Below are 246,979 nucleotides of genomic sequence, written 5' to 3' on the forward strand. Positions count from 1 at the left end.
AATAGATTTTACCAAATATAAAAGAAATCAGAATGTTTTTTTAATTCATTATAAGATATTATTACTCTTACGATTCTCACGGTAATAATCCTTAATGTATTTAAGATAGATAATATTCAAAAATTTTAATGAAGATCGTGCAAGGACATATTATTAAGATCAATTTATTTGAGAATCTAATATTATTTTTAGAAATAATAAAGGTAGAGATATTAAATACTATATCTATAATTCAATCTTAACTAAAACCCCAATTACATTTATAGATATAGATATTCTGAAAAATACTCTTTTCGAAAACACAAGTGAAATAATAATGAATTAAATGAGCATATCTAGAAATTGATTAGAGTAATAATAATAATACTTATAGTAAATTCAGATAGAAATATTATTGAATATATTATAATCTCTATATCACTTATATTAAGAATTGATATGAGTATTAAAACAAAATTATTCAAAAACCTATAAGTAATCTTAGAAAACTCTATAAACAAGGATATAGCCTTTTTTGTAGAACAGATTTTAGGAATCCTTATTTCTATTATATATCATTAAGTGGTCTTGGACCCCAAATATAAAAAAAATGAAAATAAGTTATTGAAGAGAGATTAATTTATTAATTATAAATAGTACTTGAAAGAGTATATTCTATTGAAAAAGAAAATCTTATTTTAACAAAATGGATATTTATAATAAAAATAAAGAATAATGAAATCGAAGATTTAAAGTATCAATTAGTAATAAAAGGTTTTAGTTAAATTCTTAGAAAAGATTATAATAAACTCTTTACTTCTATAGGATAATTTGATATATTTTGGTTGGTTTTTAGTAATTATTACAAAAAAGAACTCGAAATACTAATATTTCGATATAAAGAATGCTTTTATAAAATCCTATTTCAAAAAAAAAATATATCTCATATCATCTTAGGGATTTAAGATATTAGATGGATATGTTTTATATATATTGAAAAGCTTATATAGTCTTAAATAAGTTGGACGAGATTGAAATCAATTTCTAAAATCTCAATTAATTAATTGGGGCTTTATTCAAAATCTTATTAATTTATATCTTTATATATATATTATTTGCTAATTCAATTTACTAGTGTATATCAATAATATAATTACTTTCTCAATCTCAAAAAATCAATTTAATTGGTTTTCTATAATATTCTTATTACATTTTAATACCAAAAACCTAAAGAAGATTAGCAAGATTCTAGGTATTAGGATTATAAGAGATCAAGCAAACAGATTTTTTATATTAGATTAAAAAGAATATCTGGAAGCTATACTCACAAAATTCGGAATCTCATATACTCAGCATTATATTAAAAAGATATCTGCTATTGATTATTTATATTTATAATCTACTATAAAAGATAATAAACTAATTGATATTACTAAATATCAATAAGCTATAGATAGTCTCATTCATTTAATAGTGTATACAAGAATAGATATTTTCTTTGTATTAGGCCGACTATCACAATATATGGCAAAGTTAGTGAAATACTATGGAATAGGAGTAAAGAATTTAATACAATATCTGAAAGCTATAATCATTTAGAAACTCAAATACGGGCCCAAGGGTATATAATATTAAATTACAAAGAAATATAATCTATTAGTAGATACTATAAAAATCTTTATTAACGTAAATTGAGTAAATAATCAATATAATTGGAAAAGTATTTCTAAAGGAATTGCTATATTCTATGGCGGATTAATATTGTGAGCTAATAAAAAACAGAATTCAATAATAATATTAAATATTAAGTTCGAATATATATTAATAACAATATTTATTAAGCAAGGGAGATGGTTAGTTTAAGTATTTAAAGATCTTGGAAAGACTGAATATATATTTGTATACAAAGATATTATTCAATTATTAAGCAATAATTAAAAAGTAATTACTTTAATCAAGAATCTATATTTATATAAATAATTAAAGTATATCGATATATACTATTATTTCATTAGGGATCTTACTGAAAAAGAAAAGGTAATAACTAGTTATATCAATATATCGGATATGATAACAGATGGAATAACTAAACCCTTAGCGAGAGTAGTATTCAAAAGATTTAAAAACATATTGGGATTGAGATAGTAGAGGTGTGGAAGATCAGGAAGATCAAAGGTAGTAATTCCTATGGGGGAGTGTTAAAAGGAATAGAAGTTACCGGTGCTAAGCATGTGTCACGGCGCCAACTACATGATCTGTAGTTGCCTTCGTGCCTCAGGTACAGAATACTAGCACGCCCTACTTCCTATAAGTAAAACTTCATTCTTCTATAACTCTTCTATCCTTATAATACAATATAAGTCTTTACCCATACCATAATAGTTTATACCATCATCAAATAAGCTATCACAACTTTATTTCCCATTTTATTTTCAAAGCTCTATTAACATCTTGTTTCGATTATATCGATTATATTTATTGTTGATTTATTATATACCCTGTTACCGATATTTTGAATTTCAAAAAGCACCAAAGATAAATAAACAAGCATTTGTACTAGAAGTGTCTGTATCTGGCCTACCTCTGCAGTTCCTTTTCTTAAACCACATTCTTAATTCCACCGAAACCAGTATCTTTCTTTTTATAAATCTATTTAATGATCCAAATGCTACACACTTCGCCGTTGCTCAAGCTATATTTGAATCGATCGAATTGATTGCGGGCTTATTATAAGCTCAAGCTGCTGTTACTCAGGTTTAAGTTATTAATATTCAATCAAAGATTGTTGAATTGAAAGATATAATTGAAACATTGAAGATTGCTATTCACAATAATTCGCAAGCTTCATTTCGTTACAAATATCTCGCCGCCCCCAAAAAGTTCAATAGTAATAAGCAAAATATCGCAAAACACCAAAATCAATACACAACTTTTTATAATACAATCAATTACTACTTAACTACAGATTACAAAAATAAATCAGAGTTTCAGAAAATCACATTTCTTGCTAGTCTACTTTCTAGCCCTATTTATATGAATAATCAGATATACTTTGATATAATCACAAACAATATATATAATTCCGATCTTTAGCTTTCTGGATAATACATTGTAATAGATATCTAGTGTGAATTAAACAAGTAATACTAGATTCTAAATCTTTTATATAAAGCTTTTATAAATTACAATAAATGTAAAATGAAGAAAATCCCATTTAGTAATTTTATTATCGAATTCAAGCAGTTCGCTATTAAATATAAAAAGACTACTGAATAATAAGTTATCGATTTTAAATTCAAAGTTTTATAAAAACTAATTGATACTTTAATTAATTGTTTTAATAAATCTTTTACTATCGATATCGATATATAGATAATCTGGTGGTAAGGTATTTATAATAACTTAGAGAAGAAGATTCATCTTGATAATTAATATAAGAATCAAGGCATTAACTTTAGTAATCAGAAAAAATCTAATGAAAAGAAGTCTGTTATTGTTACTATAATATTTATACCTGATCCCTCTAGAGATTCTATACAACTGAATACTGCTTGCTAAGGCTAGCAACTTTTATTATATTATAATAAAGAACAATATCTAGATCTTGATCTCTGCCTTTATTATAAAAAGCCTAATTATATTAAATTCAATTGCGAAGAAAAGTAATGTAATAATACAAAATATAATATTAACTCAGAAATTATATAATATCCCAATCATCCTTCTACTACAAATCAATACGCTCTGAATATTCACCGTTTTTCTGTTATCAATCACCATCACAATTCCGGACCCTATTGTAATACTTATAATCCTACTTATCAGAATACATTCCCGCCTACTAATCATTTCCCAATTGCTACAATACCATTTCAATATATCTTTCTAATTCCTATTAATAATAAAAATCTGAGCGGATTTGTTAATTTATTTATTTATTTATAGTGATTAACGTCTTGTAGAGGACCTCCCGAGGGGTATGAAAGACGTGGCTAGATCTAGAGTTACAAATACAGAAAGGCGCTGATGCGCACGCTAGTAAAACCTCACAGGGTAAACCCAGTTCCTTCTATATATCCTAAACAAGCCAGTGTAATGATCGCAAATAGGGCCGTTTTTGATTGGCCCCATATTCCTAGCGCTTCCTTCTGCTTATAGAGAGGAGCACTCTGATTGTACAATTACTTCTATCATAGAACCATGTTTTATGAACAGGAGCGATGTATACAAGTGTACCGCTTCAAAAAAGCGGGTGTGTGTGTGATGGTACTCCAGAGGAGCAGAGGATTCAGCTATTAGGCCGCTCGAGAGGAGCAGCCGGAACGATGGTTCCGCTGAGTAGCGGAATGGCGCATAAACGCAGTGGTAGCGGCTGGAGGGGGGATCAGTTTCCCCTCAGCATTCGATCGATCGCTTTTGCAGCCCATAATAGAAAAGCTCTATTAGAGTTAGCAATAGATTGTCAGAGCTCAGTGAAACTATGTCAGAAGGTCCACACTAAGGTGGCCTATGAGACAGCATATAGAATGAATCCATATAGATCAGATCGCTATAGCCATAAGTCGTAGAACAGTAGGAGAGTGACCCGATCACTCTACCACTGAACCAGCCAGGCTCCTTGCGGAGGACAATGGTCTTTTTGTCAGCGGATTTGTTAAAGGCTCTGTATATTCAAATAATAACAGAAATTCAATTTTTTAATTAAATATATTAAAAGACTAACCTTGATTTATAATTATAAATCAAGATTTTTTGTAGAAAGTTTGCCTTTGTGGATTAAGAGATTGATTATGTTTAAGAATCCTTTATATCTTAAAACAATAAATAGCAAATCTCTTAAAATCTTAATAGAAATTTTCCTTATGCCTAATATGATTATTTCATTTATTAGCTTAATAAATAGTGAAGCCATGGGATATGGGTTTATAAATAAAACCCTCATATCCAAACTTGATATTTCTATATGTTGGGATAGGGATCATGTGACTGACCGCGCTAGCGCATGCGCTAGCGCCCCCGCACTATAGTATATACGTTCGTAGCCTTTAGCTTTTAGAACCTCGAGCAATATTACAATAGTATGAATCATTAGTACTATATTACTTCACCATCCCCATGGTGATACCAATACTAATCAGTAATATCACAGATCAGAAGCCTGGCACCTTAATTTCAAATACAATATGGGTTTGTGATTAAGGTTGATATTTCTTTGAAGAGGTATAAGCTTTTGTATCAAAATAATATGATTTGATATCTATTCTTGTGTGAATAAGGACCATCAATAATGTAGCGATAGTTTTTGTATTCAGTATTAATCTAATATAGTTTAATACTAACAAATCGAATTTAGTTAGCAATATAGTAACAACCCTTACAATCAACCTTAATCTACATTTTATTCTTCAAGGCAATGTGTGTTAAAGAATACAAACCAGTAGCTACCAGCTCAAGCTAAATACCATCTTTTAACGAATAAATACAACTTTGCCGGATTTTGGTAAAGTTATATTTAAGCATCTTATCTTATTATCTATCTGCTATCTATCAATATGGCAGGATCTTATAAAGATAACTCCACGGAATACAAGCCTAAACGCAATAACAACATTGGAAGCATAGCCAAATCGACTATACCATTAGTTATTATAACTAATAATTTTAATATAATAGCTGAGTAATAGCAGAATAATTCTATTGATCTTACAAAGGAAGTAGGTATAAAAGAGATTAGGGATTTTTGTAAGTATAAACTTTATAAATATCAATAATTGAAGTATTATAACAGCAAGCTATAGTCAGACTACTTTCGCAAATTTGAACACTTCAATTCGAAATATTTTCAAACAGTCGGCATACATCTTTTATACAAGTTGAGATACAAACTGCATTTGTGCAGCATATTTATTACAAAGCACAAGATCTGCACGACACAACCTGTTTATAATACTTTAATTGATATAATTCGATTATTATATAAAGAATGGTCAGATAAAAAGATTGTGGATGTACTTGCAGATAAGGGATTTATATTTCGATCAAAAAGCATATAGAAGAGGATAAATAAAAAAGATATTCGAACTTCTGTATATGTATTACTAAAAAAATCCGAGGTATCTCAAATAAACAGCCAGCCCGGATTATTAGGTTTTAATCAATATAGGCTATTGCAGTTATCAAGTGTTCTACCTCAAATCATAACAATTTCAGGATTCAGTCCTTTAGGTGATAAAGGAAAGGGTATTGATATTGGACAAAAAGTGTCATCAAAACCATAAGCACCCTATTACTATAAATCTGTTCCCTAACCTAATATTGGTTTTCTATAAGAAAATAATGAATCCAATTCACCCACATACTTATTCTACAATCAGAAAAAACCACTACCTTCGCGACCAATTCAGTATGGACAATTTCAACCCGAAATACCTTTTCGACAACCCAACCCTCTACCACCACAACCGCCTCTATTATTACAAGAAAAAGGTAGTCAATCATCCGGTGATTCATCCAGTAGTGACAATGGTTCAAGTAAAGGAGGAGAAGGAGGAGGTAACAAAAACAAAGAAAACAATTTCCTACAAAGTAGTCATAATAGGAATAGTAACAGTGAAGGCAGAAGCGGTATGGAAGGAGGAGGAGGAGGTAATTTAGGATACAATTATGGTATTTTAGAGATCTTTCCAAATCCATTATCAAAAGTTATAAATATTAATCAACTTCTCGGAAATCTTGCGAAACTTTATAACAAGGATAATAAATACAACAAACAAAACAACAATTTCATACACAAATTCAATATATTCCTCAACAATTGCTAACATATTGATCTACCTAATAATCTATTTCTAAGAGCATTCCCTACTATGCTTATCGATACAGCATTTGATTTCTATCATACAAATTTAGAGACTATGCTGATATTGATATAGGAGATTCGCAAGTTGTTTGTAGATATATTCGAAGGCCCCGAGTACAAAAAGAATATCATGCGATAATAGGAAGCTGTTACACTAAAGAGTGTGATAGTACAATTAGAAAATGATAGGAAATCAATCACTCACTATTTACAACAGATGGTGATAAGATTACATTACTTATATAAAGAATTCAGTGATGTGATTAGGATAAAGGATTTATTTCATCAAAAGATCATTAATGTATATACATTAATATCAGCATACTTTTAATTTGTTTTCGTCTAGTTAATAATATATCAAGTCTTCTTGAAAAACTTTGTTTAGTTATTATAATATAGAAACTAGCTTATTCAAATGAAAATATGATATTCTATATTGATTGAAAGTATCAATACAGAGGAGGATACAATCAGAATAGAGGATTTGGATGAGGTGGTTAATAATCATTCAAATCATAAATTAAAAAGAAATGTTTTATTTATAAAAAGAATAATTATTGGTTAATTAGATATAGTAAGGAGGAGTGTAATAAGTTATAATACAAATACAAAAAGCAGTTTAAAAGTATTAATAACAACTTTAACAAAGATTTTAAGTAGTTTCTTGTTGAATATAAGATTCCAATCAAGATAATATTGAGGAATCTGATATTGATATTAATAAGGAGGTCGAAGCTTACTTTGCTTAGTATAAACTTTAAGATTCACCAAAACAAGAATTATATTCAAGCTTTATTACTTAAAACGGATTTATCAATAATAAAAAGATTATAATGAAATTAGCTAATAAAACACTTATTTATATCCTAACACATTAAACTCAAAGAAAACTATATTTATAAATGGATATACTCTAAAGAGTTCAAGGGCATTATTGTTGATATAATTATAGCAAAATAATCTATAATAGGATTCAATCAATATATAGTATACAAAATAATTATCGAGAATATTATTTTAAATAAAAACAGAGTAGGAATTGTAAATGTGGTATTCGGGATTGGAAAAGCTGAATCTTTCGGATCAGTCAAACTCTATCTACTCCTAGGAACTGTTGAATTTTATGTTATAAATACGGAAACACTATTCCTATTATCACTTAATAACATGGATTGTTTCGGTATATACTACAATAACATTATTGACACTGTCGTTACAAGAACAGGAGAAAGTTACCCTTGCATTCGACGCAACAAGCATGCAGTTCTACTATGGCAAATAAACATACAGCAATTCATACAACAAACCATTGAGAGTAATGAGTGTTACCTTACCGATACAGAACTACGATGTCTATATTATCACTTTGGTTATCCATCGGTATATAGACTTTTACGAGTATTATAGCGAGCTGGCTACAATGATGTTTCAAAAGCCAAGATTGACAAGCTCAATAAGTTCTGTCAATATTGTTAAAAGTATGGAAAATCACTAGATCGATTTAAATTCAATTTATAAGATAATATTGACTTTAATCACTCAATAATAATTGATATTATATATATTAATACTCATTCTATTTTATATATTATTAATAAAGATACACAATTCCAAACTGTGCAATGGCTGGATAACGTTATTGCAAAATATACTTTCGATATACTTCGAAAATGCTGAATGGATATTTACACTGGTTCACCAGATTTTATTATATATGATACTGGGAAGAACTTTGTAAACAAGAAATTCGTTTAATATACTATGACTATGTTGACAAGAACAAAAAGTATATTAGTTGAGGTATATTGATCAATTGGTGTAATTGAATATTACTATATAGTCATTAAGAAAGTGTATACTATCATTTCTGATAAGCTTGGTAGTTCTACCACAAAAAAGATAATATTACAAATGGCTGTAAAAGCAATAAATGATATTACAGGATCAAACGAATTAGTTCCAACACTTCTAATCTTTAAAGCATATCTATAAATATCTGAATCTGATCTATCTATATCTATAATTCTATAATAGCAATTAGCGATTAAGAAAGTAATAAATAAGATTCATAAACTACAAGCAATATAATAAATATCTGATACTTTGAATTAACGAAATGGATTGTCTACAATAACTTTATACAATTTACCTATCAATTCGAAGATTTGGGTATAGAGAGAATATAAAGGATAGATGGGATCATATCATTTATTGGGTATAAAAGATGAGATATACACAATACAATTATCAAGTGGATTAATAGAATTCCGTACTACTCAGGTTAAATCTTATATAGAGGATATACAGGATTGGCCTCAGGATCAACCCCAACCACCTACCGAATTAGTATAAATATTATCTATACAAACTAGATTGATATAGCAAGGGCAACTTGCTATACCTAATACAAACAGAACAATTTTGCCAAAATCTGATAAAGTTATATCTACCCCCTTACCAACTATTACTAGGAATAGGAATCCAGAGAAGACCCTTTTAGATATATCCAAAAACCCCCAACCTCAGCAACAATAAATCCCTCAAATAGTAATTCTAGTATAATTAATACTTTTCGTAAAAGAAGAAAATATCGAATCCACAAAACACCTATCGGATTTGTTAATTTTTTTATTAAAGAAAAACAAATCTAACAACATACAGCACATTGAATGCTATATAGTATTTACTGATACCTCACCATCAACAATTTTTGTGAAATCAAAACAAAAAAAGGTCGATGGATTCATAGAAAATAATGTTTTCCAACTTATAAAGATTGTGGATATCCCTATAAGTACAAGGATTTTTAATTTTTGTTTTATCGATAAAATTAAAAATAAAGGAATTGACAAAGCATTTTTTAAGTCCCGATTGGTTATATAAGCATGAAAAGATCAAGGAAAAGGTACTGTTTTTAACATAATCGCCAACAATACAATACGTCAGCCAATGTATTATACTAGTAGTGATAGCAATACTACCCAAGAACAAGGTAACATAAGTATTCGTGATATCATACAAGCATATACAACAATCGATATCAAACTTAGTTCGGAAATTTTATACTCAACCACCACCGGAAATGAATGTTCTAGAGAGCTTTATTCTGTAAGTTATACAATTATTATATAGTATCCCGAAAGCAGGCAATTACTAGTTTAGCATCTACTACAAGCATCATACTAATACTCTCAAAATGATATAATCAATCTACGATTTATATTTGTTGTATACAATTAAAGATAACACAGCATTAGCATTATTGGATTATAAATGGATGATACACTCATTATAGCTAATAAAGTATTTGCAGATCGTAAGTAAGTTGAATTCAGAAACGCTAAATTCATGGCAAAAGAGTATAAGATACTTATACTAGATATACTATTCAAGTTTAATGGTAATCTGATTACTCAGTGGGATAATGATATAATCTATTTTAATTAGAAGAAATAATGCGAAAATCTTTGTTTAGTCAATTCAAAACCATCTGATATGTAAGGCACACGCAGCAAGCTTAGAAAGTTGGTGATAGCAAAAGACCAGTATATTGCATAACATGCTCGAGGAGTATATATAGCAACTATATATCAATTAGAAGCAGCCTTTGATTTGTTATATACAGTATAAACAGTTAATCTAAAAGAAGAAAATACTAATACTCTTAATAAATATATTTAATAGCAGATTGATAATTCAGAAAAAGAACTACAATTTGTTTCACTTGATATGAACTCTCTCAAATTGGTTGTATTCACAAATATATCCTTTACTAATAATAAAGATTTATCTTCTCAGATTGAATATATTGTTATTCTAATAAACAAATTCAATAGGATTAATATCATTTATTGATTATCAATCAAGTATAAGAGAGTTACTAGGAGTGTATTAGTATTAGAGCTTTATAATATGGTTTTGGACTTTAATATTAGTACAACAATCAAAGGCACATTTGACAAGATCTTTCCAAATCGCAAGATACCATTAGTTATATGTATCGATTTGAGATTATTATACGACTATTTTACAAAGCTTAGTATAATTACCGAAAAGAGACTAATAATCGATATAATAGCAATTCGAGAGGTATACGAGAAACGGGAGATTATAAAGATCAAATGGATTAATGAAGAATCTAATCTATAGATATAATAACTAAATCTAAACCGTATTAAGCTCTAAAGGATTTGATTGATAATATACTATAAAGATTAAGGTTACGGAATGGGTTGAAAGAGATTAGTGTATAGATAATATACTAAGAAAGGGACATTAGCTAGAAAAGATACGATACAACAACTTTAGAGAGTCGTTAGTGTTGGGATAGGGATCATGTGACTGACCGCGTTAGCGTATGTGTTAGTGCTTTTGCACTATAGCATATATATTCGTAGTCTTTAGCTTTTAGAATCTTGAGCAATATTACAACAGTATAAATCATTAGTACTATATTACTTCACCATCCCCATGGTGATACCAACACTATATATCCTCTTTTTACTACCTGCAATCTATTATTTATAAACAAAAGGACTTTTGATATCCTATCTCAATATATATTATTAGATTTATGAATTAACAATTATAAAGAAATTAACTTATTTTATATTACCAATCTTTTTAATACAAACTCTATAATTCTTGGTCTTCTATAGCTTCAACACTATAACCTTATTATTAATTGGGCAACAATGATTCTTAAATTCATATCCACATATTGCTCTAGATATTGTTGTTTAGTTAACTCTACTATAACTATCATTCCCAATCGTAATGATATACCGACTCCAGCAGACATAGTGTTCAATCCAATATTATATATACCCATTGTCACGGGTTCACTAGCGTAGTATATTAGCGTAGTGGATGCTTAGTCATCTTTGCCATTATATGGCAAAGTTACATTGTATCACTTTCAACCTCTTTGTAGAATATCATATATTCAATCTAGTATCTATCCCTTGCACTGTGATAGTATATTCTATCTTTTAAAGATCCTGTTGCTATATGTTAATAGTAATCCAACCTTGATAATAATATTCTGATAGAGACTTTATCTTTACCCTCATCTTTGTCTTCGCCCTTGTTTTGTTCTCGTTTTCATTTTTATTCTCATCTTTATCTTTATCCTTATTTTTATCTTCGCCTTTAAAATAACGGATACACCTAGTTCGTCATTTACAGAAAACAAAGTTCAAATACCCGACAATCTTAGAACAAATATTCGAACTATCTTTGCTGAATAGTAATAGCTCGCGAATGAACTTTCAAGTATCTCCGATCCCGATCTTCGAAACCCAGTATTCAATCTTTTTGAGGATGAATAATTATACTTACACTATTTATATAGTGTTGTTAATAATTCATTAGAGTTACTTTATAATATATAAATTAGAATGAATACAGATTTGAGCAACGAGCATATAGCTCTGATCGATATACAAATCCACTTACAAACCTAGATATAACTGAATATAGTATTACAAAACCAGCTTTCCTAACTATTACAAAACATATCAGCCTAAACCTTCAACTCATTTACTAATACTCGGCGATTAAACCTTCAAAAACCTGAAAACCTTTAAAGGAGAGAAGACTAGTGTAATAGTATGATAGAATAAGTATTATAGCTGGAATCAGAATTACAAATCTTCTGGATATCTAATACCATTATATTTGATATTAAGAAGAAGAAACTTTTATATATAGTCTCCCTTATTGGAGGATATGCATATCAAGAACAATTAAAAGATATTAATAATATTTTTACAAAATAACTCGGTCTATATAATCGCCGATTCGTTTCTCAAAAAGCTTGATAGTCTTTATATTATAATCGACTTCGGCAGAAAGCAGCAATTCAATTCAATAACTCAAAATGCCGGAGAAACAGGCTTTTGGCAATTTCTATATACAATTAGAATATTTAAATAATCAATATTACAAGTCTAATCAAGAAATGATTCTTATTTTAAAACAAAAAGTCTCTAAAAAACTAAAACTCATAATTTATATAGATTCAAGCCTTTATATATTAAATAACATTGAAAAATGGAGAAAGAAATTCACAATTTGAAGCCAGAATTGCTAGGAGAATGATCATTACAATATAAGTTTATTAAAAAACAATCACAATCAATCTCGATTCAATACAACCCCTCCTATACTTGCCATTGCTTTATATAGTAACTCTATAAAGCTTGATACTGTTAAATTCTAAAACAAGATATAATAATACAAGAAGGAGCGCCATCTCGGCCTTTGCTATTACTACAAAAAACCAGATCACTCTATTAGGATTGCGATACGAAAAAACAAGCCGATATACAGCAAGTGGCCAGAGGATACAATACAGGACCCCTAAGAGGGGTGTCAGGATATAGTCGCAGTAATGCTGGAAAAGGAAACCAACAATTCGGTCGAGGCGGATAATATCGAAGCAATAGCAATCACAATCAGAATGACTTTCAGGAATATGGTCATCAATAACAGCCCTATGCATGACAACAGCTTAATATAGTCTATGGCTATATCGAGATAGTTCTTTAGTATCCTCGGAAAGTGCCTCTAATATCTCTTCATACAATAGTATAACATCACTATCACTATTTAATAGTATATACGAGTTTCCGGGAAATATATCACCTCCGCAATAAGTCAATCGTAAAGGTCATCAAGAAATAAGGAATGAATAAGATACACTATAGATAGTACTAAGCCGTTACAATTCAGCTCTATAAATAGCAAATCTCTATTTATCCAAACTATTATGTTTCCAATACACACTTTCCCTTTTAATATAACCAATCTAATTGATAGCGGGTGTTCTGGTAAAGCATTCGCTGATCGATTATTTGTTAACCAATATAAAATTCATACCTAACTCTTACCCTATCGCTAATAGCTTTGCCTAGCCAATAGCAATATAGCAAATATTATTATAGAATACTTTATTATATTTATAGCAATAGGATTATATTTAGAAATCTGGATATTCTTTATTATGAAACTCTCCCTCAATACATTAATCATTTTTGGCTTGCTATGGTTATAATGCTATAACCCGCATATAGATTAGGCGAATATAACACTTTCTTTTACTTCTCGATATTGTGCAATGTAGTGTTATCGTAAGGAGAGCTTATGCCCTCAAGTATCTATAATCAAATCGATCCAGCAACAACCTGATAATACCTCAACTCTTCAAAGCATTGATTTAAAGACTAAAAGGATCTTGGATATGTTATTACTATTGAAAGTCGTTTCCCAAAAAGCTTATAAAATAAAAGATTATCGATTATCATATATAGAGAACAATAACAAACTGATAGTAATTATAAATCTGAAAATGCTAACACAGAATAAGATATGTCTATTAAAGCAATGCTTACCTTTGGCGTAAATTATTATCACATAAAAGCTTGTAATAGGAATACAGATATATAAGCATAGATAATACAAAACCAGCCGAAGATATACCTAGTAATAGTGAACAAAATCATAAAACAAAAACAAAGAAAACCAAACCCAGCAAGGGAATTATTGTTATCCCTTTCGATATTATTATTAATAGTTCGAGAATACAAAACAAGTCCAAACATAAAGGATATTCGATGGTTATATACCTCGAGCTTTGTTTCTTTCTGTTAACAAAAACAATGTTTGTTATAATGCGAATCATCTGGAATAAGTTAGATTAGGCTATAGTATCCAAATATAAGCTCGATTATATTTCTGTAAACAACTTTGCTAAAAATAAGCAAAGTTATAAAGATATACTTCAGGGATATGATAGCCTAATGGAAGTACTTTCTACAATACTACCATACTTATATGACTTTGTTCGAGATTATTATAAACCAGCTTATCTACAAAGGATCTCTGAAATTGATATATCAAAGTTCTTAGCAGAAAAACTAGATCTCAATAATAAAGAGATATAAAACACACTCTCTAATTAACTTCAAAACAAATTACTAGTTTTCCTTTCTCAAAACACTGAGGTACTACCATTATAACAAGCTTGGAATTACAGAATCAAATTAATATTAGATAAAAAACCACCTTATTTCAAAAACCAATTATTATTACTATTAAAACTCGAGATAATTCGGAAATAGATTAATAATAATCTCTCTAAAAGATTTATTCGGAAATCAAGATCTCGTAGTACAGTATTACTCCTTTTAATAATAAAGCCAGAAGGCGGAGTTTGTATTTATCAAGACTATCAAGGATTAAATAATGTTATAATAAAGAACTGCTATTCTCTATCTATTATATAAGAAACTCTTGATACATTGTGTAACACTAAGGTTTACTTCAAACTGAATATTATCGCTGCCTTTAACAAACTACATATTACAAAAGGAGATGAATGGAAAACAGCTTTTATTATACGTTTTGGATTGTTTGAATCCCTTATTATGTCTTTTGGGTTATACAATGCGCCAACATCTTTCCAGCATTATATCAATTATACGCTTTTCAATGAACTCGATAAATACTATATAGTATATCTTGATGATATTCTTATTTATTCCAGTAATAAGACGGAATACAGGGAGTATATATAAACAATTATCCAAAAACTCGTTAATACAGATCTACAGATCAATATTAATAAATACGAATTCGAGACAATATCTATACAGTATCTAGGCCTGATTATCATTATAGATAGTATCAAAATAGACGCCGATAAGTCAAAGCGATTATATCTTAAGAATAATCTCTCTCAATAAAGGATCTATAACGTTTTCTAGAATTTGTCAATTTCTATTAACAATTTATAAAAGACTTCTCAAAGATTTATTATTCTTTAAATGACTTATTATACAAGGATATCTTTTGGATATAAGATCAAATATATAAGAATACTTTTGAAATACTAAAACAGGTTTTTATAATTGCACCTATCCTTGTATATTTTGATTATAATAAATATATAGTTTTAAAGACTAATACTTCGGATTGGATCTCTAGGGGAATGCTTTTTCAATACAATAATAAGAATATTTTGTAACTAATAGTTTACTTCTTATTGAAGTATTTAGTAGTAAAATATAATTACAAAATCTATAATAAAAAGCTTTTAGTAATAATCAAGTCAATAAAAGAATAGCAATCTGAATTTCAGGGCTTGTAATAGGAATTCGAGATTCTTATAGATTACAAAAACTTAGAATATTTTATTACAATAAAGGCCTTCAATTAATGACAAATTAGATAGTCCGAGTTTCTATCCCAATACAACTTTTGTATTGTATACAGATCAGGTATTAAAGCTATTCGTCCAAATGTTTTGAGCTGCAAGCGGGAAGACAAATCAGATCTTTTGAATTCTGATAACGAGTAATTAAAGAATAGAAAAAGAATAGTTTTATTAGTATAAAGATTCAATATTGATTTATATAAAGAATTGATAGGGGAAGTAATGCTGGTACCTATGGATTTGATAATATTTATAGAAGACAAGTCTATCAATGAATTAATTAATAATATCTATACGAAATCCGATATGGTATAACAATTGTTAGCAGCAATTAGAGATCCGTATGTACAAAAATAGCTAGCAGAATTCCGAAAGACTATGAGAATCATTATACAGGACTGTGGAGTATCTAATAATAGGATATATTATTGTGATAAGCTTTGGATATTGTTTAATGATAAGCTGAAAGTACAAATTATCTATAGGATATACTTTTTTGGTTTAGTTGGTTATTCTGGATGTATTAAGACTATCGACATCATTTTCCGAATCTATTGATAACCAAATATGCACTAGGAGATCAGTATATCGGATATATACTCTATATAGTATACCAGACAATATTATCTCAGATCGAGGTATACAGTTCGTATCAGGATTCTGGGTACAGTTATCGAAAAGACTAACAATGACTTTAAAACACTCTTCAGCCTTTCACTTACAGACGGATGGGCAGACAGAGTATATCAATTCAGTTCTCGAGCAATACCTACGTGCTTTCGTCAACTTCTATCAAGATGATTGGATGGAATGGCTATCATTGGCAGAGTTTGCCTCTAAAAATATGGTTTCGGAAACTATAGGATGTTCTTTATTTTTTGTTAATTACGGTTTTAATCTAAGCATTAATATAAAGTCAAGCAAACCCTGCTCACCAGAAATAATATTAGTTTAAAAACGTGAATTCTTTAAGGGCAATAAAACGGCGAATAGGATGGAGAGGATTCTGGATCAACTTCAAGTACTTGTTAGGTAAGCTATAGATATATATGAGAAGTATGCAAATCGATATCGAACCGATTTGTCTCGATATTGTATAGAATAAAAGGTATTTGTTAATGTAAAGAATATAAAGACTTTTTGAAAAGCAAAGAAACTAAATGATAAATAAATCGGATCTTACAAAGTTATTAAAGTTTATTTATAATCTTGTTTTATTTAATTATTAGAGAATATATAAATCTTTCCTATCTTTTATTATTCTTTATTCCTATTAATATATGATAATAAACGGTTTTCAATACAATCCCAGATTAACAAAGCAAAAGCTATTATTATATAGAATAGAATCCTTAAAAGAGAAAACAGCGAAAAGGAGCTAATCCAGAAATGGGTATTCAAAGGCATTTTAGATAATTATAATAAGAATGAATATTACTACTTAATCAAATAAAAACATTACGCCCCAACTTAACAATTAGCCTCAGATCTTAAGGGTAATGAAAAGATCATAGCTTACTATTATCACTTATATTCAAAGAAACCAGATCCATCGAAATGGATACTGGAAAACCCGGAGGCTAAAGCAATTTTGATTCCTAAACAAGAAACTGTAAAAGAACTTGGAGAGCGAAGATGTTTATTATGATAAAAGAAAGTGCAATTTGCATAGTATATTTTCTCTCAGCTTGCTTGGGATAAGTAAGTCTTAAAGGGGGGGGTACTGTTACGGATTCACTAGTGTAGTATATTAGTATAATGGATACTTAATCATCTTTGCCATTATATAACAAAGTTACATTGTACCACTTTCAACCTCTTTGTAGAATATCATATATCCAATCTAATACCTATCCCTTGCATCGTGATACTCATTAGGAAATCTATTTTAAAGTTTATTTCAAAGAAATCTATTCAACCCCATATCATACCTTTGCCGAAAAAATCATCGATAAAAGTCTCCAGACTCCTTCCTTCTCATTTTAAGATTAATTGATATTTTTGAAATACAATCCTTCAACTCCAGTTATAGAGAAAAATACTAATAAAAACCTCTACAATATAAATCCTACTGATCTAATACTACTCAATTCAAACCATCACTACATTTACCGAATCAACAGAAAAATAAAGATTCACGCCAAGATGATACTAAATCGGCTGATTCTGAAACCAGCCCTAGTGCGGATTATTGTAGACTCTAGGATATACAAAAGATTGCTACGAAATCAAAACGTTTTATTCCCATTAAACCTTTTATTGCTATAGAAGCCCTTTAAGAAACCGATTGATATCTTACAAAATATTCGATAGAAAATAAATGATATAAAGTTTCTCACAGCTAATAGTTTGTTCAATTCTGTAAAGATTAGAAAGCTTATATTACAAAAGTAATTTGAAATGAATTAGATAGAGCTTATGAGTTATATTGTATAGTAACAAATAATTTTATTCAATTATATTGTAATATTATGGAAAGTGATATCAAGAAGTTTATGAAAAAGATTAACCGATCTGTATTATCTATAATAGAGATTTAAAGTAAGCTATTATTTTGGCTTTACAATCTATTTGCTGGATTCTTATTTTTCTTTGTTAATAAACTCCTGTTACGATGCTTTTGGAATTACAAGATCGAGATTATGCTAGGCAAAAAGCTTTTGTATAATAAAGGTTGCCCAATATCTTTAGTCAAGCTCTAAATCGTTTGTAAATGGCTTGATGATAATCTAAATAAAGGATTTATCCATAAATCCCGTTTTCAATTGGCCACCTTACTTTTTCTAGCTATAAAGCCCGGAAAAGATGTTTAAATCTATTAGAATTATTATAAACTAAACAATGTTATTATTAAAAACCATTATCTGCTGCCATTAATTAAAGAAACCCTTGATATTTTATGCTATACTAAAGTTTATATCAAATTGAATATTATTGCTATGTTCAATAAATTATGGATCGCGAAAGGTTATGAATGGAAGATTACTTTTACAATTCGTTTTAGCTTATTCGAATTCTTGGTAATATTTTTCAATCTTTGCAATACTCCTGCCTCGTTTCAGAATTATATCAATTATATTCTTTTTAATCTCCTGAATAAGAATTGTATAATATATCTAAATAATATCTTAATCTACTCTGAGAATGTTATAAATTATTAAAAGCAAGTTTGCAAAGTTGTTTAGAAACTCATTAATACTAGATTATAAATTAATATTGATAAATACAAGTTTGAAATAAGGAGAACACAGTATCTCAATCTAATTATTACTCCTAATAGTATTAAAATAAATCCTAACAAGGTTAAGATTATTCTCGAATAGAAGTTGTTAATTAAGCTAAAAGACCTCTAATACTTTTTAAAGTTTATTAACTTCTATCAATACTTTATTTGCAACTTTTCTAAAATCATAAACCTTTAAACTATCTATTGAAAAAGAGAATATATAAAATTGGATTACTAATTAAGAAAATATCTTTAAAAACCTGAAGTATACCTTTGTCTCCATTTCAATTCTTGTAATATTTGATTACCATTATTGTATAGTTATTGAAACAGATGTTTCAAATTAAACTACAAACAGAATACTTTTTTAATATAACAATAAGAACCAACTATACCCAATTATATATTTCTTCTCGAAATATAACACAGCCAAATACAATTATGAGATTTACAATAAGGAATTACTAGTTATTATCAAATCTTTAGAAGAATGGAGACCCGAACTATATAGAACCCAGAAATTATTCGAAATTATTACTGATTATAAGAATCTAGAATACTTTATATCAATAAGATACTGAATCAAAGATAAGCTAAATAAACTGAATTCCTATCTGACTTCAACTTTTGTATTATATATCATTCTGGTTATAAGGCAATTCGCCTTAATGTATTAAGCTGAAAAGTAAAAAACCGCTTTGCTTATATCGATTCTAATAACAACCGGATTAAAAATCGCCTATAGATAATTTTTCCAAAAAAAGTATTCGATAATATTGTATTTAAAGACCTTATCCAACAAGTTAATAATGATATCAACCTTATTGTAGCCCCTATGAATATAATCATTCCTGATATCGAGAAACCAATTAACAATCTTATCAATATAGTATACAAATCATCTAAATTGATTATTATTATATACAAAACCCTTCGGAACTCAGCTATCCGCTATTAGCCATATCTATCCAAAAAGATCTCCGAATCGCCCTTCAAGATTATAAATTAATCAATAATAAATCTTTTATCACAACTACCTTTTCGTTTTTCTTTTCGCTAAACTCCACATTCAGATTATATACTGAACACATTCCACCAGATCCACTAGGCACCCTGGTTGAGTTAAGACTATTAACCTTATCTTCTATATATACTAATGGCTCAATATATTAAGAGAAATCGAAACTTATATATAAGCCTGTCAACTCTATTTCCAAATTAAAACCTTTCGTTTTGTCACATCCAGATTCCTAGAATCTCTGTTTGTATTATTTTGCCCCTAATCCAATATCTCTATTAACTACATTACATTACTATTAATCAGCAAATATTATGATAAGAAGTATTAATATATCGTTATAATTGTTTACCATTTAACAAAAATATATTATTTTATTCTGGTTATAGAACTCTCTGCAGAAAAGCTTGTTGATTGGTTTGTTGAGAAAATCTATTATTTATATGATTTACCCAATAATATTATATTCGATAGAGATTTGTAATTTATATTAAAATTTTGGAAACACCTATCCAAACACCTATTGATTACTTTGAAACAATCCTCCTCGTTTTTATTCTGAATCCGATGAATAAATAGAGAGAATAAATACTATGGTAGAACAATACCTTTAAGCTTTTATAAACTTTCATTAAGACAATTGATACAATTGATTTCCACTTACAGAGTTTGCGCTTAATAATATAACCTTGGAGATTACTAATATATCCCTATTTCTTTACTAACTACAGTTTTCATCCATACTTTGATATTGAGCTCTTTTATTTATTTCCCCAAATTTGTTATATTAATGTAAATACAAGTTTCTAAAGATCAATGAGATTACAAATCGATTTGATATTATTCTAATAAAATTGAAAGCCCTAACCACTTAGTCTATTCAGAAATATGAAGATTACATTAATAAGATTTGTATTAATGTTTTTTATATAAGAGAATAATAGAGTATAAATTAATTACTAAAAATATAAAGATTAATCAATTAATAAAAAAAGGCAATAATAAATGGAACAGCTTCTATAAGATTATTAAAGTTTATAAATAAGCCTGTCTACTCCAGCTTCCCACTAATTTCAAGATCTTTCCAGTATTCCATAATGTTGGGATAGGGATCATGTGACTGACCGCGCTAGCGCATGCGCTAGCGCCCCCGCACTATAGCATATACGTTCATAGTCTTTAGCTTTTAGAACCTCAAGCAATATTATAATAGTATGAATCATAATATTATATTATCTTCATCATTCTTATAGTGATATTAATACTGATCAGTGATATCACAGATCAGAAATCTGACACCTTAATTTCAAATGCAACATAAGTTTGTAATTAAGGTTGATATTTCTTTAAAGAGGTATAAGTTCTTATATCAAAGTAATATGGTTTGATACCTATCTTTGTATGAATAAAGACTATCGGCAATGTAACCGGCAGTTCTTGTATTCAGCATTAATCCAATATGGTTTAATACTGATAAACTGAGTTTAATCGGTAATATAGCAATAACTCTCACAATTAATCTTAATCTATATTTTATTCTTTAAGGCAATATGTGTTAAAGAGTATAAATCAATAGTTATTAGCTTAAGCTAAGCATTATCTTTTATAATTAAATATAACTTTGCTAGATTTTGGCAAAATTATATTTATATATCTCACCTCATATCTACCTACTATCCGTTAATATAATAGGATTATACAGAGACGACTCTATAAAGCATAAGCCTAAGCTTAATAATAATACCAGAAATGTGGCAGAATCGATTATACCATTAATTATTATGAATAATAATTTTAATACAATAACTGAACGATGACAAGACAACCCAATTGATTTTATAAAAAAAGTAGGCATAAGAAAGATTAGAGATTTTTGTAAGTACAAACTTTATGAATATCAATAATCGAGTTACTACAACAGTAAGCTATGATCAAACTACTTTCATACATTCGAATACTTCAATTCAAAAGCTTTTTAAGCAATCAATATAAATCTTTTATATAAGCTCAAATACGAATTATATTTGTATAGCATATTTATTGTGAAACACAAGATATACATAATACAATCTGTTTATAATACTTTAATTGATATAATTCGATTATTATATAGAAAGTAATCTGATAAAGAGATTAAGGATGCTTTTGCGGATAAGGGATTTATATTTCGATTGAAAAGTATACAGAAAAAAATAAATGAAAAAGATATATAAATGTATGAATTACTAAAAGAATCCGAGGTATTTCAAATGAGCGATCAGCCCGGACCATCTGGTTTTAATCGGTATCGATTACTGTAGACACTGATTGCTTTATTGCAAATCAAAACTGTTTCAGAATTCAAGCCTTTACATACCAAGAGAAAGGGTATTGATACTGAACAAAAAGCATTATTAGCATTAGAGAGTATATACCCGGATCTATTTAATGAGAAAGTAATAAACCCAATAAATCAATTATATACTAATATTATAACCGGAATAAACCATTATCACTGAAAACAGTTCAGAATACTTTTGGATTTTTTCAACCAGAAAAACCTTTTCAACAATCCAATCCACTATTACTACGATTAATACCACTATTAATGAAAAGAGGTGATCAACCATTCAGTGATTTGCCTAATAGTAATAATAGATCAAATAAGAGCGGAGGAGGTAATAGAGATAAAGGAAACAGTTTCCCACAAGATGGATATAGTGAGAATGAAAATGATAACGGATATAATAGAAATGGAAATAATAATGAATAAGGCAATATAAAAAAAGAAAGCAGAGGTGATTCAGGATACAATTACAATATTCAGAAAAACTTCCCAAATCCACTATTAAGAATCATAAATATCAGTTAACTTCTCAGAAATCTTATGAAACTTTATAATAAGAATAATAAATATAGTGGATAAGATGATAATTTCATACACAAATTCAATATATTCCTCAATAATTGCTAATATATTGATTTATCTGATAATCTATTCCCAAGAGCATTCTCTACTATGCTTATTGATATAATACTTGATTTCTATCATACAAATTTAGAAACTATACTAGTATTGATATGGGAGATTCGCAAGTTGTTTGTAAATATATTTGAAGGCTTTGAATATAAAAGGAATATTATACAATAATGGAAAGCTATTACATTAAAGAATATAATAATATAATTAGAAAATAAGAGGAAATCAATTATTCACTATTTATAATAGATGGTGATGAGATTATATTATTTATATAAAGAATTTAGTGATATAATTAGAATTAAGGATTTGCTTTATCAAAAGATTGTTAATGTATGTATATCAATACCAGCATATTCTCTAGCTTGTTTTCGTTTAACTGATAATATATTAAGTCTCCTTAAAGAACTTTGTTTAACTATTATAACATAAGAGCTGACTTATCCAAATGAAAATATAATATTCTATATCAATCGGAAATATCAATACAGAGAAGGATATAATCAGAATAAGGATTTGAATAAAATAATTGATAATCATTTAAATCACAAACTAAAAAGAAGTGTTTTGTTTACAAAAAGAATAATTGTTGATTAACTAGATACAGCAAGGAGGAGTGCAACAAGTTATGATACAAATACAAGGAGTGGTTTAAGGGTATTAGTAACAACTTTAATAAAGGTTTTGAGCAATTTCTTATTGAATATAAAGGTTCTAATTAAAATGATATTAAGGAATCTGATATTGATATTGATAAGGAGATTGAAGCTTACTTCGCTTAATATGAATTTCAAGATTTATTAGAATAAGAACTATATTCAAGCTTTATTATTTAAAATGGATTTATCAATAATAAAGAGATTATGATAAGATTGGCTAATAAAATACTCATTTATGCTTTAACACATCAAACTTGAGAGGAAATTATATTCATAAACAGATACAACTTTAAAGAGTTTAAGGGTATTATTGTTAATATAGTTGTAGTGGAATGGTTCATAATAGGATTCAATCAATATATGGTATATAAGATAATTGTCGAGAATATTATTTTAAACAAAAGCAGAACAGAAGTTGCAAATATAGTATTCGGATCAAAAGAGCTGAATCTTTTGGATTAGTCAAACTCCATCTACCTCTAGGAACTATCGAATTTCATATTATGAATACGGAAATATCATTTCTATTATCACTTAATAACATAGATTGTCTCGGCATATACTACAATAACATTATCGACACTGTTATTATAAGAATAGGAGAAAGTTATTCTTGTATTCGATACAACAAGTATGTAGTTCTACTATAGCAAATAAATATATAGTAATTTATATAATAAACTATCAAGAATAGTAAGTATTACCTTACCAATACAGAACTACGATGCCTACACTGTTGCTTTAGTTATCTATTGGTATATAGACTTTTATAAGTATTATAGCAAGCTGGTTACAATAATGTTTCAAAAGCTGAGATTGACAAGCTTAATAAGTTCTATCAATATTATCAAAAGTACGGAAAATCATCAGATCAATTTAAATTCAATTTATAAGATAATGTTGACTTCAACCACTCAATAATAGTTGATATTATATATATTAATACTTATTCTATTCTATATGTTATTAATGAAGGTACACAATTTCAAACTATACAATGGCTGGACAACGTTATTGCAAAACACATTTTCAATGTGTTTCGAAAATGCTGAATGGATACTTATACCAGTCCATCAGATTTTATTATATATAATACTAGGAAGAACTTTGTAAGCAAGGAATTCGTTTAATATGCTATAACTATGTCGATAAGAATAAAGAGTGTACCAATTGAGGCATATTGATTAGTTAGTATAGTTGAATACTATTATACAGTTATCAAGAGAGTATATACTATTATCTTTAACAAGCTTGATAGTTCTATTACAAAAGAGATAATACTACAAATAACTATAAAAACAGTAAACGATATTGTAAAACCAAATGGATTAGTTCCAATACTTCTAGTCTTTAAACCATATCCGCGGATGTTTGAATCTAACCCACCCGTATCTATAATTCTACAGCGATAATCAGCAATCAAAAAGGCAATGAATGAGATTTATAAGCTACAAACTATATAACAAGTATCTAATGCTTTGAGTCAGCGAAATAGACTATCTATAATAGCTTTATACGATTTACCTATCAATTTGAAGGTTTGAATATAAAGAGAATATAAGGAATAAACAGAACCATATTATTTATTGAATATAAAAAATGAAATATACATAATACAACTACCAAGCAAATCAATGGAATTCTGTATTACTTAGATTAAATCTTATATAAAGGATATATAGAATCAATCTCAGAATCAACCCCAACCACCTATTGAATCAGTATAAATATTATTTGTACAAGTTGGATTGACGTAGTAAGAGTAATTTGCTGTATCTAATACAAACAAAACAACTTTACCAAAATCTGATAAAGTTATATCTACTCCCTTACTAGTTATTATTAGAAGTAGGAATCCAGAGAAGACTTTATTAGATATATCCAGAAACCCCCAACCTCAGTAACGATAGATCCCTTAAATAGTAATTCCAGTACAATTAATACTTTTCACAAAAAAAGAAAATATCGAATCTACAGAATACCTACCGGATTTATCGATTTTTCTATTAGAAAAAAATGAGTCTAACAATATACAGCACATTGAATGCTATACAGTATCTACTGATATCCCACCATCAACAATTTTCGTAGAATCAAGATGAAAGGAGGTCAACGGACTTATGGAAAACAGTATTTTCTAATTCATAAAGATTGCGGATATCCCCGCAAATACAAGGATTTTTAATTCTCGTTTGTCGACGAAATTAAGAATAAAGAAATTAACAAAGCATTTCCCAAATCCCAATTAATCATACAAACATAAAAAGATCAAGGAAAGATACTGTTTGTTACGTAAGCGGACACAACAGGAGTTGTAAGCTTTACCACTACGCCACACACACAATCTGTTCAAAAGGCACAATATCAGGGATTGTTTCCTGATAGCTTACTACTATATATATATCCATATAACACTGTTTTAACACAATCGCCAACAATACAACACATCAGCCAACATATTATACTAACAGTAATAGCGATACTACCCAAGAACAAGATAATCATAAGTATTCACAACATTATACAAGTATATACACAATTGATATTAAATTTAGTTCGGAAATTTTATGCTTGACCACCACCAGAAATAGACATTCTAAAGGGCTTTATCCTATAAGTTATATAACTATTATATAGTATCCCGGAAACAGACAATTATTGGTTTAGCATTTATTATAAGTATTATACTAATGTCTCAAAATAATACAATCGATTTATAATCCATATTTATTGTATATAATTAAAAACGATACAATATTCAGCATTATCGAATTATAAATAAATGATACACTCATTATAGTTAATAAAATATTCGTAGATTGTGAGTAAACTAAATTCAGAAATACTAAATTCACAACAAAAGAGTGTAAAACACTTATATTAGATATACTATTCAAGTTTAATAATAATCTGATTATTCAGCGGGATAATGGTATGATTTATTTCAATTAGAAGAAACAATACAAAAACCTTTGTTTAGTCAAATCAAAACCATCTGATATACAAGGTATGTGTAACAAGCTCAGAAAGTTGGTGATAGTAAAAGATCAATATATTGCACAATATACTCGAGGAGTATATATGACAATTATATATCAATTAAAGGCAGCCTTTGACTTGTTATATGTGGTACAAATAATTAATCTAAAAAAAAAAGATGCTAATATTCTTAATAAACACATCCAATAACAGATTGACAATCAGAAAGAAAACTACAATTTGTTTCACTTGATATGAACTCTTTCAAATTGGTTGTATTCATAGATACGTCCTTTGCTAATAATAAAGATTTGTTCTTTCAGATTGGATATATTGTTGTTCTAATGAACAAATTCGATAGGGCTAATATTATTTATTAGTTATCAATCAAGTGTAAGAGAGTTATTAGGAGTGTATTAGTATTAGAGCTCTATAATATGGTTTTGGGCTTTGATATTAGCACAGCAATCAAAGGCATATTTGACAAGATCTTCCCAAATCGCAAGATATTATTAATTATATATATCGATTCGAGATTATTATACAACTGTCTTACGAAGCTTAGTACAACTATTGAAAAGAGACTAATAATCGATGTAATAGCAATTCGAAAAGTATACGAGAAATGGGAGATTGTAGAGATTAAATGGATTAATAAAAAATCTAACCTAGTAGACACGATGACTAAATCTAAACTATATCAAGCTCTAAAGGACTTGATCAACAATAACATTATAAAGATTAAGGTTACGGAATAGGTTAAAAGAGATTAGTGGCATAGATGATTATATTGAGAAAGGGATATTAACTAGAAAAGACACGATACGACGACTTTAGAAAATCGCCAGTATTGGGATAGGGATTATGTGACTGATCGCGCTAGCGCATACGCTAGCGCCCCCGCACTATAGCATATATGTTCGTAGCCTTTAGCTTTTAGAACCTCAAGCAATATTACAACAATGTGAACCATAGTACTATATTGTCTTCACCATCCCCATAGTGATACCAACACATAATTTATTACTCCAACCACTCTATTGCTTACTCAGATTAATTAGTTAAGAAATAATCAATAATACTGAATCCCATTAGAACCAAGAATGTATTCTAGAAAGAGACAACAAAACGAACAAAGAAATTGAGTGATGAGAATTCAATAAATTATTCGATTATTATAATAAGAATGGATTTCATTATGAAATCAAATAAAAATATTATTTAGTATTTTAATAACCTATTGAAAATCTTTATAACCAGGAAGATATAATCATTACTTTCTATTTAACAAATCCAGATAAATCAGAATCGTTCGTTTAAATAGATTTCAAAAGATCTATTATTTCTGATTCCCTATTAATATTTATATTAAGTGCACCCCCAAATCGAGATTGAAATAAATCTAAAAAGCTCTGTCAATTGATTATTATTCCTAAAAAAGTTCATTTTAATTTAATAATAGAAATTAAAGTATTTTAATGTTATTTTGTATTCTAGAAGGTTAATTAGTATTATGATTGTGGACTGATCGCCTTGAGCGGGGGGTACTGTTACAGCGCCAACTATATAATCTATAGTTGCCTTTATGCCTTAGGCACAGAATACTAGTGTGCTCTATTTCCTATAAGTAGGGCTTCACTCTTCCATAGCTCTTCTACCCTTATGGTACAATATAAGTCTTTACCTGTATTATGACAGCATGTATAGTGATTAGTAATATGGCTACCTAAACGGGCTAGATTAGACGAACCATAGACAGGCATATTGATTCCCTCATATAATACTATGAGGAGATCAATATGCTTACACGCATAACTATATAGTCAATATAGAGGCCTCTTCCACCCAATCTTCTAATAAATATATACAATAAAGCTAATTAAACCAAAAAGAAAGGTTTTACAATTGAAAGATATCTATATAATATATCTATCTCATAAGAAACCATCCTATTAAGCGATTTCAATACTCATCACCTCTGGTGGGATCCCTTTTCAAAGAAAAACAAAAATGCTAATCGATTAGCTGAATAGTTTGAAGATTAGAATCTTACTCTTTTAAACAAACCCGGAATCAGCATTTTCTATCAAATTAATCTTTTTAATTCAAGTATCCTTGATTTAATACTAATGTCACGGGATCACTTCTGGGAGTATTCAGAAGCTTTACCGCTGAGCTAAACGCCCAAAAGACTAGGAGGTAGAACTGGAAGTTCTACCTTACTCTCACATATATAGCAGGACAGGACAGGACAGAAAGGGCTTAGTGTCACCCCGTGACAATATTCTTATATATCCCCTCTCTACTATCTGCAATCTATTATTTACAAATAAAAGGACTTCTGATATTTTATTTCAATATATACTATTAGATTTACAGATTAATAATTATAAAGAAATTGGCTTATTCTATATTATCAATCTTTCTGATACAGATTCTATAATCCTCAGTCTTTTATGGCTTCAATATTATAACTCTATTATTAATTAGATAATAATAACTCTTAAGTTCATGTCTATATATTGCTCCAGATATTGCTACCCAGTTAACTTTGCTATAACTATTATCCCCGATTATAATAATATGCTAATCCTAGCAGACACAGCACTCAATCCAATATTATGTACACCCATTAGAAAGTCTATTTTGAAATCTACTTCGAAGAAATCTATCTCAACCTTATATTATGCCTTTACTGAAGAAATCATTAATGAAAGTCTCCAGATTCCTTCCTTTTCATTTCAAAACTAATTGATACTTTTGGAATACAATCCTCCAATTCCAATTGTGGAAAAGAATACTAATAGAAACCTCTACAATATAAATCCTGCTAATCTAATACTACTCAATTCAAATTATTACTATACTTATCAAATCAACGGAAAAACAAAAACTCACACCAAGATAATATCAAACCGGCCAATTCTGAAACCAGTCTCAATACGGATTATCGCAGGTTTTAGGATATACAAAAGACTGCTACAAAATCAAAATGTTTTATCTTTATTAAACTCTTTATTGCTACAGAAGCTCTTTAAGGAATTGATTAATATCTTATGAAATATCCGATAAAAGATAAATAATATAAAGTTCCTTATAGCTAATAGCTTTATTCAATTCTATAAAGATTAGAAAGCTTATATCACAAAAGTAATCTGGAATGAATTAAATAGAGTTTTGCGAGTTATATTGTATAGTAATAAACAATTCTATTCAACTATATTGCAATATTATAAAAAGCGATATCAAGAAATTCATGGAAAAGACCAACCAACCTGTACTATTTATAACAAAGTCGCATGTCTTTGACGCTGAGGCGATTGGCGCGTGGCGGGGGCTAGAACGTCTCCTGAGCACCATTAATCGTCCCTACCAGGGATAGATATAGTTATACATTGATAGTATGTCAATAATCTGGGGAATGCGAGGAAGTGTAGTTATCTCTTCTCAATGGGTATATCACAAGTGCCATCAAGCAATGCAACATTACGATATTGTAATCAGGTGGTCCCCTGGGTATATTGAGATTGAGGGCAATGAGGCAGCCGATTGTCTTGCCGACCAGGGCACGATTGGGCTGCTTGATCCGGGCCCCTCCTGCCTTCTCATAGTCAGCAGCACTCGCTTTACTCTACATGCCAAATATTTACATTCCGAGAGTAGATGGTGAAAGAAAAAGAGAGGCCTGATCTTCGAGATATACAATGTATGGAAATCGATATATGATATTTCGAAACCGGGGAATTTCAAACTCTTTTATAAAGTATTCCATAGACTTATAGTAATAAGGACCGGATACGGTAACTTTGCGGCCTATCATATCAGATTTAATTACAAAAATAGTATAAATATTTGTATATACGGAACTGAAAAAAGCCCATTGCATTTCTTTTAATACCCAATCAATAATCAGATGCACAGCGACTGGCCGTTTATATCAAATCATCTTCGATCCGAATGGGATGCGATAGCATATATCAACCATATCCTGTGAATACAAAACAATTTCACTAACCTTCTTACCAGATCCAAGTTCTATATTAGGATATATCCAAACTATACGAAATCGTATGAATACTAACTTGCTCTGATACCTCGAGGATAAGTTTTCCACCCCGAACAATCTAAAACCTGCATTGATCAGTTATACACACTCCAAGCGTACTCCTGATCGACAACAATCGATCTAATCATTTATCGATATTTGGATAATATATGAAATAAAATCCTCTAAAAGAGAATTATAAACCCTTAGATAGAACAATTGCAGGATTGCTATGAGTAATATTAAGTAAAGAAATACTAAAGGCAACAAGCTTCTGATTAACTAATATTACACTACTATAAGCGGCGGGAATGTTAGTGGTTTGTAGGCCCGCTCCTTAGTATGTCTAGAATACCCTTCGGGAGGTCAGACATTAGATGTTAATCACTATAAATAAATAAATAAATATTTATAACAAAGATTCAAAGCAAGCTATTACCCTGACTTTACAATCTGTTCGCTAGATTCTTATCCTTTCTTGCTAACAAGCTTTTGCCATAATGCTTTGAGAATTACAAGATCGAGATTATATTAAATAAAGAGCTTTTGTATAATAAAGGTTACCTAATATCTCTAGCTGAGCTTTAAGTTGTTTATAAATAGCTCGATAATAACCTAAATAAAAAATTCATCCATAAATCCCATTCCCAATCGGCTGTTCTACTCCTCCTAGTTGCAAAGCCTGGGGGGGGTATTCGAATCTGCTAGAACTACTATAAACTAAACAATATTATTATTAAAAATTGTTATTTACTACTATTAATCAAAAAAACCCTCGATACCTTATATTATACTAAAGTTTATATCAAATTGGATATTATTGTTATATTTAATAAACTACAGATCATAGAAGATTATAAATGGAAAACTGCTTTTACAATTCGTTTCGGCTTATTCAAATCCCTAATAATATTTTTTGGCTTTTGCAATACTCCTGTCTCATTTTAGAATTATATCAATCATATTCTTTTTGATTTTTTGAATAAGAATTGTATAATATATCTAAACAATATCTTGATCTATTCTAAAAATATTACAAATTATCAAAAGCAAATTCACAAAGTTATTTAGAGATTTATTGATATTAGATTATAAATTGATATTGATAAATACAAATTCGAAATAAGGAGAACGAAATACTTTGGTCTAATTATTACTTTTAATAATATCGAGATAAATTCTGATAAGGTTAAAACTATTCTTGAATGGAAATTATTAACTAAGCTAAAAAAACCTTCAACATTTTTTAGGGTTTATTAACTTTTATTAATACTTTATTTACAATTTTTCTAAAATTATAAAACCTTTAAATTGTTTATTGAAAAAAGAGAATATATAGAATTAGATTGTTGATTAAAAGAATATCTTTGAAAATCTGAAGCATATCTTTATCTTTATTTCAGTTCTTATAATGTTTAATTATTATTGCTGCATAGTTATTGAAATAAACACTTTAGATTAGATTGTGGGCAAAGTACTCTTTCAATATAACAATAAAGGTTGATTATACTCGATTGTATACTTCTCCTCGAAACATAGTGCAACCAAATGCAACTATAAAATTTACAATAAGGAATTACTAGTTATTATTAAATCTTTAGAAAAATAGAAATCCGAACTATATAGAACCCAGAAGCTATTCGAAATTATTACTGATTATAAGAATTTAGAGTATTTTATATCAATAAAAATACTGAATCAAAGATAAATTAAATAAACTAAATTTCTATCTGACTTCAACTTTTATATTATATACTATTCTGATTATAAAACAGTTCGCTTTAATATATTAAGCCAAAAGGCAAAAGACTATTTTGCTCACACTAATCTCAACAACAACCAGATCAAAAATCGCTTATAGATAATTCTTTCAGAAAAAATATTCAATAACACTATACTCAAAGACCTTATTCAACAAATTAACAATAATATCGATCTTACCACAATCCCTATGAGTATAATCATTTCTGATATTGAAAAGCCGATCGACGATCTTATCGATATAGTATACAAATTATCTAAATTGATTATTATTATATACAAAACCCTTTAGAACTCAGCTACTTGTTATTAGCTATTATCTATCCAAAAAGATTTTCAAATCGCTCTCTAAGATTATAGATTGATTAATAATAAAATCTTTTATTGCGATTATCTTTTCGTTCCCCCCTTTGCTGAACTCTATATTTAGATTATATATCGAATATACTCTACCAGACCTATCAAACACTCTGGTTAAATTAAAATTATTGATCTTGTTTTCTATATATATTGGTGGTTTAATATATCGAGAGAAATCGAAATTTATATATAAGCCTATCAACTTTGTTTTCGAATCAAAGTCTTTTGTCTTATTGCATCCAGATTTCTAGAACCTTTGTCTATATCATTTTATTTCTGGTTCGATATACTTATTGATTATATCATATTATTATCAATTAGCAAATACCATAATAAAAAGTATCAATATATTATTATAGTCATTTGTTGTTTAACAAAAATATATTATTTCATTTTGGTTGTAGGATTTTCTGTAAAAGAATTTGTTGATTGGTTTATTGAGAAAGTTTATTGTTTATACAATTCATTTGATAATATTATATTTAATAGAGATTTGCAATTTGTATTAGAATTTTGGAAATATCTGTTCGAACATTTATCAATCACTTTGAAACAATTCTTTTTATTTTATCCTGAATTTGATAAATAAATAAAAAGAATAAATGTTATAATAGAATAATACCTTTGAGCTTTTATAAACTTTTATTAAGATAATTAGTATAATTGACTTCCGCTTGCAGAGTTTGTGCTCAATAATACAATCTCGGAGATTATTGATATATCCCTATTCTTCATTAATTATAATTTTCATCCACATCTTGATATTGAGCCCTTTTTATCTATTTCCCCGAATTTGTTATATCAATGTAAATGTAAATTCTTGAAAGCTAATGAGATTACAAATCAGTTTGATATTATTCTAACAAAATTAAAAGCTCTAACTGCTTAGTCTATTTAGAAATATAAAGATTATACTAATAAGATTTGTACTAATACTCTTTTATACAAAAAGGGTAATAGAGTATAGATTAGTATTAAGAATATAAAAATCAATTGATTGATAAAGAAAGGCAATAACAAATAAAACGGTTTCTATAAGATTATTAAAGTTTATAAACGAGTCTGTTTATTTCAGCTTTCTATTAGTTTCAAGATCTTTCTAGTATTCCATAATTCATTATTCTAATCACTCTATTATTCACTCGGATTAGCTAATCAAGAAACAATCAATAATACTAAATCCTGCTAGAATTAAAAATATATTTTAAAAAGAGATAATAAAACGAATGAAGAAATCGAGTAATAGAAATTCAATAAATATTACGCTAAAAGTGATATCACCGATAGCATTAAGCTAATTGGGTTTATATAGGCATATTCTCTCGTGACAATAAATTATTCGATTATTATAATAAGAACGGATTTTACTATTATTATTATTATTATTATTATTATTATTATTATTATTATTATTATTATTATTATTATTATTATTATTATTATTATTATTATTAGTAATTTTCAACCGGGCCGTATAGGCGAGCCTCCCAGGGGGCATTACGGTTAGGCTAACTGCGGGATGATCTTCTAATTTATATGATCCCCCTTTCCTAGGGATGGGGTCTCAATACCCTTAGTAGCCTCCTAAGTGATGGCTAGTGCATTTGTGTCTTTGTCTCCGATCCTCTGAGTGCCTCCGTGCGTGCTTTCCGATCTCCTATATAGTATTTATTTGAAAGCTGCTTTATCCTGTAAGGGTAGCTTTTATATATATTCTAGTGTAGCGTAGTGTATTGCATATATCGATTTTATTTTTTATAGTCTTGCTATATCGGTCGCCTTCTATTCTATATTTGTGTTCATCTGGATCGGTCGATTCATTTCCATTTCCTCTTTCTATTCTTCTGGTAGCGTTCTAGGGCATATGCTCCTGTAGAAGTTTGTTATAGCAATAAATTCAGTGAACTTGGTTAATATATGCATTAGCTATTTCAGTAGTTATTCTTGAGCCGCCCAATTGCGGAATAGATATTTGGGCCTAATATCTGAAGACTAGGTTTTATAGATCGCAAGGACTTTGCAACAGTGCACAATATACTCAAGGGATTTGTATACACCACATGAGCAATGGATTGTTGCTTCCTTATGTTTAAATCGTTGGTGATAGCTTTCGAAATCGCTATATACTGAGCAGATTGCTAGCATGCAATAAAGAGTAGCTCGTGAGAGTTCTAATTCATTAAAGCATTTGTTTATACTCCTTGAATTCCATTTCTGGTATTGTTTGGAGAGTGTTGGTTTTTGTTTGATCTATCATGCTTGTACTGCCGATTCCATAGTAGTTTTTACTATAGAGCGGATACTGCTTGCTGTAGGTCGATTCGCATGCCCTGAGGCAACGGATTTTACTATTAGATTAAATAAAAACATTATTTAATATTCTGGCAATCTATCAAAAACCTTTGCAGTTAGGAAGATACAATTATTGCTTTTCACTTAGCAAATCTAGATAAATTAGAACTGTCTGTTTGGATAGGTTTCAAAAGATTTATTATTCCTGATTCCCTATTAGTATTTATATCAAGTATATTCTCAAATCGAGGCCGAGGCAAACCTAAAAAGCTTTGTTAATTGATTATTATTTCTAAAAAAGTTTATTTTAATTTAATAATAGAAATTAGAGTATTTTAATATTATTTTGTATTCTAAAAGGTTAATTGATATTGCAATTGTAGACTGATTGCTTTAAATAAGAAATACTATCACAACACTAACTACATAATCTGTAATTGCTTTTGTGTTTCAAATATAGAATACTAGTATACCCTACTTCCTATAAGTAGGGCTTCACTTTTCCATAGATTTTCTACCCTTATGGTATAATATAAGTCTTTACCTGTACTATAACAAGATCTCAATATTATTTATGAATATAAAGAGAATATTCGATTATATTTCAAAAAATCGATTATTGGATATCTATAAGAAGTTAAGACTATCAACAAATCTCATCTCCTGAATAGCTTTATTTCTTTAATAAAAACAATTAAAACTATTTTTTAATAATCAAATCAAATCTTTCAAGCCAATTTCGATTGGAATACTACAAGGTAATTTAATTTCTCCAATTTTTTTCTTTATATATATTAGGGATCTTTTTTTATTCAATTTGATTAAATTCCTCTTTTATATTAATAATATTATTTTAATTATCAATTTTTTTATATGGAAAAAGAATATCAAATCCTTAGAAAAAGCTATAAAACAAATCTACAAACTCAGTTTAAGGAATGCTATTTAATTCGATTTAGCAAAAACAAAGCTAATACACTTTTCATTATCAAAGCTAACAAAAAGCTATCCAATCACTCTACTCAATTCTAAAACAATCATACCTCAATCCCAAATCAAATAACTAGGAATATAGTTTGACCCAAATCTCAAATTCAATCAATATATTAATATTCGAATTGTATAGATTAAAAGAGTCTTTTATTGAATAGCTCGATTAGCTAATATCAAAAAAGGCCTTAGCCCTAAAGCCCTTAGACAGTTATATATAGTATATATAATCAGTATAGCTGATTATAGATTAATGATTTGATAGAGAGGCTAAATTCATTTCAAGAATAAAATACAATCACTTCAAAACCTAGCCCTTCGAAAGATATTAGAAATATTCAAAACCGCTTCAATCCTCCCAATAAAAATAGAAGCAGATCTAAAGCCTTCAAGAATCCGATTAGATTCAAATATTAGATAATACATATTCTGTCTAGCCAAACTAGCATCAAATCATTTAATCAATATCGAAAAAGGTATACTAGCTCAACATCAAACTAATTTGAAAGCAATCTTCATTCCTTTAAGAAAATAATATAAGCCCATTCAATTAGATAGAATTAGAGAATCAATAAATAAGGATTTTAACCCTTCCTTATTCGAAAAGATTATTTATTTTAACTTCCCCTTATGGAAAAAAGAAATTCCTTTTAGAGTTAATATTAATAATTTGTTAAAAGAAGATGCTATTATTCTTTACAATATTGTTTTCAATTATAGGGATAAGGATATCACTTATATTTACACTAATGCCTCCTCCATCGAAAAGGGAATAGGTATTGGGATAGGTATAGTAGTTATATAGTCAAATAATCGAATTTTATATCAAGAGCAAAGTAATATTGGTATTAATCAATTAATATATAATAAAAAGCTTTGTGGAATTACAAAAACTATCGAATATATAAGCTCAATTACTTATACTAATCAAAAATTCAAAATCTACTCAGACAATCAAGCAGATTTATATTGTTTAAAGATACCTTCAGATTATCCAGAATAAGTATATCAAATAAAAGCAATCAAAGCAATAGAAATTATCAAAACTAAAGGAATTGAAATATCTTTAAACTGAGTCCCAGGATATACCTTAATTGAAGGAAATAAATTAGCAAATAAACTAGAAAAGAAGCAATTACAATACAACCCATCTCGAACAAAACAAGCTTTGGACTATTAGATATAACTATCAAAAAATATACTTCAAATCAATAGCTTGATACTCTTAACCAATACAAACTCAAATCAAACCAATCCCTATTATTATTATTATTATTATTATTAGTAATTTTCAACCGGGCCGTATAGGCGAACCTCCCAGGGGGCATTACGGTTGGGCTAACTGCGGGATAATCTCTAAAAAACCAATCCCTATCAACTTACTCGAAACTATTTCTATAGAAAATTGACTCGAAAATCAAGCTACTAAACAGAACTACTCGAAATACTGTTAGCGCATTCTTTTAATTCAAATTAGATTATAAATATATCAAATCCTATTTATATCGCTTCAAACTTATCAATAACAAATACAAATATAATAATATCGAGGCACTTCAATATCTTCTTATTAGCTATTCGACATATAAAACAAAAAGAAAAAAGATCTTTAAAAAGATACCATTATTCAAAAACATTATACAATTCTTATTGTATATAAAAATAGGTATCGAATTAACTATTAAATTTATCAATATCATCAAAATCACTATAAAGGCATAACATTTAGCAAGAATTCTTGAACAAAAAATAATAGAGAAAAGAGTAATAGTAGAAAAAAAGAGAGAAAAAGAGAATAAAGAAAAAACAGTTAAGAAAATAAGAGAGGGGTTTAATCTCCTCATAATTTCTTGATTTTCAAAATTTTCTTATTATATGTAATGTGTATAATGAGCGGGTATTGTTCCTCAGTATTTATTTTCACTTCTTCAATTAGATTATATCCAATATTGTAAATTAAAAAGTTATCTGTTAGGCCCTTAGGCCTAGCTGTTCTATATAGTCTTGGACTGAAGATGGACGTTAATAAAATCAATCAATCAATCAATCAATCAGTAAATGAATAGTTGGATACGCCGTTATTAGACTCTATATAAACCCAAAATGGATACACAAGATCACTCACATGAACAACAAATCTAAAGCTTCGAAGCATTTTGTTCAGTCTTTTGTCAATCGAAAAGAATGACCTTCCAGCTTGACATGAAATACAGATATGGTATATATTCTTCTATGGGGCCAATGATTTGCATCAAGATCGGCATGTGCTAAGTAGCCAAGGCCCATTGGTGCTATTGACTAGAGCATTGACACACAACAAATTTCGGAGAAAACTTTTTCTTCGAAATACAACCCTTTCGTGATCGATCTAGATCATAGTCATTAAACAAAATTAATTACAATTGCCCCTAAGTGATTCTGATTAGTAATTATTATAATATTATTATCAGCACTTTAAATACAAAACTCACATGAAAATTCATGTAAAATTTTTATTTCAAATCTTCAAAATAAGAATATAACTTTCAATATGGATTATCTCAATAATCCATTAACATTTCGGGATACAGCTATAATGAAGACTTCTTCTGAAGCCTCCATTATACCAAATACTTATTTTATTATTATTCTAGATACTCTAATATCTTCAAGCCCTTTCCTGCCTTCTGAAAACCTTCAATTCGAAATCTCTAGTTTCATTTTATTAACCAATCAGTCAATTGTTTTTGAAAGAAGAGTTAAAGAGTTCAATCTACTTAATAACCCTTTTATTACTCAAGATACAATCAATATTATTTATATATTCAATCAGAATAAGAAATATAGCTTTATAATACCTTTTAGCAATCAAAACAAATAATCCAGAATATAAAACAAACCAATTATATTAAAGAAAATAATTCTAAAAGCAAGAGACCTTATATTATTAATATCCATTCTCACTTAATTATATAACAAATAATCTAAGCTTCTAAATCTTTTTGAAATCTTTAGAGAATATATCGAAAAGAGAAAGTTTATTATAATCTTCAATATTATCATATCTCAAATCATTTATCTTGAATCAGTTATATAAAAAATCGAATCACAAGCTAAAATACTAGTTAAAAATCCAATCCCAATCATTATAATATTAATTAAATCTAATTATATAATTATAGCAAAAGAAGAAGAATGGAATCTAATTAGTAAAGGAAAAGCTATTAAGTTTATTTCAATAAACAAAAAGATTGAAATCACTCAAAGATGCCTAATTCTAATCAAATCAGAGATTACAAATATTATTTCCTTCTTCTCTATATTAATACAAAACCAAATAAACAAAGTATTTCAGAAAATTGGAATCAAAGGCCTGGTTATAGTAATAGTAATCCTATTGCTGAATAGTAATATAATAATTACTATAAATGCTTCTTTTATATTACAATTTCTATTAGAAAAAAAAACCAATTTAGAATAACCTTATCAAATTTGAAAGGATTCAAAAAGATCAAGAATAATATAAGGTTATTATTTATAAAATATTTATAAAAGAATTCTCAGGATTAAGAGGAATGGATTTCATTTTCGAAGAAATCAAAACCTTTAATCCGGATTTCAAGTCTATAGGAATACCTTTTTGGCTTACATTAGTATCAAAAAGAATTTATCAACGGAAAAGAGTAATAATGATTGCTTTTACAATAAAATCAGAAGCAGAACTAGCTATTCAGAAACGACTATATATTGCTGGTATTAGTATAAAGTACATACATTTAAGGATCTATTCAAGGGACGATTCACATATACTCCTTATTTATTTCCCCTGCTCTGGCAGGCTTAATCCTATCAAACCTTATAACCACAGGAGGCTCCCATCACGCTGATAGCGATGTGCGCTCTTGACACGCCGAGCGGTTTCTCAATCCAGAGGGCACTTTCCCTTCAAGCAGTCATTAACACCTCAGGGGCTAGCATACAGCTTCTATCAATTATAAGATCGCCTATAGGCTTTGCTTTTAGTATAATCAAGGAACGATTCGAAAGGATCGATAAGATAAAAAGGGAGAGATAGAAGGTAATCAAGGTATTTGCAATACTAGTAGATAAGCTTGTATAGAGATTCCAAGGCTAATAATACAAACTCGCTACAAAGTTTAAGAGTATAAGGGCTAGTTTGAATATAAAATCCGTGCTGAATCCACTAAAATAATCTACACTTTATGCCATCACGGATTCCACGGTGGCATCAATTCCGCTTCAAAAAGAGTGGATTATTAATTTGTGGTTTTATAGTTTAAATATCAAATCCGCCAAATAATCCGTGGTTTTTCTAGAATATTCAATTTAAACTTCAATTCGATATTAAACCTTATATTTAAAATTAAGAACTATATAAAAAGCTTTAATAGAGTAATGATCTTGAAAAAATGCTTAGAATTAGAAAAGAAATACATTTTGATTTTATCTTTCTTTTTTCTTTTTTTTTTCAAAGAAAGAACCTTTTTTGAAGTATTTTTGAAGCTATTTTCTATATATAAAATTATTTCAATGACCAATAATGCAATTATTACCCAAAACACCTCGAAAACGTTTAGGAAGTCGAAAATTATTAACAACGATAGCAATTGAAGGTTTATATCTATACAAAAAAGAGGTAGAAGATCTCGAACTCGAAGTCCCTCTCCCCCAATTCATTATTCCAAACAAAAGCCTAAACCTATAGCAAAAGTAATCGAATCTCAAAGCTAATTTCGAGATTATGATATCTCCTTCTCTTCTTCTATTAGAGATTCACTATCCAGCTTTTTCTACAATAATAACATTACCTTTAATTAGAAGAAGATATTCTCTACAAAAAAGAAAAGCTATATATAGATATTTAATTCAAATAAAGCTTATTTTAATTATATTAATTTATAATATATAGCAGGATTTCAAAACCAATGAAAGGCTCTCAATAATATCAATACAAACAGCAATGAGAATGATAATGACAAGAGGGATGTCGATAATAGCTACAACATTAATCAAGACTCAAAACATAATACCTATAATAATTCAGAAAGTAAAAAAACCCTTTTACTGATACTATTGAAAGGGAGAATAAATCAATGGATTTGGAAATTGAGATCGAAAATATTTCAAAGAAATTTATAAATCAATTTAAATAGAAACCCTACAAAAAGTTTCTTTTAAACTTAATATAAGTTATTTATAGAAGATTAGTTAACGATCAGGTCAATTTATTAACTAAACAAACACTTCATTATAATCAATTTGCATAAGCTATTACTTTTAGAGCATAAGATACGTATGAATAGTAAGTAAAAATCTAACTGGTAATCAAATTAAAAAGAAAATCAATTTGATATGAATATTCTCTTTTTTTTATTGTTATTTAATCTAATTGATTTGATTTAGATTAAGGGATGTTATGTAGAGTATCGGTATCTTTTTAATCTATCTGATTAAAACACTAGATTTAATGCAAAGAACAACACTATGCAGTCTTATACACCTAATCATTTATGGAAAATGCTTTTATAAGTAAGTGAAGCTAATAATCGAAATATCGTTGGTATTGAAGTTATTAATAGAGAGCTGATCGATTCTTCAATTTCTATTCAAAACTCGCATAGCTAGTGGTAAATTTGCATATCACCCTACAGCTTTAATACAACAAACAATCATTTCTTCGAATAAGGAGGATAATCTTACTGATTCAATATGCTCTATACCTTTTTCAGATAAAAGCGTTAAAAGGTGGAATAAACATAGCTCTGGGACACACAAGGTAAGGAATTCATATTTTTGAGATGTATTTTATTATTAACTGATTTATAGTTAGAAACAGAGCGATATAAATAATCTATTGCAAGCTACACACCATCGAAAAGGCCTCAAAAAACTGTCTCTTCTGAAATTGCAGATAGTTTACTTTATATTAATAAATCTTTAAGAGATTTTAATAAATCGAGAAACCACTCTAGCGCCTTACATACTCAAGTCAACAACCACTACCCTTTAACATCAAGTATATTATATAATCATACAAAACTACCCTAGCAAATATAAGTTCCTAGGGGCTGATATTACTTTTAAGCTTATTGATTTCCTATAATATCCAATGCCTAGTATTCGCCAATCTATGATAAGCTGTTAATGTTTATGCATATAGACCCATTTCAAGCAGAGTTTGTGGATAAAATCTATAAAGAGTTTAAAAAACAGTACGAAAAGGAAAATAATGAAATGCCTCTATTATCCACTCCTTTACAACAAGCTTTAAATAAAGGATAGCTTCCAAGTTCTAATAGCTTTTGATTTGTATTCTATTCACTCCTATTCTCTTTATTATATATTTTTATCAATATAACCTTTATATTTATCAATTAGATATTAATATTATATCTTTTAATACCTTTGTCTTATTTGATATTGAACAATATATAAATACGAAATAACACCTATTCACTAGCCCTAAGTATATAAATAAAGAAGATAAGTATATAATAACTGGCTAATGAGAAATGGCGAGTGAGAAACAACGGGTGAGAAATGGTAATAAGAAAACGACTAATAAGAAAACGATAAAGTTTAGCCTTTCAAGATAATAATATTCATTAAGTAACAGGGGTTTGCCAGCTCCATCATTCTTTAAAGAAAAATGCTATCTGTATTTTTAATAGTTTTGCCTCTTTACATAAAATATATAATATTATAGTATTATAAATTAAATCAATAAATCTATTCAATTAAACTAATAAAAAAGAATAGAAAACGCATTTTCAAAATAATAACCATAAGGAATTCAGTTACCTCTTGAATTACTATAAAAACAGTAGTAATTCTATTTTCAACATTTTTTACCAAGTGCAAATTGATCTAAAATCTTTTTAATTAAATGTTGAAAAGGGGCTTTTTTCAAGAGTAATTTGGTTGATTTTTGATACTTTTTAATTTCTTATAATACAACCGCTGGGATACGATGACTCTCACCTGTACGTGGTGTATCCTACAAACCTTCGATCGTGCGATCGGAGAGCTAAGTAGAGTTAGCTGGAGCCGGGTGGTGGTTGTATATTAATCGGAGACTGTATTGGGAGTGAAGGTATATGTAGCTAATCATCAAAGGATAATCGTAAAGATACTCGGAATAAAGAATTATCAGCAAAACGGAAATGAAAATTATTCAATAGTGAAAGGGAGATGGGAATGGGATTGATATGGAATTATGCCTTTACGAATCTGTATGGGAAATAAAGCCAGAGTATATTATAATAGAGTGTTTGCAAAACAAAACTAGTTCTTGAAATAGTGGATAATAAAGCTTTTATAATATAGTTGAGTCTGATTGAAGCCTGTGTTGGAAGTAGGGCTGATATTCTTAACTTGATGAACGAAAATCAACAGAATATTTCTGGGGTGCTAGCGTACAGAGTTTTTATAACCCAACAATACATACGATTTGCGGGTATACCGGATCGGATATTTACAAATGGTGAGGGGAGTAGTAGGAAGTATACAAAGGCTAGGACAGTGTTTATTGGGGCCGGCGGGAGCATATATGGAGTAGGAGGAGGGACGTTTTTAGTACCTTACCTCTGAGTGCGCGGGAGCGGTATGGCGGTGGAGGAGCTCCGGTATAGGAAGGACGCTTTTAGCAAGCCACACTCGACAACGCTCGATCGGTATTACGGCAGCAGAGGATCTCAGGCAGAGGCCAATCCTACGATATACATGTGCAACATACTCCTAGCACTCTACTTTCGATTATAAACTATACATTGAGGGAATGGATTTTACAAGCAGAGCTTTGATTAATGGATTGGAAACACTATAGAAAAGCTACCTGGCTAAGGATCTGAAATAATAAGCCTGCGAGACATAATCGGCCTTGTTATATAGAAGAGATCCGGCAAGATAATGCGAAATGGTTATTAGCCGCAAGGCGTAGTATATAATGACAGCAACAGCGATACTATCTATATGGCTCGAGAGGACGGATGCGTGTGTCGGTCTATAATCGGATACTATAGGGTAAAGGGTATAATAAAGGTATTAGATAGACTTAAGAAACAAACAGGAATAGAGATATAAAAGAATGGTTTTGATTCTGACTGAAACTTCCAAAGGTAATCATATAATAGGTAGTTTAACGTAATCAGAAGATTCTACAGAAGTCTAGTACTAATGGCTTTATCACAAGTAAACCAGAAAAGCATTTATAGGTGTAGCGAACCTACTTTGTATTATAATATATTCTAGAAAGTAATTATAATATAATTCATTTCTGCTAGTTATCAATAAGATCCTACGAATAGTAATCAGAGGAGTCCTCCCAGTCTGGCGAACAATCCCGAATACAATGATAATGAGGGATAGCGCTCTCCCACCAGCAGAAATAGTATTAGAACAAATAAAATGGAGAGCAGCCTTCTGTGCTCAAACTATTAATTCAAAACACCCGCTTTATCACCGAGGGATAAAAGCCACCTACTCCTCCGACAACAAAAAAGACCAATTACAGCTAGCCAGAACAAAGGTTTAGATAATCAGTTAGTGCCTTCCCCAAATCAAGGAGACGACTTTAGCAGGGCCCTACTACATATCAGGGTGTTGAACGAATCCCACTAAAAGCTTTATGAAAAAGGTAGCGGCAAAGCAGTTTCAGGAATAATAGAATAAGCGTATACACGATTAGATTATTATATTCTCTGATAGATTGGAACAGATTGATAAGGATAGTAGGCAAATAGGATATAGATATGTTACATATAGAGGATAGATAGTAGTATACAAAGGAAACAGTGAATTACATTATAACTCTTATATATTCAATGTGGAAACGATTGGGGTATACCAAGACCTCCAAGTAGCGATTAGAAATATTACTGGTATAAAACAAATGGAAATCTGTATATACATCGATAGCACATCGGTGATATGAGGAATAAGAGGCACAGCCTTTATCATATCGTAATAGGCTTTCCTCAAATACCATAAACTAATGCAAACGCACTCAATCCAAATCAAATGGTTGCCAGGCCATATAGGGATCGAAGGGAATAAGCGTGCGGATGCACTCGCTAACAAAGGGATAAGAAAATCAGTCTTAGGGCATACGAATCGATCTACAGCAAGTGGTATTCGCTTTATAGCAAAAACTGCTATGGAATTGGCAGCACAGGCGTAATGGATCAAACAGATACTAACACTCTTCAAACAATACCAGAAATGAAACTTAAAGAGCACAAACAAATGCCCTAAGGAATTAGAACTCTTATGAGCAACTCTCTACTGCATACTAGCGATCTGCTTAGTACATGGCGATTTCGAAAACTACCACCAACAATTTAAACACAAGAAAACAACAATTCACTGTTTATGTAAAGTATTCAAATCCCTTGAGCATATTGTACATTACCACAAAGTCCTCGCGACCTATAAAATCTGACCTTTAGATATCAAGCCCAAATACTCACCTTACAATCAAGCAGCTTAAAAACAATTATTGAAACAACTAATATATATATCAACCAAATTTACTAAATTCATTGCTATAACAGATTTCTATAAAAGCATATACCCTAAAACACCATCAAAAGAATAAAAAGAGAAAAGGAAAAGAATCGATTAATCTAGGCGAATATAAGTAGGGAGTAAGAGGGGATAGATTTAGAAAAGCTATATGAAAGAAAATTGAAGTACACAGCATACCATATTGTAATAGAATGTATACAAAAACTATTCTTACAGGATAAAGCAGTTTTCAAATAAATATTATATAGAAAATCGGAAAGTGCACACAGAAACACTCAGAGAATCAGAGACAAAAGCACAAGTACACTAGCTATTGCTTGGGAGGCTATTGAGGATATTGAGATCCCATCCCTAGGAAAGGGGGATCATATAAACTAGAAGATTATCCCGCAGTTAGCCCAACCGTAATGCCCCCTGGGAGGCTCGCCTATACGGCCCGGTTGAAAATTACTAATAATAATAATAATAATAATAATAATAATACAACCGCTATATTTAATTAATAAAAAAGAAGCTTATAAATCAAGAAAAGGTTTACTTACTCCCCGCTTTCTATTGATGAGCTCTTTTAGTAACTTCTGCTTTTCCTTTTTTAGGCTGCTTTCTTGCATTTTGAATCTTTTACTTTCGAAACTTTCTTTATACTCTTATTTTTAAAAAAGGTGACCTTCCATCTACACCTAGCTCTTATTTATTTGTTGATCTCTTTCCGATATTAGTATGTGATATAGCTTCTCTATATAATGCATTTGTAGTTTATATTACAGCTACAGGATTTCCTAGAATATAACACTTTCAAGATTTAGATTTGAATTATTTCAATTTATTATAAAAAAGGTTTCAAATATTCAAGGAGTGTATATCTAAAAAGCTTTAAGAATGGGGGTGAAAGGAATAAGTATTGAAAAATTAAATGTTTAGAAATGTGTATTTGTGAATTAATATATTATGTATCGCGTAATTCAATTAATCATACTACTTATTTCTTATGGAATATAGTTATTCCGAATACAAAAATATTATAAACAGCATAAATAATATGCTTTTAGGAATAACAATAATAATAACAATAATAAGCGTTATATTTATAATATTAAATTTCTTCTAAGCTTTAAAAAATCAAAAAGATACCAGTAATAACTAAATCTAATAAGAAAAAGCTACAGGGAAAGCAAGAAGAATATTCACAAAAGCAAAAAGCTAGAAATACATACAATCGAAAGGTAAGAATAATATCTAAAAAACTAAAAATCAAAAAAGAGAAAGATAGGAAAAAGCATTAGATTTCCTACACTTTAAAAATGCTTTGCAAAACTTCTGATTTTTTAAAGATATTGAAGAATAAATAAGATAAAATGGTTATATAAACTCAATTGAATATTGAAATGTAATAATCCTAGTATATGAATTCAAATAAAAATCTGATTTTAATTAATTTTATTTAAAAAAGCATTGAAAGTAAAAAACCTTATTCAAAACAATAATAACCCTATATCAGAGTCTGAATCAGATAATTCCGAAATAGATTTTGAGGGTTAGAAAATTGATATTGATAAGAAAAAGAAAGAAAAAAAGGAGGAATCTAATAATAAAGAAAAGAACAATGAAGTTAAAGAGCTTAAAAAGATTGATTTAAAAGATTTGAATATTAATTAAGAATTAAAATAAGTATGAAGATATAATGTTTATTGATTCTATAAATACTAATATATAAATTTAGGCAATTGGACTTTCTAAAATTTTGATTTGGATTAAAGCTTGAAAAACTAATGTAGAGTAATTTATAACTAATTTAAAGAGTCTAAACGAAAAAATTGATAAAGAATCTTCGGATTTTTTATGGGTGAAAGATTCGTCTGGATAGGTTTATTTTGATTTTTTCTCATTAGCCATTTCTCCCTAGCTATTTCTTATTTACTATCCCTTACTTATTATTATATTAAATTATTAATATATTAATAGAGTATATTTATATTCTAATAAACTTTCTTATCAATATTCAGTTATTGACAACGTGCTGTTTGAAGAAATCTTACTTTTTGGAGTTTTGATATTTTACATCTAAAGGGAGAGAGTGATATCAAGCTTTCTGGACCTAAAGAATGGTGGATTTTTAATAAAAGCTATAATCCAAAAAGACATGGATTTTGAATTCCTAAAGATAGAGTAAAATATAAGCGAGCTTGGAATCTATTTCATTATATAGAATAAAAAGAAGATCTCTTTTAACTCCTTAAAGAATTCAAAGAAATGTTAAAAGCTATAACAGAAGATAATAGTAAATAGAGAAACCCTAATAAGTACTTTCTATTCTAATTATATATACTTATCAAATTCTATTTCAATACAGTATTGCTTTTCTTTCTCTCACACTTTTCAAACTCTTTTCATCTTGTAATAATCTCTTCATATAGTTTCTGCATTCCTTATCGAAAGTAGTCCATAGATTGTAACAAAATAGAGTCTAATTTGTTATTGCTTGAATTCATTATTGTATTATTTATAATACTTGGAATATGATTGATGATACAATCAAATTGAATTTTGAATGGATTTTTTTTAAAGCTATTTTATCGAATAAAGTTATATAGAGCGCACAAAGCATAAACTATACATATTTGAATTATATATAGGTATTTTTATTATTGTATTAAAAATGGAAAGCATATTTTAAGTACTCCAAAAATTCTTTCAACCTCATTTCGTAAAGAAGAGTGTTGAAGATTGAAAAGCTCTTTTGGTGTTTTGAGTGTCTTATTGGATTCTAATTACTCTTGTAAATAATATCTTACCCTTTGAATAGAGTAAAAACCTGCCTAGTATTTATATATCCTGCATCATCTAGATAATAATAACCTTCTGGAATTCGTAAACCTTTTAAAATCAAAACATCTAAAAGCACCTTTTAATCATTCGCAGAATCTTCCCAACCAGTTAATATATAGCAGAATTGTAAATTGAAAGTAATTATTACAAGAACATTTTGTGCAGTATACCCTTTTCAATTGAAATAAGCAAATCGATCTTTGAAAGGTACCATTACTAGAATAAAGGTGCTATCAAGAGCTTCTAGGCAATTTGCAAAATATATACAATATTTTTCATTTTCTACTATTCGAGAAAGAGCGAATTATATAATTAGATCTGATAGCTTGATTATTAATGGGTATAATATCATTATAACATCTAAAACTTAATAAAACCATTTTAAAGCACATTAGAATAAACCAATAAGTAGATTTATATAAGATGTTTTTCATACCCTATAAATTGTTTCTTCAGAATAAAAAAAGGCTTCAGCTATACTATGTATAGTTCCACACTGGCCTACAATATAGAGAAATACATATAGCTTTTGATTAATTGAAGTATATTGAGAGTATTATAGCTTTATTTTTTCATAATAAAACTTGATCAAAAGTTGAAAAGTGCATAGAGATATATATAATTGTTCTTAACAATATTAAGGGTATTTAGAATCAAAAAGAGATTGTATTTTAAATTCATTAGAAATACCAATTCTTTTTTTCGAAATTGGAATATAATAAAAAGAGCTAATAACAACAGCTAAATTATAAATCAAGATAGGAATAAACTGTTTAGAATTATCAATCTTATCATCGCTCATTATAAATAAGAAAAAGACAGTTTACAATCTAAATTATTAATAGAATCTAAAGCTATAATAAAAAGAATATTGAAGAATCTATTTTTAAACTAAGCTATATATATTCTAATATATAGGAAATAGAAATATAAAATAATCTAAATCGAAATCAGAGATGATTTGAAGAAAAATAAAGATACCCTATAAATTTAGATATTTGAAGTATTAATATTATTATAATACTATATGGATATAAGGTGAAAGGTCTATAAGAGCTTATAAAAATACGGATTATTTGTCAGATTAAAAACAAGGACTACTTTTTCTAGTTCTCGTTTTTAATCTGTATCCTTGTTTTTTTATACAAATTTAATGAAAAACACGAATTATTTAGTATCATTTTAGAGTGATCCATTTTTTCTTTATTTCGAAATATACTAAATTCGTTGAAATACAGATTATTTGATGGAATTCGCGATTTGATGTCCAAATATAAATTCAAAATCCGCTTTCAAAAAGAGTGGAATATTTAGCGGATCCAGTGCGGATTTGTACATCCAAACTAGCCCTAATCATCTCTGTTTTGCTAGGAGTAATGAAGACTATTCTTGATTAAGAGAAAAAGCCTATAATAGAGTAACTATAATTAGAAAGTAATACACAAAAAACCTACACTGATATACTAAAAACTCATATGAGACTTAAGATAGCAAGCCCTATTATAAGTTTCATTAATATAATATACTCTACTCCTAATAGAAGTACAAATACTGATCGCTTAGAAGTATACAGACTCAAAAGAGAGAATGATTGGATCGAGAAAACGATCCTTATAATAACTGATGGGGAAGCTCTGCTTTCAGAGATTAGCCCATTCCTATTAAAACTCAGAATAAAAGAAGCAATTACTAGAATCACATTAGTAGAGATCCCCTTTCTTTAAAGGAATAATATAGACTGGATATTAAGGTATAGCTTTAATACTAATTGGAAGGAGATTATAAAAACAGAAAATATCGAGCGGGTACTTAAAACCCTTTATACAATAAATATATATAGATTAGAAAAATGGTTTATGTATATAGTTCTATAAGTATTATACGATTTTTATTATATTGAAAATGCTTCTATTCCTATACCCATTAAGCTTATTAAAAAGAAGATTACAGCTTAAATCGATAAGTAGCTAATCAACTACAGATTGACATATAACGAAGTCAATCTAATTACTAAAAAGGCCATCTGGATTATTAGCTTTAATACTGCAATATTATAATTTCGATTATTCAATAATAACTTCTACTCAATTTTTTTAAATAAACCTCGGGAAATTTAATTTATAGTATTGGCTGTTTAGGGTATTATAACTTCTTTACCTGTAATAGAGCTTTAAGATACTCGATATATGGTAAACTAAATATTAAGCATAAGGGTATATTTATATATCAACAATGCACTAGAGTAGCTCAATGTATTAATTGTTATGAGCCCTTCCATACTGATTATTTTAATTACCCAGTTACTTCTAGGATCTACACTAAATAATAGATCGCTCTAATTGCAAAGAAACTAGCCATAGTCAGAGCTATTGGTAGAAAAGACTATGAGATGCTGTATAGAGCAGATATAGACAAAGCGGATTACATTCCTAAACCACTTTTGTTTTCTAGAGTAACAATTGCAGAAACCCTAATTACTCTGAGGATAAGGATTATAGTATATAAGAATAAACATTTTAATAAATATCTATATAGGTTTAGTATAAATCTGCTGATTACATTAATCATGTTATATATATATTTAGCTTATAGCTAAAGCCAACGGAATCTTAATATAGAAGTTTTAACAAAAAAAGCCTTTACTTCAATAAATCTAAAGATAAATAATATAGAGATCTCTATAATGATAGATATTGTATCTAGATTCTTTTTATAAATAATATAATCGATAAGTATACTCAAAGGAATAAAGATCTCACTATCGCTTGAACAAATATAGGCCGGAAATACGCGAATCATATTACACTATTACAGCTAGCAGCTAAAGCTCAACTGGATATAATCTATTTATAGAAGCTAAGATTATACTGGAATTCAACCATGCAAAATCACAATGTATACAATCAGTATCAGCCGATTGATAATTGAAACCTCCAGGAAGACTTGGAGGAAAACAAACAAGACCCTCGGATTATAATATATATACGAAAAGGTATATATTTGAAAGTAGAGTAAATAAATCAATTTGAAAATAAAGATCTATTCTAAATATGAGTTAATAGATACTTGATCTTGAATATCTATAAAGCTTTATACACTTTGAATATTATTAATTATATTATATACTTGATCCTAAATAAGTATATGATTATAGAAAAAGACTTTAATGCAAAGTATGAGCTATGAGAATTGGGGATGATTGTAGTTAATTAAGAGGTACAGTTTGTAATATAGATAAATGAGTAGAATATGGAGTTTATAGGTATTTTAAATATATCTACTTATATAAGAGGGTATATACTAGATTTAATCTTTTTCAATATATTATTTATTTATATAGAGATACTGAAAGAACTTCACTATGAATCTGATTATACTACTTAGATTATCAATTTAGTAAACCGCGAAATAACAAAGTAAAATCAATACTATTACCAAATAAAGGAAGCGGATCTGCCGAGATTGGATAGACTAATAATCAATCAGCTAGCCTATCTCAGTAATATAGATATCCAGACCATAATCGAGATCGAGACCTATATTAATAAGCTTGTAAAAGCGCTAAACAAGTCGATCCGAGTGATTAGCAAGATCAATCGAAAAACAGGAAAAGCCTTGCCATAGTGAATGAATGAGTGCAGAGAAGCTCATCGAATATATATAGAAGCATAGAGGGGAATAGACTTGAAAAGGAAAACTTATACTATATACTTTTTATAAAAAGTAGTGCAACAAGTCAAAAAATTCTATTAGATTATATATCTAAATAGGATTAAGAATAATAAAGAACTCTATTGAATTATAAAATAGTATAAGTTAACCCCCGAAAGTAATGTGAAATCCCTTTTCCTAATAATTGATGAGCAGGAGATTTGTAATACAAGAAAGAAAGTAAATGTTCTATTTACAGTAATTTTGGATCGATTTAAGGCGAATAATGATCTTCCAAATGATCTATTATATAATCAAACATATAAGGGGACTCTTCTCTGGAAAAGAATAATCTTGACTAAAGAGATAGAAAAGCATATCATAAGAGCTTTATATACTGTACTAGAAGTGAATCGAGCTATTATACACCTCCTTAAGATATACTAATTAAATATCAAATTACTAATTCGGGAGATATTTGTATTATACCTAATTCTAAACTACTATTCAGAAGAATAGAAGCTAGTAAAAATAGTAATAATTTCTAAGATAGACAAAAAAGACAAAATATCATTATAATTATAATAACCAATAGCTTTAATTTTCTATATCAAAAAGGGTTTCGAATAGTATATAGCTAGTCAAATATTTTGAATAACTCTAAAACATAAAGTAATCAGTCTATAATACTATAAAACGCTTCTTAGAAGATCAGGAATAAATCTAGTAGCTGTTTTTACTTATAATATAAAGCTTGTATTAGCAATTAGTAATATAATTTTGATTGTTACTATAGATATACAAAAAGCTTTTGATACTTTTTTAAAATATCAACTCTTAAGTTGAATAATTAAACAAGGATGGCCAACTTCGCTATTCAAATTAATAGACTTATTCCTTACAAATAGAAAAATCAAAGTAAGATTCGAAGGTATTACAATTAAGGAGTATCTAATAGTATATGGTATTCCTTAGGAATCCCTATTATTATCTATACTCTATATACTCTATCTTATTAAGCTCCTTAATTAAAATACAAAATTCCATTTTGGCTATATAGATAATATTATGATCTATTACTTTTTCAAGTATCTCTCTACGAATATTAGGATTCTGTAATAATAAGTACAGCAGATCATTAGATAGGGTAAGGAGAACAGAATCCTATTCGCCCCTGAGAAATTCGAATTACTTTATATTATCAGATAATATAATATTATTAATTCACTATTAATAATAAATCCAGATCTGATAATCACTTTAGTACTGATTGTAACAAATAGAAGTACTCAGTCTACTCTGAGATAGCTAGGCATCTTCTTCGATTGCTAACTCTTGTTCTTATAACACATCAAAACACATATAGCGAAAGCTATGAAAGTAGCCTTGTATATCAGATCGATCGCCTGCATTATACATAGGCCACTAGCTTCCTCTCTAAGAAAAGCAGTGATTACCTGCGTTTTCCCAGTAGTACTATTCGGTATGGAAATATGATATACTAGTAAATATAAGCCTAGCCTAGGCCAAAGCGATTTAAGTATAAGTATAGGTATAAAAGGTTATCTTTATTATATTAATAGAGTAATCAATATTACTATAAGAAAAGCAATCCTAGTATACAAGATTATACCAATCACAGTTCTTATTAAAAAAACGGGCTTGCCATTAGGAATAGTTGTACTAGAATATGTCAAGCTGCGATTCGCATTTTGGTTAAAAACGATCGACAATCAATACTTGCTAGTAAATTGTTTAAAGCTAGTAATACAAAAATGCAAATAAGGAGCAGGTATAGTAAGAGAATCTCTTACAAGAATCCAGCAGTTTAGCCGTCTTATCCCAGAGATGCAATACTCAAAGCTATTCTGTTTGTACTTTTTGAATAACTATAGAATGAATCTAATGAAAGGATTAATTAAAGAAAAAGCAGTTCAAGCTTTCAAAGAGTAATGACAACAACTTTTACTCGAAGATTATATGATCTTTTCTAATGAATTAGAATAAATTATTGATTGTAAACATTGTATTAGCTATGGATATACAATATATTGCAATAACACTCAAATAGCCTTCGGATTTAAGCAGATCCAAAGCAATTTATATGTATTCAATATAGAAGCAATAGGAGTATAGCGCGGATTAAAGTATTTAATCATTATGTTTGAAGATTCCTTGAATAGTCGGATCTAAATATATATTGATAGTATATCAGTTATCTAGAGTATATATGGAAATACACTGCTTATAATACAATAGGCCTTCCATAAGTATTATAAAGCAATAAAATAATTCGATATTAGGATAAAATGGTTATCTGGATATATAAAGATCGAAGATAATAAGGAAGTAGATTGCTTAGCAAATACAGGCGTAATTGGGCTTATAGATCAAATAATTAATAAGCTATCAATAATCAATGGGGTCTAAACAATTGTTTATCAAAAGCGTTTATATATAGAATCTATCTAATGGGAAAAGATAAACTCCTTTTTTCTGTTAACTTATAAGGAGTAGTCTTCTAGATATAGTATAAAGGAGCTAAAAGAATTAACTCTATCAAAAATAGTTTTATATTGATTAATAACTATAAAAACAGGCTATAGCAAACTACACCGCTTATCATCAGCGATTTGGTTATCAAAACAACAAGCTGGACTGCTCATACAACAATATTAAGGAATCATATCATTTCTTTAAATACACTATAAATAATCTAAAGTATTCAGACTAATCCCTTATCCCTATAGAAATGCAATCTAATAAGCAGACAATCACATATATCAAGAAACTCTTACACATATCTAATAAGCTTACTCAGCTAATTACTAACTCAGAATTCTACACTCAGATTTGTCCTAACTATTAAAGAACTCTTAAAAAGCAATAATCTTTTCAATAAGCTTACTATTCATTCCTTATAAACTCATTATTCAACTAATCACTCGAATATACTACATCCTAAAAACCGCAAATCCAATATATAATACAAAAGCCCTATTGTTCGGCTAAATAAATAGCAATCCACTCTTGCTTTTTCTCCTTTATCATAGGGATCGAAGCCTATAACAAGCCTATCCACCCGGGAATCAAGCTCTGTCTTAACAACAACCCGGATTAAACATTCCCTTTTGGAAACAAAAGCGGATCGCACTTGCAGAGAAGCGAATAGCCCCTGGTATTGAAGTTAAATTGCTAAATTCGATTATGACGATCACGCCGCTCAAATAGTTCCTTATCTTAGCACGTCTAAATACCCTTAGGGAGGTCCAAAACAGACGTTAATTAATATAAATAAATAAATAAATAAAATAGTATAAAAGTAGAAAAGTTTTATGAATCCAAATCAACTATATAATGCCAAAAATGCCAAGGATTTGAATATTAGGATATATATTGTAGAAGGGATCCCTTTTGTAGACTCTGTAAAAGCAAATATATAATATCAGTATATTTGTATATAGTCTGTGATATTAGAGAAAAGTTCTATCAATACCTGACTATCAAATGCTCGAATTACTAAGGAAAGCATACAGCAAATTCAAGAATCTGCAAAATCTATCAAGCAATCCAACAAAAAGCAAATAACACCAATTTATAAATTATATTAATATTCGAATCCTTCAAATAAATCTTAATAGAAGCTCACAAGCTACAAAGAACATTCTACAGCTTGTAATAGAACTTAATATCAACCTTATTATAATTCAAGAACCTTGAATTATCAAGAATAGAATCGATTACTCAAATTCAAGATTTATTATATATTTCAATTTTATACAAACATTACCAAAATTCGACCCTAATCATTAGCTATATATACTATTATACATATCAAAAACTCTCCAAGCTACAATCAACCTAACTATTGATTCTCCAATAGATTCTAATATACAAATTTTCAATTATCAAAATAAAAACAAAACCTTTCAAATTATCAATATATATAATGAAGCTGATTAAGTTAAAGAGAATAGTTTTATAATCGAAAGGTGTTTGTATAATATATCTATTATATAAGAAATTATCCTTTTAGGTAATTTCAATATCTATCATTTATAATGAAATCCTTTTTCTAAGAAAAGTGAAAATGCTGATTAACTAATTAAATGATTTAAAGATCAGAATCTCACTTTTTTAAACAAATCTGAAATCAGTATTTTCTATCGAATTAATCTTTTTAATTCAAGTATCCTTAATCTAATACTAATATCAGAAGGAATCTCTTTTCAAATTTATAATTAGTAAATACTTTTAGATATAGAATCTAATTATATAGGAATAATATTTGAATTAAAAGAAAAAAAAGCTCTAATTATCTTTAATACTAAATCGATAACTAGATATAATATTAAATTAATAAATTAAGAAAAGTTTGAATTAATATTCAAATCGGAATCCTTATATTCCCTTATTCTTTTTATTTTAAATTCAATTATTTCAACTAAAAAGGATTCCTTAAACCTCTTGAAAGATAAAGACAATCACTATTCAATTCTAAATCAAATAGCAAGCGAATTTATGAAGATTATTCAAAAAGCAACTGAAAGGTATATATTCAAAATTATTTTAATTAAAAAAATTAAACTATAATAGATATCTAAATTAAAGGATTTTCAAAAAAAACTAGAAAATGCAAAGCAAATAAGTAAATCAAATCTAAAGAATTCTAATTTTAAGAAAGAATATCGAATTACTAAAAACAAATATTTTTAAGTTATTAAATAATAAAGAAAAATCATTGAAATAAATTTCTAGAAAAGGGGAATATACAAATAATTTTCAAAGTAATAGTCTACACTAAAAACTTTCAAAATCAAAGGATATCAGATATTTCAATAGAAAACTCTTTTAAAAAAAAAGTGCTTTGCTTTCAGATCAATTCTATTTCTATCCCCTTCTACTATTCTAAAACTACAATAAAAAGAATATAAACAATCCAAAAAATAAAAATAACCTAATCTCTCTCAAATCGAATTAAGCAATACTTATTCAATCAAAATACAAGAAAAGACTTTTGATTTAAATAGAATTACTCAAGAAATTATTATAAAGACTTATAAAACAATTCTACAAACCTTTTTCATCTTTTCAGCAAACTCCTCAATCTTGAATATCATCCACAATACTGAAAACAAGCTATTAGAGTTATTTTAAAGAAAGCTTCAAAACCAGATTATTTAATCCCGAAAGTATATAGAGTAATTACATTTCTAAATTGTCTTGGGAAAATTAGTAAAAGGATTCTAGCTCAATGATTAGGTTTTTTAGTGGAAACTATTTATTTCTTATATAAAAGCTAAATAAAAGGCTGGTAAAAGAAATCAATAATCGATATTACACTCTTATTAACTATAGAAATCAAAAGAAATAAGTAAGCTAATAAAAAGATCTTAATATTATTCATTGATATAAAGGGAGTATTCGATTATATTTCAAAAAATCGACTTTTGAATATCTGCAAGAAATTAAGATTATCAACAAATCTCATCTTCTAATAGCTTTATTTCTTCAACAAAAACAACTAAAACTATCTTTTAATAATCAAATTGAATCTTTCAAGCTAATTTCAATTGGAATACCACAAGGCAGTCCAATTTCTCCAATTCTTTTCCTTATATATATTAGAAACCTTTTTTTATTCAATTCAATTAAATTCCTATCTTATATTAATAATATCACTTTAACTATTAATTCTTTATATAAAAAAGAATATCAAATCTCTAGAAAGAGTTATAAAACAAATCTACAAACTTAATTCAAGGAATACTATTCAATTCGATCTAACTATCATGGCGCAAGAGATAGGTACTAGGTAAGATGTATGATATTCTACAAGGAGTGAAGAAGGAGACGGAGAGGCACCGACTATATAGAGGGCGGATATCTAAGGCATCCACATAACTACGTATTAAACCCATAATAGTACCCCCCCTCAAAGACTTGCTTATCCCAAGCAAACTAAAACTACTATACAGCTTACCATTACATATAAATCAAATGAACAATCGAATTTACCAAATTAATAGTTCAAATACTTCACATTGATCTAGCTTTTCTTTCGCGAATTGATCTTCGAATTCCCTATACCTTTTCTAAACATTCCAATATTGATAACAAAATTACTTTAACTTCAGAATCATCTAATATTCATCTTGGTAGACCAGGCTTTTCGGAATATATATGATAATACTCTGCCAATAGTTTTTCATTCCCTTTCAAGTCTACTACTAATTGCCAAATAAAAACATAATACTTCTATTTAATTAAATAATAATAACCATCTTTATTATAATTATCTATAATTTCTTCAAAAATCCATTTCTATATTAACTCACTTTTGTTATTCTTTCTTTTAAGGATTTTATCTCTAATAATAATTAACTCTGATTTATTAATTATAGCTTATACTAGAAAACATATTTTATCGATTATAGGAGTAAATAATAAATAATAAAAAATAGAAAATATCTAAATATTATCTAGTAATTGAACAAAATAGGAATAAGGATAAACTTTTATAATTTTATACAACCCTATTTATTAATTATCCAATTTCTTTACCTTCCAAGAGATTTTTATATTCTTAGTATTTACAAATATCTTTTGGCCTATACAATAACGTAATAAGTCGGTATAATATTGATTTGCGTTTTTTTTTATATATTATAACTACTTGCTTTAAAAGCATATGCCCTAAAACACTATCAGAAGAATAGAAAGAGAGAAGGAAAGGGATCGATTGATCCAGGCGAACATAAGCAGGGAGTAGGAGGGGATAGATCTAGAAAAGCTATGTGGAAGAAAATTGAAGCACACAGCATACCATACTGCAATAGAATGTATACAAAAGCTACCCTTACAGGATAAAGCAGCTTTCAAACAAATACTATATAGGAGATCGGAAAGCGCGCACGGAGGCGCTCAGAGGATCGGAGACAAAGGCGCAAGTGCGCTAGCCATCGCTTGGGAGGCTACTGAGGGTATTGAGACCCCATCCCTAGGAAAGGGGGATCATGTAAACTAGAAGATCATCCCGCAATTAGCCCAACCGTAATGCCCCCTGGGAGGCTCGCCTATACGGCCCGGTTGAAAATTACTAATAATAATAATAATAACTACTTGCTTAACAAAAGCTTATAGTTATAATAAAATTCTTTTTATTCTATCCGCCATCTTATTATTCTTAAAAAACTCCTATTTCTATATTATAGTTATATCCAACAAACAAGGTTTACTAGGCTCTACATCAATATATAAATTAAACCTATAATTAATAAAGAATAACAAGTAGCTGGTAGTCTCCGAAATTATATTATTCAATATGAATTCAGTAAGAGACAACCATTATATTCAATTATCTTAATGAAAATTCACAAAGACTCATAAATATTACTCGAGAATAGAATTTATTTATTTTATTTGCTTATTTGTTTACAAATGGAATATTGAAGAATACCAAAGGGTTACAACTAATCGTTTAATTAATTGAAACCAGAAACCGGATACAAACTATATATCACAATTGGAGATAATATTATCTAATAAGTTATATAAGATATAAATACAATTGATAAAGACATTAACAAGCTTTTCTATTATAAGTATTCTAATCTCTATAAAGTGTTTCATTTTAGTTAATTAATAAATAATAATTAGAATATACTTGTATATAGAATTATAATAAGCACAATCTGGAAGCAATGTAATATAATCTATCAATATATCAGACCAAACTTGAAAGGGAATTAATAATAAATATAGGAATTCGGGTGAAACCAACTTTGATAACTTTATACATATACAGAGTTTGTATACTTGCATATATAAAGCAATCTTCTAATACATTTATAATCACCAATAAATACAAGAAACAAAATCGATTATTTTAATCCAACCTAAATGCCTAGCTGGACCAAACAAGTGTATCCTATAAATAATTTGTACTTTCAATTTATTATCTGATGGAATCTATAATCTCTTTCAATAATATATCCTATTATTTGCTATATAATAGTTTTATATAGTAATTCAAAATGTTTTCCTAAATTCTACTAACCATTTGCGTACATACTGATTCTCGATTACTATAATAAATTGATAAGCCATATCTGATCTTCTATAGGTATTATTAATTAGTTTATCGATTGGTTTATCTTCTACAAGTATTATAAGGTCTATTAATACTAAATGAATATTAGCTTTTAGTTTATTATAAAGATCAATATTGAATTTGTTTGCTAGTAAAACTATGTGTTTCCTATTCTTCAAGTATTTGTTATCTCTAATTGCAAAGTTTGGTCTATCCTCCTTTTTTCGGCTCAAAGTATCTGGTCAAATAGTTTTAGACCCTGGTTGATAGACTATACAGAAGTTATAATAAAAAAGGAATTCAGATTAGCGGATTTGTTGTTGATTTAAAGCCTTTGTTATAGTAAAGTACTCCAGATTCTTGTAATTAATGAGAATCTCAAATTCCTACTGTAAACCTTAAAGCTCTAGTTGCTATTTCTTTATAGACTTAATAATTGTAAGAAACTCCTTATTATAAATCTCATAATTGCATTCTACTACAGAGTGTTTTGTTGAGAAATAAGCTATTAGCCATAAAAGGCCATCGGAATCATATTGAAAAAGTACCCCTCCTGATATCTAATCTGAAGTATCCGTTTCCAAGACTGTCCGTTTATTATAATCAAAATATATAAGAACCAATACTGTTATAAATATATCCTTAAGTATAGCAAAAGCATCTTTATATAATATATCCCATATCCAATTAATGTTTTTATATAATAAATCATTAAAAGGCCAGCATATCTTTGAAAAGTCCTTTATAAATTGTTGATAGAAATTAATGAACCCTAAAAAGTATTATAGATCTTTTACTGAAAATAACTATTCCCAGAATATAATTACAATAACCTTTTTAGGATCTATTTATATACCATTTGTTGTAATTATTAATCCTAGATAACAAATAGAAATAATTTCGAATTCATATTTGTTTATATCAATCTATAATCCAATATCTGTTAACTTTTATATTATTATTCGAATATACTCTTTGTATTCCAATTTATTTGCTGAATATACAAGAACATCATTCAGATATACTATGCAATATTTGTTTAATTCGTTAAATAGAGTATGGTTGATATAATATTGAAAGGATACTAATATATTACAAAGGCTAAAGGATATAATAAATGATTCGAAAAGACTGAAACAAATAATAAAAGCTATCTTCTATTTATCACCTTCTATAATATAGAGTTTATTGAAAGTGGTAATAATATCCAGTTTTGTATATACCATAGCATTATAAAGAGTATTCAGAATTTCACGAATGATAGAGAGTAGATAACGATTCTTTATTATAATATTATTTGATTCTTAATAATCTTAATATATGTATACACCACCACCTAGCTTAACAACTAAAAACAAAGATACAATACTACATAATCTTGATTCCCGAATAAAGCCTTTACTAAGATTATTATTAATCTATTTATATACAACTTCGAGCTCTAATAATAATAATAAGCGGTTTTTAAAGTATAATAACTCCTTTTCAAACATCAGCTCAATTTTATAATCCCATGCTCGATATAATGAAAAAGTGTTCATATAATGTGAAAGGAATACAGATAACTTGTCTTGCAACTGTGACGACAACAGGTTCACGACATGATAGTAAATGAATCAATTATCGATACTAGAGAATAACAAATTACTGTACAAAGGGTGAATCTGTAAGAAGCTTTTATAAGTCCGGAGGGGACTAGGAGGGGACCAAGAGGGAACCAAAAGCAAAGCGAGATTTGACCTACCAGGTGGGGTAAATGGATGACTAATCTAGGTCTAAGGCTAGATCGTTATATCATTTTTCCTTTGAGAAACGGCTTGCCCTCAAGTCTGTTCTTATTTTTTCTTTTGCTTTTTTATCTCTAGAGATCTAGGCTCCTTTTTCATTACCATCGTTTCCTTTGTTTTTCTTGTTGCCTTTTGCTTCCTTAAAGGTGTAGTCGGTGGTTTATTCTCCTTTTTCTTGTTATCATTATCCTCCTCGTTATCAGAGATATTAATTGGGGTGTTGTATGCTCGTTGCAGGGGGTTTATTGTAGTTGTGTGAGTTGTTTGGTTGTGGTGTGGGATGTTGTTTATTATCTTTAAAGTATATTATCTATCTTTCCTTTCTTCTTTTTTATCGAACTATTTATTTATTTATTTATAGTAATTAATATCTAATATCTGACCTCCCAAGGGGTATTCTAGATATACTAAAGAGCGGGCCTATGGGTTGCTAGTGTTCCAGCCGTTTATAGTAATGTAATGTTAGCTAAACAGGGGCTTGTTGTTTTTGGTATTCCCCTATTTAGTATTGCTTATAACAATCCTATAGCTATTTTATCTAAAGGTTTATGATTTTGTTTCAGAGGGTCTTATTTCGTATATTATCCGAATATTGGTGGATAATCAGATCGATCGCTATCAATCGGGAAAGCATTTGGAATGCTTATAGTTGTTCAGTGTGGGTCTTAGGTGATCAAAATGGAGAGCTCATTCTTGGGATATTAGAGTAGGTTGGAATTTGTATAGTTTTGTATAGTTTGAGTATATCCTAATATAGAATCTGAATCTAGCAAGAAGATCAGTAAAGCTATATTATATTCGCAGAATATAGTTGATATATGCTATTACATTCTATTCAAATCGAAATCGATTTGATACAAGCAATCAGTCACTGTGCGTTTGATTATTGATTGAATATTAAAAGAAATACAGTAGGTTTTTCTTAATCCTATATATATAGATATTTGTACTATTTTTGTAATTGAATTTGATATGATAAGTTACAAAGTCATTATATCCGATCCGTATCGTTATAAGTCTGTATAATACCTTGCAAAAGAGTTTGAGGCTTTTTGGCTTTGAGGTATTATATATCGATTTCTATGTATTATACATTTCAGAGATCAGACCCCTTTTTTCCTTTTACCATCTATTTTCGAAACACCAATATTTGATATATAGAATAAAACGGGAGCTATTGACTATAAAAAGACAGAATAAGCTAGGATCAAGTAGTCCAACCGTGCTCTGATCAGCGAGGCGATTAGCTGTCTTGTTACCCTCAATCTCAGTATACCCAGGGAATCACTTGATTACAATATCGTAGTGTTATATCGCTTGATAGCACTTATAGTATACCCATTAAGAGGAGACAGCAGCGCTTTCTTGTATTCTCCAGATTACTGAGGTGCTATCAATATATAACTATATTCGTCCCTGGTAGGAGCAATCAATAATGCTCAGAAGGTGTTCTAGTCCCTGTTATATACCGATCGCCTTAATATCAAAAATATATAATTGTTTGTATATACAGCTATAGCCAGTATCAATCTGTTGTTTGCTGTAGTAGATTGTAAAGCTGTATTTCATATAATGACTGTATTCGTTATATTATTCAGACCTATCTGAAAATACAGAGTAATCTTCTTAGGGGATTAAATCCCATCATTTCTTGAATGTTTTTGCGATATTCTTTTTGTTTATATTATTTGTTGAATCAATGCAATACTCAGGAGAGAAGTGAGATTATAAGAATCTAGAGTATTTGATAGCAGGGATCACTTATTCTATTCTTTGTAGTTTTGTATTGGGATCTTTCAGAATATCTATACCTTATCCTTTCTTCTTGATGCATAACTTCAATCGGTTACAAGTAAGTATTGTATATTCACTGTCTGAAGCCGAAATGCGAATCTCAGTCTGGCTTGCTCTAGTGCAACAATTTTAGTTAGGAGATTAGCTTTTATAAGGAGTATGATTGTCAAGATTGTTTTATAAATAGATAAAGCTTCCTGTATTACACTATGAATTGTTTTACTAACTAGATTGATATATTTCTTGATCTCAATACCAACCGGAACATAGCCTACATTTGGGTGTTGTTTATATAGCCCATCGAATTATACTTCGGAGCTAAAAAGAGCAACAGGAAGTATACAGATAATGATCGCTTTTTGCAAGCAGACTGTAAATAGTCTGTAGGCTATATAAGTTATTGATTAGATATGGAATACAATACGTATAGCTTTCGCAATATGTGTTTTGATATACTATAGGAATATTAGGCGTTGATTAAAAAAGATACTAAATCAGTATAAAATCGGTTGTACTCTATTGATAAGCCCTAAAGAGATCAGCGTAATAACTAAATCCCGACTTATTCTTATAGCCAGATTTGCAATTTCATATTTCCTCGATATATAAAGTAGTTTAAACTTTTCCGAAGCAAAAAAGATTTTATTCTGATCTTCCCATTATAGAATGCATCGAACAGTTCGACGGAGTATACATGTATTTATAAATAGGTTCTTAAATATATGATATATAACTATATCATCAGTATATCCAAAGCATTGTGCTTTATCTTAATTGAAAAGCTCAGTAAGATAAAGGGTATATAGAATAAAGGAGAGTAGTAATCCCTGGGGGGTACTATACAACCGGGAAATCCTGTATTGTGATCCCCTCAAGCCTTATATATATATATCTTCTAGTTAGGAATGAATTAACAAATCATAAGAGTATTATAAATCAATTCTGTTTCTTTATATATTATAAGAGCTATCTTTTAAGGAATATATTATAAGCGCTTTATACATCCATTGTTATTAGTGTAACCATTTTGCTAACTATTAAAGCAAGCTTAGTATTATAAATAAAGGCAGTTGTAAGATCAATACCAGCTCTTTTCAACAGCGCTCTACAATACTGAGAGCTGATAATATTGTATCTTATAGCTATCTATATAATTTGACTGGCGATATACCTTTCTAGTTCTTTTTCAATATACAATATCAATATAATCAGTCTCTACAATCTCGGGGACATTCTGTTCTTTTTATCAACCTTGAATAGCATAACTATTTCAACAAGTTTCCACTTGTTAGGGTAATAGCTGAACCTGAGGCAGACCGTGAAAATCTCATGTATTATACTCTTTATGCTAAGCCAGTATATCTTGAAAAGGCAAACGGTTGCCCGATCGACTCTGGGTAATATACTTCTGACTCCTATTACATATTTTTCTATTTCCTTCACAGTGATCATTCTTTTTTATAATAAGATCATCTGGCAGCCCTGTTCCTGTAAAGGGTTGTGCTATAGATTATTCGATGCTTTAAAGTAGTCGAGTATTATTGTAAAGAGTGCTTTGGCTTTTTTCCTAGTATCAATAATCTTCTAGCCTTTGATTATTAAAGGAGAGGCCTTAAGGCCTGCTTCTAAAATCAGCTTATGCCAATTCATGACTTTATATAATTCCTGATCATCCTGTACATTGTCCAAGCGCTTAGTCCAATAGGCTCATTTCGATGCTTGCACAACCCTCTATAGATCCTGCTGGACTATTACCATTCCGTTAACAGTTCCAGTTCTCCTAGTTTGTATATATATTCAGTATGCCTCCTTACACTTATCAGTTCATTATAAGAATAATCGATAGGGTTTGCAGCCTTTCTGTTCTATAGCTATTATAGAAACACTTAGTACATTTGTGAGTTTAGTAATCAATCTATTGACATTATAGATAGATTGGAGATCCGGGTTCTAAAGGTTCGCTAAACGATTGGTTATTATATTTATTAGATAGAGTAGATCTAAATTATATATCTGAATATACACTTATTTATATTTAGAGGTTCCTTTATTCAAAATAATAATAATTTGAATAATATGATTAAAGCTATTGTGCAGATTGTTATCGATTATTGTTATAATAATAATCAGATTGGAAAAGGTTAGGTCCAGAATATATCCTTTTATATATATAGGGATATTAGGAGTCCTAATATACTCCATTCCCTGTTCGACAATTCATTATATAAGCGTATTATTTTGATTAATAATTGCTATTCCAGGTTCCTATAGATTATACTTAGTATTGAAATTATCTCTAATGATTGTATCAATTCCTAAAGCGATTTTTAGTCTGAGTATGTATTCTATTATTAGTAGATCAAGCGGAGTATGATAGGTATTGAGGATTGAGTACTCGTTAATATTAATTCAAAATAGATTTCTACTTTCAATCTGTTTTATTTATCTAATCTTTAAGTTACCTTTTTTTCGTATATAGATGATTATTTGTGGTTTATACTCAAAGCTGTTAGCTGCTCCCCAGGTGTTGATTGGCTGGTATTGATTATATACGATATAATTTTGGATTACCGAGTTATCGTACAATCGGGGTTCTTGGATACAAATGATATTCATATCAACCTTTCCAGCAACTTGTAGAAGAGTAATATGATTGGAGTGTCTACACCCTATATTCGCTTACACAATTGTGAGCTTCCTTCCTTTTGTTGAGTTTGTATTGGTTGTGCAACTTATACAGGGGTGGTAGCGGTTTTGTTGATATTTGACTCATTTCTCTCGCTTATTTCAGAATCAAAAGATAAAAAGACTTTTTCAGTTATAGCTGTTATATTATAGTTTACCTTTTTGTTAGTGCAGCATAAAGGGTTACAGTCCGGGATGTGAATCGAACTGTTAAAGGGGCTCTCCCCTAATCGAGCTTGTTTGAATAATCGGTTTATTAGTTGCTATTTGTTCTTGTAGATAATAATGTAGGCCTTTGGTACAAAGAATCTAGAAATAATCATTTAAGACTGTTTGACTGGTATTAAAGCAGGTACCTTTCCCTTGTATACTTTCTGAATCTTTCTTTAGCCAGCGATTCTGACTTTTCTTATTTGTCAGTGGGGAGCCTGATCAGTTTTCTATTGACTGATCGTAGTGTTATAGAGCAATTGCTGTGTACAGATCGGAAGGGTTTTAAGCATCCCGTATATTGAGTATTATTTTGATATTGCTTATAGATTTTTCCATTAATATATTTAGCAGTCAGTTTGCTATACCTAGAACAATAAGCCGGGCGATAATATATATATGGATTATAGTATAACTAGCACTTGTTAGAGTGCTGTTATAATTGAAGGTATTACAATCTATCAAGGGGCTTCGAGTATTTCATTGATATTAAATAACCAGAATGGTTTTATTATCTTCTTGAAACCTAACAATCCAGTAGCCCTTTTTGTGAAAGGGTTTACCCTGTACTTAAAGACTCTGTATTGTATTGATTCCTCTCCTGCCTGTATTTTAATCTCTTCTTAAATAATTATATCTAGAAGTATTATAAATGTACTCAATATGTTATAAGGGATCTAAGGCACAATATTAATTATACCAGATCTTATAGCTTGAGTATTATCTATACCAAACACAGTAATCAGCTATATACGATTTTCGTCTTACAAGAGATTCTTGTATTCCTTTAACATTTTGTATCCCAAGATTTACCCTATATCTGTTATAATAAAACAAAAGAATTAGTTTGAGTTTTAATCTAGGAACTATTTCTATAATCTTTAATCGCAATTCGAAGGATTATTAACAATCATCTATTACCCACTTTCCTATCTTTATAAAAAATTATACAACTATTTCGCTTCTGTTATTCACACTCCTATATCATCTCCATCATTTTGAGTATACTCGCCTTGGCACCCTTTAATACTTAAGGCACCCCCTCAGTTTTGAATATATCAGTATAGGATTTAGCAGTTCCCTTTAAGGTTGTCTTGTAATTGGTATAGAGGTTTTCTATATAAACCCAGCTTATCTTATAATCTTGATTATACCATCAATATATACAGACCTCAGTATGTCAGCATGACTCAGTTTTATCTTGCTTAAGGTTTTAATACATATATCGATTGTATTTGCGATTTTTTAGGGATTACTCATCGCTTTCTATTCTCCTTATAGAATTAATCGGTTATTGCTTTGTAGATAAACTGTATATTGTTATCTTTACTCGTTTTAATTGTTGATGTAATTATTATCATTATTATTAGAGCAATTGGATCGCGACCCGACACACTCAGCGGCATGATAGATCGCTCACGATCATACATTAACAATATCATGGTATTGTAAGATTCCTTTAATATGATTTGTTATAATATAGCTAGTATCCGACTTTTGTTTCGTATGATTTGTTTCAAAAATGAAATGTTATCTTATCTAATAAATATAATAACTGCAAGTATATTAATATGTCCAATTTATCTTATATGGTTTCTATCGAAACTAGAAGCTGGTTATTCGATATAATTCATTATCTTGCCATTCGTTACAAATGCCTTCAGACCAGTATATGTATATCATATTTTCATAGTAAGGAAAGTTTACAAAAGGAATAAAGAGAGACACAATAAGGAACTTTTTTCAAGAGGGCTTGCACTCTCTTAATATCAGCGATAATAAATCCTGAAAAGCAAACACCACCTTACTAATAATTTTTTCGATTTTTCCAAATTGTTTAATAACTATTATATTTAATATATAACAAGTAATAAAACTATGTGAAACGGTTTTCAGGAATCAGATGAAAACTATAGTTCCGGTTATATTGTCCTTCCATTTGGCACTACTTTAAATAAACTAATCTAGGTGTTTGCTTTTTTCATTTACAAGACTATTTAGTTGCTTAATAGCAAGCTTAATATCTTTTGTGAATATTTATTGTGAGTAGTTATAATTATAAAAAACCGTATATTTGATTTATAAATCCTCCTTTATTATTTCAAATATTTGTAAAGTTTTCCTCAATTTATAGGCCTATAATTTAACAACAAAGCTATTTAAATTTAATATCGAGTTTTGCAATTTGTATTTGCTAAATTCAATTATTTCAGCTTATGAAGCTTTTGGGAGGTTTGGATGTGAATCGATATATATAAGAATATCAATAAAATAAATAGAATTGCCAAAAAACAAGAATAAGAGTAGATTGAATTTATAGATAATGGAGTAGGTATTACAGCTTATAACTGTGATCTAGCAGATTTTGCTCTTTGTAATTTGATATTAATGTGAACTAGACGGATGAGGGGAATGTAATAGTATTGCCTGAGTTCGTTATTCGAAGAAATATATTGAAAAGCTAAAAACATTTTGTAAAGCTTAAAACATTATTAATATTTTTATTTCCAAATTGATCGAAAAGTTGATTGATTTAAATAAAATTGATTTATAGAAATAAAATGGAAAGTAAGATAAAAGTATAGAAATTCAATAAAAGTAAATATAAAGTAAATAATTTTTGTAATAATAGAAAAAGGCCTATATATCAGATTACTTTTCTCAAATAAACTAATTAGGTAAGATTGTTCTTACCTATATTCCATAGAGTTTCTATTTGATAAGGTTATCATAATTGTTAATACCATTTTTCCCAATTCTTTATTCATTTTGATAAATTCTCAGAAGGATCTGTGGTATACAGATATTGCATATAGAATCTTCTAACTTTATAGAATGTATATATTATATCTTTCTAATACATATTATTACCGAATTATTATTATAATCTATTTATCTTATTTTATAAACAAACCTTTTTTCGAATAATTTTCGTAGGTTAAATATATCTTAAACCTTGAATTCATGTTTGTAGTGATTATAATTGGAAATGGCGAATTAACTTTTTGATTAGATATAGGATTTTTGATGCTTTTTGAAGTTTAATTTTGAAGAAAAGGACTTTGTGTATTTTTATATTATTTGGCAGGTCAAGATAATAAGAAGTGATTCTTTTTGGAAAAGAATAATGTAAGGATTAGCTATTTGCAGTTTGAAGCTTTCGTGCTAGATCTTTTAGTCATAAAGTTTTTTTGTAATAACAAAAACTTTATTGCTAAACCTCGAAATTGATAGTTTATTTGTGTTTGTCGGTATTTTTTCTTTTCTTGTTCTGAAATCTGAGAATAATTTCGTTAATAACTTTTAGGCTTTATGTATCCTAAAGACAAAATCTGCATTTCCTTTGAAAAGTTTCTCTTGGATAATAAAAGTAATAGGGGATTTATTCTAATTGAAAAGACAGGTAACAGATCCATATCCGTTTTTAAAGTTTAAATAGGAATATTCCCAGACTTTTATATAAAAAAATGAGTTATGCATAGTTTATAATATATTAAAAGCTCAAATTAATTATCCTGATAGTAATTGATATAAGGATACAGACATTAATCTAAATATTAATTTATGATCTTTATTTAGCTATTTGTTTGAGAATAATATATTATAGAAAGTTTCAGTTTAACACTCAAGATTTAAATAAATTCTTTCCAAAAGAGAAATATGAATTGAGAGCCTTATGTGAGGTTATAATCTTTAGAGTATTTTTTTAATCGATAGATATTATTTAGATACATTATTACTATAGTTCTAGTATTAATAGTCTTATAGTATAATATAGAAATGGATTATTTCAATAATCTGTTTATTACTATTGAAGATATTATTATAATCAAACTTATTAACAGGAAATAGTTTGAAATCTATAGATATATCTGCTTAGGGTCTTAAGGGGTATAAATATAACTATAGGAATTCTGATATCTTATTTCTAGAAATATGGAAATTGTAACAAATAATATAATTATCGATATATTGATTAATGAATTTCGATATATCTTTTCAGAAATATCTTTTTTGTAAAATCAGTTTAATCTTAGTTTTTCCAGAGTGTACTAAGAGATTTGAATATGAGTTTCTTTTATAAGGCTAGTATATATTTATTTATTTATTTATAGTGATTAACGTCTAATATCTGACCCTCCAAGGGGTATTCTAGACGTACTAAGGAGCGGGCCTACGGGCCGCTAGCGTTCCAGCCGCTCATAGTAGTGTAATGTTAGCTAAACAGGGGCTTGTTGCCTTTGGTATTCCCCCGCTCAGTACCGCTCATGGCAAGCCTGCTGCGATATTCTGTCTAAAGGTTGTGGTTCTGTTTCAAAAAGCCTTGTTCGTATACCATCCGGATATCGGCGGATGATTAGGTTCGATCGTTTATCGATCGAGGAAATCGCTCGAAGCGCTTATAGCGTTCGGGTGCGGGTTTTAGGTTGATCAGGTGGAGAGTTTATCCTCGGGATATTGGAGCAAATTGGAATTCGTGTAGTTCCGTATAGTTTGAGTATATCCTAGTATAGAATCTGGATCTAGCGAGAAGATCAGTAAAGCTATATTGTATTCACAGAACACAATTGACATATGCTATCGCGTCCCATTCGGATCGAAATTGATTTGATACAAACGGCCAATCGCCGCGCGTCTGATTATGATTGAACATTGAAAGAAGAATGCAATAGGCTTTTCTCTCAATCCCGCATATACAGGTATTCGTACTATTTTCGTGATTGAATCTGATATGATAGGGCTGCAAAGTCACCGTGTCCGATCCGCATTGCTATAAGTCATATAGTACCCCGCGAGGGAGCTTGAAGCTTTCCGACTCCGAGGTAATCATATATCGTTTCCATGCATTATACGTTCAGAGATCAGGCCCCTTTTTTCCTTCCACCATCTACTCTCGAAGCACCGACATTTGGCATCATAGGACAGAACGGGAGCTGCTGACTGTGGGGAGGTAGAATGGGCTAGGGTCAAGCGGCCCAGCCGTACCCTGATCAGCGAAGCGATCGGTTGCCTTGTTGCCCTCAATCTCAGTATGCCCAGGGGACCACTTGATTACAATATCGTAGTATTACATCGCTTGATAGCACTTGTGGTATGCCCATTGAGGAGGAAACAGCAACGCTTTCCTCGCATTCCCCAGATTACTAAGATGCTAATCATACATAACCATATTCGTTCCCTGATAGGGGCAATCAATGATGCTCAGGAGGCGTTCTAGTCCCCGCCACGCGCCGATCGCCTCAGCATCAAAACATGCGACTGTTCGCGTACACAGCCGTAGCCGGTATCGATCTGTTACTTGCCGCGGTAGATTGCAAAGCTGTACCCCACGCGGTGACCGTGTTCGTCGTATTGTTCAGACCCGTCTGAAAACACAAAGTAATCTTCTTGGAGGATTAAATCCCATTATTCCTTGAATGCTTTCGCGGCGTCCTCTTTGTCCATACCATTCGTTGAATCAGTACGGCACTCGGGAGAGAAGTGAGGCCGTAAGAGTCTGGGGCGCTTGGTGGCAGGGATCGCCTGTCCCATTCTTTGCAGTTTTGTATTGAGACCTTTCAGAATACCTATGCCTCGTCCTCTCTTCCTGATGCACAGCTTCAATCGGTTTACAAGTAGGTGTTGTGCATCCACTGTCTGAAGCCGAAACGCAAACCTCAGTCTGGCTTGCTCTAATACAACAATTCCAGCTAGGAGACCAGCTTCTACAAGAAGTGCAATCGTTAGGATCATCTTGTAAACAGATAAAGCTCCCCATACCGCACTGTGAATCGTCTTGCTGACTAGATCGACATGTTTCTTGATCCCAATGCCGACCGGAACATGGCCTGCATTTGGGCGTTGTTTGTATAGCCCATCGAACCATACTTCGGAGCCGAAGAGGGCGACAGGGAGTACACAGGTAATGATCGCTTTTCGCAAGCAGGCTGCAGATGGTCCGTGGGCTGTATGAGCTATTGATCGGATGTTGGGATGCAACACGCATAGCTTTCGCGGTGCGCGTTTTGACATGCTGTAGGAACATTAGGCACCGATCAAAAAAGATGCCAAGCCAGCGTAAGATCGGTTGTGCTCCGTTGGTGAGCCCTAGAGGGGTCGGCGTGATGACTAGGTTCCGACTTATCCTCATAGCCGGGTTTGCAATTTCATATTTCCTCGATATGTGAAGTAACTCAAACTTTTCCGGAGCGAAAAAGACCTTATTCTGATCTCCCCATCGTAGGATGCATCGAACGGTTCGGGTGGAGCATATATGTATTTGTGGATAGGTCCTTAGATATGTGATATATAGCTATATCGTCAGCATATCCGAAACGCTGTGCTCTATCTTGATTGAGAAGCTTAGCAAGATAGAGGATATACAGAATAAAGGAGAGTAGCAATCCCTGGAGGGTACCGCATGCAAACCGGGAAATCCTGTATTGTGATCCCCTCAAGCCTTACACACACACGTCTCCCAGTCAGAAATGAATCAACGAGTCGCAAAAACGCCATAGACCAACCCTACTTCTTCATATATTATAGGAGCCGTTTTTAAGGAATACATCATAAACGCCTTGTACATCCATTATTACTAGTGTAACCACTTTGCCAACTACTAAAGCAAGCTCAGCATCATGAGTGAAAGCAGCTGTAAGATCAATACCGGCTCTTTCGGCAGCGCTCCGCAATGCTGAGGGCTGATAACGTTGTAATCTCATGGCCGTCCATGCAATTTGACTGGCGATGTACCTTTCTAGTCCTTTTCCAATACACGATATCAATGCAATCGGTCTCCACGATCTCGGGACATCCTGTCCTTCTTACCAACCTTGGGCAACATGATTACTTCAGCGAGTTTCTACTCGTTAGGGTAGTAGCTGAGCCTGAGGCAGGCCGCGAAATCTCATGTATTACACTCTTTGTGCTAGGCCAGCACGCCTTGAGGAGGCGAACGGTTGCCCGATCGACTCCGGGTGATGTGCTCCTGACTCCTATTACATGTTTTTCCACTTCCTCTGCGGTGATCGTTTTTTTTTATGGTAAGATCGTCTGGCAGTTCTGTTCCTGTAGAGGGTCGTGCTGTAGATCGTCCGATGCTTTGAAGCGGTCGAGTATTGTTGTAAAGAGTGCTTCGGCTTTTTCCCTAGTATCAGTGATCTCCTGGCCTTCGATCACCAGAGGAGGGGCCTTGAGGCCTGCTTCTGGGGTTAGCTTGTGCCAGTTCATGACTTTGTATAGTTCCTGATCGTCCTGTACATCGTCCAAGCGCTTAGTCCAATAGGCTCGTTTCGATGCTCGCACGACCCTCTGTAGGTCCTGCTGGGCCGTTTGCCATTCCGTCAGTAGTTCCAGTTCTCCTGGCTTGTGTGTATGTTCGGTGTGCCTCCTTACACTCATCGGTCCATTACGGGGATGATTGGTAGGGTTTGTGGCCTTTCTGCCCTACAGCTACTATAAAGGCGCTCAGTGCGCTTGTGAGTCTGGTGATCAGTCTGTTGATATTGTAGGTAGATCGGAGGTCCGGGTTCTGGAGGTTCGCTAAGCGGTTGGCCATTATGCCTGTTAGGCAGGGTAGATCTGAATCGTGTATCTGGATGTTGCGCTTGTTTGTATTTAGAGGTTCCTTTGTTCGAGATGGTAGTGATTTGAGTGGCGTGATCGGAGTTGCTGTGCAGGTTGTTATTGATCATTGTTGTAGTGATAATCAGGTTGGAAAAGGTCAGGTCCAGAACATGTCCCCTCGCATGCATAGGGGCACCAGGAGTCCCGATATACTCCATTCCCTGTTCGGCAGCCCATTGTGCAAGCGTATCACCTTGGTTAGCAGTTGCTACTCCGGGTTCCCACAGATTATACTTAGTATTGAAGTCACCTCCGATGATTGTACTAGTCTCTGGGGCGATCTTTAGTCCGAGTATGTATTCTATTGTCAGCGGATTAAGTGGGGTGTGGTAAGCATTGAGAATCGAGTACCCGTTAACATTGATCCAAAATAGATCCCTGCTTCCGGTCTACCTCATTTGTCTGACCTTCAAGTTACCTCCTTTTCGTACGTAGGTAATCACTCGTGGTCCATACTCAGGGCCATCAGCCGCTCCCCAGGTATCGATCGGCTGGTATCAGTCATATGCGGCATGATTTTGGGTTGCCGAGTTATCGTACAGTCAGGGTTCTTGGACACAGATGATATCCATATCAGCCTCTCCAGCGACCTGTAGGAGGGTAATATGATTGGAGTGTCCGCGCCCACATTCGCCCACGCGATCGTGAGCCCCCTTCCCCCTATTGAGTTCGCACTGGTTGTGCGACTCATACAGGCAGAAATGAATTATATTATAACTACTTTCTAGAATATATTATAATACAAAGTAGGTTCGCTACACCTACAGACGCTTTCCCGGCTCACTTGTGATAAAGCCACTAGTACTAGGCTTCTGTAGAATCTTCTGACTACATTAAACCACCTATTACATGATTACCTTCGGAAGTTCCGGCCAGGACCAAAACATTCCTTCACGCCTCCATTCCTGTTTGCTCCTTAAGCCTATCTGATACCTCCATCATGCCCTCTGCCCTATAGTATCCGATTATAGACCGACACACGCATCCATCCTCTCGAGCCATATAAACAGTGTCGCTGTCGCTGTCATTATATACTACGCCTCGCGGCTAATAACCGTTTCGCGTTACCTTGCCGGATCTCTCCTGCACAACAAGGCCGACTATGTCTCGCAGGCTTGCTATTTCAGACCCTAGCCAGGCAGCCCTTCTATAGTGTTTCCAACCCACTAACCAAAGCTCTGCTTGTAAAATCCACTCCCCCAATGTATAGTTTGTAGTCGAAAGTAGAGCGCTAGGAGCGCGTTGCACATGTATATCGTAGGATTGGCCTCTGCCTGAGATCCTCCGCCGCCGTAATACCGATCGAGCACTGTCGAGTGTGGCTTGCTAAAAGCGTCCTTCCTATACCGGAGCTCCTCCGCCGCCATGCCGCTCCCGCGCACTCGGAGATAAGGTGCTAAAAACGTCCCTCCTCCTACTCTATATATGCTCCCGCCGGCCCAGTAGATACTGTCCTAGCCTTTGTATACTTCCTACTACTCCCCTCACCATTTGTAAATATCCGATCCAGTATACCCGCAGATCGTACATATTATTAGATTGTGAAAACTCTGCACGCTAGCGCCCCAGAGGTGTTCTGTCGATTTTCGTTCGTCAAGTTAAGGATATCAGCCCTGCTCCCAACACAGGCTTCAATCAGACTCAGCTATATTATAAAAGCTTCATTATCCACTATTTCAAAGGCTAGTTCCGCTTCGCAGACGCTCTGCCGCGATATGCTCTGGCTCTACTCCCCACACAGATTCGTAAAGGCATAATTCCACATCAATCCCGCTCTCATCTCCCTTCCACCGTCGAATGGTTTTCATCTCCGTTTTGCTGGTAGTCCTCTGTTCCGAGCATCTTCGCGATCACCCTCTGGTGATCAGCTGCGCATACCTTCGCTCCCAATACAGCCTCCGATTAGTGTACAACCACCACCCGGCTCCAGCTGACTCTACTTAGCTCTCCGATCGCACGATCGAAGGTTCGTAGGATACACCACATACAGGTGAGAGTCATCGTATCCCTAAGGCTAGTATATAGATGATCTATATTAGGGATAACAAAACAATCTTTATATAAAACAAGATCGTTTCTTATAGAGTATCCTTTCTTTAAGTATATTGCTAAATTATATTTTATTTATAGAAAAAAATGGTTTTAATTGACTATTAGAATTCTGTCTATCAAATCCATATTCTCAATATTGAGAGCTAATAATTCTATTATTTTCTTTCTTTTTATACTGAGTTTATCAATAATCCTTTTATCAAGAATTATATTTGATAAAAGAGTTTGAGTATATTATTCCAATATTTAAGCTTTTGATTTATAGTATTCTATTCTTTGTGATTTAAAACATTTACAATAATATTACTAACTCCTAATTAATACAATTTCAAACCAGAAATTCAATAGGATTTCAGTTTATATTAGTTTATCTGTAATTTAAGGTTTTTTTTATTATAAATACTTTAATATTTTATGATCAATATAAACTTTAATATAATAAAACGAAGCGATATACTCAGTATACTATATCTTAAATATTTTTATAATAACAAGTATCTCTTTATCAAAAATAGTATAGTTTATTTTTGCTGGAAATATAATCTTGATAAAGAAGGCTATCAGGTATTATTGATTATCTTTTTGGAATTGGAAGAGGATTTTATTGATTACTTTATTAAAGATATTAGTTTTGATATAATCTGCTTTTCCATATAATAGTATTTCAGAATAGGAATATCTATCAGGTATCTTTTCAATTTCTCAAAGCTAGTATTATAATTAATATTTTATAAAAAACTAATATCTTTTTTAATTAATTGGATGAGAAGATTTGGTATTCTATTAAAGTCTTGAAATGAACTGATAGTAGAAGTTGTAGAATCCGAGGAAGGATTGTATTCCTCGAATATTGGTTGGTGGCTTTTATTCATTAATGATCTTAATCTTTTTCAGGATCGATTCTATATTGTGGTATTGATATAAAATCTAGGTATTTGATCCTGATAACTTCAAATTCATACTTATTTATATTAAACTTGAAGGCTAGCTTTCATAAGCGATTTAGAATTTGAATAATATATTACTTATACTTTTCTTTATTCTTTAAGGTAAATGAGAATATTATTTAAATAGGTAATATAAATAATATTAAGGAAATCGAATAAGATTATTTATATATCTTTAATAAATTATTGGATTATTAATTAAATCGAAAGATAAAATCTTATATTTATATATATATATTGATATCCAAAATGTAATAAGATCTTCTGATCAAAATGCATTTGGATTCGATAAAAGGCTTAGCGAATATCGAGTTTAATAAAGATCTTAGCTTTAAAAATATAAATTATATTTTATTATAAATAATAAAGAGTATTTGTCTCTTTTAATAATAATATTAAAATATCGATAATCTATACAGAATCATAGTCCTTTATTAGACTTAGCTACGAATAAAACTAACACTACGAATAAGGAGGAACTAATTTTTATAAAAACCTTTTTTTAAATTATTTATAATATATTTCTTAATAATTAAGAATTCTTTAATCGATATATTATAGATTAAGCTCGTTTTTAAGATTATATCTTTTAATATTTCAATATAATAATTATAAAAAAATATATTTAAAACAGTTTATTAGACATAATTTTAGAAAAGATATCAATTCAATTATAATAAATAACAGGAATCTGAAAATGAAGTTCTTCGATTTCAATAGATTTCATATTTCTTATATAATCTTTAAGAATACTATCGACTTTATATATACTGATCCCAAAAAACCGTATTATTGTGGCGATGAGTATATATCTTAAAGGCTTTGATAATGATAATAGTGATATTTATTAAGTTATATAGAGGAGATTCAAAAGGATTGGAATTAATAAGAATATAATTGAGAATAGCAGTTTTGATACCTACAGAGAAAACCAAAATATTAGTTTTGATATTTTTAAAGAGAACCGAAATTTCTTCATTCTTATATTATTCAATCAATCTTTTTTATTTTTCTAAGATTATCTCTAATATCCCAATTATACCAATTAATAAACTTAGCTCGAAATATGAAAAAAAGATTAATAGAATTGATATTAAAGAATTAATCTCTTCGATTAATATCCACTTGATATTCTTCATAACTACAGATTTCAAAGGTTTCTAGAGAATTATAAAGGATATTGATTTTATTGGAGAAACTGGGTATAATTGACAGGTTAATAGATTATATAAAAATGTAATTATAAAATCGAAAAATAATATCATAAAATCAAAACCATCCATTATCTAAGATTATATCTCTTTTCATATTAATCAATAAGAATAATGCTTGAAGAAAGATTTTATTATTTAGTTATAGAATTAGATATATAATTTAAATAATAAAGGCCCCTAGCCATTCATTATAACCTTAAATATCAATATAATGATTTAAGATAAATATAGGAATACTTATGTATTTGGAAATTTGTTATACAAACCAAGCATTAATAAAAAGATAAGTATTAGTATTGATATCCATCAGAATATAGTAATAGATTTGAAAGTCGTGAATTTATAGATAGCAAATAATAATAAAGCTATTATTTTCCATAAAACTCCTAAAATCAATATTCTTTATATATTGAAATTCTTAAATAGAAACTTTTCTAAGGATTAATCTTTTCCCGATTTGTATAAATCAGAATTAGAGATTTGTTTTGAATCTAATTAATCGTTTTGGGTAGGGAGACTTTCTTCCACTTCATCAACCTTATTAATCTTTATTAAGCACTTATAATCTTTATTCTAATTAGTGTGAGCGAAACTTGGTACTGGTCACGTGACCTCTTTCTGTAGCTAGTATTTATAGGTCTTCTTTGTGTAGTTTAGAGAAAGCAGTCAGTTCCTACTCATCTTCTCGTACATTTTGTAATGCGTTATGTAGAGCCTTCTCCTCCTCTTTTTCGCTAGAGGTGCTACGTTTTAGTGACTTATTTGTAGTATTTGTAAAGGACTACTTTACGATCTTATTATTTTTTATTCTTTTATATTGGTGATCTATATAGGGAGAAGAATGTTAAAAGGTCAGGAAGTGTATATGAATCTGAGCTCTTAAATTGCTTCAAAAAGCAGAAAGTCATTGGTTTGGAAAAGTCGATAGGAAATGGGGGAATGAAAGAGTTACCTAATATGTTGGAAGAGTTGGATGACATTAGTCCGATGATGGATGGAGAGGGGGGAAAGTAATTCCTTTCTAAAAACTGATTTGTAGTTTTGTATAAGCTTGAAACAAAATAGTGTTGTTCTTAAATAAATTATACTTAAATCATTGTGAAAGACTACAAAAACAATTCGTGGGAATCTTTTTCGATAGTACTCACAGGAAATCGAATAAATAATTTAATTTTAAAGAGGAAAGTTCTTTCTCACAAAATGAATCTAAAAAGAGTTTAAACAAGATTCACTCCCTGTATTAGGTATAAAAATTTTGAGTTCTCTAAAAAACCTTTTAACCTTCAGTATCGCTCATACCTAAATAGAACCTGATTATTCCAAGAAATTTAAAATAGTCTACAGTAAGGTTTAAAGAAAAATTGTTGTTTAATCTAAATAAAAAACTACTCATAGGAAAGACTTATTTGGCTCAAAATCAAAATATCCAGAAGTATTCCCAAGAAAAACCTGTGGTTGAAGCTTCCTATAACAAGATACCAAACCATATTTTTTAATTTTTTTTTTTCTCATAAGATTTGAGGGAATAGGAGTTACAGAGAATGTAACTTTACCGAATTTTGGTAAAGTTATTAGGAGAGAGAATAAGAGAATTTATACTTATATTATACTCAAAAATACTGTTTATTTAATTATTTAATTATTCCTTATATTATATCAATATAATCTTGTATAAAATAACAATCAATCAATAATATATTTATTCCCGATTTTGGAATTAAGTGTTGGGATAATAATCCATTTATTGTAGAATCTGAGTTTTCAAACTCATTACTCAATATCGATATTATTAGTATTAACAATCAAAAAAAGAACTCTCCGAATCAAATGTAGTTTTAACTAATCGAAAGATAAATGATAATAAGAAACCTAATAAAAGTTTCAAATCCAAAACAAATAAAAGGGAACCTCAATGCCAAACAGCTTGCGATCTGCTTGAACTACTTCTCTAAAGCTCTCACACCTCCAGTTCTTTTTTTAAAACAATTGGAATATTATAATTCAAAGGTTTCTAATATTATTGAATAATACAGAAGATAAAATACCTTCTTCAGAATTATGGAATATAAGCTGAAGACTTCTGAATATACATATCTCGTTAAATAGAATACGTATTTTGAGAAAAGGTTAAAGTTATAAAGGAATGGTAGGTAAAAGAATAAAAATTAGAAAAAGTATTTCAAATCTGTTTTTCTTAAAAAGTATCTCAATAACAATCTTATTTCAGAAGATATACTCCCACAACTATTTACAAAGCCTTATCAAAAAATACAAAAAAGAGGGAGATATAAGAAATTGAGGATCTCGGTTGCTATATTTGATAATTTAATTAGATTATATAACAGTTTATTAAGAATAAAACCTTAACAAAAAAATAAGTCATCAAACTTTTTTTCAAAAATATATAATTTAAAGTTTTTCGAAGATATATCATTACAGTCAAATATGATATAAAGCGATTTAATATAATAGATTGAAATAGAGTATATAACTGGGTGATATAATATACAGAATCTGAATTTCAATATATTCTTCTTAATATTAGTGATAGCAAGGATTCTGATTTCAATAAATTGCTAGAATCTGCTATTCCAATCAAAAAGATGTGAGAAAAAAAGAAAGTTCTAATAATTCAAAGAGTAAATGAGATAGAGAAAATGATTAAGGCCCTAAAAGATCTTATATTCTTTCTAAAGAAACAAACTATAGTAGAATCTAGAATTAAAGAAAAGATTAAAACAAAAAGGATTCTTTTTGATTCTAGTACTATAGAAATATCTCAGATTGCAATCTGTAAGCTAATTCAGATTTCCCTTCTTGTTATTATTAATATAATTACTAACAATATTATTATCAATCTCAAAATATTAAAAGCTGTATATTCAGTCTACAAAAAGATATACTATAGTTGCAATAATAAATAGCCTAGAGATAAGGAATATAATCTTAAAAAAGATTATCCAATCTTCTAAGAATATATCGAAAAAGGATTTGTATATTACAACAAAATAGATTAATTAAACTAGGAACTTAAAGATAAGTCAGATAATTCTATTCTAGTCATACATAACAACAAGAGTGGCCCGAATCTAGTCAAAAAAATCAGAATACAAGCTCTTTAGAATAACTAAATAAAGCCTAAGGAAAACAAGGAGATTATACAATTTATAAATATAAAGAGTAAACCAATCAATATTTTAATAAATAATAAAATATATACAATTCAAAAATATATCAATACTATAGAAGATACACAAAAAAAGCAAGGCAAACCATCACACAACAATTTAGATAGAGTAACAAAAGCATACCCAAATATCTCTTTAAAACCTTTTATTTCATTTGTAGATAAAATCCTTAAGTTCAATTATCAATAATTTATTGTTGATATATCATTATAGGATATTGTACAAAAAAGTTCTAGGGATATTCAACTTTACGATGCAGAAGATTTTATTATGGAGGTTGTGGTTGAAAAGGTATTAAACAAAACCAAAAAACTAAGACGGAGAATAATCTCCTATATAATAAATAATAATTATAGTATAATGAAAGCTATCAATCGAGAGATATTTTCAATTGAGATTCTAGTTACCATAGATTTTATTATCAAGAAATACTTCAATATATGGAAAAAATGAATTATGAAGGTAGATAATCCAATAAGACTTTTAGTACTTAATAGTTTTATAATAAAGATAATCAATGAACTTTCCATTTCTTTCAAACTGATAGAATATGTTGGAGCTTTTAAAGACAATTCATCCGGAAGCCCATTTACAATATGATAAATATACTCTTCAGGATGATAGGGAAGATTTTTCTTATGTTAGAGTATCTCTTAATGGTTATAGATTTATTAAAGCAATCTCAGATTCCGGATCGATAATCAACTTAATCAATATTGGTCTAGCAATGAAGTTAAACCTTTTGATAAGTTTAGTATAAGTTATGGTTATTGGTATTAGCTTTATAGAAACAAGTATCAAAGGATTTTGCAAGGATGTACAAGTATTTCTTGGTAGTATATCAAATATCATTAGTCTATTCGTGATGGAGAATGTATGTAATGATTTGCTTTTGGAAATATTATGGATTATTGTGGGTAAAGTTATCTTTGTATATAAAAATGGAAACTAATATATTATGGTTGTAGATGATGATAGGGAGAATTAAGTGAGTGTATAGTGTATTAAACAAAAAACTTCTGTTTCTTTTCGTTTTATGGGAAATTAGAGTTTGATACTTTTAAAGAGTAGTGTGTCAGAACGGATATAAGTTCTTTATCAAAATATAACTTTACCAAAATCTGGTAAAGTTATATTAAATCATATATTAATATTCTATATAAGAATAAGGCGATCAAGGTACTTTCTTCAAGTCAATCTAGGAATCTGATAAATAAAGAACTGGGAGGAAGAAGCGATTAGTTAGAAAGATATAGAAAATGGAATTCTTATCTGTATCCATCAGGGAAATGGAAAGATTATTTTATTTCTCGATTCAATAAAAAACTGGAAGGCTATCAATTAACTTCAGAAAAACAGAAAGAGATCAACTTTGGAAAAATACTTTCTGCCCAGAAATAAGAATTACTATTTGCATATTTGCTAAACCGAAAAGGAATTCTTGCTTTTGATTGGACTTATACAGGATGTGTACAGGAAGAAGTAGTCTCTTCACAAAAAATCCGGACTATCCCTTACAAAGCATGGCAAACGCCTAATTTTCCAGTTCTAAAAGCTTTAATTAAAATTGTTTCGAAAATGCTTTATAAAAAAATAAATCAAGAAGTTCTCGAGTATACAAATAGTTCTTACAGAAATCCATGGTTTTTGGTTAAAAAAAAGACTTCTGATACTTATCAATTAATAAATGCAATGATAAAACTTAATAAACATTCGATTAGAGATACTAATTTATCTCTGAATACTGATATCTTTTATAGAAAATTTTTGTAGGATATCGAGTTATATCTTACTCGATTTCTTTTCAGGTTACAACCAGATTCCATTGACTTATGGGAAAATTCGCAATATAATTGTATTTTCAAATACTTCTTGAATTACTATGCTATATCTACACTACCTCAAGGTACTACAAACTCCATCACTTAATTTTACAGGAATCATTATAAAAATTTTGAGCATCTAGTATCCGGAATAGCAATACCGTTTCTGAACGATATAAAATAAAGGGATCTAAAACTAACTTTGATAATAAAAAAGTAATTCCGGAATACAAAAATTTATTCTTGAATATATCAAGAAATCGATAAAACTCTAAAGTATAAAGAAGGCAGGATATTTGATTAATACAAAATCAAAATAGTATTATAACAATATAGAAATCGTTGGATATATAGTTGATTCTGAGGAACAGACTCTATAACAATCAAAGATCGCCCGGATTATAAATTAGCCTGAACCCAAGGATACTACCGAAATACGAATATTTCTGGGAGTATATATATATTACCACATATAAATCAAGAAATTCATTCAAAAAGCCGAATCGTTGTATACTTATTAAAAAAAAAGATTGGGAGTTTATTTGGATAAGAGAATAAGCAAGAGCTATAAAATTGCTAAAAACTGAATTGATCAAACCTCCCGTTCTAATACCATTAAACTACAGAGATACCTTAATTATCGGGATAATTATCTTAAGTGTAGATGTTAGCCTTGATGGTTGGGGTACAACTTTAGATCAAGAATTTAATAGTAAGTGTATAGTAGTTAGATTTGAGAGTGATTTGTGAAATAATACGAAAAAGAATTATAATATTATAAAAAAAGAATGTAAAGGGGTACTCAAAGCCCTTCGAAAGTATAAATACAATTTGTACAAATTCATTTCATTTTCAAAACCAATACTAAAGTTCTTATTGCTTAATTGAACAAGGCTGTGTAACAGATCTTCTAGAAATGTTAATAATAAGATGAATTATATAGATTAGACTCTTTGACTTTGAAGTTTGATATATAAAGGGATAACTTATATTATAGTGAATAGACTTTTCTATAAACCAAGTATTCTATCCAAACTTTAACAAGAAAAAGCTTAAGATGATAATATTGATAAATAGATTATCAATAAGCTAAATAATATTTAAAATGTTCTTGTCCCTTATAACTTTGCTAAAACCAGCAAAGTTATATATTAAAGTTGATCTATAATGAGGATAGTCAAGAAATAGCCAAATATCTAACAATATTATAAAAGCCTAAAGATATAATAAAAAAGACCTTTAGAAACTTCAAGAAAAGAGTTCTCGATTTCTGTATCCGCAATAATTGCCTTTTCAAGATTAATACAAAATAGTTATCTTTAAGGAAAATGATCAACAATTAGAAAGAACAAAATAAGCTTATTGGAAATCTATATAAAGCGTATAAGCACAAAAATATGGAAAGCACTTTTGATAAGGTATTCTATTTGTACTATTGGATAGGGATATACGAAACTATTAAGAAATTTGTTAATTTCTATTCAAACTGTTAATTTTAATAATCGAACCTTCAAGAAGAGCTCTTATATTTTATATGGATAAGTATATGTTGGCAAAAATGTGGTTTAGATATTATATATATACCTTCTGATAATGGTTATAAATATCTTATACTTTTGAAAAATGATTTATCAGAATGAATATAAAGGAAAAGCATTTCGGAATGTGATCTTACAAATTATAGCTGCTTTCATTTAGAATATTATTTATCGATATTTTGTTTTTAATAAGATTTCAGTTAACAAAGAACCAGAAACAAAGTATATATAGCATATTTCCTGAAAAAATATAATATACAGTAAATGCAAATTTCTGTGTATAATTCTAAAGTAAATGGCTTAAATTGAGAGAGGGCATCAATCTATTACTAATGGATTATTCAAAGTAATAAATGGGAAGGGAGGTTGGCTTAGATATCTCAATGTAATATTGTTTGCCGATAGGGTTATGATATACCAATCGATTAATCTTATCCTATTTTATATAATCTATAGCCGCCACCCAATGTTACCTATCGAAACAAGATTCTATATCTGAAGAATCCTTGATTGGGAATCTATAACAATCCGAATGGAATTGTTAGTATTATATTTTCGACAATTAGAAATATGGGATATTGATATAGAAAAAACTGTATTCCAGAAAAAGTATTATTATTTGGATGGAAAAGTGTATTTTGATAAAGACAACAATACAATAAACAAAAATATCATGGTAGGGGATATTATATTTCAATACAATCTATAGTCAAAAATTGACTATATTGCGAGAAAGGAAGCTTGTATATCAATAGCTTAGGCTATACCGAGTAGTGATTATTAACCCGAACAAAGTATTTACATCTTGAAAGAAATGAATAGCACCCTAATTGACGGAATCTATACAGGTTTTTGCCTTAAGAAATTTATTAAAAGAGAAGGGGAATATCTATTTGTTTCTAAAGAAAGAAATAAGGAGGAGGACAATCAATCGGAATACGAGGATCCATTGGAAGCCTTATTGAAACCATGTCGATCGAATTGAATAGGTCAATGCTTTGATAATATAAAAATAATAATGGATTATATATAAATAGACAAAACTCCTAAAACCTCGACAATTATCTTAGAAGGTTTTAATTATATATTTATAGAAATTCCAGCTATTAGTCTATTAATAAAAACAGCATTTTTCCCTATATAATAGGAAAGATAAATGTTTATCAAAAATTTAGATGAGGAAGGGTGTTTGTCCTTATCCTTATTTGAAAATTTCAAATCTTTTTCTTTTTTAGAATTCATCTTCGAGTATACCTTCTTTTTATTCTATAAAAAAATAAGGAGAATTGGAAAAGCTAAATAAAAATACTCTTTACAAAAAGATAAATATCTTTTCTTTTTTTTTAAAATCGATTATCTATATTTGCTTTATTCTTTTTATATTATATTAATCCTTTTTTCTTCATAATTTCTTTTCTTCTCAATTATAACCTTTTATCTTATCTAAAGAAAGACATTTACTGCTTACTTCAAAGCAACTCTCTTTTTCAGTTATTTCAAAAGCCTTTATAACTTTACCACTTTTTGGCAAAATTACTTTTTACACGAAAATCCTTTACAATAGCGAAATCAATCTGAAGATAATAGTGCCTTAGAGTAGCTTGAAGATATGGATCTAATTATTCAATATTCAAATACCAACTATAACATATACAATACAATATAGTAATAACAATCAATAAACACCCAACTAAACTAATATATTGAATACTTTTAAGGCTATCCAAAGATTTCCTAAAGAACTTCAGTATGCAAAGTTTACGGAATTCAATGCCTGGGCGGAAGTACAAAAGGCAAAAGCTAATACTCTAACGGAAATAGCTATAGTACTAATCCTATGAGACAATCTATATATCAAGGTGTATATAACAACAAAGCAGATAAAGATCGATAATAAGAATATCCTTATATAAATAGAAAAATCCTATGAGCTAAGGCAAAAGGCTATTAGTAAGATTAATGTATATTAGAATTACTCTCAAAAAGGCATTATATTTGCTATGATCTTTATTATAACTTACGAAACTAAATTTCAGAATAAACTTTCCAAACTAGTTAGAATAGCTGATCCTGAGATAGTACTGGAATTAGTCAATAGAGAACTTATATATAGACTGATAGCAAAATCAAAAGCAGATATCCGGGTTAATAGATATCTAATATTTTCTGAATTCAAAAATGCTTTTAGAATTTTTAATAAAGATTTTTCCGATATTGTTTTTAAATGGGATGATGAGTAATAATGTAAACTCAACTTTCGATATAATATGGTTGATATGCTGGGAGAGGTTAGTATAGATTATTTCGAGAATATCCTGCTTATTGGAAATTCTATTATTGAATTTCAAGATATCCCATTTCCTTTATCCTTTGAAGATATTGTTATCAATCTAGAAAGATGGAAGAAACTTGATATATTAGTAATTGATAAAAACATCAAGCTCCTCTAGAAATACCTAATGGATAAGATTATATCTTGATAAAGTAATCTTTTAGAAAAGGAAAGTAATATGTTAAAGGATGAGGAGGAGGTAGATATTGCTTAATCCAAAGCCTGTAAGTGTAGCTAGAAGGTATTAAATTCCCAGAACTGGTTTTATATACTTAAAGAGAAGTATATTATAAAGCAAATCGATTGATAAGTAATGATAATACTAGTTAATCAAATGTTTTCTAATCTTGTGGATATTATATTTATTAATTTGTTAGTATTCTTAGTTTCAAGATGGTTTATATTAACCAAAAAGTGTTGCTCAAATGTTTTCGATATATATATAAGAATCAGGATCGAATTGATGATATTCGTATTTACAAAAAGCATTTTTGTTGATTTAAGGAAAGCTTTATAGCTAGCAAAGAATAAAGAAATAAACTTCTCAGTATTTTCAAATTCAAATCTGTCAATCGAAATGCTGTTGTATCAATATTGGTATAAGCTTCTTTGGCTGGGTTAATTAATATCCATAAGATTGATACTTATATATTAAAGGAACAATATCTTTATCTTTATGGGGAGATTTTTGTATTATTGATTCAAAAATCCATAAAAATATATTGCTATTATAACCACTATAAAAAGATAAGCCTTAGCTTTATTTACCATTATTATTATTCCCTTTAACAATAAGCCTCTCAACAAGATTTAAAAATTTAGTGAAATATTGTACTATAATATATGAATCGAGAATTCCGTTTGATCTTTATTCCTTTCCTGCAATTATTATATAAACTGGCGAAGCTTTTAATTATATCTTTGTATATAGTAATACAAAAGAATTGTATACAAAAGACAATATAATATATATTGATAATCTTATTGTATATATTATTTATTCGATAAACAAAAGTATTAACAAGTTGATATACAGAATTCGTTATAGTAAGATAAAAGCAAAAACCAAGCAAAATGTGATGTAGCATAAATTTACCAAAAAAACTTTTGGAAAGTTTAATAGACTTTTCGAAAAGGAATACTTTCAAGATATAATCTCGAAAAAGAAGTATACAGGTTACACTAAGCTAGTTAAGTCTAAACAATTCGATAAAATAAGCAATACATTTTGGGTTCTTATTATTGATAATAACCCAATAAGCTTTAAATAGAGTATAAATAATTAAGAAAACAGATTGTTTGCTGTATTTATTATTCTATATATCATAGTAAAACTGGCTCCTAATAACAGCTTAAATTCTATTCTCAAAAATGAAATAAAGTACAAAAATATTATAAAAACCTACTGCAATTTGAAACCTATCTTTAACAAACACATTATTGATAATAAATAATATGAAATTCCCGAATTCCTGATTAAATATCATTTAACTTTACAAAACCCTATTGAGCAAGCTCTTATTAATAAACTTTCTTGAAATAATATATCTATTTTCAACAAAGCAATAAGACTTCTTACTATAAGTAACCAGGATTTTGATTAGTGATATAAAAAATACACAAGAATTATCAAAGTTTCTTTTATATAGGTATTTGATAATATCAAGCTTATTGAGAAAAGCTATAGGAACAAGTTTTACTTTAAAACCATTAAGAATCTTTTAAAGAGTAAATATAAAAACATATACATTGAACCAAATAATAAAAGAGAAATCAAACTCATTCCATCTAATAATAACAAGAACTCTAATTCTAATTCAAATTAAAATCTAGATAAAGATTCGAATAAGAATCCAGATCCAGACTTAGATTAAGGCAAAGCTAAACCCTCAAGCACTTCAAAACATAGAAAGCCTAAATGTAATAGGATCCTGAAGATAGAGAAAAAACCGGAATCTGAAATACAAAAGAGAACTCCCTAATAATATAAACAGAACAAGAGCATTGAAACTCCAAATCAACAGAACAATCGAGTTCAACAAAGGGCCCCGGAAATGACTTTAAGCTATTAAACTGCTAATTCATTATAACTTTGCTAAAATTCGGCAAAGTTATATTGATTGACATCAAGAGCTGATCAACAAGTCACTGCTCCTGAGAGTATCGGTGCCTGTGTCTTTCCTTATCTTGTTCTTCTTGTTTCTCTTCCCTTCAGAATATGCTTTTTTTCCTTTTGACTTGATCAAGACAATCAACCTTTCTATATAGGAAGGAATATGAACGAAACTTGGTACTGGTCACGTGATCTCTTTCTGTAGCTAGTATTTATAGATCTTCTTTATATAGTTTAAAGAAAGCAGTTAGTTCCCATCTATCTTCTTGTACGTTTTGTGACGCGCTATGTAGAGCCTTCTCCTCCTCTTCTCCGTCGGAGGCGCTACGTCTCAGTGACTTATTTGTAGTATTTGCGAAGGACTACTTTACGACCCTACCACCTTCTACTCTTTTACATTAGAAGTGCTGTATGTAAAGTATTTTCCTAGGGTTTTAGAGGAATAAAATTTCCGATTAAATAAAACTCCAGGAATTATAGAATTCTCTCTAGTGGGTCCGATAAGAGCGGTTTTCTCTCGGCTTAGCGCCTTATCAGATCATAAAGAATTTGAAAGTAATTTCTCTAAGTATCAGAATATTTGTTTTAATATTGTTAAGCTTTTTAGGTAGCTAGCTTGTATCTTTGTATCTATATTGATTAGATAAGAAATGTATCTTTGAAATTCAGGATAATTATCTATAATAGTAATAATTGTATTTTTTAATAATAAGAATATCTTCACAACTAATTCTTTACAAAGATTCTCTTCAGACTAATCTAATTCTACAGCCAGTTCTAGAAACTGAATATAGAATTGATGGAATGTAAAGGATCCCATTCTCAAGTTCCTAAATTCCTTAATTACTAGTTTCAAGTAATTGAATATTAGATATATGCCTTCAAGATAATTTAGAGTATCTTTGAAGATTCGGAAATCTTTATATAGTATTTTGGGCTTTAGATATCTTTATACCTTATCAATAATCCATTTAAAGATTACTCTTATTTATGAGTTTTCATTTGGATAATAATCAGCATTATTCAAGAATTTACCTTCAATAAGCAATCTCTATGCTTCGAATATAGGGTTAACCCTGTTATTCAAGAGTTTCAGGTTTTTTATTCTAGCACTCAATCTTATTTTGGGAATAAGAAAGACTACGAAACCATTATATATTTTAATTGAAAAAAAAATTCCTACAGGATTTTCAAAGGCATTCCTATACTATAGATGGGAATCCAATAAGTTCAATACCGTGGCCCATCCAACTACTCTTAAGCGATGATGGCTTCTACTGTGCGTTCCTTATTCTAATAGCTATTCCGAAAATAGCTCTTGAAGCCTAATCATCACTGTCGTATTAGCACTAAGGAGATTCAAGAGGTTCTATCTTGACAGATCTAAAGGAGGAGGGTCGGGGTAATTAGGTTCCATTCTTTTGTTATTCTTATATAACACATTTCCTATATTAATCTTCTATTCTTAATAAAGCTATTGATTTGGATTTTGGTTTTCCTTAAATTATTGATATGTTAATATACAGTGAGAAGGTATTATGAGTTTGATAATAATAGAATAATAGAATCTTTTACTTCTTTATTTAATGACTTCAAAAATATAACTTAAGTATAGTGTTTATTTTCATTTAGGGATTTAGAAGAATGTAATGTAGATGAATATTCTATTTTTTATAGGTAGTTTAATAACTCAAAGAGTATAATTATAGGTAGATATTTTGATCTTCTCAGAAAGATATTCTGTTCTTTATAGAAGTACTAAGAGTTTATTATAATATAATAATAACAGATTTACAACATGATAGTAAATAAATCAATTATTGATATTAAAGAATAACAAATTATTGTATAAAGAGTAAACCTATAAAAGGCTTTTATAGGTTCGGAGGGGATCAGAAGGGAACCAAAAGGGAACCAAAAGTAAAGTAAGATTTGATCTGTCAGGTGGGGTAAATGAATGACTAATCTAGGCCTGAGGCCAGATTGTCACAGTAACCAGAGAGAAAGCTTTTATCGAATCTCCACATCACTGAATTCAGATTTTCCAATTAGAAATTTAAAGATATCTGCCTCCGAGATTTTACACAAATAAGCCGGCTTGTAACAATTATAAACAAAATCATATAAATATAATAATAATTGAAATAGGGTTTTAGCCAAATCCCCTTCATTAAACAGAATATCCCTATATTCTTTTTTATTAAAATAAATTGTTTATAATAAAATAATTATATTAAGAGATTCCCTATTATTTGTAGTTTAACATTCTACTACCTAATCAAGTTTGTTCTAAGTAATTCTTATTGCACAAACATTATCCTATTGATAAAAAGAAACAAAATTCGAAATCTATAGCTAACAAATATCCTCCATATTCAGGCTTAATAAAGATAACTACACTTTTAATATTAGCATTAAAAGTAATAATAGATAACCACATTTTGAATTAATTTGTTATCTGCATTGACCGGCCATTTTTTCTATTAGAACTGTATATGTATTCGGGAGATTGCCTATCATCTAAACTTGTATACAAGGATCTCTATTACAAGTTCTTGTGTGATAATGATTCATACTCGGTATAAGTATTGTTTCAATATCTAATTCGTCTTTACTGGTAACAGACTTGTATTCCTTGTCTTCCTCGAATCAGTCTTCCATATATGGCGATCAATAAGCCTCCTCAAGAAATTCCTTAATTGGTGGTAATGTGTTCAAAACTCTTTTTATCTGAGACTGTTCCCGAACTATTAATAGATCTATAGTTGATTGTGGTAAGTGGATCGTTGGTGCCCGAAAGGCATGCGGTGTATCTCGAGGGTAACATTGTATAGCATAATAGGATGATATAAAGGAGAAAGTTATATTTGATTAGTTTATATACGGGTTATAGTATTAAAGCCATAGTAAGCCGAAGATAACAGATATATTGGAAGATAATTTGATAATAAATAATAGTTAGGTTTTATAATGTAATCCCATAACTATATTTATAATAAAATATTCAATAATGATATCCGCAACTTTGCCATCTGCTAAGCAAAGTTCCCTTCGATAAAATAGAGTTTGAATATATATCTTATAATAATAACAAAAAAACAATCTGCAAACACTTTTCCAAAGCATTTGCTATTAATCAGGCTAGTCATATTAAAAGAAGATTTATACACTAAAAACATAATGATTTTAATGAATAGAGATTTGCTATTTATAATACTAAACTGCAACAGCTCTTTGCTAACTATAGCTCATCTTATTCATTCAGTATTCCTTAACAATCTTCACGAGCGACTCAGTATAAAGATTGGGCTTTTCCCATATAATCATTGATTGAAGATATTGATATATTATAGAGTAAAGTGTTAGATGCACTTTCTGAAGGTGCTAAAGACTCGGTTTCAACGAATCCCTGAAATGTATTCAATTATTACTTAAAATAGAATATAGTATGAGCATTGTTGTTATTGCTATAACTACCCCGAGAACCGTATTCCTGGAAATCATTTCGATTATAAGATCCACCCCGATTGTTAGGGTATTGATTAGAATGTTAATTGCCTCGATCGGCAGAAGCACCTCGATACAAGCTACAGCCACCGAAACCTTCTCGGGAACCCGCGAATCCAGGGTTTCCTCTAGCTGTTCATTGTATATCCGCTTATTTCTTGCTATTACAGTCCTATACCAAATAATCAGATTTCTTGTAATAATAATAGAGATCAAATTGATATTCCTCTTCTCATTATTGATCTTATATTTTGAAAGTATCGAGATTCATAGAATCAGATAATACTAGTATAGTAAATAATATATTGGTTGGGGATATATAGAGTTATATAAAGCTCGAATTCATTTTGATTCTAAAAGATGCTTATTCTTTTATAGATTCTGATTTCAAACTTCAAACTTCTATTTCCAATCATCAACATCAATAAAAGAATAAGGATTGAAATTTTGTATAAATAGTTATTGAAGGTTATAAAAGACTTTTGTTTTTATTGCTATAACCATTTTGTATAATTGCTTGTGATATACTATATCGAAATATTCTAATTGAATATAAAAAGCTGAAAAAGATATCTTATTAGTTATCTTGAGTTTATTAAATCAGATTAAGGCTTTGTATACTATATCAACTAAAATATAAAGCTTATCAAGCTTGCTAAGAAAGAAATCGCTAGTAATATAAATCGAGATTCCATTAATAATATTATTTATATCAATCAATCTCTCTTGATATATACAGCTATTAATAAAAAAAGCTAAATATAAAAACTTCTTTCTTTTTATATTAAAAATAATCGGATCGATTATTCAATAGATTTGTAAATCTTGTTTTCAGATAATGTATTTCTTTTATCGAGATATTAATCCTATCTTCTTTTCTCGAAAGAGTTTAGAATTCTTTGAAATTTGTTATCAGTTAGCTTTATCTTGGGTAGAAGTACTTGATGGGTTTTGTATAAATTGAGATTGCAGTAATTGATTTAGTTGAAATTGAGTGCTTAATTAATTATCTATAATAGTCTTAAGGAAACACTTTATAGCCAAATTTTATTTGAGTGCTTATTGAATAATAAAGAGTGAATCGAGTATGCGATTAATAATATTATATAGATAATTAAAGTAATTCTGTTAATCTTGTATTAATATTAATAAAGGAAAGGGACTGTAAAGTTTATAATCCTAAAGGCTAGATAGTTCTTCTATAATCCATTATTATTGATTAAAAGTATTGTTGATTTTAGCTTTAAGTGTTTCAGGCAAAATAAATGGTAATAAGCTAATACTTGAAGTACTTGGTATATCAGTTATAGTGGGAAAAGAGAACAAGATAAAGATGAAGATAAGGACAAAGATAAAGATGAAGATGAAGATAAAAGCAAAAACAAATAAGTGTAAAAGGTGTAAAAGATTATGAAAATTGTAGAAAGATCTGTCTTGAACAGATGAAAACAGGAATAAAGAATTTCTTTTCAGAGTCGGATTGCTCTTACTGCAACGAGACTCTTTTATAAGATAGAATATACTATCACGGTATAAGAGATAGATACTAAATAAGATATATGATATTCTACAAGGAGTAAAGAAGGAGGCGGAGAGGCGCCGACTATATGGAGGGCGGATGCCTAAGGCATCCACATAACTACGTATTGAACCCGTGACACTAACAAAAACAGAGCTAATACACTTTTCATCAATTAAATTAATGAAAAACTACCTAATTATATTATTTAACTCGGAAATAATTATTCCTCAAACTCTAATTAAATGATTGGGAATATGGTTCAATTCGAATCTCAAATTCAATCAATATATTAATATTCGAATCACACAAGCAAAAGAAGCCTTTTATTGAATAACCTAATTAATTAATATCAAAAAGAACCTCAGCCTTAAAGCCTTTAGATAGCTATATATAATATATATAATCAGTATAGCTGATTATAATTTAATGATTTAATAAAAAGATTAAATTCATTTCAAGAATATAATATAATTACTTCAAAACCTAATCTTTTATAAGATATTAAAAATATTCAAAATAGCTTTAATTATTTTAATAGAAATAGAAGCTAATCTAAAATCTTTCAAAATCTGATTAGATTTAAATATCAAATAATACACTTTCTAATTAACCAAGTTATTACCAAAGTATTCAATCAATATCGAAAAAGAAATTTCAGCTCAATATCAAATTGATTTAGAAGTAATCCCTATATCTCGAAGAAAACAATATAAATCTATTCAACTAAATAGAATTAGAGAATTGATAAATTAGAACTTCAATCTTTCTTACTTGAAAAGATTATTCACTTTAACTTTCCCTTATAGAAAAGAGATATTCTTTTCAAAATCAATATTAATAATTTATCAAAAAAAGATACTACTATTCTTTATAATATTATTTTCAAATATAGGGATAAGAATATTACCTCTATTTATATTGATATCTCTTTTATTGGAAAGGAAATTAATATTGGAATAAGCATAGTGGCTATATAGTTAATAATCGAATTCTATATTAAGAGCAAAGCAATATTGATATTAATCAATTAATATATAATAAAAAGCTCTTTAGAATTATAAAAGCTATCGAATATACTAATTCCATTACTTACAATAATCAAAAGTTCAAGATTTATTTAAATAATCAAATTAATCTATACTATCTAAAAACTCCTTTAGATTATCCAGAATAAATCTACTAAATAAGAACAATCAAAACAATAAAGGTTATCAAAGCAAAAAAAGCCGAAATCTTATTAAATTGAATTCCTAGTTATATCTCAGTTGAAGGAAATGAATTAGCAGATAAGCTAGCTAAAAAAGCAACCACAATACAATCCACCTCGAACAAAACAAGCTTTAGACTATTAGATATGATTGTTAAGGAATATACTTCAGATCAATAGCTTGATACTTTCAATCAATACAAACTCAGATCAAACCAATCCTTATCAACTTATTCGAAGCTATTTCTATAGAAAATAGGCTCGAAAATCAAGCTACCAAGCGGAACTACTCGAAATACTATTAGCACATTCTTTCAACTCAAATTAGGTTATGGATATATCAAATCCTATTTATATTGCTTCAAACTTTCCAATAATAAATGTATATATAATAATATCGAGATATTACAATACCTCTTTATTAGCTATTCTATATATAAAGCTAAAAGAAAAGAAATCTTTAAGGAGATATCTTTATCCAAAATCACTATACAATTCCTATTTCATATTAAAATTAATATCGAATTAGCTATCAAATTCATCAATATCACTAAAATAACTATAAGGGCATAACATCTGGCTAGAGCTCTAATACAAAACGAAACAAGAGAAAGAGAAATAATAAAAGAAGAAGAAGATACAATAATAAAGGAAGAAAGAGTTATTACAGAAATAGAAAGAATAGTAATTAAAAAAGAAAAAGAAAAAGGGAGAAGTCTCTTTCTAATTTCTTGAATATTATACTTCCCTTTCCTTATTATATACAATACATATAATAAACAGGCACTAATCCCTAATATTTATTTTCACTTCCCTAAATCGAATATATCCATCTTTGTAGAATAAAAAGTTATTTGCTAGAGCCTCTAGAGGCCTAGCCGTCCTATATAGTCTTAGACTGAACATGGACGTAAATGAAATCAATCAATCAATCAATCAGGCTAGAGCACTGAGCTTACACTGAGGAATCATTTCATCATCATGAGCGAAAATCTTTCCAGCTGACCTTATCAGGAGGATACAACCACATTGATTGATTGATTGATTGATTGATTGATTTAGTTTAACGTCCCGCTCCAGTCCATGACTATATAAGACGGCTAGGCTCTAAAGGCTTAGCAATGCTAGTGAATATCTACAGTAGATATGATCAATTTTGGGGGAGTAAAAACAAATATTGGGGTGCTCTGCCCGATCTCTATTCGGAGTGCAAATAGAGATATAATGTCTTCATCCACTGGGACCTTTCCCTCTTCCTTCTTCCCCTACCCCTAATCCTATTAAAGTATCCCGATATCCAATCCTCTTTCAAACTTGGAATCCAATTTGCTATCCCTTCCTTCTATAAGGGGCAAGAGTTATCCCCTCCCGAGTTGCCTCCAGTATAGCAAAAGGTCCTCTTGCTAGTGAGATGAAAATAGAAGGCACCACTCTTCTTTTAACTCTATCTCTTTTAAACTAGCCCTTTGTATACCTTCATAAGCTTGATATCCTCCAGCCCTTATTAGATACAACCACATTATACTGTTTCGAATACTTGACTATTTCAAGTCTTATCTAACGGAGCAAGACTGGATTAGAAAAGAGTCGCCTAAGTTATCAAAGACCCTTTCTAAACGAATTTGTATGGAGTTCATAGGTGAAATTGTGAATTGCTTGCTTTATCAAATCAAATGGATGTCGTCTCGTCTCGTCTCCCTTAGAATGCCAAGAATGATCATTTCCTAAAATAGAAATGTACCCCTGGTCATTGCGTGCTCTGAGATCTGCAACATTCATTGATATGATTCGTCGCGTGCACAAAAAATCTAGCCTTACCCGTTTCCGTTTTATTACCGTTGTCATTTCCCGACCTTCACGATACGAAACAATTCATCTAATTTCCAAAATCTTGCTTTGCACAACACATCTTATTCGAAACATGTTAACGCGATAAAAATTATTATTAATCATGACACTCTTTGCTATTCAAACAACTGGTCGCGTTGTGCTGCGACGTCCATATTTTCCAAATCATCGGAAACAAATAAACTTCACTTCAAAGAGACACAACTCCAACAACTCTACCCCTGTACCTCATTCGAATCCCTCCCCAGAGAGCTCTCCAAATGGCACTGCGATTCCTATTCCTGCGACTATCGCGAATGTGCCAATATGGCAACGACTTGGTCCTTTGACCCGATCTTTTCAGGCATACGGTCGATCGCAACGGAAGCGTCCTTATACTACACAATTCTGCAGTTCGTTGGTAATATATTTCCTCGGGGACCTGTCGGCGCAAAGCATCTGCGGAGATGATTATGATTGGAAGCGTACATTGAGGGCATTGTTTATCAGCATGGGAAGCAGTATTCCGTCTTACAAATGGTTTGTCTCCTTGTTCAATCCCTCTGCAATGGAGAAGGCGTGAGGAAAGTAGCTAACTATTCAAAGGTTTATGTTTCTCTCCAACAACTTCAACTACTCCTCGAAAGCTATTTCCCTCGCTACGAAAGTCGGTGTCAATCAAATGTTCTTTACTCCTATATTTAATACATATTTCTTCGGCATGCAATCACTTTTGTCTGGAGACAGTTTACCGGATGTCGTCGAGCGTGTGAAGAGGACTGTTCCAACCAGTATGATGAACAGTATTAAACTATGGCCTGCCGTCACAGCAATCAGTTTCGCATGGATTCCACAAGAACATAGGAGCATATTCGCTGGAGTAATTGCGATTGGATGGCAAACTTATTTGAGTTTTTTGAACAGACGAGTAGAGGGTGAGATGGCCGGAGGTATCAAAAATACACAGAAAGAAGTTGTCAAGGCTTCCACGTCGAAATTGTCAAAGGATATCGCAATTAGAAATGAGTCCACCAAAGAGGCCCAAGAGCAGAAGGCCGAGGCTTGATCAGAATGCGCTGTTATTTATTCGCGGTGTATTTTATCGACATATATGGGCATGGCATAGACATTATACCAGATTTTTGGGTCAGCGGGCCACCGGCGCAATGGGCATTGGGTAAAGGGATAAAAATAGAAGGCACGGCGTTCTTATAGACTTGACTTGGGGAGCATGTCCCCTTAGCGAAAGATTCTAGATTTTGGATTAACATCTACACGAGAATTAATAATTTCATTTCTTTGTGTTGACACTTCTTGAAAATTGTGTTGATTGCTAGTTTTGTCTCTTTTACATGACCAAGTGCTTGGTATTCTCGAACTCGAAAAAATCTGTCGAAACATACTCAAATACGTAGATATATCTCGACCCTCCGAGATTTCTAAACTTTTGAAGGCACACAATGAACTATTCAATTTCAGAATCCTTCAGACGATATTTATCAATGATATGAGAATGTTATTGAATGTGGGATGGGATGTGAATAACTTCATCTTATTTTTGAAATTGTTTCAGAAGCTATTGACTGCAGAATCCGATTTCTGCGTCGGCGAGAGGGGTATTCACCGGATGCAGCACAAGATGAAGATAGAGACCGATAATTAGAGATGCTCTATTCTCATAAAGTGGTCCAAGAGATTGAGACAGAGAGATATTGTCTGGGAACACTCTCAGGTGAAGATTTTGCTATTAAGGTGCCAGTATATTATACAATTATCAACCAAGCTTCTGGTATTTCTTAAATGAGAACAAAGGTGCCCGGATACTCCCCAGATTCGCTCCATATTCTTGGTGCAATCTACACTCCTTCGATGCCATAAACTTGCAGGTAGATCAAAAGAGACAGCTCTTGGAGAATATGGAAAGGACCTTGGATCAGATTAGGATATGCTGGTGGTGTGCTTTCTGATGGTGTGCTTGCTCATGGATGATAGTTCGAAAGATAACTCTAGCTATCCAGCATGAGCGTTCATGCTTGTGAAGGTATCGGGCGAAACAAAATGACTGATTCATTCAAATGAATCCTTTCCCCTAACCATGACCCGAACAATCATTGCTCGGGTCGAACATATTTTGTTCATGCTTTACATGCCTCTAAACATCGTTTATAAATGACAATGCAAGTTTGTGAGCATCATTGACTTCATTCCCATCCACATGGGTAACTGGGTTTCTCGTGGGCTCGTAGCTCAGCATCTGCTACATTCCCAACCGGATCTCGGTCTTCGATCCAAATTCTTGACTTTCGTTCCAGCATTTGCCGTGGACTTAAGAGTCTCTCTATCTTCTCATAGATGGCCCAGTTCGCTTCTCAGTATGATTTACCCTAATAGCTTTCCACCGATCTATCTTCAAGCTGGATATTTCCAGGCCACGGAGAGAACAGTAACTCCTGGTTCTTTGAATCGATAGACGATGCAGTTGCTCGGTCCGCTGTAGTGGATATTGACATCTTGTGAGCTATTGCTCCAACATCTTTGCCTTTTCTGCATCTGTTCCATAGAATTATGGTAACAGTCTTCTCACAAGTACTCATTGTCAGCTTTTATGCTCATGAACCAGATGAGTCGCACTGCCATTCATTCATCACAATGGATGCTACTGAGTCGCTTAAGCCACTTATATCTGCTGTGAGAATTTTCGCATCGGATTGATCGAGGGTGCTAGTTTCAGTCTAGTATCAATCTTGGGTGAGAAATTGGGTTGATTTGTCTTGGTTTTCGGGGTCAGATTTAAGCAATCGTCAGTGCTTTGTCTTCCTCCAACGAATCCATTTCTCACTACCTTCCACTTATATCCATAATTATTCTAGCTAGGTGTAGTATTGTTATCACGATGAGGATGGTGAAGTCAATATAGTACTATGGTTCATACTGCTGTGATATTTGTTAAGGGATCAAAAGCTGAGACTATGCAACCTGTATGTTGCATTGCCGAGGTGGTAGCGCAATCGAACGTTCCCGAGTCACTTTCTCCCAAACGAGATGTCGTCATTTTGAGTGATTGTTGGATGATTGCAATAATTCTGCGCAATGAAACTCTTGAACCTATCGAGAAACATGTTGCTAGGCTTTAAGCGGCACCAACTCTCCAAGACCTTGGCCTGATAAAAAGATGGCGAAAGATTTGAGTTGGATCTTTATAGATGCTTCTACTTGTCGCATCCGGCTTTCTTTCATTCTGAAGCCGAGATTGTTAGTTATTGTAGATCGAGGATGATCCATGGCCTCGCCGAACCGTTGATGTTCCGGTTCAAAAGTCTTTAGTCTGCTGCTGGATGGGCTGCTGGGTAGGCTATCGATCTGGATGTTCCGGTTTGAAATAGTTATGATTATCGACCATACACCGGTCATCTCAATATCTGATCAGGTACTTTCGAGACGACGAGTTTGCGGAAAGAACCGTGGATTGAGGCAATTCTATGCTTCATCATATCACCCCGATTTACTCATTATTGAGTTTCTTTCATCTTCAACACCCCGCTCCAAACCACATGCATCACTTGTCAATTTATGACTGGAAATAAATGTCTCTAACTATATCGAGTGGGATTAGATAGATGGCCAACCGAAGATTATAGCCATGATTCTTTCCAAGATCAAACCAGAGACTCCTCGGACTGATAGCCTCATAGGATAGTCGACTCAGTAAGAGAGCCAGGTTCGTATGACGGGCTGGTGGGTTGTAAAACAGCCATACAATCGCACGTTATTCGTTTCCAATTCTTTTTCTTCGAATTTGTATGTGCCGGGTGATCTTTGGCATTTCTCTGCTGCAGCTCTGCTCTTAGGACCGAACGGCGAGATATCCAATTTTCTCCGGCTGCTTGTTGGATAGCTCGAATGTATTCTCATTCTTTCGGCAACTCTATGCTCTCAGATCACCTGACAAGCAAAATTGCCTTTAATCTCTTTCCCAGGTGATGATTATGGTACATTTACTACACGCGGTCCATCACTGGAGATATTGCTAGAGATATCGAATGAGCACCTCGTACCTATAACCACCGTTGAACCCGTTTCATAAATGAGATGACGGGAATCTTTGCAATGATAGCTAGCCTTGGTAATCTGAGATTATCAATCTCTTGGAAACTCTGCCAGCCAGACATCTCTATACGTTAATGTCATTGTGTGAACGCAAAATTCTCACTGAGAAACCTATTTATCGTATAATGAACACGCAGCAAATCCATGAATTGATAACTTGCGGCGAGATGATGATTCGTATTGTTGCGATATTCTTGTTCTCTCTATTTCTACGCCCTCGGGGATGAGGAGCACATGACGGATTATGCCGGCTGGTATTCCTGCATCAATCGACTTATTATACTCCAACATAGCCTGCGCAACACGTGTTCCCCGCATGATGTTCCGTGTAGATACCAACCAATGTGATACTCTATTTCGGGTGGAAGATCAGTCTGCTGCTGGGAATTCCAAAGCAATCAACCTGTTTTCCCATACCGGGCAACTATCTTCTCACCCAAAAAGTGGCGATTGAAACCATGCAATTCCTTCTCTACCGATTCATCATCTTTAAGTAAACCTTTCAGACCAGATGCCCTTCTCAATCTCGAATATATCACATTTAACATTCATTCGCTCACAGCCTGGCATGCCTCCACACCTGGCACCAACGCTGCCACCAGCCACAAATGCCACAGGTCTTCTGCTTGGTTGAAGATCCGCTGGTGTCGTACTTCCAGATGCGAGATATCTCCCGATATATGTCACCTGAAAACCTCTGGTTCTAGTGTAAATTGCATCAATAGCGTAGAGAAAACGGCAAGAAAGTGTTCAAGCCTTGTTTCAATGATACACTAGCCTCCGTGAAGAGCAGGAACGACATTCAAACTTTCGATCCTAGCATTCTTCTAATTTCTAGAACTAAAGAGTGTTTGCCTGCATGAATTTGCGAAGAGAATCAGTTAATCCAGTGCAGCAACAAGCGTGTAGGGTCTTGGAAACTGTTTTCTAACACCCCCTAGCGTTGTACGGGACCGAGAAAGCTGGCCCGAGTATTCAGAATGGTAGAGCTCTCTAGCGACCTCGTTAATCAATTTCTGCATGATTCGTGAATAGGTTAGTCGATGACCACATTCTGCGGAACTATTACAGTACCTATTCTTTGGTCTCTCTGGTGTTGCATGATCAGTCGACAAATTCTCGCGACAATACTGCGAAAGATGAAGACTGAGGACCACATCCATGGTTTTGCACATCAAGAATAATTTTCTTTGATACCCACTTCCCTATGCAGATGAATGGCATCTCCATCTGTAGATGTGTATTACCATCATTTGGATATTTAAGGATTCCCTGTAGATATTCATTGAAGAGCAGAACTTGAATCCAGTGGTCGTAGCATGAAATCGCAACTTAGTCTGGAACCAATTGATGGCCTGCCTATCATCTATCTGAAGCGTGTCGTCACAATTCAGTTGAGTTAGTCAGGGTCTTCGAAATCTGGATGTCCGTCGACAGGCAAGGCCAGCAAAGTGTATTGTAATCTTCGTGGCTCCTGATTGATACGTGACAGTGGATGACCCTTCACTCCTAGGATTTTTTCAAACGTTGTCGTGGTCTTTCTTGGCGTTCATTTTCGTTCCAGGAAGACTCAGCCAGTTGTATGTTGGTAATGCCCATCCAGATGACATGGCTGCTGCTTCTGGAACGCATTTGAGCGATGTTTGGCATTCTCTTCCCATTTTTCTCTCATTGCTTTCCTCTAGAATGCTTTGATTATGCGCATTGAGCCACCGACACCCTGTTTAATAGCAGGTATCAAGGGCTGACACTCTTTCATTTCGAATGTCCACCAGGTCATGATTTTTAACATTGCTTTTGCTTCTTTCTGTACCGTGTCGGCGCTTAGTGTAAGATTGGACCTCTGTGCTGGCGAGTAGATTCGACAGGGATTTAAACTTCTTGACCATTTTGATAAGATTTAAAAGACATAGTCAAGTTGAGAGGGTAGTAGCGACTAGGTAGTGACTAATAAGCCCATGGAGGAAGTCGGTGGTCTGTTTAGAACGCGCGATACCTTCAGATAGAAAACAAAATCTTTGTAGTCAATCCCGAACATATTATTCTTGGCTTGTGACTCTGCAAGTGTGGCCATAGAGAGTGTGGTTGGTTCATTTCTTTGATCGCTATTACTGAGATAGCACTTAGAATTGTGTTTGATGGGGCAGAGTAACTTTTAACGAATGGTGTGGAGATGTGCGGGGTACTAGTCGAATATTTAAAGATTTCTGGAGTATATAACGTGGTTTAGGTTGCTTTTAGTCTACCGTATTCAACTCGAGAAGATCAACAATCAACTTCCGCCAGCTTGATGACTTAACCCACTAGAGTATGCATCTTTGAGCTGCTCGCCTTTCTTTTTTCGCCCCAACTGCGTCAATGTTAGTAACAAGTCCCAAAACACACATGTGACTAGTGACTTACACCAATGTCACTTCTTGTGTGAAAATATCAAGGGCGTTAAAATTTCTCCAACAAGAGCTGTAGCGGATGTTGGAATTAATGGCGCCGGTGTTGAAGTTGGGATTGATGGCGCCGGCGTTGAAGTTGGGTCTGCTAGGCGTATCGCGCGGCTTGACAGTTCGCAGAGGCTGTAACAACTAGATCTTAAGACTTTCGCAACGAGCCGTGATATTGAACATGCCAGAAGCACCGGACACCTTACCACGGACTGTAAAACTAGAAGACACCTGGGACAAACATCGTTCCTTATATCTCGAAAGGAGTTCGGGTGGTAAGGTTGAACCATATAGCGATGGTCTCGATGCAATTGCAGCCCAAATTTGATATGTGACCGGTAGCAGTGTGAAAATAATATGCGAGATAATGACGAGAAAGGAAGATAAAACAAAAATATGTAATTATACCAGCATTGGCATCGAAATAAAGCGTTGAAAAGGGCGACCAGCACCAAAGTAAGAAGAGAAATCACGACCAGCGTGAAGAAGCAAAGACAGAAGAATATTTGAAGAATGTTAGAAAGTCTATATCGAAATATCAATTGCTCTGCCGACTGATTCTACGACATTCACATGATGTTGATACTGAGGACCAGTGCAGCCTTGAGCAATGAGCGGCGCGTCGCTGTCCGAGACAAATTTTACTTGCATGTTTCGACATACAAGAAGCTCGCAAAAGAATATGCATGATCCAGTGATGAAGTATATTCATTTGTACTAGCAGCCATTTTTTTGGATGTAGTGACAACTTTTCTCTTGTGAAATTCGTAAAATCGTAATATTATATCAAATGCTACTAGGCCGACGGTGACTCAACAGAATGAGAAAGCAAGGCTCAACACGCAGCCCCCAAATCCGTGCATAATTTCAAGCATCTAGTTTCCAAAAACGTGCGTTAATAAGGATACGCTCTGACTTCTTCCTCTTTCTCCAAATCAAGGCCCGCTTCGACTTGCTCCTTATGTTTCTTATCCAAATACTCCAATAGTACCTCACCATACTTCTCCTTTCCCTTGTACTTACTCACATCTTCACCCCAGCTCCTCACAGCACTTGCCAATCTGCCCGGTACATACGGCTCTTCGCATATCTCCGTAATTGGATGGAAGTATGTTCTGATAGTAAACACCACACCGCCAGATCTCGGTAATCTCCTCAATGACTGCCGTTCGGAACGAAACCAATGATGCTCAACGGCTTTATTTTTCTCCGCAGTGTCCCAACTTACAGTACCGGGCGCTCCAGTTTCTGGGCCAATGCTTGATGACCATGCAAGTTGATCGTCTACTTGAATGAAATAGTTGTTCTGAAACACCGGTTAGTATATGTGGGTAAGCATAATCGCGCAAGTAGAGGCTTACACGCTGCACGGGTCCATTGGGCTGAACTCTGCGGAAAAAGTTCATCATTCCTTTCTCCAACTTCGCTTGGTACCCTGGTACGTCGCCAGAAGTGTGTATCTCGCTCAGCGGCATGCCTAATTTATCCTCCAAACGCCAAAATCCTGCGAGTAAAATCGCGCCGGCAAGAAGATAGTACTGTCCGTCTTCCTTCTCAAACATGATTGCCAAATCATCTTGCGTGAAGCGGGCTGCCATTTGCATTGGATCCTCTGCAAGTGGCCTTTCAACAATATTGAATGATTCGTTAGTGAGAAGATTGTCCATGCCAACTGGAGTGCGTTTGTAAAGTGTGGGGTAACGTTCTGGGAGATACGCGCAAAGCTCTTCAAGCAGCTCAACAGCACCATCAAACGCTGAGGGATCGGTATAGCAAGATCTAGCGCCACGTTCGATAATACGTTTAGCTTTGTCGTCATGGAATTTCATGTATTGGTTATCCAATTCTTTGAAACATTAGCCAGTCAGCCTATCATTTGAGGTATGATTTATGTACCTATCCATTCATTCCAATCCATGTTGCGTAAACCCATAGTAATGTGATAGGCTCCATAGCGAAATGGACGGTATGGATTTGGCTTCGTTTGCTGCACATCCCAATTAGGAAATGGAACTGCTGTTGGGCGTTTGAACTGCATAGCCTCCCACACTATCAAAAAATCAGCTGCTATTCATCAACCACTGCATCATACTAACCTCCTAAAGGTCTCTGTGCTTTACCGTTCTTGAAAGTCGGCTTCTCCAGATCAGGTGTTCTCGGTCTGGCATATCTCGGTTTCTTGAACATCGTTGCAGCTCGTATTAACAACCATACTGCAAGGCAGACTAAGCCCGCACCATAAAACAAAATCTTAGGCTTGTCGTTGACAACTCGAGCGGCTTCTGAGGTGCTGAGTCGCTCGCAGGTAGATTTGGTCCATAGCTTGAAGCCATCCCAATTCGTCTCACCCATTTTCACGATAATTCAGTCTTGAATCTGAAAGCGAAGGGAATCTAGATGTGAATTTTTGAACTGACTCGGAATAAAACATATTGATCTTTCAATACAATCATATATTTATGTATGTATCATGAATTGGGATGAATGATAAGATCTATCGCGCGGCAGAACCCCGCCAAATTTGTTCTTATCGCCAGGGACTTTTTTTCCGTTTCGGGTATGGGTTATCACTGTCAAACATCACGACGGCGTATGAACACCTCATCAGGCATAGAAAATATTCTTGATCTTGAATCACTTGATGATAATTGATTGAAATGATACGACTTTGATCACGAACTGGGGGGGATTTAGGTACAATCTTTCTGATACCCGCAGTACAGAACCACTTGGTCGTATTGGAGGTATTAGAACAATGCAAACCTGCTAGAATCACTTGCTACTTACCATTCAACCAATGAATTTGGAAATGAAGGGGAGAGAACACCCAGTTTTGTAACCTCGAGCGTCGTCAATTGATGTATCATCAATGTGAGTTTTGTTCAACGTCGAGAAAGACCAAAAGTTTATTGGTGATAATTTTATTCTTTGCTACAATGATCATACATAGTCCCTTCATGAATTATCTACCACCTCCGTTCCCATTTTGTTGGCCAGGATGAGTCCATTGATTTGCTCCGTTTTGGTTTGCCCCATTCTGCTGAGCGAAGAATGCCGGATTTATGAATGCACCTGCTGGCAAGGGAGGAGGAGGAGGCATACCCGCCCAAGGGTTCGGTGCTTGAGCAAAAGGTTGTTGGGGTTGTTGAGGCTGTTGGTATGGTTGCTGATACGGTTGTTGATAACCTTGCGGGTACATTGGCCATACTGGAGGTTGTTGAGATGGGTATTGTGGTGATGGTTGGGGTTGATATTGCTGTGGCTGATTTTGATTGCTGTAAATATTCGAAGGTGGCGGAGGTGGAAAGTTAGGCTTTGGGGGTAATGAAGCTGGTTGAGAGTTGAATGCCCCTGGACTTGGAATAGAAGGGGGCAATGCATGGCTTGCTTGCAATGAATTATCATGAGAACTGGTGTTTCGATCATTACGTCCGCCCCCTCTTCCTCGGCCTCTTCCCCAATCTCCTCTGCCTCTGTCTCCACGACCTCTTCCTCTGCCCCTACCTCCATGATCGCCACGTTGACTTGATCTGTTGTAATGCGAACCCTCTTGAGGAGCTTCACTACCACTTGCCCCCCCAGTAAATCCAACTGGTCTAGTGAGGGTTTTGTAAGGGCCATCCTCGGCTTCGTCGTAGTTCAACACGGCGTTGTTGTTAACAGGGGTATATGTATTTTGCGAAGCATGCCCACCACGTGTATTACTGCCATTCTGCTGTGTCTTAATACCTCTTTTCTCTGCCCTCTTTTGCCTTATCATTCGCTTATGCTCAGCCTCTTTTTCATCGTCAGAGAATTCCATTTCCTCGTCGCCAACTTCTTCGTCAAACAAGTTTGAAGCATCTGTACCTTTGTATGCTTTCAAAGCTTGTGTAAAGACGTACGTTGAATGCTGTTCAGAATAATACACCGTAGTTCCAACAGACAGTCCTGCTTCGGCAATTGCAGCTGCATTCGTGAATCTTACACAATACAATGGTTGTTCCACTCTGCCCAACGTTTCCGACACTACACCTATAACGCTGCGATCCTGTAAACATAGCACAGATTCTTCTCTCAGTACTTGATATTCTCCACTTGTGAAAGCTTTGATGAGAATGATATTGTCCACCACTCCTTCCACATCTCCCAGTTTTGTGATAGGCATCTCGGGCGTTATCGTGACATCTGGTTTGGGTATCACCTCTTCTGGAACTTCGTTCTTCGTACGTAAGTGGCCTCCAGTGCGCTTTTCCCCACGTGCCACTCCCTCATCATCTGAACCCCCATCATTTTCCGTCATTAAGATTCTTGCTTGTTCTTCTGGACTTAATAATTTGTAGGCATTTTCTCCATCCTCCTCCTCGCTATCATCCTCGGATGAACTATCACTTGAGGAATCGGACGAAGACTCATATGGAGATGAGTCAACCTCCCATTCTGGGTGTTCCTCTTCTGTCGCTGGTGCTGCGGATGCATTGTTCGTTGCAACATCTGCAGTCACATTCGCAGGTTGTAGCAGGCCTCCTAGCATCGCCTCCAAAGCATGGGTCAAATCCGGTTGATTGGCATGGGTCTCCGGTACTTGAATATCAATAGTGCTAGATTGTCCTAATGACTCTTTCAGCGACATCTCTTTCCCTTGTTCAACATGAAGGTCTGCGGTAGGTTGTGACGGCGCAATGTCCATCGCGTCGTTGTCGGCGTCTTGCGTGTTCATTTTGGCTTGTTCTAGAGGCGCTTGTTCAATCTTCAAACTATTTTGACCTTCTTTTTGCTCGATGATAACCCCCGTCTTCTGTGAAATTTCACTTTTGATTTCTGGAAGGTTTTCTGAAGTCGCATCAGTGGTCACAGAAGTCGCAGATTCTTGAAGTAGAGGTTCAGCATCCGCCATCTTGAAATCTTCCAGGGGTTGACCATGACTGCTTTCCGGCAATTTATCTTGTGATGTGACCGATGCTTCTACGTGATTCTCTGCGAGGTCGGTCTCCGCTGTTGGAGTTGGATTCTCAGACTTTGGCGCATTTCCAAGTCGTCCCAGCCCAGGTATATTGGAGAGAGTGGATGGAGAAGAGGCAGATTCTCCACTCTCCCCTTTGAGATGGAACTTCTCCTCTTGCGGAGGAATTGACGGAATGGAGTCAGAATTACTCATGCTTCCAGTTGAAATCGAAAACAATCTGTGAAAGGACTTGGGGACGGTGTATTGCGCTCGAGTGATTTCCGTGGTAGACTTTATCAATTGACTCGAATTTAAATACGTGATACCAGTGCCAATAGAATATTATAAGAGTACAATATGAATATGGGTATTCAAAAGAAAATTTAACAAATATTCGATGCAATGCAATACTTCAATGTTTTACGAATTATTGACCAGAAAGTTTTTGAACTTCAAAATTTCCAAATATTCCCCGACGCTAAAGGTCCAAATTGACCGGGGTCATCTAATCTTCGTAATCTTAGCGCATGGCGATAAGCTTTTATGGATTCCTATCAGTAGGTATGCACAATTCAAGCTCTCCATTTTATGTAAGCTTTATGTAAATACCTAGGTACCCACGCCGGCTCAAGCTAAAGTGCACTAGAACACGATGTCATCGTTAAAGTCTGCGTGCATTGATTTGAATTTGGGATATCGATCAAAAAAGCACGTCAATTGCAACAATGGCCCCTCCGCAGCCAATGAATCTGGGCTCATCTAAAGGAGTAGATGCTTCTACAGCTTCACATTCAAAAAAGAAAAAGTCAGTATTTCAGAAAATTTGAGTGTGGGATATTCTAACCAAGCTTCAATAGACCTGCCACTCCTTTCGCAGTTCAACCGATCAGCGCATTCTATGTCTTTCTAGGAGCAAATATATTGGCAGCTTTGTATGCTCCTATACAGGATTGTGACGAGACCTTTAATTACTGGGAACCTACACATTATCTCAGTCATAGCTATGGATTACAAACTTGGGAATATTCTCCGGAATTTGCGATTCGAAGTTGGCTCTATGTTACTATCCATGCCCTGATGGGGAATTTCAGAAGGCTACTCCCATTCCCCACGAAGGTAAAGACAAATCAAATAGTTATTGGCGGGTAATATTCTAATTGAGGTACAGGTTGGCGAATTCTATTTCATTCGATATTGTCTCGCATTCATATGCGCTCTGTGCCAGACACAAATGTTTCGAGTCATCAACGGAACCTTGAACCCACGGGTCGCCATGTTCTTCATGATGGCCAATATCTTCAGCCCTGGATTCTTTCATGCCTCGGCCTCCTTTTTACCATCGAGCTTCGCTATGTACACAACTATGCTTGGAATGGCCGCTTTCATGAACTGGAGAGGGGGCTTGAAGACTGCGCAGGGTATCTTTTGGTTCGCTGTCGGTGGAATTCTCGGCTGGCCATTCTCTATGGCTTTGTCTGCCCCTTTCTTGATCGAGGAGGTAATTTTCGCTAGCTTAAGCGATAGAGATGCCGTCGTCGATACCGTAATGCGATTTGTTAGGGGGATTGTTGGAGGATTGATTGTTTTGGTAAGCTTTCCCCAGGTTCGCCTTCCTACAATCGCTAACATCGTGACAAGTTCTTTGAATTCGTCGTTTCTGGCTTTTTCTATAGAAAATTAGTGATTGTTCCTCTGAACATTGTTCTTTATAACATCTTCAGTGACGAGGGAAGAGGTCCTGAGATCTATGGTACTGAGCCATGGCATTTTTACATTCGCAATTTGATTCTCAACTTCAACATCTGGTTTGTGCTTGCAATTTTAGCTCTCCCGCTTTTCATGCTCCAGAAGCTTTTTGGGTCGCGAGAAGGCGGTACCACAACAGCTCTTCGTAGCGTTGTTTTTATGGCACCATTTTACATCTGGCTTGCAATATTCAGCTTCCAGCCACATAAGGAAGAACGATTTATGTATCCAGCCTACCCATGCCTTGCACTTAATGCGGCCATGTCACTTCACATCCTCTTGGCAGCTTTCGGCCATTCGGATCCCAGGACCTTAGTAGGTAAGATTCCAGCCAAATTGAAGCTATTGTTTGTAAGCTTCTTCATTATCGGATCCGTGGATATTGGCGTAGCAAGAATTTATGGGGTCTATACAGCGTACTCGGCGCCTTTGAAAATCTATAGTCCTCTCCAAAATGGTACCCTTGGGACACGAGGGGATTCCGTCTGCTTTTCCAAAGAGTGGTACAGATTTCCCAGCTCTTATCATTTGCCGAACGGCATGAAAGCAAAATTTGTAAAGAGCGAATTCGATGGTCTCCTTCCCGGTGAGTTTTCCGAAGCTAGTACGGGATTCGGAATCTGGTCAACATGGCTCATCCCGTCGGGTATGAATGACCGAAACATCGAAGACATGAGCAAATATGTAAGTAAATCTCTTCGCAAATATTCTTTCTCATATTTTGTAAAAGAATCTAACATTTCAATCAGGTTGACCTCAAGACCTGTAACTTTCTGGTTGATACTTACTATCCTGGCTCTGTGGCCTCCGGGCTTGAGCCTCACTACATCATGGATTCCGAGAACTGGGAGTCCGTAAAATGTGAACCATTCCTCGACGCATCTAGAACTCACATTCTGGCACGAACCATATGGTTACCAGATTTACCATTTATTCCAGAGAGATTTCGCAGGAACTGGGGAAGTCACTGCTTATTAAAACGAGCACCAAAAAAGGCAGTTGCCAGCTCTGTATAAAATTTCTTGTATATCAAAAGTTTATGTTTTGGATTTCAATTTGGTGTCTGTATTTACAATATCCTATCAAGGTATGTACAGTCACAATAAGAGCCTAGGTTTCATAGACATCTCCTTCTAGTTTCTTGCTTGTGCGTCATCAATCTCCTAATCAACAGTTGCTCCATTGAAATAATGAATCGTCTCATCTACACATCCCGTTGGCGTCAAATACGCATAATTTCCCAGATTGATCCACAACTCCTGAGCGCCACAAACCAACCACGCACTTGAATTTGGCCTACTAATGCTAGCTACACTCCATGTTACCGTATCTCCACTGAATGCAAACGTACCAAACGTATTTTGGGTGGTGTTGAATGTCACGGATAATCTAACAGCAGATGGATTTGAGGGTGGTTGGACATTTGCGTAGAGGAACGTGTTGGGTGCGATTAATTCAACTAGCTGACCAGATACAATTTGGTACTGGCCGGCGGTGGATCTATCGGCTAGGAGAGCAGCGCCGGGCTTGGCAGTTGGTGAGGCTTGGAGGTAGGAACTACAAGTTGATGAATTAGAATTGCCCACCAGATGGTATTTTATGATTTCTCTATCCATCTCCTGAGTTGAGATGATTTCTGGGACCAACGCTTTCAAGCCTATCTCTAAGTTGTAAGAGCGAGAATACTGACTGAAAGTTTGGAGTTTCAACAGCACGAATCCAATAGTAGCCACTTTGGAGAGTCGCTCCTGGGTATGAGGCTACACCGGTGGTAGTGGTTTTGGAAGGTGTAGTTGTTGTGGAAGGTGTAGTTGTTGTGGAAGGTGTGGTAGTTGTGGAAGGTGTGGTAGTTGTGGAAAACGTGGTAGTTGGTGTGCCGGAAGTGGTTGTAGCCGGCGTTGTCGCAATCGTTGTTGATGATGATGCGCTGCCGGGAAGGCATTGGGAATAGTCTTTTCAATACGGTGGTCAGTAGCTATTACTTAGGCGGGAAGGTGATGAATTACATGGACTGATTGCATAGTTAGTGAATGCCAAGAAGCGAAATAGTTTGATTGAAAACTCTATAGCGGGTATGAAAAGTGAAGAGTGGGTATAATCTTACTTGGAATAAGTACACACATAGCCCGATGCACAAGTCGTTGCGCCAGTCCAGCCTGTTCCTCCACCTACCATTCGGAATTTATTAGCGATGTTTAGGAAATCTCTCCTTTCAAAACTCTTACTTACACTGGCCCCATGCAGCTTGCTGTGCATACACATTTTGAATTCCTGCAATTATGAGCAGAGTTGCTTGAAACTGACTATTTAAATACATGTTGATAAAAAAGCAATTTTTCAATCTCAATTTCATGGAATGAATGCAGAAAAAGCGATAGAAAAACGGATTCTTATATTCAGCAATTTTATAGTAATATCTTGCTCGGACCGACAAACCCGTAGAGGCAGAATGTATATAAATTGAATTCTTGGTCTCATGACTTGTGACCTCTAGGGAGCTATAAATTTGAAACGCATATTGACAAGGTAAAAGAACAAAAAAATCATTCCACAGAAGTTGAGCATTCTGAGGTATAAGTCGGTTACCCTACTTTCAGGCCACCCCTGTTTTGGACCACTTTTCGATCACTTTTTATACCAAAAATAAAATTTCTAACTTTCTTATTTATAAATAAAATATATTAAAAATTTATATATATATAATTCAAATTGTTTTGAACTTATTCTGAAATTTTTAGATTTTTTAGGATTTTTCTGTATTGAGATCTAGAGCTTTAAATATCGATTTTTTAATTTGTATAGAAATCACATACAAATTTGAAAATTTTATAAAATCTTTAATAACTTTCTAATAAAAATTGCTAAAATAAACTATAAAATTTTATTATAAATTTATAGTATATTTCATTTAAAAGATTCAGAAAAAAATAGAAAATTTCTTATAAATAAATATTTAAAGGAATACCCTCAAAATGACAGGGATTATTTATACTACTCTAAATTCACTATATACTATATTTCTATATCTATTAATTTTTTAAATTTTTTTTTAAATTTCTATATATCACGCTAAAAGTGATATCACCGATAGCATTAAGCTAATTGAGTTTATATAGGCATATTCTCTTGTGACACACCCCCGAGATTGTTGATTAGTTGGTTGTAGGTAGTAATCTCCGTACTAGCCTTATTGAGTCATAAATGTGCAAATCTCTTTCTATCTTTATGTAATACCAAATCTAGGTTCTTTTTTGATTAAATACAATTAGTATTAGGTTTTCTCTGGATATATCTAATAGGTTGAGCGGAGATAGTGGGGCAACAGAGCAGGGTCCTCATATTAGTTTCAATAGGCCAAGATTAGATAACTAATGTGGGTTTGTTGAAATATTCTCTTATAAGTGGGCCTACGAAAAACTACTACAAGAGAGTACGGTAAAGTGAAGAATTATGCTACTGCGCTATAAACGCATACCGGGCTTATAATTATCATGCTAAAAGTGATATCACCGATAGTATTAAGCTAATTGGGTTTATATAGGCATATTCTCTCGTGACACTATATAGATTTGAACTCAAAACTTTCAAAAAGATATACAGTTTTCTTTTAATAATTATTGTTAAAAAGTTATTAAAGATTTTATAAAATTTTCAAATTTGTATGTGATTTCTATACAAATTAAAAAATCGATATTTTGAAGCTCTAGATCTCAATACAGAAAAATTCTAAAAATCTAAAAATCTAAAAATTTCAAAATAAGCTTAAATCGATTTAAATTATATATATATAAATTTTTATCAAATTATATTATATATTGATAGAGATATTAATAGATCTAAAAAGTGATTTTTGATGTGAAAGGGTGGTCCAAAACCCTGGTGGCCCGAAAGTAGGGTAACCGATTTACTATCTATATTTCTTATACTTGAAATCAGCAATACCGGTTGTTCGCTTGCGCATTAAAGCAGCATCTCAAATTATGTTCACATCCCACATTTATCAGGCACAATCGCTAACGTCGAATGAAGCAAGTGCGACTGTGATTCTATATAATTTTGATATTATAGCTCTGGTTATGATTCAATCACCTTCATTACAGCTAAGAATATTCTCAAACTCCCACTTCCCACGCATTTTAGTCTCTACAGTATGAATTCAACATGATTAGTTTTCCACAGTACTATGTAGTCATAGGTGCCAGTCCAGGTATCGGGTACGAATTCACACGGCAGTTAGTCTTGGCTCATCCTCAGAATATCGTCTTCGTAATTTATAGATCTTGTGAAACGCCACAGACCTTGTACGATCTCGCCAAGCACTTTAAGGATCCCGAGGTCCGTCGAAGTTGCGGATATTAAAGTGTGATTGTACGAATGAGCAGACTATCAAGGATCTCTGTAACATACCTCAGTTGATGGGACAGACTATCGAAACTGTAGTTATTAATGATGGAGGCATGGATTGGGGTACAGTGATTGAAGGGTGAGTCGTCGCCGTGATGAATAGTGTTTTTTATTTAGGAGCTTCTGGGTGCCGCCACTTGTTAGTAAGTGGGATCGAGAAGGCTTTCGTTGGGTCTGCTTCACGGTACCAGTTTGATATTCTCTACAAGATTACATAGCGAGCTCATGGCTTGGCAGATACACTTTGGACAAAACAATTATGATTTGCTTTTCACTTCTGCATTGCGCTGACGAGCATGTAATACTGACGATCAATCCTTTCTTTCCAATAGAACCTCTCAATCTTACTATAACACTTTTAAAACAATACGTTTGGACCACTTCTTGCCGCCAAATACCTTCTTCGTATACCTAGTGCTCAAATCTCCAACATTGCATTCATTTCCGACAGTTGTGGCTCCTCTAGCATTCAATCATGCATATGGGGCCTAGCCGCATATTCTGCTTCTAAAGCTGCGCTCAATATGGGCTTGCGTGTATGTTACTTTCCACTTAATAAGGAATCTCTTCTCATCACCTGGCAATTCATGGTTATGTCTATTCTTCTCACATTCTTTCACATAGCATCTAGCCGTCAAAATGCACAGACATTTGGGCTCTGAAGCTCCGGTTATATTGGCTCTTCATACAGCTGAAATAGGCGCTGATCTGGGACCCAATCCCGCGGAGTTGACGGAGGCGCAAATCATTGTGAGAGGATGTTTGAAAGTTATAAGGGAAAAGGGAAAATATGGAATTGATGAGGGTGGAAAAGCGTCTGCTTGGGCGATGGGTTTGATAGAAGATCCGGAAGCAGCGACGTTATGGACTTGGAATGGGCTGAGACATCCTTGGTGAGCTGTTTCTGTGGATTGTTTGTGTGGATTGGAGAGAGGTACTGGGTGGGCTGTATGTGTTATTCTGGGGTGGGCGTTGATTATGTTATACCAGGATGAATTGTGGGATAATTTAGATAGGGTGTATGGGTTTCAAGGGTTGATACTTGGAGTCGATCAATCAGCATGGATCGTATAAGATTTTTTAGACCAATAAATATCACACGCATAGATGAAGCCATGGTTCCAATTTAGAGACGACGAGCTACCTCTGGTGTATCATGGTGACTTTTTGGCACTGCACTGCATTCTCCAAGTCCGTTACGACTGATGCTCGAATTACATTATACTCTCACTTCCATGAACCATCAATAACCACAAGTCTTAAGCTCCCCCCCCTACTTTCTCATCCAACTCTTCAACAAAGCCATTCAAAATTCTCTCAATCCACTTATTCATCACCACCCTATCATCAACCACCACCCTCTCCCTCTCATTCGCCAAATCAAACTCAAACCCCCCAGCCAAATTATTCGACACCACATGCAAAAACCCAAACCCTACCCCCTTTTCCCTCGCCGCCACAGCCATATGACCAATCTCCGGATCCACCCAACAAAACTCCTTCCTCGCCTTTTCCAACCACGCATGATCTTCATCCAGCACCGAAGCCGACGTATAATGCACTCCTCTGGCCACCTTCCCCAGAATCTCCCCACTCATCGGATTTTCCCACTCGACCAACTCCCCATTAACGAAACTCTTCGAGCCCGTCGCCAACGTCCTATTAGGCGTATATTCCTGCGCCAACGCGCCTAGTTTCCCAACATAGATCACACATTGCAAAGAATCCCCACAAATTTTCTTCAAACATCTCACGAGATTCCCCGCCAAATCCCCCCAGAAACTCGTTCGACATTTCAATATCGTGACTTTGAATCCATTCGTTTTTGTAACCGTCTGCCATGAAAATAACTCATTCTCATCTTCTTCATCTTTCCACGGTTCTGTTGATCTCAATGTATCTCTCGGAATCGATCCTACAATTACCAGATTTGTTTTGTCCCCTGATAAACCCCTCAGATTCGAGTTCATGAATTCTTCATACCCTGCGTTTTCTTTGGGTAGTGTAATCTTTACGATGCCCGGGTCTTTCCCCTCGGTTGCTAAATGCGTCGCTACGATGTTGGCATAGTGTTTTACATAGTCTCTCCCTGGAAAACAATTGATGCGCAATTTTCCCTCTCCCAGGATCGTGGCGGTGGGTCGTTGATAGTTGAAAGATTTATCGGTCTTTTCGAGGTTGTAGATGATGGCTGGTGCGGAACGGGTATGGTGGCCTACAACTTCTATTTCGGTCCAAGGTTGGGAAGGCACGAGGTGATGCACTTTTATGTCGAGGTAGCCTTGTAGAGAGGGGCCCATGGTGTGCAGAGCAAAGCTGGTTATTGTTGGGGTGAGCTCTTGCAGTTGTAGGGAGGACATTGTGGGTGGTGTGTAGTAGGCTGTTGATGGGATTATGGGGTGGAAGAAAAGAAGAACCTTGGAAAGGTGAAGAAATGATTAAAGAAAGGTTGTGGAAAACTTCTGTGTTTATATTCTCCCATGATTCACATTCCATTCAGTGAATAATGATCTGCTGGATGCCGATATCTGTGATGCGCTGGAAGAGCCCGTTTTTGCAGACTCATCATGCTTGTAATCGATGTTGTACAAATTCATATTGTTGAGCGATGTCAATGAGTCAGATAGATGAACGGATTGCTAGATACAAAAACATGATTCCAGAGATACAGCCTAGCCGTCGATGGTAGACCGGGAAGAGTAGAACGATAGATCTAGCTTTAGTCCATCATCAAATGAAGATTTATTCCCCAATTGACAGCAAAGAAAGTCATTTCGCGCAAGCTTTGAATCGAAAAAAACGATAAACATTATCTGGTATCATGAATGGATCCATATCATATATGATGTATGAAGTCATGGATGTGATCTAAATGGTCGCAACGCAACGCCTTAAAGACGCCAAAAATAACTATACAACACTTTTCTTCCCCCTCTTCTTCATCATCCGAGCCTTTTCGGTTGCTTCTACAACCTTCTGTAACCTCCATTCACATCCTTCGGCAAAATCACAACTCCTGCATTTGAATGCCTCATCCAATTGAACACCCTTTGCCTCTCTTTCTCCATTCCACCAACGCAATTCTTCCTCCAAGTATGAACTCAGTTCTTCATTATCCATGGGGATAGTCTTGATTCCAACTATCTCTCCATCATCTCGCGATCGATATTCTGTTTTTAATATCCTACCTAATGACCCGGCGCCATCGGGGAAAGTGATTTGAAATTCAGATATCATCACGGACCACAGTGCTTTAAGATTGTTGTGAGCGAGGAGAACACTCATAGAATCTTGACTAGAACTTGGCGCTGAGTCATCCTGCTCCTCAAGTGCATCTTGGTATATTCCGTCGTCGTCTTCATTCATGCTACCGACCTGAGCAATGAATGTATCCGAAAATGACTTCCTTGTATCTAACCCATAACGGGCTGCCAAAACGCTAAAATCGACTGAGTTTGTGGCAAGATTGTCAAGTAAGTGATGGTATAACATAAGTTGTACTCGAGTGGGACGAAACGCTGCGTCGTTTGGTAGCGTGCGAACACCCCTGGTCTTGACATCGCAAATATATACTTTGTTCGACTGCTTTCTTATTTTTATCCGTGTCGCCTCTGAAATGGACGAACCTTCCATTCCTTTGAAAAAATTAGATATAGAAACTTGGTCCGCGGGTGGTGATTTCTTCTTCTTCTTCTTCTTCTTCTTGCTCTTCTTCTGGCCCTTTTCCTCCGTCTTTCCCAGAAGCGATATCTCCATTTCAACATCCGGACATATGTAGCTCAACTCATCAATGATCCCATTAACAACCAATCCATTAATAGTACCCCATATCTCCAGTTCCCTCGTTTGTCCCGTTTCTCGTAATGTTCGTAACCCTTGTATCACATTCCATATTCGTAGGCCCCATGCGTCTTCTTTCGTTTGGATTTCAATCTGAACAGACCTATGTACCTGATCTTCCAAGACTTTGTGTACAGCACTACCCTGCTTCATAGCGGTCGTTCGCGTCCTCCTCCCAAGTTTCGTCAATGTGTACCAGTATTGCAGCTCACACCATGCAGGAGACACAAGGTCTGTCACTGAGAGAGGTTTCTTCGGCGCGGTACGAAATCGTTCGAGGGGCGATCGTGTGTCTGGGAGGGTGGAGGTTGCAGACTCTCTGGGCTCTGAAAAGACTTCATTTACTTGTATTGCAGGAGTTGCCGCTGGCACAACTTCAGGTATCTGATCTTTCACTAAATCCTGCCGTGTAAGTCAGAGACATGATTTGAGCGATAAAAAAGTCTACTCACAGTCTGGATAGTACTCGCGTTTCGAGACTGAAGCATTGATTTGATCAGCAACCCTCTCTGCATCACGAATAGCCTGGAGCAGAGGTGAGATCTGTTGCTTCCCAACGGCTCGAGGGAGGCGAAGAGCACGTTCTGGCTCATGATGCTCGATTTCGGTGACAATGGGATTGTCTTCGATCTCCGTTGGTTCCTTGAATTGGTGGATCGGCGATAATAATTTCTCTACTATCTCAACTTCTTCGGGTGAGAAATCGGAACCATAATCACTTTCACTATCTGCGAAATCGGGAGGCAGTCCTGTCCCTTCTACGGCAGAACCAGCCATGCCGATATATGTACTTAGTGCGATACATCAGTGTGTTCTGGTAGTTTGGGGACAATCCATGACACGTTCACGGTTGTTGCCACTCAATCGACGCGATTGAAGCGTAATCACGTGCAGCCTCTTTATGGGATAGTTCGCAATCAATCTCTTACAATTGGCTACACTCAATCTCTGGAAGACTGTATCGACTGAGGAATTCTTGAATATCGTTACAATCTCAAGGATTTTGCATAGATATTCAGACAATTGCCATTATTCAAATTCCACACATATGCTTTAGCCATAGCAATTGTGTCGCCTTTCTTGTGAAGCCTACTAGGTATTACCAGCCTTTTAAGTTCTGACTTTAGTGAATCAGCATTTCCCTTCTAGATCTCCCATACCACAGAAACACAGCCTTCCGCCCAGGGAAAGTCTTAAGTATTCGTCACTTCAATATATTTCTGTCATTAGTTATGACTCTGGAACGAATCACATCTTTCCAAAAGCGCAAAAGTGGCAGCCTGGTCAAAGATACCACATTTCAAATAATCGTATTCAACATGAGAGTGACTCGATGATCCACTCATTCAGTTGAACCTGTATCTGGTATAGGCAGCACGAATTATATATCAGTATCTTTCGTCCTTCTTGCAGTGATCAGTTTATAAGTTTATCACGATTACAGGATCTATCTATCTTGCCTGCTCACCACATCATGGAGAAGCACCATGCTCTTCCGTCTTCTCAGACGGAATATGCTACTCCCAAACTCAATCTTCTAGATTTACCACAAGAAATTCAATTATTGGTAACTTCTCATCTGATATATCCAGATGCGCTCTCCCTAAAGCATACCAATCGATATTTCTACTCTTTTGTATATACCGGTTTACACTTGAAGATAGAGTGGATGATTCGGAGACGGCGGCTACATTTGGATTGTCCAAGTGACAGTAAATGTGAATTGGGTAGTGATGTTAGATTTTGTCGAGGGAGTGTTGCGTGAGTCTTACCACAGCTTTTGTGGTCTAAAGATGTGAAGACTAACAATATCCACAGCTTGTTGATGAAGAGGAGAAGAGAACATCAAGAATGTGATAGTAAGCCAGGAGGGACAGGATGCCTGGTACTAGGGAGAAATATTTGTGTTGATAAGAAAGAAAGCAATCATATCAAGGTAGTCTGGAGATACCTTAAATCGGGAATTCCTCTGTGGTTAGTAGTGGTGACAGTTGCTTTGCTGGCCATTGTCATAGCTCCGACGAAAATATCGCCTATCACGGGAAACCATTGATATAAAAGGGGGGGAAGTCATTAAGATATATACTGGGGACCTTCGGAACAAATTCATCTTGTGATAATGTTTAATTAAGAAGACGGGTGAAATCAATGATGAGGAAATGATGAGGAAATGATTCGCATTTTCTTCAATCTTATTATCTACTGAGCTATTAAATAGCGCACCACTTTCATTCTTGTGAACCCCTCTAAATGCCTCATAACTCATTCCGACAGACATCAGAGTAAAAGGTTGCTTGAACTCGCATTGAGCTCACGTTCATAATTGCACTTCATCAATTGGAACAATGATTGTTTGCGCATCCATCAAGACCGCTCATACCCCATGGACCCCTATTAATATACATATTCTCGTACCTTTTGAACTCCCAAAGCTTCAAGTTCTGAGATTGGATATGCAGATAGATATACAATATTTCGCGCCGTCTAGACAACCCCCCAAACACTCCTCAACTCCCCAACCTATCGCTTCCGCCACCATGTTTCGGATCATCGCCAAGAAGTTGTACAGGCGGTAGTGTAGCTAAAAGAGCATCAGGGGTACAGCCTTACAGCTCAGCATACTATCCAAGTAGTATCAAGCCGTCCCATCTTCCCAATTCTCTATCTCATCTCCTAAATTGTGCAGATGCGAGAAGTTCGGATAATAATTGCGATCCTGTCATATGAATTTCGTCGCTCATCGTCCAAATTCTCCTATCAGAGGGTGACATTCACGGTAACGTAAAGTCAACACCGTGTACATGATTCACTGGAAATGGGTGTAATGTTTGTTATCCGTTTATATCACAGAAATAGGATTATCTTGGCAAATGAGATGTCAGATTTTGAAAAATTATTTTCGTAGGGAATTGTTATAATTTTCTCGCATCTCCCCTCTCTTGGTTAGCTTCCTTTTTTCCTTTTCATTTCTATCTTCTGGACAGAGGAAAGTTGTCGCTACTGTTTTTCTTCACACACATTCGTTTTATCTCACCTTTACATTGATCGGGTTGGATACCTGATCGTACGTTCCTTCAATAGAAACCACGCTCCTTAAATAAACAACACTCACACTCTTTTGGCTTTGAAAGCCACCCACGATCGTGTGAATTAGACTTGATTACTACCATCTTTGACTCCAAAAAGCCACCGCGACAACAAAAGTCAACATGCTGTTCAAATCAGTCAAAGCAATTGGTCTCGCTTTCCTAGGATCGCTCTTCACGCCCGCAAGCACCACGTTCGTCATTCAATGCTACAGTCGTCTCGCCGATGAGCGTGTTGATCCAGTCGTCAGTCCTGGAATTCTCCCTGCATCTCATGTGCATGCGATTGCTGGCGGTAGTGGTTTCAGCGCCAATATGACATATGCTGATGCTCGTGCTGCCAAATGTGGGACTTGCAATGTGAAGGAGGATTTGTCAAATTATTGGACCCCGAAGCTTTACTACAAGGCTCAGAATGGTAGTTTCATTTCTGTACCCATTAATGGAGATGACGGATATGGAAATCTTGGGGGAATGGCTATTTATTATCTGTGAGTCTTGGACACGCTGAAGTCTTGACGCGCCGTCATGTCGTACGTTTGCTAATCTTTCCCAAGCCAACGTCCAGGTCCAGATAATGATCCACTTGTTCCATTTCCTGAGAATTTTCGTATGCTAGCAGGAGATACAAATCGACGAAGCTACAATGACTCTTCCTTCGCAGACCGTGCTGTTAGTTTTCGATGCACAGGAACTGATCTTCAAACGAATGGATTCCCAAACGTAAACTGTCCAGATGGTCTTCGACTTCAGGTCACAATGCCGAGTTGTTGGGATGGTGTTAATGTAACCTCTTCCGATTACAAATCTCACATGTCGTATCCTGCGGATGGTGATTTTGACGGCGGTCGCTGCCCAGCTTCGCATCCTCATCATATGATGACTCTGTTCTTCGAAGCTACATATCGTACTGATCTTTTCGCCAATGAGTGGTACGGCAATTCTCAACCTTTTATCCTTGCTAATGGTGATACCACTGGTTACGGATTTCACGGTGACTTTGTAAGTATTTACCGATTGCGTTTCCATAACAATTCATGAAGCTAACGTAGACTAAGGTCAATGGTTGGGATATCCCAACACTCACAAAAGGCATTAACAACTGCCTTGACGGTGAACCCGACTGTCCAAGCGAGACCTTTACCTTTTACGAACAATCCGACACTCAAGAATGCAAACTTGCTCCTCTGATTAACGAACCTGTGAGTGGTACGCTCTCGGCACTTCCCGGTTGCAATGCACCTTCTTCAGGTCCAGCGGAATATAAACCACCACCTTGTCCTCAAGATGTAGCTTTAGCAAAGTCACTCCAGACTCCCCCTTCCCGCTTCAACCCCGCCGCCTCCAAGGCTCCCTCGCTCCCAATCGGCATCGTCGATTTGAGTGTCTCCAAAGGCTGGACCTATCTCGGATGTGGAACCGACGACGCTGCAAACAGAACCTTGAATGCCGATTGGGAAGGAAATAATACAATGACTATCGAGACTTGTGTGAATTTCTGTACATCCAAGGGACATACATATGCAGGAATGGAATTCGGAAGTCAATGTTACTGCGGCAATTTTCTTTCTGCAGACCGGGCACCTGTGGCTGGTATGCTAGGTGATTGTATCATGCCATGCGCAGGAAACAGTGCCGAGAAATGCGGTGGTAATGCTGCAATTACCCTCTATCAAAAGTGTGGTGCAAATGGATGTGCTGCCTCTAGTGTAGCAAAAACTGTTTCTGCTCAATCGCATAGTAAGAAGAGCAGCAGGGTTATGAGGAGTCTGGGTGTTTAGACAAGATGCGAAATCAGAACGATGTTGACGTCGAATATGCTTTCAGTTCGATATAGATGTGACGCATGGAGGAAATAAAACCAACTTACACTTCTCGTAGATAGATTAGACCTTTTCAAGGAGCGCACTTGCGACGACATTTGAAATGGCAAATAAATACGAATTATGAGACAAATGATATATACATCCGTTTTCTTTTACATTGCTCGAATGCATATTCTGGATCTCGTGTGATTGCAACAATCTCGACCAGATACACAAATGAAATAATTCATTATCATCAACTCTTGGCGTCTGTTCCTCTTAAGGGAAAAATCACGAAATGAGATTTCTATGAACGATACTGCGGAGGGTTTTGAACGTGAACGGATAAGTGAGAGATAGGTATATCATTAGTGGGGTGGCTCGGGTGGGCTTCATAATCTATAAATTCCCCAAAACTTCTTCGTTGTTCATGATAAAGCATACTATTCACCAATTCTCAAATTTCTATGATTTTCTAGATGTAGGTGATTTGAGTACTGTTTTGGGTTGCTTTTATAATACATAGCCTCTTTTTAGCTGATGAGAAGAAGGAAACGCGTTCTTCGAATTCCCAAAACAAACCTTCTACTTTACATTTCATTATACTACATTATCAGTACCCATTTCCACTCCGTCTCCCTTCGCTTCCCCTGTATAATACTTAGAGTTATCCGCACTGGGTTTGCTCACTTCACACGGCAGTTTCAACAGGTCCCCTTAAAGAATCTCCGAAAGAACAGATGTGTCTCCTGCTTCATCTAAATCCAAACCCGGGATATCCTCGTCTGAATCGTCTCCAGAACTTGGTTCATAGGGAAAGGCAGCCCCAGCCATACCTACCACACGCGTTAAAGCCCATTGGAGCTCGAGTAGCTTGAAACTGGGAAGGGGTTGCTTTATTGGATCGCGAGTCTTGAGTTCGAAGATTTGGCCGGATTCGATGGCTTTGGGTCCTGGACAATATAGCGTCGTATAGCCGTGATCAAATGCACCTTCGTTGTGATCGAGGTTCTCGGTGGAGATAGGTGTCGTCGTAAGAGTCATAGTTGATTGGATGTCGGTCTGTTTCTTCTGCCAAAAAAAACTGGACTTTCAATGTGGTGTTCTCGTCGGACATAGAAATTGGCTTTAAGGCAAACGCCCCTCGATTCCATTGGGCATGTGCCACCTTCGACAATGTTATTCGATTATCAACCTTTTCGTCTCCTATTTTAGATAGCCCTCTTGAGAAAATTTCCGCTTTCCAAGCAGCCACTTTCTCCTCTGACCAGAAGTTCTTCAAATACTCCCAAAACATGTGTCTCGCCCCAAAGATGTTCTCTTCTGAAGTCGATATTCGGCAAAATGGGTATATATGTGCCACTTCAACGACCGAATCGCCAGTAAGCACACAGCAATGGTGGTCACGATCTCTAGCCTATAAAATATGAGCTTCAAATAGTCAAGTAATGTGCATCTCAAGCTCACCAGATCCGAGGCAGCCTTGCTTCGATACAACGACGGCGAACTAACAGGGGAATTGGTGTTCCTCTGGTTATCAGCAAGGGGGGAACTGACAGGTGAATCAGTTTTCTTTTGCCTCTTGGCAAGCGGAGAATTGGTTGAAGATGAGCCCAAGCCCCGTTTCAAATGTGTTGTATTCGGAGTGGAAACACGCGGCGTGCCTTGATTACTTTGGGTCCCTATAAATCATTAGCAATAAAGAAAAAAAGCAGATTGAATATTTTAATTACAGTATAATATAGCTGTAGAGGCCTGTGTGGCCAATATACGAATTATTTGCAGGGGAAATGCGAGCAATATCTGTGAGTTTTTGAAGTGCCTGAAGGTCACACACTTGACAGAAAGCCCAGAAGTATGGAGGTACATTTCCTATTTCTTCTTGGAGGGCTTTCAGTACAACGATCCTTTCGTTGCTGGGGATATTAAAATCCTCCATCCTGTCAGAGGTTATATCGATATCGAAACCAACGCGAAGGGATGCGGAGATGGGGAAAGATGGTGGGGTGGGGTCCGGTCCGGTATTGGGATTGGAGCTTGGGCCACCTAAGGTTAGCCGACCTCTCTCGTATACAGATAAACTTGGTTATACCGGACTGAAATTTTCGATTAATCAAATCCGATATATTCATGATTCCGATATGAAAAATAATAATTCAAGCTTTCTTATCAAAATCTATATCCAATTTCAATTCCAAATCCCGATATATTCAAAAAAAAAAATCATATGATAATAATCAATAAAGCTTACTCATTCAAAATCGTACTTACTCATTCAAAATTCAGCTTATTTAATCAAATCTATTATCAAAACTTATATCGAAATTTAATTAATTTAATTCGATATATCGGTTTTCATTGAAATTCTAATATTCTTATATAAATTTAGAAAAAAATAGAAAAAAAGTCCGGTATATCCAAATTTCCGATATATTCCAGTCCGGTATAGCCAAGTTTATCTGTATATTGAGGTTTAACGAATCGAATCAAGGATGCAATCAAGATTTCTCAAGTACCAGGTATCCGATGTCCGATGCCTATTCCCTGCCCGTACCCATATACATGGTGTATAATATATTGCGGCACAACACCCCTTCTTGCATTTCATCCTCGGCCACTCGAAGGCGGATAAGAACTGGAAAAAGACTCAGAAAATTGATGACGGATCCACACATGAAAATCGAAATTGCATATCAAGGATTATCAATCACCTTTAGTGCCGCACACTTTATTCGTATTTTGAACGGCACGACGCGAATTTTGGTTCTGGTTGGTTATGGTTTAGAATGAGGTTCCTTGCGACATGGACCTGCTGTTCGTCTGATAATTACGCGGTTGGCTTCTGTGAAAGCCTGTGCCGTTTTTTGTAGTGTGCACACTGTCATATTCATTTGCGACATGGTGAACACCTTCCTTTACCCTCTGTATTCTAGCAAAGTGGATGAAATGGCTTTACCAATCATATCTAGATGAGATCGGAGTCCACCTCCTAAATAGGCGGGTCTGCGGCTCATGATTTTCCGTATGCTGTATATCGATCTATTGTGTACAGGCCAAGAAGGAAATCTCTGAGCACGGGTCGCTCCACACTGCCAAATCCAGTAGTTGTCGAGATTCCAGAGCGACGCTGGAAATTGGCCCACCCCTTCAGTATTTACTACTTTAGCTTAAGGAAGCGCCACTTTGTGGTTCGTTATGGCTTTGGCATTTTCTATGCGTTCTTTCCCACGGGTTTTTTGACTATAGGTCTAAGTGCTTCAGTCTAAGTGCTTCAGTCTAAGTGCTTCAGTCTAAGTGCTTCAGTCTAAGTGCTTCAGTTAACCTTAGACTTGGCGTAAAAATGACAGACGCAATTGACCACTACTATCAGAACAGGGATGGACCGCCATCGAGATCTTTCAGTAATGAGTCCGATGCATACAACAAAACCACTCCTTTGCCTCCACTATCAACATTTCCTGAAAGAGCCCGAACTCCAAGTTCAAAAAATGTCCCGTTACCTCCCAATTCCGCCAAATCTACATCCGAGAGCCCACGCCGCATCACCTTTTCTAGAGATGCCGAAAGTAGCACCAAAGGCTCGACGGGAACAAGTCCTAGTAACAAAGGAAGTGTAAGCAGCAGGAATGGTAGCAGTGGGAATGGTATGGGACTGAGTAGCGCGGGAAACTTTGCAGATTTCTTTAGCTCTGAAGTATTTTATATCGTGCTTCATAATCCAACGACCGCGCATCGGTTCTTGAAGTTTTGTCAAAGTCGTGCTTGTGCGGAAAATCTTGAATTTTTGCAAAAGGTATGCTAATAATGCCCCTTTGCATGGCGTCAAGTGCTAAAGGTGCCAAACTAGATTGATGAGTATAATCGATTGATAGATGAAGCGACACGCCTTCTTTCCACGATTTACTCAACCTTCGTTTCGTCAGAGGCGCCAAAGCAAATCAATATCTCTGATTCTCATGCTCGGCGATTATCACATGATATCAAGAGCGCGACGAACAATATTCTTCCCGGCCTGGAAGACATTTTCAATGCGTCACAGGAGCAAATTGAGAAATTGCTAGCTAGCGATTTGTACCCGCGTTTTGTAAAACATCAGGTTACTGCTTCCGCTACTATGGCTTTGGCAAACGACAAGGAAAGATACCCAGGACTAGGCGACTGCTTTTGCTTGACTGATCCAAGGTATGTTCTTCCAAAGGAATACTGTTCATCTAGATACCAAACTGACCAAATTAAGGCGGGCCGATAACCCAATTGTGTTTGCTTCAGACGGATTCGTCTCTGTCACGGGATATTCCCGATCAGATATCATACCTCGAAACTGTCGATTCCTACAAGGATCATTCACTGATCGTCAAGCAACAAAGCGTCTACGAACTTCCATAGAAAACTGTGAAGAAACAGTTGAACTGCTTCTGAATTATCGCAAAAATGGTGATCCATTCTGGAATCTCCTTTACGTATCTCCCTTACTTGACGGTAATGGGGACGTCAGATTCTTTCTCGGCGGACAAATAAATTGCAGTACGACGATTCACAGTCGTACCGATGTTCTTCGAATTTTGAGCCTGAACGATGAGGATACTGGGAGTTTTATAGAGGGAAGTAGTAAGGCCCCAAGTGTTCGAAGTAAGGGATCCAACAGCCCCAGTATTTGTGGAAAGACTTCGTTCTTCAAGAGCTTCAAAAAATACAAGGCAAACGCTGTAGAAATCCAGGATGAAGCTGGGATGGAAGGCGAATTGATTGATCGAATCGGAAAGCTACAATTCAAAACACAGGTTGAGGAATTCTATACGGCTTATTCAAAGGTGTGTTTCGAGATCTAAAATTTGCTTGAAATTCACTGACATCAAAAATAGTACCTCGTCCTATCCTACCAACCACAATCACAAAATCTGATTGTCAAATACTTCTCTCCGGGTATAGTAGATATGCTTAATCTAAACCTTCCCAACGGGCACGTGGCTCCTATCGTCGATAAAGACATCTTCAAAGTCCTCACAGAACACTCCCCGTCATCTGTCCCCCGCACTTTCAAAACCGCAGTCAAAGAAGGCATCAAAGCCGGGCGAGCAGTATCAGTCGAAACGGCACTCTTGACCGGAATTGAAGAAATCAAGAAGTCACAGGGCATTTTTAGCGGCACAGCGGCAAACAGAGAGAAAGGGTGGAAGAAGGCCGAGGAAAAATACATCTGTCATTTTACGCCTTGCAAAGATGAGATGGGTAGAGTTGGATGGGTCGTTTTGACTATAGCGCCGAAGCAGGAGAGATTTTGAGAGGTTTGTTTTGGCGTTGGACTGCGAGCACATGTATTGATACCCCCCGGATTGGAATTTTTGTGTTCGGATATAGATACCTAACAAATGATTTTGGCGATCGGAAGTAAATCCTTGGTTAATTAATCTTTCACGATTTTCCTCGGTGAAAAATTATATTCCCTAGCTTTGTGATGCTTGTTTTCTGGTCTAAAGGATGTCTGGCTTCTGAATGCCAATTTGTAAAAACTATTAATGATTGTCCCGGGACGCAATTAGGAATGTGAAATATTGCGTAATCTCCATTGCATTCATAATGAAGGAAGTGCCTTACATTGAAAGATTCTTTTCTACGATCTCGATTTCTCTCTCGAACAAGACACAACGCTTCATTTTGCACGAGTATCTGGGTCAACCAACTTCATCTATGTACCGATTGACACTATACTACACTACACCACCAAGTAAATTTCCAAATAGCCCGGAACACCTCGATTCCCGCATAGAACCTGAACGTTTGATAAACAATTTAAGATTACATAGAAGCTCAAGATACACGATAAACAAATCGCGGAATGACGTTCTGGAGATTATGCTCGCGAAAACAAGGGGAAGGGTGCCTAGGTAGTGTACGTTAAATCAGATTAGGTATTTGTAGAATGGTTAGGCGATGAGATGAAGGGGTTGGGGAATGGCATGCTACAGATTCCGAATACGGAGTGTGTGATAAGGGTCGATTAATTGGAAGCAATGTTGTTTAGATATTGGATCTCTGTGATGATTTATTTGTGATGTTCGTTCATTTTATGGTTTTATGAGTTGAAATAGTTGTTGTGTGGGTGGGAATTGTAGAGGCTGTGGGTATATGGTTTCGTTTGAGCTTTGCGATTTGAATATAGTTTAAGATATAGCATTCACCTAACATATCGAAAAGGCGTCGTGACGGAGTGGTTAACGTGATTGACTAGAAATCAATTCCTTTCGGGGGCGCATGTTCGAATCATGCCGACGTCGATATCTTTTGATTTTTTTTTGCATTCTGATTCCATTACTGCAATGGAAGCGATCAAAAGTCAATCATTTAGAATACTTTTGATACTTTAGACTGTCTTTCTGGATTTTTGTTCCTTCATATTCTCATCCGAACTTTTGTTTGTATGTGGAGTTGCATTAGTGGATCTACTCCATCAAATAAAGGAGAAAAGTAAGCTTTGATTGCCTATTATCCGGAATATCTTCCCATTTGCTTTCGTTCGGCCTACGAAACCTTTACCATATATATCTGAAGACCACGCAAAACCCTTATATTGCACGTAAGATGCATGTAATAGTTTATTGGACCCTTAAATCTTACGAAGCACTCACGTAAAATCTTTCAATAACCAATGGAAATATGCCTCCGATGAGTCTTCGCATGTCAAACTGCGTTTGTGGCTCCAATGACGTGTTGTGAATAAAATAGTGTTGCGGGCACAACGTATTACATACCATAACAAGAAACATACTATTCCTTCGAATGCGAGGTACAGCTTTATGCCTCGAAGACTGACCAATTAGACTTGGTTGCTCGGTTATAGGTATCATGGTTGCGACCGGTTCAGTCATCAGGCAATTGTGCTCCCTGGTCCGTGGACATTCCGGTCTCCATCTTCTGGAATTTCCTAGAACGGAAGAGGGGGCTTCGAAATGAAAGATGTGTATATAAATGACTATTAGCATTGAATCTGAAGTAGACGTTGGTTCACATTCTGTACCATATTCCCAGTGTTCATTAATACATCAACATGTCTCAAGAAAATTCGAAAAAAGTCATTATCATTGGCTGTGGCATTGCAGGTCCAGTGATTGCAATTCTACTCCAGAAGAAAGGATATACTCCGATTGTCGTGGAAAAAGTTAAAGTATTGGGAGATGCGGGGGGATCTCTGTTTCTACAGCCCAACGGGTATGTTCTTCATACACAATCTATGTCGAAATGAGGGCTAATCACATCATAGTCTCAAAGTACTCAACTTGGTCGGTCTTGCTACGACAGTAACTGATAATGCGCCATGGGGAGAATACTCCTGGGATAAAACTCATACCGGTGAAGTTCTTGGGGGCGGCAATTTGCTCAAATCGCTGAAGGAGACATATGGTCAGCCGGCTTGTGGAACTAAAAGAAGCACGTTCAATCTAGCTCTTGAAAAGGCCGTCGTGGATGCGGGTATCGAGTTTCACTCGGGATGGAAACTGGCCAAGATTGAAGAGAGTGAGACCAGCGTGGTAGCAATTTCAGAAGCTGGTGAGAGGATTGAAGGGTTGTTTCTCATTGGGTGTGATGGTATTAAAGCTGCCTCGAGAGAGATATTGCTTAAACGCAAAGGATATAATGAGCCCGAAGCTACATATACGGGATTGATTCAGGTGTGTTATACCGTCCGTCTTTGGGATCAATACTAACGTTACCCAGACCAATGGATTTTCTCCCACGCCACCATCTCTCCAAAATACTCTCCTGAATGTCTTCGGTCCCTCCGCTCATTTGATCCAGTACCCCATCTCTCCGACTCACTCGTCGTGGGCATTTACACAGCGACAAAGTGAAGAAGAAAAAGAAACATGGCGTCTGTCAACACCCGAAGAGCTTGAGAATCGAAGAGCAGAGCTCCTAAGTCAGTTCGAAGACTGGGCTGAGCCAATTCCAGAACTGATCAAAACTGCGGAAAGATTACTTAAATATGGAATCTTCGATCGACCAGGCTTGGAGGCCGAACAATGGTATGATGGAAGATGTGTTCTCATTGGTGATGCTGCACATCCCACAAGTCCCCATTTAGGTCAAGGTGCTAATCAAGCTATGTATGTTGATTACATCTCCGCAGCTTTTTTGGTGACTTTCTAATATTACTAGGGAGGATTGCTACCATCTCCAACGGCTCATCCCCGACGCCGGCAGCGATCTCTCAACAGAAGCCTTAACGAAGATTTTCGCCGAATTCACAGGAATTCGACAACCCAAAACAGCCTTGTTAGTAGCGGGTGCTCGAGCACAAGGAGAACGAAGAGTTGTGACACCGGAGACGATGGAGGAGAGAAATGAGTACATGAGACAGATGTGGAAGAATCCTGAGATCTTTTATAAGGCTTATGCTGAGATGCTGAAAGGGCCATTTGATGCGATGGCTTGAGAGATATGCATGATGTTAGATGGCAGGAATCAATATAAGAAGTCGAAACCACATTCGTAGCTATTTTGATGAATTTAACAGATGTACGCAAGGATTTAGAGGGCGAACATGTTGGCCTCGACGCCTCGCATTCCGTCGGTTGGTACTTGGAGAATTACCTGGGCAGTAGTTTATGCCGCTCAAACATGGCAATAGAAAAGGTGTCTCAACCTGCGCATTCACCTGTGCGAATGAAAAAATTTCACTAAAAATTATTGAACTTCTAGCCATCCAAGACTTTGCGAGTCCTCCCAAATTCTAGAAATAGACAATATATCGCTGCGAATCGCTACTCATCATCTCTGCAAGAGACATTCCCCTGTCTGCAACATTTCGAGCATGAATATTGCTATCGAGATGCCGTATTGTACTTGATTTTGATGCAATATCAAACCTTAAAAGCCAATCGCAGTCGTAGTAATGAATCTGGAGTCTCTCGACATGGCGGGTACACCATCCCGTCACAATCTCCAGCGCATCATTAGGTTACGTCCATCTCGGATTGCGAATTTGAAATGATCCAATTTTCGACTTTTGTTGATAAATCGCCAAATAGAGAATTTCTAAGGCGAATATCCGGGCGTATATTAAGGGCATTGTTACTTCACGTTGGTTCTCCTGTGAAGTCACTGGCTCTGAATGGGGCGCTCTGAATGGGGCTTGGGGTGCACAAAAGCGTGGAAGCCAGTGTTAGGGCAATCTCCCACAGTTGGCCACCGATTTATTAGCATCTGAATCAGAGGTGGAAACATTGGCATGATTAAATTCACCGATGTGGTATAGATGCGGGAGATATGACGTCCTCGTGATCACGTGTTTGAACTAATATCTTGTCTTTCAGTCCAACTTCTTAGAAAGTTTGTGCTTCTTTTCCAAATACTTCAACTTCTAATGTCCCTAAATACGAAAAAAGATAGGTTCAAAATGAAAGAATAGGAAGCTCGATAAATGGAAATGTTTCGTTGTGGCATACAATGTGTTGTAAAGCAAACTCGGTGAACCATAGCTATGGCTATCATTGCTGTGTTGTTCAGCCTCACCATGATCTGGCAAATGTCAAACTGCAAGAGATCTCGAGCCCATCTCCACTCTTCATGCAAATCATCTCAGATTTTAAGATGTATTGGCTCAGCTGGCTCATCTAGCTCAGCTGAAACCTTGTGCAGATCAAGGGAGATTTTGAATGGCCAACAAGAGCACGGACTTCCCCACAGAGTCCGAACACTGTTCCCCCTATTATTGGCCGGCTACTTTACTGATTCGGGCTTGATGTTGCTTGAAACATAAAAGGTAGACAGACTGAAATCTTGATAGCTCTTGAACTCAGGTAACATCAAACTCGAAAACGATAAAGATGCCACCTCAAGCAACGGAACTTGGCAATGGAAGAACGTGGACGTTGGGTGACAAATTTGAGGCGAAGCTCCCTCATCATGAGGGTGTCAAGGCGTTGTGGGAGACAAAATGGAAATTCCCCGTAGATACTTCCCAAGATTGGTATGGTTGCGGCGAAAATGCTTACGTTTTATAGTGCACAAAAAGTGTGTATCCTTTCCATGACGGAAAATTCGAAGATTTCGAACCCATCTTCGAGCATCTAATTGCTGTGAGCTTCCCCATTCGTTTCCACTTTTCGATGATTGACAATTCTCAGAACAACATAAATGATGGATATGGTGATGCGTTCACTGATGCTTTCTTTCCAATCGCCGAAAAGCTTACTGCTCAAGGAGATAAGTTAATGGCTTCTGGCGATCAAGCTTCAGCATCAGAGCTCTATCTACGAGCCGCTTGTGTATATCGAATCGCACGATTTCCATACATCGGCAAATTTCCGAAGATAAGTTCCCAAGTCAAGTGGAAAGCGTGGGAAGCCCAAAAAGAGGTGTATATGAAAGCTGCCACGAAATGGGACTGCCCAGTAGAAGAGGTTTCAGTTGAACATAAGCATGCGGAAGAGCAAGATGAACTCTCGATACCAATTTATGTGAGATACCCTCCAGCTACTGAAAATTCGAGAGTGCCCGTGGTTCTTCTCTTGACTGGACTCGATGGATATCGACCGGACAACACAGTTCGAAGCGATGAGTTTATCAGCCGCGGTTGGGCATGTGTAATTGCTGAGATTCCAGGGACAGCTGACTGCCCCTCTGATCCAAGTGATCCTTCAGCTCCCGATAGATTGTGGACAAGTATTTTGGAGTGGATGAAATCAGGAGACAGATTTGATATGAGCCACGTGATGGTATGGGGTCTAAGTGCTGGAGGGTATTATGCCGTCAGACTGGCCCATACGCATAAAGATCAATTGAGAGGAGTTGTTGCACAAGGTGCTGCTGTTCATTACTTCTTCGGTAAAGATTGGCTTGAAAAAGCTGAAGGACATGAGTATCCTTTCCAGTAAGTTTTCTATTTGCAGGAGTTTGGAGAAATGCAGTCTGACATCTCCTAGACTTGGTCCAGCTATGGCATTAAAGCACGGGTATACCTCTATAGAAGAATTCAGGAACAACGTCCAAAAGAAATTCTCACTACTTGAAAGCGGAGTGATTGATCAGCCTTCGACAAGACTATTGCTTATAAATGTAGGGTTCTGATTGTATATGTGTGATAAACGTCGTGACTGACAGCTCATCTGATAGGGTACTTTGGACGGACTGATGCCGATCGAGGATTCGCAACTACTGTTTGAACATGGAACACCAAAAGAAGCTCGGTAAGTTACAAATTCATCTATAAGACCGGTGGTAGTTCGTTAACACTGTTAGTTTCTTTCCTGGTGCCTTACACATGGGTTACCCAATGGCCAATTCAGCAGTATATCCATGGATGGAGAGTGTGATGAAATAGAAAGAGGAATGAAATTATGCTGTATTTGAATAAAGTCAATGAATGGACGCGAAGTAGCCACCACTATCTCAAAGACCCTTTGAGATCTGCTCGTCGATGGACAAAAATGATCTTTTCTGCCTCGATGGACTTATGTAACATATCAGTGTAGCAATGAGTAAGATTCAAATAGTATATCGTCTCGTCATTGTAGCTTTGAATACGCATATTTTCATTGACATGGCTCCAAAATTCCAACTTTTAACCAACGTCGACAGTTGGAAGTGTTGAAATTGCACTCGAAGCACGTGCCACTCCCATGGTTTGATTACATAATCTCGTGGTGTGGCTCATTTTCCACTAACAAGACAAGGTCTCCACATATCCGCACTCCGACACGTCCCTAATTAGACGTGTTGTGACCTGAACAACTGCATAGATGCCAATGCCGGATATCGTCGCTCTCTCCTATCAGTCAGACTTAGGCGAGTGTACATACTTCTTAAGTTCTGACTGTTCAATTTCTTCAGAAAGAGTGCAAAAGCTGTGCATTGAAAGTTTCTTTTGAGAGCCGAAGCCATGGCTAGTCCTTTGGACACTGACTCTCCATTATACAAGAGAGTATCAAGATGCATTGCAAGTATGATACGCTTTCATCGAGCCAATGCTTCTAAAGAAGGTTTGTGTCCACAAGTCATCATTTCATGTTATCGTCTTCGACACCGATGTTCTCCCAAAGCACTATCATCTGCCCAATTACAAAAGGAAGAACTTGTCAAAAGGATTTTGAATCATATGATTGAGGTTAGTAAAATCACATCTTATGATCCTTACTGAACATTTTCTGAAAAAAAGAAAAAAGGCCAGTATTCTGGTGAAGATACCTCCAAAGGATACGCCTTCTGGAAGATATTTGCCGGCAACGGTAGAGCAAAGTTATATTTTGATCTCTGACTATGAGACGGAAAGCTGTAGACCAGGCGAGTCATGTGATGATCTACTGAGCCCAGGCACATCCGGGGCAAATCAAGTAGTGTTTGAAACGAGCGTCGCGGCACCAAATAGTATAATAAGTCGTGAATTTGTCTCCATGAGTGAAGTTGAACCAGATGCCACGCGCTTTTGCTTCCCAACGAATACCAACATTCTTGAATCTTCCACGGCAATACAAAGTAACAAACGGCGGCGTACATCCAATAACAAAGACAGTTCTCGTGGCATAGAGCGATCAGATGTTGGTGAAGAGAACCAGGCCAGCTCAAGATTGTTGACTGCTGTTCCATCATCTATTAGCCATCGAGTAGAATCAGGTTCACAAAGCCTTGAGACTGTTGTTTCGAACGAGACTCAGTCAAATGCCGAAAAGATTGCACAGGAGGTATGTACTTATAGGGCCATTGATTCAACTACTAACATTTTCAGGTTGCCAATCTCCCTTGGCTTACTCAAGGTCTGCAAGAATTGAGGGGAAAATATCCCGATGATCAATACGAGCTTGTTTACGAGAACGATCTACTCCAGATCAGATGTCACGACTGTAAAGGACGACTGTACAAGGTGCATTATCAAAATTGTGATGTTTCGAACATGGAGTGGCATGCGAAGTCGACTATACATGCCAATAGAGTGGAAGAAAGGTTGGCTGAAGCAGGAGTTGAAGCAAGGCTCACAGATGGCGTCAAATACAGACGAGAAGCCCTCGAAGCTGCAAAAAGAACTGCCCCACAAAGATTCCGAAAACCACAACCTAGACCCGTAGTTCCTAGACCTTCTGTTACCCAGCTACACTCGGCACAATAACATCCAGGCTCTACTTGGAATGTACCCTTGAATCAAGAAATTTCACAGCAACCTCGAACCAAAATCCAATATCAACCGTCTTTTACGCCAGGCCAAGTTCGACTCAGTAATCAGCAAAGACTCGAATCAGACAGTCCCAGCGCCACAGCACCTACTCCCCGACTCATCTTCGAAGACTCTAATCGATATGAGTCACCTTATCACACGATAAAACAATTAGAGTCGCGTGTCGAGGGCTTGGAACTTGAAAACAACGCTCATGAACGTACGATTTCTGTGTTACAAGATAAACTGCGCACACAACAACAAGTAAATAATACTCACCAATCTGTCATCAAAGATTTAATCCTCCGAGTCCAAGCGTTAGAACAGAAAGGATGAACAGCGAGAACCGACGCCCACAGTTTCAAATTCCGGATGCCAGTAACACAAGCGTTGATGAATCAGAGGAGTGGCGCAGGCGACAGGCTAAAACTGAGAGTGTGTTCGGTCTTGAAAATAGAACTATAATGACTATCTGGTGGATGTCGACCTGGGTTCTGATAATCGTGGAAAAATATGACAATGATGCAAGGCATATTATAAGCTGAGCATTCGTCAGGTATGGATATCAACTATCTAAACGGTACTATCTGTATGTGACACTATGTCTATTTCATATATTGCTGATGTTACAACAGTCTAGAAGTGTTCAAAGAAGAACGCGTCATGTTTACAATTTGGTAATTTACAGATACAAATAGCTAACCTTATTACCATCAATTTATTTGTCAATCGCCGACTGCATGAATTCTTGTCATATTGATACGCCAATAGTAATTTAATGTAAGTTCTGCTCGGGAAACATCGACCTAGACAAGAAAAGCTGGTAGGGTTACTATATGACAGACAAGTCCTCCAAAGAACCTGTGAGCCTGATCATTCCTTCCAGTTTTCCATGCGCATTCACTCACTATCGGGTAAAAAGTGAAGATCTGTTTCATTTCTACTATTTTTACTTAAACCAGTACAAATTCTGTTATCCAAAATACGCAAATATAAACAGCAATAGCTGAGAGCGATAAAATCCAACATTGTGAGGTGTTTGAGAAGAGAAACGGAAAATTCTTTATTTACTTGAGTCGAGAGTAAGATAAGAAGGGACTTCCTTTATACCCTCTGTGTTCAAAGGTTCTTGTTATCATATGTATCTAATCTACACAGGCAAAATCATATTCAGAAATTCTCAAATCAAGAAAAGCTACTAACTTAGCGACCTCGCTAGAATCCACTGCAGAGAATCTGATACAAGATCATTCACTATGATTCTCACTGTGTCTACCTTATTAGTAATTCTGAGATTACATCTGATACCTGAGTTCAAGGGACATCTGAAAGAGATTTTTACCAGGCAGGCTCAAGATTGGTAAGAATTTGAATACGCTTGCACGTCTTGGTACTAGGTATCCCAATGGCCAATCTACATGTATCATGAGATCTTCACTGACGCATTAAAGATCACCGAGCCCATGCCCTATTTTTTTTTCATGCATTGAATATCTGCACGGCTTTCTCAGGTATACTCTTTAACAAGTCTAATATTTCCTCCGACGAGATGTCGAATTTTGGGCACCGGTATTCAAAATCGGGGAAATGTAAATTGAAGAGTGACAAACGCAATTGAGAATTTTAGATATGTTTGAAAAGGTCATATACACACTAAAATTTAGGCCCGAATAACTTCGAGCACTTCTTTGGGGGAACCCAGCAACAGAACAATGACTTTTAGGATTTTCTACGAAACTTTCAATTCGAAATCTTTCTGTTGCTTTTCATTATTGAAAAAAAGTGCCCCTCACGTTCTCAATACACAACCGAAACCCTCATTCACGTCCACGTCCTAACTCCGACCGGCAAATTGTTTTAAACCTTTAATCTTAAAATAAACTTCCTTTTTTGTTCATTCCTCCTTTCATTCTATGAAAATCCTTCGAATCCTTATTAATTCAGGGCTGAGGCTCGGGCTGACTGTACTGTAGGGCTATTTATATAAGCTTATCGTATTTATGGGGTCCTCTCACACGAACGTTACATCACCGGTAAGCCTGATATTGTACACCTAACGAAAACAGATGGTATGACGGTCATAAGTGAAGTTGTAGCTTTCTGAAATTTAATTTCTCACATAGGATTTATTATCTCAGTATGATTTCGGAACTCGGCAGAAATTTTGAAGTCTCTTCTGCAAGGGGAAGGAAGATCGGATGTTCATTGAGCTCACGTGTGCAGAGATCTGCATTCATTCGATGACATACATATTCCATTTGATACTGACAGCATCGCAACGCATTAATGACTCAATTTGATCTTGATCTTCACAACAAACCTTTAAATAGAATTGGGATCGTCTCCTACCTCGCCGTCTACTCAGCCGAGGAGACCCGCTGTCAACTGAAGACGAAATTGTTGCGCAAGTTGCCATAGGAATATTATAGAATGGTCTGTCTCTAATCCGACAGGAAGATTTACGCTTGAAGTCGAAGCTATTCCATCTATTCTAAATTTGAGCCTCTGTACCAATATTTGAATGTCATTGATTTAGTTCTATCAGGTTGTGTTCAGATCCGGGTGAGGGGAAGCTCTGGATATCATGTTCACTGAGTTCTCCCTTGCTAATATTCACCGTCGTTGAGAATTTATTTGTATCTATTCATTACTATAAAGCAAGGAATTCCTGCAGATACCTCGTATCTTGAAGTCTGAAACTCCCATTAAGTGCCGCAAGTGATTATCTTGGCTTGGTGGCTATGCGGGGCATTCCTCAGAGGATCAGTCAGATTCATTTCTTTTGGGGAACAATGTAACACTCGAATTTTATGCTTAGTGACATACCTACGTCCTTCATTCTTGGCTTTGAGGCACATTCGTGAAGGAAGTTCCTACTGACAACTAAGTGAGGTTTGTAAGTGCTAAGCTGTAGATCTCCATGGCTCTCCTTATGACACAGATAATATAAATATCCTCAAATGTCTTTGCTATAACACAACTTTCATATACAACATTCTCTTCACTTCATTCTTTACTCTCAATTCAAAACACTATTATTAAGTTTATCTTTCGTTCCTTAAACTACAATCAAAATGAAGCTCTCTCCAATCGTCGCCTCCGCGCTTCTCCTTTTCCTCCCCGCCATCGTCTCCGCGGCCCCTACCTCATCTCCCGCTGAGATCTCTACCATAGAATCAGACCCTACCCAGCTCTTCGGTCGCGATGGCCAAACATGTAACGAGCCAAGACCCGTCATGACAGGCGACAAGACCAAAGACGATGCCGCCACGAAGAAATACAACGATCTCAAGAAAAAGATGGCGGACGCCACTACTGCCGCCCACAAGGGACAAACTGCTTGTCCCTCGACTTCGCTTACCGATTTCACTAAATCGAAGGATAAGACGAAGAGAACTCAGATCAAGACTAAGTGTGTCAACGGGTATCAAGCGTATGTATTTCCGAGTTTTCTTCTCCTGGGTTCTTGGAGTGATGATATAAGTTTGGTGACTAACTAGTGAGAATAGATGCGTCAAGAACCGCAAGGCAGCTAATACCGCATGCACTCAACTTGGAGGAACTGTTGACCAAGGTCACTTGACTGCCGTCACTGTTTGCCAATCATCGCTTGACACCTGGAAGGCAAAGAATCCTTAGATAACGGTTCAATTTGTCATATTTGACAGTTAGATTGTCTTTCAAAGTTGGGGATGAAGTTTGGGGAGTGTTCTATTCGATTTGTTTCTGTTTTGTCTTCTTCGGAAGAATTTTGGCATTGGAGGGTTGTTTCGTTTAAATGGAGAGAAATTGCATACTGGTTGGCTAGGGTTGGTTTTACTAGAAAATTGTTTTACAGATAGCATCAATACTTAAAGAAGCTCGTTTGCACCCTTAATATCCTTGTCTTGCTGAGTATGAAGTAGAAGTGTTGTTATAAATTTATTCCACAAGTGTTCAACGCCTGTGGGAAGCTTTTGGTCGGATCTGAAAAATTCTTGTGGGATTGCGCCACGGGTCTGGTAAAGCTCATATTTATGTCTTCTGTTTTCGAGCAGTCTAATTCTCAGTAATTCGATGTAACTTTGAAGAGCTAACTATCTATAAACGGCGAGTATGGAGAGATTTGTTGATAAACAGGAACTAAGGGAATCCATTGGGGCTTTGTTCTCACGGATATCTATTTGAAAAAAATTCTAACAGCCGTGAATCTTCAAAGTGCAAAAGACCATGATTAATTCGAACGACGATTGATGTTCGATAAAATATATAATCTGAATACTTAGTATAGAATGAATATTTGCAAAGTTTCAAGGGGTTTGAAACGATGGTTGAAAAGCTATACTCAAATTCAAGCCTCTCATCATCTCACGAATTTACACCCTCACTGTTGCATGTCTGACACAAAAACTCCTGTAGAAAAGTGTAAGAGATGAAAATATATCAGCCTCTTGTTGATATTAACATTGCTAGCTAAGCTCTGAAAAGTCTACCTTGGCATCTGATCTGACCACATATACATAAGTTGTCGCGATTTCTTCTTCTCCGGACATGATCGATCTAACATTTCTGCTATCAAGCATTACAACACTTGAGCAGTCACCTCATCGACTGGTCAAATTGGTTCCTCTACCCAGCCCCAACTATTGGCTGCCAGTCTTTCAAATGACCAGCCGGATATATCTGTAGACATGAGCGTGGCGCAAGGATTCTTTGCAATTCATAGAAATGTACTGTGCAAAGAAGTCTTTTTACATCACTGTCATGAGATTGAATCGTAATACATCATCTGAATAGCCGACTCCCAGCTGTTGTCGACTTCGTTTGCACCATCAATCCAGAACGACGATAGTTTTGGCGCCAATTTAAACATTTTCTGTGCGCAGCTTTGGACCGCTGCCCGGTCGAAATCTTGAACCTGCGATGCCCTTAGATAGGAATCGAAAATAAAATCCAGATTTTCGAGAGCAGGAAAAGTGTGTTCGACCGTGCCACTCATAGCCTCTTGCCAATCAAAGTTGCAGGATATTGTCAAATCTCCTAGATTGTAACAATATCGAGCGAGAGAAAGAATGGAGCTCCACGTAAGCAAATCGGAGCGGTCAAAAATGATACTCAAAGAGATAATACTGTCTCCTAATGCTTGAGCGACCTCGTCAATAACATCGTCAGTAATACCGGTAGTGGAAGGACGGTATGCAGGACCTGGTGGAGAGAACACGTCATCGTCAACTACTCCAAGCGAAAGAGAAGATAGTAAAGGGCAGTTTCTTGCAAGAATTAGAAGATCGCTGCCGCTGATTCGATTCCGTGGTCCAAATTCGACTTTCAGATTCGTAAGATGTGAGAAATTCGATGCAGATGCGAGGATACTGAGTGACGGAGGCAGATTTTGTAAAGTTATAGATAGATCCTCTAATTTGGGGACATGTTGAGCCAAGCATTCTAAATCACGCTCGGAAATGCCGGTACTCAAGTGGACGTCCAATTTTGGAAACAAAGGAGTAGAAGGGCTGGCGCGACTGACGGAGTCCATCCAATTGTTCTGAATATCAGGAATCTCAATGTAGGTCAGATTTGGAAGCTTGGCTATGGCTTCAAATGCCTCGTAGGACCAACTATCGTAGACCCCAGTTTGGATGACGAGGGCAGTAAGTGTATCCGCTCTGTTCAAAAATCGAACGAGTCCATCTTTGGATAGATTACTTGAGCTTATTTTGCTGAGATGAAGAGATTTTAGTCTTGGGCAAGATTGTGTTAGTTTGTCAAACAAAGCGTCGGAAATGCGGCTTCCTTGGTACACCGTGAAACTCTCTATGTTTGGTTGCGCGTAGTGACTGATAAACTCTCCCGTATTTAATTCAGTTGCGTTACTGGATTCGTGAAGGCTGAAGTCTTTCAAATGAGGAAATTGCAAGGAAGTGAGCTCCTTATGCCATCTTGCTTCATCGAGATACGCCTCATCACGACCCTCATCCTTCCCATCTTCTTCATCACTTTCTTCTTCCGAAAATTCAAGCACGTGTACAAAATCGGCGTAGTATTGCGCTCTCTCGGTATTTTGAATAGCTATTTGAGCGAGATGTTTAATATTTGGCGTCCCCTGTTCAGCAAAGCAGTAAGCTCCGCATGAGTACCACAGGATTCTACATGCTTCTTCTGAGAATGTTTTGGAGACAAAGAGGCAAGTATGAAGGAAGCCAGGGATTGACCTATTTGTCTCCAGAATTGTTGCAACAATTTCGGGGAGGAGAAGTGCGCGATGCATGGTGAAGTGTTGCAGTTTAGGAAAATGGAGTTGATCAGAGATACCAAACTACCGAGGTTGAGTGTATCTTGAGTAAAAAAACGAAAAGGTACCAAAGGCTTGTAAAACGACAAGAACGAGAAGAGGACTTGGGAAGAAGAGACCACCTATTTATTATTATCACCGCAATCCTACGCTAAGTAGGTAGGTACTGCAGGCAGTGAGATTTGGCTTGCTACATTCACCGAATTATAATCACGTGATTCTTACACTGCCACAGGATATGTTGGAATGTGCATGCCAATTATTTTTGGAAGTGAATCCACCCAGTATGATTTCAATCCATATATATCAAACTGATGGCATGAGAGCAGCAGTAGGCGTAGGATCAAAACAGCTACAGGTATAAGATTGGTTAGATGCCAATGTTATTAGAACCTCATGAGAGTATGGTTTCCGACAGCTCTATAACATTTTAGTCTTATGAAAAGAATCAAAAATCTATTTTACACTCCTACTATCCTCCAACCTATGATTTATGAATGAAACTCGAGGTATTGGCGGTCGCTCCTAGTGATGCTACTTTAAATTGATTGACAAGTCAAATAAACGAAAGTGTGAACAGGGCCTTCGTGCAATTCTAAGCTAAAGGAAAAGGCTCTTATTACTCTCAACTAGCGCTAGTCACTATCCTCGTTGCTTTCCATATCCTCCTTACTTTCCATATCCTCTACCATATCGACGAGCTGTATTTGAGCATTATATGGATTCCACTCCTTTCGAGGGACATGGCATTTTGTGTGGTATTGGCCATAGTGAATACATGTATAATGATGCGAACTGGTCCAAGAATAGATACTTAAACACCATGGCATAATAATGTCTTTCTCAGAAATCGATTCGACGGCAACCTCTTCTTCTTCCCACGACCCCGGTATGTTCATTTTCTCTGAACATTGAAGACTAGCACGCGTGATAGCCTCAGATATATAACTTTCTTTTGAAGCTAGTTCCACTGACAGTTTTTTAGTGTCAAAGCAGGAGTAATCATCACCATTAAGCAGCCGCTGCAGGAATTCTTCCCGTGCGTTCTCTATCGTGCGGTATTGTAAACCTTCCATCAAGGCGGGAATCCCCAAGAAGATCTCTTCATCATACAGCTCTTGGATCTTTCTTTCATTCCACCCTATCTGAACAAGCATTTCAAATAGATGCTTCCAAGCTCCAGTTTGAATTACATAATTAACTGTAGAGTAATAATATACAGCCACATTAAGATTTAGGAGACTCGCCTGCGTTCGAAAAGTGTCGTCTCTATTTAAGTTAAGACCTTTTACAATTAGTATCTCGAGCCGATTACTGCAGCAGTAGATAACTTCTTCCCTGCTTCTTGACCCACTGTAACGGTTGATGAATTCCAGAATCGATACCACAGATGACTCGTTTTCAAGATTTCCTAAAATTGTTCCCTGCCATTCCTGGTCAGATATTAAGCGGTACTGACATCCTCTATCTAATGCATCATCTAATCCATCTCCTTGAGGATTCTCAAAAAGTTGACGACTGTTTTCAAGATAGAGACCGGGATGGCTTGGGAACTCGTGACAGTCCCAGTCAATCAACTGGTCATAATTCCTGAGAGGCATTATTATCCTGCTATGTTCTGGCGGCGGACGATCTATACGCCATAGCGAAAACTTTATGTCCGGATCCTGGAGGAAGCAATCCTGCGAACATTCCAAAATTAGAGTCAATGCCTCATACACTGGATCATTTCCACCTCGAGAAGCTAGAAAAATGAAGTGCTTGAGATCCTTAGTGTCGATATATCTATCAACCTGGTACCCAAGAATAAATTTCACCCATTCAATATGTAGACTGTTGTCATAATTTCTTTTGAACAAGTACAATATTTTTAGTAAGCCGTTTAGTCCCTCAACTTCATCCAGTGGAGAAGCTCTTCCTTGTTCAAATAAGTTTCGCGCTGTCTCGATGTCAAATTCTGTGACTGCTTTATGAAATTCACTACCCTTTGCGTGTATGTAATACGGTCTAAGGGAAATGAAACTTTCGCGAGAATAAGGTACGCTAGGCATCTCATATCGCAGATCGAGACCCCTTCTGGCCCAGGGTATCGTGAGGAAAATAGATACTGAAGTCGAAGATAGATCGTGTGGGCCCGAAGATGACCTTGAGAATTGATATTGATTATTGGCATACGATGAGATTGCGATGGAGACATTAATCCCGAGAAACCTGTAATTGTACCATGTTGACAAAATGAGCTTCTTTCCCTTCTTCCTCCGCTTCATCTTATCGGGTGTTGATGAAGCATGGTAAGATGTCGGCGTGACACTGCGTGGAGATGGACTTGAAAGAGACACAGACACATCATTTCCTCGTTGTTCTGCAAGTTTGGCTGAATGTATTGGCAAATCGCGCTGCAAACACTTGCCAACAAGAAACTGGACTTGGGGTCCAACATCTAAACGTTGTGCTTGGATGCATTCCTCCATGGCTCCTTTTAAACTTAGTAACAGATCCTCACGAACATCCTCCAATGCTTTGGTAGCTATAGTCGTTGACATCATCTGTACTAAGTGACTCTGACTTTTCTGCATTTCCGAACGAAGTGTTTCGGTTTGGTTTTGCTGCGCTGTTATGATTGCATCTCTCGAATCATGAATGGCATGCGGAACTTCTATAATGTTGGTACTTATCTCCTTCAATAAGTCACTTTGTTCGAGTTGAATGATTCTGAAGAAGTCAGTAAATGTAACTACTAGGTAGTGAGGATTTCTTTACATACCTTGACAAATTTTGTTGAACCAGCGTAACTTGTTGTGTGGTGCTATCCACCCACTGCATCAATTCTTTAATCTCTTCTTTGTTCGCAGCATATTTGAGTCGATGCCAGAACTGCTTCCGCTTATTCTTGGAGCCCATCGTTGAATTGCCAAAGATTTCTGCGGATGATGAGAGCTTATTTTCGGCGGCTTTAATAGCTTCAAGCATGTGTGCTCCGGCCGCAGGTATATCTTGGATTCCATAATGAGTCTTTAGTTGTTCATGCTGGCGTAGAACTTCATTTGAGCTCTCTTCGATGCTTTTTATACACTCCGCAAGCCTTATGATGTCTTTAGGTGCGTTTTTGATGTCGCCGATGATTTCTTTGACGACTTTACAGCCGCCTGCGATTTGTCCGATGAATCCTACCACCCCTGTAACACTTGCAATGCCACCGATAGCTTCCATGAGGTTGAAAAGATGCAGCAATGGTCTTTCTCTTTGAATGTCTTGTTATTATTGAAAGGCTAGTGTGCTCGATTTACAGAAACGGTGTCTGCCAATGTATATAAAAGCTGAGCGCGCAACGATAGTTGTATGCTATCCACCTGGCACATTATGATACGCTATCAGAGACTCACTGGAGGTAAGCACTACAAGCACTTGCGCAATCTTGACCCAATAGTTTGAACCACGGCTGAGTACGATGAAACACGACATGCGCAAAAGCTGACAAGTTCTTCAGTAATTGGAAGTAGAATGCATGGTGATATGCCGACTTTTGGAACACAGCCCCTTTCTCATTAATTGGTGGTCAGAAAGTTGGGATGCTTCATGGTCCGGAGACAGTGCACTCTGACATCCAGCTCTGAATTCCTCAATCCATCAGAACATTGAACTGGATCGGAATACTTCTTTCATTCCCACCATTAAGATATTCTCAATCGTTAACAGCTTACATTTAGTAATCCGGGCTACCAGGCCTTGCATCTGTGGATTTGACGGGGTCATTGTTCTGATCGTGGGGTAATTCAATGATCCTAGTAACTCTTTTCGACGGATGGAGATAGGAAAGTCGTCATAGGACACCGAATCGGTGTGGCCTATAGAATCAAAATTAGCAATAATAACAACGAGCCGATAACAACAGTTAAATTATGCATGCGATTTCCTATTCATCATATTTCTCTCGCATGTATTCTCAAGCACCCAAATTTACATAAGCCCATTGGTCGCATGCTATGATTCTCAATAATAAGCAAGGTTTGCCAGTAATATTAGATGACGCATCCTGAGATATTGAGTCTGACTATATACATATATACATACCTCAAATGCTCTTCTTACCAAAGATCAACCTCGAGAAGAATGTGAGGTACTTCAGTCGAGCCGGTTGACATTGAGAATGTTACATTCCAATACTCAAAATCATTAATAGTGGCATCTGTGCCGCCATACTCTCCGGCATAAGACAAGGTATAATCATGTCAATTGTACCAGACACTTTCAAACTCATCCTGTATATCTTCGATGCTTGAAATAGTTCTCTTCGCGGCAAATGGTGAAACCAAAAAGGTAAATATTGAGGTTTCATTTCCTTCCGGATAAGTCAAATTCAACGAACCACTACCAGCTTCGGCAATCACATGCATTTCTGTTGCATAGAGCGTCAGCCAGCCAATTCCATTGCCAGTATTCCATTGCATAAGAGCGGGGTTGAAGGTGCCTTGATTCTTGGCAGGTCCACCAACAACATTTTCGTTGAATGTTTCAGCGCCAATGCTAATGTTGTTTGCAAGCCAAGCTGTAATATTGCGAGGATAGTAGTCGAATGGCGGTGAATAGGTTGAAGAAGTAAATGTGTGCTCCCCTTTAAAATTTACAAGGGCATCTGTCACATTTGCTGGTATTAAGCTATTGTGGAACTCGGACAATATTGCGAATAATGGACCGTAAGCAAAATCGGCATTGTGTGACATAATATAAGGCTTGTCGATGATTGAAGACTTGGACTTCCCTACAGCGTTCCAGATGTGGAGTGCCAGAAGGCTCAAATATCTCGTCATATCAAAACCGTATGAACGATCCCAAGGGCCAGCAACATTCAGAAGTTGAGGATGCCACAGATTAGATACTGCTTCCCAAGTATACTGAATCATCGAAGCACCTCTTTGTTTCATCACAGAATCTTCTGGCAAGTACTTAGCCCACAAACTCATAGCGAACAAAGATACGCCAGTGTAAGTGCCACTGTTGAATTCCGAAAGTGTGTTGGCTCGATCAAACAAGTCAACGATTTGTTGGGCATAATTCTCGCCGGCGGTTGTCATATTACTGTCGTTGAACCGACGACCGGTCCATCCGGAAACAAAAGCTCTCATTATCGACTAGTAGTTGATTAATAAAGAGTATGCATCATAGGCTGGGTGATGCACTTACAGGATTGGTATAAGCAGGATACAAATTATCGCCATCTACTCCACCGACACGATAACTGTCACCTATGGTCGAATTGTACAATGATTCCAGCATCAGACTAGTCACATTTGGCGAGATTAGGGAACCAAACTCCTCAAGACCAACAATAAAGGCTGTTCCTATGAAGCCACGCCAGTTTGGATCCCATGAATTGTATATATTTGGCTCATAATACGAGTTTCCCACTTCTGGTTCCTCTGGTTCTTTCTGATAGTCCCCATACCTAGAGCTTTCAGTCGATGCCTCACACCACTGGATACAACCAAACTCACCACTGCGCTTCAGGGTCCTTGAATTGACCATCAATAACATTGGAGATTATCTTCTCGGCTTCGGATACATCCGAACCTTGGTTCCTTGCCAAAAGTCCAATGGCGTACCATGCTGAACTTCTAGCATCGTGTCTCAAAGCAGCAGATCCACTCATTTCATAAAGATAGCCAGCATTGTCGTCGTATACCCGATCCAGATAGTCCATAGATTCATTGAAGAGTCCTTGAGCATTTTGTGGCAGGGTACTAACATACGATCGAGCCTGAGCAGTCGAACGGGCGAGGAAAAGCAATGTAGCAACTTTCGAAAGACGCATTCTGAAGACAATCATGAACAGTGGTACTTCTTGATGGGAATCCATTGCATATATATATACGTTGGATATCTTATCATTAATAAGACACATAGATGGGGGTATCATGCCCGGTGGGCGCGGGGTAAACCAAGGGGCCGGGAAATTCACATCATTGATGCGCAGTCAAGATTCCGTTCAGGTCATGAATTCCGGAATTGTGGATCAATCATTGAAGGTATCTGTCGGTGAATAATGTAACGTTAACACAGTGAGCATGGCGGTATACGGAGCATATAGATAGCGAGCCATCAAGTAACACTGAACTTTTCATACTTGGGGTCGCCCTGTTCTGGAGATATTGAAGATGTTGTCGTTGCCATGGATGATAAGGATACTCCAACGGATGTATCGTAGTTATCTATATCATTGAAGCGGGTGGTAGTTTGGTTCGAAATAAGGTTTTGAGTAAGATTACGCAGCAAGGAAGGTTGTTGCTTTCTCAAAATTATACTCAAGCTCGAGGTCAAGATCCCATATTTTTGTTGATGAGTAAGCACGCGCGCACGGATCCACCATGATTTGTATCGTATGATACAATTTTTATGAACCCCCTCCATCACTATCATCGTCGACAAACTGTGTTCATCCAAGTTTGAAGATCTTCTTCTCCATCTAAACAATTTATACGGACGGGAGTACGACAGACTACCACCCACGCCGGGACTCCTACACCATCCATCTCATTCAGTATTCAGACACTTTCCCGTATCCGAAGACCCCTGCAGTTTGAGCGAGCATTTGCGGAAACTAACATGTAATATGATACCCACCACCACAAACCCACAGCACAGGAAACCCGCCACCAGGAAATTTTTGGCACCTCCTGTAAAAGTGGCATGTCTAGAATGGTAACGTTATTTTTCACTGGTATCTTTGGAAGATGTTACCAACGTATGCCAGTCGTGCTGCACGCACTCGATGCAATGGTAAAACCCCGTGTGCAAAATGTAAGTGATTCTTTATAATGTTGAAATACACTAGTTGATGTCATCAGTGTGCCAATCGAGGTTGTGATTGCGTCTATACACCGAGCAAGAGAGGTGGTGCAAGAAGACGCAAGAAGAACACCAATAGCGAAGGTCATATAGATCAATCGCCACCAAATGAGCTCCGTAAGTAACCCCAAATATTTGCCAAACATTATTCTGACCTGTCATTAGTTACTGGTCCAGCCCCGGTGGTTTCATTGGCCACCCCTGGTGCTGGTCTTCTCCAAAGAGGTGAACAATTGGACTTTGATATGGACTTCGCATTCGACCCAAACATACAAGGGAATCAAGAACCTTCAACATTAAACGATGGATTGTTACCACAAAATGTGTTAGAAGATCCCTTTCAAATGGAGACAGGTATACCTGTAGTAAGAACATATGCTAACGATGAGGACATGTAAGTTCTGTCAGTAGGTAGAAACATTGAGTAACATGACTGACCAAATATTGACGCGGTAGTTTGAGCGCATATTATGTTTACATCCATCCGTATTTCCCTGTTCTTCCACCCCCTTCGATCAACCAAGCTGTTGATAAATTGGAAACCGGGGTACAAGGACCAAACGATATCTTATTTCATAGCAGAAGCAATCCACAATTTCAATCTGCTTCCCCGATGAGCCTTGCGATCTCCGCACTTCTTGCACTAATTCCACATCCTGATGATCCAAGCCCCACATCTACAGAATCTGTTCTACTACGTCGAAATCAAGCGCAAGTCCTCGCTCAGTTGGCGATTGATAGCGTTGAGATTGAGAATGAGATGATAGAGTCTATAGTGGACCCTGGGGAGGCTCTAAGCGCCCAAGAGATGCAGATATATCGCACACAAATCCACCCGCGAGTAAGGTTGGAGGCGGAGAGTACAATCGCATTGCTGCTACTATGCACTTATGAATATTCCCAACGAGGGAATATCTCGAAGATGCGCAAGAGGTGTGGACAGGCTTTGGTATCTGCCATGGACTTGGGATTGCATTCAAAGGATAAAGAGGATTATGCATATGCTGAATCAGATAGACGAGTATGGTGGATGACGGTATGATTACAAGCTGCGGTTTACATCTACCTTCAGCTCCAACGCTAACTTCTGGAAAGTACGTCTGTGTTTGTCAGGGCTCTATACTTAGTTGCATGGTATTTATCACTCTTGAAGCGCTTGTTCCTTCATATTTTGACCAAAGCTATATAGGCGCCCTCTATTCTCCTCACCGATCCGAGATTCACGACGCCACTTCCAACCTTTGGATCTGATTCGGATGTAAGTGCAAATGCCCATTTTGATTTCCAAAACTACAGCAGACTAAGCGCATAGAATCCAGGCTTGGGATGTTTTTCTTGAAGCACAAAGAGTGATTGCCACAGCAACACAATTCGTGATTGATCTCGAATCATCTTTGAAATCAGAATCTCATGATCTGAAACTCTGGGAGACAATGGCAGGATTAGAAAGAACCATTGAGCCGCTGGTTCAGAATGCAGAAAAGTGGACCTATGGAAACGTGGATGAGATGGAACCATCAGAGAGCGTCGTCGCAAAAAGTCTGCGGATGATGGCACGTATTAAGCTGAATAGGTACGTCTTTGGGTTTTTCTTTTCAGTGAGGTAATAGCTAATTATTCATTAAGCGCGAGGATTAAGATCCATCGATATTGTGCATTCTCCGATATGCCAGTCTTTACGAAAAAGCATTGTGATTTGTCTTCCACCCCTTCTGTTGGGCAAAATCTAGGTACCGCCTGCGGTTGTAGCAATAACCTACAGCAAGCCACAGCCACTTTGACGCTCAGCCCCGGTATCCTAAACTCCCCAATACCTGATGATATTTCTGTTTTTGACTCTCCGATCCTACCATTCAGTGGACGATTCTCCTCAAAGGTATGCATGCAATCCGCATTCAACATCGCCCAATCTTTTCGTGCTTTGCCATTGCCACGGCCTTTCGATCCGAGAAATGCTTCCTATTGGAACAGCACTAGACAAACGAAACTACCCCGCATGATGCCAATATTTGCCTGCTGCAGTATGCAAGCAAGTTACTCAATGATTATGCTTTGCCACAAGACTCTTGCAATTAAGCAAGCTAGTTCTTTCGAAGATGGACTCAGAAGGAGAACCGATAAATTGTTGTTTCAATTACACGAGGGTATCAGAATGATTCTGGATGCCTTGGAGAATTACTCTACAGCTAATGAAGCTTTGAAGGGAATGCGAGGTAAGTCTACTAATTGCGATAAAATGACAGAAAACCACTGACCAGAGTCACCTCGAAGATCAAATACGTATGGCGGTGGATTCCGTTGCGGCTGTTCAATAATAATCCTTGGACTTCCTTTCCATTGTCGCTTGAATAGTACAATATAAAAACTTTATGTAACTCTCTTGGGAATCGTGTTCGTGGAACTGAGTCGATAGTCTCTTTGCGAGGTCAATTTGAACCAGTGTAACATGATCTGTACTTAGCCGGCGTGGGAAAATTCGAGTCTCAAATTTGAGTGCTCGTAAGAGATGTATCAATTTGATTAAAATTAATGATAATTATTGCCTGCATCGGTGAATATCAATTCCTCGGCTCTAGGCGGCTTTCCAAATTTTCCATTTTCACCTAGGATTTAGGTTGACTGGTGAGATATGGTCTATTCCTCGCCATACCGATAAACATAACCTAATTCACCTCAAATCTCTAAGTAAACGCAATGTCACTGCATGAATTTGCTATCGTGGACCTCACTTTTCTAGCATACCCTGAATTTTTCTTCAAGCGGGACGGTGTCAATCGAGGTTGACCTGAAAATTGTTTCGTGGTAAGATTAACATTATTCTCTTGTTATTAAAATCTCAGCATACAATAGAAATTTCATTAAGATCATTCAGTTTTCTCTTCGTAAATTTCCTCATCAATACTCCTACTCTGGGTCAAAGATGTTTCCAGTAGGCTTCTCCTCATTTGGCCATAATTTGACATAATCCTTCAAAGTGTGTTGCCACTCGTCATCCCAATCACCGTCGGAGCTATTTGAACATTAGCATTCTTTACAACACAACCCTCATTAAAGTTACACGCACGATAGACTAAACCCATCCTCAGCCAACATTTTCGCACGCATAAGAACAGCCGTGACAACAGCATCATATTCCTTCCTTGCGGTTTTACAAAAATTGAAGCCATAGCTTTTATATTGTGTCAATTTGAAATCTTCATGCTCGTCTCGTCCATTTATCAAAATTCCGTGTTCGATGGTGGGGAGGTGGTAGCCATCTGTTTCGTCGAGGAGAGGGGCGCTTTTTTGAGGGTCTTGATGATGAGGTTTGCGTCGGGAATTAGTTGAGGCCAGATTTTGGACCATGTGGTTTGGTCTTTGACCTCCCAGTAATGTGTGTAACTGAGGCGTGCAATGCGTTAGTGATGCATTTGGAGCAGGGTGGATAGAGAGAGAGAGAGAGCAGCCATGAGGGAAGATACATTGTGACTTACCCCATATTGATGAAGTGTGTTTGGCGTATTATAATGTTGAGGTGTTGAGCAAGACAATCGAAGTTCTTTATTCAAGAAAAGTCCAATCATAAAGGAATTTCATCAAATGTATATATCTATGAGAAAATCACAATGACAAGATACTACCTAAAAAATGGATGTTGGGCGACGCGTTGGTGTTGGAATATCAGGCAACCGGGGGCGCAGTATCGCGATATGTATGCGAAATCATATGACCTTTGTCTAGACTACCCAATGAGCCATATGAGAAAAAAATCAAACACCGCGGCTGAATACCAACCTATTATCACCGAGTAGGTTGTTTGGATAAGCGCGTTCAAACTTCACAGAGCTGAATGAGAAGTTCGATGTCGATTATAGATTGGTTAATACGTATAACTGCCTATGGAGTAAGAATTGGATATTTGAGCTCATCATCAAAAGACCCTGTTTGTAGGCAGATAAAAGGTAAAGCGCGTCTAACTTGTCCTGGTATGATGGCATCCATACTTCTGTTACTTTCCAATTCTACTGGGAATTCAATTCATCGGATTCAGCGAGTTGGCCATTGAGGGAGTTCGCCTTGGAATGGGCACTGCCTACCTGATCTAGACAAACACCACAGAATTTGATCTATTATGAGACTGAAAGTCGTGAGGCTTCCTCGCTCTCATTCAATATATTCATGGATGAATTCATGTCATCACTTATACATTGAGTAAATTCTCTGATTATTTATCAAAGAAATAGTGCTACTACATTTATATTTACACAACAACAATGCCGGTTTTCAAATTCTTAATTGACGGCGATATAAGTTCTCGAAAACTTTCTGGAATCATGACATTAAACTTGGACATCCAACCATGTATGATCAGTCCTTCATGTCTTCAAAGACACTCTGTATTCAACAAATTGGCAGACCTAGGTACTTGAGATGAGTAAGTTCAATCGATTATCCTCCGTCACCTCCCACCACTTCTGATCTCAAGAAAAGCAATACAAAACTTACCCGATTACCCAATCAATCATGTACAACTCAACAGAACTCAACTCCAACCCAGCAAGAACTCACCTAGCAACTCGTAGCAACTCGTAGCCCTCGCACCAAGCGCACCCATATACATCATCTCCCCATCCACGGTTCCTCCCGCATCGCTTACCCAAAATTAGACCATCCAATTCCACATCTCTCATCCCCCCTATTTCAACCTCCATCAAATCCCAAAAAAGTCATTCCTCGCATCCACACTCCATTCCTCCATCCTCACATCCAATCACAACCTCCCAACATCCCTCCCCAAACAAAGCGCTTACACACAACCACTTACTAACACACTTGCGTTTCTTCACGAAATGATTCCCGGCTCCTGATCCTTCGTACAACGGTGACTAAAAATTAGGCGAGCGTGGTTGTGATGTCAGCAAATCTGCCAGGGTGAGATAGAACCTTAAATCCTTATGGGATTTGAGTATTCGTATTAGCGAGCAATTTTGCATGTATGGTTGTGTGGAATAAATTCCTTCTCGTACTGATGATTTTTGACCCTTGTTTTTCATGGTGGAATTAACTAGGAAGATTTCTATAGTTGGGGTTTGGTGGATTTTGTGGTGGGTTTTGGTGGATTATGGAAGTATGAAGTTATTGGGGTGCAGAAAAGTTCATGTGTGCAGTTGATGTTTTGGAGATTATATATATGAGTTTTTAGGGAGAATTTCTATATCGTCATTCAATAACAATTCGCTCTCTTTTCACTTCACTGTTTCCTTCATACTCTCGTTGGAATCAGTCTTTATTTCTTGATTAATCTCACCATTTTCTATATCAAAAATCATCTAAAACCTATCATCAAAATGTCTTCCAAATTCACCATTCCCCAACTCCTTGTTCTCCTCCCCTTCCTCGGCCTCGCCATTGCTGCCCCAGCTCAAAAGTCTACTACCAAAGCAACATCTGCAACCGCCACTTCTACCTCTGCAGCCCTCGGCACCGGTCTCTCCTCCGGCAATTTGAAGCCGACCTGCGCTCCGGGCGGGAACATCGATCTCTCAAAATGGACTCTCCAACTCCCCAGCGGTACCCAAGGACATCCTGATTCCGTCACCGGCTCCAAGCTCGCCGGGTGCAGCGGATACACATCGAAAGATTATTTCTACACCAACACCGACGGATCAATTGTCATGAAGGTACCAGGTGGCGTATCAACCGGTTGTGTCACCACCGCCAACTCCAAGCATTGCCGCACTGAGCTTCGCGAAGCTAGTCCCAGTTCCTGGAGTCCAAGTTCTGCAAGCAATAAACTCAGTGCTACTCTTCAAGTAATTACCGCTGATGATTCTTCACATGGAACGGTTATTGGTCAAATCCATATCGATGATAGTGTTTCTTCCAAGCCTGTTTGTGAATTGTTTTATAACTCCAAGGGAGTTATTTCGATGGGTGTTGAGCAGACCAGAGATGGTGGTAATGAGATTGTTACCCAAGTTGGTAGTGTGGCTGTTGGATCTAAGTTCTCTTATGAAATTGCTTATCAGGGAGGCAAGTTGAGTGTGGCTATTAATGGGGGTGCAGCAAAGACATTGGACACTTACCAGTTGGATAGTCCAAAGAGCTATTTCAAGGCTGGTAACTATAACCAAGGAAATAGCAAGTCTGAGGTGCACTTCTTTGCGATTGATGTTCAACATTAAATGAGTTGCTTGGGAGAGGTGGTGATGATAGAGTGTCAATGATGGGAAGTGTGAGGTCGTGGATGTTGAGGGGGAAGATTTTTTAGTGCTTGGTAGTTTGACTTTTGGATTTTGTTCTTGTTTTCTTGGTTCCTCCTTCCGGTTAGGTTTTTTGCTTGTAGAAAGACTGCTAGCAGTTAGTTGTATTGGGGTCAGTTTCGGAAAAGTAACAAATATACCTATTTTTCCGACACGCATTTTTTCTTAAAGAAAAACTCTTGATCAGACTTTGAAGCCAATTCCATTGATTTTGGGAGAGAGAAATCTCTCTTCGACAATTATTTCACTGAAATTTAGCCCATGACTTCTTTCCTCAGCCCCGATCAGGATATCCAACAGTCCAGACTGCAGTCCAACGATAAAGATTATTCAAATTCTCAAATCAATCAGAATATTCAAATCATTTGAGATATTGAAATTGACTAGAATATTAAGTTATTTTCAGATTTCTAATTGCTTTTAGATATTTAAATCCTTATATTGTTGAACTACAGTTTGGAAGATTGGACACCCTGACCCCAATTATTTGAACAACCTGCTTCATAACTTGTATGGACTACAACATCCAATTATGACCACCTTGAGTTCAACAATAATATATCAGCAATAATGTATCATTCCGTGAACTAAGGGACAAGCCTTTTACTACGACCACAGTATCGTAACTCTGATCCCTTGGAGTTTTGATCTGTTCTTTGTCTGTGGTAGAAGGCAATAGGTTTCCAAACACCGAACTTTACCCGAGTCTCAGAGAGAATGACTGAGGGAGAAACATTCTAACTCTGCTGTCTATCGTATCTCATAGAAGTACCTTTGATTGTAAAGTTCTGCTTTGCTTGCAATTGAAGGAGTTGTTTTGGGTCCCGAGGTCCTTGGGTAGATTTGACAGGTAGGTAGCGTGATTCTCCGCCTAGAAGCCACAAATGGGTTAGCCACACCATACTTCATGCACCCCACATTATATGTTGTTGACTATAAATAATATAAACTTCGTACAATCCCCAACAAACACAACAAAATGTGACCATTCGAGTCTACTCGAACAACTCTCGGTCGTCTAGTTGGTTTATGACGTCAGACTGTAATTGCTCATGTGATCTGGATGTCGCGTGTTCGACTCACGCCTGAGAGACTTTCTTTTTGCCATTTTTTCTCTACTCATCTACGTTTGTTGAAGAGAGAGGAAAATATTCTACATTGCGTCTTTGGAGAATCTCTTTTGCTGTGTGTGTGGGTGGAGCAAGAGAATGAAAAGAGTGAGAAAGTGGGGCACTCAAATAGTGGGGTCATGACTGGATACCTATCAGTTTTGAATGGATCATTATTATTCTCTTCTCCTATCCGTATGTATGTAAGTAAAAGGGAAGTTTCAATTTCAAGAGATTGAGAACCATTCTGTAAAATTTCATATACATTTACCACATCTAATTCTAGTAATCTCTTCTAGGAAAACATTTGTATCCGGAGTGTCATTTTGGAGGGCCTATTCGAAGATCACGTGCAAACAAGATCGGGTAAAATTCTTCGTCTCTTCAACTACCCCGCTCTCCCTCTTCTCTTTATCCACTTACCCATCCGTACATTTGTACAACCCTCTATCCAGCGAAAAATCTTACATACATGCCGAAGAGTCTTCTTGTAGGTAAGCACTCGCTCCACTCCACATCTCTCCAAAGAAAAAAACTGTTCTCCAACGCCAAAAGTCACAACACCTCACCGTCTTCGATCTCAAACCACAAAAATGGCAAAAGAGAATGACCGAAATCATTATTGATCTTGGACTAGCGGCGAATCGAACGCCGGACCTCTCCCATGCTAAGGGAACATTATACCACTAAACCACAAGCCCGTTTTCTGATATTCCGGTGTCGGGAAAATATATATCTACTTCCGATAACCGCTGCTTTTGAAATCGTTTTTCGTAAACCGTTTTCCGTAAACGAACATAATATATCTTCATTTTCGTAATACATTTTTCTCTTTCCTAAAAAAACAATTCCGTTGTTTTATCACAAGATAACGATCGACCACCTTCCGTTCCAACCATGTTGGAAATGCGGATATCCAGTATGGTATCCTGTGTACTGTTATTATTTAAATATCTTCCTTTCCTCTTTTTTGTTTTCATCACACCACAACATCGAACTGATTCTTTCAAACGAATTTTCTCTCTTTTCTTTATTTTATTCTCTTTCTCGAATTAGTACTACGAAAATGACACAAGCTCTTTCACTCGACAATCTACTCGCAGATTTTGAAGCTGAGAACTTTGAGAAGGAGCCACTATCATCTGTCCCTCCAACGCTACGTGGCTATAATATGATCTGGAAACTCTGGGAGGAGTAAGTCATAGATATCAATCTCCTTCAAAGTCACATGCTGACATCTTGTACCAAGCTATCTTGCACGACTTAATGATGTTAATGTGAAACCAACTCTAAGAGTTCTTAAAGGGTTTTTTACTATGCTTGCAAAGGAACGGTCAGGCTTGTTAGGCAAGCGTCTTTCTATAAAGACACTGATTCAATATACAATTCGGTTCAAATCAGTATATGAACGAAAGCATAATGAAGAGCTTGAATCAATGCAAGAGCTCCGCACTGTAAGTTCAACCAAGTCATGTTTTCGGGTCATGATTGTGTTAACAAGTCTTAGTTCATAAAGACTAGTCTAGCAAAAAGCCTGGGTTTGAGTACAAAAACCCGCCCGAAGCCTATCGCTAGTCTCAACGATTTACAAGACATACTCGGATATCTTTGGATGAACGATCCTCTCAACTTCCTATACGAACGTGCTAGAGTTCAGATCGCTCTATTGATCTTGATACTTGTATACACAGCATCACGCCCCGGTGCTGTTATCGAGTCACATGCTTATTATATGACTGGACAGTCTATGCGATATAAGGTGCAATAAACTACAATTTCAAGGGAAGCATTGGTAGCTGACCTCATCTGAAGGATATAAAATTTACTCTACAGCAAAGTCCGGACGGCGGTCGCCCATTGATGAGCATTTTGTTCACATTCAACCTCAGGAAAAATGAGCGGGATGATGAAGGAGAGGTGTAAGTAACATTCTATTTTTGAAATGTGTCTTCTGATGTATTCTTTAGTTATAAGCAACAGTTATTTGAGGATCTGGCATCTAGAGATATGTGTCCAATCACACTGTTTCTTGCTCTGGCTTTTGCCGATGATGCGTTTGAAACAGTAAAGAATATTGAGGAATTATATGATCCGAGTATATGTTCTGCAAAGTACATCGATGTAAAATTTAAGGAAAGTGTTTTGAACAAACCTCTTTTCCGGAGTAACCGATCGATGGAGCCAACTCTGGACGCTGAGTCGTTGACTTACCAAGCGTTCAATCACTCACTGAGGAAAGTCGCACAACGTGCAGGCTTCAAGGATATCTTTACATCTTATGTGATAAGACGTACTTCAGCTAACGTTTTGAATCGTGAGTCTTGTTTATTAAACATTTGATTTGTTGCTCTCATTCTGACTTGTGTAGAGCATGTCACATCGGCGGAAAGAGGCAAAATACTCGGACATTCGAATGACAAAGTTTTCCAAAATAGCTATCTAGCGTCTCATTCCGGTATCGATTTACAAAGTCTAACCGTTGGGCAAGACCAACGTACACAACAAATCAACTTTGCTCGTAGCCTCAACTCAAATCGTGGTACACCATTGGGTCTAATAACCAAGGAATTCGTTGAGATCGTTGCCAAGGACCCTGAAATAACTGCTGCGAAGAAGCGGATCGAAGACGCACGAATAGAGGGCTGTGAAATGAAGATTAAAAATGAAGTCAAAAGACTATGCAACACGCGAAGGGAAGTGGTCAAAAAACATGCACCGGAAATGCATTTTGAACAGATAATGGGGACGAGATTTATGCCAACGTTGAGGACGAGCATAATTGGTATGCTTTATGGTAAGGAAGATGATTTGCCCCACAGATCAGACTTGGTAAGAAGTCTACAAGAACTGTGTCAAAGTATGGGAAAGGACGTATCAAATTATCGCTGCCAAAATCCGAGTTGCAGACGCTCTTCTGTCCCATTTCGATGTCAATGGGAGCTTTTCCGTCATAATGAGAAGGGATGTCAAAGGTCAAGCATGCCAAACGATCTTAAGTTCAGTATGACTGCGGCTTCGTCACCAACACTGGATTTCCAGAACTTTCTTTTCCAAGATCCTTTGTTCAATGTTGCTGGGATTAGCAATATGTCACCAAACCTGGACTTTCAGGAATTTCTTCTTCCGGATCCTGTTACTGGGGACTTTCTATCAATGGTAGATTTTCCCGATGTTCTTCTTCTCGAAGATCCTCCAAACACAACTGAGAAGTTTTCATCTAATACAGAGAATAACCTTTCATCTATTACAAAGAAAAGTTCTTCTACGACTTCCCTATTGTGCCCACAGACTACTTGTCCCCGTCACATCAAGCCACTTGCATCCAAACGGACTTTGAAGGCTCATATGAGCACTCATACTCGTATCAATCGAGATCATCTCCTGTGTGCTCGGCACGATTGCAGATGGCATCGCAATATTTGTCCATTTAAAACTCAAACAGGATTCGATGCACATATGAAGTATCATGAGAAAGAAGATCGGAAATCTGTGGAAGAAAGTCCGGCAGAGATTTTGAGTGTATGCGATGATGAGATCATGGGAAGCGTTTGACCTTCATGTTATTTGGGGGTTTGTTAGTGTATTTACTCAATTTATTATCTTAGGATATTGGAAATCATAAAGAAAAATTTCTAAGTCATTTGTTCTTTGCCTTATATCAAGAAAGCAAACCCCCAAAAAGCACAAGGAACCAGATCAAAACCAATTCCAAAAATTACCCCCCAAAATACACCACAGATTCCAATGAAATTCTCTCATGTTATGTTCAAAGAAATGAGCCAAAGTATTTGATTGCTAGTAAGTATCAACTATTATCTTATAATCCAATTAGTATATTCTTAGATCTAAGAGAATTGGCGATACTCATTCAATTCGTGACCCATCACATTTCGACTGATGAGAAATAAATTTGCTCTTGTGATGAAACCATTTTATGCAATGAACGAAGAATAAATGTTTACCATACGAGCTTTTTCTAACGCCCCTCAGGACCTACGCCTACGCTCGTGCTGCGCAGCTTTGTCAGACACTCAGGCGATTGGATAATTATTGAATAGTTAATTATATTATTATTATTATCAAAGTTGTTAAAAGGAATAGAAGTTACCATTGCTAATCACGTGCTGTGATTAGTAATACGATTACCTAAGCAGGCTAGATTAGACGGACCCTAGGCAGGCATATTGGTCCCCACCGAGAGCACCAAGAGGGGATCAAGGCGCCTACACGCGTAGCCAATATAGTCAATATAGAGGCCTCTTCCACCCAATCTTTCAATAAAAGTTAAAAATATTAATTCTTTAATATAACTATGCAAAATTATTGCAAAGTTATAAAGCCGTTGTAACACCCATCCCGTTTCAAACCCCTTCATTTTGACCGTACCCACATCCAATCAGATCTCCATGTGCTTATAAAGCACGGGGAAAAAACCTTCAAAGTGTTCACTGACCAACATTGGTCTGCCAACCTGGAGATTGACGCCATTGGCAGTGTACTCACTCCAAACGGTACGAACCTCATTGCGGGTATTAGGAAGGAACAGTCGATGAAGGGTATTGCGTCGGATACTGAAGATATGAAATTGGTCGCGTACAGGGGCGGAGGCGCGTTCCAATCTGTCCGCGAGAGTATGGATGTTGAATGGCTGAAGACTATTCTTCCAAATAGTCTTGAAGGGTGCCAAAAGATCATGAAGTTGGCCAATGTGAGTAGGCTCCATTGGAAAAGCGCCAAGCTCGGAATCGGGATTCTCTTTCATCCAATAGATGATGACCATCGCCAAATGCCAGTACACTTGATATCATTAGTTTGAGTAAGAGTGAGAGTGATGAGTTTAAAACAAACTCACTTGATGCTGCATCTTTACATGCAGCCTCAGATTGTCTAATGCTGCCTGTTTGGTTGACAGCTCTGATACGGTCTTGACGAACGCGGGGGGGTGGAATCAAAACGACCTCGTTGTCAGAGTCGATGTGATGAGCAGGAGCAGGAGCCGGGACAGGGGCGGGAGCAGGAAACAATAGCACCGCCATCATCGTCACTGTCCATCGAGAGTGAGATCATAGACAACACGGTTGATGGGAGCTGGGGCGGGAGCTGGGGCGGCAACTGGGGCGGCAACTGGGGCAGCAACTGGGGCAGTAACTGGGTCAGAAGTCGGAGTAGGGAGAGGGGTAATGTCGGCAGCGACAGGTAGGAGCTTTGCTCTGGAGCAAAGCTTGTGGCACGCAAGTTTGGTTTGCCATTTGGGAAGAAGTGAAGTTTTTGACGATGGGTAAAATTGACGACACAATGGAGGTAACAGTAGATGTGAATAAGACTGAAAAGAAAAAGAGAGTGGGAAAGAGAGAGCGAAGTGGGAGTCCCATATGGACCGATTGGATTTGCTTTTTTCAATTCGAATCACATGGTAGTCGAGTTGACGGAAACTTGCATAGCATTCAGCATCCACCTGGTTGAGGTCAAAATAAGCAAAACCTGCAACGGAATAGTTACCCGAAAGGAGTTTTTGAAGCTATTAAACATTAATTCCTTGTAAGACCTCTGCCATACCCACATTGTCTGTTCTACCTGGTTGATTCTCATTATCTAATGGTAATAATACATGAAGATATCGCAAGTCTTTACTCCTCGTCATTGCAACATAAAACTGACCATGACTGAAACATGGGCTTCTCAAGTCGACCCCGATATGCAGAAAACCCTGACCCTGGGACTTGTTTATCGAGTTGATTCCCCAATCCTTGCTCTAATTGCTTCTCCTTCGAAATGGAAAGCACCACAAAACTCACAAATCTTATCCATAGATCCTAAATAATGATTCGGGGGGGCGTTAGAATCGTATACATCCATCCAGGCAGGTGGCACCTCTCGAACACGGGCTATACGTGGTTGCCGCCCTCGCCTAGTTCCTGCTGCAATCATAGGTAACTGCTCTTCAGAGCCAGGTGGTACAGGTTGAGGAGACTGTATATCTTCATTGTCGGAGAAAGAATCTATACGTGCACGCCGTAAAGGAAGGCGATTTACTGGAGCTGATGGAACTGGATTCGGGGTGAGAGGTGGAGCTCGACCGTGCATTGGATCTGGGCGTGCAAGTGGAGCTTGACGTCTAAGAAGCAGATTGGGATCTAATAGTCCCAATGGTACTATTTCCATTGCAGATTGCTCTCTTTGAATTGTTCGCTTTGCAGTAGCTCTCTCTCGACAGTTTTTGCAAGACTTCATCTGCTTCAGAGTACCATTCTTGAGAGTTTTAAGAAAAGAGATGTAATCATGGGCCATGTTGCAACCTTGACATCGAATTGGCGGGTGATCATTCACCAAATTAGCAAATACAGGATCAACTTGTCCATTTTCACCAAGTATTTCATTATCCATGATTATAGGATATATCGTCGATTTGGAATGCAGAGAGATTTGAAATGCAGTAAGAAAACATAAGAAAAAGCGTTAGAAATATAACACGTAACACGAACCTACATTTTTACCGACTATATTCACTGTCGACGCGTCTTCAAATTTGAAGCCGTAACAATGAGTTCATAGTTGAGTAAATATATCTGAAGTTTCCGAACCAATCTAAGCCAATCAGAAACATGTAAGTATTCGAAAGCCATCAAAATCAACAAAACAATTGATATATAAACAAACAACTGTATAAAAACTATCAAAAATAACATCATTCGAAAGTTCTCAATTCAAAGAATAAACAATAATTAATTAACTGTATTTCATATATTGCTTATAGCAACTGTACCTGTTGAAGCTATGTAATCCATTTCTCAGTTTTTGATGTGGCTGCCTGTGCGGTATTTGTGGAGCATTTGTACCATTACTGGAAGTTGATTGGATCTTCTGTATTTTTTCTCGACCAATCAGCTTCAAGAGAATGAGGGTGTTTTAAAATCATATATGTACTGGATGGATGGATGGATACTGGATGAATGAGTTGTCAACAACTGAAACACGGCTTTTCTCTGATCACGAATATATGATAAAAATTCACTTGTTACTGTAAACTCCTATTAAAAGTTACAAACTAGAATTGAAAATTAAAAAGGTATTGAAAATTGTGCCAATCCCCTTATCTGATGTGTGCTGTCCACGATTTCCCCTCGGTTTTGTTACCGCTGTGAAAGAAACTAATAACCCTATCTAGAGCCTATTTTTATTTTTCTAATACGAAGCTCTTGTTAATACGCGCAGGGTATGAAACTAGTATATGTTTGTACAAAGAGTTTGGATGATCTGTAGACATATAACATAAATCGCAACGAAATCTCTTCCTTTTGGTAACAGGCAGGGGTTTAGAATAGCATACATGATGTTTTAATACATAAAGTGATCTGAAAGAAATGCTGCAAGAACTACACTTGTGCTTCCCTGATGCATAGGCTTGGTGTCTTGCTTCATGGACCCTGAGCTTTCTAGGTATATCAAAGCCCTTTTCGCACGAACGACATTTGTGTTTCATCCCTGCATAATCTGGGTGTATTGCTAGGTGTCGGTCCAAACCGCTTTTTGTATGATACTTTTTATTGCAACGATGACACTCATAGTTCTTTGAACGATGTTCTTGGTGTACTATCGCGTGCTTCCTCAGGCATGCAGAGTTTTGAAAGAACAAGCTGCATTTTTGGCACTGATATTTTGTAGGTTCGAGCGGCTGCCGCTCGTGGGCTTGAAGTTCTGGAGCGTTGAATGGTGTGGGGGATTGAGTGAATGGAAGAGGTAGTAGAGTTCCGTTGGCATTGATGGAAGGAAGGCTGGGTAGAGCTACTGGAGCTCTGTTGGCATTGATGGAAGGAAGGCTGGGTAGAGCCACTGAAGCTCTGTTGGCATTGATGGAAGGAAGGCTGGGTAGAGCCACTGAAGCTCTGTTGGCATTGACGGAAGGAAGGCTGGGTAGAGCTACTGAAGCTCTGTTGGCATTGATGGAAGGAAGGCTGGATAAAGATGGTAGAGTTCTCTTGGTGTTGTTGGAGTGAATGTTGAACTGATGAGATACAAAAGCGTGATGGAGATGGCAACAAGTCATTTTGAAAGAAATTAGGACGCTTGTACCTGTCGACGAGTGTAGAGATTGATATATTTTATTTCATCTGTAGAAAAGAAGCCAATGTCCTGTAATTTCATAAGCTAAAATCTGAGAAAGAAGAGAAGGAGAAAATAATGAGATGAAGGAGAACAAGGAGAAATATGGGATGGCGTTTCTGTGAGACCGGTGCTATTGGGTTATGATCCAATTACTTTCATTATTCAATCGACTAGATAAATACAATGTCAAAAAATTTGAGGCTACCATCAGATACCCTTGCTCTAACTTATTGACCGAAACTTCTGGATTTCCAATTTCAAAATAACTTATATTGACGCAAGACTTGTGATTGATCAGAACAAATCGCTCGCTTAATTAGTCGAAATTATCTATTAAATCTAATGTTATACACAGATATGTACTCAATATATTGCTACCCCGAGGCCTGAAGATCGCAACGTAATCCTTATGATATTTTGTCAAGTCGAGAGTATTTTCCAATCATCTTCCTAGTCTACCTTCCCTTTCCCCGTCCACTTTGGCACTACAATCTTTTTCTTGACAGTTAGAACCTATAAGAAATAAGTCGGTTACCGTGAGAGCTGTTAGCGCTGCCAAAAGCCAGGGGAGTTCTTTAGCAGTAGTTCGTTCGATTTAAATAAAGAGTGATTTCAATAGTAATGCAAATATGGATTCTCGGCTTTTATATCAAACGAGTAACAAGATGCCGTCACAAATCCTCATCATTATAAACAGCAAAGCAAATCCCGCAACCCCCGAAGCTTAACTCTTAAACGTCCTCCAATATTATCCAAAGTATTCTCCTCCAGGAAGAAACTCTCAAAACTATGCGTACTGTCCAAATTGGCATTTCCCAACGACCAGCTCTTCAATTCTTTGATTTTTCCTGTGAATCCTAACGTACTCTCGAGGTAGGATTTAGACTTTAACTGAGGCGCCTCTTGTTCAGGTGGGGTTTGAATCACGCCATTCGATTGAAATTGAAAGACATGTGGTGGACGGAACGCTTTTTCCAGGTGATCCCCATTCACCCCCTTATCTACAGTCCACTCTTGCGCATCTTCTTCAACTATAAAATCATCCACTACGTTGTACCAACTTGCATCGACAGCCTCTTTGATGAATGCATCCAAGAGCACCCATAACTGTCCTTGTGTTGCAAAAGGTCCCATCGCATTTACCATTGACTTCTTTGACGATTTGGTTGTACTCTCTTCGTTTGAGGATATGTCCAATGAATGGCCAGATTGCACTCCAAATGGAATCTTTGGCATTGGCAGAGAGCTCCAGTATAGGGAATCTTCCACTGTGACCTCAGAATCAACCACGTTTCCATCCTTTAGATCCCTTCTGGTGAACGAACAGTAATGGTCGAGAAAGAACGAAGATTGAATGGGAGGTTGAGATAAGTACTGGAAGTCTCTGATTGATGTTTCCAGGAAGTGCCAGTCGAAACCTTTGTAGTCTTCCATGAATTGCTCAACATCATTCTGATTCACAATTCTTTCGTTTGCGCCATCCACAATTGCAACCATTATTGCTACTCGGGGATTTCGATATCCCAAGGCATGTGTGAAGAGTTTTGTTCCCACGTCAAATGTTTTTAGCGAACCGATGTTGTACACCATCACCAAACACTCAGCCCAATCAGGGCTTTTCTCGAGAAGTTCGTCAAGTTGCACAATGGTTGAAATTTCTCGAGTACTCGCATACAAGTCTTGGGAATCAATCGACTTTTGGGATGTTAGTTCACAAGCAAACTGCGACTGAAGATGCAAGAAGATTAGGTACTCACAAGGTAATCTAGTTGAAGCATACGAGAAGCCATGGAAGTCTTTCCAACATTCCTGTCTCCAAGAAAAGCGATTCTAGTACTCATGGTGAGAAGAGAAGAGTATGAAAGAAAGAAACTTGATGTTGTTTGCGCAAAATGAATGGTTGCATGAAGGGCATTTCATACCTGTGTCAACACAAATTTTGCAAGCCTATAGTCTGCCATTCACCAATAGTTTCTTATTTTGATGTACAAACCAAAAGGCTGATTTTCACTTATCGTCATACTTGCAACGAGTTTACGAAAATAGTCTAGTCAATTGGGTATAAGCTGTGTAATCCTTACAATCTCCGCATTCACTAAGCACAACCCACTTTCTGTCATATTGCAAAGAGTTTACCAAAATGGTTAGCTCTTATTAGAAAAATATGTAGTAAGCTTCAGGACCCTGGATATTGCATTCTATTACATGGAACGGAAGTCTGTGCCCCGGTTAGACATGATTGCAAATACGCGAATTATTGCACTCTTTTCATGTGCTACGACTGATTGGGGTACAATCCACGATGCTAGAATCTAATACACAAAGCCCACGGTTGGTTCCATTGGTTATCACAATTGATCCACGAATGCTGGTTAGACCTTGTTGTATTGATTCTGCAGCTGTGTGTATTCGAACTAGATTTCACACAGCGACTAGATACATCACTATCACCTTCCATTTACATGGAATATAAACTACCTGGATACAGACCATGTTACAAAATTGATGACAAATTCTGCAATTAAATGCTCCAAGCCCAAAGTAAGAGAAATATCACCATATGATGCCTACAAACTAAAATGATGATCACTCATGCGGCTTCTGTCACTATCCGCGTCTTTCTTATTATCTTCCTATCATTAATTATCATTAACCAATCAAGTTTCCACAGAAACAATATCTGCAAGCTCAAGCCTCAACACGTTGAGAAAAAGATACGAGTTCTCTACCCTCCAGTAGCCACATGACACTGGCATTTCGGAAGACCACTCGAAACTCCGGGCCGTTGGTACCCTACTTCTTGTGTGAATTAATTCGTTGGATGATGTGATATACCTACAGTCCAACCAATACTTCTCAATATCAAACAACTCGGAATCAACCCAACCCGGCATCCTTGATGGAGATATTTAATCATCCAAAGGAAAGGAACCTAACCTTGACGATTTTCGGAACTAGCCATGACACCAATGGGATACTGACATTTATCATATCGATAGATTATGGCTGAAATAGTTTATACTGCAGTAGTGTTTGAGCGAAACTACTGCCAGACCGGAACTATGCAAAAGGCCCAAACCAACACCCACTGACTCAGGGAAAGCGCCAAACATCAAAGACATCCTAATAGCAATACAAGTTCTCAATATCTAAAATTTCATACAAGCAGTCGGCAGACATAGGTAGTTTATGAGAATTTCCTTTACATTTGCACTAGAGTAGAGGAAAACCACCCATGTGGCCAAAACCTCATACCGAGGAATGATGCCTATTGTAAAGAGATCCTTGACCTCTCCCCTTCAATGTCCTACCGTTTGTAACCATCAACCACATTCCAATCTTCTTCAAAGCTCGATTTCCAAGATTTTGCAAAACGCGCAAGCTTTTCTTCGCCAGGATACCAAACATTTACGTTCGTTGACAAATCCGCCATCCATTTTGTGACGAGTATGTTCCATTCCCTGCATTGCCATCATTCTGTAGCCTTTATCGTCAAGTCTTTCATTACGTAGCTGAATGTTTGAGCAAGATGTGCCACCAAGGCACCATTATTCTTACTAGACTTGAGATTTGTGTGTTTAAATGCTTCCCAATCACCATCGCATGGATAACAGACCCGGCCGTGTAGACTCAGTTTATGCTCGTTGTATTTCTGAGGATAACTATCGAACAAAACAAATTTAGCTTTGTTCGTTTCGTCTTTGGCCTCGTACTTCGTTCATTTATGTTCCTATCCTAGGGAAACGGGATCGAGATAGTGAAATGCCATCGGGGCAGGAAATTCGAAAAGCTCAGAGCATGCCATGTCTCTATCCAACCGTCAGTCAGATCAATCGAAAAGGTTCGAAACAAACTTACGGGACTAAGTATTCTCAAAAATTGGTTTGTAGAGGACTTCCTTCGACGATAAGAATGATGAATACGAAGTATTGTTGTCTAACTTAGGCAAATAGAAATCTGAAAGAATGAGAATAACTTCAATCTATCGAACACTCATAATATTGAATCGTTTCCAAGTCCTGCTTACTCTAAGTTTCAGTGAACGTACGGAAAATGATACCCGAGTCGTATCTGGACTGGCATATTGATATTACTTGAATAAGACTAGATTAAAGTGAAGGCAAGAAAATGTATGGGTTAAATCGATGTCAATATCGAATACCCGTGGGTCCGGGGGGCTGGTAGCCACCACGCAGTCATGTAGCGATGGAAGAATTTTCTTATTGTAAGTCATCGGATTGTTCCTCGTGTAGAATTCTTAGACCTAGAGTTATCCTATCGGCCACCTCTTTCTCAAATTCTCGTATTCCGATCCATAGTGAACTATTTGTTCTCACAGATCTCTTCCACGATTTGACTACGCGATTCTACTATCTCTCACGATAGACGTTTAAGAAATTCATTATCCAACTCAAGTTCCCCCGATTACTATCGTTAAGCCATGTCTAACTCAACATACGAAAACCCCTTCGATTCGTTACAAATTCTCACATCCTCTCTCCCGCTCCTCCTTCGAACATTTCAATCGAAATTTTATATTTATGTTGATATTGTTACAATTCTGTATCAATTCATATCAGAATGGGTGCCAATGAAGTATCTTGTAGTGTTATCTACTATATTGAGTACATGTGTTGCTATTCTTTATACCTTCCCGCCATATTGTACAGCTCGAATTGAAGACGGAGACGATCTGTTCAGATCAGTCTCTGTGTGGATTCTTAAGAACGTTTCAATAACCTCCTATAATATCACGATGTCATCACTTGATAATAAGCTATCTGCCAGAGACAATTTGGATCTGAAGCCAACGCCGCATTACTATATCGGATACGGCGACCATGACTTTCGATACCAGTTTTGGCGCTATCGAGTGACTCATGCTCAGTCAGGCACAAAATCTGATACCAGATCTAAGAATCGATCTCAAGAAAGCACACAGAGTCTGATTGTCAATTGCTATGGGTTTTTCCCTAAAAAGGGAATCCAGAAACTTCTCTGCGATTCTGCCGATTCTCAACTCCTTACCAAAGACAATTCAAAAGAAAAGGAGACTCGATTCTTCGAACCATCAGATATATGGGCACGTCGCTTCAAGAATGAACATTGGATGTCAATAAAGAAAATCCCCAGTCGCCCCCTCAAGCATGTATTCATGGATAAGACTGTGAAGGAGAGAATTGTCCTCAAATTTGACACTTTCTACTCGCAGAAAGATGAGGACAAGAAGCTATACGAAGAGCTGGGATACAAGCACAAACTTGTGTGTCTGTTCCATGGAGAGTCAGGTACAGGAAAAACAAGTACGATTACGAGCTTGGCTCATCGCTATCAGCTTAATGTGTGTTTGGTCAACCTGCAGAAACAGAACGAGGAAGATCTAAAGATAATATTGCACCGCCTTCCTGAGTCGTCAATGATTGTTTTCGAAGACATCAAGCCGAGTACGTTTGAAGATTATAAACCCGAGTCGAATAAAGAAGGAATTTCGTTGGCAACCTTTTTGAATATGCTTGATGGTCTGACATCTCTCGAGGGGAACATCATTATCATGACAACCAACTATTTCCAAGAACTTCACGATTTCTGTCCGGAATTGCTTCGTGAAGGCCGAGTGGATGAAGCTGTCAAATTCACGTACATTGACGAGGAACAGGCAAAAAGCATGTTCCATGCCTATACCAGCCCAGACACGGAATTGACAGAACTAGACTCTGAATCTCTTGATCAAGGAATGAAATTTGGAAAGCTTCTCGATGGAATGAAAGTCAGACATTCTGCGGTACAAAAATATCTTCTCAAATGGATAAAAAATTCGAATGGAGCATTTCATCATGCAGAGGAATGGTTGGACAATATGTTGGCTGAAAATTCCGACAAAACCAAAACACAAATCAGTGAGACATCGCATGGGCCTATAATGATAGACGATATTAAGACTTTGCAAGAGACTGGACAATTGCACGATAGTGTGATGGTGGATAGAAGCAAGTTGGCTACTGTTGATAAAGAGGTGGATGAGAGTAACGTCTGTCCCTGTGTCCCGAGACGCACCCCGTAACGAGACAAATCGTAGGTACTTTGAGTTTAAGTGACTTTAAATCCACAACCACGTTGAAATTTCTGTTTGTTTTGTCTACAATTGTATTTCATGCTTCTTCAGAGCACTCCTGACTTATCATTTCCGAAAATTATTATTGCATTATCACTGTTCTCTTGCATTTGTAGAAAGCCTCCTTTTGTATTATAAGTCCACACCCCCACATATCGGACACCCCCATATTTCGGACACGTCAAAAATCATCCCGCTTTGAGTCATTATTATATTTAGAGCTTCAATAACTCTACAATTCTTTGATTAATTGATTCGAAATTCTGAAATTATTATATTCATATAATGAAAAATGATTACCTCGAAGATGATCTTCAGGAAGCGCTTAGAGCGATAGTAAATGGAGCTAGTATCAGGAAGGCTAGCTTGGATTATGGTGTACCACGTAGTACACTTCACAATCGTATATATGGTGGTATATCGCATCAAGAAAGTGCCCAAAGCTAGTAAAAGATAGCTCCGATTCAAGAGGAACTATTAGCAAACTGGATATTAGTACAGGAATCTCTTGGTACTAGTATAACATATCAGCAAATAAGAGATATAGCGAATCACCTTCTCATTATACGAGGAGAGGATTCACTAGTTGGAAAAAGATGGATAAAGAGCTTTTTCAAACGGAATCCTTTTATTGGAACCAAAAGGTCATATTGTGTTGATTCTGCACGAGTCTTTGGTGCTACATCTGATATTATCAAGAAGTGGTTCCAATATCTCTTAATTCCTGAAATCAAGGCTATTAAGCCAGAAAACAGATGGAATATGGATGAAGCAGGGATTATGGAGGGTCAGGGACTTAATGGACTAGTAGTAGGGAGTACTAGTCGAAGATTTATTCAGAAAAAGCAACCTGGTTTGAAAGTTTGGATGTCTTTTATCGAATGCATTTCAGCTATTGGAAAAGCACTTAATCCACTCGTTATATATAAAGGGAAATCAGTACAACAACAATGGTTTCCTATAGATCTCACTCTGCATAAGAACTGGCAATTTACTGCTACAGAAAATGGATGGACTATGAACAGTATAGCTTTAGAGTAGCTAAAAAAGGTGTTTATCCCTCAAAGTGCCCCCTCCAATCCTGAAAAATAGAGACTTTTTATTTGGACGGACACGGAAGCTATGAAACTACAGAATTTATGTTAGAATGCTTTATTAATAAGATATATCTCTTGTTTCTATTATTGCATTTGTTATATGTACTACAATCACTCGATTTATCAGTGTTCTTGTCTTTGAAAAACGTATATCGAAAGAAACTCAATCAATTAGATCTATTATCAGATTCTACACCAATTGGAAAGCGAAACTTTCTTTCCTGCTATCAGAAAGCCAGAATAGAAGGTTTAACACTTCAAAATATTACAGCTGGATGGAAAGCTAGCGGTCTTTGGCCTAAGAATATGACTAAACCTCTTATGAGTCGACTTCTACTCAAAAACAGTAATAACGAAGTTCTACTATCCAATTCTGAGGTTAATTTTAATTCTCTGATTCAATTGGATATAGAATCATCTTTTGTTTTATGGGAAACTCCTTATAAAGCATCTGATATCCAAAAATATAAAGATACAATAATTCAGAATAAAACCCTGAATTTAGCAACACAACGATTCTTATTTCGCAAGATTACAAAGGGATTCGATATCAAGGATTATAAACTCTTAGAGATGGAGAATAGGATCAGGAAGTTAGAATATCGATTGGATCAATTTGCTCCCAGAAAAAGACGTAAAGTTCGAACGTCTCCAAATTCGAAGTTTGTTGGGATTAAAGCTATAAAAGAGGCTCAAATTGAAGCTGGAGATCATGAAATTGATGGAAATGAATCCTCTACTATTATAGATAGTGATTCTACAGGCGATTGTATTGAAGTTCAAGGCTCGTTGAATAATTGAAGTTTGAAATGTATATAAATTCAGTTTTTGAAGTGTCCGAAATGTGGGGGTGTCCGATATGTGGGGGTGTGGACTTACTGGGACCTCTCGATTTGCTATACTACAATAAAGCCTTTTTCGCTTTTTGAATTCGTAGAACGATTAGATAAAGGTTTCAGAGTTGTACTGCAATACTAAAAACTTATTCTCAATGTTGTAGTGATTACAGTACGCTATATAATACACTATCGCCACAAAGGCTGATACTTCCTTCAATCGAGCGATCAAGGATCGCGGTTGGTGGCGGTGTGGCTATAGTAATTTCGATGAAATGATATTTATGACCACTAAATATGTGGCTGCGATGTTTTGTGGCTGCGCACACCTTGCCGGAAAATTCATGTTTCTCGACATTCTCTGACTAGAGCTCAAAGCACGGACTAGTAGTTTGCCAAGAATGCTTGACACTCAGCAAGCCTTTACAGATAGGAAAAAGACTTGTGATTAACCTTATTAATTTTAGCGCATTGCTGCCACAGTCAACCACAGTCTACAAGTCACATCCCGCAAAGTTGAAATGTAATTACACAACTGAACTAGCCAAGAACAATGTAAGTTAGAAAGGCATAGAAGAATCTGGTATAATCCACAACAGTATATAAGTGTAGCTCTCCCCATACCTCTCTTCTGGCTCAGCTAAAAAATAAATATTGAGAACATAATATTTATATATATAATAGCTAACTTTACTTTGGAATATTACTATATGGGTCGTTTATTCCGATGATGAAAACTCTCCCCGATTGGCATCCAATGGCGAGTTTCGAGCCGTTACGCGAGATAATATAGATTGTAGGCCGGAAGTCGGGTGGTAACCAAAGCAGGTTCTGCTCATTCCATGTAACCCAAGACCCACTAACACTCAATTCTTGATAGTGGTTTTTACTACTCATTACTCGAGAAGATGAAGGTGAAGGGATGTTCGTGGTTACATTAAACCTAAGACTGCCAACTTCTGTAATCAAGGTTGAATTTGTGATGTCAAATGATAAATTCCTAACGCCAATATGCCCTTCGAGCGTCTGCTGCAATATGCCTGTAGCTGCATCCCAGACTTTGATTGTTTGATCGCGTGATGCTGATGCTAATAGCTTTGAGTCAGCCGAGAAAGTGACCGAGCTGACAGAATCGTTATGTCCTTCGAGTGTTTGCTGTAGTATACCTGTAACTGCATCCCAGACTTTGATTGTTTGATCGCCTGATGCCGACACCAGTAGCTTCGCGTCGGTCGAGAAAGCGACCGAGTTGACCGAACTACTATGCCCTTCGAGCGTCTGTTGCAGTATACCTGTAACTGCATCCCAGACTTTGATTGTTTGATCGCGTGATGCTGATGCTAATAGCTTTGAGTCAGCCGAGAAAGTGACCGAGCTGACAGAATCGTTATGTCCTTCGAGTGTTTGCTGTAGTATACCTGTAACTGCATCCCAGACTTTGATTGTTTGATCGTCTGATGCCGATACTAGTAGCTTTGAGTCAGCCGAGAAGGCGACCGAGTTGATCCAATCGCTATGCCCTTTAAGTGTTTGCTGTAGTATACCTGTAGTTGCATCCCAGACTTTGATTGTTTGATCGCCTGATGCTGATGCTAATAGCTTTGAATCAGCCGAGAAAGCAATCGAGCTGATCGAACTGCTATGCTCTTCAAATATCTGCTGTAATGTATCTATAGCTGTATCCCAGACTTTGATTGTTTGATCGCCTGATGCCGACACCAGTAGCTTCGCGTCGGTCGAGAAAGCGACCGAGTTGACCGAACTACTATGCCCTTCGAGCGTCTGTTGCAGTATACCTGTAACTGCATCCCAGACTTTGATTGTTTGATCGCGTGATGCCGATACCAATAGCTTTGAGTCGGCCGAGAAAGCGACTGAGTTGACCGAACTGCTATGTCCTTCAAGTGTCTGCTGCAATATACCTGTAACTACATCCCAGATCTTGATTGTCTGATCGCGTGATGCCGAAACCAGTAGCTTCGAGTCGGCCGAGAAAGCGATTGAGTTGACCGAACTGATATGCCCTTTGAGAGTCTGCTGTAGTGTACCTGTAGCTACATCCCAGACTTTGATTGTTTGATCGCCTGATGCTGATGCTAATAGTTTCGAGTTAGCCGAGAAAGCGACCGAATTGATCCAATCGTTATGCCCATTGATTGTTTGCTGTAGTGTGCCTGTAACTATATCCCAGATCTTGATTGTCTGATCGCCTGACGCCGATACCAGTAGCTTCGAGTCGGCTGAGAAAGCAACCGAGCTGATCGAATCGCTATGCCCTTCGAGCGTCTGCTGCAATATGCCTGTAGCTGCATCCCAGACTTTGATTGTTTGATCGCGTGATGCTGATGCTAATAGCTTTGAGTCAGCCGAGAAAGTGACCGAGCTGACAGAATCGTTATGTCCTTCGAGTGTTTGCTGTAGTATACCTGTAACTGCATCCCAGACTTTGATTGTTTGATCGCCTGATGCCGATGCTAGTAGCTTTGAGTCAGCCGAGAAAGCAACCGAGTTAATCCAATCGCTATGCCCTTCAAGCGTTTGAAGAACTGCATTCCATTCCAGATCTGTATTTGGCTCCTGTAGAATCCAATCAGGAGTGTAATTATGGAATGTATTTCGAATAATACTTTTTTGAGGGGCGAAGATAAGCACAGAGGAGTAGAGTTGGAGGGGCGATGAGTCAGCTATAGAGTAGTAGTTGAGGATAAAGCGCTTTGCGTCGTAAAGGAACTTAGACATCTCGCTGCCTTTTATTGGCTTGAAACTTATATTTAGTAGATACTTGTAGTTGAGAGTAGCGAGTGACATACGTCTGTTATAGCCATCAAGCTATCTACCATCCCAATACTTTCTCGTAGCCTACCAATCAAGCTTAATGATTCAAGCCAGTGGAGAAAGTGACATTTGAGGAAATCGTGGACTTGGTCGCTATCGTATATACTACTTCCACTCTCTTTCAAGTGATATACCCAATACTGGCAAGCATATTGAATTTCGGATGGTAGGTGAAAATCTATCGTTTGTTTATCAATATCTGCTCGTGGCTTTTCTGGTGTCCGAAGATTGCAAATATCTTTCTTGAGACTTTCGCCCGTCGATAAAAGTTCAAGGCATCGGATCGCTAAGTTCTTATGGGTATCTTTCTCATCAACCCAAAAGGGGTTCGTCTTGCGCTTCTCAGTATCAGTGAGAAAATCCCGGAATGACAAATGGAGCAGTCGTATAGGGTATTCAGGATGAGAGGGGATGCTTAGAACGGAGTGGAGGAGGTCTGTTCTACTGTCAACTGTACCTTCAGGGACTCCAAGGAGTTGATCGAGAGAAGTAGCGGAAAGAGGGCTAGCAAGAATGACGATTGACCCAACGACTTGCTTGAAGTCTTCTAATAGATCTGTTCTCTCAGAAAGAGTAATCCCGACGAGTAGCTGATCTAGGACTGGAAGATATGTTGCATCAAGTTTAGACGCTTGGTTTCTACCCTGATATTTCAGGACTTTAGCAAGCTGATCCTTCGGTTGGCCGCATTTTCGGTCATTGATGAACCGGCAGATAGTTGTAGCGAAAATAAACAATGGGATAGCCATTCCGACTAAACTTTGAACGATGTCGTGACTTGGCCAATTCGCGGGTAATTGCCGGCTTCGGGTGACTGATTTGTTATAATTTACTCGAATTGTTGCTAGTTCGTGTTCTATGAATGAAGAGATATCCGCCTTAACAATTGGATCAGGAATTTGATGGAGAATCAATCTTTCATATTTACCTTTTATATCCTCAAAGCCCATGCGAATCGGAAGCTCTGGTCTGCTTGTCAAGAAGAACTTGAGTGATGCAATATGTTGCGCTTGTGAAAATAGGCGAATGATAGCTTCAACATCCTCTTCTCGGTCACACTCGTCAAGAGCATCAACCAGAATCACTATACTGGAAGACTTCTGAGGATCGGTTTGTATCTTCTCTAACGGTTTCAAAACAAGTGTGTTGAATTGTTGACCCAAAGCCTTCCCAGAGATTCCTGGATCAGCTTCGATCGCATCTTGAACATGTGGCGCTAAGGAAGGTAGTTTTTGGACGAGCTGAGTGACAATTGTTGCAAAAAACATTCCTGCGTGGCCACGGTCGCCTTCACCTCTCTTAAAGAAGAAACTGGCGCCGAGCTCTCCCCTGTCGACAAGATTTTGGGCCACGGTGCGGGAGATTGTAGACTTGCCAGTGCCCGCCATACCATTTAGCCAAAATATGCACTGACTGTTTCGATCGCTAGCCCAACTATATATGTGCCGAAGCAGTTCCGCTCGTGTGCCTTGATAGCATCGGGCATTGTGTTCTTCGTCGTGGGAGTCAAACGCGGCGTTGTTGGCAGATCGCAGTTTATTAAGTACATTATTTTGATGGATGTTAAGAATTTGCACCCTATAAGTATCATCGTTAGCTTCTTCCATTTGTAATACGAACGCAATCACATACTCTTGGTCGACTTGGAGACTGAGAGATATGTTGGCCTTGCAATTTTCGAGTTTCTTTATAAGACTATCCACCTCCTTGCTTTTAAAAGGCCATTTCAAAGCGCGTCTCCCAAAGCGACTCATTAATTTGTTTGTTTCTCGAGGCTCGAGCTTTGTCTCCAGCTGGGCGAGTTGCTTCTGGCAGTCCTCCACTCCCTTACGCAAGCCCTGCGGATCTTGAAGTTGTGAGGATTCATAATAAGTCCACTAAATCACTTATTAATATCTTACTAAATAAGGGATATCTTGATGACTAATACACATATAATATGATCTTATATTATAAAATCATATTATCATATAGTTGTATAATAGTATCTCTTATCAAATTGATTTATAATGGAATAGAATGAAATGGAACTAGATGGAAGTATACAGGAAATATCGCTAAATTGATTGGTTGTACTTTCTTTTTATTATCTAAAATGATTCTATAAGATACGATTTAAATCGATCTTATTTATAAGCATAGAATATACTGGAATTTCATTATAAACTATATAAACCTAGAATATTCTTTAAGAAAATCTAGGAAAAAGCAAGCAATTCATCTCAACTCAGCCTAGCTCTTCTAAATTGACTTCAATTCAACTCTTATTCTATATATTCGATTTATCCCTCAAGCTTAAACTGACTAGATCTTCCACTATCATTATAATAATACTATTCCTTATTATTATAAAAGCTAACCTCCAAGAGAAGTCTCACACCATTTGGACCATCGCATATCGAACGGGCTCTCTCAAGTATTGCTTTTAATCCTTGGGCCTCACTTTGAAGGCGTCCGATATCGTCTCGAGCATTCTTGACATTCGTGTAGTACTCAGAGCATCGTGAGGTAACCTTTACAGATAAATCGATAACAGCGATAACACTAGAGACAATTCCGAGAGCCTCTGCCATTGTTATAGCAACAAAGCAGATGAAGAGAGCGTGTAATAGACATCTTTGTTCGTACGGCTGACGTTCGAGTTGCGCCGAGGTTGCATACGTGGCTGAGGGCTACGGTTGAATCTCAAAATAGACATGGGTTTATAATACCTGGATTTCGGGCGATTGGATCTTCAAGATTACGAAAATTATATTTTCAGTACCCTCACATAGTTGTTATAATAGTGAGGTAATATTGGCTCTAAGCCTTCTCTTTATTGAGCGTTTTCCATAAGCACGAGAGAGAATGCAGAATGAAGGATGTTGTTATAATTTATAAGAACGCAGTATAATCGAGGCACGCCAGAGCGTGCGCCTTATGCTAGAACGTGCGTCTTGTGTAGTCGCGATGGAGAAGAACGGCGCTCCACTCTTGCGCCACATGCGTGGCTATGCCTATGATGAAATTTAGCGATCCCGGGCGTGAATATAGTGAACTGCAGCTTGGCTAAAATATGTATCACTAAGCATCAAAATATAAGACTGTGTCCTTATATCGGAGTAACCCTCGGACTCCATTCTTTTCTTCTCTATGTATCTTCAAAATTTGGAGCTATATTATTTCAGAATAGAACCTTTCCTAAAGTGCTCCGAATTAGGAGAAGACATCAGTAGTTGTGATTAAACAGGGGTGGACAGCGAAAACGACGATTGACGATGTAGTTGGAACGATCAATAACATAACCAACCACCGTCTTTTTCTCATTGCTAAGTGGTTTTCTTAGAGAGAAATGGCTAAAGAAAATAATATATTGATAGCAACTCTGTAGACTTGCTCAGAAAAAAGTTATGATTCCAAAATTACAGATTTGTCTCGTTACGGGGTGCGTCTCGGGACACAGGGACGGACGTTAGAATGGCAGATGATGTTGAGATGGTGGATGAGCGCAAATCGTTGAGCGATGGCACGGCAGGGACCGAAAGTAGACTGGTAGATGATACTAAGATGGCCGGCGAAATCAAGGTGAAAGATGTGGTTATCACTAAAAAAAAGTGGTGGATGAACCCAAGTCAACGGATAAGATCAAGGAGGAATACAAACAGGTAGCTGAGCAGTACCAACAGTGTCAGATCGCAATCATGGAATGTACAAGTTTGGAATATGAGAGTTGGATACGAACAGGTTTTGAAGAAAAGGAATGTGGTGAGATTATTAGTCTATTGAAATTTCGTCAAACTATGTCGTTTCTAAATCCACTGTGGAGGCCAAGTATCTTAAATCTTGACTAGTTCCTTACAATCATTGTCCTCAAAAGGGATTTCATCCCCAATTGAACTTCCCACATCCTCATTCTCTAACAGAGTCGCAGAGTCATCATCCCTCACAAGAGTTAATTCTTGATTTAGGCGGTCCATTGACTCTTGGAATTTGGCTCTTGCTTCTTGAAGTCTCAACTTTGTTTGGTCCAACTTCTCTTGTCTCGCTTCAGCACTCAAACCAGTGACATTGTCCCCACCATCAAACCCTCCCGTAATACCTCCGTGTGAGAAACCGGTCTTGGCGGTAGGAATATGGTGAAAAATCAAAGTACCATCATTTCTTGCAGTGATATTCATGGTTCCAGGTGATGGAATGTCAAAGGTGTATTTGTACGACCGAGTTGTAGAAGGTGGGCTTGGTTCTTGATCGATGGGCCGATATGCTGGTAAGTCATCATGGTAGATGACCTTGTCTGCCTTTCTGAAAGAGAAAAATGGGAAAAGGCACATGTTTCTGTTGATTTTTGTCAAATGAATATCAGGATGATAGAAGATACTATACTCACGTCTGTATCAAGATTTCTTGTGGTTTTTGATTCTATATTTGTGATTGTGTAATGCTTGGATTTTTAATATTTTGATATTCTTAGGGTCATACATTTTGTTATATAACATGGTAAGTCATACTGCAAACAAGATACCGTGGACGGTAAACGGATTACGGTAAACCAGTCATCAGTATCAAGTTAGATCTTTGTGTTGTTAGTCTACAAGTACAGTGTTCATTCGAAAAATTCGCCCAAAGCTAGCAAGGATTGATGATTTAAGGTTCTCTTAGAGCCAATTGGCTTCCCTCTAAACACTTCAAAATAGAACCATTCAACAGAAATATAAGGCATTCGATGAATAATCCATTGATATAACGAATCAAATAGCTCTGGCGTTTTCCACAACCCTAACCCACGATGAGCTTAAATAATCAATCCTTGCTAGCTTTGGGCGAATTGTTCGAATGAACACGCTATCTGACCAATGATACTTTCCCATCAATGGAGATAAAGAATGAATTATATGACAGGGATGGGAAGCTTGGAAGATGGAACCTTTCTAGCCGAACATTAATAGCATGACCAATCAAACTATTACAAAAAACACCTCCGGTGTCTAGAAACAGCTTGTGATTGGGCTTTCAAACGTTGCATTAATAGAGTTGTAGTGGAGCAAAGCAGTAATTGTGGGTAGTGCCTCCCCACTCTAGCACGAGCGCCTTCGAAATATGCTAGAGTGGGGAGGCAGTAACCCCGCAATTAATTGTGGAACATTTATTTTGTTACTATTTTAGTTATTCACTATAAATCAATAGGACTCTTAATCAGGTGAATCTAGACACCAGAGTCCGTCATCTTTGAATGTACAGTTAAACAATTTCCCTCACATCCATCTTTTTCCAATCTTGAATCTCATCTGGCTTCTCATCTGGCTTCTCATCTGCCTCTTCCAAAGTTGTGAGTTGATTTGATGCTCCTGATCTCCATTCGATTAACCTGTCGTTCCTTGGAGATTTTCTGATAGATCTTTTTCTAGAGCGTGTATAACTATTTGTGTACTCAAGTTGTGACCGCTGCAGACGTCGACCTCTAGTATTGGATCGTGAGGGAAACTTTATGGCCTCCATTTCAATTTGATCCCAGGCTTTAGAAGTGACTCCCGAGTGAATGTGGTGCACTCCATGTGGTTGATACTCAACTTCAGCAAACTCAACATCATCATACTCCTTCAGTGTTTCGATTACAATGTTGCGGAGTACATGAGTGAATCCAGATGTTCCACAAACTAAATTAGATTGAGCTTGAATTCATGATGAATACGGGTGGATTGTTAGGCATACCAGCGACTTTAGACCTCCCAGCAGATCTCTGTACCTGCTTGGTTATAAATCCTTCAATTATTGTGATTGGTTGTTGTTGCTCTACAAATCTCCAATGGGGATCTTCCACGATTGGGGGGGGTTTCATTATCTTGTGTGGATAAAAACACGTGCAATTAAGGAATATCTGCAGCAGTAGGTCAGCACTTCTTTCAGCATACGTCAGGCCCGGGTGACATACCTTCTCCGAGTCTCTCATTTGCAGATCCACAAGCCAATCTGATATCCAGTCTTCCTGGCAATTGTCTTCAAGGATCCAATACAGATCGATTTTCCTTGTAATAAGACCTCGTCTGTATGACTCGTGACTTTTATCCTTATTTACCCTACGATAAGTTAAACTTCTAACGTATGGAATTATTCCGGCGATTCCGATTCCCTTTGCTACAAGGATAACATTTTCGAAATCCTCCAATCTTAGATCTTTTCCATAAGGCCCATCCATCACAACCCTACGAAGTGAGCCCCGTCCAACCAAATCTGAGGTCAGGCCATTGCTAGGCTCAATCAAGAAGGAAAGTTTAGTAGCCTTCATGGAATCGTCCCACCATGCAATCACGAATGGATGTGCTTGGAAACGTCGACGAACACCCATATCCGACAGAAACAAATACATGTATTGACCTGGGTGTATTTTCATAGGCTTTTTAAGTAGGACCGTCAGTCTTATTGCACTGACAGTTCTCGTTTTCGAGTTGTCATAATAGTGGAAAATATCTGCTTGCGGTGTTAAGGAACTACCGACACCACCAACGTTATCGTAAAACATCTTTCCCCACCGCATTATAGCATTCAAAGACCACAAGGATAATGCAATTATCGGAAACATACTTCGAGTTAAACCAAGGTATGCCACGTGTTGCATCAGGGAAATAATAACGATAAAAGCTAATAGAAAATGGATCTTGAGGAATACTTCAAACATCAATCTCCGCAAAAAGAATATCGACGTAATTAGCAAGAGGGACAATGCAGATGCAGCCTGTGATTGGGTTAGAGAGAGGGACACACAAGACTTTATTTACTTACAGAAATTCCAGAAATTTGAGATGAGTTGAAGGTCCATGGCTGACCAGCAGCTATGGCAAATCCAACATGCAAAAGACTTTGAACAATGACAACTCGACCAACCCAGTGATGTGCTATATAATAAGAGTGGATGGAGATACCGATGAAATTCGCCAACGTGTTAGTCCGCCCACCCAAAAAAAGCGGTACAACATTGACTGAGGCCATAATTCCCGCACGAGAGATAACGTCGGACATGGTCTTTACACCAAGGCCCATACAAAAGCCATTGATAGCTAGATATCCCCCGACGAGTAAGCCTTGCAATCTCGTGACACCAGTCCAATATCTACGTTGAACAAGTAAGGGATATATGAAATGCCTTAAAGCTAACACCTGGAATCGTGCCATAAGGAAGGTAGAACTGATGTACCCAATTCGATAAATGATTAGGAGAACCACTGTTGCGGCCAAAGAGATTGCGTACCACTGTGTCAAGTTCATAACGAAATGATGATGATAATTTTTTTTATTTAAGTGATTGAGATAACCTTCCATGAAATGAGATTATAAGTGTTTTTTTCTTGAAACTCGAAAGGGACCATGGGTAAATCCCGAAGTAAAGATCCAGCGGCAGTCATGATGATGGTTCAACCAACTCCCGTATTTTGAAGTTCGGCTTTCGGGAACAAGTGATGGGCTGCATAAGCGCCTGCAACTCTATGGTTAGTCATTTTGTAACGCGCGCGGCTTTACGAACTCTATTTTTGACTACCAACAACACTTGATTATATTTAAAGAGTCGAACGGTATTTCGGATATTCGAAAATCAATTCTTCGAACTTTCGAAATCAGTTTCTTGACTCTCTGATTTGCAGAAATATATCAATTCTTTTCATATTTCCAGAATGGCCAAATATACCAGGAAATTGACGCCAATTGTTGGTGATGAACGTAGACGAAAGCGGGCTTGCCACGACCGAACTCAGACTGTCATGAAGAAAGGGGATGAGCTAGCTGTGTTGTGTCCAGGAACTAGGGTCTGGGTTATTGTTCAAAACGACGAACAGACGTGTATTTACAGTTCCGAAGAGTCTTCCTCCCTGCCTGTGCTCTCAGGCAATGATGTACGCGATTTGATTCCATGTTCGAAATAAATTTTTGCGCTAACAACATGCTTAGAATGTCATAAGTACAGGCCCTGGCGATTACAGAACACACAACGAAGCTATGGCAACAGGGCTTACTTCGTCTACACGATATACTCCCCCACCTTCCACTGCACAATCCGCAACTTCATTCGTACCTGCCGCAACCTCACCTCCAGTTACTAATTCAGCTCCCTCCACCATGAGCTCGCCTCCGATGCCTGTTAGCTCTTCGAGTTATACCCGGGGTATCAAACGGACAAATTCAGCACTAGACCGAGGGCGGACGTTTTTAAACCCATATGATGTTCCAAATGATGATGAAGAGGGTTCGGAAAGGATGTCAAGACCCAGAAAATATCTGGGTGAAGCCGGTCACTCGAACCCCCGCCGAAGCATCTCCCGAATCAAAGACGAAATGATCTCAAGATCCCTCATGAGAGAAATACCAGAGTTCAGGTCATCGCGTGAAAGATCGTCGTCAGGATCTAGGGTTCACGTTTAATTATTTCACGGGTTGTAGCATGTAGGGTTTCAATAGAGAGTATCGTAAGGACCATCGAAAGTATGGCAGGCACTCGGGGCGCATTGGGGATCAAAGCAGTGACCAACAATTATTCGTTGGCTGGGGTTCAAGGTTAGGACGTCTAATTTACCCACTGATTTTTGTAGTTTATACCCAATCTAAGAGCAACATAATTTTCTTTCTAATTATATAGTCAAAATCCATCCTTGATATAGAAAAAACTTGTAAACGAAAAAGCAATACCTGCAACACTGTTACTTTTCAGGTGGTTTAATCATAATAGCAGTTGATTTTGGCGCTAGGACGCCCTATGACAGGTGCACTAAAACTCCAACAGGGAGCACCCCCAACATATATTCTACATTACTATTTTGTCCAATCCAGAAGCCTATGCCGCTGTACAAGATCAATATTCTAAGAACTTGAGAGATTTGGCTTCAAAATCTTCAATGCCAAAGGGATTTGAGTAAATGAGGAACAACTGTGAATACAGAATAGTAACTTATAGGAAAAGGTGAAGAAAAGGACAGTGGTATGGAGCGTGGGGAACAGATAGGAGAGGCATTTTTTTTTGTTTGTTTAGTTAGTACGTTTAATAAGGTGAATGCTTACTATTTACACTTGAAACATCGAGATAAAAGACTAATAAGGCACCAAAATATTGATATGGAGATGGCTGTGTGCCTTAGCCGAAAGAATTCTTAACATTTAAGTCAGTCCTCAATCTTCGACGGGGAATAGCTCCGGTGATCCTCGAGGTCCCCCACTCTCTACTTCATTTACGCTCAGCAGTGCTTGTGATCTTTCCTTTGTAGTTGTCCTCTTTAGAAAAATAGGACTAGGACGAGGCTTTATTATACCAGGGGCTGTTGCAAGCTTGTGACCTTCTGAAAGTCTCCTCATCTTTGAAATTCCAGATTCTGGAAGCTCCCTCTTTCTTATACCATTTTTAATATGATCAAGATCTGGAGAATGTTTCCTCTTGATATTCCTTACAATATCTGAAATCTCTGATAACTTTGAACGATCAAATTCCTCAGATCGGATGACAGTTGGTTTTACTTCGTCTGTCGGCTCTTTTTCATTTGACTCCTTTTTTTCTTCCAGTATGTAATTAGGCTTGAACTTTTCTGTCTTCAATATCTCTTTAGAATTGATTGGAATTGTTTCTAGGGGCTCTGAAGACGTTTTTTGCTTTGAGTTTATGAAGGCCGATTCTGTATGTTCCGTTTGTTCGGAGATAATTTCATCCTGTTTTCTTTCTTGTAATAGGATGTTTTCCTCTTCTTTCTCCTTCTCTTTTTTTTTCAAGGAATTTGCGCCTTCTGGTTGCTCAGAATCCCTGTTTTCCTCTGACTGTATTTGTGTTCTTGATGGCTGACTTGTTTTCACCCATTTTACGTCTTTTGGTTGCTCTTTCTTTGTAATAATCTTGTCTAAATCCTTTCTTCTATCCAGAAAGGCATGTCTCTTTGTCTTCATGTCTTCAGATTTTGCATTGCTAGACTCCTTCCTTCCTGAATGCTTGAAAACTTTACCTCTTGATTGGCTTTTCATCTTTTCGTAATGTTGACGTTGGAAACAATAGTACGTATCACTAGCGGTGCTTCTTGTTTTAATATGCTTGAGAAAATGCTTAGTGGAAATGGTTTTCCAGCCTCTAGAACTAGGGGTATCAATCAATAATGCCCAATCATGACGCCTATTGAGATAAAACTCAATGTCCTTCATTGTCTCGAAAGCCCGTTGTTGACTTCTCATTCCATTAAACTCATTTATTTTGATCCACAATTTAAAAGGGATTGAGCTGTTGTTTGAAGATTCGGAGATTGGGCTTTCGGTGACTTCTCGGCCTGGGGCATTAAAAACAATCAGCGCCCTTTTATTATCTGGGAGTAATATTGATGGAGTAAATATAGACTTATTCGCATTTTTTTCTTCTGTTCGTTCCTATGAAAGTTAGTAAACTGGATCAAATATCAGTATTATCATAACTTACTGAAGTATCCTCATCTGAATTGTTACTTTTCGCGTCAGCAATTGCAGTCGGTGTCATTTCTGAAGGGAGGGGAATAGGCATTGATCTTCTAGGTTCTTTTGGAAGTTCTATTGCCAAACGAACTGTTGATGTTTCTTGTACTATCGCCTCTTCTTCAACACTGACAGATAGTTTAACTGGTTTTGGGTCCTCCATAGGTTCATCCTCTTCCTCACTGAATGTTGCAGCTATTGGAATTGATCTCCTTGCTTCTTTGGGAAGTTCCATTGGCAAACTAATTGATGATATATCCTCCATGTTTTCATCTTCATCAATCATGTTAGGTACTCGATTTGACAGTGATGATAAGACTAGGGTATTTGTTGGCTCGTAGTCCATCGCCTGGTCGTCTCCTTGGGGCTTGGCTAAAAGGCTTGTCTCTGATGTGTTCAAATTGGCAAACTTGGTAAGACTTTTGTATTGTTGTGTTGTGTAATTAATTAGCTGCACAGGAGACCGCAAATCTAAAGGCTCAGATCTATTGCTTGGATCCTGTGTAAGATGTTTCATGTATTGAGGGTTGATGGTGATCTCTTTCCTTGTCGTAGACACTGTTGGCTGCACTGTAGCAAGCCTCTCGGAATCTACATCATCTTGCCACAGGATTGTATTAGTGCCTACCATTGACATTATTGGTGATCGCTGTGGGGTTTCAGGCCTCCATTCATCATCAGTGATAGCTTTCTGTTCGATTGTGGCAGTATGAGAAACTATCGAGCTTGTTTGCTGCCTGGACAAATAAGCAGCATGATTGTGTTCCTCCACTGGAGGAGAACTTTGTAGTTTTGGTTGCATGATCACAGTTTGCTGGCTGGGTCTCTTCTCCAGTGACTGGTATTGGTGATCTATCTTATGGTTCGGAGATAGACTGGGTAGAGCTATTGTTAATGCGGGTGACCGAGCTCTTTCCAACGTCAACAGTGCTACGTCCTTCATACCTTGACTGCGAGCGTCTGACTGGGGAACTGATTGATTGTAGCTGGGGCTAACCACCTGTCCGAGTGATGATGCGACTGGTAAGACATCCGGTAGTCCTGGTGATCTTAAGTGTGAATTAGGGCTTTCTTCTGGCTTCCATGTGATGGTTCCAATGTCTAAATTAGGATTTCTTGCACCATAAGTTAATCTATGCTTAAAGATCATACTATCAGTATCCGATGAAGATGTTTCCGATGCTATCGATATAACTGGCGATCGATATCTTTGAAATCTCTCTGTAGCCAGCGCCAAACCCTTTGAATCAAATATTTCCTTTCCTTTCCCTTTAATATTTTCCTGTTCCATACCTTCAGGCAGATTCCGCTTTGGTGTTTGAATAATGGAAGGTTTTCTCATGAAATCGCCTCCACCCTCATGAATACCGGTCCCTTGAATACCAAGATGGCTATCACTACTTTTTTTTATCTGCTCAAGATGACCTACTAGTTCTTTGTTTATTGTTGATGTAATTTCTGGATCTATCTCTGGATTCGAACCTTTGTTCATCCACTCGATTTGGAATCGATTTTGCTCCGTTGTGGTATTTTTTGGTCCACCAGAAGATACAGTCGATGAGTCAAACACAAAATCTGATCCTTCCTTTGGACTTGCATTTTTCGATTGAGATGTCTTGGGAAATATGGTAGATTGAACGATATTTTGGTCCCTGGGAGCAACGGAAAAAGATGAACGGCCGTCATGTTCATGAATCGAAGAGAAAGACGAGCTTTTGACGGTGTTAATTTGAGCCTTTAAACCGTAAGTTCTTTGTTTCTTAGAGTTATCGATCTGACTAGCTTCAAAATGAGGTGTTTTTCCAAAGAATGAGGAGATGAAATCACTTAAAATGAATAAATGGTTAGGCATATCGTCTTTTGCGCATGATGTCTTGGAAAGGTTGTAAAGGTAGAAGTCTTCCTTCCCCGTAGCATAGTTTTTTGCAAAAGGAACACCCCATCGGCGACTCAAGTCCATTGGTGAGAAGAAATCATTCGAGTTGATGATTGGTGGATCTTTCACAAAGCTAGCGGTTACGCTTTCAATTTTGTCCTGCGTATGAGTGTGTCTAGGATCGCTCTCTAGCGTACTGTCAATCTTCCTTGTATTGATCCCCGAGTCCTTCGCGAACTTTAAAAGCTCATATTGCAGTACCGGGTCCATTATGGGCTGGTATGACGGCAGTCTATTTTCCTTTCTAGGTGCGCGTCCTCCTAGCTCAGAGAAATTTCTAAGTGCAAAAATCCAAACTTGCTTGTAAATGATGTCCCATGCGGATCCATCCGAATGGTTTGCTTTGATAAATGCCTTTTTATCCTTATTATCAACAAGAATCTCACCATTATAGGTCCAAGCCGAACGTAGGGCATTGTGTATGGTTAGGCGTGGGCTCTTCGCGACGAGGAGAGTTTTCAATACTTTTGCACCAACTTCCAAGTATTTGAGGTTCTCATGCATCGTTTTGAGACTTGGTATCAAACAATCCACTTTCAATATAGCCTCTAATATATCTTTTCTTGTTTTGGGGTCAACTATCTTGGGAAATAATTTGCCGGATGCCATTTCGGATTTAACAAATTCCCCATCACTGCGACTCAAAAAAGGGACCCGAAGTTGCAGGAGTCGGACTGTCGTTACATCTGCCGCCCTTTGAATTTTTCCATCGCTCAGAGTCACTTTCTCCCAAACTGACCGAATATGTCCTAGATATCGCGTAATCTCCTCATCACAGCGTAAGGCTAAATTCTTCTGAATATTTCCCAACTCTAACCCTGTCCATAGACCCGGTATTGACAGAAGGTGGTCGAGTAGTTCTGTAATATCTTCACGTTTAAGTAATTGATCCAAACTGATTCTCTTGCAATGGCTTAGCTTTTCTTTCCAATCGGAGATCCCTTTCTCGTCATTCAATTTTTGGGTGTTTCTGACGTTACAATACACTTCACCATCGGAGTATCTTGCATGAATCGTTAAATTGTTGAGCTGTTGGAAATCTTTGCTGCCAGATTCTGAAATCTTCTTTAATTCTGTTTCGTTTAAGAGAACTGGAATGTAACTAGAGTTGTCGTGATCTTTATAATTTTGTTCGCGATATGTTCGTTTCAATCCTTCCACGATTCCTCGGCTCACTTCTTTGCTCCCCTCAGCTTTAGAGCAGAAGACACCGACTTTTGCGGTTCCGATCAACACCAATTTTCCATTATTGGGGGTTTCTTGCATCTGTACTTGTGACATGGTTCTTGCGTATGCACTTGAGACTACTCGTAGTAGAGATCTTGTAGTAGAAATTTACGAAATGAGTTGAAATTGATTTGAAGAAGAATTCCAAATTCCAAATTCCGTTCTAGAATTTTGCCGATAACTTTAATATATCCAAGCTCGATAAAATAAGATTTTCTAGTAGGTATCCGTTGATAGATGTCTCTCGGTAGAAATCTTCTAGCAGAAATCTTTCAGTAGAGATCTTGCAGGAATTACGGAACTTCGAATTAGACTGTTTTACGAAAAATATTGCTAGTAGAAATCTTTCAATACAAATCTGCCAGTAAGTATTTTTCTCGGAACATTGTTAACAGGATTCGGGATCCAATAAAAGTTTTGCTAGGAGGAATCTTTCAATGGAAATCTACCAGTAAAAGTTTTGCTAGTAGAAATCTTTCAATGGAAATCTATCAGTGAATATTTTCATCGGAACTAACAGGATTCGGGATTCAGTAAAAGTTTTACTAGTAGAAATCTTTCAATGGAAATCTACCAGTGAATATTTTTATTGGAACTAACAGGATTCGGGATTCAGTAAAAGTTTTGCTAGGAGGAATCTTTCAATAGAAATCTACCAGTAAATATTTTTCTCTTAAACGGGACCTGGAATAGTAACAGTTTTGCTAGTAGAAACCTCTTCCCAGGGCTGAATTGAACCTGTGTATGGAAATGGGGGGGGGGGGTTTCTCGGTTCAAAGATGCGGGGTAGTCCTATCCAGGATACCAAAACCGGGATTGTGATTGTCGATAGACTACTTATTAAAAATTAGCCTTACACCCTACCCTGTATATCTGCAACCTGAGCCTGAAAATTCAAACATCATCGAAATATGAACAAATATCTGCTTCAACCGTTAACCTTCGTGAAGGCGAACGAAAGACCAGTCAGTAAGCCACTTCCTTTGACTCCTGGCTCTGCCTTGGTTTCTTCATTAGAGATAGAAAATGAAATGCTTCGAAAGGAAAATCAATCGCTGCGACATGACATACAAGTTGGCAGGGACCGACTTCGTCGGTACCGAAGGATAAATGTTACCGCGAAAGCTTTCTTCCAGCAAACCACACTAAGTGCACAAAGGTTTGAAAATATCCTCCTTGATGTGCAAGAAGGAAAAGGTGCTCAGTACTCTGAGCCCGATCCTCTTATAAAGAGCAACCAGAATCAGGATGGCGAAAATTGGATTTGATCGTGAGTCTCTATGTTAATTGGCAATTCTACTCTCTAACTGCCTACATACAGGTTGGGTATTCTGTACTTGGGCTTAGTTGAGGTCGGGAAGAAGCGCAATATCTTGCTCGGGTTCTAGATTTAGTGTAGAGAGTGCAATTCACAGGGCAGCCTCAATCACAAGCCACACACTCCCGTACATATCAAATTGAATGAACATCTTACAAGTTCCCTCTCTGCATCTAGCATGCTGTCGTGATACCTGATCTATAATGACATTCTCAACTATCACTGCCGCTACAGCATCACCTAAAGACTCTACCATAACGTTAGACCTCTTACACTACATTATTATCCATTATCCAATTTCAAATATTGATGATCTGGAACACGCACTCACGACGAGTATGGTATCTTTTTTTGACGATGGATCACATGATTTATTGAGTCTCAAGGAAGGCAGAGTTCACGAAGTCTTTTTTATTATTCTAAAATCCGCACAAATGATAAACCATTTAACATTAGATTAATTTACTCCAGGCGCCTTATTCTTTTTGGAAACCGGTCATTTCGGAAATCATTATTCCTTTTGATACCTCTGCGTCCAAATTCGCAATCCAATCCCTGATCTTTGATCAATGTTTCAATTACATACGGACAATTACTAATGCTTCGTTGTCTAGACACTACACCGTCGATTTTGACGTCAAGCGAATCCGCCAATGACCTCGCTCTAAATATTATAGTTTTTGAAAATGGCTTTCCGGCTTCAATGTCTATAATCATGTCCGAATCGATTGCAAAGACTGAACGATGAAAGTCGAGGTGAAACTTAGCCCTTCTCTCCCTCAAGCGAGTTGCAAGCACTTGAAGTCCATTGCTAGATGGACCCAATCGACAAAGTATGCGTCCTTGACACACGAAAAGGGCACGGTCAAATACAGGCAGTCCATCGAGCTCAATGTAAAACAAAGATGCTAGAAGGTTATCGGCACATTGTTTGATTTCGTTGTTGGCTGAAACGTGCCACTGCACATGTTGACGGAGACCTGGTATAACCTGTGTATCATCGAGTGCTGGCTCAGACCCCGAAAATTCGACATTGAGACGATGGTACCTATCCCGTACCTGTGGGGATAGAGTGTTGCACAACTCTCGCCATCTACTCTCTCCCACGAAGAGGTTCAAGAATGAAGCAAATAGTCGAGGGACGCAGCGAGAATTGAAAAAAGAAATTTGTTGAGAGTTTTCCTCGGCTTCTTCTTTGGTAGTTTGTATGAAGCCTGTACCGAGAGAGACTACAATGTCAGGCTGCTTCTTGGATCGGTTCCAAATCATATCTTGTTCCCAAATGGCTAAATTTATCGGATTATTATGCCCACCAAGACCACCATCCTGGTAGCCACCAAAAGATCTAAAGTAACTACAGTGGTCAGTTTCATATATATACATCAGATTGTAAAACTTACGGTGGCGCCGCAGAGCTAGCCCGTGCTCTTTAAAAGTCAGTAAATGTATACTATAAATCTTTTTGCGACTTACGCTTGCCATACAAATAATTCCTTTTTTTTATCTTCAGGTCGAATCATACGGTATCCTGAGTTAAATATGTCAGCTATCATGTGGAAATTTTCGCACGTGGTACAAACCGCAACTCTCAGACCTAGTTTCATGTCCATTGTAATTTGTAAAAATGCACGTGGAACAATCATCTGTGGTTGTAGCAATGACCCCTATCTTGACTCCGGAATTAGCTTCGAACAGGGAGGACTCCATCCCAAATGATTCTTGCAAGGCTTTGTTAATTCCTGCGGAGCTGTAGCGGCTATCTGCCGCAAGTGATAGAATCCCTTCGACAACCCGATTCAAATAATTCAATCCCGGAAGGCTTCGACCAAAATGAACCCTCTTCTGGAATACGAGTTGCGAAAACTCTTGGAAATGTGTCAAGCATTTATCTACAGTCCATTTGTTGAAGAACAATCCCAATATAACCAACGCACCTGTAAACGGTCAGCATGCATATTGAAGTTGGAAATAGGTGATGGTGAACCTGAACTGCTCCCAAAAGCCAAGTCAAAGTGCTCATGAATACTAGTGGGGAGCCCGATGGCGGTTTCTAGTTCTTTAAGAAACGACAAAGGGATGATTCCTTTTATTCCGCCACCTTCCGCAATAATTGACCTTACACCAGCTGTATTTGGTTTAAGACGAAATTTTCTGTCGTTTGCCTTTCCACAAAAGATGCAGTGCGGAATCAGAAAAGTCCAAGCATGCGATTCGAGTTCCTTTCCTACAGATATTGTACACTCGTCGCATATTGCGTGGCGACAAGTCATGGTGTTTTCCGGTCTTCGAGCCATACAGCAGAAGCAGGTAGTGTTGCTGTAAATGTCTTTCCATTCGTTGTTGAATCGAGAGAGTGTATTTTTATGAACCGACCCTTCATCGCTTGAACTGACTACATTGACGGCATACTGGCAAAATGCCGTTTCGATACCTTTGGTCAATTGAGGGTATTTGAAAGGGTCAATTTTGAGACAAGTCTGGTAAAAGAACTTCCGAAAAACCAGTAAAGGGTGAAATGCTGGTAGCTGTCAATAAATATTTCTCGCGAGAGAGTTTTGATAACAATACCATGCATTCCAGGAGGATAACTATCAAAGACTAGCGCAGAAGCAATAATCGGGACCCCGAAATTTAATAACTGTTTTCTATCAACATTTTGTAAGAATGCAGTCAGATGAGCAAGAAAATGTTCTGATACGGGATTTGAAAATCTAGATGCCTCTATAAAACTGAAAGCCGAGTCTTCAGTTGAGCAAAAGTGACGAATTGCATAGTGGAAAAAAGCTTTGAAGTGGCGGATCGAAAATGCGACTTGGTGATTGTTGCGGAGCTTCTGTATATCTGCAGACTCTTGGAGGAGACGATCCCTTACAGGCGTCCAAGTTCTTTGCGAAGATGTCAGTACTGGAAGACTTAAAACATGCAGGCCGCTAAAATGCTTTGCCAGCAATACATTCAAGTCCTTTTTTCTCGGAGTCTCTCCTTGTCTTCCTGCAACCTCTTTACTCAAGTCTAATAGGAATCTCTTGGTAGCTCCATTCTCCCACTCAAGGGCACTCGGGACTTCTTCAGTGCTTTTAAAGATCAACACCTTCGGATACGTCGAGGCTGGAAGGTCAGTAGGAGCCTCTGGCAAGCTTGTCAACCAAGTCGCCAAGACATCCAAAATTCCAGTTAGGCCTCCAAGATCGTCTGCAAAGAGACAAATCACGGTACTGAACGGCGATAGGAGCTTTGAATAAATTTGATAAGAGAGGAATTTAGAATCAAAGTCCCGTGGAAATGGAAGGGCCCTTGGTGTAATATCACCGTAATTCTCAGTGGCTACTGTCATTGGGCGTGATGGATTGTGCAACTCGCAGTCTGCATAGAAAACCGGTTCTGGCTCCCTGATTGTTTCGTAGTCTACTCGAAGTTGCACCTCGCCGCTAATCCCTTTTTGTTCCCGGAATCCAAATCGAGTTTTTCTCAGCACTCGTGATTTTGTTTGCTCTCCAATGAAGGTTATCATTTGTGGTCTTTGTTGATCAAGGGACAAATCACCGAGAATGGTGTAAGGACGTTGATGCTCTTGTAATAGTAAACCTTCGGAGCCAGCTCCAAATGTCAACCATGTTGTCTCTGATAATGTCATTTTTATATACGGTTGGGTGCCTGATTATTTGTTAAGTGTGAAAACTACTGAAAATCGATCCTTTTATTTCTCATGTTATATTTTGTTGTAATATATGTATATCTGTTTCAGTCAAATACTGTTTCCGGTATTCCGAATCTTCAAAAGCATAGCTAGGTGCACAATAACCGTACTCCAAATCCAATCTTTCCAGTCTAGTCCAACTTTCAATTCACAGATTGATCAGTTCTCATATATATATACAGATTTATCTCGAATGAGGTCTTTGAAATGTATATTTGATGTTACGATCTTACCACGAAGAATATGAATACTTGGACCAAGAGATTAGTTGGGCAGACTCACCCCATAGTCAAGGCCCACTCTACCACCCTTGATCAAAATAAAATTACCAACGGTTATGATCATGTGCAGTCGCAGACCCTAGTCGAGAAATCAACTACCGAAAGCAATTATCAAAACATGAAATGGGAAGATTTCAATCACCAACAAACTCTCGTGTTGGGGTACACAAATTCAACTTTCATTGCATACCCGAAAGAGACGAAAAGGAGTCCACGTTCCGAATACGTCTTAAAATCATGCACGATTCGAAACTATACCCCAGAAAGGTTACGCTTGGTAGATCTAGCTCGTGAGCCTAGTGGAAGTGAGTTTTTTCTGACAACTTTATGCGTCTTCCGGTTTGAGGAAAGGATGTATGTTGGTTCAGAGCTGTCAGATGTGTCATTGGAAGACATCATTCATTGTACAATTCATCTCAGCGAAGATCATTTATCAGCTGTGCTGATACAGGTTGTCTCCGCACTTTCTTATCTTCACAAGAGGACTCGCGAATCAGGAATCGAACTGATTTACGATACTCTCGATGCTTCTACCGTCTTTCTTAAACGAAACGGGAAAGTACAACTCGCAAACTTCGGTTCCCGTATAATCCCCAAAATGAACACGCCTGATAACTGCCGCACAGACTTGCATACGCTAGGTAACCTGGCGATCCACATAATCACTCAGAGCTCGGATCAGCCGGACACTCACACCCTTCGTCAAAAGATGCTCTCGGGGAATGCGACAGGGAAAGGCTTAGACGCTAGTTTCGAACCATCTCCAGAATTTCTAGACTTTTATGAAATGTGCTTTTCTTATAAAGGAGATATACACAACCTGTTGAAAGTTGGTCTCCCCTTCCACTTTGCCATTTTCTATAATATGTAGCTAACAATCTAAGCATCCTTTTTTGAAACACAAAGAGATGCAGTATGAATGTTTGATACCGTTGGTACACAATGCTGAGAGGGTTGCTGCTCGAGAATGTATTTCAAATCAGTCAGCACTTGTGATAAGCTAGGAACTACCCCTGTACAGCACGTCTTTACAAGGATAAACCATAGTCTCGGGATAGTGATTTTTGACCATTCTCCATATTAATTTGTTTAGATACCAATCAAGATGTGTGTTGACTCTAATCCCTTGTCATCTATAGTCAGATTCAATTCCCCGGGCTTCCTGTGTGACAAAAGAATGTAGTTGCAGATTATATGGGTCAAGAGCCTGGACGCGAACCATACTGTTGGGAGAGTAGTGTATAATTAGATTGAACAATTTTGATATCAAAAAATGCTTTAACTTCAGATAAAATAAAACGCGCAAATGTACTAATTTCAGGAAAGATAGCTTATACTTTCTTATCTTCCATATCCATCAGAAATTCCACCTTTTCGTGTGCGTCCCCAAGCCATTTATTGACTTTATCGATTCGCTCATGCAAATCATCTACCTCATCGGAATAACGGTCCAATCTGCCCTTAAACTTCCCAGCACCCTCTTTGACATCTTGAACAATACTTTCCACGAGAACGGCTCTAGCTTCCAAGGATGTAATCCTTTTTTCGACAGCGTCCATCTGGTCTTCTCTCGCCTGTGCAACAACTTTACGAATCTCGTCCATCATTGTCTCAAATCTGTTTGGTCGTTAAATTAGACGTAATGAGGATTAAAAAAGTATCAACAAGGTACATACGACTTAACGTTTGTGCACTGGCAACATATTTTATGGATGATCGCAGTTCCTTCAGTGGGTCCGTTGTGCAATTCTATCCCGCTGTCGGATGATGACTGTGCAATGGGTGCCATTGACGGCAGATCTCCGAAAGACCAGTCGGACATCTCATTTATATCAAAAGACCAGTCTACCAAGTTGTTTCCATCAGATGGTATGTCGCCTGCGTTCCATGTTGCTGCATTGTTCGATGTCATTTTTGTAAGAGGTTGTTGTTTTTGTCTTCTCAGGTATCCAAATGATATAATTGATTGATGTTATCTGTTCTGTTCTACCGAGTTAAGTCGAGGTGCTTTATATCATTGTTGTTGTGGCATTTGAAGGACCGGCCGACATTGCTTTACTTCACTTTAGCGCCCAATCCTTGGTCGGTCAAAGCCGACCGCGGCAGATAAGAGGCTTACAGTCGCCAGGGGGCGGCTCACTCGTGCATTAGTTATGATCATGGGGACTCGGAAACACAATCCCGTGTCGATTAGCGCATAGACGGTACTCGTAAACTGAAAGCGGGAAGACGGGGAACGAGCAGACGGGTTACGAAAAAACGTTGTTGTCTCTCTGAAGTTCTGTCTCTTAGTATTCAGCCATATATAACGCGTTCGTGTCATGATTCCTATACATTCAGTATCAAAATTTCACGACATCGACGCGTTCTAAAACAATCAATCAACATAAATTTCAATATGAACAGAACAACAGCCTTAGCATTCTTAGCAGGTCTTGCGCATACACTTGGAGCCCCTTCCACGTGTATGCTATCTCCCCTTGTTACCATCAAGGCTGGGGATAAACTAATCACAGGGTAGATCAAATATTCCTTGCCTATCACGAACAATGCTAATAGCTTCCAGGGTCGAGAATACGATTAGCGGTCCCTGCGAACTCACTTTGTTATTCTCTGATGACGACTTTCTGCCTGTCACATTTACATTTGAACCAATAGCATGCTCTGCATTCCAAGAAGCTGAAATATCTATACCCCTTGAGGTACCTACCGGACCCGCTACATTTTTATGGTTTGAACCGATTCTCCCCCGTCAATTATTCATTTTCTAACCATCTGATTTTAGGCAATGTGCAGGGCAGCAAGCGACTGGATGTATTAAAGTATCCCTTGAAGGTGGTAGCGCCGACTTTCATGCGCTAAATGTCCAACAAAAGGGTAATGTATCTTGTCTAATGCCGACAGCAACATTTACGTCGCTTTCGACTATTACCCAACAATCAAAGACCGTAATCAGCTCGATGATTACTACCAAGTTTGCAACAGAAGTGGATACGACTTCATCATTCTCTTCTTCTGGCTCACTATCTCTCCAGAGCTCGGGAATCACCCCATTGGGATCAGGTCATATCTCGAAACCAGGATTTACGACATGGCCCGGTGCCAGTGCTACTGCTTCTGGCATTGGTACCTTGTCAAAATCCTCAGCAACAGCAGAGTCTAGTTCAACCGCCACTGCCGATACTGAATCTCCGGATGTTGTGACTTCTTCTTCCTCAACAAGATCAGTATCTACCTCGGTCCCCACCAATAATCTAGACTCTTCCATTGTCAATGCAATTTCGCCATCTTCGGTGAATTCTGGAGCTAGCAGCATTGCAAGCATTACAATAGTGACAGAGCAAATCCCCCCGAGAGCTCCTGCATGTACGATGGAACATTAGAGCTCATAGTCTGGTATTCCATATCAGGAACTTCTTGTTTTGTGTTCTTATTGGTGCGATTTCATAGTATGTCAATTTGAAATTCTTTTACTAAATGCTGTCTTGACATAGCCGCTCGCCATGTGTGATACCACATCGTCGGTACTGTTGAATGTGACAGCCCATGCTTTATGGGAATTTAAACGAGGCATAAACATAACTTTTTTGTTGTTAGATGATTATTGATATCTATATATGTTACCCTCGCGCATTCGTTTGGACAGAAAGCTTATCTTTCATTCTGTTTTCCGTTCTTCCATCACTACCCATCAAGCTCAATTCTTTTATTTGCAAGATAATTGCCATGCCAAGAAACACCAGCCATGTTAGCACGCGGGTTGTCGCAGCGGCCCCGCACAGTTCTCATGACATGGTTGTCCATAATCCTCGTAACGCAGCTGTTGCTGAGGCCTTGGATAGCCCTTATCGTCATAATACGGCTGTTGCAGTCGGTCCCCATGGTCTCATAGAAGTTGGAGGTGACCTTCGAAGGGGCGATTACGAATTGTCAGACTACCACAAAAAAACCTTGAATTCTTGTCTCCAGAAGGAAGTTCATGAGCACAACCACACTCGTTCAAAGCTTCAGGATATGCAAGCAGCTTTTATGGTTGCAGAAGGTCACGCTTCCAGTCTTAATGTCTATTCATCAGAGCTTTATGAATGCAATAAGGACCTCCAAAAGAGGACCAATATCGCAGAAGAGGCTTTACATGTCAGTCAGATACAACTGGCCGGCTCTCAGGTAAGAATTTGGTGTTATAAAATGAAATTGCCCTTCAACTAACAAAAGGTTTAGCAGAAAATTTGCGCTCTCGAACGAGCCTTAAATCTCTGTCAAATGAAGGTAGCGGAATCTCAGGTAAGAAGACAATCACCAAAACGCTACCATTTCAAAACTAATAATTTCACCAGTTGTTGTCTACGGAAAACCCCGAGAGAGACCAAATCATGCTGAAAATTCCCTTGGATATCAAAGGAAGAAGTTGCGCTTGTACTGGCAGGAACATTCGAGAAGTGCTCAACTTTAGATTGAAAATTCCTCTTGAAGTGGATGATGGACAATGCGTGTGTGAGGGTGGATCTGGACCTACAATACATGAGGTACATCGACCAACATTGGTCCAGTTAGGAACAAGTGTAGACAATAGGCATCGAAGAAGCACGTCCAAACATGGCCAAATCAGCCCTTTGTGGTTGAATGGAGATCCTGAAGATGTGACAAGAGAGGTCACGGCTACCTCTAGTGTCGAGAACACCCATACACTCCATGGTCAGAGAATTGACCTCGTCAACCATACTATCCAAACTTTGGAGAAAGATTCTAATAATCGAAACTCCGCGGCAACAGACGTCAACTGTGGAGAGATAATCGAGCATGTTGTGCGGATAGATGATTCGACAAACCCCAAACTCAAAACAACCGTGGGTGCTAGGCCAACTTCCATCCATGATGATCAAACCCTCCCAAAAACTCCAGAGAGCAAATTGCCGGATATTATTGAGGTTATTGAGGAAGTCCATCAAGGAAATGATACACCAACAATTCAACACAACTTGGGCACAGACAACCTCGCTCTAGCATCTACCAGTGATTGCAATGATCTTTCAAAAGCCCCGGAGAAGAACTTGGATCGGGTAAGTATTATGTCAATGCTCCAGGCTAACGAGCACAACGATCGCTCTGCCTCAGCGGCCGACTGTGATAATGCGGAGGATAGAAGAAATAAGCGAAAGCTGTCAACGATTAGCGATGTAATGACTTGGTGCACCTCTCAATCAAAAAGGTCTAGACTATAGCAGATCTCGTTTTTGTTTCGTGGTAGAAGACCAAAAGTCATTTTGGTCTGGGTGGAATTGGTCATTTACTACATGCAAAGAGACAATTTTTTTGATTAGGGTTTTTGCGTTTGAATTTTGTTCGGAAGTTTGGTTAATTTTTATCTATGCTTTTCGACTGGTTGATATTTTTGCTTAATTTCAGATAGGAAGCTTCTTTTCCTGCCAATAGATTTGTTAGCTTGACATCCGGCGGTACTAGACCTTCATCTTTGATTGGATACCTTGAAATTTATACAAGTTTGTTGTTATTTGCGTGATATCATAATTTGGTCTTAAATATGTACGGTCCGGACTCTTAACATTTGAATTGAATACTAATGAATTCGATTTCAAAAATGTACGATTCGGACTCTAAACATTTGAATTGAATACTAATGAATTCGATTTCAAAAATGTACGATCCGGACTCTAAACATTTGAATTGAATACTAATGAATTCGATTTCAAAAATGTACGATTCGGACTCTAAACATTCGAATTGAATACTAATAAATATACATAATATTATAATTCGATTTCAAACATGTACGATCCGGACTCTAAACATTTGAATTGAATACTAATGAACTAACAGTATAGATTATAACGAATAATTAATTGATATAAAAGCCTATTAACCTATCTAATTAACATTACGATTCTCTTTATCGAAAATGAGAGTGAAAATATCGAGGTTATCGTTTTATTCTTATATGTGACATTATAATTCGGTGTTAAATATGTACGATCCGGATTCTAAATATTAGAATTGAATGTCAATGAATTGATAGCATGGATTATAACGAATGATTAATTGATATGAAAGCCTACTGTCTAATTAACATTACGATTCTCTTTATGAATAAATTATAAGTAAGCAATTAATTGTATCGAAAATGAGGGTGAAAGTATCGAGGTTGTTGTTCCACCCCTACACTCCAAAATATCAATGAATTTGCCAATAGTCGTGATTTATCTCGTATAACTCGTATTATTATAACAGTGGTCGCAACGGGTGGCTTGGGTGGCTTGGGTGGCTACGGGTACGTACCCCGCGGGCATGGGTGGTGATGGGGATGAAAAAAGCCATCCCCGCCAATGGGTACGGAGTAGGATGGGGATTGGAAAATTGACGCGAAACCCACCCGTCGCGACCACTGTTTGTATATCACGTGATCATTACATGGAACTCAAGCCTATACATCCATTTCATTGTAATGTAAGCCTTAGGCAGTAGTATCAAGAACTGAGAATACAAAGAGAGCACCAAGACGATTTTTTCTCATTCATGTATTTACTTCTTACCTGGAGATGGTATCGTGTTGGAAAATCGCCATCTTCCTCGAGCTGGGTCTAGACTGACTAATTCTGCAAACGACATACTATCGAATTGACGATTACCCTCTAATACAAGTTGGTGATCTGGCAGATTGTTCTCAATCAGTGCTCTATACAAAGGAGCTGATGCTCGAATTTTTTCTGTGATGTCATTCGGTTCCTGTCGAATTCGAAAGAGAATTCTTTCGAAATATTTCTCACGATGATCTTTTTTCATTCTTTCTAGCTCAGTGGTAGATTCGCCACAAGCACACATAATAACTTCATGGCATCCATCAGTCAAGAATGAAAGTTTCCCAATGAGTTCCACCCAGAACAAGCATCTGTTAGCGTAGGTGTTTGCCGCCTTGAATTCTTTATGTTGTTCCTCGTAGTTGCCCTTCAGATTCAACATCTTTTTCATTTGAGATATTTGTTCACGTGGATTCTGCGGAAGTCGTGCTTTGACCTCAAACCATCGACGTGCAAAGTTCAACCGCGTATATCGTTGAAAGATTGTCTGCGGATTGTGCTCCTCGGGACGGATATTACTCCATAATGATGCAAGAGATGTTCTTTGGTGTTGTTCTTGACGAGTTCGACCTCTATATGCAATAATAGCAGTTCTGAGGTTCTCAATTAGGGCATCTGGTGAAGCAAATTTATCGGCAGCTAAAAGTGCTTTGTTTAAGTCGGAACCTTCATTTCTTTGTCGTTTTATCCTCGTACCAACATCACCATGTTGTCCGTCATCTTGAGAGCGATTTCTCGAGGAGTTTTTCTTGAACCCTGCATGCGTAGAAGACAAGAAATTGTTTTGAGCCACATTCTCAGGTATCACCTCTTGGACCGCCACTGTCTTCCCACCCATGTCTTTAATAGAATCTTGTGATTCATGCTCTTCGGATTCATTCAAAAAAAGCTCCCCTGAAGCGATTTCTCGGGTTTCCAGTTTTGAAATGCTACAAAATTCATTCCCGAGCCCGACGCTAAGTTTACTCTCGGCTCGGGCATCAGAATTTAGTTCCATGTTGAGTTCTTGATTTTGCGATTCTGTCATCAACTCAGAATTCTCTTGATCGGTAGCTCTTGCCAGACTGAGGCAGTTAGTCGAGTAGGGGTCCTCTGTGACATGTCCTATCGTATCTCCTAGCAGATTGTCTCCGTCGTTGGCTTCCATCGAGTCAAGCTTGAACTCGTGCAAATTCCCGATTAAGTCCCTCGCACCATTTATTCCCATTGAATCGAATGCAGATTGATCCGAATTCTCTATAAGATCTCTTTCTGCGGCAGGTTCCATTGATCTGAGTGTAAATTGGTAATGCGTATCTTCCACCTCATCATTTTTACCATCAATTGTGAATAATTCGGTCTCGGGAGAATCCAAGTTTATGAATTCATTTCCTGCGCTGTCCCGCTCGATAACATAATTTACAGAATGCGTTTCATGTAAATCTGGAAACTTTACCTCTCCGCTCACGATTGAATTATAGATCTTCATATCTTCCAAGGATGGATCCAGATGACCGGCAAGAATCTCCGCGAAAACTCTATGCCGAGCTTCGGGCATGAATTTATCTGCCTCTTCTTGGCTAAACACAGACCAGCCCATTGCCCTCATTCGTATCCCCATGAGTACAAACAATCCACAATCTGAGCTATTGCGCTGCTGTGGAGATCTTCCTTCCCATATTTTTCTCTCAACTGTAGGTGGAAACGTGCGTTGAATCCAAGTCTGGAGGACCGATGGTAAAGACTCCCAGGATGGGTTTGAATCGAGGTTACTATCATAGTACTCAATCAATAGTTCGGTTTCTGATGTTAGCCATACGCATGCGAAGGTCCAATGTACATTTCTAATGTTGATTGGAATAATGGCTATGCCCGTGAGTAAGATGAGGTAGTTGTCTCTATTGATAAACTTCTTCAAATTTATACTTGGATTTTCCAGTGCGAATGAATTTGTTATATATGCATTCGAACAAGCTGTGGATATTAACCAGCAATATTCTTCTAGAATCTCGTCATTGAGCCACGCAGGATATTTCAATCTTTGAAAATTCGTAGGATCCGTTATGAACCCGCTAGTAAAGCGTTTGAAATGCCTGAATTCATCTTGGAAAGTATCAAACGCGGCCCGAAGCCACTCCTCTGGGAGTTTAGCTAGGTAGTATTCATTTGGTGGTCTCAAATACAAATTTTCCTTGCTGTTTTCTAACTGCTTAGTTTTATTGCCTATATTTTGGAGCGCGGACTTTGACAGGACTTTGTTATGAAACAGCAAGCAAATAAAGTCCTCAAGTATGGCAATGGTACTGGAGTTATATTGGTGATCCAGTAATCGTTGGAAATTCTCGTACTACTCAATAATAGTCAGTGGTAGTCCTTCTCTGAATAACTTTATAATCTTACCAATAAAAAGCTAGGGCCTTTCATTTTTGTCTGTAACGTTGGATGATTTTTGGTCAGTGTTTATGATGAGTAGAGAAAGTCTAAGTGTTGTCTTTCCCAAGATTCATATTCAACCCCCGCTTCACTCGGCAAACGAAATGCGGCACAGGGACTATGAGAAGTAAAGTTCTAGCCACGATGATTAGCTTCATGGGTGTGGAGATAAGAACTGGTCCGAGGGTTGGTTGATGTGAGCGGCAACATGCACAACTTCTATTGGTCCCAGTAAAATGGCGGAGATTAAAGTTGAATGATGTAGCAATTCCTCAATTCATTGTAAAGGTCGGTTTCTAAAGATCGAACTAGGTTAACGGTTATCCGTTTAAAGTAAAAGTATTAGCAAATTTATATCAAAATGAGTTGCCGCATGGGCGAGCTCTCTCACGATCAAAACGAGCTTACTTACATACCTTACCATCCTTGAAATTTCAAAAACTTAAGATTATACGATGTATACGAACCGAGCCCCCGGAATCAACACTTGGATGGCGTCTGCGAGAGGAAACGGGAGGAGCATCCTTTGGGCGGATGACGTATTTATCGCATCCATAGTATCAACCCTCCAGCGACCCATTAAAAACAACAACCGCAGCTCCGACAACTTTCGCAATTTGAATGTTAATTGCGACAGCCAATTATCCCAAAATTTATTACAAAATTACGATTTCAGAACGACCCTATTTTCAATGCTTAGGCCGATGGATATTGTCGCCCTCGTCATGTCAACAGGTATTCGATTAACTCGTTTTGAGGTTGCCAAATATATGATCCCATGGAAACAGTTGTTTCATGACCTGAAGTGGGTTGATGAGTTGGAGGAAAAAAGTTGTACGGCGACTCTCTTTGGTACATCAATCGCTGAACTTGCAAGCGCAATTTGCAACTGGGATTATTCGTTCGACCCGTCCCGAATGAAGTTTCTAGTAATTGTAGGACAAATAGGAAAAGAGATGAGAAAGCAAACACCATCATGGACTTCACACATCACCGACTCTTTCGATACAGGGGTAGTGTGGTATCAGGTGCCTTCGTTCCAACACATCCTATCGACTTTGAGTACATCGGTACTTCTAAGCACTATTGATAGAGCAGAGGCTTGTGTCTTGTTTCTTGAGAAAGGGTCTCATTTTGACTTAGACACCTCGTGGTTTGATATTTTAGCGACAACGATGGGCCCACTACGATTGTGCAGAGTTGGGTCCGGTACTTCTTTCCCAGACCCAACGGAGTTGTGGCGGATCGAATCGCAACGTTTGAAGAATACTAAAATTGCCGATTCATGTGATCTTGTACACATGTATCAACCAGTCGATCCCGCTCGATTGGAAAAGTCTTTTGCGCGAGTTTATTGTGATGTGGAAGGGGGGTCAAGTATTGTTGTGAACGGGCCGGACGCTAGTAACTGGTAATACCATCATTGTCCTTTAGTTAATTTGATTTCTGTTCGGTTTTCTCTCTTCGTGCAGCACTTTTGTATAGTTCTTTCAATGTTGCTTGAGGTCATTTAGAACCTCAGGCCTTTAGAAATGCAGTCAGAATTCCAATATTGATTAGATTCTCGGGTTCAGTAGCACCCAAATTTTGTTATTTCTTCTATGGTACTTATTACTAGCTAGCTATACCGCCTTGACGGCAATTTACATAAAAACTCGAACTCAAAAATTGGCAACTGCTAAAACGAAAGAGAACAGGATCAATTCAATACCTCCATTCTTGTATCCTCCACTTGAGCTGGGTGTTGCAGAACCCTGGATCGCAATATCAGTTGACGCCGAGGCCTTCAATGTTGTAGTCGCTTGAATTTTAAGCGATTGGGTATATGACTTGGAAGGCCCATTGGATGTGGGGGTAGTTTGACTTCCGCCCGACTGCGTGTAGGAATTGGATGGACATTTCGATTTTGTTAAGCGCACAGTATTGCTCACTGCAGAACCGGTCGGGTAGTCGGTCATTCTGGTATTTGAAGCCAGCATGCTGATCGAGGCTCCTGTCGCACCTTGCAAAAATGTGCCAAACGATGACCCCGGATTCAGAGCAAAAATCATGCCTTCGTGACAGTGGGAAATCGGACGCCGTTGTGAGCAGAAGAACCACAGTGGGGTAGTGTCTTCTACGGTGTATTTCACTATGAATTTGCCTGAATCATTGCTCGGATTGAATTGTTTGAAGCCCGTATCAATTCCTCCACTAGCGTTCCACGTGCATGGATATCGAAGTGAGGATTGCGTGAGAGTATGATTGAGTGCTAAGAATTCAAACAGAATCTTATCGCCAAGTGCTACATCAAGACTCGTGGGATTGAAAGCGAGCCGACCTGCGGCACCAACAATGACGGAATGGGTACTGATATTGGAACTAGCTTTGCCTGTGGGGGAAGCGCACGATGATGAAGAAAGGCATATGGCTCTGGGAAGCTCAGGTAGCATAGAAAGTATGGTGATTAGAGATACATAGAAATGCATTGTTTTTTAGTAATGATAGAGTAAATTTTGCTTTCCGAAAATGATAACAGAATTAAAAGTGCGAAAGTGGGCACTAAATGTTGGCCGCATGTTGAACTCATTTTCAGAAACGGGTTCTCGGATATGTGATGTACAAAACCGTTTAACCAGTATCTGAAACAGCAGTCTTGATTCACTAATTTAATTGGTATCCTCATCTATATATAAGATATGTGCAATCAGTCATTAACTCAAATTTCAAATTGCAAAATAACAAATATACAATTCAATAACAAGTTTCGAAAACATAATTACTCCAATCTTACCGTCAAAATGTCAGCTTCTACTTCCATCATCCCAGGTTCTTCTCAAGCAAACGATTCTGCTGGTCAGATCGAAAAGAATGATATGTCAACCGGAAGCGACACTGCACTGAATAGAAAAGGAAAGGGTCGACAAATAAATCTGGACACGGCAACTAGGAATGTCGAGCCTGCGAGTCCCGTCAGTCCCGTCAGTCCTGTCAGTCCCGGAAAACATGACACTCACATGCCGAAGTCTTTGCTACCCCACAGAGTCTTCTCTTCCCAATCTTGCTACCGGTCCTATATCTCCCGTAAGCCCTGTGGAACGTGTGGAGCCTAAAAACTTTGCTGGATTGCAACCCGAACAGGCTATTGGCACTGCGAATCCTGAGCAAGCAACACCTGCTTCCTCCGCTCAAAGTGATACCGACGGACATTCTCAGCCCATATCCATTGTCAAACCAAACCTTGTAAACCCTAATGAGTACGACTCGATTTGTCAGTTACCAAAGGGAGAAAAATCTGTTTGGGCCTCTAGATTCCAGCGGGCCCATTTGGCACAAAAGAGACAAGAGGAAGAGTGGGAAAAACTATCAACACAAATTGGCCAGCCAATTGACGGCGAGGATTTGAAGTCTCATCATACATCGTATTTGAAATCAATCAAACCATTTAATGATACTATCGCAAAAATCAATCACGAAATCTACGAAGAAAACAAGAAAATGCAGAGGGATGAGTCCTCCGGCACTTTGGTTCCAATACCCTTGCGTGGACCTTGTTTGCAAAGGTTGAGAGTCGCAACCTTACAGCTCAAATCAAACAGTCCTGATAATGAATGGGACGAAAAAAGCAGCCAAGAGCATTGGGAACTTGTTTGTGACAAACTCACCTTTTACCAAAAAGAGGAGCTTGCTCCCATTTGGTCATTATGTACTGCATTGATGCTCCATCGGAACGCAATAATGGCCGACAGCGATGATTTCTTTACCCAAGATTTCAACGACGAGATAGTTCACATACTAAAGAAGGAAAATAAGAAAGTAATGAATTTGTTCAATAGTAAACTCTTTCAAGGGTCTCCTGCCCAGCAACTTCGCCAAGAGTACACCAACTTCGCAGAATTAAAGCTCCCAAAATTTGACGAGCCTCCACAAGCGGTTTTTAATGTGTCCAAGAAGTTTAATGTTGAGATTGAAGACGGTAGTGAGAGTGACGATGGAGATTATCAGGATCAAGAAATGGACGGAATGCAACCTGAATCTACACCTGATCCACCGATTGAGGTACAAGCCCTTCGGGAAGCATTGGGAGGATGGGATGGACCATTGTCACGATGGCTAGGAGCTAGACTTGGAAACAGACCTGCGGAAGCAGGGTTCGAAGAATTGATAAGTCAGACTGACAAAAACATACTCGAGATATGCACTATTCAGGGAGTATCTCATGATTTCTCTCTTCAAACACTTCTTCCAAAAATCCTACACGAATTTAGTACTTTGGTCTCCGATCCGATAATAGAAAACATAGCTACGAGAATCAACCCTGTTAGTGACGATGACTGGGTCAGGTGCCAACGACGAATAGCAGGAACAAGAGAACTCATTAGTGCTCTGAGAGCACCGCCAAACTTTGCTGATGCAATGTTCTTTCCAAATCTTCTGACTAGAGATGTCAATGAAGCTCAAGATACTGAATCTTACAACGATGCCGAAAACAAAGCTTTAACACAAACACTCGCAATGGAATATTTCAATTCTATTGGAGGACTGAATGGAATCCTGAAGAAGTTTCTAGACGGCGGATCTGACTCTAACCAAAGATCAGCGTTACGAAAGCTCGATGAAAACGCAAAGTTCTTTGGGAAAAAATGCAGCGACAGTTATGGAATCAAGCCAGAACAAAATTCTTTCATCTTGAAAGAAGAAGATATAAAAGAATATGAAAATATGAGGCGTTCTGTTGATCGAGCGAGGGAAGCCGTTCTGATAAATCCTCAGGATGAACGACTTGTAGCAACTCTAGAGGATTTATACAAGGATATACGAGGCAATGAGCCAGAGCCTTTAGCTAGTGCTGTCATAGGAAACGACCTGAAGTTCAGTCAGGATCTCCAGAAACTGAAAGCTGCAGGGAAAAGTACTGTATTCAAGCCATTAGTGGTCAACGATGGAACTCTCAGTAACCAAAAAAGTAATTCCAGATTCATTACGCCAATCGCATGGAAATCTCCTCCCGGAACCATCATCGAAAATGGTATCGAAAAGAAAATCGTGGGGTTTCGGCCGGTGGGTAATGGTGAGCAATTGCTGCTCGAATGGCGCAATGAGGGTGCCACGCGCGATGCATTCGAACTGGTCGCATCAAGCGTTTACAAAGGTAAACGCAAAGAATACAATGGGGGTAAAATGGAAGTTGGGACCAAAAGTGAACTGAAAAGTTATTCCTTGAGGGATTGTGGTTTTGGTGGGGTTGCTCAGGTTCGCCGCCGTGATACTACAACTGAATTCATTCGTGCACCGCCGGCTTACATTTTCATCTGCCACAAGGGCGTAGAAAAATGGTTTACCAAATCGGATATAGTCTCGATATTTGGTGGCCAGATTGAAGAGGCCATAAGAGATTATAACAAAGAGGCACGCCAGACACTGTTGACAGGGAACGATGGATGGAAAAACTCAAGACATATTGGGTGGAAAAACTCAGTTCCACTGATCACTGATTCTAGGCTCAGTATAGCGAATGATGATGACTACGTGTAAGTGCAATTTTTGTCACGAAAGTAACACTTTAACTAACATCATACAGTATACCGCACAATGGAAGACGTTTGCTTAGAAATAACGTTGTAAGCGAGAACAATTCCCCTGCCACAGAGGAAGAAGAGAAGGACGAGGAAGAAGAGCAACGGGAGGAGCTTAGACTGTTCGAGGAATTCAAACGTTTCCGAAAAGCTGCCATGGGTCGCGCAGGAAGGGCATAATCTAGCAAAGTAAACGAGGAATGGGATAGTAATAACGGTAAACGGTGCACGGTTGCGGGGCATTGACATTTGGGAATGGTGACTTTGAAATACATATATATTAATTGAGATGAATCAAACTATGAATCTTTCCCGATAATTTTATCGTGAACATGTATTCCTATATTGAGAGTGAAATTCGAGAAGTATCGAGAATAAATCTCTTGTCCGATCAACAAGTCTTTGATGAACTGAAAGATGCGATGACAGGCCGCAGATATTCTTGGTACACTATCGCTTACGGGCTTCAGGTACGATATCGTCGCAGGCAATTAAGATTGGAACATTTTGAACCAGAAAACCTCGTCTATGAATGGAACGTACTTTGCGATGAAAGACTTGATTGGAAATATCGTGGACATCCATCCTTCCTAAGTGCCAAGTTCAATCGTGCTTGCTTGGTTAACTTAAAAATCATTCCAATTCGAGCAGGGTTTGGATCTGAAGGTAAAGATTCATCCGAACTTCTCTGATCACTCAATTGACTTCTTTTCAGCGAAACAGATAACGGAGAACAACATTGATGAGAGCATTATTTTCCCTGCCAATATGGTTCTCACTGTGGGGAAGCCGGATTATACGACGCGCAACGGACAGTTTGGAGAGGGGGAGAACTCAAGATCGAGATGGGGCTACTTTTATCACGAGGGGCCGGAATTCAGGGTTGATTATATACATGAGCGAGTGGAGTATTGACTTAAAGATTGGGAATTGGAGCCTGTACTTTATTGGAATTTTCAACTCTTTCGTACTGTTAAGAGATCGAATCGGACTTATGAAAAAACGCCTGAGGCTCCTGTAATTTCATTCGGTGACCTTGTACACAGAAGTCCGAAACAACTTCCAATTGACTTTCAATTGACTTCGAATTCTGCAAAAATGAATCTATCCAATATCACAATTTCCCATCCGCATACGATCTAGATTGTGAGATGCTTGCTTGCTTTGACTGACTGAAGAATTTACACACATTCTCTCATTTAAACAACCTTGTCGACTGGTACCGAGATGTGCGAAGAGCATTTGTTGGACTTTTTGCTGAAGATGCAACAACCGCACGACCCCTTCCATTCCTGAAGATCGAGAAGAGCGGTTTTAGATAAAGAAACCCATCTCAAAGGAGTAGAGCCGCCAGTTCTTTTACTACAGAGGGGGGTGACGAATCGCAGTCTCAATAATGAACGACACTCCTTCAATCGCTCTTGCAAGACGTATGTCTCAACTGATGCTGTCGTCCTCGGTAAATCGCAGATGCAATTCGAAACAATTGCATGTGTATTCCATTGAGATGACCTCAGGTTTATAGTGATATTCCTGATGTTTTGGAAAGTAGAAAACTTCATGAATGTGTCAGGGGTGCACCAGAACATGGCCTTCGTATAATAAACGAGAACTGCCGTTTGAAACAATGTTTTCGATATCATCCATCTCTTGAGAGCAGGGTCCGGTTTCCCATTACCTTCTGTGTTGTATGTATTCGGTATGACTTTCTCTATAATATTGTACCAGATCTCTGCAGGAAGGTAAGGTTCTCGCTGTGTCTTTTTGAGAATGAAGCGTTCTTTCGCACTATAACCAATGATTAGCTTATTATCTCTTTTCTTTCTCCTTTTCATACATACAAATTCAAACGTTTGACAAGTAACATCAAATTCTTCAGCTCCCTCGACTTAGAATCCTTAATCATCGATAATGTGTCGCATAAGAATTTCATTCTGTTTTGCATCTTCTGGAGCATCGAAGAATCTCTAATGATTTTACTCCTCGCCATGTTGATTGAAGTTCTCGCTCTGTCGATTTCATGTTTTCGCCTTGTGCTAGTTCTTAAGGTTAATCGGCGTTGAGTAGAAAGAGTGGCTGATTGCAAGATTACTTTTGCCAATGTGGCCTCATGTAAGACTCGCTTCGATTGGATTACACATTCTTCCTTTGATTTGTGTACTGATTCCCGTACTACCTTTAAAGCAATCATGATTGATACGAAAGATTTCTTCGAGGCCTCGACATAGCATTCCAAGGATCTAATCGAGTTTATGGAAAAGTCCCATTCATTGTCCATACTCGTATAAGATGTTTGATCCAGAATTCCCATCTTGATTTCTGACCTATTGCAGCAGTCTCTGTAGTTTTCCTTGAGATATGCATCAAAGAGGTGTTCTCTCTCGGGGAGGGGGGGGGCAGCGTTGGGGCCAGATATTTGATCCAAGGGCAATCTGTCAAATTCTCTATCACGATTGTTGCTGCATGATGCCTCGTACTTTGTGTCGTACTCAAGCCAGTTATTCAGTTCAGCCCAGACTTGTGTATGATGTTTGTCCTTCTCTGATAACGATAGTAATGTGACCATATCGCTGGTGGTCAAGAGAGGGAGGTTTTCCAACCTATCAATATGTTGTAAGAAGGCTCGCAGACTTCTTTTCGGTTGGTTCTCTTGGAAAGAAGTAGTATCTGGAAAGAATTCCTGGATGTCGTTCATTTTGACTGATGGATATGATAAGCGGATGGCAGAAGCAAGACGATATTGTGATCAAAGAAGTACTCTTGTCTGGGGGTGAAGATGAAGCCGTATAATATTAAGGAGAATGATCTATGAATCCTACTCTCACAGGTCTTGAATAGCCCTAGTCCAATTTTCAGCCTAGTGCAGGGTTTTTGGAATCAACCATGTTACTCCCGATTCTCTCCATTGACAGGCTAGTGTTTCCAAGTATGATCATCTCTTATCTTTATTCATGTATCAAAATTTAATATGCATCGTTGGCAAGTTTTAATATCCTCGATAGCAGGGAGTTATGGCCCCTTATTGGGTTCATGATGCATAAAGTATAGTTGGTTGTGGTTATGAAGTGATGCATGTATGTCTTCATCTGACTTTCTATTCTCTATTAGTTACAACTGAACCTAGAACAAGGAATCATCAACAAGGAAGGTTAAACAAGGGATAGGATCTTCGATGACTGTCGATCCAAGGCGAAAGTATGACAGCGAAGGTTTTTGGACGGAATTCAACGTGTTCAAGCTTTCATCTCTTCGCCCATCCTGTTCTAGGCCTAGTATGCCTCTTCTCTATCTTGGAATAGATATTTTGGACAATTTAAATGCCTCGGAGATGACCAAGTTCTCATCCCCATATGAAACCCGACGCCAAACGGTTTTAATCCGGGAGAAGGGAGCTATGTTTGACCTAGCCATAACCAATAGATCATTAAGCCCTAGGTTTTTTAGACACAAAATGATTTACCAATACCTTTTCAATACAAGCCGATCTACCCGCATCAATTTGTGGCTTCGGGAGAAAATGGGTATAAAAATAGTATGATGATGTACACTAGCTATCATACTTCTGTTCATCTTCTCATTAGATCGTTGAAATTTAGATTATACCTATTTTCACTCTTTCGCGCACTCCTCGAGTCTCCCCTATGCTTCTTAAACCTTTTTGCGAACAACTCAGATCAATATCAATCAGAAATCAATATGCAGACGAACGAATATAACCCCGAATCAAAAAAGGGAATTCACGAAGACGTTATACGGGAAATCGACACCATCACAGCATCATGGGAGGGTATAATGCAGAGGGAAAGTGTCCATGAGGCTGTCAGAAGATTCTATGAATCTGATGATCGGCTGAATGTAGAACTACCAATGGAAACCCTTCCAGAGCATGTAATTCAACAACAACAGGTCAACCTAAATCAGAGACTCCAAGATATGGTTGCCACAATCAAACGTCTTCTAGACTTTCAAGAGTATCCACAAACACAAGGAAACAAGAGAGCAATCAGAATAGCAATAAACGCACTTCTTAGTGCCGTGTGTGAGTGAACTTTGTTTTCAGAATGATTTTTCTAACACTATTCAGATGAAGACATGCATGGGGGAAGGAATCCTCACAACGATAACAAAATTCATCCTTCTGCGAACCCTCATACAGATCCACGCCACACCCTTGAGTTCCTTGAGAATTCTCTCAAAAAGCCCATACTGTGTCCGTGGCACATCGACAATCCTGATTATTGTATAGATATAATTCAAGAGTCGACGAATCAAAATTGGGCTAATTGATTTTCGGGGGTTTCTGAAGATCAAAGTATGGTGTAGATAATGTTGTGTGGATGGAAGTGATCAGCGGGTTCCTTAGTATGAGTTTTTTCCGCATTGGTTTTCCTCATACTCTAGTGCAAATGCAAAGGAAGTTTCATTATCAGTGTTTTCAATCCATTTTGAGTGTGAAAGTAATGATTCGCTCGCCATCAAAGTATGTCATGCATTTGGAACAGTAAAGGGAGAAATCATTTTTCTCCCGTCTCATTCTAGCTCCTTGAACTCATACATAGGAACAGATAGTAGCAACTTTCATGGGTGAATAAAAGGGGGAGATGAAAGGGCTGGACAGAAAGCAGGGCAGAAGTAAGAGACTAGTGGCAAGGAAATGGGGTAGATAGCAAGGGGGGGAGGGGGGTTGCAAGGCTATATCTCAGAGAATTGGTTCATGAAAAAGTGCAGTAAGCTCACACTCGAACAACAAACAGAAGTGCACTTTCTTAAATTGTACCAGAACATTCAAATATTCTGGGAGACTATGGAATCATCAACACTCGAAAGGTCACTTTACGATATCTCCACATCCACCGCGTCCAAATTCACGGAAGTAGAGCCGATACGAAGAGCGCAACAAAACTCTTCATAGAGGATACTAAAGGATATGAATGATCCCTCATCAAAAATAGGATATCAAATTGAAAAGACTGGACTATAGCTCCATTTACATCTCTCCGTCTTGGGTACTGGCATCTAGGGGAAGCAAGTATTGTTGTCTTTTTTGTAAATACTTTGAATCAAAAATTATTAAACACCTCACATCTTCTGTTCTTATTTTTGGTTCCGCATAAAGAAAATGGCATGCGAATTATAACATTGTTAAAATTGAAACATGAAATGTACATCCATCTATTGTTTCATTCCCTCTGTAAAAATCAAGGGCAATAGGGAGGGGGAGGACTATATGTGCGGTCCTCATCACCCGTCAAATCAACCACGTCCTCGTCACCCGTCAAATCGATCACATGCTCGTCACCCGTCAAATCAACCATGTCCTCGTCACCCGTCAAATCGATCACATGCTCGTCACCCGTCAAATCAACCATGTCCTCGTCACCCGTCAAATCGATCACATGCTCGTCACCCGTCAAATCAACCATGTCCTCGTCATCCGTCAAATCGGTCACATGCTCGTCGCCCGCCAAGTTGATCATCTCCTCATATTGACGCGGGTCGATGGCATTATTACCACCCCTCAAGTTGGTATCTGCAATTTGTAAGTTGAGTCATTCAGCGGAGTAAATGGAAGACTATACAGTTCTTCAATTGTAAAATCACTGTTATCATCTCAAAATGTTTAACCATGTCTTTAAATATATAAACAGCCAGTTTGTTCACATCGATAAATTGATGATTGATACTATTAGCATCCAGGTGATGTTTCAATATATGTCCTAGACCTTTCTGGATATCTACTCATTTCCATTCAGTAAGATGAATTCATCTTTGTAATGTAATAACATACCTTGCATTCGCGGGTCATCGTCTTTTACAGCTACAGCTGCAGCTATAGTGTTCATAGTGTCCTGCTTTAAACTAGGCATAACGATTGAAGACTAATAATTAATAAGCTTCGAAGGATTTATCTTGATGAGAAGGAGTTGTTTTGATAATAAGGAAAAGTCGAAAGGGAAAAGAGAGGTCTTATATATTATGTATTGTAATTAAATCTTCCAAATACATATTGAATAGTGAAAGGCTATATATAGTAGTTTCTACGCGCTTTGAAGCATAAGCCTATAATGAATGCCAGATTTACATATCTTTTAACGTCGGTTAAAGAAAAGGGGGCGGGGTTTGATAAAGGTTTGTGCATCAATGGTAAGGCCGATTCGTACTTATGATGGTACGAGTGCAAAAGATTCCGACTGAAGGCACAATAACCAATCATGATCTTGAGACCTAATCGTACTCACCTAAGTACTAAGCCTGATTTGAGAAAATCTGCCCGCCATTGAAGTGATAAAAACTAATCGTACTCAAAGGAAAGCTTTTCGGAATAGGATCTACAGAATTCGTACTCATGCAAGTACGAAGCCTCAATTGGGGAAATTTATCTACCTATCGAATGCTATAAACTAATCGTACTCAAACAAGTACTGCATCATAGGAAATTGGATGGAAGGGGCAGAGTGAGCCAATCGAATGCTATAAACTAATCGTACTCAAACAAGTACTGCATCATGGGAAATTAGATGGAAGGGGCAAAGTGACTGACCGGAGATTAAGACCTAATCGTACTCATGTAAGTACTAAGCCTCAGTCAGGGAAATTTATCTACCTATCGAATGTTATAAACTAATCGTACTCAAACAAGTACTGCATCATGGGAAATTAGATGGAAGGGGCAGAGTGAGCCAATCGAATGCTATAAACTAATCGTACTCAAACAAGTACTGCATCATGGGAAATTAGATGGAAGGGGCAAAGTGACTGACCGGAGATTAAGACCTAATCGTACTCATGTAAGTACTAAGCCTTAATCGGGGAAATTTATCCACCTATCAAATGCTATAAACTAATCGTACTCATGCAGAGACATTAGTAACAAATTTGGAGGCAGAATTCTGATTAAATATATCCATTGTATATCCTTATTTCGATTCACTAGAATTCGTATTACTACAAACAAGAAAGACATGTCCAAAACTGTTGAAAAACGGAGACAATTGAAGGGGAGGCGTCGTGGTCCAGACGGGCGGTTGTTGCCGAGGGTAAGTTTTGCCACCATAGGTTTCCCCAGCAATTACACAGCAGCTGACAAATCAATGAAGAGCCAACCCTCACCAACTAAATCAATTGAGATAAATTCAACGATCGGAGAAGATATGAACGACAAACAGAGCGAAGCAACGTTAATAAATGCAGTCATTCGATATGCTGGCAGTGTGAATGCATCAGATGCCGCTACAGTTAACGCCCATCATCAACCCAAACCGCCCAACATACTCATAAATCAAGAAGCCAACGAAAGCGCCAGGCCTAGCAGTGATCAAGCGCAAGAAGCTGAAGCTCAGAACATTCATCAATGCGAAATCCTAGATACTCCTGACATTTCCAAAGACTTGGAGAACTCCACCTCTACTACTATTCAACAAATCGAGAATACGCGAACTGATGCTTCTATTGAATTTGATAATGCCGACGCCCATGAAATTGATAAGGTGATTGATGGATCAACCGCGAATGTTGAAAATGTGGAAACCGAGAACGAAAAACTTGGAGCTCAAAATACCAAAAAAAGGAAGCCAGCGAATGATTCGGTTTCCAGCACATCAAATTCTAAGCGTACTCGATCGACATCTTCAGAGGCTGCACATCGCCAGCAATTCGAAACGCCTTTCCAAATCCCTATTACGACAACTGAGCGCATGCGGGATATCGAGAGCCATAAAATAAAACGCAATCTCAAGTACATGCCCAACAGAACAAGTGCAGTACTTAAGCCTGATGGTACGCAAAATAACACCAGTGTGGAAGCGCATCTCGTACAAGAGAGGGGTGAGATTTTCACTTCCAAATGCAATTCTTGTGGTAACAAAGGTCGACCGGCCGGACCATGGGAAGAATGTGTAGCATTGGAGGGGTTTCTGCAAGGTTCCTGTGCGAATTGTCATGTCAACAATCTAGGCAAGCGTTGCTCTTTACGACGTAAGTTTTCTGTTCACATAATGCATGAAAACCGTCACTGACTATTCCCTCAGCACAAAAGGACCACTTCTTTCTTGCTCCATCTAAGAATGCACGTATAGCCTCCAAAAGTACTTCGAAAAAACGAACCGGGGGTTCCGAAGAGGTCTTAATTGAGCAGTTGATGGCAATGGATTCTGATGGGAGAGACGACCTTGAAGATAAAGCCAATGATATTCTGACTGCCCTCCGAAAGACTCGATTACGTTTGAGGAAGATAAACAAAAAGAAGAGTGAAGAAAAGTGTGATAGTACAGATGAGAAAGAAGATGGAGTTGAGGAAACGCAAGATGGAGTTGAGGAAACGCAAGATCTGATGATAGATCCCCGCCTCCATGAAAGTTGAGGAAGTTGGGAAAACTGTTTCTAGGAGAAGGGGATGAGCTATGACTTGTTGTTTTTTCGTCTTTCCTTTTCTTGTTTTTTGGGGAGTAGTTGTAGTAAGCATTGTAAAAACCTTGAAGTCAGAATCGTACTCAATTCAGTACAAAAATTTCCAAGTGTAACATTATCTGAATTAAATCATAATCGTACCGAAGTAATCTCGTGTATGGTAGTGAGATGTTTACTTACCACCATCAGACTGTGGAGGACCGGCTTCGAGCCCGAATCATCAAGTAGTATATTTGCTCTGCCAACTGTGCGGTGCCCGGTGACAATTTTTGGTCATTTGGGCGTCGTGATGGACGACCTCACCTTATCCCTACCTTTGTCCACCTCACATTCTCTGAGCCTCTGAAAGTGGAACAATCTACCGGAGTCAGTAAGCATGTGTAAATTAATGATTATTGGTTGCAGCGTTTGAAAATAATTACCGGTATTGTGGCATGTGAGAGGTGTGGGGTTTTCAAGCTCTAATCGTTTTCCATCTACAACTCAGAGCCTAACCACATCTGAACAACGCATAAGCATTTTCTCCCATTTCCGATCGAATGTTCATCCCTCCCTCAACCCTTCAACAGCTTTATACATCAAATTTATCTCTCAATTCACTTGGAAGAGTCGGCGAAGTAATTTGCATTCTTTCATATATATCTGAAGATCGCTGAGCGCGAAACAATAAAATTGAACAACCCCACTTCAAACCTTCGAGCTTCAACAAACGCATCAGAATTCGATCTCAACCTTCCTCATTTATTCACATTTCAGGAGAAGTGTATACAGTGGTGTGCGCGCATACAAGTGTCGAGGACATAATTTGCTACAATGCCTGAGGTGAGGTTACGTTGATTTATATCTGCATTCTCACAAGACTAACACAAAGATCGGAGGCCGAACAAACTCTCGACGGCGAATACGAATTGCTCGAAAATCATACTTTCGGACCAGTCAATTATAAGAGATATATGTCATGGAAGAAAGGAAGTGGCAAGATAACTTTGGGTATAAGAATACTCAAAGCAAATTCAGACGAAGTGAATTGGAGTATTGATCCAGGATGGAGTGTAAAGGTGGAAGATGTGAACTTTAAATTGGTGAGGACCATTACCTGATGACGGAATACCAAGAATTTAAGGATATACATCTTGAAAAAAAATCTGTCCTATCTCATAACCCAATGTTACTTGCAGCCTACAATCGTTGCCATGTTTTTCATTCTCAAAGTACAGGTCAAAAACCCCACTGAGATCTTGTATTCCATTCCTCTCTTGTTTCTTCCAACCATTACTACTTTTCATAGCCCCGAGAAGATAACATCCAAGTGTATTCACCAATCCTTCCACTGATGTCATCATTGTTTGTGAAATAACTCCAATCGGTCGAGATAGCCAGATCTCAAGCTTGAAATCTTCACCTACACGAGAAGCAACATGTAAACGCACAGCATTGGTAAACTTTAACCCTTGGCGATTCTTCTCTTCAGATCTCCGATAGCTTTCATCCATACCTTTGAAACAATGGGCTCCAAGACGGCTCTCTAGCATGCAAACCTCGGCCATTATTGCAACATTCTTCTCAATCGCTTCATTACCCTCAGGTTGCTTCCATTGCTCTCAATTTCCATACGTCCATTGGTCGGAGAACCCTGACCTGGATTCAAAGATCCGCTTCGAAGCTCATTTCAGGCACTCGAGGCCTCTCAGCGTGTGGTTGATTGAGACGGCGTTTTCCAGACTCGATAATCGCATCTAGTTGTGCATCCTCAAGGGTATCACCACCTACAAAGGCATTTTTGAGATCCACTACCAAGGCACTGTGGGCTTCGGAGCATGGCATCGTATTGAGATACTGTTGAATCATGTGGTATTCGTTTTGAGTGCATTTTTCACTTCAACTCAGAATTAACTGGTAAGTCAGGTACCCCACCTTTCGGACGCCCCCTCATTTCGGACACCTATTTACACCAAAAACAATCATTTTGACCTATTTATATCTCTATCATAATTCAATATAATCTAATAAAATTGAAACTTTATAATCTTTATATTAATAATAATCGATTTTGAAGATTTCGGATTTTTAGCTATTTTTAATCAAAAGTTATTGATAATTGAAATTCACTTTTTATTTTGTATATAATTCTCATACAAATAAAAATATTATTAAATCTTGAATAACTTTTCAATAAAAATAATGAAAAATAAATTACAAATTTTAATAGAAGTTTAAGCTATAAAATACAAGAAAATATAGAAAAATACTGTAATATATTTTGTAGTTCTTGATTTATAAAATTATTAATTAAATTAACTCTTTTAATCCCTGTAAATTTGAAAATCTTTGATATTATTATATATAAAAATTATAAAGATTAAATACTTAATGTTTATATATCTTATAGTATAATAGTCTGATTAAAATATATGGTTTATTTTTAGCCATTTTTATTAAAAAGTTATTAGCAATTTAATAATATTCTATTTGTATGAGAATTATGTATAAAATAAAAAAGTGAACTTCAATTATTAATAACTTTTGATTAAAAATAGTTAAAAATCTGAAAATTTCAAAATATATTCATTTCAATGTTATAATACTATATAGTAAATCTTATTAATTATATTGATAAATAAGAAAGTTATTATTTATTTATTTGTTTTATTTATATTAATTCAACGTCTGTTTTGGACCTCCCTAAGGGTATTTAGACGTGCTAAGATAAGGAACTATTTGAGCGGCGTGATCGTCGCGACCGAATTTAGCAATTTAGCTTCAATGCCAGGGGCTGTTCGCTCCTCTGCGGGTGCGATCCGCTTCTGTTTCCAGAAGGGAACGTCTGATCCGGGTTGTTGTTAGGGTAGAGCTTGGTTCCCGAGTGGATGGGCTCGTTGTGGGCTCCGGTCCCTATGGTGGAGGAGAAGAAGCGAGAGTGGGTTGCTATTTGTTTAGCCGAGCAGCAAGGCTCTTATATTGTATATTGGGTTTGCGGTTTTTAGAGGTGTGGTGTATTCGAGTGATCAGTTGAGTGGTAAGTTTATAAGGGGGGGCGGCGAGCTTTGTTGAAAAGATGGTCGCTTTCTAAGGGTCCTTTAGTAGTTAGGACAGATCTGAGTGTAGAACTCTGAGTCGGTGATCAGCTGAGTGAGCTTGCTAGGTGTGTGTAAGAGTTTCTTGATATATGTGATCGCCTGCTTGTTAGATTGCATTTCTACAGGGGCAAGGGGCCAGTCTGAACGCTTTAGGTTGTTTATAGAGCATTTAAAGAAGTGATATGGTTCCTTAGCGCTGCCGCATGAGCAGTCCAGCTTGTTGTTTTGATGACCAAATCGCTGATGGTAAGCGGCGTAGTCGCCGTGGCCTGTTTTCATAGCTATCAGTCGATGTAAGACTGCTCTTGGTAGAGTTAGTTTCCTTTGGCTCCTTTGTACTGTATCTAGGAGACCACTCCTTGTAGCCAGCGGAGAGAGAGGAGTTCATCTCTTCCCACCAGGTAGATTCTGCGTGTAGGCGCTTCTGACGAATGATCGTTCGAACCCCACTGATTGTTGGTAGCTTGTCGATTGCCTGGTCCATAGGCCCAATTGCGCCTGCGTTTGCTAAGCGATCTGCTTCCTCATTTCCTTCGATCTCCATATATCCAGGTGACCACTTTATCCTGGACGTCGAGTTGTTTCATTGCTTTGTGACATTGTGGAAGGCCTATTGTGTTGTGGGCGGTGTACTTCCGCATATACTCTAGATGATCGATGTATTGTCAATACACATTCAGATCCGGTTGTTCAAGGGATCTTCAAGTATAGTGATTAGATGCTCCAATCCGTACCATGCTCCTATCGCTTCTGCATCGAATACATATAAGTTGCTTCGGATCTGCTTAAGTTCGAAGGCTATTTGGATACTATTGCGATATATTGTGTATCCGTAGTCAACGCAATGTTTTGCGATTAATAGTTTGTTCTGATCCGTTAGAGAAGATCGTATAATCTTTAGGTGGGAGTTGTCGCTATTACTCTTTGAAAGCTTGAGTTGCTTCTTTTTTAATTAATCCTTCTGTTGGGTTCGTTCTGCAGCTAATCGAGAAGTGCGGGCGGAGCAGCTTCGAGCGTTGAGTTTCTGGGATGAAACGGCTGAGCCGCTGGATTCTTATAAGAGGCCTTTTTATTGTGTTTGTTCTTCGTTCGCGTTTTCGTATTACTGGCTTCAAACGATTTACCAGCAAGTGTTGATTGTCGATCGTTTTTAAACGGAGTGCGAATCGCAGCTTGGCGTATTCTAGTGCAACTATCCCCGATGACAAGCCAGCTTCTTTGATAAGAGCTGCGACCGGTGTAGTCTTGTATACTAGAATCGCTCCTCTTGCAGTAGTATTGATCACTCTATTGATGCAACGGAGATAACCTTTAATGCCTGCGTTTATGCTTGGGTCGCTTTGGCCTAGGCTAGGTTTATATTTACCAGCATACCATACTTTCCGTACCGAATAGTGCTACTGGGAGAACGCAGGTGATTACTGCTTTTCTTAGAAAGGAAGCTGGCAGCCCATGTATAGTGCGGGCGATCGATTTGATATGCGAGGCTACTTTCATAACTTTCGCTGTACGTATTTTGATGTGTTGTAAAAACGAGAGCCGGCGATCGAAGAAGATGCCTAGCCACCTCAGAGTAGGTTGAGCATTTCCGCTCGTTGCAATCGGTACTGGTGTGATTATCAGATCTGGATTCACTACCAATGGTGGATTAGTGGTATCATGTTGTTTGATAATATAAAGTAGTTCGAACTTCTCAGGGGCGAATAGGATTCTGTTCTCCTTGCCCATCTGATGATCTACCGTACTCGTCGTTGCAGGATCCTAGTATTCGTAGAGAGATGCTTGGAAGAGTAGTAGATCGCGATGTCGTTTGCATAGCCGAATCGGAATTTCGTATCTCGATTGAGGAGCTCAGCAAGATAGAGCATATAGAGTATAGGTGATAGTGGGGACCCCTGAGGAGTGCCGCATACCACTGGATACTCCTCAGTTGTAATGCCTTCGAGTCTCACTCTGACTTTTCTGTTTGTGAGAAATGAGTCTATCAGCTTGAGCAGCGTAGTTGGGCCATCCTTGTTTGATCATTCGGCTCAAGAGTCGATGCTTCAAAAGAGCATCGAAGGCTCCTTGTACATCCATAGTAACAATCGAAACCACATTACCAGTTGCTAATGTGAATTCCGCATCGTAAGTGAAAGCAGCTACTAGATTTGTTTCTAATCTTTTGGGAAGCGCTTCGCAGTGTTGTGGGTTGATCACTTTATGTTTCAGAGCTGTCCAAGATAGTTGGCTGGCTATATACCGTTCGAGACCCTTTCCGATACAGGAGATCAGGGCTATCGATCGTTACAACCGCGGTGACGTTTTGTCTTTCTTGCCTGCCTTGGGAATCATTACTACCTCTGCTAGCTTCCATCCTTTTGAATAGTGGTTTAGAACTAGGCATGATGCAAATATCTCCCGGATTAGTGACTTGACGCTCGGCCAGTATACCTTAAGGAGGCGCACAATGGCTCGATCCACTCCTGATGCAGTACACGAAGCTCCTATGACATGCTTTTCTACCTCTTCAGCCGAGATCGTTCTTTTCCAGGGGAGGGTCCCCTTGTGTGTTTGATTGCGCAGTAGGTCGTTTGGAAGATCATCGTCCGCCTTGAATCGATCCAGAACCGCTGTAAATAGGGCGTCCGCTTTCTCTTTTGTATCGCAGATCTCCCATTCACCGATTATTAGGGAAGGGGATTTCGTATTACTTTCGAAGATCAACTTATGCCATCCCATGATTCGATAGAGTTCTTTATCGTCCTTGACCCCATCTAAGCGCAATGCCCAATAGGATCTCTTGGCTTGTCGCACTACTTTTTGTAAAAGGTGTGTAGCATGAGTCTTCCTTTCCAAATCCGATTCCTTTCGTGCTTCTATATATGCTCGATGAGCTTCTCTGCACTCATCCGTCCACTATAGCGAAGCTTTCCCTATCTTTTGATAGATCTTGCCAACCACTCGGATCGATTTGTCTAACGCTTTCGCAAGCTCACTAACATAGATCTCGATCTCGGTTGTGGTCTGGATATCTATATTACTAAGGTGGGCTAGCTGATTGGCCATTAGTCCATCCAACCTCGGCAAATCCGCCTCCTTTATCCGGTAGTGGTGCTGGTCCCACTCTGTTGTTCCGCGGTTCGCAAGGCTGGTAACCTAAGTAGTATGATCAGATCCACAGTGGAGCTCTTCCAGCACCTCTGAGTAAGCGAATGGTACATTGAAGAAGGTTAGGTCTAGCACATGCCCTCTTGCGTGGGTGGGTATGCCTGGGGTACCTATAAACTCCATGCCCCTGCTCGTTTGCCCATGTTGCGAGCTGCGTCCCTTGATAGCTGTGATCACCCCCGGTTCCCATAGCTCGTGCTTTGCATTAAAGTCCCCTTCTATGATTGTGCACTCCTTTGGGATCAGGTGTGTGATATAATTAATAATATCCAAAGTGCACGGAGCTTTATAGATATTCAGAATCGAGTATCCATTGACTCGTATCCAGAATAGATCTTTATTTTCGAGTCGACTCATTTGTTCTACTTTCAAATGCGCACTTTTCCGTATATATGTTATAACCCGAGGGCCTTGCTCGTTCTCCTCCAAGTCTCCTCGAAGGTTCTAGTTATCGATCGGCTGATATCGATTGTATGCATTGTAATTTTGTGTTGTTGAATTCTAGTATAGTCTTGGCTCTTGTATACAGATTACATTCAGCTAAGCTTCGGCTGCTAGTTGTAATAGTGTGATATGATTCGCGTATCCCCGGCCTACATTCGCTCAAGCGATAGTGAGACCTTTGTTCCTCTGAGTGTGCTTGTCGATTGTGCTACTCATAGAGAAGATCTAGATACAGTGTCTACCGTTATAGAGGTCTCTACATCGCTTATCTCCAGATCTATTGGAATGAAGGCTTTTTCTGCTAAGGCTTCTATATTGAGATTCCGCTGGCTTTGGCTACAAGCTGAGCGTATGCGAAGTGCGATTGATGCGACCGGCAGACTTGTACTGAGCCTGCATGAGCGTTTGCTGAGGCGTTCATTCTCATACACTGTGATCCTTGTCCCCGGAGTGACCAGGGTTTCTGCGATTGTTACTCTAGGAGACGGAGGTGATTCAGGGGTGTGATTCGCTTCATCTGCATCTACTCTGTACAACATTTCATAATCTTTTCTACCAATAGCTCTGATTGCGGCTAGTTCCTTTGCGGTCAGAACGATCTGTCGTTTAGTATAGACCCTAGGAGCGGCTGGGCAGTTGGAATGGCCAGCGCGGAAGGGCTCATAACAATTAGCGCATTGAGCTGCTCTAGTACATTGCTGATATACAAGTGTGCCTTCGTACTCAGTGTTTAGTTTACTGTATGTCGAGTATCTTGGGGCTCTATTACAGGTAAAGGGATTACAGTACCCTAGGCAGCCAGTGCTGTGAAGTTGAATTTCCCGGGGTTTGTCTAGGAGAACCGAGTAGGAGCTGTTGTTGAACAGTCGGAACCGCGGTACTGCAGTGCTGAAGCCAATGATCCAGGTGGCTCAATAAGAAAGTTATAAGAGTCAATTTTTCTGATTTTTGGTGGTAAAGGTGTCCGAAATGAGGGGGCGTCCGAAAGGTGGGGTACCTGACTTAAGTACTCGTCTAGATAGGTATTATACTTACATGAGTACTGCCGGCAATCTGCCCAGCTTCAAGAGTATATCATCTTGTAGTTGAGCATATCTTTCGCCTATACGCATCCTTTTATTTGTCTTTTCTTGGATCCTTGATCTCTCATCTTGGGTGACATCCGACTCGCAAGTGTTGTTGACAACGATGGAGATGGCCAATGATTGATAGGTTGTCCCGTTGGGCAACTTTTTGATTACACTTTGAATCCTTTTTTTTATTTTCTCTTTTATGAAAAAGAACATAACTAGAAGTATACGTCGCCGCATTGAATTCAACATTTCTTCGTCCTCGGATCTATCGATGCATCGTGAAAGCTGGCCAATGCTTGTGAATGTAAACCCTGTTGAAAAGCTAGTGTCCCCCCAAAAAAGAGTGTAATTTTCGCGCCATTTTGGACTCTTTTCTTCGATAAATGTTTCTGTATTGGCTTGTTGATTCTGGAACGTAGCGATGAATTTAGAAAGATGTTTGCTTTCCACATCCTTACATGATGTTGGTTTCGAACGAGCGTTGGATGAGCCAATGTGCCGTGATATATTTTTCAGTTGCAACTTTGATACTTCTGTGCTGTTTGATTGCTCAAGACTTTTAATCAAGTGTGCCAATACCTGCTCAGCATAGTCGGTCATTTGTACCTTGAACTGAGGAACTTGAAGACTTACAATATCTTTCTCTTGTACTACGCATACCAAATCTGCAACGCTTCGACGAATGATCGTCATCTGCTATGGAATTCGTGAATACACATAACAACGCAGAAAGAGATAATACCACTAACGTCAACATCAAGTCGGCTACATAGTCCACCCATACTGATTAGGAACGAGGATTGAGAGGATCGAATGATAAAGATAGTAGGTAAGGTCAACAAGAATGTACTTTGATTTTCTTTCGTTAGCCGAATAACCTGTGTAGAGAGCAAGGTGTCCTGCTAATTAGTGAAGATTATCAAACTGACAGAAAGCATTCTTAATTTTAACTCATTTAGCCCCCTGTCAACCGCATATGTCCTCTAGTGTCCTGCTGTTTAACGAAGGTTGTCAAACCGACAGGGGGCTAAATGACCTCAGGTCCTTTAGCCCCCTGTAAACCGGATAAATACTAACACCCGCCACAACGCACACTTTGCTCTCCTTATTGTCTGAGATTGCTTAACCGCCGAAACTTCCTTCGGTTCGAGAAGCGAATGAACATCCAGAGGATTTTCTCTTTTGTTGAGAGGATACAATTAAGAATCTGTCGTGAAATCGTAAAACAAGAAATGATCCCTTCTTGTGCATAAAGCATGCAGCTGAAGACGAATCTTGTGAGTTGCTTATGAAGATGAGCATTGGCAACCTTCAGTTGATACCGTGTTTGTTTGAAGTATGATTCTACTATCTTATCACATCTGACCCCCCTATGTGAATCACCGTCCACAGTCATAGCCCTGTCATATATGCCAACAATCTCGTGAATTCATCACAGTTGAAAGGTTTTTGTCGGGATGGAGATTATGTGACTGCGGTAGCGCCTTTCGTCGTAGTCCTAATCTTAGTAATCTTACTATATTGACTTCACCATCTCCATGGTGATACCAACAATTTTGATGCCTTCTCACACTTTTGATGGTCACTGTTCTTCTTGGGAGAATTTGAAAAGCATGAAAGATAACTAGAGATAATTTAACGCCAAATGGCTTAAATCATATGCTAAACAATTTAAATACAAAAGCTTCGAGGGTTACTCCTCAAGTATAAAATCTGAGAACAATGTTGAATGATCTCTAATGAACAAGAACCCAGCACACTAATAATATCCTATGAGACTTTCAATGTTGATTCGTAGAGTCCTGAAGATTCCAACCATTTTTAAAATCATATAGCTGGTGCCATTGTCCGTGGAAAAATCTGCCCTTGATATCCAAGAATACCGTACCATTTGGCCCTGCCCAAATCCCTCTCAACATTCCAGAGTACATTACTGTGTCTCTAATCCTATAATTAGTATAAAAAACATCACAATTGAAGAAAGTCTGAAGGTAAGCAAGAGTCATATCTGTTGTAGTGACTCCTCTGTCCAATTCCATCATGTCTTCCAAGAAGCTTAAACTTGTTCTGCGTATGATATCGGTCAATAACTCCTTTTTAGGAAAGTGTATATCATTTTCCAGTTGTAAATTGCATGTTGTTAGAAAAGCGCATCTATCAATCGTGATGGATTTGCCGAGATATCCAGGCAGGGGCTGAATGTTTATAAGAGTTTGTACTTCAGGTGGTATAACTGCTAGTAGACCGCTGAGGGACTTGAGATTGGAGTCATGATCGATTGGGAACCACAAGTCAGGATGTTCCTCGTACTCGTGCGGAACCAGATCTAAGTTCTTCCCAAAAAAGCGTTGGTAACGAGCCAAGTATCCCTTTGTATCATCACACGTATGTGTTTGTGGAACAGGAATATCACCCTCAGTGTAATGAGTGACCTTTCCTGTAAGTTGATGTGGAAATGCAAGTTGTGGAAGTTGATGTGCAGGTTGATGTGGAAATGCAAGTTGATGTGGAAGTTGATGTGCAAGTTGATGTGGAAATGCAAGTTGATGTGGAAATGCAAGTTGTGGAAGTGCAAGTTGTGGAAGTTGATGTGGAAATGAAGGTGAAGGAGTCGTTTTGAGTGACGACAATTTGGGAACGGATTGCAACCATATATGTAGAAAGTCTTCTAAAGAATGTGTTTGAAATTCTTGTTCCTGGTTGTAAAGACGGACGATACTGGACACGGAGGATATATCTTGAAGGTCCTCAGATATGGAGCTTCTCAGAATTTTGGCTACACAATCAGGCTCGAGATCGTGTTGTATCATGAGAAAGAGGGTAATAGCCATCACATCCTCGATTGTGTTGAGTTGTTTGAAGTCAGCTAATACCATGCCAACAGAAGAAGCAAATGGGTTGAGATTCTGTTTCTTGGCATCTTGAATGGTATTTGATGCGCGTGTGCAATACTCCGCAGCATCCGATGTCAAATGAAACCTAAACTGCATTGTAACAATTTTTGAAGATTTCAGATAACGCTTCGTCTTGAGAAGAGCGGGCAGAGGTCAGAAGTATATGAAAGAAGGACTTAGAAAGTATGCTATTTATTATACGAGTCTACGCAAAGTGAAATCGTACAAGCAACAAATATAAAGTAGATAATCGAATGTGCGAAAATCTTGGGATTGTTGTTCAATAATATAATTGTGTGAACGAAGTGAATGACTTCAATTCAATGACTATTGTACTGTACTAAAGCCCTAAGCGAATGCGAAAGAGACTAGCTCTTTCAGTAAGTCTTCCTAAAAAAAAATCAAAATGATTGAAATATCCAGCGTATCTATTAAATGGGTTTAGTGTATCCTTGATGTGCCCTATCACTAGTCTCTTGGTCGTCACAGCTTGTCTCCATTCCCACTTTCTCCAAGATGTATCAAGGATTCTGCATTTGACAGCAAGAAACGGCGAATGATTTTTCAGTGTATTAAGGATGCGATTCATGAGAGAGCTTGCGTGATGAGACAACCAGTTAGCGTTGAGAAGAAAGATTATCTCCTTTTCAGGCAGGTGAATTCCCCTGATGCAGATTAATGTTCTACCTCCCCCTCAGACTGCTGAATTACACTACGTATTCTGCATTATCATGCAGAGGTAACTATTTCAAGGCAAAATCCGGGATGTTTGAGAAGAATCTTGGTTAACGATGTAACCAATGCATTTTCTTCTCATCTCACCCGCCTCACATTCTCCTTCGTCGCATCTTGTACTGTTTTTCGATTAATTGCTTGCGTGCCTTCGTGCTGTTTTGTCCCTAACCGCCCTTTTAATCCAAAAATTCACACGATGAATGATCCTACCTATACTACAGCAATAATCCAAGCCTCACATCCACCCCCAGTCTTCTCAACGTTCCTCATATGAACAATTGCTATCACATGATTAGTCTCGTCCAAAATTTATGTTACAAATCAATGTATCATCAACAATATGGGCTCCCAAACTCACAACCTCCACCCTTCAAATTTTCTAACGATATACATCATCTGAACCTCGTTTAGCTTTATGTTCTCAAATAGTCTTCTGATCGATTTACCGTGCCCACTTGTTATCACCATGTATAATTAGACCATGAATCTCCTAGCAAAGCGGAAACTCTACCCATCGATAAATGATTGCATGGAAAATATTTCTCATCCGTACTCGTATCATAGTGCAGACTTATTGTTTAGGGGTAGGTAGAGATAGCATATGCATGCTTTCGTTGTAACATTCAAAGAAATTGATCCTAGCAACTATTTGATTCATGTAATTTGCGTTCAGTCTTAAGAAAAGAAAAGAACACACCTATCAGATTACGAGTCCTATAATCATGAGCCAGGAAGAGAGGGTGTCTACATTGATGGCCTCTTGAGTACCATGTCCAGATACAAGCGGCAGGGATTATCTATCTCGATGTCAGTACCTTGAGATGTCAGGAGTTTTTTGATACCCCCTTTAGACATTACTTCAATCTGTCCGTCACTCATGTTGCTCACAAACCTTGTCATACAGCTTTGCCTGAGTGGAAGTAAAGATATAAGAGACGGCAAGTGCCCGGGACCGCTGAATTTCATTAAGAATCAATCATTTTTCAACTACCTCCACCAAAATTGGGGGAATACATCACACAAAATGACTCCTCCCACGATAAGACTATTCTTGTTCTAATTCGATTCCTCCTCTTCGACACAAATTTTAAGCCTAGCCTCTATATCAACTCTCAATGATCACAGATCTGGCTTTCCAAAGAAAGAGTTTATCGAGCTCAGAGGCGACGAGATGATTGTGGTGTCACTCTATCGCTACGAGCAAGAAGACGGCTTCACTCAATTTTTCGAAGAACTTCCCTCCAGTAAGGACTTCTTCTTGGTATTCGAACCAGTACAACCTGAGAGATGTGTTCTTTACCAGAAGCTTATCATGCAACTAAAAACACTCGAAGTCTCTCCTCTTTCTATCCCTGCCGACACAACACCTTGATTTTCACTCTTTCAAGAATGTTACAAAAGTTATTGGGAGGGGTTGATAAGGGCTTCAAAAGCTCATTTGCCGTGCGCGGAGATTAGAGACGTGGAAAAGATTTCGAGAGTTGCATCATGGAGCAGAATGATTTTAAAACATATTTGTATATCAGTCAGAGAATGAAGGGTTCCATAATGAGGAAGGGGTGGGGGTGGAGGTACAGCTAGGAATTCAACATCTTAGCTTCGAGATAGACTATTTTCAAGAGCCAGACGTAATTCAACTCATCTTCTTTGAAAACCAACTTTTCACCATTGTGTCTAGAATGCATGCCGCTTAGAAATTATCTCATTTCTTTCTATTCCATTTCAATCTATGGTTAATTTCCTGAATTGTTGATTATTTGAACGGATGATTCTGTAACGTAAGTCATGGCGTAAGTCCACACCCCCACATATCGGACACCCCCACATTTCGGACACGTCAAAAATCACCCCGCTTTGAGTCATTATTATATTTAGAGCTTCAATAACTCTACAATTCTTTGATCAATTGATTCGAAATTCTGAAATTATTATATTCATATAATGAAAAATGATTACCTCGAAGATGATCTTCAGGAAGCGCTTAGAGCGATAGTAAATGGAGCTAGTATCAGGAAGGCTAGCTTGGATTATGGTGTATCATGTAGTACACTTCACAATCGTATATATGGTGGTATATCGCATCAAGAAAGTGCCCAAAGCCAGTAAAAGATAGCTCCGATTCAAGAGGAACTATTAGCAAACTGGATATTAGTACAGGAATCTCTTGGTACTAGTATAACACATCAGCAAATAAGAGATATAGCGAATCACCTTCTCATTATACGAGGAGAGGATTCACTAGTTGGAAAAAGATGGATAAAGAGCTTTTTCAAACGGAATCCTTTTATTGGAACCAAAAGGTCATATTGTGTCGATTCTGCACGAGTCTTTGGTGCTACATCTGATATTATCAAGAAGTGGTTCCAATATCTCTTAATTCCTGAAATCAAGGCTATTAAGCCAGAAAACAGATGGAATATGGATGAAGCAGGGATTATGGAGGGTCAGGGACTTAATGGACTAGTAGTAGGGAGTACTAGTCGAAGATTTATTCAGAAAAAGCAACCTGGTTCGAAAGTTTGGACGTCTTTTATCGAATGCATTTCAGCTATTGGAAAAGCACTTAATCCACTCGTTATATATAAAGGGAAATCAGTACAACAACAATGGTTTCCTACAGATCTCACTCTGCATAAGAACTGGCAATTTACTGCTACAGAAAATGGATGGACTACGAACAGTACAGCTTTAGAGTGGCTAAAAAAGGTGTTTATCCCTCAAAGTGCCCCCTCCAATCCTGAAGAATGGAGACTCCTTATTTTGGACGGACACGGAAGCCATGAAACTACAGAATTCATGTTAGAATGCTTCATTAATAAGATATATCTCTTGTTTCTACCACCGCATACGTCACATGTACTACAACCACTCGATTATCAGTGTTCTCGTCTTTGAAAAACGCATATCGAAAGAAACTCAATCATTATTTATTTATTTATTTATTTATAGTGATAAAAGAAACTCAATCAATTAGATCTATTATCAGATTCTACACCAATTGGAAAGCGAAACTTTCTTTCCTGCTATCAGAAAGCCAGAATAGAAGGTTTAACACTTCAAAATATTACAGCTGGATGGAAAGCTAGCGGTCTTTGGCCTAAGAATATAACTAAACCTCTTATGAGTCGACTTCTACTCAAAAACAGTAATAACGAAGTTCTACTATCCAATTCTGAGGTTAATTATAATCCTCTGATTCAATTGGATATAGAATCATCTTTTGTTTTATGGGAAACTCCTTATAAAGCATCTGATATCCAAAAATATAAAGATACAATAATTCAGAATAAAACCCTGAATTTAGCAACACAACGATTCTTATTTCGCAAGATTACAAAGGGATTCGATATCAAGGATTATAAACTCTTAGAGATGGAGAATAGGATCAGGAAGTTAGAATATCGATTGGATCAATTTGCTCCCAGAAAAAGATGTAAAGTTCGAATGTCTCCAAATTCGAAGTTTGTAGGGATTAAAGCTATAAAAGAGGCTCAAATTGAAGTTGGAGATTATGAAATTGATGGAAATGAATCCTCTACTACTATAGATAATGATTCTACAGGCAATTGTATTGAAGTTCAAGGCTTGTTGAATAATTGAAGTTTGAAATGTATATAAATTCAGTTTTTGAAGTGTCCGAAATGTGGGGGTGTCCGATATGTGGGGGTGTGGACTTAATGCGTCTAATTGTGGGGGACCACCCCATCAAAAAGCAACAATTCAATAATAGTCCGTTGAAAAAGTTTAAAAGTATAGGAAATGGAATCTCGATTTGTTGAAGCAGTATTAGGAATTCAAAATAGAAAGTATAAGTCTTTATATGAAATTGTAAAAGAATTAAGGTTTTTTAAAGATATTATAACATAATATATCAAAGTGTTACGGGAGCTGCCTCTAGGTCACGTGGAAGTGGCTAGAGATCTCTCGAGGTGGTTTAGACTAGACTTCAAGTAGGAATTCGATAAGGTTGTAACTGGTTGCAATTCTCGTAACTATAGTAATAAAACTAATGATTGTCTTGAGCACGAAGCTCTACATGTAAAGAAACCCATTCCCTTATATAGACCTTCTTGCTCCTGATCGAATATCGACTTCGACGATCGATCTCGTCGAAGATCGATTTCGATCTTCGACGCGTCACATGACCTTTGTCCCGTGACCCCTGGTATACTGCAGCTGAATCACTGAGACCTATAATACCATTATAGCCTATAAGTTGGTGATTCTACAGCCTGTTACTTGATCCATCGTAACAGTAGAATCACCAACGTATAGGCTATAATGGTATTATAGGCCTCAGTGATTCAGCTGCAGTATACTAGGGGACACTAGGCACCCAAGGAAAGCCTCAGGCATATATATAGTATTAGTCATAGGATACCCTAGAAACCTAGAACATAGTTCCCAGGACAGTAGGTCCTAGGAAAGACAGAACACAGTAAGCAAGAGGCTTCACTAAGGATTAGTAATGTTCCAGGGGATTAGCCCCAGGACAAAAGAATAAGCTAGGATACCAAGAGTCACGGGATTAGTGTCCCGTGATGGACAGCTCAGGAACGACAGCGCTCCAGGAGCGACCGGCTGTCCCAGCTGTCCAAGTAAGACGAAGATCTATATAAGGGAATGGGTTTCATTACATGTAGAGCTTCGTGCTCAAGAACAATCATTAGTTTCATTACTATAGTTACGAGAATTGCAATCAGTTACCACCTTATCGAATTCCTACTTGAAGTCTAGTCTAAACCACCTCGAGAGATCTCTAGCCACTTCCACGTGACCTAGAGGCAGCTCCCGTAACATGCTATTTGACGATCAACCTCCCTCTGCAATACCCTCTCTTTCGTCTCTACAGCCTTCCTATCCTTTTCGGCTTTCTTTTCAGCTCTTATTCGAAGCTTATATTCCTTCTCCTGCTCTTCTTGAAGCACCTTATCTGCTTGATATGTCCTAGCTTTAATAATATGAGAAGGTGACCATAAAAAGGCCCCACCTCCCTCCTCTCCAATAAGATTTAAACGCTTTGAACGAGCCCTCTTTCTCTTTTCAATCTTCAGAGCTTGTTCTAACCCTTTAGATCTATGCCCCTGTATGCTAGCTTCAGCTCCTAATGTAGTTGCGGCTTTGAAAAGCTTCATAGTGATCTCATGGGAGGGAGCTCGTCGAAATTCCAATTTCATTCTACGCATCGCTTTTGACGTATATGGTGTAGCAAGAGCATCCCTGCGTGTTTTAAACGACGTAAGTGGCGTATTAGAAGCCTCTGGAGCAATAGCATCGATCGTGAGAGCTCTATTGATAGGGTGTATGCCCGTTTTTTCGAAGGATCGTAGTATATTATGCCTCGTACAGGTCCGCCCCCAAGCCTCTTTGAATAAGCCCCAGAACATGCGTTTAGTCACACCAACAATACCACTGCTATTGTGCATTAAATCATTCAATACTGTACTATAATTCGTCGCAAGAGCACCGAAGGTTCCGACGTCGAGAGGCTGTAAGCGATGCGTAGAATGGGGGGGGGGGGGGGGGGGGGGGAGAATTAAGACGATAATCTTTAATTCGTCGCATTTCGAAAGGAATTCCATATTGACGTGACTAGAATGACCATCTACGATCAGTAGACGGTACTTTCCACCTGCTTTACAGCGTGTAGCAGAGTCAAATACATTTATAAGCCAATATAGGCCAAAAGCATTCGACGACCACCCATTGCTTGAAGCTCCGAAATAAGCTTTATCTTTCTCCCCTACATCCTGAACCCATGTGTCTTGTAGATCCCCAGACTCTCCTTTATATATAAGAGCAGGAGGAAGAGCTGTTCCATCAGCACATATAGCGGCTGATAAGGTAATAAACTCTCCTGATCCGTCTTGGCTAGCTTTCGTCACTCTGCCTCTATTATAGGCACTAGCACTCATTATCCGCTTCATAGTCCTCTCCATGCCAATCAGAAAGCCCTTCTCGTCCCAATTGTATATGTTTTTCGTCTTGATATCGTATTTTATGATCACTTTTATCAACTAAAATGAAAAGAGGGGCATTAGCAAGAGCATTTTAGGTCATAAAAATCAACAACAATAGAAAATTGCTCGAACCAGATCATAGAAGTAATCAAACATAGCGACATTATCAGCTTTCACGCGCAAATTGTCAATGCAACGGAGATACCGACTTTTAAGACGCGTCGAATGTCTCTTCACAAAATTGCTAGTCCAGTTCTTCCCTACTGCCTTGCCTGCGATCTCTTCTGCAAGGTTTCTAACTATGCAGCTTGTAGGAGGGATAGATCTTTGAGTCAGCTTGTTGATTTGATCAATTAAAACCTCTTCTTGATCATTAGAAAGCGCTTGTCGCGTATCGGAGAGGAACTGCTTTCTCGAGGTGGATTTGCCTCTATGTCGCCGGGAGAGCGTAGATCGATCGATTTTAAATAAATTCGCTATTTCAGTGTAATTAGGGGCTCGAACCCCTTTCAAATGATCCAATGCGAGCTCTATACGAGCCTCTGTAGGCATATCATCGATATCTGAAGTCATGATGTCGATGTTATTGAAATCGTGCACGTAAAAGGGACGTGCACGTATTAGGGATATCGGTTATACAGAATTTTCACAAACGAACTAGCCCAATCGGACTCTAGCTTACTTACACACCAGCGCAAACGCCCAATTCGGTCCTATCCGATAGAACCAAGATATTACGTGATTCCACACCATAACATTTAAATTGTATTTTATTTTTTCTTTAAGATGAGATTGGAATGTTAATGGAAAATAAAATCCTCTGTATCAGAATGTATGAGATCGATATCGCCTGCGAGGTTAAGTTGATCCATGCTAGGGCCCTTTCGAAGCAAACAAAACTTGTACCGTCCTTCCTTGTCCAAATATGTAGTGTTTTTAATAATAATGAAACCTTTTGTATGTTTGAATCTGAGTAGTATCAAACTTACAGTGCTATGTGGTAGAATCTGATGTTATTGAGAAGATGTTGGAGAACCAGACATGTTTGGTTATTTCAGAAGCCAGAATTCGATCTTCTGGTCGATACTCCAAACAGCTTCGTATTAAACCTTCCAGGGACACAGCTTCATCAACGGAAATCTTCAAGTCTTTAGAGTCAATAATTTTTTGATTGTTGTAGGGACTGTACTGCCAAATGACGTTAGGGGCGGGAGGCGGCACACCTTGGATTGGGGATTGATGGAGAGTTGGAAGGGTCGTTACGCTTGAATGGTGAGTGTTGGCTTGTATCATTGAAGATTGCACTTTAACAAGGTGGGTCAAGCTCTGCCCGGAAGGGATAGACCATTCTGAGCTTTGAGCACTGCTTTCACGCCCAGGGATATTGCAATCCAAACTGTTCTGATTAGAAAGCTGTGCTAACCTCAGTACCTCATCGGCTTCGCTGGTAGTGAGACCCATCGCCATTGACACGAGTTGATCTGTTTGTCGTGGAAGAACTGTTGTTAGTGGGCGGTCACTGGGGACAATATGTTTGTGCGTGCGTACCTATGCTCGCCCGATTGCTTTGGCTTGCGGAGGGAGATATGGGGGCAGTTTCATCATCTTGTGGTCCTATATTCATAATTCGCTGTAGGAGAAGATTCTTTGGCTCTCCCATGCTTTCAGAATGCGCATCACATAGACTGAGTGTTGATTGCCACTCGTACGGGAAGTGGCCTCCCAAAGTCTCTACCCAAGTTTGCACCATCTTACTTCTCGGTGTATACCTGCTGAAAGCAAACAATGAACACCCGGTGTGGACCTCGAAGATCAGGCATCCCAAAGCCCAGATATCGGATGCCTTACTTCGGGATGAGTGAAAGAGCAGTTCGGGAGCGCAGTAGCTTCTGGGCGTACCTATCTCCAAAGATGAGGTTCCGTGGCGGAGGGCGATACCAAAGTCTATGATTGTAGCATTGGGCGAGAGCCACGCGGGAGATACGTTTAGCATGTTAATACTGGCGACAGTGTACTTGGGGAAGGTTGATACGGACGTATCAAGATTGGCATGAAGTAAATCGGCGTGGGAAAGTTCTTGCTTGCAAGGATTACCCAGCCTTTGGTAAACTTCTTGCTCTGTCCAGTCATCCATATTGGCAATCTCAAGCAGGATGTTCGCAGATGTAAGATCTATACGGAGGAAGTGGGTTAGTTGCGAGATGATGGAGACGATGAAGATTAAAAATGAGGCTGGGCGGGCTGCGTTACCTCCGTGAATGATATTGTTATGATGGAGGTAGGCTACACTATGTGCCACTTGCGAGGAGACGCTCCTCGCTATCGATTTTTCCATTCGTTCTCCTTCATTGTGTTGTTGGCAGGTCAAGGTGGTGAAATTTCTGAGACTGGGGCCGCGAACGGGCGAGGTTAAGCATAGGTGGTTTCCGTTCGGTCCAGTGTGAAGGAAGCTATTCAGAAGCAAGTTGATATTGGCTTTTTCTTGATGATCTGGGCTGAGGCAAAGAGGTGAGTTTGTTAACTGTAGAGGCTAAGTGATATGGCTTACCTATGTCTCATCAGGCGTGTCATATTGACCTCAGGCGAATAATATGATGCCCTTGCTGTGAGAATTTTTAATGCTACGTATCTGTGTCTCTTTTTATCTCGGGCCAGCCAAACGGTTGCGTATCCTCCATATCCCAGTTTGTGTATGACATGATAACGATTATTATCAAAAGAATCACCAAGGTGTACGGGGTGATAGCCGCCCTGATTGTAATCGAGATCCTCTACTGTATTCAAGGGGTGGTCGGTAGAGCTAGCAAGACCGGAGGTATTCATTGTGTCTATTGCTTTTTATATCGTATGAGTATTGAGAAGTGGGCAATTCGTTTTTGTGATCGGTTGCGGTTCGTAATTGATGATGTAAATATTTCTTTGGGAATAGATGGGATGACTCTAGATGCTTCAAGATAACAGAATTCAAATATGCGGGGTCTTATAATCAGTGATTTGTTGTGTGGCGAGTTGAGATATGTACTTGCTATTGTCCTCTCCTTTCTCCCTTTTCTTCTTTCTCAATATTTCCTATAGGGTGATACCTTTATAGTATATATATAATTCCTACGGCTTGAAAATGTAGATAGTGACTTTCTGATTAAACGGTTAGAAATGTGGTGCATCTTTGATTACTTGACGAGTTGATACGAGTATGATAGAAATTGTTCAAATATCAATAAGAAGAATGATAAAAGAACTTCAATATTATGTTGGATTTATAGCTATTATATCACATAATTAGTGGGGCCTTGAATCCTCAGGCTCAATACTTAGTGCTATCAGTGCACATGCACTTCCAATTTCTACTTTTGTAGACATTGTGATTGCAACAAACTCATTATAATTCTCACTCTAAAACACCCTCCTCATAGGGTCTAGTAACCATGTTGTCGCTGCCGTCTTTCACATTGCTACAAGCCAAGCCTGTCAAGAAGAAGAGACAACTAACCTTAACCTCAATTTTGATACCTAATTAAGTTGCATACCCCAACTTACAACTACGTTTTGTTACAACTACCTCAAGAGAATCAACGTAGAGATTTAGATCCTTAATAATTTCATCATTGTCGAGCTTCTATAGGATTCCCTATAGAATCGCTTTCTGTATTACTTGAAGATTTACATTTATCAGTTCCACAATCTCTAGCTTCAATATGTGCTTCTTGAATAACTCTAATTTCTGTAAATTTTAAACTTAGGCTTTCATCTTTTCAACAAAGCTTGCTGCCCATCCCTTATAAACTCATCACTCAACTGATCACTCGAATACACTACACCCTAAAAAACCGCAAACCCAATATATAACACAAGAGCCCTGCTGCTCGGCTAAACAAATAGCAACCCACTCTCGCTTCTTCTCCTCTACCATAGGGATCGAAGCCCACAACGAGCCTATCCACCCGGGAACCAAGCTCTGCCTCAACAACAACCCGGATCAGACGTTCCCTTCTGGAAACAGAAGCGGATCGCACCCGCAGAGGAGCGAATAGCCCCTGGCATTGAAGTTAAATTGCTAAATTCGGTCGCGACGATCACGCCGCTCAAATAGTTCCTTATCTTAGCACGTCTAAATACCCTTAGGGAGGTCCAAAACAGACGTTAATTAATATAAATAAATAAAAATAAAAATAAACTTAGGCTTGTCTTTATCTTCCTTCTCTCGGTGGATTTAGTACTATCAAACTCCTACTCTAATATCTCAACCCGAAGCTTAGATGGTATAATCTCATAATCCTTAACATCAAACCCTTTTTCACTTAATTTTTCTAGGTCTTCTTCCAAGGATATCCTATGTTTATAAATAGGATCGTCTAAAACCGAATCTTACAGAATAAAAACGAAAATTCAATCAAGTAAGCTAAAATCAATTTATTTGTAATCTTCCATGTGCTTTTATTTGCTTCTATTCTTACTTTGAATCAATTTGATATTATGTTGATAATATAATCAATGGTGACGTCACTACTATAATTTAGGACTTACCAAATTTGAATGCCTTGTACTAATCGAACTATGCTCAGCAAACTGCTCCAGGTTTTCGTAGGTCAAATCAGTTAGAGTAAATCTAGTTCGGTGTGGAAAGAGACTTCAACTGAGTGGGTAATAAAAATGTCTCACACTCAAATTGATCTTCGATTGCTAGTAACTGTGAAAGATGCTGCGGATCATAATAGATCGCGTTCTCACCAATTCAAAATTATCTTGATTTCCTTCTTCTATGATTCCTGGCCTGAAAATCAATTACAATACTCTTCACGGGTCTTCTCAAGTAAGAATCTCAGCACCCTGCTGATCATCGTCTGTCAAAACCACTTTGTTGCATATCTCATCGGAGCATCATGACCGATAAAATCTCATTTACTCCAAACTCCCATTCATTTCATCGCTGATTGGACTTCATCTCCTAAAAACTCCCATGTTTCCAGAACCAATCTTCGATTCCTTGATCTCAATTCTTTATACATGGCGGAGCCGGATTGATACCCGTCTAAGCGAGATGCTTGAAGACTCATTGGAGAATAGAACAAGACCCCACATTAATTTTCATTCAGCCTGTCACAAACTCTCAAGCGAAGAAATAAGCTACCAATATTTACATATTAATCTGGATATATACATTGGTTTTGAATGTCAATATCGAGTGTTCAGATAGCTATCACAGAGCAGGAAATAGGTTCTAGGTAAGATGTATGGCATTCTACAAGGATGAAAGAAGGCACTGGATGAGCGCTGACTATATAGGGCGTGAATGCCTAAGGCACCAACAAGACTACGCTTTTGAGCCCGTGACAATAGCGTTGGAGTTTTGAGGTCAATTTTTGACTCGCATTTGAACAGTAATAGAAAATACTCTCATTTATTTATTTTCTATAACGTAACTTGACTAGAATTAGATTATGTTATAATATAGATCACAAAAATCATATCTTCCTATTTGACATTGTTCTATATGCTGTATGTGACGATTCGGTCCCTTTCGGGTCCCCTTAGTCATCTAGCTTCTAGGACCTTAGCGTAACACGTGACTCACTGGTGTATATAGTCCGCAGCTCTTACAGTTTTCTTCTTGTTCTTTTCTTCCTCCTTTAGTTTTGAATTCTAAGATGTGATGATTCGGCCTTAAGCCCTGATTAGTCACTCATTTGCCCACCAGGTAGGGCAAACCATTTTGCCTATTCTTGGTTCTATCTTGGTCCTTGTCACGGCGCCAACTTCATGTTCTGTAGTTGCCTTTGTGCCTCAGGCATCGACAACTAGGGCTTCAATCTTCCATAGCTCTTCTACCCTTATAGTACAATATAAGTCTTTACCCGTATCATGACAGTCCTATCTGATAGGATCTATAAAAGCTCTCCTTAGGCGCACTCTTTGTACAGTAGTTTGTGATTCTCTAGTTACGATAATTGATTCTTTTCTATGTGACACTTTGCCTTAGAAGAACTGCGAGAGCAACGTAAGTCGTGGTGTAAGTACCATAATGGCGTAGATACCATAAATACAAGGGGCTACTTAACTAAAACTTATATTATTCAACAATTAATTATAATACAATCCCCAATTTCGTTTTCAAATCCATCCTCAGCTTTTTTTATTATTATTTTTATTAATTTTAATATTATAATCTAATATAACGTAACGTATGGGGAACTCGGACATATGGGGAACTCGGACAGGTACTTTTACACCAAACTTTGTATGTAAAGGTACTTAGAGCGACTTTTTATATCTCTATGAATATTAAAGATAATTTAAATTTTTTTGATAATTAGGCTTAATATCTAATAAAAATATAATATTAAAGTTACAAAACACTTTTTAATAATATTGTTCTTAAATTAATACGATTTTAGAAATCCCCATAGTAATTTTTGTTAAGCAAAACCGAAAATTTGAAAGAAACTTTAATATCTTTATTAAAAAAATTATATCTCTATAAAATTTTACTATATTATCAAGGTACGGGTAAAGACGTATATTGTACCATAAGGGTAGAAGAGCTATGGAAGAGTGAGGCCCTGCTTACAGGAGGTAGGGCACGAAGGCAACTACAGAACATGTAGTTGGCGCCGTGACAGTACCCTCCGCTCAAGGCGATCGGTCCACGATCGCAATACAAATTAACCTGAGGTAACAAAATAACACTAGAATACTCTAATTCCCACCATTGGATTAAAATGAACCTTCTTAGGAATAGTAGTTAATTGACGGAGCTTTTTAGGTCTGCCTCGGCCTCGTTTCGGGGTTGCGTTTGGTGCAGGTACTGGTGGAGGATCAATACGATCAGGAGTAATAGGTCTTTTGAAACCTACCCAGGCGGGCAGGTCTGGCTTGTCTGAGTTCGCTAGATGGAAGGCAATGATCACGTTTTTCTGGCCGCGAAGGTCTTCAGCGGGTTGCCAAGATGCTGGATGGTGTTTCCATTTAACTTGATAGTGAAATCCGTCCTCATTGTGGCAATCGAGGGTTTCTTCGAATTCTCATCGTTCAGTTTCTTCGTGTGTTTCGTCATCCCTTTCGAGGACTTGGCCTTGGTTCCTGCGTGATTCGGTAACGTTTATGATGTCTTGGCCTGGTAATCCCGGTGAGCGGTGGAGCGGTCGGAGCAGTGAGTTGTGGAATACTGGGAAGATCTTAAAACTAGCTGGGTGTTGGAACAGGCAAGCACGTTTGTAAACTTTGAGAACCTTATAGGGGCCATCCCATTTGTCATAACCCTTTTTCATCGGACGATTGGTTTTCATGTTCTTTGTGCTTACCCATACTTTATCACCTTCCTTATACAAAGGGGCATCCGAGCAGGTTTTGTTGGCATAGTCCTCGTATCTTTGGATCGATTGGGCTGCAAGTGCTTTCAATTTAGTTAAGATGAGATCAAATCGATCTGCAATCTCGTTGGCTTTAAGGAACTCTCGTTTTCTTTGATATAACAGGTTCGATGGGACAGGTGTGGATGGCTCGATACCGAGATGTGGGTGGAAACCGTAGTTCGCGAAGAATGGGGAGATGCCGGTGGTTTCCGATGTGGTATTGTTCAATGCAAATTCTGCGATTGGAAGCTAATCAGGCTAATCATTTTGATGGAAGTTTATAAAGGCTTGAAGATATTGCTCGACTATAGCATTGATCCTTTCTATCTGATCGTCGGACTTGGGGTGGAATGAAGAAGATCGTTCCAAGGCAATTAATAATCGTTCGGATAAATGCTTCCAAAACTCAAAGACGAATTGTGAGCCTTTATCGGATACGATATTATCGGGTGCACCGTGCAGGCAGTAGATCTTTTCAACAAATCTGTCCGCGAGCTCTTCTGCAGACAACCCTACGACTGGTATGAAATGATGCATCTTGGTCAGGCAGCAGAAGACTGTGATGATATATTGGTACTTCTTCCCGTGGCGTTCGCTAACTGGTAGTGGTGTGATATAGTCGATAGAGATATCGGACCAGGGGCGGAACGGTATTGGGAGGGGTTCAAGAAATCCGGGTGTGGCGAGGCGGGAAGCTTTCATTCGAAAACAGAGTTGGCAAGCTTGTACGAATTTCTCGATCTCCCTTGACATACTGGGCCATTGATACGTACGGGAGACAAGATCGACAGTTTTGATACGGCCGGGGTGTCCGGCCGGTTTGGTTGAATGCGTCCAGTATATAATCTGCGTGCGAAGTTTAGCGGAGGGGGGAACAAAAAAGCGATTGCAATAGAAGACTTTATCATTTACTAGCCTACAATCCTGTAAGGCGATTTGAAGGTCTTTTCGGATGTTTAATAGCTAATGGCGAATAGAGGGATTTTGAAATGTTATACACATAATAATAACCAGTTCGGATGATTCATATACTTTGTCGATGAGATTGTTAATTGGCTTGTCGGTATCGGAAATGATTATACCCATCGAAGCTATAATCAGATCTAGATCACTATTTGCTTATCGAATGATGTCCTTAAATGCAACAATATCGAATACTCTTTCTGGGAGGATCATCTGTAAGCGGTTTTTGATTCGGTCGTTGTTAAAATCGATGTGTACTGGACAGTCTTTCGCTTTGCAGCTCAAAGCGTTGGGGCGAACGGTTTTGTGGCTGGATCGGTATATAATACGGAAGTTGAATCCAGACAAGAATTCAGCCCATCTAGCCTATCGTTGATTTAACATCTTCATTGACATAAAGTATTCGAGGTTTTTATGATCAGTGATGATCTCGAATGGCTCCTGAGCCCCATACAATTCTGGTCTCCATTCCTCCAATGATTTTATAATAACCAGGAGTTCTTTGTTATAAATATCATAGTTACATTCAACAGCGCTATGCTTTAATGAGAAGTATACTATTGAGCGTAGGCGTCCTTCATCATCGTATTGCGAAAGAACGCCACCTGCAGCCTAGTCGGAAGCATCGGTCTTAATAACTGTACAGCGATGGTGATCAAATATAGTGAGAACCGGGGTGGAGGAGAAAGCGTTTTTCAATATCTTGAAGGCATTGTCTTGATCAGAGGTCCAATTCCACGTTTGTTCTTTTTTCAGGAGGCGATTGAGGGGTTCTGTGATTCTGGAGAAATTGCAAATGAAATGTTAGTAAAAATTAGCAAATCCGAGGAAGCGTTGGAGACCTTTGAGTTTAGTTAGCGGTTTCCAATCGAGTATAGTATTGACTTTCTCCGAGTCTATTTCTATACCTTCGGGAGTGATGATCAAGCTGAGGTACTTAATTCTTTTTGTTTCGAACTTATACTTGTTAATATCGATTTGTAATTCAGCATCAATTAATCGTTGGATTATTTTACGAATATGCTTTCTATGATTTGCAACTTTCTTGGAGTAGATTAGAATATTATCCAAATATGCTGTACAAGTTGTATCTAGGAAATCAAAAAGAATATAATTGATGTAGTTCTGAAACAAGGCAGGTGTATTACAGAGTCTGAAGAGTATTACTAATGATTCGAATAAACCAAAACAAGTAGTGAAAGCAGTTTTCCATTTGTAGCCTTTTGCAATCCATAGCTTATTAAAGGCAGTGATGATATCAAGCTTGGTATAGATTTTTGTATAGTATAGGGTATCAAGGGTTTCTTTAATCAATAATAAAAGATATCGGTTTTTGATAGTAATATTGTTTAATCCTCAATAGTTTTGATAGATTCGAATGCCTCCTTTAGGTTTAGCAGTTAGAAGGAGTAAGGCGGCCAATCGGAAGCGAGATTCTCGAATGAATCCCTTATTCAAGTTGTCATCGAGCCATCTACGAACAACTTGAAGTTCGACTGGGGACATTGGACGGCCTTTGTTATATAGTGGTTCTTTGCCTGGTATAATCTCGATCTTGTGGTCCCAGGAGCGTCGTGGTGGAAGCTCATTTGCTAGGGAAGGCAGGAATCCTGGGTATAGGTTGCGAAGCCAGGGAGGTAGCTTATCTTGGATCTCTGTAGCGGAAGGAATGGGTCGATCTGTCTTTTCCATAAACTTATCGATATCGCTATCTACCAAGCCGCGGCGCAATTGAATAGCATCTTCTGTCATCATGTGATATAGCTCACAAACCTTGTCCAATTTGTCCCAGGACACTCTTATGATATAAGCATTTGGGGTCCTGCAGAATTGGATGAAGCTGTTGGCTATAAAGAACTTTATATCCTGCATTTCAGGTCGGATATCTCGCAGGACGTTGAACAACTTGTCTACAGGGCCCGATAATATTGGTATATATAATAAGGGTAGGATGTTTTTGTTCCGTAGTGGTCTTTTGTGTACTCTGAAGCCGGCAACCGTTCGAGCCGGAGCTGGTTTCAGGGTTGGTCGGTTTGGGATCATTTTAGCTCGGGTTTCCGCTTCACCGCTGATACAGCGAGTGTGGTATGGGTTTGGTTCGAGTGGAGCTTTGAGATTGGTGGTGTTGAGGTTTCTCCGGGTGTTCGGGGTCTCGATGGGTTCGAGGATCGCGGATTGGTCTCGGGGTGGTAATGAGGTTTTTTCGTAGCTTTCGTCGGTGACTTCTTCTATAGAGGCTGGTTTCGGGGTGGGCTTTCGCAAGGGTGGTTTAGGATCGACTGATACAACTTCGCGACTTTTTCGCAAAGTTGTGTTGTGGTTATTGGCGATGTCGGGGACAGTGGTTGCCATAGTGCTAGCGGGGCAGCAGTATCTCGAGCAATATGTAGAAGTAAATTTGAGCGTCATCGCCGACCAATCGATGGTGGGGTTGTGGCGCTGGAGCCATGGGAGACCGAGGATCATAGGATCTGCAGTCGATAAAGTGGTGACATAGAACAAACCGATCTCCTTGTGATTGTTGATTCGTATATCCAGAAGCGCATACTGAGACGGGATATCGGAGGGTTTTCCATCAGCTAGGAGTAAGTAACGAGTGTAAGGGAGAGGGCGTGTAGGTATACGGAGCTCAGAGACGACTTTCCTATCAATAAAGCCATAACCTGCAGCTCCGTTATCTATAAGACTAACAAGCGGGATAATCACATTAGGCGCAAGAGAGATTTCCGTTGAGATTT

General features: G+C 36.9%; 54 protein-coding genes across 54 annotated transcripts; 26 read left to right on the plus strand and 28 right to left on the minus strand.

Annotated features, from left to right (window-relative positions):
- Window positions 1–97,913: 97,913 nt before the first annotated feature.
- EAF02_007281 (uncharacterized protein) lies at window positions 97,914–98,855 on the plus strand (the record flags this gene model as incomplete). The annotated part of the gene is made up of 2 exons (XM_038903329.1): window positions 97,914–98,329; window positions 98,396–98,855. 2 exons carry the CDS (start codon window positions 97,914–97,916, stop codon window positions 98,853–98,855), a joined length of 876 nt encoding a protein of 291 aa, XP_038756808.1.
- A 3,922-nt stretch (window positions 98,856–102,777) lies between these two features.
- On the minus strand, window positions 102,778–103,059 carry EAF02_007282 (uncharacterized protein; the record flags this gene model as incomplete). The annotated part of the gene is made up of 1 exon (XM_038903330.1): window positions 102,778–103,059. The coding sequence occupies one exon, from the start codon at window positions 103,057–103,059 to the stop codon at window positions 102,778–102,780; it is 282 nt and encodes a 93-aa protein (XP_038756809.1).
- A 357-nt stretch (window positions 103,060–103,416) lies between these two features.
- On the minus strand, window positions 103,417–103,785 carry EAF02_007283 (uncharacterized protein; the record flags this gene model as incomplete). The annotated part of the gene is made up of 2 exons (XM_038903331.1): window positions 103,417–103,616; window positions 103,710–103,785. 2 exons carry the CDS (start codon window positions 103,783–103,785, stop codon window positions 103,417–103,419), a joined length of 276 nt encoding a protein of 91 aa, XP_038756810.1.
- A 1,444-nt stretch (window positions 103,786–105,229) lies between these two features.
- Window positions 105,230–106,686, minus strand: EAF02_007284 (uncharacterized protein; the record flags this gene model as incomplete). The annotated part of the gene is made up of 4 exons (XM_038903332.1): window positions 105,230–105,640; window positions 105,696–106,180; window positions 106,231–106,383; window positions 106,431–106,686. 4 exons carry the CDS (start codon window positions 106,684–106,686, stop codon window positions 105,230–105,232), a joined length of 1,305 nt encoding a protein of 434 aa, XP_038756811.1.
- A 610-nt stretch (window positions 106,687–107,296) lies between these two features.
- EAF02_007285 (uncharacterized protein) lies at window positions 107,297–109,471 on the minus strand (the record flags this gene model as incomplete). The annotated part of the gene is made up of 1 exon (XM_038903333.1): window positions 107,297–109,471. The coding sequence occupies one exon, from the start codon at window positions 109,469–109,471 to the stop codon at window positions 107,297–107,299; it is 2,175 nt and encodes a 724-aa protein (XP_038756812.1).
- A 512-nt stretch (window positions 109,472–109,983) lies between these two features.
- EAF02_007286 (uncharacterized protein) lies at window positions 109,984–112,020 on the plus strand (the record flags this gene model as incomplete). Its single annotated transcript, XM_038903334.1, has 5 exons — window positions 109,984–110,063; window positions 110,116–110,374; window positions 110,427–110,846; window positions 110,897–111,688; window positions 111,754–112,020. 5 exons carry the CDS (start codon window positions 109,984–109,986, stop codon window positions 112,018–112,020), a joined length of 1,818 nt encoding a protein of 605 aa, XP_038756813.1.
- A 147-nt stretch (window positions 112,021–112,167) lies between these two features.
- On the minus strand, window positions 112,168–113,321 carry EAF02_007287 (uncharacterized protein; the record flags this gene model as incomplete). Its single annotated transcript, XM_038903335.1, has 5 exons — window positions 112,168–112,561; window positions 112,695–112,956; window positions 113,011–113,015; window positions 113,109–113,172; window positions 113,234–113,321. The coding sequence occupies 5 exons, from the start codon at window positions 113,319–113,321 to the stop codon at window positions 112,168–112,170; spliced, it is 813 nt and encodes a 270-aa protein (XP_038756814.1).
- A 2,611-nt stretch (window positions 113,322–115,932) lies between these two features.
- On the plus strand, window positions 115,933–116,305 carry EAF02_007288 (uncharacterized protein; the record flags this gene model as incomplete). The annotated part of the gene is made up of 2 exons (XM_038903336.1): window positions 115,933–115,944; window positions 116,033–116,305. The coding sequence occupies 2 exons, from the start codon at window positions 115,933–115,935 to the stop codon at window positions 116,303–116,305; spliced, it is 285 nt and encodes a 94-aa protein (XP_038756815.1).
- A 362-nt stretch (window positions 116,306–116,667) lies between these two features.
- Window positions 116,668–117,768, minus strand: EAF02_007289 (uncharacterized protein; the record flags this gene model as incomplete). The annotated part of the gene is made up of 1 exon (XM_038903337.1): window positions 116,668–117,768. One exon carries the CDS (start codon window positions 117,766–117,768, stop codon window positions 116,668–116,670), a length of 1,101 nt encoding a protein of 366 aa, XP_038756816.1.
- A 550-nt stretch (window positions 117,769–118,318) lies between these two features.
- EAF02_007290 (uncharacterized protein) lies at window positions 118,319–120,025 on the minus strand (the record flags this gene model as incomplete). The annotated part of the gene is made up of 2 exons (XM_038903338.1): window positions 118,319–119,643; window positions 119,701–120,025. 2 exons carry the CDS (start codon window positions 120,023–120,025, stop codon window positions 118,319–118,321), a joined length of 1,650 nt encoding a protein of 549 aa, XP_038756817.1.
- Window positions 120,026–120,722: 697 nt separating this feature from the next.
- On the plus strand, window positions 120,723–121,301 carry EAF02_007291 (uncharacterized protein; the record flags this gene model as incomplete). The annotated part of the gene is made up of 2 exons (XM_038903339.1): window positions 120,723–121,009; window positions 121,067–121,301. The coding sequence occupies 2 exons, from the start codon at window positions 120,723–120,725 to the stop codon at window positions 121,299–121,301; spliced, it is 522 nt and encodes a 173-aa protein (XP_038756818.1).
- A 1,156-nt stretch (window positions 121,302–122,457) lies between these two features.
- Window positions 122,458–124,115, plus strand: EAF02_007292 (uncharacterized protein; the record flags this gene model as incomplete). The annotated part of the gene is made up of 3 exons (XM_038903340.1): window positions 122,458–122,825; window positions 122,892–123,336; window positions 123,393–124,115. 3 exons carry the CDS (start codon window positions 122,458–122,460, stop codon window positions 124,113–124,115), a joined length of 1,536 nt encoding a protein of 511 aa, XP_038756819.1.
- A 741-nt stretch (window positions 124,116–124,856) lies between these two features.
- EAF02_007293 (uncharacterized protein) lies at window positions 124,857–126,078 on the minus strand (the record flags this gene model as incomplete). The annotated part of the gene is made up of 4 exons (XM_038903341.1): window positions 124,857–125,223; window positions 125,255–125,556; window positions 125,607–125,811; window positions 125,873–126,078. The coding sequence occupies 4 exons, from the start codon at window positions 126,076–126,078 to the stop codon at window positions 124,857–124,859; spliced, it is 1,080 nt and encodes a 359-aa protein (XP_038756820.1).
- Window positions 126,079–127,479: 1,401 nt separating this feature from the next.
- EAF02_007294 (uncharacterized protein) lies at window positions 127,480–129,421 on the plus strand (the record flags this gene model as incomplete). The annotated part of the gene is made up of 4 exons (XM_038903342.1): window positions 127,480–127,932; window positions 127,987–128,321; window positions 128,377–128,950; window positions 129,002–129,421. The coding sequence occupies 4 exons, from the start codon at window positions 127,480–127,482 to the stop codon at window positions 129,419–129,421; spliced, it is 1,782 nt and encodes a 593-aa protein (XP_038756821.1).
- Window positions 129,422–131,184: 1,763 nt separating this feature from the next.
- On the plus strand, window positions 131,185–132,570 carry EAF02_007295 (uncharacterized protein; the record flags this gene model as incomplete). The annotated part of the gene is made up of 4 exons (XM_038903343.1): window positions 131,185–131,345; window positions 131,398–131,806; window positions 131,853–132,241; window positions 132,294–132,570. The coding sequence occupies 4 exons, from the start codon at window positions 131,185–131,187 to the stop codon at window positions 132,568–132,570; spliced, it is 1,236 nt and encodes a 411-aa protein (XP_038756822.1).
- Window positions 132,571–133,963: 1,393 nt separating this feature from the next.
- EAF02_007296 (uncharacterized protein) lies at window positions 133,964–135,459 on the plus strand (the record flags this gene model as incomplete). The annotated part of the gene is made up of 6 exons (XM_038903344.1): window positions 133,964–134,086; window positions 134,141–134,215; window positions 134,264–135,009; window positions 135,062–135,194; window positions 135,252–135,325; window positions 135,378–135,459. 6 exons carry the CDS (start codon window positions 133,964–133,966, stop codon window positions 135,457–135,459), a joined length of 1,233 nt encoding a protein of 410 aa, XP_038756823.1.
- Window positions 135,460–136,017: 558 nt separating this feature from the next.
- On the plus strand, window positions 136,018–137,238 carry EAF02_007297 (uncharacterized protein; the record flags this gene model as incomplete). The annotated part of the gene is made up of 3 exons (XM_038903345.1): window positions 136,018–136,242; window positions 136,301–136,816; window positions 136,861–137,238. The coding sequence occupies 3 exons, from the start codon at window positions 136,018–136,020 to the stop codon at window positions 137,236–137,238; spliced, it is 1,119 nt and encodes a 372-aa protein (XP_038756824.1).
- A 3,119-nt stretch (window positions 137,239–140,357) lies between these two features.
- Window positions 140,358–140,922, plus strand: EAF02_007298 (uncharacterized protein; the record flags this gene model as incomplete). Its single annotated transcript, XM_038903346.1, has 2 exons — window positions 140,358–140,716; window positions 140,793–140,922. 2 exons carry the CDS (start codon window positions 140,358–140,360, stop codon window positions 140,920–140,922), a joined length of 489 nt encoding a protein of 162 aa, XP_038756825.1.
- A 1,102-nt stretch (window positions 140,923–142,024) lies between these two features.
- EAF02_007299 (uncharacterized protein) lies at window positions 142,025–143,530 on the minus strand (the record flags this gene model as incomplete). The annotated part of the gene is made up of 1 exon (XM_038903347.1): window positions 142,025–143,530. The coding sequence occupies one exon, from the start codon at window positions 143,528–143,530 to the stop codon at window positions 142,025–142,027; it is 1,506 nt and encodes a 501-aa protein (XP_038756826.1).
- A 659-nt stretch (window positions 143,531–144,189) lies between these two features.
- EAF02_007300 (uncharacterized protein) lies at window positions 144,190–146,764 on the minus strand (the record flags this gene model as incomplete). Its single annotated transcript, XM_038903348.1, has 2 exons — window positions 144,190–146,266; window positions 146,319–146,764. 2 exons carry the CDS (start codon window positions 146,762–146,764, stop codon window positions 144,190–144,192), a joined length of 2,523 nt encoding a protein of 840 aa, XP_038756827.1.
- A 1,019-nt stretch (window positions 146,765–147,783) lies between these two features.
- On the minus strand, window positions 147,784–149,363 carry EAF02_007301 (uncharacterized protein; the record flags this gene model as incomplete). The annotated part of the gene is made up of 3 exons (XM_038903349.1): window positions 147,784–148,683; window positions 148,736–148,997; window positions 149,047–149,363. The coding sequence occupies 3 exons, from the start codon at window positions 149,361–149,363 to the stop codon at window positions 147,784–147,786; spliced, it is 1,479 nt and encodes a 492-aa protein (XP_038756828.1).
- Window positions 149,364–150,161: 798 nt separating this feature from the next.
- On the plus strand, window positions 150,162–152,712 carry EAF02_007302 (uncharacterized protein; the record flags this gene model as incomplete). The annotated part of the gene is made up of 10 exons (XM_038903350.1): window positions 150,162–150,250; window positions 150,303–150,349; window positions 150,410–150,514; window positions 150,563–150,791; window positions 150,854–151,433; window positions 151,493–151,531; window positions 151,587–151,655; window positions 151,717–151,970; window positions 152,024–152,610; window positions 152,669–152,712. The coding sequence occupies 10 exons, from the start codon at window positions 150,162–150,164 to the stop codon at window positions 152,710–152,712; spliced, it is 2,043 nt and encodes a 680-aa protein (XP_038756829.1).
- Window positions 152,713–153,301: 589 nt separating this feature from the next.
- Window positions 153,302–153,742, minus strand: EAF02_007303 (uncharacterized protein; the record flags this gene model as incomplete). The annotated part of the gene is made up of 2 exons (XM_038903351.1): window positions 153,302–153,407; window positions 153,462–153,742. 2 exons carry the CDS (start codon window positions 153,740–153,742, stop codon window positions 153,302–153,304), a joined length of 387 nt encoding a protein of 128 aa, XP_038756830.1.
- A 1,982-nt stretch (window positions 153,743–155,724) lies between these two features.
- Window positions 155,725–156,561, plus strand: EAF02_007304 (uncharacterized protein; the record flags this gene model as incomplete). The annotated part of the gene is made up of 1 exon (XM_038903352.1): window positions 155,725–156,561. The coding sequence occupies one exon, from the start codon at window positions 155,725–155,727 to the stop codon at window positions 156,559–156,561; it is 837 nt and encodes a 278-aa protein (XP_038756831.1).
- Window positions 156,562–158,814: 2,253 nt separating this feature from the next.
- On the plus strand, window positions 158,815–161,300 carry EAF02_007305 (uncharacterized protein; the record flags this gene model as incomplete). The annotated part of the gene is made up of 6 exons (XM_038903353.1): window positions 158,815–158,942; window positions 158,998–159,202; window positions 159,256–159,507; window positions 159,561–159,667; window positions 159,716–160,062; window positions 160,117–161,300. The coding sequence occupies 6 exons, from the start codon at window positions 158,815–158,817 to the stop codon at window positions 161,298–161,300; spliced, it is 2,223 nt and encodes a 740-aa protein (XP_038756832.1).
- Window positions 161,301–162,144: 844 nt separating this feature from the next.
- On the minus strand, window positions 162,145–162,784 carry EAF02_007306 (uncharacterized protein; the record flags this gene model as incomplete). Its single annotated transcript, XM_038903354.1, has 2 exons — window positions 162,145–162,545; window positions 162,601–162,784. 2 exons carry the CDS (start codon window positions 162,782–162,784, stop codon window positions 162,145–162,147), a joined length of 585 nt encoding a protein of 194 aa, XP_038756833.1.
- Window positions 162,785–163,472: 688 nt separating this feature from the next.
- On the minus strand, window positions 163,473–164,132 carry EAF02_007307 (uncharacterized protein; the record flags this gene model as incomplete). The annotated part of the gene is made up of 1 exon (XM_038903355.1): window positions 163,473–164,132. The coding sequence occupies one exon, from the start codon at window positions 164,130–164,132 to the stop codon at window positions 163,473–163,475; it is 660 nt and encodes a 219-aa protein (XP_038756834.1).
- A 2,013-nt stretch (window positions 164,133–166,145) lies between these two features.
- Window positions 166,146–167,692, minus strand: EAF02_007308 (uncharacterized protein; the record flags this gene model as incomplete). Its single annotated transcript, XM_038903356.1, has 2 exons — window positions 166,146–167,546; window positions 167,609–167,692. The coding sequence occupies 2 exons, from the start codon at window positions 167,690–167,692 to the stop codon at window positions 166,539–166,541; spliced, it is 1,092 nt and encodes a 363-aa protein (XP_038756835.1). The 3' UTR covers window positions 166,146–166,538.
- Window positions 167,693–170,607: 2,915 nt separating this feature from the next.
- EAF02_007309 (uncharacterized protein) lies at window positions 170,608–171,912 on the plus strand (the record flags this gene model as incomplete). The annotated part of the gene is made up of 1 exon (XM_038903357.1): window positions 170,608–171,912. One exon carries the CDS (start codon window positions 170,608–170,610, stop codon window positions 171,910–171,912), a length of 1,305 nt encoding a protein of 434 aa, XP_038756836.1.
- Window positions 171,913–174,586: 2,674 nt separating this feature from the next.
- Window positions 174,587–179,304, minus strand: EAF02_007310 (uncharacterized protein; the record flags this gene model as incomplete). The annotated part of the gene is made up of 4 exons (XM_038903358.1): window positions 174,587–176,653; window positions 176,707–178,309; window positions 178,364–178,608; window positions 179,092–179,304. 4 exons carry the CDS (start codon window positions 179,302–179,304, stop codon window positions 174,587–174,589), a joined length of 4,128 nt encoding a protein of 1,375 aa, XP_038756837.1.
- An 883-nt stretch (window positions 179,305–180,187) lies between these two features.
- EAF02_007311 (uncharacterized protein) lies at window positions 180,188–180,379 on the plus strand (the record flags this gene model as incomplete). The annotated part of the gene is made up of 1 exon (XM_038903359.1): window positions 180,188–180,379. The coding sequence occupies one exon, from the start codon at window positions 180,188–180,190 to the stop codon at window positions 180,377–180,379; it is 192 nt and encodes a 63-aa protein (XP_038756838.1).
- Window positions 180,380–180,546: 167 nt separating this feature from the next.
- Window positions 180,547–181,041, minus strand: EAF02_007312 (uncharacterized protein; the record flags this gene model as incomplete). Its single annotated transcript, XM_038903360.1, has 1 exon — window positions 180,547–181,041. One exon carries the CDS (start codon window positions 181,039–181,041, stop codon window positions 180,547–180,549), a length of 495 nt encoding a protein of 164 aa, XP_038756839.1.
- Window positions 181,042–181,759: 718 nt separating this feature from the next.
- On the minus strand, window positions 181,760–184,097 carry EAF02_007313 (uncharacterized protein). The gene is made up of 4 exons (XM_038903361.1): window positions 183,488–184,097; window positions 182,640–183,440; window positions 182,420–182,585; window positions 181,760–182,364 (listed from the first exon to the last, which is right to left on the minus strand). Exons 1-4 carry the CDS (start codon window positions 184,022–184,024, stop codon window positions 181,949–181,951), a joined length of 1,920 nt encoding a protein of 639 aa, XP_038756840.1. The 5' UTR covers window positions 184,025–184,097; the 3' UTR covers window positions 181,760–181,948.
- Window positions 184,098–184,374: 277 nt separating this feature from the next.
- Window positions 184,375–185,119, plus strand: EAF02_007314 (uncharacterized protein; the record flags this gene model as incomplete). The annotated part of the gene is made up of 2 exons (XM_038903362.1): window positions 184,375–184,593; window positions 184,649–185,119. The coding sequence occupies 2 exons, from the start codon at window positions 184,375–184,377 to the stop codon at window positions 185,117–185,119; spliced, it is 690 nt and encodes a 229-aa protein (XP_038756841.1).
- Window positions 185,120–185,860: 741 nt separating this feature from the next.
- Window positions 185,861–190,373, minus strand: EAF02_007315 (uncharacterized protein; the record flags this gene model as incomplete). Its single annotated transcript, XM_038903363.1, has 2 exons — window positions 185,861–187,090; window positions 187,140–190,373. 2 exons carry the CDS (start codon window positions 190,371–190,373, stop codon window positions 185,861–185,863), a joined length of 4,464 nt encoding a protein of 1,487 aa, XP_038756842.1.
- Window positions 190,374–191,245: 872 nt separating this feature from the next.
- EAF02_007316 (uncharacterized protein) lies at window positions 191,246–191,602 on the plus strand (the record flags this gene model as incomplete). Its single annotated transcript, XM_038903364.1, has 1 exon — window positions 191,246–191,602. The coding sequence occupies one exon, from the start codon at window positions 191,246–191,248 to the stop codon at window positions 191,600–191,602; it is 357 nt and encodes a 118-aa protein (XP_038756843.1).
- A 512-nt stretch (window positions 191,603–192,114) lies between these two features.
- Window positions 192,115–195,286, minus strand: EAF02_007317 (uncharacterized protein; the record flags this gene model as incomplete). Its single annotated transcript, XM_038903365.1, has 6 exons — window positions 192,115–193,006; window positions 193,053–193,079; window positions 193,126–193,180; window positions 193,233–193,586; window positions 193,637–194,170; window positions 194,221–195,286. The coding sequence occupies 6 exons, from the start codon at window positions 195,284–195,286 to the stop codon at window positions 192,115–192,117; spliced, it is 2,928 nt and encodes a 975-aa protein (XP_038756844.1).
- A 306-nt stretch (window positions 195,287–195,592) lies between these two features.
- On the plus strand, window positions 195,593–196,634 carry EAF02_007318 (uncharacterized protein; the record flags this gene model as incomplete). The annotated part of the gene is made up of 2 exons (XM_038903366.1): window positions 195,593–196,459; window positions 196,515–196,634. 2 exons carry the CDS (start codon window positions 195,593–195,595, stop codon window positions 196,632–196,634), a joined length of 987 nt encoding a protein of 328 aa, XP_038756845.1.
- Window positions 196,635–196,961: 327 nt separating this feature from the next.
- On the minus strand, window positions 196,962–197,542 carry EAF02_007319 (uncharacterized protein; the record flags this gene model as incomplete). The annotated part of the gene is made up of 2 exons (XM_038903367.1): window positions 196,962–197,247; window positions 197,307–197,542. 2 exons carry the CDS (start codon window positions 197,540–197,542, stop codon window positions 196,962–196,964), a joined length of 522 nt encoding a protein of 173 aa, XP_038756846.1.
- Window positions 197,543–197,684: 142 nt separating this feature from the next.
- On the plus strand, window positions 197,685–199,180 carry EAF02_007320 (uncharacterized protein). The gene is made up of 3 exons (XM_038903368.1): window positions 197,685–198,147; window positions 198,197–198,361; window positions 198,416–199,180. Exons 1-3 carry the CDS (start codon window positions 198,029–198,031, stop codon window positions 199,011–199,013), a joined length of 882 nt encoding a protein of 293 aa, XP_038756847.1. The 5' UTR covers window positions 197,685–198,028; the 3' UTR covers window positions 199,014–199,180.
- A 176-nt stretch (window positions 199,181–199,356) lies between these two features.
- Window positions 199,357–200,852, plus strand: EAF02_007321 (uncharacterized protein; the record flags this gene model as incomplete). Its single annotated transcript, XM_038903369.1, has 3 exons — window positions 199,357–199,797; window positions 199,852–199,914; window positions 199,968–200,852. 3 exons carry the CDS (start codon window positions 199,357–199,359, stop codon window positions 200,850–200,852), a joined length of 1,389 nt encoding a protein of 462 aa, XP_038756848.1.
- Window positions 200,853–202,167: 1,315 nt separating this feature from the next.
- On the minus strand, window positions 202,168–204,626 carry EAF02_007322 (uncharacterized protein; the record flags this gene model as incomplete). The annotated part of the gene is made up of 2 exons (XM_038903370.1): window positions 202,168–204,549; window positions 204,603–204,626. 2 exons carry the CDS (start codon window positions 204,624–204,626, stop codon window positions 202,168–202,170), a joined length of 2,406 nt encoding a protein of 801 aa, XP_038756849.1.
- Window positions 204,627–205,327: 701 nt separating this feature from the next.
- On the plus strand, window positions 205,328–206,050 carry EAF02_007323 (uncharacterized protein; the record flags this gene model as incomplete). Its single annotated transcript, XM_038903371.1, has 1 exon — window positions 205,328–206,050. The coding sequence occupies one exon, from the start codon at window positions 205,328–205,330 to the stop codon at window positions 206,048–206,050; it is 723 nt and encodes a 240-aa protein (XP_038756850.1).
- A 246-nt stretch (window positions 206,051–206,296) lies between these two features.
- EAF02_007324 (uncharacterized protein) lies at window positions 206,297–207,103 on the minus strand (the record flags this gene model as incomplete). The annotated part of the gene is made up of 1 exon (XM_038903372.1): window positions 206,297–207,103. One exon carries the CDS (start codon window positions 207,101–207,103, stop codon window positions 206,297–206,299), a length of 807 nt encoding a protein of 268 aa, XP_038756851.1.
- Window positions 207,104–207,415: 312 nt separating this feature from the next.
- Window positions 207,416–210,370, plus strand: EAF02_007325 (uncharacterized protein; the record flags this gene model as incomplete). The annotated part of the gene is made up of 3 exons (XM_038903373.1): window positions 207,416–207,608; window positions 207,658–210,145; window positions 210,196–210,370. The coding sequence occupies 3 exons, from the start codon at window positions 207,416–207,418 to the stop codon at window positions 210,368–210,370; spliced, it is 2,856 nt and encodes a 951-aa protein (XP_038756852.1).
- Window positions 210,371–210,522: 152 nt separating this feature from the next.
- EAF02_007326 (uncharacterized protein) lies at window positions 210,523–211,105 on the plus strand (the record flags this gene model as incomplete). Its single annotated transcript, XM_038903374.1, has 2 exons — window positions 210,523–210,856; window positions 210,906–211,105. 2 exons carry the CDS (start codon window positions 210,523–210,525, stop codon window positions 211,103–211,105), a joined length of 534 nt encoding a protein of 177 aa, XP_038756853.1.
- Window positions 211,106–211,389: 284 nt separating this feature from the next.
- On the minus strand, window positions 211,390–212,885 carry EAF02_007327 (uncharacterized protein; the record flags this gene model as incomplete). The annotated part of the gene is made up of 2 exons (XM_038903375.1): window positions 211,390–211,978; window positions 212,032–212,885. 2 exons carry the CDS (start codon window positions 212,883–212,885, stop codon window positions 211,390–211,392), a joined length of 1,443 nt encoding a protein of 480 aa, XP_038756854.1.
- A 1,001-nt stretch (window positions 212,886–213,886) lies between these two features.
- On the plus strand, window positions 213,887–214,528 carry EAF02_007328 (uncharacterized protein; the record flags this gene model as incomplete). The annotated part of the gene is made up of 2 exons (XM_038903376.1): window positions 213,887–214,229; window positions 214,275–214,528. 2 exons carry the CDS (start codon window positions 213,887–213,889, stop codon window positions 214,475–214,477), a joined length of 546 nt encoding a protein of 181 aa, XP_038756855.1. The 3' UTR covers window positions 214,478–214,528.
- An 860-nt stretch (window positions 214,529–215,388) lies between these two features.
- On the minus strand, window positions 215,389–216,057 carry EAF02_007329 (uncharacterized protein; the record flags this gene model as incomplete). The annotated part of the gene is made up of 3 exons (XM_038903377.1): window positions 215,389–215,720; window positions 215,770–215,925; window positions 215,979–216,057. The coding sequence occupies 3 exons, from the start codon at window positions 216,055–216,057 to the stop codon at window positions 215,389–215,391; spliced, it is 567 nt and encodes a 188-aa protein (XP_038756856.1).
- Window positions 216,058–217,152: 1,095 nt separating this feature from the next.
- EAF02_007330 (uncharacterized protein) lies at window positions 217,153–218,725 on the plus strand (the record flags this gene model as incomplete). Its single annotated transcript, XM_038903378.1, has 3 exons — window positions 217,153–217,227; window positions 217,288–218,164; window positions 218,218–218,725. The coding sequence occupies 3 exons, from the start codon at window positions 217,153–217,155 to the stop codon at window positions 218,547–218,549; spliced, it is 1,284 nt and encodes a 427-aa protein (XP_038756857.1). The 3' UTR covers window positions 218,550–218,725.
- Window positions 218,726–219,409: 684 nt separating this feature from the next.
- EAF02_007331 (uncharacterized protein) lies at window positions 219,410–219,696 on the plus strand (the record flags this gene model as incomplete). Its single annotated transcript, XM_038903379.1, has 2 exons — window positions 219,410–219,418; window positions 219,475–219,696. The coding sequence occupies 2 exons, from the start codon at window positions 219,410–219,412 to the stop codon at window positions 219,694–219,696; spliced, it is 231 nt and encodes a 76-aa protein (XP_038756858.1).
- Window positions 219,697–219,714: 18 nt separating this feature from the next.
- On the minus strand, window positions 219,715–220,143 carry EAF02_007332 (uncharacterized protein; the record flags this gene model as incomplete). Its single annotated transcript, XM_038903380.1, has 1 exon — window positions 219,715–220,143. The coding sequence occupies one exon, from the start codon at window positions 220,141–220,143 to the stop codon at window positions 219,715–219,717; it is 429 nt and encodes a 142-aa protein (XP_038756859.1).
- Window positions 220,144–228,121: 7,978 nt separating this feature from the next.
- On the minus strand, window positions 228,122–229,330 carry EAF02_007333 (uncharacterized protein; the record flags this gene model as incomplete). The annotated part of the gene is made up of 1 exon (XM_038903381.1): window positions 228,122–229,330. The coding sequence occupies one exon, from the start codon at window positions 229,328–229,330 to the stop codon at window positions 228,122–228,124; it is 1,209 nt and encodes a 402-aa protein (XP_038756860.1).
- Window positions 229,331–236,922: 7,592 nt separating this feature from the next.
- EAF02_007334 (uncharacterized protein) lies at window positions 236,923–238,752 on the minus strand (the record flags this gene model as incomplete). The annotated part of the gene is made up of 4 exons (XM_038903382.1): window positions 236,923–237,410; window positions 237,478–238,101; window positions 238,180–238,424; window positions 238,478–238,752. The coding sequence occupies 4 exons, from the start codon at window positions 238,750–238,752 to the stop codon at window positions 236,923–236,925; spliced, it is 1,632 nt and encodes a 543-aa protein (XP_038756861.1).
- Window positions 238,753–246,979: the final 8,227 nt, after the last annotated feature.

This window comes from Botrytis sinoallii (assembly GCF_014898435.1).
Source record: "Botrytis sinoallii strain Bc 23 chromosome Unknown BSIN_012, whole genome shotgun sequence".
NCBI classification, from domain to species: Eukaryota; Fungi; Ascomycota; class Leotiomycetes; order Helotiales; family Sclerotiniaceae; genus Botrytis; species Botrytis sinoallii.

Bases quoted from the DNA above. Each gene is read 5' to 3' on its own strand.
- EAF02_007313 (XM_038903361.1), bottom strand. From the start codon at position 184,024: ATGGAAGGTTATCTCAATCACTTAAATAAAAAAAATTATCATCATCAT. The intron at 183,441-183,487 runs GTAAGTAAATAA...ACCCAATCACAG, and splicing joins CTCAAATTTCTGGAATTTCT to GCTGCATCTGCATTGTCCCT. The intron at 182,365-182,419 runs GTATGCCTAACA...AATCTAATTTAG, and splicing joins TGGGAGGTCTAAAGTCGCTG to TTTGTGGAACATCTGGATTC.
- EAF02_007320 (XM_038903368.1), top strand. From the start codon at position 198,029: ATGAACAGAACAACAGCCTTAGCATTCTTAGCAGGTCTTGCGCATACA. The intron at 198,148-198,196 runs GTAGATCAAATA...AATAGCTTCCAG, and splicing joins GGGGATAAACTAATCACAGG to GGTCGAGAATACGATTAGCG. The intron at 198,362-198,415 runs GTTTGAACCGAT...ATCTGATTTTAG, and splicing joins GGACCCGCTACATTTTTATG to GCAATGTGCAGGGCAGCAAG.